The 288,358-nt window shown below is 37.4% G+C and overlaps 3 protein-coding genes and 1 pseudogene across 3 annotated transcripts in view; 2 read left to right on the plus strand and 2 right to left on the minus strand.

Annotated features, from left to right (window-relative positions):
- The window catches only part of PTPRO (protein tyrosine phosphatase, receptor type O), a 200,363-nt gene extending 153,754 nt beyond the window's left edge, over positions 1-46,609 (minus strand). The window contains exon 1 of the mRNA XM_027838702.1: positions 46,535-46,609. Within this exon, the coding sequence (XP_027694503.1) occupies positions 46,535-46,609 (75 nt within the window). The remainder of the gene's footprint in view (positions 1-46,534) is intronic.
- Positions 46,610-116,989: 70,380 nt separating this feature from the next.
- RERG (RAS like estrogen regulated growth inhibitor) lies at positions 116,990-223,988 on the plus strand. Its single transcript, XM_027838684.1, has 5 exons — positions 116,990-117,171; positions 123,311-123,485; positions 210,832-210,888; positions 221,022-221,095; positions 222,025-223,988. Exons 2-5 carry the CDS (start codon positions 123,425-123,427, stop codon positions 222,430-222,432), a joined length of 600 nt encoding a protein of 199 aa, XP_027694485.1. The 5' UTR covers positions 116,990-117,171; positions 123,311-123,424; the 3' UTR covers positions 222,433-223,988.
- Positions 204,589-204,963, plus strand: LOC114025299 (annotated as a pseudogene).
- Positions 223,989-284,683: 60,695 nt separating the features above from the next.
- Positions 284,684-286,027, minus strand: LOC114025159 (rab GDP dissociation inhibitor alpha-like). The gene has a single exon (XM_027838501.1). It carries the CDS (start codon positions 286,025-286,027, stop codon positions 284,684-284,686), a length of 1,344 nt encoding a protein of 447 aa, XP_027694302.1.
- Between the last annotated feature and the right edge of the window lie 2,331 nt (positions 286,028-288,358).

Raw genomic sequence — 288,358 nt, forward strand, 5'->3', positions numbered from 1 at the left:
AGGGAGGGGTTATAATGATTCTTTTTACACTCAGTGGGTTTGATGTAAAGAAACATTTCCTACCAATTACTTATTTAAAAGTAGAGTGGGACGCAGTGGGTCCACTCTCACAAGAACAAAGGTGTGATGACCACTGCTAGGGTATGCTGTAGATGTGGGATTCTTTTTCAAGAATGGGTAGGACTAGAAGAGATTCTGTGATTCTGTGAAATTCTTGATATATAAAAACCCAATAGAAAATGTACAAAGTATGGGTAATGAGTAAGATAAGCTCAAGATTCTAATTTGAGGGAGCAAATGATACCTTACAGGTGCCACTGAGGCTTGATGGGGTAAGAGCCATGACTGGACTATGCACAAAACACAAAGTTGTGGACCAAAGCCCTTCGAAGACTTTGAATGTTACACTTTGCACCTTGTAAAGTCACTACTTTTGCGTAGTTCGTTTGCATATGAAAAAGTCAAGAAACTGGCAAAGACAATAAGTTTGTCCCTGTCTTTTCCCTGCCCACTAACTGATCTGGGTGAAAGGGGAAGAGTGAGGGTTTAAAAATAGAACTAAGCCTGCTGAGACAGCCTAAGTCCACTGAGCAGTCTGAGAGAAGATGAGAGTCCGGTGCCTGGGACTGAGACACTGGTCCAGAAAGGGCAGACCTCAGAGAAAGATTCCTAAATAGTTCTAGGATGGGGAAATTTCATAGCAGAACTCTAGACCAAGAAGTCAACTGAGCAAAAGAAGAAGGGATACAGCACCCAGTCAGGAGCAAGTTCAATATACCCATCAGATCTACTCCTCCAGAAGAAGTGATGCCCTAATGGGAAGCAGTAGGGGATATCACAAGAAAAGAAATCCCTTTTTAGCACCAGAGGTAAAAGCACCCTTGGCTACAGATGTTCCCCATCTAGGTGTCTTTCCACTACACTCCCACTGGTACATTCTCACTGGTACTGCGTGTATTTTCAGCAGACTGTGGCCTAGGTTTAGGGGGGTGGAAGGTTGTAACTGTGAGATGTTTTGTTCCTACTCTACATACTATGGCATCTTAGTAAATATCTTTGTTTTGGCAAATTAGAAAACTATTGCAACAGCCCAGGAGACCTGTGATAAGGCCCAGATTAGTATAACTGTGTTGTGAGTAGAGAGAAGTAGACAGATTCATGAGATGTGGTAGTAAATGTACTTCACAACTAACTTAATGTGAGGGTTACAGGGGAAGTGAAGAATTGAAGGGGACCTGGGCCAATCATCTCCAATTCTCCAATCATATCTTCCTTTATTTCTGTAAAGAGCATTTTGTAGTTGCATTAACTTTCATTAAAAAATTATTCTACTATCAGAGAAACTCTTCTGTTTCTTCCCCAAAGGTGTTATTCTTACAAAGATCCTACTACCTAAATAAAACCGGTGAAGTCTGAGTCATTTAGCAAACCCCAAGGTACCTAGGTATGCTTATTCTCACTTGAACAATTTGGATAATTGTCTCAATTCTCCACTAGCACTTGACTAAGAAAACAGTAATAGGAAAAAAGAAGTCATTTGTACGTCTTTTAAATAGAGCTAGTGTTTTGCCTCCTGGTGAGAGGGACTCATGCTTAGACTTTGATAAATCTGATTGGAATGGAGGGAAAACAACATCTAGCTGCTTTGGGAATTTGCCAAGTTGCTGAAGCTATTTTATTGGTTATATGTCTCATTTCATTTAACATATTTCCAAGCCTTCTTCACTTTGTAATGTAAATGTCTCCTGAGAAAACACAATTGATAAATTTCCTCAGCCTACATTGAACTAATATATCAGAAAGGAAGACTAGCCAGAGAATCATGTGGATCTACCATCTTTTGTTGTATCTCACAGGGTCACAGGGTCATTATTGTAAAATCAGCTCTCCTGGTTTAAGGCAATATATGCAATATAGAAGATGGTCTTAATGTGGACTGATCCAAGGAAAGAAACCTGGATTTGTTCTTCTGATGAAATCCCTATGACCTCACGGAAGAAGACACACCCTCATTAGGGAATCCAAGCAGATCTATCACAGCTCCCCAACCTCAGGCCTCCAAGAAGGTCTTTGCTTCTGAGGGACTGAGATTAAATTTTGGTGCTGCTCCCTTTGTAAAGAGCCTCCTGGGTGTGCCTCATCCTTGCGATAGGTCTGTAGAACTGTCAAAGATAAATGTAAGGTAAGTAGTTACCTCTGATTACTCATTATTTACTGACCCAGGCAGCCTCAAGTCCTCAGTGCCTACAATGACAAGCCATGAAAGCTAATGCTTCTGTTCCTGCACTGAAACACTTCTCAGTCATCACAGAATTCAAAAGATTGGTACCATTATCAACTCATACTCACCCTCATCTTATGGTTGGTAAAACTCACCTCTTGTTCCTTTTAATCCTTTAATTCAGAATCTCTGTCTTCAGAAAAGATCACTCTTACTCCCTAGTACCAATCCTCATGATTTCATACATAATATCATAGGATCATAAATTTAGAGCTGAAAGAGAATGTAGGGGTCATATAGTCCAACCACTAATTTCAGAGATGAGCAAGCTGAGGACCAAAAGGATGAAGTTACTTGTCTAAGGTCACTCAGCTAAGGTGGCAGGGCTGGGATTGAAACTAAGGTCCTCTATTGGAAAAGAAAATCTTAATTTTATATAATTCAAGTAAACTATTTTATCTTTTATGATCTATTCTTTGTTTGATTAAGGATGCTTCTGCTAGCCATAATTATGAAAGGTACCTTCTATTCTCTGCTAGTTTCTTTTTGATGCAATTAATTTAGGTTGTATATCCACTGTGTGCATATTGTGGGACATGATGGAAAGATACTGGTCTAAACCTACTTTTTTTGCCAAATTGTTTTCCAGTTTTTCCAGCAATTCTTGTGAAATAGGGATTTCTTCAAGTCTACACCCTTGGTTGGCTTTTTCGAACACCAGGCTACTGCATTCATTTACTTTTAGGTCCAGTTTGTCTATTTCATTCCAGAGATTTGATTTTCCAGTTTAAACATTTACCAAGTTTTTTGGATGAAAGTTGCTTTGTGGTATAATTTGCATTCTAGTAATGGCAGGAAACCTTTGTAACTATATTTTTTCCATACTTCTTTTGAAATTCTTGACATTTTATTCCTCCAAATGAATTTGATTATTATTTTGACTAGATCTATAATGTAGTCCTTTGGAATTTTGATTAATATAGCACAAAATTAATTTGGGTAGCTTTGTAATTTTAATTTAGTATTATTACTACCATTATTTATCATTTTTATTATATTGGCATGGTTTATACATGATGTGATAGGATCAATATCTACTAGGATCTATTCCCACCCCACAGCCCTGTGTAAGTTAGGCAAGTTCTTTCCCTAAAAGGCAAAAAAGCTATCTCCAGGACTTTATTAATCCAGGAGGCTAAGGCAAGATGGATCTCTAATAAAGCCCCTTTCTATTGGGTGCTGGCCATAATGATCTGGCTTCCTGGTCACCTGAGGGCTTCACAAGACCACCAACTTGGCCTTGATAGGCGCTACACCTTTTGCTGCTTACCATACTTAGAGGAAGGGAAGAAGAGCATAATCATTTCTATAGGACCTACTATGTGCCAGGTGCTAAGTGCTTTACAAATATTATCTCATCTGATCTTCCCAACTGTGAGGTGCTATTATCCCCATTTTACAGTTGGGGAAACTGACTTAGATAGAGGTTAAGGGACTTGCCCTGGGTCATACAGCTAGTGTGTGAGGCTGGATCACAATTCAGGTCTTCCTGACTCTCAGGCTCCACAGTACTGTATCCATTGCATGACCTAGTTGCCTCAATGTGCAAAGGAGAGGCGGGGCACATCTAATTAAGGTAAGTACCTCAGTATCCTTGTTGAATATCCTTTGGTTAAGTAAACTTTCTTGTGTTAACTATTGAATGAGTTACAAATATCTCAGTTTGTTCCAATATTAAAACTATATTAACAATATACTGGCTCAAGTCAGGTCTAGCCACTGCACACAAACAATGTCTTCAGTTATTTGTCTTCCTTTATTTCTGTACAGAGATATTTTATGAATTTTGTAGTTCTTTGAATGGAATTTCTTGTTCTATCTCTGCCATTTGGGTTTTGCTAGCAATAAACAGAATTGTTTAGCCTTTTTGTGGATTTATTTTCTATGCTACTACTTTGCTAATTTTTAAAAATTGAACCACTGAAGTTCGATAAGTAATATTATTGTGTGCAAATAGAGATAATTTTGTCTTCTCTTTGCCTATGTTTATTCTTTCAATTTTTTTCTCTTTTATCATTATAGCTAGAATTTCTAGAACTATACGAAATAACAGTATAGACAACAGACAAATAGGTTTTATCCTTAATCTTACTGAGGAGGGTTCTTGTGTTTCTCCATTGCAAATAATGCAGTTGCTATGATTCAGTGATACTGGCCTATTTGCTTTTTCCTTTGAATTGGTATTCCATCTCTCATCTCTGTGTTTTGCACTGGTTAACCTCCATGCCTAGAAAGTTGTACTTCTTCATCTCTGCCTCATAGCTTCACTGGCTTCCTTCAAGACTCAGCTTAGTTCCCAACTTCTGAAAGTGGGCTCCTTTCCTGACCCCCACCCCCGCTGTTGGCTTTTCCCCTGACATTACCTTTCATGTAATATATATTCTATATTATATCATATATAATACATGTAATACAACATACATACACACATATTTATATTGTATATGTACTTAGTTATTTGCATGTTGCCTGACTAGATCAGGAAATACAGAATCTAAACATCCCAAAGCTAGTTAGTTTTTCTTTTTTTCTTTCTTTGTATCCTGAGTGCTCAACACAATACCTGGCACATCATAAGTACATAATAAATATTTGTTGACTGAAAATGACTGAAAGACTTTTTATTCCTATGCATTTCTGTGTTTCTTAAGCTTAGGTAGGTGATATATTTTAAGGCTTTTTCTGCAAATATTACTATAATAATGGGATTATTATTATTTTTAACACTAATATCATTTAATATATTTATATCTACTAAATTAAGTCATTCTTGAATTCCTGGCATAAGTTCAATCTAAATAATTTTTAAAATATGTCTCTTAGCTAACATTTAATTTTTTTGTTATCTACATGCACTAGGGATGTTAGTCTATAATTTCCTTTTTCTCTTTTACTTTTCATGATTTGAGTTTAGAGACCATATGTGCCTCACAGAAGGAATTTTATAAAGACATTTCTTCCTTTATTTTTGCAAACAGTTAGTGTAGCATACAGGTTAATTACTCCTTAAATGTGAGAGAATATGCTTTTCCATCCATCTCTACCCAGGGATTCTCCCCACCCCCCTTAGTGATTCTTTTTATGGCATGCTTAAATTCCCTTTATAACACTGAGAGATGTTTAGATTCTGTATTTCCTGATCTACTAATCTCCTTATTTCATATTCTGTAAACATTCATCCATTTCATTTGAGTTTTCAGTTTTGTTTGCATATTACTGGATACAGCAGTTTCAAATAATTTTCCTTATTTCCATTCCATTTATTATTTCTGCCTTCTCATTTTTTGTGTGGTAATTTGATTTTTCTCCATCTTAATTGGCTAGTGGTTTAGCTAACAGCTCTTTTTGTGCATAACTTAAGCTTTGCATCACCACATTTGATAAGGAAGGGACATAGAACAAAAGACAGGCAGAGTATTTCCTTCCCCCACCTAGAAAAGCCTTCCTTCTACAAGGAGTCTTATTCTTATCCCGAGCTTGTATCTGACATAGGATGAGAAAGTAACTGTAACTCTTGCTTAATCCCTTATGAAAATCCTACAAAACGTTTTAGTGGGCTTTGCCAAATAAACCTTACTGGAATTGCACTGGTCTAAGGCACTAGTTTTCTCTCAACTCCCAAGATGCTCTGGGCTTCACATTCAAATGAATGAGTAGATTAAAAACAAGAATAAAAAAAAAACTGGATAAATCTGCTGAGTGACTGTCTCCATGCACCTCAGATACCAGTGCAATACTAGGGGAAAACACAACAGTTTCTAGTTCACCAATGAAATGAAGCCATGATGCAATAATTATGAATGACATTTCACCAATTAGTGTGACAAGCATGAAACAAAATTTGCTGAACTTGAGGGAAAAACTGGATTCTGCCAAGAAGAAAAAAAAAACCTATCAAATGTTTTTTTGAAATGAAATCAGGAAACTTGAAAGAAATGATCAAACTATATCTCTCTCTCACACACACACATCTCTCAAAAGAACTTAGCTGGGAAATGGACCTGAAAATAAATTTTGTGAATTAGATTTTGTGAAATAGAGTGAATGCTATCATGTTTTTAAAGGAACTCTAGCTATAGTTGTATACCTCAAGCTTCTTAATAAAGGTTCTAAGTATTTGTACTCCTTAAACAAATTATGTAATTATAGGATGCACTATATGCATTTTACTAATCCACTTAGGGCATTTCTATGATTTCAAGCACAACTTTTCGGTTTTTTATATTGTACCATGTTTAAAGTTTGGTAATTTGTGACAAAATGCCACTATGAAGTGTACCTTTTGCACAAATTTCATATTTTTTCAGTGTGGAAATTTTTTTTTAAATGACATGTCCATTTAACTGCTTCCAATTTTCTCCTGGTTCAAACTCAAGCCTACTTTGTACATTCCATAGACAGGTCACCCAGGGAAAGGAGGCCTGCAATCTTTACTCCAACTCAAAACACAAAAAAGTGCTGAGCCACACTGGCTGCTGGTAAATAAATAATAGATGAGAAAAGGCCTTCAAAATGAGGAAGTGCACTGCATATGTAAATTGCATGACTCCTAGGATAGCTAGGGAAAATGTCAATTCCCAATGAACAATATTGATTCTATATTCTTTCTCGCCTTTTAGATTTTTTAGGGAACATCTGCATTCTCTTTAATGGGTTAAAATTAGCAAATCCAGAATGATTGGAGATTCTTTAGACACATTCTTTAATGTGTCTCATTTAGGGGATAAGGACTGTTCCTCTGACATCATTGGGATAGGAAACTTCTACCAATTCAGGCAGGTGCATTCTCTGTAATTTATAGTCTTAGAGAATTGCCTAAGGCATAGAGAAGTCAAATGATTGGCCCAGGACCATCCACTCACACACCCAGATCTTCCTGGTTCCAAGTCTAGCTCACTATTCATTATGCCGTCAACATAATAGCATTTCACAAAATCCACTTCATTTTCAATTCATTTGTGGTGAATTAAGTCTTTTTGAAGTTTTAAAAAATTTCTTTAGTCTGATCATTTGCAAATTTATATGTTTCAGTTTTTAAACAATTGATAGATTTCCATTTTCTTAAACTTAATTTTTAGGAGGCTGAATCAACATCTTTGTTGGAGTATAGTTTAAAGAAACATTCAAAGATTAAATAAATCTCGATGCCTTATTTTTTCTCATAGTTTTAGATGCCACAGGGACCCCAGACACCATCTAATCCAACCTCCCCATTTTATAGATGAGAAAATAAAGGACCAGAAAGGTTTTGCAATTTGGCCAAAAGCATACATGTAGTAAATGGTAGAGCTGGAATTTGAAGCCAGGTCTTCTGACTGTTTTATAGCAGAACTATCAACTGTGATAGAATTAATATTATTTTACAAATGACGTAACTACGGCAGGAAGAGGTTCTTATTCAGCCATAGTTATGTTGATAGTTCTTAAAATCAGAGAAAGCTTTGATGTAAATATAAATTACTGTTGTCAAGACAGTAAAAGATCTTATCTGCCATTAACCAGCTACATGACCTTGCCATGTTACCTTACTACTCTGGATCTCAGATTTCTCAGCTACAAAATAAGGGTGTTAAAAGAATTTTCAAAGGTCTTTTCCAGCTCTCATATTCTTTGATTCTATGACTCTATTAAAGAGAAGCCAGAACATCATCTCATCCACTTCTCTTCCCACAAGGAGAACTCCCATTCATTTTAATTAAAGTGAAGAATCTAGATTGCTGAACACAGAATTCAGCACTCTCCTCCCACAGTATCTCTGCATCACAGCACTGCCCTGGCCTGTCCGTTATATCAATATATAATGGAATTTTTAATTACATGAAAGAGACTGACATGACAATTTGAACTAAAGCTTTACCAAACCACAAAGGCCAATTATAGTAAACATTTTCAGAAAATCCACCTACACATTTCTCTGAGGATTTCAATAACAATAATATATTTGTGGAGAGATAAATAGAGAAAAGACTCTTTTTAATCTATTTTAATCTTGATTCTCTAATCTGAATATTAACTAGCTTTTTAGTCAGCAGGTACAACTTGACCTCTTGTTAAGAAGTAATTTTAACATTTTATTTTATTATCCTATAAATACATTGTGGTGTATTTATATTGAAGACTTAAGGTAAAAGACTCTTATGAGTTATATTCCCAAAGCCATTGCTGATTTTTGCAAGAATATTATTCCTATACAGATTTTTCAAGAACTACATTTCTTTTTTCATACTGTCAATGATCAGCAATTATGAGAACTATATAATCCACATTTAATGAGTGGGGCTCCACCCACATTATACGAACTTAAAGTTTTGCATTTTAGTGTATAGTTTGCCATCAATTTTTTTTATTTTGTTGGTATTATGATTCATAGAATCTTTATGTAACAATGCTATCCAAAAGCTCAACCTTAGAAGTTATGTCCCAATAGTAGTTCTTAGAATTTCAATAGCAGGAGTAGTATGTGACTAGGGTATGTAATTTAACATTCAACTCTCTGATAATATATTCCAGGAGTCAGCAGATTATAGTACAGCCCTCAAGCTAGGAATGGTTTTTACATTTTAAAATATGACTGAGATAGAGCCACAAAAATAAAGATAAAAGTACTTGGTACAAAGTGTTATTCTACCCCACATCTACAGGTCAAATTGTACACATTTTTCTTGCTGAGAGACTAAAATCAATCAATCAATCATTTATTAAGTATTTTCTATGTTCTATGTTTAATCAATCAATCATTTACTAAGTATTTTCTATGTTCCAGGAACTGTATTAAGTGTTGGGGACACAAAGAAAAGTCAAAATTAATTCCTGGCCTCAAGAAGCTTACATATTAGTAGAGAAGCCAATATTCATATATATATACACATACACATATATATGTATATGTATATTTAATATACACATGCATTTATACATATATATTAATGGATAGAGAGAGAGAGATAGATAGATAGATAGATAGATAGATAGATAGATAGATAGATAGACAGACAGATAGATAGATAGATATACAAGATACATACAAAATCAATACAAGATAACTTTAGAGGGGAAGGCATTCGCATCCGGGGAGACCAGCAAAGGTCTCTTGTTGCATCTTGAAGGAAGTCAGGGATTCTAAAAAGCAGACGTTAGGAGGAAGATCATTCCAGGCATAGGGGTAGCCAGTTTAAAATCAGAGACATTGGATGAAGTCTCATGTGTGAGGAGCAGCAAGGAGGACAGTGTGATTGGTATATAAAGTGCATGGAGAGGGGTAATATATGAGAAAACTGGTAAGATAGGAAGGGGCCAAGTTGTAAAGCGTGGTAAATGCCAAACACAGGCATTTATATTTGATCCTAGAGATAACCAGGAGTCGTTGAAGTTTATTGAGCAGAGGAAACGGTGTGGCATATGAGTCCTTCACTTTAGGAAAATCACTTTGGCAGTTATTTGGAGTAGGGAGTGCTAGGATTGAAAGAGCTGACCCAAGGAGACCAAGTAGGAAGCTATTGCAATTATCCAGGTATGGGATGGTGAGGACTTGAATGAGGGTGGGGGCTGTGGAGTGGAGAGGAGGGGATATATTGAAGAGGTGTCATGCACATGGAAATGACAAAATTTGGCAAATAATTGGCTATGTGGGATGAGTCAGTGAGAAGATACAGATGACACTGAAGTTGAAACCCTGAAAAATAGTATGGATGGTGATTCCCATGACAGTAATAGGGAAGTATAGGAGATGGATGACTTCAGGAAATAAGATCATGAGTTACATTTTGCATATATTGAGTTTTGGACGCTCATAGGACACCTAGTTTGAAAAGCCTAATAGGTAGTTTATGATGTGGGACTGGAGCTCAGGAGAGTAACTAGGGAGAGAGCCATCTTCATAGAGACAGTAAATAAAGTAATGGGAACTGATGACATAATACAATGTGTCCATGACGTAAGTGGTAATATGATCTTCTATTATAAGCATCATACAAAAGAGTACAAAGAGGTTTGGAGACTCCCAGAGTGAGTGGGCATGATGGATGAAGCTCCAGCAAAAGACACCGAAAAGGAAAAGTCTCTTCCCCTATTAGAGAAAAACCAAGGGAGAGCAAAGTCACAAAAAACATAAAGAGGATATCTAGAAGGAGGAGATCAGTAGTGTCAGATGTGGCTGAAAGTTCAAGAAAGATGATTGAGACAAGGCGCTACATTTGGCAATTGAGACATTTTAGAGAGGGCAGTTTGAATTGAATGCTGAGGTTGGAAGCCAGATTGCAGAGAGTTGAGGAATGAGTGAAAGAAGAGAAAGTGAAGTGGAAACACCAAGCGCAGGTGGGCTTTTCCAGGAAAGGGAGGAGCAATATAGGCCTAACTAGTGGGGATAGTAGAATCTAGTGAAGGTCCTTTAAAGATGGGGGACAGTTGGGAATTTTTGTAAGCAGTTGCAAAGGAACCAGTAGACAGGGAGAGACTGAAGATTAGAAAGCTAGAGAGCATGGTAGTAAAGACCATCTGCTAAAAAAAAAAATAGGAGGGAATGAAATCAAGAGAACACGTAGAAGGGTTGACCTTAATTTATCAGATCAATTCTTCCCTGGAGGCTCAATAATGTGACCTTTTGTGCTCCCAAACTCTATGTCCTCTCTGCAACCCAATTTATATTTGTTGGGCTTAGAGAATTGTTCAGTTGCCACCCATAACCATTTTCCTCTGATAGACTTCAGGTACCGTACAATTGCCCATTTAACTCTTTATACCTTTAGATTTAAAAAAAAATTCCTTAAGTCATTTTCTTTCTATTCCTTTTTCTGTGTTTCTCAATAATGCCATTATAAAAGTATGTTCCATTTTATTCAAAAATTAGAATTCTTGTTATGTTAATTAGCAGGATGTAAATGGTCATAAACATATTGGGGGACAGAAAATCCATCCAATCTGGGTCCCATAAAATATAAGAACTTCATGCAGTAAAAAAGTGATTATAATCTAGTTTGTCCATTATGTAGGTGCTAGCACTACCTTTTAGTAGAGGTATGATAGTAAGTTCCTCTGAAAAGGAACACCTCACAAAATATTGCCTTTATCCATTTTAATGTCATTAACAAATATATCAAAACCAAATCCCCTTGTAATAATGGGAAAGCCCAGTGTTTCTCTGGCCAGCTTTCACTTTCTTGTTCAAGATCAGAATTGAATGACTGAAACCTATCTAAACTAGTGCTTGAGTATAAGTAGCATTAACTCTCCTGAAGATTAAGTGACTCAATTTATAATAGTGTCTCTATGGAACTAATAATCCACTATAATAATGGTTTTTTTAATTTTTTTAAAGGCAGTTGGGGTTAAGTGACTTGCTCAGGGTCACACAGCTAGTAAGTGTCAAATGTTTACTCTGAAGCTGGATTTGAACTCAGGTCCTCCTGACTTCAGGGACACTGCACCACCTAGCTGCCCCCGAATAATGCTTTCTTAATGTTGTATTTTCATAAAACTAGTTAATGATCCTAAAATCAGAGATTTAAAGATGAAAAGGAACTTGAAGGTAATCTTGTCCAACACCCTCCTTTTACAAACGAAAAAATTAAGGCACAGGAAGTGAAGTGGCTTCCTTAAGGTCTCAACTAGTAATCCCATCTCAGGGGTTGGATTTTAATCCAGATTTTCTTGACTCCAAATCCAGTGACCTATCTACTATGCTAATGTTGATAATAATAGCACTTACATAGCAATTTAGGATCTGCAAAGTGCCTTATATATATATTATATCATTTAATCTTCACAACAACCCTGGGAGATGGGTAATATAATTATCTCCATTTAACAGATGAGGAAACTGAGGCTAACAGAGATTATGTGACTTGTCTAGGGTCACATGCCTGATAAGTATCTGAGGCAAGATTCAAACTCAGATCTTTTTTATTACCAAGTCCAGTGTTCAATCCACTGCATCAACTGTATGTGTTATTAGAAAATATAAAAATGACTTCATATTATACTATCCAGTCCTGCCAGTTAAATTCTGTTCTTACTCTCAAATTGTTCAAATCCACTCAAGACAATGGTGGATTTTTGAGACGAAACTAGGAGACAGATTTAATTTGTTTGTTTTTGTTTCTGTTTTTTTGGGTTAGGCAATGGGGTTAAGTGACTTGCCCAGGGTCACACAGCTAGTAAGTGTTATGTGTCGGAGGCCAGATTTGAACGCAGGTCCTTCTGAATCCAGGGCCAGTGCTCTATCCTCTGCACCACCTAGCTGCCCCTAGACATGTTTAATTTGAAAAGCAGCCAGTTGAAATACAGCTGTTCCATGAAAAATAGAAGGTAATTAAACAGCACATAGAGGAAAGGTAATTACTTGTTTTCTTTTGTTACTGGAGGAGATGGCTTCAAAGTCTTGGAAAAATAAGATATTGAGGGAGTTAAATGAGTTAATCTTTCAAATATTTATTTTACTGAACCTTCACTCCAAGGACATACGAGCCCTATTCTATGTTGATAAATGAATTCCAGTTTTCCTCCTAGGGCATAATGAAGATCTGCCCAGAAACTGGATTTTTATCACCACATATTTATAATTCTTTCCTTACAACACACTTCATAGATACGTTTTGAATATTGTTTCAAAAAACCATTTGTCAGTCATGTTCAACAATTTCAAACAGAAAAAATATAGAAATGTTATTTCTAAATGCTTGTGTAGTAATACCGTCTATTAGTTGCACTAACTTTTCAAATCTGTAACTAGAAAATGCTATGGATAAAAGGCTTGTAATAAAGACTAGGTTCTCAGATATGCATTTGTAGAAAGGCCTCATAAAATTCTGTCATAAACTATGAATTCTATGCATACACCCCAATTGGATTTTCTTCAATCAGTAGTCAGATTTTGACTTAACATCACTTCAGGGATAAGGAAAATATTCTCTTCTGCTGCAAAAAGTGTGGTGTATTTGCTTTTGTTATCCTATTCATATTTTGTTCAGTAGTAAATACAAAAAGATCTTGTGCTACAGAATTGATTTGCCACCACGAAAGAAAAATAATCATTTGACCAGGACTTTGATAGGGGAATTTTTAGAAGCCTGATTAGGAATATTACAACTTGTAACTAGAACTAAATTGTATATATAAATATCAAGGCATACGACACTCTGGCCGGGGTTCTTTCTCTAGGCTCTGACACATAAAAGCAACATTTTCTCTTCACTCCTTTCCAGACATGTTTTCTAACAAGGATTATACTAGAATTGAGCTGAGAATCAGTCACAGATCATATAATTTAAGAACTGTAAGAAATCTTAGAGATCATCTAAGCCAAGTATCTTTGTTATAGGTGAAGAAACTATAGACCGATTGGAACTAATGAACTCCATGATTCCTCACTAGTCCTAAATGACTTTTATCACTACTAAAGAGGTTGCTGGAATAAGGTGTTCTCCTTACCTCCCCTAAGAATTTTCTCTTCATAGGTTTATATGAGTTTATCCTTTGACCTATAGGTTAGAAAATTGTGCTCAACAGATATATAGAGAGAACTGACCATGGAAGTAAAATGAGCTGAGTTCAAGTCCTGTCTCTGAAATACATTGACACTGTCACCCTGGCGAGTCAATTTTCCCCAAGAACTTCTCCAAGACTACACATTGTAGAACGGTTGGCAGTACGCTTCAATGAAATCACAGGTCTGAATAGAAAAAAGCAATGTCTGTCGGAGGACCTGGTTCAGGAAATTGCAATCATAAAATCCAAGCTTCAAGGTTCTTTCACATCTCAAATAAAGGAATATTAGCATTTTAAGCTTTTTGAAGAATCATAGCTCTAGAGCTGGAAGGAATCTCTGAAGTCATCTGTCCTTGATTATACACCCAAGGACATTTAGTCATGAGGAAGGTGTGCAATTTGCCCAAGGTTCATGGCAAGAAACATCAGAGGCAAGATTGGAACCCAAGGGGCAGCTGAGTGGAGCAGTGGATAGAGCTCTGGTCTTGGAATCAGGAGGACGTGAGTTCAAATCCGCCCTCAGACACATGACACTTACTAGCTATGTGACCCTGGGTAAGTCACTTAGCCCTGATGGCCTCACCAAAAAAAAAAAAAATTGAAACCCAAGTCCTTCAGCTCCAGAGCAGTGTTCATTCTACTGTACCATGCCACGAACTAACTTTGGACTATTTATTTTTGTATCTGATTGAATCAGCATGGTGCTTCATATACAATAAGCACTTAATATTTTCTGTTGATATTAGTTCAAATTGAACCTTGGTATTATGTGATTAATATTTTAGAACTGGGTTCAAGTTATAATATAATATTAATAATAATAATGATAGTTAGCATTTATATGGCACCTACTAGATGCTGTGCCATTGTGTGTGCCACTGTGCTTATTACTTTACGAATATTATTTGATTTGATCCCCACAACAACACTAAGAAGTAGATGCCACTATTATCCCCATTTTACAGCTGAGGAAAGTGGGGCAAAGAGAGGTTGAGGGACTTGCTCAGGGTCACATAGCTAGTAAGAATCTGAGCTTGAAGTTGAATTCAGGTCTTCCTGACTCCACGCCCAGCCCTCTATCTACTGAGCCACTTAGCTGAAAGACAGTCTGATACATACTGATTAAGTGACCTTGGGTAAATAAATTGCAGAGAAGGTATTGATCTGTAATGTGTACAAGTAGAGGGAGTTTTCTCACCAAAAGCTCCCTCTACCAATGAAATCACAGATTTGGTCCTCAAAATAAAACAATACAAAATTAAATACGCATAGCATCAAACATGTCATCTTCATGGTGCCAAACATTCATCTCTTTGGAAACAATCAGATGACTAAATGGATTTTTCAGTCCAAAGATAGGACAACATGAGTCTCAGAATTGTTTCTCATACCTTTTATACCTTCCAGAGTACCTAGAACAGTATGTAGCAAGGCACATAGTGAGTACACATCAAACACTGATTGACTGAGAGGCAGCGGACATTATGAAAAGAAACATTGCTTCCCTGGATAGCATTTTTCAGCACTAGCTATACTTTCTCTTACATTTCTGGACCCACCGGTCATCATAATGGATTCTGATTGCTTTTGGATCTCCTTTGCCAATTCCAGGCTTTTCCCTCTACCACCATCACTCAGCAGCCTCTTCTTTGAGTTTCACACTATCCGCATTTATTACCCAATTCATATTATGGTGACTATTACCTACCAATCCCTTAGATAATTCTCCCTACTTCCTCAGTGGGTTCATTCCTTGTTTCACCGTTTGTTTATTCATCCCGACTCCTCCACTCATACTAGGGAATTTCAGTATAGTGACGTTCCCTCAAATATTCTAACTTGCCAGTTCCTCAATCTACTCATTTCCCACGACTGACTCCTCCGTTCCACCTCAGCTACACACAAAGATGATCATACTCTTGATCTTTCCATAATCCACAAATTTTCATCTTCTGTGCTTGTGAACTCTGAAATTCCTTTATCTGATTATAATCTTTTATCATTCCATCTTTCACTAAAACTTTTTACACCTTACTCTGTTCCTGGTCTTCATTGAGACCTCCAAATCCATTCAGTCCACAATATGTTCCTAGGGCATCATTTTTTCACTGTCTATACTCTCTCCTCCACTCCAAATCTTGACCCCTCTAAAAACCACACCACTCTATAGTATCCCCTACTCTCAAATCCCTTGCCTCATTGTCCTAGCATTAATCATGCCTTACCAAACCCCAATCCTGTATTACCTCCTTCCTTCCTTCATTTCTATTAATATACTATTGAACAGAGATAGATGAAATCACAAAATCCTACTGATTAAGTCCATTACAAATGTATGTTGCCTAATCTCAACTAGGCTCTCTTGGCAGCACAGCAATCCTTTTACTTCTTTCTAATAGATGCTTGATTCCACTCACCCCAGCAGCTGTTCCAAACCTTCTCATCTCTCCTCAAGCCCCTCGTGGCAGCCTCCCCCTATCTCACCCCACCCCACCCCACCCCCACTCATATTTCACTGAAAAAACTGAGGACATCTACTGAGTGCTCCTTCTTCTGTCCTTTTCCTTCTCTCACATCACTCTGACATCATCTCTTACTATTTCCTCCCTCACTCTAGCTTCTGATGAAAAAATGGTCCTTTTCCTTGAGAAGGTCAATCCTTCTACATGCACCCTAGATCTCACCCCCTCCTGTCTTCTCCAGTAATTTGGCTCTACCAATACCCCACTCACTCCTTTTAATCTTTAATATCTCCCTATCTACCAATTCCTACTCTGCTACCCACAAACAGCTCCTCCAACTTCAAAAAACCCTAACTTTTTTCTTGATGGTAGAAGAGCTTTCCCAGTACCCCTCCTCAACCTGTTACTGCCAGTGGCTTCCCTCTGAAATTATCCTTTATCTATGCTCTGTGGAATACGTGTTTGAAGATATATATCCTATACATGCATAGGTATTTACATGTTGTCTCTCATATTAGAATGTGAGTTCCTTAAGGACAGGGAGAGTGTTTTTGTTTTTCTTTGTATTCAGAGTGACTTTAGCACAATGTTTGGCACATAGGAGGTTCTTATTAATTAAGTCTTGTTGATTGACTGATTGTCAGTCTCTATAATAGAATGAAAGAAAATGACTGAAGGGTTAGCCCATCAGTCACTAATTACAACACCCTCTGAGAGCCTAAAAGCCCATGTAAAAGATGGATAATCCTGAGTAATTGAATCTTTCAAGGTTCTGAATCTATGCCCAAAGTCCAATGGTGTAGGGCTTGTCATTCTGTATTTATTCCTTGGCCAAAGCCATGCGCAAAGCAAAATTAAGAACATTTCCTGTTAGAGCTGAAGTCTGAGATGAGTCCCTGGAGTTGTCACAAGGGCTAAAATAATGCTAAGCTTAGCAATACTGTGAGCCAACTTCTGTTCTCAGCTACACACATGCTATTCCCATTGATATCAATGGGAGATGTGTGTGCAGAACTGAGGACAGAAGTTGGCTGGGTATAAATAGCTCTGTGAGTGAGATTCTCTTTTTGTGCATCTAGTCCAACAGAGGTAGCCATTTACAGCTCATGGATGCTTTTCCCAATGCCACAGAGGAAGGTAATCTCACAGTGTCAAGGAAACTGAAATTGTTATAGTTTATCGGAGTCTAAAAGATTACTGTTGGGGGGGGGAGAAAACAGCTGTGATTGCTAAAATCTCTAATTTGTCTCATCAATAAATCTCAAATCAGCATTTTGCTGTAATACCCAAATTGTCTCCTTTTGTTTGATAATGTTGCGAATTGAGTGATGGGCAGTCAATTATTAATATGAGGAATTAATATGCAAAAGAGAGCTGATAAGTGATTTAAAGCTTACTTTTACTATCTCCCAAAGCATTCTCCTGAAGCTTATTGTGGCTTTTTTAAGAACACAATACACTGAACAATCAAGCTATCTAGTATTCTGCTAACAACCAATGATTACCCTAATGAAATATTTCCTTTCCTGTGGCAAGAAATTTGCTGTTCAGAGTTTATTAAGGGTAATCTTTCTGCTAATGTCAGAGAAAGACTCTTTTTCTTTTCTTTTTTTTAAATTTTTTTTGCTTTTTTGGTGAGGCAATTGAGGTTAATTGACTTGCCCAGGGTCACACAGCTAGTAAGTGTCAAGTGTGTGAGACTGGATTTGTACTCAGGTCCTCCTTACTACAAGGCAGGAACTCTATCCACTGCACCACTTAGCTGCCCCCAGAGAAAGATTCTTGACACGAATGACTCCATCTTGATTTTGTAATGAGTATGTGGATTCCAACTAGAGCCAACTATGTCTGGTTATGTTGACCTGTACTGGTCAGGTTGACCAGATCTGTCTTATAATGAGTTATTTGCTAAATATTTGTTAGTCACTTTAAAGTGTGATGCAAACATATTAATGTATCAGTACAAACAACTCCAGTCATCAACTCTGTCATCTACAAATTGATTAGTCAAGTTCTCCCTTGAAAGTAGGCCATACTGAGCCTACATTGCCTCTTCTGGTTATGACAGGCTGGCCCAGTACTACAGCTGAGATCATATCTAATTTCAAGCAAAGATGAACCAGGAAAGGTGGCAGTAGGAATTTGAAAAAAAATTTGGAAGATTTGAAAAAATTTGAAAAAAATTTGAAAAAGATTTGAAAAAAAATCTCTTCTGTGAGCCTTCTGCTTCCCGGATCCCAGATGAGATGGGCAGCAGCCTCACCAGAGATCAGACCAGGCAGGATCAGAACCACCAGTCATGAATACCCAATTTCTAGACCTGGCTGTGTAGACTCAGCTCCTTCATCCTTTACACTCAAACCACCATTCCACTATAATAATTTTTATCATCCTGGGGAAATAGGGGTGCAGTTAAGTTGTTTTGATTAAATGTGATACAGGGCTAAGCATTCTCTATAGAACATCTCAGGGAAGTTGGGTGATTTCCACTATGTGATGTGAACATATGCACAAAGTTCAATAATTCCCAGTTGAGTAATGAAGTAAATTAAGTGAAATAGCTAAAACTGCATAGAAATTTTGATTGACTAATCACTAAGTGGCTTGCCTTGCCTTGGAAGGTGAATTCTTGGAGTTAGACACTCTTTTTCAAATAATTCCTTGTGTATTTGTACTCAAGAGGTCTAGGAAATCTCAGTTGAGACATTGAGAGTTTTCTTTAGAAACTTTTCAAAAGTTTCACTTATTCCCTAAGGATTAACATGTGAACATCTCCTGTCTCAAAAGGATAAATTAATTTAGGTCCATGCCTATATAAGGCTATGGCAGAATGATGTGGAATAGCTTCAGTTTAAGCCCAAAAAGTAGTAGGAACAATACTTTGTTTCTCCCTTTGTAAGGTAAAGTCATAAAGTGGAGGAATTTTTAAATTCTGTTTGAAATAACTAGCCCACCTACCATTCTGGGAAGTGGAGTAGGGAAGAGGCAGGTCAGGTCTTATAAACATTATTTTGTAATCATCAATAATGCTGAGCCTGATCTAATTGAAGACACTATTCCAGATAATGAAGGTCAGTACCTTAGTGAAGATCGAGGTAGTCTTAGCCTCCATTCTATTGCTTAAAAGAAGCCAATTTCCTCTAATTTGCTGTCTCTGTCAAAGTATTTGTCATCTCTTAACTATGTGCAACAGGAGAGATTGAGTTTTCCTCTGAGCTATAGAGATATCTATACAGAACATTTGTTTGGATGTTTGAAGGGTCTATGGTTTCATTCAGGTGGGTATTCCATCTACTAATGAAGATCATTTGCTGAACAAGGTCTCATTCATCTTCAGTATGACAGACCTTCAGATACTTAAAAATAGTTATCAAGTCCCCTCTAAGTCTTCTCTTTTCTGGACTAAACATTTCCAATTCCTCCAACTGATTGATTCTCTTATGGAATGATCTTCTGTCCACCTCACTATCCTGTTTGATTTCTGTATGTATTTGTTGATGTCCTTTCTAAAATCTTATACCAAGAACTGAATTAATAACTTCCTCATTCTGGACAGTATAGCTTATTTTAATTAAATCTAACATTGAATTTTTTGCCATATGACAATGTTGACTCATTAAGTTTGAAGTTCATTCATATCCTCACGTGTTTTCTTCATGAGCTGTTATCTAACCATACCTTCCAAGAATGGTTGATTCCTTGAAACCAACTATAGGATTTCATGTTTATCTTCATCAAGTTGTATCATGTTAGATTCAGGTCATCACTCTAACCTGGTAAGAAGTTTTTTGGGTTTTTACTTTCTGGTACTGATTTTGTCATCCAAAATGTCAGCAATACTTCCCAGCTTCTTGTAATCTGTAATATGATAAGAATATCATATAGGTCTTCATAGACATAAGTGATTTATGTCTATGAAAATAAGCTTATAAGTATAGGGTCAGTGACTGATTCCTGGTACATCCCACTAAGAATCTCCCTTCAAAATGACCTAGATACGTAGTAATTACTGCTTGTTTGTTCATTCATAAAATCACAGAACTGCAGAATTGGAAGGCATTCCAATGGCCATATACTCCAACTCATTTGTTGTTCAGTCATTCAGTCAAGTCACACTCTTGGTGACCCCATGAACTTGTCCAAGGTGTTTTGTTGGCAAAGATACCAGAATGATTTGCCATTTCCTTCTCCAGTATATCCCCATTTTACAGATGAGGAACCGAGGCAAATAGGGGTTAACTGACTTATCCGGGGTCACACAGTGTCTGAAGTCAGATTTGAACTCAGATCTTCCTGACTCCAAGCCCAATGTTCTATCCACTATACCACCTAGCTGCCCTCTCTAAGCCATACATCCCCCTCAAGAAAATCTCCACTACATCATACTTGACAAGTGGTCATATAGTCCCTACTTGAAGAACTTCAATGAGGGAAAACCCATTATCTCTTGAGGCAGCCCATTACACTTTTATATATCTCTAATTGAGCCAGTTTTAAATCCACTTAACTATAACATCTAGTCTAAATATCTCAATTTTCCCCCAAAAGAATAGCATGAGAAGTTTTATTGAATGGCTTGTTGAAACCCACTAACTCTCTGGCAATTTTCTGATCTAGTAACTTTTGTCAAGAAGAGAAATGACCTGTTTTAATCTGACATCATCTACTCTTGATGAACGAATTTCTTCTCCAAATGCTTACAAACCATACTTTTAACATACATTCCAAAGTTTTGCCAGGAATCATAGGTATGATCATTATGCCAATAACATAAAGGATCCATGAGCTCATCAATACGACAACTCCCTCAATTATCAGAGATCAAAACCTGCTAATAACTCAATAAATAAATCTTGTTTGAGGCTTAGAGAGATAAAATAATTTGCCCTTGGTCACTCAGCTAGTAAGTGTCAGATGTGGAGTTGGAACCCAGGTACTCTGAACTCCAAATCCAATGTACTTTCCTCATCACAGCATGGCTTTTTGAAGTTGAGCTTTGAGCTCTGCAGGAAAAAGACTACATCCTCTTCCCTTCCTTTGAAAATCAGGATATTTCCCCTCCTCTAGTTTTATAGGTCCTCTGCTGTTTTCAATTATTTTTTGAAAGATCACTGACAGTGGCTTAGCAATCATATCTACCATTTCTTTCATATACCTAGGATGTAATTTATATGAGCCTGGTGATTTGAACTGACTAAGAACTGCTAGGTACTCTCTTAAATTTAAGTCATGTTAAATTCTTTCAGTCTCATCTAGAACTGGATGCATGTAGACATTTTAAGCTCAACATGTCCAAAACTAAACTTATAATCTCCCTGCAAAAGAACCTTCCTCTCTTCCTAATTTTCCTATTATAGTAGAGATCACCACTATCCTCCCAGGCTTATAATTTAGAGGTCATCCTCAATTTCTCACTCTTTCTCTCACTCTCCATATCCAGTTACATATTTCTCCACACAATTGTTACAGAGTTGACACCAAAAAAGTGGGGTGCAACCATTATGTGATCTTTTAAAAAAAAAAACTGCCAGTATTACTTGTCTTTTAGTTTCCACCAGCCTCGCACCAAGATTTCACTCACTGAAAACTGTCTTTACGCAGCTGTGTTTCCATACTGTTCAGCAAACACAATCACGTTTAGCTTGAAGCCTGCAGAATAGCTTTTATATTTACTCATAAACAGAAAGAAATGCTTTGCTCATTAATGTAGCATTGGCAGCCGAACTGTACAGTTTAGCTAGTAGCGCAGGAAGATGCAAGTTTTACCACATCACGTGACTTACTCATGGCAGCTTCGCCTGCTCCACCGCTCCCCCTGCACCTACTTTGCATTGGGTCGAGTGACAATACTGTTAGCATTGTCGAAACAAACCATGCAAGTTGGCTTTCAGAAATATACTGACAATGCATGTGCGCTGAGAATTCTAGGCTCGGGGCTCACAATTTGTGAGAGATAAATGAGCATCCAAAGTCCAAATGAATACATTGCTGCTCTGTTTACCTTTTAAGTGGTATGATGAACATAATTATACCATGTAACAATTATGTGAGGAAAGGTTATAAACCAATTTTTGGACTGAACAAAACAGGATTCAACCATTATGCAATGGAGACTATTATGTGGTCAAATACGGTAGTTTACAAAGTCCTGTCAATTCTACTTTCATAACATCTTTCACATGTGACTCCCTCAGGTCCTCATCACTTTACACGTGGACTATTTCAATACTTTGCTGGTTAGTCTTCCTGCCTCAGACTTCCCCTAACTCCAGTCCATCCTTTATTCAGCTGTCAAATTGATCTTCCTAAAGGGAAGTCTGACCAAGCCACTCCCTTATTCAGTAAACTCCAGTGGCTCCATCTTACCTTCATAGAAGATCAAATATAAAATCCTGTGTTTGGCATTTAAAGTCACTCATAACCAAGTCCTCTCTATATTTCCAGTCTTCTCACACTTTATTTCCCTCCTTGCAGTCTATGATTTAATGACACTGGCCTTCTTGCTGTTCCTTTCAAAAGACACTCCATCTCTCAATACTAGACATTTGCATTGGCTATTCCTAATGCCTAGATTTTCTCTCTGCTCAGTTTCATCTCCTGGCTTTCTCTGGTTTCCTTCAGGTCCCAACTAAATCCCACCTTTGCAAGAAGTGTGTCTTATCCCTCTTAATGCTAATTCCTTTCCCCTAACACTATCTCCAGTTTATTATGTACACACACACACACACTCACACATACATAGTTTGTATACAGCTGTTCATGAGTTTTCTCCCTCATTTACTGAGATTCTTGAGAGCAGGGACTGTTTTTGCCTTTCTTTTGTATCTCCAGAAGTTATACAGTAACTAGCACTGTAGTAGGCACTAAAAAAATGGTTTCTGATTTGCCTTTGATCTGTCCTTCTCAGTACAAAGAACATCTTCCTTGAGAGAAGAAACAGGAAAAAAATAATTGAAAAGTTCTCCCTTATCTCTGTCATTCATTTCCTGATCCCCCCTAACTGATAATGCCTAGCCCACCCCCAAATTGTCTTAGATTTATTCTGTATACATTTATATGTACTTATGTATTTCTCTATTATCCTTTCCCCTTTCCTCCTCTCCCCATAGTCAGAATGTAAGCTACTTGAAGGTAGGGCTGTTATATTCTTGTCTTTGATCTACAACACAGTGTCTAGCATATAGTAAGTGCTTAATAAATGCTTGTTCATTGATTTGTTAGTTAACTCATGATCATCACCCTCCTCACCGACAGCAGCAATCATTCTCTTTTTGACCTTCTACTTACCCCAATGCAGTTTTAAAAAGTTAATTTTTGTTGTCCTTTGTTGCCTTCAAATCATTTTGTGCTTTAGAACTACTGACACTATTCTTATTGAACTCTGCCATTCTTTTGTATCTCACTTACCCATTCTTTACTTCTATCTTCTATATATGTATTTTTAAAATATGTATATTTAAAAAGCCTGTGAGTTCACTGTGTACTGACTTAGCTTTCTTTAGAAAGCTAACCCTTTACCTTTGAACTGAAATAATTTGTCTGTGTGTGTGTATGTGTGTGTGGTGTTAGAATTCCATTCCTGAGAATATCCTCACATTCTTGGGCTAACTTTTCCTATAGAAAGTTAAGCCATAGTATCCTACCTATCTTTTCCTTAGGGGTAGACATCACTCTGTGCCTTGTCTCCCTCTTCTCTATCATGATTTCTAAGCTGAAGTGATCTCTTATTCTCAAGATTCACATAATTTCTACTTCAGCAAAAAGTTCCCATTGATTGGTCATAATGAAGATCAGAAGAACAATGCCCTCTTATTGTTTGAAAAATGTAATTATCTTTAAGGGAAGTTAAATATTTATCAGCTACTCTGATTTTGGCGGACAGGGAGCTCTAGCAAATATCCAAATAATTGCCATTTCCCCTGCTACCACCATCTCCTACCCTGCCTTCAGCCAAACTACTATATTTTAGCTCTGTACCAAGTTGGTGATGTTTCCAAAACTATTCATCTATTCTACTATTCATCTATTCATCCTTCTACTCAGGTACTTCATAGTTTAATTCCATGACAACATTAATAATGTTTCCTCCTAACACTACTTCATTGGTCCTTTTTTCAATTCCATTCCTTTTGAATGAATTACATCTTTACATATCCATATTCTAGTCATTTGTCTCATCCTTCCAAGTTTCAGCAATACTTATAAGGTTAAATTTTCCTTAGTGCATTAGGGTCTCTTGTTTGCTTTATTACCCATATATCTGTGCATCTGTATTTATGCCTGTGGGAGCCTTGATACTTTATTGCTTCCTCTCTTGTTGCATGTTATCTCCTATAAATTATTCATAGTCTATTGGTGTTCTTATTCCTCTATTGTACCTGTTGCTCTGTGTTATCTGGCTTGGTAGATATATATGGATCGATTTCTCTCTGCCCTCCATTTTCAATTAAAGCTCTCAGTCAGATCCACAGGGGTCCAGGAAAATATTTTTTACTGTTTCTTATTGGGGGTCCTCAATATGTAGTCAAGACTCCACCATTCCAATATTTAATGTTGTGGTCCAGATAGCTAAATCCCATCCTTAGACAACTGCTTTGTTCTTAAATCTGCCTTTCTTAGCTAAAACCCCTCCACTCAATGAGGTAGAAGCTCTTTTGTAGTTCATCTCAACCAGTGTAGCACTTGGGTTCTCCATCTGTTGACTCTCATTCTGTCTGCAATGACTGGTCTGTCTCCTTTTCTAATTATTTATGTTCTTGATGATGTCTTTTACTCAGATACAAAGCATTGTTTATAATAGGCTACAATTTATTTACACCTACCATGGTATTTCCTTCATTAAGATTGTATGCTCCTTGAGGGCAGGGACTGTTTTTGTCTTTCTTTGAATCCCCAGTGGGTAGCACAATAGATTCATAACATAATGCATTCATTCAATCACATAACAGGTACTTAGTGAATGCTAGTTACCTGGATTTGCTCATTGTAATTTGAATTTTCCTGAGAGTACAGGTTCCAAATCTGGGGCACATGGACTTTTTTTAATATTCTGAAAAGCATATTTCAATATAATCAGTTTCCTTTGTAATTCTATGGTTTTTTTTAATTTTATGCATTTAAAATAATTTTCTGAGAAGAGGTTCATGGGTTTTGCCAGACTCCCAAGGGGGATCATGACACAAAAAGTTTAAGAACCCCCTCCCTAGAACATGCTGTACAATAATTTACAGCCAAGACACGAATAGACCCATGCTCAAAAATAGAAAATAAAAAAAATATATTTATGCAGGTTAATAATTTATTCAGATTAGTTTTACAAATGAGAAAACTGTGACTTACAGAAATTAAATTTCTTTTTCAGTCATAGAGACAATAAGCATTAGAACCAGGACCTATATACAAATATAACTTCAAGGAGGTTAGCAGCCATGTCATGTTCATGGTCTAGATAGTATTTAACATATTCATATGCTGTACAAATGTCTATGGGTGAAAGTTATGACAACAAGCTCAAACAGAGGTCTGTCATGTTGGGAAAAACTTTAAGTGGAGTCATGGTACAGTCTGCATCTATTGTCCAATGGCCAGCCTAACTAGTTATGGAGTGTCCCATCACCATCCAAGCTGGCCACTGGATAAAGTCCTTGGATATGACAGTGCAAATAAGCCTAGGTCTCAGGCCTGTGTATCCCCTATCTGAGTTATTGGTGACAGCGGCAGCATGATTAAAAAAAAAAAGAAAAAGAAGAAAAATTAACAAAGGTTGGCAAGACTCAAAATAATTTAATCCTACAAACATTACTTTAATTGTAGATATTCTAAGTGTGAGATCTTTGTCTAATGACCAGTAAGGCTCCATAATCATATATTCAATATTGACATTCTTGCTGACATACGAAACAGGAAGATATTAGGAAGTTACAGCTAAATGGAAGGATGGCTCCCAGGTTTTCTTTGGACAGGCAAATAACAGCATTGGTGAAGTTGGTTTTATTGTCTGTGGAAAGGCAGAAAGAAATATAATTTCATGGGCATTTGCTCATCTTGACTTACAGTGTGCATAAGATAAAAGACTGCCATAAACATGACTAAAGCTTATGTGCCAAAATCTATATTAAGAGGATGAGGAAGTAAAGAGGTTCCGTGAACAACTAAATAGGACCCTCCAAATAAAATCAATATGTGCTTTAATATATGAGCAATGAGGAGGATCATGAAAAATATATTGGGAAATGTGGCTCAGGATCAAGAAATAGAAGAGGACAATGGCTTGTAGACTAAAAAGAATCCTCAAGAATATATCTCATAAATATTTTCTTCTGGAAGAAATTCAGAAGGCACTGGACATGAGCACAAATATCACCAAAAATGATATTGTCTATAGAGCAGGAAATGACTGCTTACTGAATATATAGTAAGTGCTTAAAAAATTATTGCCAGACTGATTGGATTTTTGAGATCACTAATGTGGGTATACCCACCAATAATGCAGATTACAATTCATTTCTGCTTGATCTGTGTAATTCTTGTCTAAGTCTTCTTCTGCACAAGTTCAGCACAGGGGGTCCATCCATCATGGTAGAGGCCACCCTTGCTTTCACTTTACATTGCAGAGATATCAAAGAAATATGTGGACAACACTGGTTGTACCTCATTCTCACTACATGACCAACTAGCTAGTTTATGGCCCCAGGCAAGTTACTCAACTTTTCAATGCCCCGGGAAATTCTGGACTATAAAGTGTAGGACAATGATTGATCTGTTTTGGTAGAGGGAGCTTTTCCACTGAGAGTTCCCCAAATCAATGAAATCACAGGTCGAAACTACACTAAAATGGTTAAAGATACTGTTACAAATCTATATTTCAGAAGATTAATTTGAAGTTTTCTGAGCAATTTTTATACCAAATGAGAGGTGTAAAACGCTTTGAAAACTTGAACACTGTACACCAATCTGTTGTTTGGTTTGTTGTTGTTGAATAGAGTTCCTTCTCAGTAGTTTAAGTTTATGGGTTTGTGGAAAATTAAACTGTGAGGGATATTTGTTTCTAGGACTTGATTGTTTGGACTTATTTCACTGATCTATTTTCTATTTTTTAAGGAGTACCAGTGAATGAGTTTTTTCATTACTACTTAGTGGTATGTTTTGAGAACTAGTAACATTAAACACTCTATTTTCCTACTATTATTTCACTAGAGCCTTTGATAATCTTGAATTTTTAATCATCCAAATGAATTTTTTTTTTTGTTTAACCCTATAATATTTCCAGGGACAGTTAGGTGGCACAATGGATAGAGTGCTGGGCCTGGTATCAGGACAACTCAACTTCCTGAGTTCAAATCTGGCCTCAGACACTAGCTGTGTGACCCTGGGCAAGTCACTTAGCCCAGCATGCCTCAGTTTCCTCATCTGTAAAATGAATTGGAAAAAGAAATGATAAACCTTTCCAGTATCTTTGCCAAGAAAACTCCAAATGGGGTCATGAAGAGTTGGACATAACTGAAACAATTGAACAACATAATATTTCCCATTATTGGCATTTCATTCTATATGGTAAGTAACTTTGAAAGCAAAATCATTTTATTTTACTGGTACGGTTCAGCCATGAACTTTCCAATTGTTTTTCAATTAAAATTATTATTTTTATTTTTTTGAATTATTTGTTTTTAATAGTTTAGGCTCTTTTATTTTTGGGGAAAAAAATTTTGAAGTTCTATTTATACCAATCCTGTATATGTTGATATGTTAATTACAGAATATCTAAGGCATTTGGTTGCTATTGTAAATGAAATTTTCCATTTCTAGATATCCTACTGTATTTTGTTATACAAAATCTGATGATGTTTAGAGATTTATTTTGTATCTGATACATTACCAAAGCTCCTAAGTATCTGGATTAATTTTTTTTGCTGTTACTCTAGTGTCCTCTAAGAAAATGATCACATATCATCTCTAAATGGATAGTTTTGCTCACTTTCAGCCTGTACTTATTTATCTGATTTCTTTTTCTAAGGAAGAATCTTTAATTCTTATGCTCCTTAGTATTCTAAGTGATACATTTTTGTCTGGAGCTTTTCTTTGTTTATTGATATAATCATATTATTTTTGTTATTAACAGGATTAAATATGTTTATAGTTTTTCTGATTTTGAATCTAGTATATTCATGGTAAAATTCCAATTTGACAATAGTAGGTAATTTACTGATACATTGCTGAGTCTACTTTGCTTATATTTTATTCAATATGTTTTCATCAAAAATAATTATATAATTTAATTTATTTGATTTCTCACTCTGGGTTGGTATTAGAATCACATTTGTATCATGGAAGAATTATGGTGATATGCCATCTTTATTTTTGAAAGCAGTTTAGCTAATTTTTCAGTAAGTCAATCAACAGACATTTATTAAACACCTGCTGTATAATAGGATCTCGGGATACACAGACAAAAATAAAATAGTTTATTTACATTTTATTGGTGTTTAGTAGAATCTACTTACAATCCATCTATAACAGGCTTGGTTTTTGTTGTTGTTCCTTTGGAAGTTCACATATGATTTGATCACTTTGCTTTCCAAGGTCATATTGAACTCTATTTTCTGTTTTCTTAATATAGACATATATTCACTTTTTAAAACAAAAAGTTTTTAGGTTTTTAGCCTGTAACTGGTAGAATAGTTAATGATCATTTTCTTCACTTCTTCTCTATTAATTGTGAATTTTCCTCTGTCATTTGTAATTTTGATCATCTGGTTTTCCTTTCTCTCTTGGTGCAAATTAGCTGATGTTTTGTCTATTTTATGTGACTATCCAAAGTATCAACTATTTTATTTAGCATCTCAGTAGTTTTTGTTTTCAATTTTGTAATCCATTGAGGTATAATAAATTATACTCCAACTTTTCATTTTATTTAACTCTTGATGAATCTTTATTAACAATTATTTTTGTAATTGTATTTGTATTTTACTTTCTAATCCATTATACCAACTTAACACAATTTTCTGGGTGAGTTCACCCCATTCACATTCATATTTAGCATTCTTAAATTTGTTGTGCTTGCTTGACTTGATTCAAAGAACGACATATTTTTTTCTCTCTCCATCCCTAAACTTTCTATAGAAGAAAAAAGGCAGAAATGAGGACTAGGTAACTGTAGAATGCATACCTATGTCCTTCAAAACATTTCATTACGATGTATAACATTGTATACTTGTTGTTTAGTCATATCCGACTCTTATGTGACAACATTCGGGGTTTTCTTGGCAAAGATGCTTGCTTGCTTGCTAGTTCCTTCTCCAGCTCATTTTATAGATGACGAACAGAGGCAAACATGGCTAAGTGACTTGGCCAGGGTCACACAGCTAGTAAGTGTCTGAGGCTGGATTTAAATTCAGGTTTTCTTGACTCCAGGCACGATACTTTATCTACTGTGCTGTTTAGCTGCCCCATAACTTTGTGTGTCATCTGTCTTTTTACTTTTCTGGCATGATGGCTGACTTGCCATATAAACATCTATTTAGACAGCTTTTGCTACTATGCAATGAGAACCACACAGGAAAGACCAATCATCTCTGCAACCTCAGAAAATTAGTTCCTCAAACCCAGAACAGCATTTTCACCACTCCAGGAGTTCTTCTAGCCATCTCATTTTCTTTCCTGAGGATTTATTCATAGTCATTAAAGACATTCTCTTCTTGTAAAGTTTTACCCTGAGAGTCTCCTTTCTAATAACATTTCTTCCTTGTATTAATAGCTTTCTTTGCTTCCTCATTTTCTTAGTCTCTTGACTGGGGCTTTTCTCCCAATGTGGTAGTATATTACAGAGGAGCAAAAACTTGGTTGATTTACTGCCCAAGGAAAGCATGATTGCTGTCTGCTTTTAGTTCTAAACTTCCAAGTTCCTTCCAATTCTAGCACTGTAAGATTCCACAAATAAATGATTCAGTAATTTATTTAAAGTCAATTTGCTCAATGATCATTTTCTCTAATGATACTTTCATTTAAAAATAATATTTCTAATAAGAAGGAAATTGGCCTTTTATGAAGCTAACAATAGTTATATAATTACCCATTTTATACATGTAGCAAACTATGTATGTAAGAGGATATTTTTAGCTCCTTTTAAACATTTTATGATTTTTTTTAAAAAAATTTAACGTTTTTGTAAAATTTTAGGATCTATTATTTTAACAAATCTGATGTTAATAGTTTAATGTCCATTACTTTTCAGAATAAATTTTCAGGAAAATGAGCCTACTTTTGAGCATTATTAATACTGTTCTACTTCATAGCATGACTATTTTTTGTACACTTGGTAAACTTTTTTTTCCTGTTTAAAATGTGTCTTAATTATGAAAAAGTACCAGTCTGGTTCTTGAGCTCAAAGAATAGATATGTGGCTACACATTACTTAAATCTAACTTATAGGATTTATGGTGGAAGGGCAAGTATGTACTGTGAATTTGAGGAAAATATCTTCTCCCCAGAAAAAGAATCTTTGGAGGCTAGAGAAACAAGGCTACAGGCCTTGTACACAGAGTCGTATAAGGAAAAGCCCTCAGGCTGGCAAGGACAGGATGAGCTTGCACTAGTCCTGTCTTGAAGGATAGTTTCCACTAGCTTAGAAATATGCTGCCCTAAAATAATATTCTAATAAGACTAACTACAAAGAAAATTTTGTCTCAACTTCCAAGGAAAGTGGCCTAATAACTTCTCCTGATAGGCTAACTGAACTTTCCTTTTTGCCACAAATATTTCCCTGATATTGTATAAAACCCTGTGTATGTGTGTGTGTGTGTGTGTGTGTGTGTGTTTCTACCTTTGTTTAAGGCCTTTGCTATCCACCAGGCAACTGCCCATCTAATTAAACTTTGTATCTTTTAGTCTCGCCTCCTGATTTATTGACTTCCAGTCAAATGGACCAAGGTGGTAGGAATTAGTCTCCTGGAAGATCTTAGGACCTCAGGGTTGAGGAACTCCCCAACAATAAAAACCACTTAAAATACATGCATGAAAGATGCGAGGATACACAAGCCAAATAATTTTATCTATTCTAGTCTCTAAGAGGCAAAACACCACACAGGATAATAACCAGAAAACCTGGAAGTGTCTAGAAATACAGGCTTGCCCTGATAATGGTAAAGGATAGCACTATGTAGACTCTAGCAGGTAAAGGCAGCCGTAACCTTTTTCAAAGAGATCAATTCACCTTTTGAACACACCAGTCTTCATGACTAAGTTAGATAAACATACATACATAGAGGGGTGAGAGGTTAACTGATTCAACTTTACATTATCTTATACCCTTGAGTCCTAGTTTTCCTTGCCTCATGGCTATTTATCTCCCTTTCCAAACCACAAACTTGGATTACTCCTGACATTTATCTTCCTCATATCTGCTCTTATGCTGATAAAGGTCTTCTGAACTAGGCTAGCTAGAGAAAATATATAACTGTGTTAATGCACTCCACCACACATTGTTATCTCACCTAATTAGCAGAAAAGGAGTTTAAAAAAAAGAATCATGTATAGATTGTGCATTCACGACTTAAGAGAGTATTCTATCTGTACCTGCCCTATGATTTGGATCTCTGCCATCCACCCTACTACTGAACCCTTAGGACCACTTGACCTTCCCATTGGCCCTGCAGCTGAACCCTCCTATATGTCTTGTCTTCTTCAATTAGAATATGAGCTCCTTAGGACTGTCATAAATTTTGACTTGTATCTGCAACACTTAGCAGAGTGCTTGGTACATAGTGGATGTTTAATTTTTTTTCACTTATTTATTAGCCATCTTCTCTATTACTATTTTCTCCTTGATTGACCTGGAGCCATATTCTATGGGTACAGTTGGCCATTTTCCTCTTTTATTCTCTTCACATAAATGTAAATTCCTTGAGAATAGGGGCTATTCTTTTTTGTAATACATCACATAGTTCTTTGAATATTTTTTGTTGGTGGAAATCAGAGGAAAAGGACCTATTCATCTGTGTATCTACTGATAGAATGTAAGCTCCAATAAAATGTAGTCTTTTTGAGGACAGAGACTACTTCATTTTTTTTGGCCGCCTCAGTACTTAGCACAGTAGCTGGCACATAGTGTATTTGTGTGTATATGTACCTACTTTATCTGCTTATGCCATTGATTTTTCATAAATTGTAAATAGATTGTACATTCCATGAGGGCTGGGATTATCTGTTAAATTGATTAGTACAATATGTTGAAAGCCATGTACTAATCATTGAGAACTTGGGATTTCAATGGTGTGGGGGACTCCTCATGTTGGAAGTCTATATCAACAGAGCTCACAACTTCCCTAACTTAGAGAAAATTTGTGACTTGCTCATGATCACATAGGTAGTGAGTTTACCAGGTGAGATTTGAATTCAGGTCTTCCTGATTGGTCTCCGGTGATCCTAATAGATCATGTTCCTACTATGTGACATTACTTCTTAATACAAATCTTCAAAGAATACTTTAGCTAGGAGGGACATACCCCCCTTACTTTTATAAATGAGGTAACAGAGTCAGAGAAGTTAAAGTGGCTAGCCCAAGTTTTCATAGTTAGGGAGTTAAGACTTAAACAAATGTTTCATGAATCCAAGTGCAATGCACTTTCTAGTTATAACACAAGGCATAGTGCTCAGAACAAGTAGACAGATGTTTGTAAAGTGCTTAACACATTGCTGGCATGTAGTAGGCACTTAATGAATCCTTCCATTCTTTCATCTTTCTTTCCTTCCTTCCTTTCTTCCCTTCCTCTTTCCTCCCTTTTTCCTTCTTTCTTTCCTTTCCCTTTCCTTCCTTTACTCTTTTCTTCCTTTTGCCTCTTTTCTTCCTTCCTTTACCCTTCCTTTCTTTCCTTTCCCTTCCTTCCTTCTTTCTTTCCTTCTTTTCCTTCTTCCTTCCTTCCTCCTTCCTCCCTTCTTCCTCAGAAGACTACTATTAAAACCCGTACCTAAAGAATCTCTTCCACACATTGAACAAATGGTCATTTAACCTCTGTTTGAAGAACTCTAGTGAAAGGTAACCCACCATCTCCCAATGTAGTTCATTCCATTTGGAAATAGTTTTTATTGTTGGTGAATTTTTCCTTATATTAAGCCTAAATTTGCTTCTTCATGTCTGCCATCCATTGTTCTTTGTTTTGCCTTCAGGAACAAAGCATAAAAAAGTCAACATATGACAGCTTTTCAAATACATTAAAATGGCTCTTATATCCCCCAAGCAACTGATTCTCATATAGCATAATAGTCCTCTTTCTTCCTGGTTGTTCTCATCGGGATACTCTTTAATTTAATCCTTCCTAAAAGAGGACACCTAGAACTGAACTCAGTACTCCAGGTGTGATCTAACTATGTCCTAATCCAGGACATCATGGCCCTCATAATGAAATCTAAAAGCCTTCTAGTCTATTTGTTTTCTTTGTAACACTGTTGACTAATATTTAGTTTATAGTCTTGATCTTTTGTCAGAAAAAAATAGCTAGAATTCTGTCATATATACTCTTTGTGAGTGAGGATTGCTTCATTCATTGTATTTGTACCCCAACCAGTACCAATCACAGGGTCAGGCATACAGAAAGCTGTTAATAAATACTTGATGAACTCAAATCTCCTTATGACATTTGGTCATCATTCGAGCTTAATGAGATCTTTTGAGAACCTGATTTTTCATCTCTTGTGCTGTCTATCCCTCCCATCTTCTTCATTTGAATACATCTTGTATTCTGGCCCCCTTCAAGTAGAACGTAAGCCCCTTAAGGTCAGAGATTGTTTCCTTTCCAATTTGTACCCTCAAATTGGACCCAAGCCCAACAAGAATTCTCAGAAGAGTAAAAGAAATAGATAAGAGTGGCAGAGAAAAAATTAGGTAAAGAAATGAGAATGATACAAGAAAATTATGAAAAGAGAATTAACCAGTTGTAAAAGAAACACAAAACATACTGAAGAAAATAACACTTAAAAAACAGAAATGGCCTAATGGTAAAGGAGGCAAAAAAAAAATTCACTGAAGAAAAGAACTCCTTAAAAGCAGAATAAGTCATGGAAAAAAAGAGATGCAGAAACTCACTGAAGAAAATGATTTTTTTAAAAATTAGAATTGCACAACTGGAAGCTAATGATTCCATAAGACATCAAGAAACAATAAAGCAAAGTCAAAAGAATGAAAAAAAAAAGAAAATGTGAAATATTTCACTAGAAAACAACTGATCTGGAAAATAGACCAAAAAGAGATAATTTAAGAATTATTGGACTACCTGAAAGCCATGATCAAAGAAAGAGCCTAGACATCATCATATTTCAAGAAATTACAAAGGAAAACTGCCCCTATTTTTAGATCCAGAGGGTAAAATAGAAATAGAATCCACTACTCATCTCCTGAAAAAGATCCCAACATGAAAACTCCTAGGAATATTATAGCTAAATTCCAAAGCTCCCAGGTCAAGGAGAAAATGTTGCAAGCAACCAGAAAGAAACCATTTAAATACCATGGAGCCACAGTCAGAATCACGCAAGATTTAGTAGCTTTCATATTGAAGTAGAGAGCTTGGAATATGATATTCCAGAAAGCAAAGGAGCTAACAACAAGAATACCTACCCAGCAAAACTGAGTATAATCTTTCAGGGGAAGAAATGGATATTTAATGAAAAAGAGGACTTTCAAGCATTCTTGATGAAAAAAAACAAAGTTGAACTGAAAATTTGACATTCAAACACAAGACTCAAGAGAAACATAAAAAGGTAAACATCAAAGAGTAAACATAAGAAATTCAACAAGGTTAAACTATTTACATTCTTATAAGGGAAGATGATACATGTAACTCTTGAGAACTGTATCATTATTAGGGCAATTAGGAGTCCAATAGAGGGCATGAGTATGAATCAATTATGTTGGGATAATCTCAAAATATTAAGGAGAAAGAGGGATGCAGGAGGGGAAAGGAGAAGGGAGAAGTAGAATGGGGACATTTTTCTCACATAAAATAAGCCAATAAGGAAGAGTTTTTATAGTGGAAGGGGAATGGAGGGCGGTGGCAGACAACGCTTGAACTTCATTCTCATTGAAATTGGCTCAAAGAAGGAAGAATGTGTATGTGTATACACACGCGCACACACACACTCCCACACACATACAGAAACACACACAAAGTTGGGTACAGAAGTGTAACTTACCCAACAGGCAAATAGGAGGTGAAGAAGATAAGACACAGGACCCATATGTACAAAATATTTATAGCAGCTCTCCTTGTGGTGGCAAAGAATTGGAAATTAAGGGGATGCCCATCAATGGGGAATGGCTGAACAAGTTGTATTACATGATTGTGATGGAATATTATTGTGCTATAGAAATGATGAGAGTGATGGTTTCAGAAAAAACATGGCAAAACCTATATGAACTGATATAAACAGAAGTGAAGAGAACTAGGAAGTTATTGGGCACAGCAACAGCAATGTTGTAATGACAGCCAACTGAGAAAGATTTGGCTACTCTGATCAATACAAAGATCCGACATAATTCCAAAGGACTCATAATGAAATAATGCTATTCACCTCCACAGAGAGAACTAACGAATTCTGAGTGCAAATCAAAATATAATTTTCTTTCTTTCTTTCATTCTTTCTCTGTCTTTTCTTCTTTCTGTCTGTCTTTATTTCTGCTATTTGGCTAATATGGAAATACGTTTTGCATGATTTCACTTGTATAATTGATAAAATTTTGCTTGCCTTCTCAGTGGATGGGGGAGGGGTCTGAGAGAGGGAGAGGATTTGGAACTCAAAATTTAAAAAGAAAAGAATATTTAAAATAAATAAATAATTTTTAAAAATCATACCCATGTAACAGATAAAGAACTGAGGCTTAGGGGATTAAGTTACTTGTTCAGGGTCACACTGGTTTAAAGTGTGATTTGAACCCAGATCATCCTGGTTTCTATGTCCAACCCTCTACTCAATATGCTACAATGCATCTTCCTACCTTCTCTCAACTCCAGACTGGACATTTAAGATATATTTACATGTTCTTAAATAAGGCTAATATGGACAATTTATAACCATCAGGTTTTATTTTCATGTAGGACTAGAGGAACAAGCAAGCTGGACTAAACCAGTCTTCTGTTTGTATACAATTCTGTCACAGTCAAGCAAATAGAACCTCCGATTAGGGTAAGAAAAAAATAACTTAAAATATTTATGTACAATAATGAGGCCCTTATATAAACTTGTTTAAATTTTTCAATTAAGAGCTCCCCTCCAGAGAAATTCAAGTTGGATGTAAAGCTAAATGTAAGCTAAAGTTAGATATAAAATTCATAGTGTAATATTGGGAATCTAAATTGATGATCTTTAATTAGAATCTAAGCTAATTTTCTGATGGACTGAAATAAAGTAGATTTTATATCACTCAGTGAAAACCAGGCAGCACAAAAGACAATGGAATTCTATATTAAAAGATATACCCTTCTATTTCAGAGACGCAAATGTGATTAACATGTCTCCAAGCAGGCAATCGGAATCACTAGTAAGCTGTGTTTTGCATTTACAGTCTGTTGATTCCTAAGGCACACATGGGGAAAAAAAATCTGTCAGGGCAAATTTAAGAAAATGAGGTCCAGGCTGCTTAATTCTCACTCTTTATAATCATTTCAGCACAGCTTTGGAAGAACAGTATTTCTATACTGTTAATCCTAAGTACCTAACCATTCTTACAGAGGTCTGTAGTAATTCCTGATTAAGAGGAACTAATTAAGAAATGTAATTCAGGTAGTAAAAAATGCAAAGGAAATTTCCCATAAAATGTGATATGAATGTGGTCATATCTTATCACCATATTTATATGTAAATTCCAATACACTTTATATCAACTTCTATTGTAATCCCTTCATGAGAGGTCCTCTAGAATCAAAATGTTATTAATATATTCCAGAAAATACATAATCTCCTTGGTCTTTTATTACCCACATATTTAATCATTTCTACAGAAGACAGCTTTTGGAGACAATTACTACACCTAACAAAAATCTAAAAACCTTAACAATACCTATAGTAATATCAGATTTCTTAGGGTGCTGGTGATATTACTCACTATTACACATGACATGTTTAAATTATGCTGTGTTTTACAAAAGCACATCTATTGCCATGATTATTAGTTTAATTATAATTATAGACCTTGATGTACATTGTCATAATCAGAATGATAGTACCGGGAAATTTATTTTATGGATTGTCAATTTGTCTTGGGACAGAAAGAGACCAATTTACCCAAAGGAAAATGTAGCTTATGATTAACAAAAGAGATGGGTACACTTCGATGAATAAAAAAGGTCAGGATTATTGTAAATACATTATCTGATTATATATTCCAATTTCTTTGATGTGTGATGTCATCACTGTAGATGATCCCTCTGTTTGCATGTACCACACAACCCATTTATACTTTTAAATTCCTTGAAACATTATTCATGCCTGTCTATAAACTCACCATAAGAAAAATACACTCAACATGCTAGGGGCCCTTCTCTATTTCTTTTAAGCTTTGTGGGTACTAAAGTAACACTCAGGTTGTCCATTTTATGCCATACTCTTGTTTCATTACATGACAGGACTACCTCCTTTTCTAGTTGTACATATGCAGAGAAGGGTGACTGAGTCTCAAACAGATGGCACAAGGAGGAAGGTGAGGTTGGACCTCCAGCTTAGCAATCACACTCAGATTTGATCTCATGCATGATGGAGTGGAATGGCTCAGGTGACTATGAACACAAATAAAACTCAGTATTAGTAAGCTGGGCTGAAATGTTATGCAGTATAGATGTGAAATAGAAAAAAAACTTGTCATCATAACAGCAGTTTATTCTCATTGTCAATGACAATGGAACCACTAAATTGTACTCTAATACCTTACAATCCAGTGTACCATATGAGAAAGTGGAAAGGGTATCTAAGATGAAATTTGGAAGAGTGGCCAATTGAATCCAAAAGAAATATGTGCCGGAGGAGTTAAAATTCTAAAGGCAATGAGAAAATGATTTTTAGTAGATCCAAACAAGGGAAGACTTTTTAAATATGGTAAAAATGACATATTGTATTAACATCCAAAGAAAGTAATTACCCATATGTCTACTTCCTCCTCTCTATCAAATGTTTTTGAGAATGGTCTCTGCATATATCAAGGGTATCAATGATGAAAATATGAAAAAGGAATAGAAAGACTTTTATAGATGTTCTTCACAGTTGTAAAAGTTACCAAGTGATATAAAGAATATGAGAACCCATTGTATCTACTGTTTGTTGACTACCAAAAAAAAAAAATCCAACATTTTACTTGGTAAAGCTTTTAACTAGTTGTGTGGCCTTGGCAAGTAATTTGACATCTTTATGTCTTCTGTTTTCTCATCTCATCTCTAACATGAGGACAGCGAATCAGATGATCTCTAAAGTCCTTTAATGAATCCATGACCATAAGCACTATGGAAGTTTAAGAAAAGGAAGGATCATTGAGATCTGGAGTAAGTAGGAAAGGCTTTATGGAGGAGATGGGGCTTGAGCTAGATCTTAAAGGATAATTGATTGGGATAAACAGAGAAGAGGACTACAGGGAGGAGATTAGAGAAATAAATGAGTTAGGGGAAAAAAACAGACTAGACCAGAGGTTGTAAAAGGGGTGGGGGGGGAAGGGGAAGATATCATATAGTGGGAAATACAGTTGTAGGATGGGGTTAGATTTTGACCACAGAGAGGGATTCTGATGGTACTTGACAATAGAGAGGGTGAAGGTGCAGGTTGGGAAGAATAACACAATAACTCAAATTTAAATAGCACCTTAGAGTTTACAAGGGCAGCTAGCTAATATGGTAGATAGAGTGCTAGGCCTGGAGTCAGGAAGACTCATCTTCCTGAGTTCAAATCTGGCTTTAGACACTTACCAGCTGTGTGACCCTTGGCAAGTCCGTTAATCCTGTCTGCCTCAGTTTCCTCCTCTGTAAAACGAGCTAGAGAAGGAAATGGTAAACCAGTATCTTTGTCAAGAAAAACCCAAATGAGGCCACAAAGAGTTGGACACAACTGAAAAACAACTGAACAACAACAACATAAAAAGCTTAGAAAGCACTTTTCTAATAACTCTGTTAGATATGTGGTGCATATCTACAATTATTATTTACAATAATATTATTATTAATCCCACTGTCTATATGATGAAACCAAGGTTCAGAGAAGGTAAATGCTGTGTCTAAGGTCACACATGCAATAAATACTGGAGCCAGGATCTAAACCTAGGTCTTTCTTCACTCTAAGTCCAGCACTATCCCCACCAACACCTAATAAAATCAATATTTAAGAATAACTGGTAGTGGTGTTCATGAAGGAATGGGGTCTGTTGGCATAAAAACAAAAAGACTTTAACTGAAACATTTTTATCTGGCAAACACTCTTAATATGTTTGGGAAAAGACAAATAACATGATTTAGTTCATTCAATTCTGTTTAGTTCATTCTGTTTCATGTATTATACCTTAAAACAGGGCTTTTTCACTTCTTTTGTGTCTTAGATTCCCTTTGGCAGTTCCTTATCAGAATAATTTTTAAATGCATAAAATAAAATACATGGGATTACAAAAGAAACAAATTACATTGAAATACAGCTAACAAAATATTTTTTAAAAAAACAAGTTCATGGGCCACAGGGTAAGAACACCAGATCTAGAATCTTTTTATTAGCATGGAAGAGCTAAATTTTATTCTCTGCATTTGCAGGTGCGTACTCCACTAACTTCTCAGTCCTATGCTATGCCTTATTATAGTGCAAAGATGGTCCTGGGATCTTGAAGGCTATGCTAATAAAAAACAAATTCCAGCAGATACTTCCAAGAAGAAAAAGCTTTAAGTTGTAAGCCTAGTGATAGGTTATTTGTCTGTAATCTCAGTATCAAACTAGTTAATTTCAGAGAGGCTCACCTATAGAAATCTAGACACCAGGTCATTACATTGCTCTACCTATCCATGAAATTGCCTACCAAAGCCCAGAGGAATTTCCATTGATATTCAGGCAGGGAGCACCACACCAACAAAATCACATATCTTATAAAGCATTTAAATATATAAGTGCATGAACTACAATCTATGCTAAACATCCTTTGGAATATTCTGAGGACTAGAGTTGGAAGGCATATCTAAGGTTTGCTAAGAATCTATATAATAAATCTTTTCTTTATGTTATCATAAACTTATAGTGCTTCAGAAGGCAGAAGGAATGGTAAATTTTCAAATTAAAGGCCAAAGTGGCATGCTCTTTCATTTTATTTTCTTATGGAAATATTTGAGTTGAAGTACAGCTAAGACCACTCTAGGTTGACATTTTTTCATGTTCCTATCTGTCTTCACTTGTCGTGATGTGAGCACAGATATGTTCCATATGTTCTCACATTGCCAAAGAAAAACATGGGCAGATGTGCACAGCAGAAATCATTTTTAACCACAGTCACATATTAAAGTCAATCATCATCAGCTACTCAACAGTGATGTTATACATGAAAGAGGCTGGTTAGCTGGTTGAACATTCATCAAAGAAGTCAGATGGCACAGAAGTCAATGGCAATGTAGTTTACTGCAATGTCAGTGTCCCAGCCTGTTTGGGATGAAATGCAAAGACTATAAATTCCATTGTGTGATATGTATAATATGGATGCCACTTCAAAAAGGAAAGCTCCTACACAGAAGTTTGTGGGGAGAATGTGCATAGGAAAGCAGAAGGTTTCTCCTGGTACATGTTTATACTCTCAAGGGTAAATGAAGGGAGGGGGGGTTTGGCTTGAATAGTCTCAAAACTTATGCTTTGTGGGCATAAATATAAAATATATTCCAGAATTATAAGGGAGTGGAAATAAGTAATGATTTTCTTTTCAACATAGTAACAGACAGGTAAGAAAAATAGAAGAGGGGCTAAAAACAAAAGATGTGTACCAAGTCAGTGAATACAAAGAAAATAAATTCCAGCTCACTACTATCTGATAAAACTTTCAGAGAAGGAAGTTAATCTGTCAACAAGTATTTATTAAGTGTCTGCTGCCAGGGATAGAAAGAAAGGCAAAAACATAGTGCTTACCCTTAAGGAGTTCACATTCTAATGCATGAGACATCATGAAAACAACTATGTGTATACAAAGTTATAGAAGGTGTGTAAATGGAATGTACCTTTAGAGGGAAGGTACTAGCAGGAGGGGACCAGGAAACAGCTCCAGCAGAGGGTAGGATTTAAGTTGAATCTTGAAGGAAGACAGGGAAACCAGGAGGCAGAGGTGAGGAAGGAAAGTATTCCACCTTGGGGAAGCAGCTAATGAAAAGACATGGAGTGGGGAGATGGAGTGTCATGTGTGAGGAACAGCAAGGAGGCCAGAGTCTCTGGATCATGGAGTATGTGGAAGAAAGTAAAGTGTAAGACAACTGAAAAAGTAAGAAAAGGACAAAGTTGTAAATCAATTTAAATAACAGAGTATTTTATATTTTATCTTTGAGGTAACAGAAAGTTATTAGAGTTTATTGATTGGGGGGGATGACAGTCAGAACTTCAATACAGACATACCTCATTTTATTGCACTTCACTTTATTATGCATTGCAGATATTGCATTTTTGTTTTTGTTTTTGTTTTTTTTTTGTTTCTACAAATATAACATTTGTGGCAACCTTGCATCAAACAAGTCTATAGGAGCCATTTTCTCCCAACAGCATATGGTCATATCATATCTCTGTGTCACATTTTCACAATTCTCACAATATTTCGAACTTTCTCATTATTATGTCTGTTATGGTGATTTGTGATCAATGATCTTTGATGTTACTATTGTAATTGTTTTGGGGTGCCACAAACCACGCCTTCATAAGACAGAGAACTTAATAAATACTGTGTGTGCTCCACTAAACAGCTGTTCCCCCATAGCTCTCCCTCTCCATGGGCCTCCCTATTCCCTGAGACAACAATATTGAAGAATATTACATAAATTTAGTTGATAAAGCAGCAGCAGAATTTGAGAGGAATGACTCCAATTTTGAAAGAAATTCTACTGTGGGTAAAATGCTATCAAACAGCGTCACACACTACAAAGAAATCTTTTGTGAAAGGAAGAATCAATAAATGCAGCAAACTTCATTGGTGTCTTATTTTAAGAAATTGCCACAGCCATCCAGCCTTCAGCAACCTCCACTCTGATCAGTCAGCAACCATCAACATCAAGGCAAAACTCTCCACCAGCAAAAAAGATTATAACTCACTGAAGGCTCAGGTGATGGTTAGCATTTTTTAGCAATAAAGTATTTTAAATTAAGGTATGTACCTTGTTTTTTTAGACATGATACTATTACACACTTAATAGACTACAGATAGTGTAGACATAACTTTTATATGCACTGTGAAACCAAAAAATTTGTGACTCACTTGTGATATTCACTTTATTGTAGTGGTCTGGAACCACAACAGTTCCATCCTGCAGTCTCTCTGAGGTACGCCTACGTAGGAAAATCACTTTGACAGTTGAGTGAAGGACAGATTGGAATAGGTAAAAACTTGAAGCATGAGGTCAATTAGAAGGACTATTGCAAAAGTCCAGGCATGACATAACAAGGGCCTCCATCAAGGTAAGTGGCTCAGTGAGAAGAGAGAAGGTTACATATACAAGAGAAGCTGTGAAAGTACAGTAAACAAAACTTGGCAATAGATCGGATGTGCGGGGTGAGGATGACAACTCCTGGGTTGTAAACTTCAGTCACTGGGAGGATGTATTAGTAATAGTATTAGGGAAATTTGGAAGATGGGAAAGTTTTGGGGGAAAGATAATGAGTTCTATTTTGGACATGGTGAGTTTGAGATGGCCACAGGGCATCCAGTTTAAGACGTCTAAGAGCAGTTTAGTGATGTAATACTGGAGCACAAGAGAGTGGTTAGGGATGGCTTTGTAGATCTGAGAATTATCTGCGTAGAGATGATAACTGAATTCATTGGAGCTGATGAAATCATGAAGTGAGAAAGTATAGAGGAGAAAAGAAGAGGGTCCAAGAGGACTTGAGGAACATCCATAGTTAGTGGGCATGAACCAGAAGATACCGTGAAGGCATATGTTGGCATCTTCCATATTCTATCTAAATTGATGAAAGAATAAATGGTGGTGACCCGGAGGTAAGGTTTTGGAATTAGACAATGATCCTGACATTCTTGGGTCCAAATTCTTATATTGTCGTTAAGATAATTATGGAAAGTTTCAGAAGAATGAGACAGCAGAGACAAGTTTGGGTTGCATTCATAAGATCATAGGTTTCGACATGGAAAGGACTCGAGAGTAATCCAGCCCAATTCCCATTGGGCTGATAAGGAAGCAGAGGACCAGGGAGATTAAATGACTGACCTGAAGTGACACGAGTGGCCTGGAATGGCGCCCAGAACTCCCCTTACTCCCAATCTTGATCCCTTTCCCTGACACTTTACCGCCTTTTACTTCATTAGCTCCTTAACTAAGGATCACAAAATTATAAGCTTATAGGCATCTATTCCTGCAGTTATTTTTACAAATACCAAAATGTTACGGGAAAAAAAAAACAAAAATTACTTAATAATCTTCATAGTATTCACAATAGTCTTCATAACTATTCATATATTAATTAATCTCACGGCATCTGATGAAAGATAGGAAACAAAACAATGGATTTATCGTAAAAATAAGGTGCTTGAACTTGTGTTTCACTAATATATAGCTAAAAGAGCCATATAGGCTATTCTATTGCTTATTTTGTAAGGTTTAAGTTTAGGGAACATCAGTTAGTCAACACTGGCAGGAGAAATAAAGTTATAAATATAGTCTAGTGTTAAAGTACCCTTGACTTCAGAGGCTTTAACTTATGTATCATGGGTAATACATGGACTCAGAAGATATGTTGGCCATCATAAAACTATGGAAGAGTATATTTTGGGTGGTTATTTCTTTTTTGGTGAATGGTTTATGACTCATCACACATGAGTAACCACTCTATATTCAAATATAATGTTTTTGATGACTCAGTCATACCCAAAGTCACTCATTACACTGATAGTAACAGAACTACAATTTGTATCTAGTTTCTCTGATTCCAAATTCAGTGCTCTTTCCACTGTTACATCATTCAGTAAAGACTTTTAATTTTATGCCAAAAGGTCTTATCTGTTTGGATGAAAAGTTTCTTCAAAAAAGGAATCATCCAGGTGTTTTCAGGTATTTAGATGCCATGTGTCATAGTCAAACACATAAGTGACATCTATTTACCTTTTGTTCAGATTCTGTGTTATGAAAGTTGAAAAGGTAGTAAAATTTGTAATTGCATTGATATATCCTTCAACACAGATCACAGCACCATAGTACATGGTCTTACTGAGCTTCCCTGCCCCCACTTCAAATCACCTGGTGGTCAACCTTTTAATGATAAGAGTCTTTAAATAGCAGAGAAAAATTCAGAGACACTTCACAAGAAACCGCAAGCATTAGTAAGGACAAAATCCAAAATGGAAAGTGTTATGCCTAATCAAATTTTCCCTACAGAAAAAGCTTTTAGAAATAGTTGCTAACTTAATAGACTTTATGTTAAATCATTTAATTTAAATCTCTTTCTTTGCTGCTTCTTCCTGTAGGTCTAAAAGGTATTGCAAAAGTTGCTCATAAATATTTTTTTATGTCTCCTTGTGTGCCTTATTTTCTTGCCATCAAGGTAAACCAGAATATACTTAATATTTAAGGATTCATAATTTCATAAGTATGAGCATTTATTTCACTCACACAGATGGCACTTCCTCTATACATTAGTAGATCATCTTTGAGATCAATTTTTTATGCAGCCAACTCAGTGATGAGCCTTTCTGAACTTGGCTTGTACCCAGACAAGAGACATCACTTGGCCTGTACTCAAAGCCTTTGCAGCTTGGTAGAACCTGTCAGAGCTTGTGGTCTACCTTAGCCTTTGATCCAGGGTCACTGCTGTAGTAAGATGAGCAGGACTTTAGTGGGGAATATGAGAGATTTAAAATAAAATATCACCCCTATTGGTGTAGCACCAGTCTCACAGACAAATATTCATTAATTCATGGAGTATACAAACAAGAATTGAACATCTCTGATATGAGAACCATTTCCATCCATTAATGTCTCCTTGATGCCCAAGATTACATATTACCCTAGTGCTAAAAGGACAGCTCCCATTCTCTTGTCTATATTCTTCAATTTGCTGAGGAATGCAGTGACTGATGAAAAAATTAAAACAGAACTCTTGAAGACAGAGTGGGAGATAATTAATTTACAACTTCACACCACTTCTCAGGAAAATCTTCAGCAAGTTTATACTGTAGAGTACAGACACTTAGCAACTTGCAGAAAAAAGTTTTAAAAATAATCAGTGCTGTGTGATCTTGGACAAGTCACATCACCTCTTTGGGCCTCAGTTACCTCATCTGTAAAATGAGGGGCTTCAAATAAATAGCCTCTGAGGTCCCTTTCAGCTCTATGATCTTATGATTATTATTTTTGCTTACTGCAAATATTCAATGATCACCCTCTCCCCTCAAGAAAAATACTTGAAATGCAATTGTTCAAAGTAGATATTGAAAAGTTAAATGTAACAGGATTCCAAACATTTACTATTCATGATGGCACCTTCCCAAATGCATCAATATGCCAAGGACCTGTGATTCCTCTCCTGTTTGAAAAAAAGAAAGGAAAAATCCTAGAAAGTTATTATTTACCCATGCCTAATAGCAAAGATAATGATTTCCAAAGAGATTCATCCACAATACTCAATGTGGCTTAGTCTCTCAGTTCAAGAAAAAATGCATAATTATAGCTAGCATCTGTAGTCTACAGCCAGGAAAGAAATTAAAGACAGAGCAATATACTCTTCCAGGTTGGGGGAGCAAAGCAACGGCCTAGGTGCGTGGAAAGTGACCTCATTCTTCCTTAGACAGCTTTAGCCAACAAGCCCACCTTCGATTCTGACTCCCATTTCTGAATGTTGGGGGTGGGGAAGCACAATGGGAGGGCGACAGGGGATGAGGCAAACTTCTCTTACTGCTCCCCCCCTTTCCCTATAAGGCCCCAAACCCAATACAAAGAAATATGAAGAGAATAAACATCCATGCTCAAGTCCAAGAGCAAAACTGGCTCTCCCAGTTGCAGCCAACGCACATCTGTCCTATCCCAGAAAGCTGGCTCGCATTGTAGAGGGCAGAGCCTGGCAGGGCTAAGCCAGCTTGCGCTGCGGCCAAAAAGGCAGCTCAGGAGGGTGTCGGCGTTTCTCTTACCTTGAGGAGCACAAAGAGCCAGAGCAGGGGCAGGATCATGAGGCTGCCGTTCGCCCTCGTGGGCCGGCTTCCCATAGCAGCTCTGACGGGTCCGAGGGAGGGAGCGAGCCGCGGTCTGGGCAGAGGCGGCCGGCGGCCCCCGCTGGGCTTCTCCGGCTGCTTCCCTCAGCTCACAATGGCGTATTGGTGCCGAGGGATCAGATGGCCGGCACCGTCACCACTCCCGGGGGGCGCATCCTCCCTTTTCTCTCTTTCCGACAACTCCTCTTCTTCCTTTCCTTCGCCTGGGTTTCTCCAAGGATGTGTCAAGCGGTCCTGCTCTTTGATGGCTAGCCAAGGATGAAGGGATGGGGCTTGGGGATGGGCGAGGCTTTGCTGCCAACCCAGCTGTTCTTGGAGCCTCAGGGTCCGCGTGGTGATAAGCTGGGAGTCCCAGCACACCCTACCGCTCTCTAAGCATCCTCAGCTAACAAGGAGCCTCTCACTCTGAATGCTTAACATGATAAGAAGCCTACCATCTCTCTCTCTCTCCCTCCCAGCGCCCGCCCACAATCTCTTTCAGATTCCATACTTGGCTCCGCCCCTCATCCCAGCCTCACCTCCCCATCTCCCTTCCTTCCCTCAATCAGAAGGACTGTTATAAGTGGATTTTCATGCATCCTCCTCTCAGTTTTCTGTTCAACAGGCCTCTTCCTTACGGTCAGCCAGGCCTTCCAAGAAAAAGGAAGGAAGGAAGGAAGGAAGGAAGGAAGGAAGGAAGGAAGGAAGGAAGGAAGGAAGGAAGGAAGGAAGGAAGGAAGGAAGGAGAGAGAAAGAAAGAGAAAGGAAGGAAGAAATGCAGAAAAAGAGAAAGAAGGAAGGAAAGAAAGAAAAAAATTGAGAATCTACTATTCTCCTCTTATACACATACACATACCCCACCTCATACCATTCAAGAATTTTCCCCAAACCTCTCTATCAAACACATGCACATGCCCAGAACAAAAGTATGTTGTGCTTTTACAACTGTAAAGCGCTACAAATATACAAAATAGTATATAATTGTTACTATTATTAGGAGGCGAGGAGGAGAAAGAGGAGGAGGAGAGACCCAAGATACAAGTGGGTTCAAGTGCTATTTCTGACCCATAGTGATTATGTGTCTCCAGGGTAAACCCTCTTAAGTCATAGATATATGTGAACTCTCTTAAGTTATAGAAAAGTGACCAAACTGCATTGGTATAGAAAGTTTCTCCATGTGAGAGTTGCCTATATCAATGAAATCAAAGGTTTAGTCCCTATCTTTCCTTCTATCTATCTGTATCATCATTATCACTGTAGAACCATACTTATCATCTTGTTCAATGGAGTTCAGGTAAGAAGAGCTTGAGGAAAAGTCAGTTTCATTTAACCAATAAACATCAATTAGCTTTTACAAAAGGATGTTTATCATGGAAATATAGCAAGAAAAGAAGTAACAAAGCATTTGCTCCCTAATATCCTGGAGCACTCTAAATTACCTTAGTGTTTGGGGAGAGTGGACTCATACTTTTACTGAAGTTTCTACACAGAGTTTACCCAAACAAGTTTATTTCTGAATTAAGGAAGGAGAAAGAAAGAAAGAAAGAAAGAGAGAAAGAAAGAAAGAAAGAAAGAAAGAAAGAAAGAAAGAAAGAAAGAAAGAAAGAAAGAGAGAAAGAAAGAAAGAGAAAGGAAGAAAGAAAGAGAGGAAGAAAGAAAGAGAGGAAGGAATGGTGAAAAGGAGAGAAAAAAAAGAAGGAAGGAAAGAAAAAAAAAAGAGTGAGAATTTACTATTCTCCCCTTACACACACACATACTCCACCCCATACCATTCAAGAATTTTCCCCAAACCTCTTTATCAAACACATGCATGAGCCCAGAACAGCCAGTGGATGAATCACTGTAGCTCTCTCTTGGCTGCCTGTAATCTCTACTGCGTCAAAAAGGGTGTAAGGGATTTCATTCTGCACCCTCTGGCTTCTGGCAAATCCCAGCATGAACTCTGGCTCTCAGACTTCTGGGGGTCTGCTCTTTGGGCCTCTCAAAATTAGCAAGGTCTCAGCCATTTCCAATACTCCTTAATGTAATAACAGGAAAGAATAGATATGACAGAAATAGAAGTAATAGCAGGGCCATGAATTCATAGACCACTTAATAATAGTCTTAGGTCGGGAAATAAAGTCCTGAGACCTTTGTTCCCAACAAGGGCTTGAAGTAATTTTTGCCCCCTCACTTCAACACAACCAGACAGGAAAGAGAAAAAGTCATACATTCTGTCTCAGTGGCTCTCTGTTACCTCCAGGATCAAATACAAAATGCTGTTTGGCCTTCAGAGCCCTTCATAACATAGCCCCTTCCTACCTTCCCAGTCTTCTTACATCTTACCTCCCACCATGTACAAGTACTCTGATCCAGTGACACTGGCCCCTTGACTGTTCCACAAACAAGACATTCAATCTCTTGGCTCTAGGCATTTTCTCTGACTGTCCTTCATGCCTGAAATGCTCTCCCTCCTTAACTCTACCTACTGACTGCCCTGGCTTGCTTTAAGTCCCAACTAAAATTTCCTTGTTTACAGGAAACCTTTCCCAACCCCTCTTGATTCTAGTGCCTTCCTTCTATTAATTATTTCCTATTTGCCCTGTATATTGCTCACTCTGTATATATGTTTCCAGGTTGTCTTTTCCATTAAATTGTAAGCTCCTTGAGGGCAGGGACTGCCTTTTGCTTCTTTGTATTCCCAGTGTTCAGCACAGTGACTGGTCCATATATTAGGCACCTAGTAAATATTAATTGATTGATTGATTGATTGATTGATAGACTTTGGTTGGTTGGTTAGTGCCTTTCGAATGCATCCCAGTTCTGGCTTAAGAGCCAGTTACCAGACAGTGAACAGTCCATCTCTTCACATCCTGATTAGCAGAGCAGCATCACACATAATGTTTGCACATGCTCCAAATTGAGAAGCAGGGCCCTTCCCCTTATGTGTCATTATGCTTTTCTGGAAGCCTCTTACATATGGGCCTGCAGTCAACAGAGCATGCTGCACATGCTCTGGGGATGGAGCTCCATGGTTCCCATTAGGTTCACAAAAATGGCATTTATTACCCTCAGTGAGCTAATATTCTATTGGATGAAATAGACTTTTTTCTTTTTAAAAAGTTACTTATGTTTGTTTTATTTTCTTTTTTAAGTTGAAAAATCTGACATTATTTTGAGTCTCCACTATCACAGCTCCAACCCTGTGATTATCTTGAGACTAGAAGGACTTGATGGGGTTGAAAACAATCTTCCCACCATGACTTACCCCAAAGCCTTTGTAACTTGCAAAGTAAAGCCATGGGAAATTACATACTAGGAAATAGATATGCTAGGAATTAAAAGGAATTTAAATATAATAACTCAGATAAGAGTCAAATGGGAAGAGATGGGAATGTAGTGAGTCAATTAGTCAGCCAACAAGAGGTTCAAAAGACAAAATTTAAATGCCAAAGGGCTTTTCCCTAGCTTGCTGACTATGTGATGGAAAGCAAAGTGAGCAGAATTAAGAAAATAATATACACAATAACATCAATATTGTAAAGATACTCAACTTTGAAAAGTTAATTCTGATCAACCTGATGACTCACCACAATGCCAAAGATTCATGATAAAATTCACCTCTAGATAGATAACTGATGGTTTCAGAGAGAAGATTGAAGCATATTCTTTTCTTTCTTTTTCTTGCTTTTATTCTTGTGGGGAAGGTGATATGGCTAATGACGAAATTTATTTTGCATGACTATATATATTTGTGTTTTGGCAGCTTGGTGGCACAGGGCATAGAGCCTGGAGTCAGGAAGACTCACCTTTCTGAGTTCAAATTTTGCCTCAGACACTTACTACCTGTGTGACCCTGAGCAAGTCACTTAACCTTGTTTGTCTCATTTCCCTCAGCTATAAAATGAGATGGAGAAGGAAATAGTAAAACACTCTAACATCTTTGCCAAGAAAACCCCAAATGGGATCACTAAGAGTTGGACATGACTGAAAAATGACTGAACAACAATACATTTGTAGACAGTTTTGTTTTTCTTGCTTTCTCAGTGAGGAGGTGAGAAGGGAGGGGAAGGGACAAAATTTGGAACTGAAAAAAAAAGAATAAAAAGACTCTGTGATTTAAAAATTAATTAAAATGATTTTTTAAAAGGAAGTCTTCTTGTGGAAAGTGAGATTTTAGTTGTGACTTGAAGAGACTCAGGGTAGTGGGAGGTGGAGATGAGGAGGAAGAGCATTGAGCATTCCAGGCATGACAGGCAGCCGGTGAAATGCACAGAATCAAGAGGTGGATTTGTTTTGTGCAAGGAATAGAAAGAAGGTCAATTATCAGTGGATCACAGAGCGTGTGGGAAGAAGCTATAAGAACACTAGAAAACTAGGAAAGGGCCATGTTATTAAAGGCTTTGAATGACAGAGGATTTTATATTTTATCCTGAAGGTGATAAGGAGCCACTAGAGTTCTTTAATAGGAAGGTGGACATGGTCAGATCTGTCCTTTAGTAAGAAGATCAATTCTGACAACTAAATGGAGGATGGATTGGAAGACCATCAGAAGGCCACTGTAATAGTCTATGAATAAGGGCCTGCACCTAGAGTAGTAGCAGTGTTAGAGAGTATGGAGAAATGTTATAAAGGTAAAATCAATGGGACTTTGTAATAGATTCTTATTATGTAAGTATGCTTGAAGGGTATGGTCATGAATTTCAGTCCAATATTTTTAAAATTCTCTGTCCTTGATCTGCTGTTCAGGTCAGTTGTTTTTTGAAATAACATATATTTTCTTCTATTTTTTTCAATCTTTTGACTTTGTTTTAATGACTATTGTTAAGTAATCAAGTAATTAACTTCTATTTGGTCCATTTTAATTTTTAAGGAGTCTATCTGTTACTAGTGTAACATTTTGTACCTCTTTGCTAAGTTGTTTATTGTTTCCAAATCTTTTCCTCCAAAATTTTCATTTAAAATATTTGAATAATATTTAATTGTTTCCAATTACATGTAAAAAGAATTTTTTACATTCATTTTAAAAATTTTTTTGAGTTCCAAATTCTCTCCTTCTCTCCTTCTCTTCCCCTCTCCCTGAAATGTCAAGCAATTTTATGTAGGTCATATATGTACAATCATGCAAAACATATTAGTCATATTGTATAACCATATTAGTCATATTGTGAAAGAAAACAGAGACCAGAAAAAAACATGAAAAAAAGAAAAATGAAAAATAGTATGTTTCATTCTGCACTCAGACTCCATCACTTCTTTCTCTGGAGGTGTACAGCATTTTTTATCATGAATCCTTTGGTGTTATCTTGGATCATTATATTGCTGAGAATAGCTAAGTCATTTACAGTTGACCACACTCCCCTAATTTGCTTGATATCACTCTTAATGTCTAAATCATGTACCCATTTTTACTTTATTTTGGTAATATAGGGTGAGGTATTTGTCTATACCTACTTTCTGCCAAACTGCTTTCTAGTTTTCCCAACAGCTTTTGCCAAATAGTGAGTTCTTGTCCCAAAAGTCTGGATGTTTGTATTTATCAAACACTATTACTATGGTGATTTCCTCCTTTGTATTAGAGTGTAGGGCCTGGAGTCAGGAAGACTCATCTTTGTAAATTCAAATTTGGCCACACACACTTATTAGCTATGTGACCCTGGGCAAGTCACTTAACCTGTTTACTTCAGTTTCCTCATCTGTAAAATGAACTGGAGAAGGGAATGGCAAACCACTCCAGTATATTTGCCAAGAAAACCCCAAATGGGGTCACAAAGAGTCAGACACAACTAAAATGCCTAAACAACAAAAGTATGTACCTAATTTATTCTACTGATGCACCACTCTATTTCTTAACCAGTAACAGACTATTTTGATGATTGTCACTTTGTAATACAGTTTGAAATTTTATATGGCTAGGCTACCTTCCTTCACATTTTTCCTCCATTTATTCCTTTGATATTCTTGACCTCTTGTTCTTATAGATGAATTTTGTTATTACTTTTTCTAGTTCTACAAAATGATTTCTTTTTGTTTTTTGATTGGTATGGCACTGAATAAGTATGTTAATTTGGGTAGAATTATCATTTTATTATATTGGTGTGGTATACCCATGAGCAATTAATATTTTTCCAATTGTTTAGATCTGACTATTTATATGAAAAGTGTTCTATAATTTTGTTCATATACTTCCTGGGTTTGTTTTGGCAGATAAACTCCCAAATATTTTATATTGTGCACAGTTATTTTAAATGAAATTTCTCTTTCCATCTCTCACTGCTGGACTTTGTAATATACAGAGAAATGCTGATGATTTATGTGAATTTATTTTATATCTTGTCTCATTTATTTTCCAATTCTTTTCTCTACATTTTATTTATAATTATTATATTAAACTCTTTTAAAAACCCTCTTGATTTATTTCTTTTTCTAAGAATTCTAATTGATCTTGTGGCTATTTTTTTTTGAGACTTTATTTGTAGGTATTTTGGAATTAATCTCCTCTCTTCAGTTTGTGCCTCAGGCATCAGACACATCAGAAGAGCTCTTTATTTTTTTGTTCATTTGTTTACTCAATTCTTCCAACCTTACTTCCTAGATTAGGAATTTGTTGTTATAACCAGAGTCAAAGGCACTTCTGATGGAACTATCATGGCCCTGTATTTTCTTGGCCTATCTTATCTTGTATCCTGCTGCTATATTCTCTGAATATTGAGTACCATGGTTATCAAGGATTATGAGAGTGGTTCAAGTCCAGAGATACAAACTTCATCAGACCTTATGTGATCTCACCAAAGCCATTGTTTGATCACTTCCCTAACTGTGTTTTTTAGGCTCCAGACCCTAATTTGGATCTAGGTAACACAGTTGTAGACTTACCCCTGGGTGGAGCTCCAATACAGTTGCTGGCCACAGCCTTTGTCAGCTAGATGAAAGACTCAGAAGGTGTAGAACAACAGAGCCTGGGGGTCAAGTCTGTGATCTCTTTTGGGGTCAGAGCAAGAATACTGCTGTCCTAACCCTGTTCTGGGCTCAGTAGTTGAGTCTGATCCCATCCCAACCTTGTTCCACAGTACCTGACCTGGTCACTTGTCTGTGGGTCAAATTGGTGATTTGTGGCTGAAAAGATGACCAACAATGGTTTTTTCCTTAGATTTCTCAACCAGTGCTCAATCTAGTACTCTTCTTAGATCTTTGTGAAAGTAGTTGTGGGGGGAACTGTGTGCCTTCTAATATGTTATTTCAGTTTGTCCCCCCACCCTTAGCATTAAGCAGATTCCTTGGTGGCCCCAGTCCTAAAAAGACAAGGTATGAGGATGCTTTGTTTGTATAGGAGTTATGAATCTGGTTATTAAAACATGGGTTAACAAGGAAGGTCATAACTAGACCTTTAGCACCCTAAGAAATATCTAGAAAATTTGGTGAAGTCTTCAGACTAGAAGCCTCCCCTGCCTTCTTTATTTCCTTTACATTCTGATTTTATGAAATGTGCCATGAAATAAAGACTGTCAGGGTTGAGAGTTGAGGTCAAAATCCCCAAACCCATTTGATTTTTGTCATGAAGTTCAATTTGGAAAGTCAGGAAATTATTACCTTGGCAACCCCATGTGAATTAGATATAAAAATCTGTGGAACTGGAAAGTTTAGAGGGAGCTAAAACATGGGGAGAAAGACCAGGCTCTAGATCAAGGGAGTAAAACAACTAGAAGTATATATTCCTATCATTATCATAAATCAGTCTGATACAAAATAAGGATGAATTTTCTGGATTTGTTGGGGATGGCCCTAGTGCTAGCTATTGTTAGGCCAACCTCACCCATTAGAATGGGGAAAACTCACTGGAAGTTCCTTAGTTTGCCCAAAACAGCCCACATTGTTAACATCAAACCGTGATGTATTCTTAGGGACACTGCTGAGATTTCCATGCTTACAGGAGACATAAATTCAGTAGTGTAACTATACTGATGCAGCTAATTTCTTGAATGTATGGATGGGTAATGTCATCACTCAGCAATTCCTTTTGTTTTTGCATAGTTGTTCAGTCGTGTCCAACTCTTCATGATCCCCTTCGTGGTTTTCTTTGTAAAGGTATGTGAGTGGTTTGGCATTTCCTTCTCCAGTTCATTTTACAGATGAGAAAACTGGGGAATCAGGGGTAAGCAATTTGTTCAGGGTCACACAGCTAGTAAGTATCTGAGACCATATGTGAACTTAGGTCTTTCTGACTCCAAGATCAGTGCTCTATCCACTGAGCTACCTAGCTGCCCCAGCAACTCTTCGATACTCCCTTAGCTGAATGGTATAATTCTCTGAACAAACTCTTTCTTTATGGTCATTCCACTGTCAATGTCCCTCAGTATCATATAGGATTGAGCTAAATCCTATATTACCTAGCACTTTAACCTGGACTATCACACTCAGGCAGTGAACCTCATTGAGTGAATGTATTTCTAAGTGTTTTTATAACTTATCACTCATTCATCAATCATCAGCTTCATTTTTTTTTTTTTGGTTCCTCCTTTTGCAAAGTGAGCTGATTTCCTTTCAGAGACAATATCTGTCCTTAGTCATAGCTTGCTTACTAAGGGGAGTACTTTTCCATTTTAGCTCTATCTTAATGTCAGATATAGGACAGAAAGAATAAGCAGTAATAGTAAAAGTATGTTATTGTTTACTGCAATCCCTGTACAAGTCCAGGAAAATGTTTTTGTCCCCAGTTCAGCCTTGCTAGGAGCTGTGATACTGATATTTAAAACACCAGTTATAGATACTTAATCCCAAAGATAAAGGAAATTTCAAGTTTACCTTTTCCCCAGATGGTTTTACCTCAATTTCAAGTTTGCCTTTTCCTTAGACAATTTTGGGAAATTGTCTCCCTGAAAGCCAAGAATGGTTTGGCAATGAATGGAGGGATAGTGGACTTTGGAGAGATTGGGTAGGATTGTAGAAGGTATTGTCTAATTGGCTCTTCTACCTAGCCCCTTGGTAAATTTTATGGGGTAAGCATTGGGACCCCCAGAGGAACTTGGGTATCATAATAATCTGGGCAAAAAAAATGTGCTTTAATTTACTCAGGCGTTTAATTCACTCTGTGAGGGAGATGTAGTAGCAAAGAGACTGGGGAATATAGAATGGATGAGGCAAAGGATGGAAGGTATCATCTAAAGCTAAAGGACAAGTTACAATCAAGCAAATTATAAACCCATTTTACAAATGTTTAGAGATTTTTTTGTTTTCTTTATTTTTTATTAATTTATTTTGATTTATCAAAAATCACTTCCATAAGCTTTTGAGTTTTAAATTTTTCTCCCCTTCCCTCTCTTCTCCCCTCCCCAAGATGGCTCGCAATCTGATATAGGCTATATATATACATTCCTATTAAACATATTTTCACCTTAGTCATGTTATAAGGAAGAATTAGAACCAATAGGAGGAACCACCAGAAAGAGGAAACACAACAAAACAAGAAAAAAATAGCAAATAGTATGCTTCGATCTGCATTCAAACTCCATAGTTCTTTCTTTGGATGTGGATAGCATTTTTCCATCATGAGACTTTGATCCTTGCATTGCTGAGAAGGGCTAAGTCTGTCAATGTTAGTCATTGCACAATGTGGCTGTTATTGTGTACAACATTTTCCTGGTTCTGCTCACTTCACTCAGCATCAGTCCATGCAAGCCTTTCCAGGTTTTTTTGAAGTCTGCCTGCTCATCCTTTCTTACAGCACAGTAGTATTCCATCACATTCATATACCACAACTTGTTCAGTCATTCCCCAATTGTTGGGCATCCCCTCAATTTCCAATTGTTTACCACCACAGAAAGAGCTGCTATAAATATTTTTGTACATGTGGGTCCTTTTCCCATTTTTATGATCTCTCTCTGGGATATAGCCCTAGAAGTGTTATTGCTGGGTCAAAGGGTATGCACATTTTTATAGCCCTTTGGGCAAAGTTCCAAATTTCTCTCCAAAATGATTAGATCATTTCACAACTCTACCACCAATGCATCTGTGTTCTAATTTTCCCACATCTTCTCCAACATTTATCATTTTCCTGTTTTGTCATGTTGGCCAATCTGATAGGTGTGATGTGGTACCTCCTTATTCTAGTAACCACCTTCCTTTTACTAGTTGTGGTCATTCCAGAGCTATGCCAGTACCAAGACCAAGGGGTGGAATTCTTAGGCATCCCTTATTCTACTGAGACTTTGGGCCCTAAGGGACGAACTGTATCTTGTGACAGTAGTTTGGCATGCAGGCATATCCCTTAGCCATGGAGAAATGGAACAGGTCTGGACTAAATATACTAAAGCTTACTTTTTGGTGAGTCATATATAAACCAACATCAAAAAAAGATAGCTCTTTGGACTTGATGGACTCTTTATTCCAATGTGGGCTTTTATTGTTAATTCATCTATGTGTGTCCCTCTGGTAGGGATATGAATAACTGTGCCTGCCACATATAACATATCCTTCCAGAGTGATGGTTAGTATTTAATAAAATAATAAAAGTATCTCCCCTTATCTATTTCACTGATTCAATTTCTCTAGATAGTGAACTTGAATTTGGGGCCACTGTGCACTTGGCCCAAGATAGTGTAATCTTTCACGATGCTCCCTGGCCATTTGTATCACCTAAAGTGAATTCCCTACACATGTGATGTGTAATACACATTACCCTAGTTGAGCAGATATCTCTTTTCCACTGACATGTGGTAATTTGTGGCATAGTATACTCTTGTATAATTAGATAGTGTATTTCTTGTCATTTATGTTCCTGTGTTGTTTAATTAAAACATTTTTCCTTTGAAATAATACTATTGTACCCTCTGGTTACTTGTTGATTTGACTGGTTGGTTGACTGATAAAATGAGTAGGGGCTCATTTTAAGAAGATGCTGATCCATACCCGTCTTATGCCTTATACCTGAGGTTCTATTCATGTGCAATGGGGTCCCAAGTGTTACACATTTATACACCTCAGTCTGGTTATCCATCACCCAGGGGACACCCATTTTGTTTCTAGGTTGTTTTTCAGTTTTATTTTATTTACTTTTCTGCTACCACAAAACCATAAATGTGTTTTTTTTAACCTATAGAAACTTTATATCTTTGACCTCCTTGAGGGCGTATTTCCAATGGTGGCATTGCTAAGTCAAAGAGTATAAAGTTTCTTATATGTACTTTGTATTTATTTTCTTGTGCAAATATTTTATCCCTCCACTCTCCCCCAGTAAGTTGTGTGCTTCTTGAGGGGTGGTTAGCTTTTTGTCTTTATATACTCAGCGCCTAGCAAAATTTCTTGAACATAATGAATGCTTAATAAATGTTGGTTGCTTTGAGTTGAATAACTCCAATTTGTTTTCCAAAATAATTGGACAAATTTACAATTCTACCTTAGTGTACGTCTTTTCTCACATCTCCTTCAGTGTTGACTATTTCTACTTTTATCATCATCAATTTCATGGGAGTGAAATTAATAACTCAGAGTGGTTTTAATCTGCATTTCTTATGTTATTAGTGATTTGGGAGCATTTTGTGGTTATAGTTTGCATTTCCTTTTTTGAGAACTTGATATTCTTAAATTATTTATGTATTGGGGGATGGCTCTAGGTCTTAAAAAATGTATATCAGTTCATGTCCTAATCTTGAAAATCAGACTTTTATCAGAGCCACTTGATGCAAATTTTTTTCCTACTCAAGTTTCTGTTTTTATTCTGGCTAGATGTTTTTGCTCATATAAAAAGTTATAATTTTATATAATCAAAATTGTCTATTTTGTCTCTTGAGATCTCTGTACCTCATCTGGTTAGAATCCTCACTGAAGGCACATACTATTCACCTCTATTTTTATGGCATTATTTTTGTACTTATGTCACTTACCTATTTGTAACTTTTGTAATATTGTATGTTATTGGTATAATCTATTTTCTTCCAAATTGCCCTCCAGTTTTCTCAGTCTGTGTTCCTGAATTTCTAAAATATTGGGCTATTATGTACTGGGTCTTACTTATCTAATAGTTCATTAATCTATTTGTCCGTTTTTGTTTCAAAGACAAATAGTTTTGATGACTATCAAACATAGTTTGCTAGATATGCTTCAGTTCTACTTCTTTCTACTTCCACTATTTCCCTTGAGATTCTAAGCTTAGTATTCCTTCGAATGACTTTTGTTATCAGTTATATGAAGAAATCACTTGGTAATTTTAGTCAACAGCCAATAAACATTTGTTAAGCACTTACTATGCACCAGGCACTAATCTAAACACTGGGAATGCAATTGTGAAAAAAAGAAAGCCATTCCTTGTCCTCAGGAAGCTTATAATCTAATTGGGAAAGACAACACACAAAAGGAACCCAAAAAGCAGGGATAGGGGAGGTATCTGACTCAGGAGCATGGTGAAAAAGACAGAAAAGTTCCAAAGTAGTGGAGTCAGGTGAGAAATAATGAAATGTTTGAGCTGACTCTCACCTAAAAAGGAGATTTGGAGTTGACAGTCCCTCCTTTCAATCAGAGTCACAGGGTAGTGATGAGGTAGAGTACAAAGGCTGCTAAGATCTTACAGGATGATAAGGTTATCTTTATCCTAATGAGCTGTCTGGAGCATAGTGGAGAGGACAGTCAGAGAAGTCCCAAAGCAGTTCAGTACATGAGAATTGAGTTTTATTTGTATTACATTAAATCTGCACATTGTACTAGGTAATGTTATCATTTTCATTACATTGGTGAGGTTCCATAGTGTCTCTTCAGTTATTTAAGTCTTCCTTCATTTTTTGTAAAGAACGGTTTGCAGAATGAGAGGAATCTAGGTGGCATAGTGGATAGACAATTGGGTTTACAGTCAGAATGAACTAAATTTGAATCTTGCCTCTCACAATTATTAGCTGTGTGACCCTAGACAAGTCAAGTAACTGCTCAATTCCTCAGTTTCCTCATCTGTAATATGGGGATAATAATAGCACCACTGTGGAGATAAAGTGAGATGTTTTTAAGTGCTTTGAAAGTCTTAAAATGCCACATACCCTGTTAGCTTATTAGCTATTAAGGATATGTCATAACTTTATTGTTTCCCAAAACGCTTCTTGAGTCATAGCTCTATCAGCAAGACATTAGTCTACCTATCTTCCCACAAATCCTCCAGCAGTGCTAATTCCCATTTTGTGTCATCTTTGCCAATTTTCTGGGTATGGGGAGAAACCTCAGAGCTGTTTTAATATGCATTTCCCATATTGTTTATTGACTCAGAACATTCTTTCATGTATTTAACAGTTTACAATTCTTCTTTTAAAAACTGTTTATTCTTGTCCTTTGAACACTTACTTATTGGTGATTAGTAAGTATATGCAAGTGTGTATGCCTAAGATATTTTAGATACTAATTTATCTGAGAATTATGATACAAAATTATTTTCCCTTTAGACCATTTCCCTTCTTAATCTAGATTATTAATTTTGTTTGTGCAGAAACTTCTAAAATTTAATGTAATCAAAATAATCTATTTTTATCTTTTATAATCGCCTCTCTCTTGCTTGGTCTACCCATAGAGGTGAAAAGTGTATCATCTGCTTTTCTTCTAATTTTTTCATGTACTTTGAGTTTTCTAAGTACCACATCTACTGAAAATAAAGATAATTTTGTCTGATATTTGCTTTGATTTTCTCTTTTCTGTTATTATAACTATAATTCCTAAAATTGTTTCAGTATTTGCAGGGAAAGGATTAATACTTGGTTTATCCTTATAATTATTGAGAAAACATCGAGTATTTCCCTATAGCAAATAATGTTACTTTTTTGGCTTTGAATATATTTTTGATTTTGTTCTATTAAATAAAGGCCCTTTCATGACTAGATTTTTAATTTTCTTAATGTAAATAAAGTTTTTTCCTGTATTTTTTTAATATAACTGTGTGTATTTCACTGATTTTATTGCTTAAATGATGGATTATATCTATTGCTTGCCTAATGTATGTGTGTATATATACATATACACATACACATATCTGCATGCACAAATATACATATATGTTTATATACATGTGTTTTGTGTATATGTATATGTCTGTATATGCATATATATATATACATAAATAAAATGTCTTGGCTCTAGTGAATAATTTTAACATATGTTGAAATCTCTTTACTAAGTCTTGTCAATTCTATTTGCATAGTATTTCTCTATACACACCCTTATCTTCATGCCTAGGTTACTGCAATACTCAGCTGATTGGCTGCCTATATATGCTCACTCCAGTTCATACTCTACTCAGTTTTCTAACTGATCTTCCTAAAGGACTAGTCATCATCCTTCCATATTCAGTAAACTCTAGCAGCTCCCCAATACCTCCACCATCAAATAAACAATCCTCTAGCATTCAAAGCCCTTCATAACTTGCCCTGGTGACTACCTCCACTGCCATCTTTCAAGTCTTCCTCCATCTTACATTCACATGTTCTGCAATCCCAGTGACACTGGCTTCCTTGCTCTTCCTTCTGTAAGACTCCATTTCCTCACTATGGCTATTTTCCGTATCTCACTCACCTGCAATTCTCTCCCTTCTTTTTTTTAAAATTAATTAATATATTTCCGTTTTCAACATTCACTTCCATAAGCTTTTGAGTTTTAAATTTTCTCCCCCTCCCTCCCTAAGACAGCGCACAATCTGATATAGGCTCTACATACATAATCCTATTAAATATATTTTCACATTAGTCATGTTGTAAAGAAGAATTATAACCAATAGGAGGAAACACAAGAAAGAAAAAACAAAACAAAACAGAAGAAAAGAAAAAGAGCAAATAGTATGCTTCCATCTGCATTCAGACTCCATAGTTCTTCCTCTGGATGTGTATAGCATTTTCCATCATGAGACTTTTGGAGATGTCTTAGATCCTTGCATTGTTGAGTAGAGCTAAGTCTATCAAAGTTAGTCATCGCACAATGTGGCTGTTACTGTGTACAACATTCTCCTGGCTGCTCACTTCACTCAGCATCAGACCATACAAGTTTTTCCAGGTTTTTCTGACGTCCTCCTGCTCATCATTTCTTATAGCACAATAGTATTCCATTACATTCATATACCACAACTTTTTCAGTCATTCCCCAATTGTTGGGCATCCCCTCAATTTTCAATTCTTTGCCACCACAGAAAGAGCTGCTATAAATATTTTTGTATGTGTGGGTCCTTTTCCCTTTCTTATGATCTCTTTGGGATACAGCCCTAGAAGTGCTATTACTGGGTCAAAGGGGATGCCCATTTTTATAACCCTTTGGTCATAGTTCCAAATTTCTCTCCAAAATGGTTGGATCAGTTCACAACTCCACCAACAATGCATTAGTGTTCCAATTTTCCCACATCTTCTCCAATATTTATCATTTTCCTGTTTTGTCATGTTGGTCAATCTGATAGGTATGATGTGGTATCTCAGAATCATTTTGATTTGCATTTCTCTAATAAATAGTGATTTAGACACTCTCTCTTCTTATCTCCATCTCCTGACGTCTTTCAAGTCTTAGCTAAAATCCCACTTTCTATAAGAAACTGTTCCTAATCCCCTTTTAATGCTAGTACTTTCACTATACTAATAATATTCAATTTATCTTGGATATATTATTTGTATGTAAATCTTTGTGAGTTTTCTCTTCCATTAGACTCTGAGCTCTTAATACAATGCCTAGCACCTAGTAAGAACTTATCAGACACCTAAGATTTTGTTTAAAATGTTTGAATCAATATTAATTAATGAAATTAGGCAATAGTTTTCACTATTCCATTCTTTCCTGGTTTGCATGCTCTACCTTAAATGATGTATAAAAGCAGTTTTAGAATTTCTTCACTTTTCAATTAACAATAAAAATTTTATATCACAGATAATGAATTATCATAAAATGTTTGATAGAATTCAATGGTAAAGCCATTTAGATTAAATTTTTGCTCCTCTTTGGTAATTCATTTTGGCTTATTTAATTTCTCTTTCTGGGATTAAATATTTAAGATCTCAATTTCTTGTATTGTTAATTTGTATAGTCTATATTTTTGTGGACAGTCATCTATTTCCTTTAAGTTCTCATTTTTGCTCTCATATAATTCTGTACTATACTTCTGATAATTTAAATAAAATCCCTCTATTTTAAGTCACTTTGCTCATTAAAAGTTTTTTGACAATTTTATTTTGCTGATTTTTATTGTTAGCTAATTATTTTGTTAGTCTTTTTTAAAAGCAATTTAGCTTTTTGTAAAAAATTCATTTTGTAGTCTTTTTCTCCCTAATATTTCTTTTCTTATTTTCAAGGTTTCTTCTTTTTGTTGAGGTTGTTAATGAATTTATAGCTTTTTCTTTAAAATATACATTCAATTCATTAATCTTTCCCTTTTTCCATTTTTTAAACTAATATGTTAGGAGATATAAATTTCCACTGGAGAACTACAACCCATAAATTTTGCCATGTCATCTCACTGTCATTCTCTTTAACGCTGTTATTTATTTTTTATGATTTGTTCTCTAACCCACTCATTATTCATGATGTCAATACTTACTCTCCATTTAGTACTACCATCTTTTTTTTATGTCTTTACATTAATTTTTTTCTTATCTAATCAGTTTTTCTTCTGTTATGCTCTATGAGGATATGATTAATATTCCAACTTTTAAAAATATTTTATCATAGCCTATTTATGCCCTAAAACATAGTCAACTTTTGTAAAATTATCACTGAGACCTAGGAGAAGAAATCAAAATCATGTGGATACAGGGTAAAGTACGTATTGTCGTCATCCTGTGTGCTGTCAGAACCATACTGAGGATGCTTTAAGTGGTCTCACAGAAGGTGAGCTTATATTCCAATACTTTTACACAACTACAAAAACTAGGTACTTTTTCACCTATGCAGTAGTTGATAGAACACTGAATATAAAGAATAATAGTGTATTCAAACATAGGACTGTCCCTATTTTAATTCCATCAAAAAAAGAAAGAATTTTAAAATAATAATAGAAATAACAACTTGCATTTACATTTCCCTTTAAGTTTTCCAAAAACATTTCATATATTTGGTCTTTATGACAACTCTGGTGGATTCAGTGATATTATTCTTCTTCTCATTTTATAGTTCAGCAAACTGGAGCTCAGAGAAATGACTTAGGGTCACATAGCTATTGAGTGTCTGATACTGCATTTGAATCCAGGACCTCTGAATTTAGGTTCAGTGTTGAATCAACTATGCTACACTACCTCTTATATCAAACACTTCACTCGTGCTTTCTCTTATTTATGTTCACTATATTTTTTCTTATAAGGACAGGCCTCAAACCCTTAGGTGAGTTAGGAGGATGTCTATCCCAGCATGTGAAGACTTCCCTCAGTGGAATGGGCAGATGAGAGCAATTTGTTCCAACAGCCATGAAGGCACTCTGAAGCAGGTGCTGTGGAGCACTTAGAGCTTGGTCAGATACCAAAGTTGCCAAGGTCATCCACTGCATCCTGGGCCATCACCAATCATCTTGACTTTTGTCTTGCCACTGGACTTCCATCACTGTAGAAGAGAGAGTGAGGCTGATGACTTCATGCAACTCTGCTTCATTTAAATCCAATTTATGCATGAATCAAGACATCACCCCATAAGGTCATTGGTCCTCTTAGAAAATGAAGGATAAGCAATACCTTTCTTAATGCATACCATTGACTGAAATTAAGGTTTCAGTCCATTAAAACTCTTGTTTCTTTTTTTTTTTTCAGAGGAACTGTTGTCTAGTTTCACATTCCCTCTTTTACTTGTGAAATAGAACTGTAGAACTATTTTGTTCATTCCAATTAAATTTCCTTTTATTTGGTTTGGTCCAATGTTTTAGCCTGTAAAAAAATTTTTGAATTCTGATTCTCCTTCCCACCTGTAAATTTGTGTCATCTACAAATTTGGTTAGCATGTTATTGTATCCAAGTCAATAAAAATATTAAACAGCACAGCGCCCAACATTGATCTCTTGGACACTCCAATGGTGACCTCCTTCCAAACTGATATGGAACCATTAATGACTATTCTTTGAATCTGGTCAATCAATTAGTTCTAAATTTACCTGTGTTATTGTCCAATATCTCTCCATCTCTACCACCAAAATCATCTTAGAAACTATAGAAAATATTTGGCTAATTAATTTAATCTACAGCAATTCTATGATCTGCCAGTCTAGTAACTACATCCAAAAAGGAAAAAGAGTGACATGATCTGTTCTTTGAGAAATGATTAATGCTTTTCATGACCAATACTTCTTTTTACTAGATGTTCACTAACGACCCTTTTAATAATAAGAAGTCTGCCAAGAATCAATGTCAAACCCACTGTTTCTACAGTAGATATTTAAATATATTCATAAGGACTAATAATTTAATTTATATAGACAATAGAACAAAATAAGAACATTGATCTCAAGATAGTTTTTGACCACAAAAATATATTATTATGTTTTCAAATTTTCATTTAGACTTCATTCATTACAATGATTTTCATAGGTTAAATGGTGGAATAATAGCTCATACTTATGTAACACTTTGGGACTTAAATAGCACTTTCCTCACAACCACCCGATGAGGCAGGTGATGTTAACCCCATTTTACAGATCAAGAAAATGAAGTCCAGAAAGAATAAATTACTTGCTCAAAGTCCCATAGGTGTTTTCTCACAAATCATAAATGATATGATTGACCCATAAGGGTTCTTTCTAGTATCTCACCTTGCTTTCATTATTTAATACAACACTAAAATAGTGAATGAGCTGCATTTTTATTTTCATGTATTAATACAGTGTGAAGTGTTTGGAGGTATTGCTTGATAAATAGTTGTTTCATAAAAAACATGTTGACAGTACATAAATTCTATGTCTTTTAAAATGAGAGTGATTGATAGTTCTTAGGTGAATAGCATTGTTCACAATGCAGAGGTGTATTACTCTTGTCACATTTAACAAACATACATAAATTGCAGAAGATCATTTCTTCTTTTAAATAGATTTTTTTGGTCTTTTACATTGTTTCTTTTATATTCTTACATATTTGTTTTTCTTTGTGTATTGTTTTACTGAAAATCAAAACAGTGAAATTATGATGTGAAATAAAATACAAATAAGTACATATGGAGGGAAAAAAAGAGGATATGTACCAACTATACACATTTTTTCTAGGTAATAGGATAGAAATTCCTTAATTGTTAAATTAGGTATTTGGTGCAATAGCAAAAGTATTGACTTGAAAGTTAGAGGACATAAGTTTCCATCTTGACTCTGCTACTTTGTATTTATGTGACCCGGAGCAATCACTTTACCTTTCAGAGCTTCAGTTTCCCAATCTGTAAAATGAGGCAATCCTGTTAGATTACCACAAAGGTCCCTTTCAATTCTAAATCTATGATCCTGTGACTAGTCAATGTGGTGTTTATTTTATATACATCCAGTTTGTTACATCACCCTCATCCTCTCAGATCTGAAGTAAAACAAAAGAATCAGAAAGTAGTTTGGATATTTTATTTTGTACTACATTTCATTTACATGCAATTCCTGAATTTCCCCCTGTCCTAATTCCTACTAAATATCACAGACCTTATATTATATACTGTCATTCATTTCTGCCCATAGTTTATAACCATTTTTACCCTATTATCATGTGCTTCTGAATAGTTCTCATTTAGACTTTGGATTCAGTGTACAGTATTTATTTACCCTTCTCCATCAAAATTACATAGATAAAACTGTCCCTGGTCCTGACTTTCTTATTTCTTTCTGTTTAAGCTGCCATTACTAGTTACCTGTACTTGAAATCCTTGTTTCCTTGAAATCATGCACCAGATCTAATCAGGTGCTAAATCCTGTCAATTTTACCTCTGATGCCTCTCATATCAGTCTCCTCCCTACCATTCCCACAGTCACTACTCTAAATTCTTATCAACTACTCCTTATCTGAATCATTTCAATAGACTCTTAATCATATTGGCCAATAATCCAGTAGAGGCTGTCTGAATCAGGAGGAAGCTAGGTAAACCTGCCAATGATCAAGCAGAGATATCAAAACAAGATGTAGGCAACCACAGTAAAGGTATAGAACCTGTGGAGATTTAGGTTGAATAAGAAAATCATCAACCCTGCCATATTTCTTTATATTTTGACTTCCTACTTTGATATGAGAGTAGTATATAGATTGTAAATTCCTTAAGGGCAGAGACCCGATATAATTTATGGTGTATCTTAGCATGCATACAGAGCCTAGCATAATGGTTCTTTATACATAATAGTTATTCAATTAACTTGTGTTAGATAAATGAATTAATACGAACAGGGATTTGGGGTTGCAAAAGTACTAACACTCCATTTATGATTTTATGAGAAAATGCTAATGGGAAAGAAAAAAAAATTAATCCTATTTATAAGTCTTTCAGGTAGCAAGTTTGAAGGGGGTCTAGGCCACACTCTCTTCTAGCCTACATGGATTAACTGGACTCATTAATATACTCATTCTCCTCATCCTAAATTATAGGATAGTCCAGAGTATATTTGAATATTTTCTAATTTATTACTAAATTATACTAGCTCTTATCTAAATTGATCAATTTATCTTTGCATACCATCCTCATTTATTAAATGTCATTTATGTAATAAACTGGAACAATTATTTTGTCATAAGTATTTACCTATATTTCTCTCTATTAAAACTTCTAATCTCTTAGTCTTAAGTAAATACTAAAATTCTTGGAGATACAACTGATTACCATGGCACCCAATAATAATACAAATATATAAATTATTATTGTAACATTGAATATGTGAGAAAGATCATAGTCAGAATCACTTTTGATAATCATTACAACCTCTGACTTCTCATTTTTGTAATGTCTTCCTCTTATTCAGTTACCTCAAGAATAAATGACTCATAGCATTTCTGGGTCTGTATCTCAAAGAGATCATAAGAAAGGGGAAAGGACTCAAATGCACAAAAATATTTATAGCAGCTCTTTCTGTGGTGGCAAAGAATTGGAAATTGAGGGGATGCTGAACAATTGGGGAATGACTGAACAAGTAAGTTGTGGTATATGAATGTAATGGAATACTATTGTGTTATAAGAAATGATGAGCAAGCAGACTTCAGAAAAACCTGGAAAGACTTCTATGGACTGATGCTGAGTGAAGTGAGCTGAACTAGGAGAATGTTGTACATAGTAACAGCCACACTGTGTAATGACTAACTATGATAGACTTAGCTCTATTCAGCAAAGCAAGGGATCTAAGACATCTCCAAAAGTCTCATGATGGAAAATGCTATTCACATCCAGAGAAAGAACTATGGAGTTCAAATGCAGATCAAAGCTACTATTTGCTCTTTTTTTTTCTCTCTTATATTTTGTTTTGTTTCTTCTTTCTTGTGGTTTCCCCATTGGTTCTAATTCTTCTTTACAACATGACTAATGTGAAAATATGTTTAATAGGAATGTATACGTAGAGCCTATATCAGATTGCACACTGTCTTGGGGAGGGAAGCAGGAAGAGAGGGGGAGAAAATTTAAAACTCAAAAGCTTATGGAAGTGAATGTTGAAAACTAAAAATAAATTAATTAAAAAACAAAGAATACCTGACTCAATGAATGAAAAAACATTTAAGAACTTGCTACGCACCAAGCTCAATGTTCTTCAAAAGGACTCCTCTCAGAATGACAGTTAAGCATTCTCTGTCCTCTCCTAAAGATACAGCAACAATAACTATGGGAAAGACAATTCAAATAGGTATTACAAATAAATTATGTCTAATTTTTTTTAATTTTTTTTTTTAGGCAATTGGGGTTAAGTGACTTGCCCAGGGTCACACAACTAGTGTGAAGTGTTTGGTCTGAGGCCAGATTTGAACTCAGGTCCTCCTGACTTCAGGGCCGCTGCTCTACCCACTGCGCCACCTAGCTGCCCTAAATTATGTGTAATTTATGGCTAAAGGAAAACATCTATTTGGTAACACTAACAGCTTTGTTTATACCACTTTAAGAATGAGTAATGATCACTAAAAATAATGACAAGACCATAATAAGAGAAGTAACTTAAACTTCAAATACAGTGTATAACTAAGACTAAAAGTTGTAGAATATGTGGTGATAAATGTTTGTCAGCTTGAATTGCCTTCACTTGATCTGCACTGGTAGAGGGCCTCACTACAATCTCCCTACAAGTCAAGTTAAATCAATAAGCATTTTTAAAATGCCTACTATATATGTGCCAGGCTCTGTGCTAAGTGCTGGGGATACAAAGAAAGGTAAAAAACAGTCCCTGCTCTCAAAAAGTTCATAGTCTAATGGGAGAGACAACATGAAACAACTATGTACAACTACATATATATATATATATATATATGATAATCAATTAACAATGTAATATAAAAATTATATATAATTAATATAATATATAATAAATTGAAAAATACTCAACAGAAGGAAGGCATTAACATAAGGGGGATTAGGAAAGGCTTCCTTTAGAAGGTTGGATTTAAGCTGAGACTTGAAGGAAGTCATAGAAGGAAGGAGGTAGAGATGAGGAGGGAGAGAGTTCCAGGAATGGGAGAAAGCAGGTAAAAACACAGAGTCAAGAAATGGAGTGTCTTGTATGAAGAATAGAAAGGAAGACACTGCTAAATATTACACAGGATAGGGGTGGGCAGAGGAGGAGTAAGCTATAAGAAGATTGGAAATATAGGAATGGACCAGGTTATAAAAGATATTAAAAGCCAAACTCAGAATTTTGTATTTGTTCGTGGAGCTAATAGTGAGTCAATGGAGTTTACTGAATGGTAGTTGCAAGTAGGTGGCACAAGGTATGTGTGACAGGGTCAGATTTGTGTTTTTGTGACATCAGTTTTACAACTGAATGGAAGATGGACTGGAATTGGGGAGAGACTTGAGGCAGGGGGATAAAGCAGCAGGCGATTGCAATAGTCCAACTGTGAGATGATGAGAACCTCCACCATGGGAGCGGCAGTATCAGGAAAAGAGAGAAGGGTGAATGCAGAGATGTTGCAAAGGTAGAATTGGCAGGACTTGGCAACAGACTGGAGGAGGAATGTAAGAGAAAGTGATGATGAAACCTAGATTTTGAGTCTGGGTACCTGGAAGAATAGTGGTCCCCTTGATAGCATAGGGAAGTTAGGAAGAGGTGGAAGTTTTTTTTTTTTTGGAAAAGATAATGAGTTCACCTTTATACTTGTTGGGTTTAAGATGTCTATGAGATATCTGGATTGAGACATCCAATAAGCAGATGCTTATTGTAGATTTGAGCCTGGAGATCAGGAGGAAAAGTAGGGTTGATAAATAGATCTAAGAATCATCCACATAGAAATGATAATTGAATCCATGGGAGCTGAAGGGAAAGAATATCAAATGAAATAATATAGAGGGAAAAGAGAAGAGCATCAGGACAGAGGCTGAGGGACATCCATGGTTAGTAGGTATGATCTGGATGAAGATCTAGTAAAGAAGATTGAGAAGGAACAGTCAGATTAGAGAACTGGGAGAGAATACTGTCACAGAAACCTAGAGAGAAGGGAGTATCTAGCAGAAGAGGGTGATTTAACAATGTCAAAAACTGCAGAATGGTCAAGAAGGATGAGGACTGAGAAAAGTACACTAGATTTGGCAATTAAGAGATCATTGATAACTTTGGACAGATCGTGAGGTTGGAAGACAGACTTCCAAGAGCTAAGAGGAGCTAACAAGAAAGTGAAAGAGCTATTGAAATCACTTTAAAAAAAAAAAACCAACTGGGTGAAACTTCATTAACGGGACAAAAGTATGATAAACTTTGCAGGATATTAGTTTGGGGTACAAGCTAATTTTATTTCCTTATATTTCAAATCTTTTCTCTCACTTTTATTGTTGATTGATTCTCATCTGGCATTGTTTAATATGTAAAATAATCTCCTCCTTGCTGCTTGCAAAATTCTTTCATTAAAATTGAATCTTTGGAACTTGGCAACCCCATTTCTGGGAGAATTACCAGTAAGAATTAACAAAGGACTAAGGATGTTACTTATAGCAATTCTGAAAAGCAGAGAGAATTTTTCAGCAAACTTCATCAAGTGTGTGATATTTGTATTTCTGCCACAGATATGTGATTCTTTCCTATGTTCAAAAAGCAGGCTGATTGCCTTTCTAGGAGAGAACGAAAAGGGACTTGAAACTTCAGGAAGGATAAAATAATACCTTTTTTTAAAAATGTAAAACTAGGAGGAAAAGGAATTGAAGAAGTAGAGAAGATTTTTGTCCTACTTCAGAAAGTTGGAAGAGTAGAACAATGTGAAATACATAAGACATACAATTCTTTCTTCCCTTCTTCCTTTTTCTTTTTGTCACTCAGTTTTAAAGGAGAGGAGTAGGAGGGAAAAAAATAAATGTTGATTAAAAGAATAATTTTAAAAATTAATTATTAATTGTCCGAGTTCCAAGTGCACTGGATACAAAGACAAAAACAAAACAGCCTCAGTGCTCAAGAAGTTTACATTCTGAGTGAATCTTATTCTCATCGGATTTGGCTTAAGGAGAGAATAACATATTCACTCAATTGAGTAGGGAAATCTATCTTACCCTACAGGAAAATAAGGGGGGAAGGGGACAAGAGAGCAGGAGGATGACAGAGGGGAGGACAGATTGGGGGAGGGGGTAATCAGAAGCAAACACTTCTAAGGAGGGACAGGGTCAAAAGAGAGAATAGAATAAATGGGGGGCAGGATAAGATTAAGGGAAATATATTTAGTTTTTCACAACATGACTACTATGGAAGTGTTTTGCATGACTACACATGTATAACCTGTATCAAGTTGCTTGCCTTCTCAATAAGGGTGGGTGGGGAGGGAGGAATGGAGAAAATTTGGAGCCCAAAGTTTCAAAAACAAAAGTTAAAAAAAATTGTTTTCACATGCAACTGGGAAATAAGATATACAGGAAATGGGGTATAGAAATCTATCCTGCCCTACAGGAAAATTGAAGGGGAAGGGTATAAGAGAAGGGGAGGAGAGATAGAAGGGAGGGCAGATTAGGAGAAGGGGTATTCAGAATGCATGCCATCTTGGGGTGGGGGGAGGGGCAAGATGGGATGAAAATTTGGAACTTAAAATCTTGTGGAAGTGAATGTTGAAAACTAAAAATAAATAAATTTTTAAAAATTAAATTAAATTTAAAAAAGAAGTTTACACATTCTATTGCAGGGGAAGTGGTGGGGATAAAACATGTACAGAGATAAGAAAACAAGATAATTTGAAGAGGGAGAGAATGCTAACAACTTATGGGAATAACAAAGATTTTGCTTAAAAGGTGACACCAGAGCTAACCCCTGAAGGAAGTTCAGGATTCTAAGAGGTTGGTATTAGAAAGGAGTTCATTCCCACCAAGGGGCAGAGCATGTGCAAAGACATGCAAATGGGAAATGAAGTGCTGAGCTCAGGAAACTGTGAGGAGGCTATTCTGGCTGGAATGTAGAATACATGAAGGGGAATAACGTGAATGTCTGGAAAGCCAGGTAGGAGTCAGATTACAGAAGGTTTTATGTCAAGCTAAGGAGTTTGTAATTTTATCCTATAATCAACAGCGAACCATTAAAGATTCACAGTCACAGTAGGGAATAACTTAGACCTGTGTTTTAGGAATAATACTTTGGCATCTGTGTGGAAGATGGGCTAGACATGGGAGACATTGGAATCAGAGAGGCCAATTAGAATATTATTTCAACAGCACAAGTGAGAGGTGATAAGGGCATAAATTTGGGCATTGTATTTGTATGAGTAGGTAGGCCAGATATATGAGAGATGTTGTGTAGAGTCAACAAAGCTTGGCAAGGATATAAGAGGTGAGAAAGAGGGAAAAGCAATTTATGACCCTGAAGTTAGAAATCTGGGAGGGTAGTGTCCTCAACAGAAATTGGGAGAAAGGGCAGATTTGGGGAAGTTTAGTTCTGTTTGGAACATAATGAATTTGAAATGCCTACTGGATGCCTAGACCAGCTGGTAATTGGCAGTTTCAAATGATTAGGAATACATACAGCCTTAGAAGTCACCTATCTAGGGATGACAATTGAATCAGCAGGAAATCATGAGATTACCTTCAGTGTGTAGAAAGAGAAGAGAACCCAGGACAGAGCCTTGAAGGAGAAGAGTGCCCAGGACTTATATTCAGTAAATGAGAGATACATGATAATCCAACAAAGGAGACCGAGGAATAGTCAAATGGGTAAGAAGAAAACCACGAGAGAGGAAAATCACAGAAACCAGCGATGGAACAAGTATTTGAGAGGTAGACAACAGGGTCAAAAACTGAGGAAAGTTCAAGCAGGATCAGGAAAGTCTCATCATTTCAAGTAAAGGCTCCTGAACAGTTAGTTATTCCTAGACAATTTCCAGGCTCCCAAGATACTAGAAATTAATGGGTCATGTTGATGATGATCCAATGAAAAGAGCTGTTTTTACGTTGACAACTTCTGCCCCTGCTAAGCTTTCCCCATGGCCTTTGAATCTTATAATGGCAAATGAATTAAGCTGATGCAAATTTAGTCTGATAACAGGAGCAGCAGCAGCTGAACATTCTTCATGGCTACTCCTTTAAAAAAAAAAACCTAATCAAAATCATTCAAAATGATTCACAAAGCATGAAATTGCCTCCTGTTTTTTACTCATGGAATGGAATTGGAGCATAAGCTCAAGGAAAAAGTCCATATCACTTTGAAGAAGAACATTTGTCTGCCTGCAGATGTGCACAGAACTACTCAAGCATATGATAGCAAACCCTAAAAGCCGCTAAGACATATTTAGAGGTTTCATGCTTCTGTGCAAAAGAGTTTCAAAACTGTTCATTTAGGAAATTAGCGCAACAGAAAATGTATATCAACATAGAAGAGAAAACTGAAAGGTCATTACTTGCACTGAATGAGAAACAAATATATTTAAAAAGGCTAGATAGATATTTCATGCTGCAATAAATTAAATGTCAAGCTTTCAGTGAATTGCATGTGAAAGCTGTTGACCTGTGGACAATATTTAGTTGCCTGGAATTTTACTAGTCTGAATTAGGGTATGTCCCAAAGCTAGAGTAAACAAATTACTGTAGAAAAGTTACATTATGATATCAGCACAGGTTCTTGATTTTAATTTTCTCTGAGATTTAGATATTCATGTCCAACGGGACTTTTTATTGATTCCATATCTGTTCCCCATCTGATCTGATCAGATCTGAATTCCTTTGTTGAAATTTCTGGCAGGCTCAAAGTCCTGAAAGTTTTGCTAGTGGTGTGTGAAAGCCTTGGAATACTGTTAAACAAAGAAAAGACAATGACCTTGAACTTAGTTTTGTTCCTCTTCCCTTTCCCATTCATTTTCATGGGAGACCAAAAAAGCTTTGGAATAAAAAAATATATATGGGTATCAAAATTCCAGAGCCTTTGGCAATTTGGTAGAAGTGTAATCTCCAAATATAATGCTAACTAAGTTTAGTACAGATGTTGGAAATGAAGTAGCAAGTTATCTAGATTTTTTGACCTGACATGAAAGACTTCTAAGAAAGATATAACCCTTGGTAACCAGAGGATAAAAGTGCAGAATGAAGATTTAAGACTGAGGGCATGTGAGGTTGAGTAAACTCTATGTTTCAAAGATTCTGATGCTTGAGGTGAGAACTTTATTTTTTGGAGGGGAAACACCCATTCTAGCCAAGGCTGGGAAAGATAAACATCCCTTTCCTTATGGGAAAAAAAAGGGAAATGAATGGAGGATGAGGGAGTGGAAACTAAGAGTATTACGGCTTTGTCAATGAAATTTGCTATAGAGAAAAGTTAGAGAAAAAAATCTGGGCCAGTAGTAGGGTCAAGTGAAGGTGTTTTAAGTATGAGATAGACATGGGCATACTTATAGACATCTAGGAAAGAGCCAGTAGATAAATAAAGGTTGAAAATTAGGGGAAAAGAGGAAACAATCAAAGAGACAGGCTCCTGGAGGAGATAGGAAGGTATGGGATCAAGGACACAAGCAAAAGTACTGTCACTGGCAAGGCAAAAGGTTGTCTTATCATCCAAGGCTGGAGCAAAGGATAAGGCACTGGGGAAATACGTTCAAGTGATTTGAAGTGTGGAATTGCAGAAAATAAGAAGCTTATAATGAATGGCCTCAATTTATTCAGGGAAGCATAAGATTGGGTCCTCTGATGGGAAGGGAAAGTGTGGTGTAAAGGACTTGAGGAAAAAAGGTTTAGAACTACTGCTGTGGAATGTGCAATAAAGAGCCAGTTGGGGAGGGTAACAGGATTGGCAGGCAGTAACAGGGGCCCAGTTGAAATTATATAACCTAAATTTGTAGTTAGCCCAATTAGCACCATTTTATGACTTCCTCCAACTGCATTCAGCAGCAGGACCACTAGAGCAGAGAAAATGGGTGATGGGAGTATCCAGGGTTGGGATTTGGTAAAATATGACCAGAGATAGGACAATAGGGAAAGGGACACAAAGGTAAAGCGCAGTATAAAGTTGAAATAGTTCATTCTGGGCTCACAATTTTGAAGGGTAGAAAGTCAGACCAGAGCTGGAGATGAAGAACTGCTATAGCAAAGAGAAGGTAAAGTGATTGGAATTTTGGATGAATTTAGGAGGGATGAAGCATGAGAAAAGATCAAAGGACAGGTGGTTATGGTGATACGAACAACAATCTGTGATGGTATTGACAGAAATTTAGTATGTATATTACAAAATGCATTAGAAAAACATTTGTGTATCAAGTTCTAGGTATCTCATATGTGCCCAGATGAGAAGAAAGCAAGTATAATCCACATTTTCATTTCTTTTCCATCTTAAATATGTATTATATCCCTAGTTTATCATATCTGCTTCCTAAAAGAAATCTAGTCATTGAAGGTAGGTATGCTTACTCTAGCTTTACATACAAAACCTTAGAGAGAGGTGACAAAAATACCAACTCCAGTTTTACTTATTCACTAGCAATGAAAGTAATTTATAAATGGCAACCAGGCAAATTATCAAAACAAGAACTTTGGGGGATTGAGAGGTAGAAGTAAAATATACAAATTGTGAAGAAAGCTGGAACTATTATATTAGTAAGCAAATGACAAGCATTTATTTAGCACCCACTGCATGCCAGGCACTGCACTAAATGATGGGGATACAAAAGAAGGTAAAAGACAGTCCCTACCCTCACAGTCAATATTCGAGAGACAATATGCAAACAACTACATACAAACAAGCTATGTAGTAAGGCTAAATTGGAGGTAATCTGCAGAGGAAAGATACTAAAATTGAGAGTTGTGGTGGTGGGAAAGGCTTCTTATAGAAGGAGGGAGAGAATTCCAGGCAAGGGCTAAAGCCAGTGAAAATGCCTGGAGGCAGGAGATCTACGTTTGTACTTTTTCTAATTTTAGGCATTTACACCTGGTGCCTTTTTTTCAGAAATGAATTAACACTGGATCAAATCCATGAGTAGACCTTCCCCACTCTAACCTAGGCTCAACTGTACTATAGTACTAGTAAGGCTGTGTATTCAAATACGTTAGCCCAATTACTAGTACGTGTCTGGCATTTCGGAGTCTGGGAATCAAGGCATTCCCTCCCTGCAGCTTGCTCGGTGGATTCCTTTCCTATTTACTCATTTGTGTGAACTCTGCTGCAGACTAACTAGGGTAGAGCCACAACTCTGATGCCCCAGGAAAGTTCACAAAGATTAAGCACAAACCTATTTTTTCAAGAGTCTGTGTCATATATGTACCCAGAAACCCATCCTAAGGAAAGGAGAGGTGGCAGGAGCAAGATGGTTCCAAGTCACTATTCAATAAGAGATACCCAGCCACTGTGAGACAAGAACCAGAATAAGGAGCCATTAGGCATCTAGGTTAGGTGATAAGAGGGATTTAGAAAGTAAGGAAAATAAAGCTAGAGTTTGGAGAGCAAACATAAAACAATCATTCACATAAGGTTTCAGGATTCAGGCTCTAGTAATGCCTGTTAACGTAAAGTTATTTTAAATACCCTGTGTTGGCCACCTGTGGCCAATTGTTTTGCAAAAGTGATACATGCTTCAGCATCGAATAGGTCTGATGCCCAGATAAATTTAGTGTTGGTGAAGCAATGTCAGTTTGTGGAAGAGTGTTGGACTTTAAGTCAGGAAAATCTGGACTAAAATCCTGCTTCTAACATTTACTAACTGTACGATAATTTTCTCATTTCTAATAATGCCAGTAGTATTATCTCATAGGGCTATTGTGAGGCTCATATGAGATGATGAAAACTTTAAAGTGCTACACAGATATCAGTTAGGCAGTTAGGTGTCGCAGTGAATAGAACCCTGGAGATTGGAAGACCTGAGTTCAAATCCAGCCTCAGATACTTACTAGCTGTGTGACCCTAGACAAGTCACTTAACCCTGTTAGCCTTGGTTTCTTCATCTGTAAAATGAGCTAGAGAAAGAAATGGCAAACCATTTTAGTATCTTTGCCAAGACAACCCCAAATGAGGTCACAAAGAGTCAGACACAATTGAAATAACTGAACAACAAAAATTGCCACTTGGCTAATTCTGATGCAGTGTAGATGTGTGACAGTGTCTTGGATGTGAAGTCAGGAGAATTGTATTCAAATCTCTGCCCTATAACTGTTAGATCTAGGGCACATGACTTATCTTTGGGGCCTCAGTTTCCTCACTTATAAAATGAAGGGGATGGGTGAGATGATCTCAAAAATTTCTTACAGCTCTGTAATTCTGTGGTATGTGTGTGTGAGTATGCATGTGTGTGTGTTTATATGTACTCAGGAAGAACAGGTATTTTCATAGAAGTCCAGCCATTTTCTGCCAATCTGTGAGGAAACTAGGAATTAGCCATGGATTTCTTTTATTGTTACCGAGGTGTAACAATGCAACTTGGCTACAGATTGCAAAATTTAAGTTACTGCCTATTATCTGTGCTATGGTGCCTCCAGACCTAGAGGAGAAAGAAGCTCCCTCTTAGAAACTCCTCTGAATAGACATTTGGAAAATAGTAAATTGATGTCCAAGGCCTGGAGTAGTATATACACAGCTGTCCTCAGAATTAGAAAGAGCTCCATTCAAGGCCTGCCTGTGAAACATACTGGCCCTGTGAATCTGAGCAAGTCATTTAACTTCTTAATTTCCCAGGTAACTCTTTAAAATTAAGATTCACAGTAGGCCTGACATAAGGGCTAGTTAGGCATCATTTGACTGAAGCCAAAAGGGGTAGGGATCTATACCCTTCACTGTCCTCTACCTGCCCTCATAATTTTTCTAGATTCAGCTTGGGGAACCTGACCTCTGCACAGGGAAAGTAGACTCACCATGTCTCAGTTATTGGCTCATGGATACCTTGATGCTCTAAGTTTTAGAGCATTAAAAAATCAGCCCTACATGGAGTTAGGTCCCCTCAGAGTTGGTGGATTTATGAAGACCATTTGAGTCACCAGGAACATTTCTATATAAAGACAAAGGGAATTGTATCCATAGAAGCTAAGAGCCACTAAATCCTTACTGTTTTCAGGCAAAGTAAATTTTTTTTAACTGTTTGATGACTTGTGGGTGCCTCATTTCATGCCAATATTGAACCTTTGCCAACAGGGTGCTGGCATTCAGCCTGCACTTAACACAGCCCTATCAGACTTAACTGAGAGCTCATGGTTTTAAGTTGGGGAGGGTGGGGTATGGAGAAAAGTATACCATCCTCCCACCTAACCGTGGAGTTACTTAATTCTGGCTCAGTGACCAATGAAAATACATTATCATCACACAGTATGAACCCCTGAATATCACGGCCAACTGGGAGAAGTCAGAGGATATCTGCAATTGCTCTAAAGTGGAGGGGTGGGGGTGGGGGTGAGGAGGGGAGGGTTTCTCTTTCACACATGCCCACAAGCAGGCCCACCCCAAGCAGCCTACTCACTTGTCTGGAATTCTGCCTGAACATATCCTCAGGGGACACTACATAGGTATGGATATGTATTGGTAGAGAGAGTTTCTTGTTGAGAATTCACTGTGCCAATGGAATCACAGGTTCAGGCCCAAAACAAATACGTATGCATGTCCACAGATAAAACCAGAGGTGGCTTAGTGGATTGAGTGCTGGGTCTGACGTCAAGTAGACCTGAGATCAAATCTGGCCTCAAACACTTACTAGTTGTGTGACTCCAGGTGACTCACTGAAGCCCTGTTTGCCTCAGTGTCCCCATCTGTAAAATGGGGATAATAATAGCACCTACCACCCAGGGCTGTTGTAAGAATCAAATTGGATAATAATTGGACTCAACACAGTGCCTGGTACATAATAAGCGCTATATAAACATTAACTATTATTACAAGTATAGTTAGCATTGTCAACTACCTAATATAAGGAGACTGAAAAAAAGCTAAAATGGAAGTGTAGAGAGTAGCAGCTTAAGCAGTGGAGTTGATGTGTGTTCTTGGGCTCACTCTGCATCTTTGCCCAACTGCGCAAGGCAGTTTGCCTAGTTTATAGGGATGGGTGTATAACCTTGCCTCGTGTCTATGAGGCAGATTTGTAAAACATGACTCATGTTCCTAGTAATCCTATACTTTGAAGGGACGTTATGAGATGGCTCATGTTTAGATCTCCACTCAGAGAGCAAAACACTCCAACAACAGACTGGAACTTCCAGCCCTGAGCTAGGAAAGGTCCCTCTCACCCATGGCTCCCATTCCACCCTCACATTTCAAAGGAATACTTGGCAACCTAAGGATAGATTCAGGCACAGGTATTTATGAGAAATAATATTAATAATAATATTAATTACTTATTAATTTTATTTTTTAATTATTATTTAATAATAATATTAAATCTGATAAATGTATTCTTTAACAAAATAAATTTTTAAGAAATGCAATTAAGTGTAAATAAGTTCAGGGAAGAGTGGAATATACCTATTTGTTCCTAGGCTAGTTTTTGTCTTTTTTTTTTCCTCTTAGCACTCCTGCTACCTGGAGTATCTCTGAGAAAAACACACAATCACAGACTTCCCAGCTTTTTCATTTAGAAGTCATCTCATCATCTAAAGAACAGAATGCAGATGTGGCATCAGCAGCGGCTATGGTCAAGGGGCTACCATGGGATGACTGCCTCCTCTCCCTTCTGTTATTCTCCTAAAGAGTCTCCCAGCTCCCAAGGTTAACTTGCATGAAAAACCTTCTCTTGTCCTTTCTTCCCCACCACCAGCCTAGCCCTGGGCTAATCTCCTATTAGTCTTCTCTCTTCCCAAGTTGTGAAGAACTACAGATCCCAGGATTTTTTATGGCCAACCAATTCCTTGACTTAAACAAATTTTTACAGCAAAACACTAAAACACAATGGTAAACATGAAGAGTAATTAGTGCCATATGACACAAATGATTTTCCACTTTGAAATTCTTCTCATTCCTCACTTGTATGCAAGTTTACAGTGCCTTCTTCAGAATCTGTCTCCCTAGAATTGGTCCAGGGAGACTTGTCTTGTCTGTGTATTCCTAGGCAAGGTCCTCATCTTGGTTTAACTGTGTAGTTAGTGGAAAGGAACTGGGAAATAATCAGAGCTAGTCAGATTGCTTGAGGGCAGGCAGGGGCTTTACCACTGTAGAGAGCTGTGGCCAGACTAGGTGAGCTTGGCTATTGTCTGAAGTGCGGTTATATAGCATTCTCCTTCTCTACTTCTCCACTATCAAGAAATGACATGCAAGGAGAAGTCTATAATCTCATACTGCTGGACTTGCATCCTTTATCACATCTTTGTCCCATTTTGCCACTAACACATTTTTTCCCTGCAAAAATACCTTAGCTAGCTCCTAAATAGAGAACAGTACTCCTCTCTTAGCCAAATTCACTTGTGCACATTGAACCAAATACAAGTAAGTCAATGTCTATGAATTTCAGACAACTCTTCATTTACTTTTCTAAGGACATGGTTTTGGCAGGGGTGAGGAGGGGATTCAAAATCAACTTTAATTAAGCAAATTAAATTAGATTAGCCATGGATTGTGGAGTATATGTTATTCTGTATAATATCTATAAAATCTAGTACACTTAATTCTTTGTCAGTCTTTTGGAATAAATTAATGCCCATACAGTAGAATTAATTATGTCAGTATCAAAGATATTTGTGTCCCTGTTGTGAGTCAGGAAAATCTTTCAATAAATTTACTTGCCCTGAGAGACATGAATGTCACTAGAATCTAATAGCAATTAAAGTATGTCTGAGAATTTTTTTCATTTATAATGAAAAAATGGAGCTTGTGAGATAGTTTCATTAGTCCACCTAGGTTGGGAGTAGGCAGAAGTAATAATAATAATAATAACATTAATAAAAAACAATAATAGTTAGCATTTATATTGCACCTTAAGGTTTACAAAGCACTTTACAAATATTATCTCATAACCCTGGAAAGCAGATGTAAAACTGAGGCAAAGGTTAAGTGACTTAACCAGGGTCACACAGATAGTGTCTGAAACCAAATTTTAACTCAGGTCTTCCTGACCCCAGGTCTGACATTCTATCTGCTTTTCCATCTGTGATAGTGAAAAATGAAAAAAATAAGTATCTTTTAAAGAACAATTTTTTAATTTGTTCTTTTTCTAGTTTTCTTTTTTTAGTTGTATGCTCAATTCATTGATCTCCTCTTTTTCTATTTTATTCATGGAAACATTTACAGATATAAAACTTCCCCTAAGAACTGCTTTCACTGCATCCCGTAGGTTTTGGTATATTGTCTCATTATTGTCATTCTCTTGAATGAAGTTATGGATTGTTTCTATGATTTTTTGTTTAACCCATTAATTTTTTAGGATTAGATTATTTAGTTTCCAATTATTTTTAGTCTATCTTTCCATGGCCCTTTATTACATATAATTTTTATTGCATCATGATCTGAAAAGGATGCATTTAATATTTCTGCCTTTCTGCATTGGATTGTGAGGTTTTTATGCCCTAGTACATGGTCAATTTTTGTGTATGTGCCATGTACTCAGAGAAAAAAGTACATTCCTTTCTATCCCCATTCAGTTTTCTCCAGAGGTCTACCATACCTAACTTTTCTAATATTCTATTCACCTCCTTAACTTCTTTCTTGTTTATTTTGTGGTTACATTTATCTAGTTCAGAGAGCGGAAGGTTGAGGTCCCCCACTAGTATAGTTTTGCTGTCTATTTCTTCCTGTAACTCCTTGAACTTCTCCTCTAAGAATCTAGATGCTATACCATTGGGTGCATATCTGTTTAGTAATGATATTACTTCGTTGTCTATGGTGCCTTTTAGCAGGATGTAGTTTCTTTCCTTATCTCTTTTGATAAGATCTATTTTTGCTTTTGCTGTGTCTGAGATCAGGATTGCTATCCCTACTTTTTTACTTCAGCTGAAGCATAATACATTCTATTCCAGCCTTTTACCTTTACCCTGTGTGTGTCACTCTGTTTCAAATGTGCTTCCTGTAAACAACATATTGTAGGATTATGGTTTTTAATCCATTTTGCTATCTGCTTCCGTTTTATGGGAGAGTTCATCCCATTCACATTCACAGTTATGATTACTATCTGTGTCTTTAAAAAACAATTTTTAAATCGCCATTTGCAATGAAGTTGAAATTCTAGACAGTATTGAGCTCAAAGATACATTTTCAAATAAGTTTATTTCCATCCCATTTTTTTTTAGTCTGTGCCTAGATTTTCATTGGTGTGGGAAATTCCTAGTTTGGAGCAAGCCTTAGAGAGTTGCTTGGAAGCACTAAGAGTCTAAAAGACTTGCACATGTAGAACCAATACGTGTCGAAGGCAGAACTTGAAACCAGGTTTTCCTGATTCTAAGACTTATGTACTGTATCACTCTATTTCTCTAGGATATTTTAGAATCTAAAAAAAATTATAAAAACCATAAGAATAGCTCAAACACAAGAAGAACCCACTAGTGTTACTGCACAGCACATTAAGATAAGTAGAAATTATAAAGCAGAATCTGTAAAAATTCTTATGTGAACAAAAATGAATGAAAAATAAGATGGCAACCTTTTATTTATGCTGGGTCAGTCTCCTCAATAATTTTAGCTTCAAGAAAAGTTCATTAAGAGCCTGAAATATGGATTTCTGTTAAAGATGACTAGGTGAAAGATAATAGTTGAGCCCAATTCTACCAAGAAAATGTCCAATAAAGATATAAAAGTGTGTCAGATAAAGCAATAATCAATGAGACCAGGAGGAAACACCAATGAACTGTTAAACCTAGTCAAAGATTGTACAAGAAGATAGCCAGAAGCCCATGAGAGCTCTGAGCAGGGATGCCTAGGGAGTCCTGAAACCAGCAGTTTCTGGTAAATAGACCTGAAATGACCAGAATCTAGATCTTGCCTTATCAGAACCACAGCAAGAGATAAAGACAGCTAGCTTAGGGTAAGTCAATGCACATGCAAACAGGTTGGATAATGTGTGCATACCATAATGAATGCTTGCTACAAGTGGCCATCAGAGCCATTGCAGGAGACAAAGCCAATCCCTGACAGGTGACTGCTTGGGGAAAGAAATGGTCCAGAGTTTGTGCAGCCTGTGACAAGTGGACCTTTGGGAGGCCTGAAATTAGTATGATCTCTTTTGGGTGCCTTTATCATGAGATCAAGGATTTGGAATTCTCTTGAGGACTTTAAAGGCACCCAAAATCACTGAGATGCAGGGGCAGCAGCATCTAGACTGAAGATGAGACAAGACCAGTCAGAGCCTGCTCACCTTATCTAAGAGTACAGTATGGGAAAGACCTTGGTCCTGGTACAAAGCCCCAATCCAGGAACTAAGGCTGTGGAAATGATTAAATAAATAAAAGAAACCCCTGATTATAATGAAGAAATAATCTGGGAAAAGAGAAAGTCAAAAGCTAAACCCAAAAGAAGAGTATAACTCCACAGTAAAGTCAAGTGGAGCTTTGGGAAAAAAAAAAAAAAAAGAATGGCTTGACCATAAGAATGCTAAGGATGAATGGAAAAAATGAAGTAAAAGATAAAAATTAAATTAGAGATATTGAGGGAAAAAATTAGTAGAATAAATAGCTAAGAATAGGAGATAGAAAACATGAATCAAATATTACTGATTGACTTGCTAAAAAAAAAAGCAGAATAAAGCAAACAAAACTCAATGAATCAGTGATACAACAATAAATATTGGAACAAAGCCAAAAGATTAAAAAACTATAATATATGGGATATATTCTATCAAAAATGACTGACCTGGAAAACAGGTTGAAAACAGACAGAGACAGAGAGAGAAGTAGTGGCAAATGCCACTTTGCTCAAATCTCACCTTCTGGAGACCTTTCCTAAGTCTCTGCAGCTGCTAAAGCTGATTGCCTCCATATACATACATACATACATACATACATACACACACACACACACACACATATATATATATACATATATATATATGTATCTTGTACGTGTCTAAATATTTACATGTTGTTCTCCCCTCCATTTAGAATGTATGTTCTATGACAGCAGGGACTTCTACCACTCCCCCCATCTTTTTTTTTTTTACATTTCTTTATATACCAAGTACTTAGTACGCTGCCTGCTATAAGTAAGTAAATAAATATTTTTTCTCAGTAAAAGAAGGTGTAATGTATAATTTTATTACTGAACCTTAAGAAGGTCTTACATAAATAAAATCAATGCAATAAAAATCAGAAAAGTTCAGTGGGGAAAATTTGCAGCAAGTGTCTTTGGTAAAGGTCTCATATTCAATATATAAAAGAAAATGATTTAAATGTATAAGAATAAAAATCATTCCCAAATAGATAAAGAATGCAAACAGACTCTTTTCAAGGGAAAAAAATTAAAGGTCTTAAAACCATATAAAAATGTTTCAGATTACCACAAATCAGAGAAATAAAAATTAAAGCAAGTTTCTACTTCATACCCATCAGATTGCTATAGATAATAAAAAAGGAAAATGAGAGATGTTGGAAAGGCTGCAGAAAAATAGGAATTTTAATTTACTCCTAGTAGAGTTGTGAATTGGCCCAGCCATTATGGAAAGCAATTTGGAACTATGCCTCCAAATTAACTAAACTGTGCCTTTGACTCATTGATAGAATTGCTAGGTCTGTCCTCCAAAGAAATAAAAGGAAAAGGAAAAGGACCCATGAGCACAAAAACAATTTATAGCTACTCTATTTGTAGTGGTAAAGATCTGGAAAGTAAAGGGATATTCATATATTGAGAAATGACTGAACAAATTATGGTATACCAATGTAATGAAACATTATTGTGTTATAAAAAAATGACAAAAGATATAACTTCAGACAAATCTGGGAAGACTTGGATGTACTTAAGCAAAATGAGTGAGCAGAACCAGAAAAACAATTTATATAGTAACAACATTTTAATAAAAAACAACTTTAAAACTCCTAAGAACTCTGATCAGTGCGATAACCGCCATGATTCCAGAGGACTAGTGACAAGGCATGTTACCCACTTCATAACAGAGAAGTGATAGGCTGAAAATGCAATGTAAGACATACATTTTTGGACATGACCAATGTAGGAATGTATTTTGCTTGATTAAGTACATTTGTTACAATTTTTTTTTTGTTAATTCTATTCTCATGGGAGAGGAAAGCTAGGAGGAAGTGGGGAACTAATAGGGATTCAAAAAAAAGGAAGGAAGGAAGGAAGGAAGAAGAGAAAGGGGAAAAGGAAAGGAAAGGAAAAATAAAAGAAAGAAAAATGGTTATTGAAGTATTTTTAATGCACAAAAGGGAACAGAAGGGAATCTAGTATGATCACTGAAAAACTGGATAGCTTTGAAAATTACATGTTATTTAAAGCTCACTTAAAGAGAAAATCAAACCATAATTTGGAGTTGCAGTTTCACGCATAATACTGCTTTTATGTTCTACTATGAATAGCAAATGTTCACTTTGTTATTTGTTAAGTTCAAAATTTTAAAATTCACTATGTATATATAGTATATTTATATGTACATACATATGTAATATACATAAATATAATAGGTAGCTACATAAACATTTCAAAATTTTCCTTTTTCTTAGGAGATGGGGGAGGTCTGTTGCCCTATAACCAGTTTCATGTTTAAATGCACTAAAAATGTCCTGGTTTTATTGCCTCCCATGCCAGGCTCATTTAAAATTCATTTTCTCACATTGCTTCTCATTGTTTGATGAAGTATTAGTACTCATAATTTTTCACTGCCCTCATCTATAAAACATGGTCTCAGCAGTGTTTTTTCTGAATCAAACAGTAAGAACAATTTTAATTGTTGGATAATTCCAAACTGTCTATTTCATAGCTCCACAAACAATAAATTAGTGTCTTCTGAGAATTCCTCCAACAAAGAGTTTCCCCATCTTTCATCATCTTTGTTAGTTTGATGAATATGAGGTGATAACTAAGAATTGCTTTAATTGTCATTTTTCTATCAGTGATTTTTTTTACTTGGTTTTTAATAATTTTAAAAATCATTCTCTTAAAAACTGTTCATGCATGAGATAATGAGGACTTTATGTAAGATGGTAGCTATGTGAGTTAAAAGAAGGGATAGGATGTGTAAAGCATTGTGAAGATATAAATATTGGATATGTGGAGTGAGAGAGAGGAAGGAAGGTGGGGAGAGGATTAAGACTAAGAGGGTCTCAAATCCACCACAAACACTCCATCAGGACTTGGAGATGGACTACTCTGGTTAGAGAAGAAATCACATTTAGGCTCTACCACCCAACCTAGGAATCCACAGAGTAGCTGCAAGAGTTCTGCAGAAGGTAGGTCAAGAATAGAGCATGGGTGACCCTAAGTCCAGCCTGAGCCTTCCCCCAAGCTCATGGCTCTAGAAGCCCAGTCAAGTAAAGCAGCTTTAGAGCATTCAAGATGGGTCCAGTAAGAGAGTTGAACCAAGCTGGGGAAAATGCCCAGGCAAAATTCAATCTGAGCAGTAGCTAAATTCTGTGTCAGTAATACCACTAGGGAGTGGTGTTCTGAGCCCAGCTGCATAAGGATCCCAGTGGTACAGCAGAGGAAAATCCTGGAGCCCTGTGATAAGAAAGAACCCCCAGGCACTGGAGCAGCTGCGGGAAGTAGTCTCTTGAAGGAGTGGCATAGTCTGGACCACTATACTCAGCACCAGGCAGGCCCTGCCAATACCACTGAGTTGTGGAGTCTGACCCAAGCACAGGCCCCCAACCTAGATATTGAGATGAATGACATGAATAAACCAAGGAAATTTTCAAATATCATGTAAAAATACTTTGGTTTGAGAGATACCCAGGGAGTAAACTCTTAAGAGGATAGCAACTTCACATCAAGATAAAACTTAAGGGAAAAAAATATCTTGTCCACAGTAATTGCAGAAGTTCTTGGAAGAAATGAAATGAGATACAGAAATGAAAAGTTTTGGAGAAAAGAATAGCCAAGAGAATTAACACTGTGGAACAGATGTTAGTAAAACCTCACTTAAAAATTGAGTGCCCTGAAAATTAGAATGGGAAAGACAGAAAACATTAGCTTACTAAGACAACAAGAAATATTAAAACTAAATTAAAAGATTTTTTAAAGAAAGAAGAAAATCTAAGAAATATTATATCAAAATCAAGCAATCTAGGAAATAAGTAAATGAAAGGTAATCTAAGAACTATCAATCTATCTGAAAAATATTATCAAATAAAAATTATGAATACAACATTTCAAGAAATTATAAAAGAAGACTGTCCAGAAACCTAGACTATGAGGGGAAAGTGAAATTAGAAAGAATCCACTGGTCACCCTCAGAAAGAAATCCCAAAATGAAAACTCCCAAGAATATCATAAACAAATTCCAGAGCTTCCAAATCAAAGAAAATAAAAATATTGAAAGCAACCAAAAAGAAGGAATTAAAGTACCAAGGATCCAAAATAATGTTTACACAAGACATAGCAACTGCATCCATGTGTAAGAAAAGAGCTTGAAATACAATGTTCCAAAAGGCAAGAGATAAAGGTTTATAATCAAGGATAACCTACCGAGCAAAATTAGGTATAATTCTACAAGAGGAAAAGGAACTTGTAAAGGAATAGAAAATTTCCAAGCACTCCTGAGGAAAAGACTCAAACTGAATAGACATCTGGAAATGAAACATAAGAGAAACATGAAAAGGCACACAGTTGTTTGATTAAAAGGGAATATATGGGGATGAATTGTTTATAAGTTAATGGGGAATAAACAACAAATGTCTTTAAGGATCATAACAAAATGTTAAAATGACAGAGGGTTTATGGGTTGTTTTGTTCTGTTGCCATTTTTTTTAGGAGGAAACAAAATGGGAATGACAAAGGATTAATTATTCCTGGGGATAAAAAAGGAAGAAGGAGAGGGAAATAACTATTGTATAATAGAGACGCTTGAGATGAAGATTACATAGCCATAGTGGAGGGGATACGGGTATGGGCATTCCATGAAATCTTCCTCTACATTCATCTGAATCACATAAAGGAAAATTTAATTTAGTTACACTCTCCATCACCTCCACCCCAACACATCTTTTGACAGCAATATTCTTCTAATGTTAAACTGATGATCTGACTAATAGTCTTGGAATACCACAGTATCCGAAGTATCATAATGTTTGGTCACTCAGAGGGTGATGGAGAGATGCATAGTAGGCATAAATAGCCTATCACTTATTTCCAACAATAAGAAGTGGCATAATGGACAATTACTGAAAAACCTCAATGTTGCACTGATGTCCTCAGAAAAGAGAGACCTAGAGAAAATCCCTAACATACCAGATGAAGTCTCTGTGGAGAATTTATAGGAAGACATGGACACGAGTTAAACTGTTGATGGGAGTATCACTTTTTTTTTGATTGAACAGAAACATTTATAAAATGCTCTTGAATATTAAAAGACTGAGAGGTAAATACTTAATGAGTGAGTTCATCTTTATCCCAAAAGATGTAATGCTTGTTGATTAAATGGTTTGATACAACATAATTCCCCCGAATGCTTTTGCCACTAAATGAAGCAAATTTGAGAGTTAGTATTCCTTATTCTTTAAAAAACTTAAAATTCAAGAAATCATCAGTTTCTCAACACAACCCTTCCTGGAATAGGCCCAGAATATCCCTACTTTAGAACCCATTTAAAATTTGAATGCAACAAAACAAAACAAAATGTCAAATTTTGGTACCTCTTCACTCTAAATGTAATATAAAAATATGTGCAAACTTAAAAGTAACAGTAAAGATCAAATTCCTAAGAATAACTAGTGTTTTTGATTTGACTTGCTGTTCTTCAGTGCAAAAATAAAATGATTATTTCTTCATCCAGGTTTAGAAGTGAGAAACATACCCATATGGAATTACTTCTTTTTATGGCTGGTTGCTAGAAAACTGTTTCTGGAGCTCTGGGACATAAGCCACTATTTGTTGCTGTTGCTATGTATGCTGCAAGGCATGCTTGGAGATCAAAACTTGCCTTGCTTGGAGCCCAAGTGTCTGATGCTGTTGTTGCTGCCACCATTTCTATTGTTTCTGATGCTGCCTCATTTCTCGCTACAGCCACTACAACTAAAGAAGTGCATGCCATCTTATCTGTTGCTGCCTATACTTGGAAGTAGTGGTACAGAGTTCAGTTTTAGATGGGCTGTAACAGTCAACACTTCATCTTGTCCTCCTCCAACCAAAGGACTTTATTGACAAGGCTGAAGGGTGAGTCCCTGAGGACCAAGTAAAAGGTGAAAATCCATCAGCTGCCCAATGATGAATGTATCCATGTGGGTGAAGCTTCACCTGTCTAAATCTATCCAGTAGAGCTGGAAAGGAATATGCTGCTGGGGTCATAGCTAGGAGAGAGAACCACACCACCAGCCTGCTACTGCTACTGCTCCGAAGGCATCATTGATACATGGAGTGTAGTCATGGAGACTGACTGTTGTTGTCTGTTGCAATTCAGAATGTTGCGGAAGTTGGAAAGAGTTATACTTGTGGAACAAAACTATCTGCTTAGTTAATTGGCTGGCTCTGTTTTAAAGGTTTTGTTTGGCCATTGAGCAATTCTCTATAACAACAATACTATTGCTAATAATAATATATATTATTATATATTATGTATCATAATATATAATATAATAACAATTACATATTACATAATAATTATAGCTAACTTTTATACAGCATTTTAAGGGTTGCAAAGTACTATCCTCACAACAACCATGTGAGGTGGGCTTTAACAGTATCTTCATTTTATAGATGAGGAAACTGAGGCTCCAAGAGAGTGTGACTTTCCCTATGTCACATAGTGAGTTAATGCCTGAGTTGGGACTTGAACTCAGGTCTTCCTGTTTCCTTGTCCAGCACTCTACCCACTCTATTACCTAGTTGCCCACCACTATGTTGTAATTGCACAGATGTAAGGAGGTCGTATCATGGTTCTAAAATGCCTCTGTCTCACATTGCAAAGGGATTCCTTTATATTGGAGGGAATAAATAAACCTTCATGTGAAGCCTAAATCTGCCTATTTGTCATTTCCACTCATTGCTCTTAGTTCTGCCCTATGGACCAAGCAGAAAATGTTTGATCCCTCTTCCATGAGATAGATAAGTCTTTTGAATCCTTGGATGCTTCTAGCTATTCTTCCCAAGACTTCATTGCTCCAGGATAACTATCCCCAATTTGTTAAACCAAAAATTATATAGGATGATCTTGAGACTTAGTTTACTTTCCAACTTAGTAACATCCCTCCTGGCATATCAAAGAATTGAGTGTAATAATCCAAATTTTTTTTTCAGACAAGAGTACAAGAATACTTTTACTTCCTTTGTTTTTGTTACCCTACCTTTCTTAATGTAGCCTAGGGTTGCATTCACATTTTGGGATGCCATATCACACCATGAGCTCATTTCTTTTTTTTTTTATTTTTTAATTAATTTATTTTGATTTATCAACAATCACTTCCATATGCTTTTGAGTTTAAAATTTTTCTCCCCCTTCCTCCCCACCACCCTCCCCAAGAGGGCGCACAATCTGATATAGGCTATACATATACATTCCTATTAAACATATTTTCACATTAGTGATATTGTAAGTAAATATTAGAACCAATAGCAGGAACCACCAGAAAGAGGAAACAAAACTCAACAGAAGAAAAAAATAGCAAATAATATGCTTCGATCTGCATTCAAACTCCACAGTCCTTTCTTTGGATGTGGATAGCATTTTCCATCACAAGGCCTCTGGAGATGTCTTACTGGTATTGCTGGGAAGGGTTAAAGTTTATCAATATTTGTCATCGCACAACATAGCTGTTATTGTGTACAACGTTCTCTTGGTTCTGCTTACTTCACTCAGCATCAGACCATACAAGTTTTTCCAGGTTTTTCTGAAGTCTGCCTGCTCATCATTTCTAATAGCACGATAGTATTCCATTACATTCATATACCACAACTTGCTCAGCCATTCCCCAATTGATGGTCATCCTCTCAATTTCCAATTCTTTGCCACCACAAAAAGAGCTGCTATGAATATTTTTGTACATGTGGGTCCTTTTCCCATTTGTATGATCTCTTTGGGATATAGCCCTAGAAGTGCTATTGCTGGGTCAAAGGGTATGCACATTTTTATAGCTGTTTGGGCATAGTTCCAAATTCCTCTCCAAAATAGTTGGATCATTTCACAACTCTACCAACAATGAATGCATTAATGTTCCAATTTTCCCACATCTTCTCAAACATTCATCATTTTCTTGTTTTGTCATCTTGGCCAATCTGATAGGTGTGATGCAGTACCTGAGAGTTGTTTTGATTTACATTTCTCTAATCAATAGTGATTTAGAGCATTTTTTCATATGACTATAGATGGCTTTAATTTCTTCATCTGAGAACTGCTTGTTCATATCCTTTGACCATTTATCAATTGGGGAACATGAGCTCATTTCTGGCTTACATTCCACTAAAAATTCCAAATCTCTTTCAAACTAAATTCTATCTAGCTATTTTTTCTCAGTCTTGCGCTTGTGTTATTGTTCTTTTTAACCCAAATATAATATTTCATATTTGTCCCTGCTGAAATTCATTTTCTTTGATATGGACTATACTGTAGCCTGCCAAGATCTTTTTGAATCCAGATCCTAGCAACCTTTGCATTACCTATCTGTCCTGGCTTTGAAATTAGATAAGTACACCATCTGTGTGTTTACCTAAGGCATTGATAAAAATGTTAAGCATTACTACTTGAGCCACTCCACTAGAGACCTTTTTTCAAGTTAACATATATCATATATATTATTTGTTCTGTCTAGGTTTTTGGCCCTAAGTGACTGATGAGGTTGCATGATGTTAGTGATTTAGAGTGTATGCATAGCCATTAGTTATGGAGACCTAGAATGACCAAATGTCTTAAGGCTTACTTTTTGATAACTCATTTAAACCAATGTCAAGAAGGAAGTGCATACCTTCAGACATGATGGACTGTGTTTTGCTATGTGACTTGTTATTATTTTTGACCTAGATGTTGATCCCCATGGGTACAGATCTGGAGAGTTATACCTGTCATTTTATCCTTGCTAAATGCTGGTTGCATAGACCTGGGTTTCAGGGATTGTAACTCAGATAAGAATAAGTAATTATATAGGACCTACTATGTGCCAGGCACTGTGCTAAGCGCTTTTTATAAATATTATCTGATTTGATCTCATTTGATAAAGATGAGAAACTCAAGAAGATCCCAAAATTCACTAGTTAGTGATATCTTTTGAATTTGATTTTCTAAGACTGTTTTTGGAAAAATTCTGTGAGAGAGATGCTGGAAAAGTATGCATTCTCCATGTGGTAACACCCAGGGAGGCAGATCTAGTGGTATGTTCAATCTCCGGATGTTTGCTTCCTTCCCCTTTCTTGAAGGACTTCGAAGCCAGCTTTTGTGCAACGAAAAAATCAGATCTGGGAGGAGCCAGAGAAATTGCCAAGAGCTGACAGTAAGATAAGATAATCACTCTGCCAGGACTTCTCCCTATCCATGGGTTTTCATTCCAGGAGAGATAGCAGCTCCTAATTAATGGCCAAACTCATCTAAGTTCATTTCTCCTCCCTTCCAGTGAGGAGGAGGAGTAAAAGGGAGGAAAGACATATTCTGCCTCCATAACCAGAAGCACGAAGTACCATTTTATTCCAATACACCAAAACACCCATTTCCCCCCTTCTCACAGTCCTTTCATTGCTGTTATTTTATTGCCCTTTAAATAAGAAAAATCTAAAGGCCATTAAATCCTTGTCTGGTGTGTTTAAATGCCAGCTCAAGTAGAGAGTAGGGGAGAGATCTGGACATCTGGAAAAGGACAGGAAACACATCCCTAATCAATAGAGATGAGTGACATGGGGAGCAAACACAGACACTGATTCCATTTGGAAATTTAAAACATAATAGAGATTTATTGAAATCATGCCCATAGAGAAGTGCAAGTTTCCATGAACAGAAGAGTCCGTAATCAAAAGGATAATAACTTAATACACACACATCCCTAGACCTAGTAGAAATAAGTTCTTGCAATAAAAGCAAAGCAAACTTATGAAAGGGGTGATAACCTAGCTATAGATATACCTAGCACTTGCTACACTGGAGAACCCAAGTCAATATGCATGGAAACGCAGAACTCCTCACTCATCCAACACACCCAATCTATTATTTCTATTAATCTATTAATTAGTTAATAGATTAATAATTGTATTAATCTTGTTATTTCTACTTTAACAACATCTCTCCTATAAGACCCCTTCCAGAGTGTGCTGGACCTGGCTTGTATTGGCTTGCAAGAATCAATTGTTAAATTTTAAGTGTGAACCATTTATACCTCAGAAATAAGCAAACATTACAAATTAGGGCTTAATTTATTATTTTGTGGATTATCTCTAGGCTTAAAAAAGTGATGAGGAAAAAGTGTGTCCAATGTACTTTTTTTTTTCTGAAAAGCTAGTTATTAAACATTGACTAGTACGCTACTGCCCCCTTTTCTTTACTCCTACAGTCACTACTTAGTATAGACCCTCATCACCTCTTACCCGGACTATTGCAATAACCTTTTAAATGATCACCCGCTCCACTACGTCGTACAGGTGTGGCCATATTACCCTCTCCTCTTCTTAATCAATAACTCCAATAGCTCCATATCATCTCAAGGATCAAATAGAAAATCCTGTGTTTAGCATTTATAGCTTTTCACAGCATGGCACTTTTCTACCTCAAGCTTTACTTCCATCCATGCACTCTATGATTCATTGACACTGTTCTTGTGATTCCTCACACATGGCACAGAGATGACTTTCTTGCCCATGCCCTCTATTGCTAGTTTATTCTGAGATAAACTTCCATTTACAGTACACTATTTATACATTGTATATACATTATTATTTTCATGGTGCCTACTCCATTAAAATATGAGCTCCTTGAGGGCAGGGATTGTGTTTTCGGATTTTCTTTGCATCTCTGGATCTTAGCAGTTAACAGTTAAGTGTCTGAAATACAGAGAATGTTTCTATGAGTGTGCTTGTGTGTGTGTGTGTGTGTGTGTGTGTGTGTATAAAGCACTTAATAAATGCCTGTTGACCAATTCTCAGACAAAATCAAAATGATTCTTATTTTCTCTAATACTTCCTCTATTTTCCAACCACAATGCCTCAATGTCATGTCTCCTTCTTATACCAGACCTACTTGACATTTTTGCCTAGGACTGGATCTATTATTTTGCACTAACTCTGTCTGGTTCCCAATTCCAAAAAGCCAGTCCTTTTAGGAGGCAAGGGCATGTGACCAAAATGTCCTCATCTTAATAGTAAAAGCTAGCCAGCCAGAGGCATGAGCCACAGTATGGCAACCTTAGCTCTCTAAGCTTACTTAAGCTTCATGCATGCCTAATATGCTTTCCTAGTATCAGATTTTCAGCATACTGTTCCTCCTTTGGCTCTTGTCTGTATCCTGAGCCACTCTAATTTTCTCTTTCACCTCGCTTATTCTCAGCATCCCTTCCTTGTGGCTCTTTCAGCTTTTACATTCCTTAGTATCTGCTTACAACTACATTCTTTGTTTTCAGTGTCCTAACTCCCTCCTCACATATTTGGATCACCTGACCACTCAGTGCCCAGAGTTCCAGAGGCCCAGAGGCTTCAATTAGCAGTTCATCTTTGACTTTCTGCTCCATAGCAATGAGATGTGACAAACTCTGTGGCAATAGCTCCACATATGCTATTCCTGAGCAAAAGGTAGGATCATATTGATGCATTTTTTTCTGCCAAAGCAGTCACTTCCATGACTACCACTCTTATTTCTCCCATGTTCATGCCATCTTTTTTTAAAAAAAATTTTATGTTGATGTTACCAATATCCTCTCAGCTTTCTCCTTTCTGAAATGTACCTACAACAACACTCTTCATTACCACATTTTCTGAGCAGCCCTACTCTTCAGCCAAATCTAAGTGGAAATTGACTGTCAACAGAAAAAAATATATAACAAGGAAAATTCCACAGGAGCTTAGACTCAAAGGGGTAGTCTAGGCCTATTTTTAAAGCCTTTTCTATATGTGCATCACAACTTAGTAACAATATAGTTTAAGGTAACTGTTTTTCTTTTTAACTTAAAAAAAAAACACTATCAAACATGAGTCTTCAAGCACATTTGTATTTACCTAATATATGGTGAGGTCTCTAAGACACTATCATATGTTAACTTAATAATAGGGAGATAATGAATAGTGAACTAGGAGTAATGTTTTGAAATCTTGCCATCTTGTGATGAAGTAAGAGGATAACATTTTGTTAATTTTTTAAATCTATAAAAAAAAAATAAGACTGTCCATTAGCCTCATTCATTTAAATTATTTAGAATTAGAGGTACTAGTCCCACTATATCCGATTAGAACACATCTGGAGTACTTTCTTCACTTTTAGGTGTCACATTTTAGGAAAGACATTGATAAGACACAGAAGGGCAAACAGGATGAAAGGCTTTGAAAATCATTTGAAAGAACTGAGGATATTTAGCATGAAGAAGAACCAGGGGATGGGGTAGAAAGAGAGACATATGATAGCTGTCTTCAAATACTGAAGGGTTATCATTGCAGAAGAGTAATTAGAGTTGTTTTGGTTAGCCCTATTGGGTAGATTGGTCTAGTGCAAGATGCCATTGACTATGGATGAAGCCCAAGAGGCAAAGGATATTTCCTTCTGACCAGATGGGTTCTTCTTCTATAACATGCTTCCTTCTTGAATGTAGTTGTAAGCAGACACTAAGGAATGTAAAATCTCTTAAACAATGGATCTCCTCTTGTCTCAATTCCCAGGAAGGATTCACTAGACTCACAGAAAGACTTTATTCCATTGGACCCTACACCACTGGGTAGAAGAGAAGAAAGATAGCCTCTCCTCCCCCTTGCAAAACTCAGCTAGAAGTAGACATAAAAACTAGCTGTCTCAACTGACTCCATGGAGATTGTTTTGTGTCTGCAAATATAATTGGCTTTTTAAAGGCCAGGAGAGGTGTAGCAACCCTTCAGGCAGTCAATGACTAGAGACTATTTAATTTGATCAAACTGATGGAGAGATTTCTTCATATTTCATACAGAAACAATGAATATAAAAACTTCTTTACATTTTCTTTACAAGCTATGAGGAGGCTATCTCTAGTCATCCTGATCTATATCTTGCCACTGGACCCAAATGGCTCTGGAAGAGAAAGTGAGGCTGGTTACTTTACACAGCCTTCCCTCACTTAAATCCAATTCACTTGCAAGTCATAGCATCACCTTCCTGACATCATGGTCCTCTTCGAGAATGAAGGACAAAAAACAACCTGTGAGTAGTCCAAGCTGCCCCACTGGGTACCCAACTGGCTAGTTCCAGTTGGGCAACACAGCTCCTTCCTTCCTTCTCTCTTTCCTTACTTCCTCCCTCCCTCCCACTTTCTTTCCCTTCTATTCCCTTCCTTTCCCTTCCCTTTTTTTCCTTTTCCTTCCCTTCCCTCTCCTTCTTTTCCCTCTCCTTCCCTCCTTCCTCTCCCTCTGTCCATATAGGGTATCATATCCTTACCTGTGAATGCTCTACCCAAAGGAATATAAAATTTGATGGCTGAAACCTAGCCAGATATATTGGGGTTTACAGGCTAGATTACTTTCTTAAAGACCATACCTAATTCACTCTGGCTCTCATTGATTGGCCAACAATAGGTCCCAGCCCAAGCCCCACTTAATGGTCATTGTCTGGACCCTGAGGGCTCGGAGTGAATGTAAATAGTAATTGTTTCTATTCTGGCCAGATACCCTGAGGGTCTTCCCCTTCCAGATTTTTTTTTTTATTAGGTTTATTGGCTCATTTCTTTGCCGGCCTTAATCACTAAATAGACATGGCCTTAATCAAAATGAGAACTCGGAAAGACCTTAGCTTAAAAAGGCCAACGTCGCCCACTGCATCCAAGGCCATCTCCAGTCATCCAGATCTATATCTTTCCACTGGACCCGGATGGCTCCTTAAGGCTGGTGACTTTGCACAGTCCTCCCTCACTTAAATCCAATTCATTCGCAAGTCACGGCATCACTTTCCTGATATCAGGGTCCTCTTCCAGAACAAAGAACAAACCAACAACAACGACAACAACAAGCTAGGACTAGGCCAGTGTCAATTTTGAATCCTTCATAATTTTTTAGTATATCAGTCATGCCACCAAAGGTCTCCCTTTACAAGGTAAGAGCTCATTATCTCTGTTATCTGCCCATTATATTTTGCAATCTCATCGAGTGAACCGAGGGGACTCAATTACTCATAGGATTCCCCACACCCCCCACAAAAGATAGTTTTGGGAAGCAAGGCACTCACAATTTGGGATTGGAGGAGGGATCAGTCAAGGTGGTCGTTTAGCTGAATTTTAAAAGAAAGTAAAGGATTCTAAGAGGTAGAAATTAGGAGGGATTGTATTCTTGATTGTGAGATGACCAGTGAAAATGCAGAGAGAAGAGAGATGGAGTGTCACATGCGAGGCATAGTAAGACGCTCAGTTTGGCTGTGTAGAGTTCAGGGACACACGTCCCTATCACTGAGAGGTATGTCCCAACAAAGAAGTTGCCTTGAAAAAGGCTGGGTGGAGGGGGAGAGAGGGAGGAGTGGCAACAAAGTGAAAAAGAAAGAAAGAAAAGAACTTCAACAAAACACCTTTTAAATAAACAGAAGAGAGCAGGAGGAGTCACAGACAACTAGGACAATGTCTGTACTACCATGCTAAATTATAGAAAGATATAGAACTAGACAGATTGACGGATACAGTGGAGCTTTTTCAAAGAAATATTAACTTTAGAACGGTGAACTCAGAAAAATGAATGCTTTGAATCACATAAGAGCATAATCACAAATATCTAAACACATTCCCTCTCTAACACATGGTGGGTATAACCCCCTTTCCCCTCTTCACCATTTCAGTCTCTGAGGAGGAGAAGGGAATTAGGTTCCTAGCTTAGCCAAGCTTCCCCAGAGCAGTCCCAGGTCCAAGTTCAAACTCCCCTGGGACTCAAGTCCCAAGCACTCTAGCTTCTCAAGGCGGCCAGGCCGGCCTGACTGACCACTGTAGCCTGCTTGCGATCCCGGCTCCAAGGTCACCATGGCTCGAACTGTGGTCGAGTGGGGATCATCTCCTGCACCTAAAAACACAGACAAACAACACAGAACAGAAACCAACACCCCCAGGACCATTTCTCAGAACCGAGATAAAAAAAGGAGCGTAAGGGAAGGAGAATCCCTTCCCTCTCTTGCCAGCTCAGCTCATGGAGGCCACAATGGGAGCACAGTTCCCACATCTAGGAGTACAGCTGAAAAGATGACAAAAAGAGAGGCCAGCTGGTCTCACCAGTTTTAAAGACATTTAAAAGGCATTCAAAGATATGAGCCATCTCTACTGGGGACAGTCATTCAAAGAAGGCTACCCTACCTCCATGGGCTCCGTGACAAACTAGGCATGCTCAAAAGCTGTGTTACAGATTACATACACACATACACACACATGTGTATATGTATATGTGTATGTATATATGCACATATATACATACACATTTGAAGATACATTTACCTATATATAATGTTTAAAGTTGGATATATTCACAATTTCATACTCAATCTCCATTTTCTGGCCTTCTTTGTAAATGGAGATGTTTATGTCTGCTAACGATATCCTAGCTCATAATAAAAAAATTTTAAGGGAAAAAAAAAAGCCAGATGATGTCTCTCATTGTCTTTTAAAGCACAGATTGGGCAGTTCTTCCTGATTCAGTCAAATATTAGTTCAAGAGTCCCCCTGCTACGAGAGGGGCTCAAGCTATGGGCTCAAGTAAACTCAAATTCATTCTTGGGAAGGGAGGTTATTCCAGAGAGAGGAGAAGACTTTCTTTCTTCTTTTCTTTCCTTCTCTCTCTCTTTCTTCCTTTCTTTCTTTCTCTTTCTTTCCTCCTGTCTCTGTCTCTCTGTCTTTCCCTTTCTTTCCTTTTTCTCTCTTTCCTTCCTTCCTTCCTTCCTCCTTTCTTTCTTTCTTCCTCTCACAATGGAATTCTGGGAAAAATCTCTTAAATAAAGCTTAGAGATGGGTCATATCTAATAGACAGTCTTACTACCAACCCCAACTAGAAGAGCAACCTGGTATTGGCTGTAACCCCCCCAAAAAAGGTGATCTTGGAAGATGGTAGAAACTATCTCTTCTTCTCATACCCCAGCGTGGGTTGCTTTTTTTGACTCTGACAACAATTCTTTTTGACACAACCCCCAATCCTGGGAAAACCAGGTATCAATCTAGGAGCTATTTGACATGGATGTCTTTAGCTAAGGGCCAGAATGTGTGGCAAAGACAGTACTGATGTTGAATATTGTGGGAGAAACTGTTCCCAGTGTGTGGAAAGAAGTTTGGCATGTAGAGTTCGTCCTGGGATTCAATGCAAAATCAGTGTGAGTTTGAATAAAACACACTGTGTTTGTGAGAAAAAGCGTGTGTGAGGCTCAAGTTAGAAGCGCATGTGTTGAAGGCTTGGATTCCTGATGGTTTGTGCAAAGGAACCAATATGTTAAAGCTGAAACTTGCATCCTTGGTGCACATCCTAGGATTCAATATGAATGCAAAGGTATGTATTGGGCTTGCTCTGTATTTTGTGTCTGAGCATTGTTTCCCCACCCACCCATGGAATTTCCAATCCACAAAATAATATCTATATTGGGGAGCTATAATTAGGAACCTGGTCAGATTCTGGATTGCACTGCATTTCTGAATGGCAAGTTTCTGAGGGTCCTGTAGTTTCTGTTAGGTGACAGTAAGTGCCCAGAGCAGTGGCTGTGGTGGTAGTGGGTGTGGTGGTGGTATTTGTGTGTGTGTGTGTGTGTATGTGCATGTGTGCACACTCATTTGGGGGGTAAGAAGTGGGGGGAGGGTTATAATGTTGTACAAGGAAACACTCTTCAAAGAATTAAAGTTGAAGGTGACCCAAAGACCAAATAAAAATGCGCAGTGTAGACATGAATAAGCTGTGACACATTAACCAACCAGGAACTATGCAACAGATGTGCTATAAAGGATATTGTCAGAGAGATGCATTACTACTGCCTACAAACTCACCCCAATCTGGCCCAACCTCATTAGACCCTCTGGCTATCATCCTAAAACATTTCTTTCATGGTCAAATTCCTAGAAAATGCTGTCTACACCCATTGCCTCCACTTCTTTCCTTTTACTCCTCAACCCTCTTACATCTGACTTCTGACCTCACTGCCCAATTGAAACTACTTTTTCTAAAGTTACTGAAGATCACTTAATTGCCAAATCTGTTGGTCTTGTCTTCATTTTCAGCCTTCTCAGCTTCTCGGCAACATTCAGAACTCTTGACTATCTGGGTGCTCTCTCCCCTCTCTTATTTCATGACACAGTCTCTCTCAGTTCTTCTCCTACCTGGCTAATCACAGACTCTTTTGCTTGTTTATTTTCCATATCAGAGCCCCTAACTCTATGATTCTGTCCTGTATTCTCTTCTCTCTATGTACTCCCACAGTCAGTAAGTTCCTAAGCTTTCATGGGCTTAAGTATAATCTCTATGCTGATGATTCCCAAATTGTATATGTATGTTTGTGTGTATACACACACATACGTGTATATATATATACACATATATGTACATGCTTATATGTATGTGTGTATATATGTGTGTTATCTCTCTCAATCAATCCATTGGGGCATCTAGGTGGCTCAATAGATACAACACTGGGCCTAGAGTTAGGAAGATCTTAATTTAAGTCTGGCCTTAGGTACTTACAATCTGTGTGGCCCTGGACAAGTCACTTAAGCTCTGTTTGCCTTAATCCACTGGAGAAGGAAATGGCAAACTACTCCAGTATCTTTGCCAAGAAAACTCCATAGATAGTATCAGTGTGCTATGGTCCATGTGTCACGAAGAGCAGGATGCAAGTGAACAACTATATATGTGTATTTATATGTATATATGTATGTATGTATGTATATACATATATATACATATATTTATGCACCTCCCTTCTAAACTCCTTGTCTCTCATTACTTTTTAAAATTTTGAATTTAACAAACACCAAATAAAAATGAACATTTCCATATACAAGGCAGAACAGAAAGATGATTGCACATGAAACCATAAATCTGTACCACATGCGGCTTGCTTCTCCCTCCAAGTCTATAACACACTCATTATGCTATTTTCAAGGCTGTTCTTCGTTGGTGTTTCCTGCTGGCCTTGTTCTCTTCTGTGCATTTTAAAAATGCTTCAATGACCTCTGTATTTACTTTTTCTTTCTTTTTTAATTGTGATAACACTATCAGTAGTCCCTTTCTATCTCCCCAACTCTACCCCTCAAAATGAGAGAAAAATTAAATCCTTGTGTCAGATACATATATAGTCAGGCAAGACAAATCTCCACATTTGCCATGTCCAAAAATATGTCTCATTCTGCACCTTGAGCTCATCACCTCACTTTGTGAGGCAGGCAGCAGGTCTCATCACTTGTCTTCTGGAGTTTTGATTGGCTGTTGCATTGATCAGCGTTCCCGTGTCCTCTAAAGTTGTTTTTCTTCATAGTGTTGATGTTATTACATAAATTGTTTTCTGAGTTCTGCTCACTTTACTTTGCATCAGATCACACAAGTCTTTCCAGGTTTGTCATTCCATATGGGACAAATTCCATTACAGCCACACACCACAAATTGTTTAGCTATTCCTCAACTGATAGGCACCACCTTAGTTTTACTTCCATATGGCTTTCAAGGGCAACCACATTTTTCTAGTTACCCCAATTAGCAAACTTGACATCATCCTTATCTCTTCACTCTAAATTATCCCACATAGCCAAATGATTACTAAGTCTTGTCATTCCTAACGCCATAATATCTCTTGCTTGCATACCCTTTTTTCTACTCACTTGTCCACTCTCCTAATTCAGGCCCTCATCACTTTTGTGCTACTAAAATGGTCTACTAATTGGTCTTCCTACTTCAGGTCTCACCCCACTCTAATTTATCCTCTACACAGCTGCCAAATGATTTTCGGGAAGTTCAAGCGTGACAAGCCACTCTCCTACTCAATAAACCCCCAATGGCTCCCTATTGCTTCTAGAATCAAATACAAACCACAGGTTTAATTGCAGCTAGATGGTGGGGTGGATAGAGTGCCAGGCATGAAGTCAAGAAGACCTAAATTCAAATTTGTCCTCAGACGCTTACTAGCTGTGTGACCCTTGTTTGCCTCAGTTTCCTCATCTGTAAAATGAGCTGAAGAAGGAAATTACAAACCGCTCCAGTAACTTTGCAAAGAAAACCCCAGATGGGGTCACAAAGTGTCAATGACACAACAACAACAATAACAACAACAACAACAACAACAACACTTCCTCTTTGGCAGACACCGCACTGACTTGGGGTGGACATTCCTTATGGCTTCCCATATTAATCTCTTACAGTACATTCAATCAGCATCCATTCTGAAGGCTGCCCACTCAGCAAACAGGCTCATCCTACCTAAGCTTTCCCTATCCCGCATTTATTATGTATATGTGGCCAGCAAAGGTTTTTTGAGGCTCTGAGTTCTCTTACAATTATTGGATTTCATCATAAAAATTTCAATAACCACAACCACTGAATCTCGGATTCAAAAGGCACCCTAGAGACCACCTACTCTATCCAGTCAGTCAATTAGCATTTATTAAGTGCCTACTAACTCCCAGGCAACAGCAATTCCCTCTACAACATCCCCATCCGGTGATTGGTGGCCTATTGCTTCAGTGAGAACACGCCCACTACCCTTCACAAAGCTCTTAAGCTTTTCAAGCCAAGATCTACCTCTCTGTAAGGGCCACCCACTCCTAGTTCTAATATCACAGCTCTGCAAGTACTTGAATACCGTGAAGTGTATTTTTCTCAATGCAGTTCCACTGTTTAGTGTCAAGTTTTTATTTCTTTAGGTTTTCTAAAGAATTATAACTCATACTTTATGAATTGAAATATTCATTATTTTCAATTATGGAATTTCTTTCTTTAAAGAAAAAAATCTGTATTGTCCTATCAATTTTATTATAAAATACATAGTTTTGTTTATATAGGACTTGGGAAAGAAGGTGAGTAAGAAAAGGATTTTTTTCCTAGCATGTATTTACATTTCACCTTAAGGTGAGAGCACCGTGCTAGATTGGGCTAGGCTGCCACAAGCACAAAATATTTAACTGCATTTATCTTCCATTCAGGGAACTTTTTTTTTTTTTTTACCACTTTCTGCATTGTCCTAAAATTGGAAATCAATTTTTTAAAAAATGAAAAACTGACTTTATTTTTTTCTACACATGCAGAAAACCATAACCCTTAAAAACTAGTATGATTTGAAGCTGATCACTGAGGTGGGGAAAGTATTATCTTACAGACCGGGATACTGAGGCTCAAAGAGGTTAGGGGACTTCCCAAAAATCATAAAACCAATGAAAGGAAAATCTAGGACTCCAACCCAGGTTTTCTGATGCATGGTTCTTTTTCAGCTACACAGCCATGACTATTATCTTTATGATTGCCATGTGGAAGAGGTAGTTAATGTTTCCTTTTGCTCCACAAAGGGAAGAGAGAACTAGAACCTCCAATGTAAAGAAGAATGGTTCAAAATGGAATGGGAGCTGGTGAATTCCATCACTGAAAGTGCCAGGCAGAAGTTAGTTCAAGGAAGATTAAAGGATATCCTGGTTTTGAATGAGATAGTTTGGTCTAGATGGCTTCAATAATTTCTTTTCACTATAGGATTCAAAGTTTCTCCAATTCTATGATTTTTAACAACTTGAAAATAAAACCATGTTACGTGCTTTAAAAAATGATGCAATACTGCAAGAGTACACCAGGGGGAAGGAGAGTTCTTAACCGAAAATCTTTTCTGATGCTAGAGACACAGAAACAATAATGAATAATGTGCACATTTCATAGGATCATAGGTATAAAACTATAAGGGACTTCAGAGACTATCTGGTCTCTTCTCCCTGTCCCCACCCCCAATTTGCAGATGAAGAGACTGAGGGCCAAGACAAGTGACTTGACTAAGGTCACACAGGTAGTAAATGTCAGACTCTGACTCCAGAATACATGCTCTTTCCAATGTGTCACACTGTACATTCGTAGTGTTTGTGTGGTGGCTAAGTATAAAAATATAACTGACTCACATGAAGCAGAGATACCTGGTCTAAAATCTGTCCCACTCCTCTCCAAGGGAAACTGATTTCTGCCTTAGCCACCAGTAGGAAAACAGCTGTGGCTAGGCACTTGCTCCTTCCCTTGTTTATCTCCAAGAAGGGAATTGGGCTAGAATTACCCACCACACCTTAAATATTGGTAGATTAGGGGTAAAATACTTTGGGGGTCCAGAATAAAAACCATTCTCCCCGACCACTTTCAAGGTGAGGGTATTACTTAACTTGCTATTATCAGTTTAATTCCCACCAAATGCTGGTTTCAAAAAAGACCATTATGAATAGCTAGTACACCTCTTTATCAAAGTAGACACAAATTGGGAAAGTTTTATATACATATGTGTGTGTTATGCCTATATATGTACACACACATGGAAAGTTATATTAGAAGTAGGAAAATTTTATATATGTGTATATATGTACATATATATTTGTGTATATATATGTATATATATGTATATATATAGTCATAATTATAGTCATAGTCATATTAGAATAGACCAGAGAATGCACGAGAGTAAAGAAACTCTTTGGCTAGAAGTGAAGTATGATCTCAGTTCAACCAAAGAGATAAAATGATCTCCCCAAGAGTAGTCTGCTTTTATTAAATTCTAAGATTTCAATCACTGCAAGTCAAGGGATGTGTTGAGGGATTGGATTCCTGCATGTCTGAGGTTCAGGAGAGGTCTTCCATTCACCACTGAAAAGTCTGAGCTAGCTTTAGACCATCACTCTTAGAGTTTTCCAACATCTGAAGAAATTCCTTCTTACAACACAGTATGCAGTGCCTTCGCCCAGCATTCTCTCAGCCAATCAAGAGTCACTTCCCTCCAAGTACACAGGTCAGAGGGTTGCCCTCAGGAAAATTGTCCTGTTTGAATGGGAAGAGATATTATACATTTATAAAATTTGAAATATTTGAAAAAATAAAATTGGAAAAAAATTCAATTTGAAAATTAAAAATGCTTTGTGTCAGAAATCAAGAATACAAACAGACAATGTCATGGATGCAGATTTTCTTGAGAGGAACAAAAAAATATATATATTCTATTGCTTCACTGTGGTATAATAGAGCAAAAAACGTGGACCTGGTTGCAGTCAGGAAATCGACATTTTAAAATGGATGACTTATTTAGACATTTACTAGTTGAGTGACCCTGAGCAAGTCACTTAATTTTTCAGGGCTTTATTATTCTCTCTGTAAAACAAGCACCTGACTTTTTGTTCTTGGATTTTTTTTTCTAAGCTTGTACTCCACATTTGGCCTACACAGAGACCTTCATATCAAGACAGATGATTTTTTTTTCTGTACAAATATTTAACTGGGACATACCCTGATTCAAACCTTATTAGACATTACTCAATGCCTCGATCATCAAGGGCCAAACTGTTACCTTTTTGAATGACCTCAGTGTTTACCAGAATTCCTAAATTGAGCCTGGTGACCTCCTGGCCAAATAATGATCTGATATCACCTGTGCCATTGCATGTACCAGAATTCAGGAATCTTGTTCAAATACATGCTGGAATAAGTGATTTCTGAGAAGGGTATAGAAGTTTTTCTTACCCTATAGGGAAGTAGGAGGAGAAAGGGGAAAAAAAGGGGGAACTGATAAAAGGGAAGGCAGATTAAGGGAGGTGGTGGTCAGAAGCAAAACACTGTGAGGAGGGACACGGTGAAAGGAAGGAGAAAAGTGTAAACAGAGGGGAAAATAAAATAAAGGGAAATACACAGGAATCATAACTGTGAATGTGAATTGGATGAACTCTCCCATAAAATAGAAGCAGAGAGCAGAGTGGATTAAAAACCAAAATCCTATAATATGTTGTTTACAAGAAACACATTTGAAGCAGAAAGATACACACAGAGCAAAGGTAAAAGGCTGGAGCAGAATATATTATGCTTCAACTGAAGTAAAAAAAAAAAAAAGCAGCGGTAGCACTCCTAATTTCAGACAAAGCAAAAGCAAAAATAGATCTAATTAAAAGACATAAGGAAAGAAACTACATCTTGCTAAAAGGTACCATAGAAAATGCAGTAATATCAATAGTAAACACATATGCACCAAGTGGTATAGCACCAAAATTCTTGGAGGAGAAGTTAAGTGAATTACAGGAAGAAATAGCAAAACTATACTAGTGGAGGACCTCAACCTCCCCCTCTCAGAAAATAAATCTAACCACAAAATAAACAAGAAAGAAGTTAAGGAGGTAAATGGAATTTTAAAAAAGTTAGATTTGATAGACCTCTGGAGAAAATTCAATGGGAATAGAAAGGAATGTATCTTTTTCTCAGTGGTACATGGCACCTACACAAAAATTGACCATGTACTAGGGCATAAAAACTTCACAATCCAACACAAAGGCAGAAATAATTAAATACATTCTTTTCAGATCATGATGCAATAAAAATTGTGTGGAATAAAGGGCCATGGGAAGATAGGCTAAACATTAATTGGAAACTAAATAATCTAATCCTAAAGAATGAGTGAATCAAACAAAAAAATCATAGAAATAATCAATATTTCATCAAAGAGAATGACAATAATGAGACAACACACTAAAACTTATGGGATGCAGCAAAAGTGGTTCTTAGGGGAAATTTTATATCTCTAAATGTTTACTTGAAGAAAATAGAGAAAGAGGAAATCAGTGAATTGGGTATGCAACTTAAAAAGTTAGAAAAGGAACAAATTAAAAATCCCCAATTAAATACCAAATTAGAAATTCTGAAAACAAAGGAGAAAGTAATAAAATTGAAAAAAGAAAACTATTGAATTAATAAATAAAACTAAGAGCTTGTTTTACAGGGGAAAAAAATAAAATAGATAAACCTTTGGTTAATTTGATTAAAAATAAGAAAGAAGAAAACCAAATTACCATCATAAAAAATGAAAAGGGTGAATTCATCACCAATGAAGAAATTAAAGCAATAATTAAGAGCTATTTTGCCCCATTGCATGCCAGTAAATCTGACAATCTAAGTGAAATGGATGAATATTTACAAAAATATAAATTGCCCAGATTGACCGAAGAGGAAACAAAATACTTAAATAACCCCATTTCAGAAAAAGAAATTGAACAAACCATCAATGTACTGCCTAAGAAAAAGTCTCCAGAGCTGGATTGATTTACAAGTGAATTATACCAAACATTTAAAGAACAATTAATTCCAATACTATATAAACTATTTGGAAAAATAGGCGGAGTCCTACCAAATTCCTGTCATCACACAAATATGGTGCTGATACCTAAACCAGGAAGAGCCAAAACAGAGAAAGAAAATTATAGACCAATTTCCTTCATGAATATTGATGCAAAAATTTTAAATAAAATATTAGCAAAGAGGTTACAGCAATTTATCACAAGGATAATACCCTTTGATGGGGGCGGTATTTATACCAGGAATGCAGGGCTGGTTCAATATTAGTAAATCTATCAGCATAAATGACCATATCAATAACAAAAGTAATAGAAACAAAAGATTATTTCAATAGATGCAGAAAAAAAAGCTTTCGACAAAACACAGCACCCATTCCTATTAAAAACACTAGAGAGCAGAGGAATAAATGGAATTTTCCTTAAAAGCAGCAATCATCAAAACTATTTGGTACTGGCTAAGAAATAGAGTGGTAGATCAGTGGAATAGATTAGGTACACAAGACACAGTAGTAAAAGACTATAGTAATCTACTTTTGATAAACCCAAAGATTCCAGATTCTGGGATAAGAACCCACTCTTTGACAAAAGTTGTTGGGAAAACTGGAAAACAGTATGGCAGAAACTAGGCATCTCACACCCTATACAAAAATAAGGTCGAAATGAGTACATGTGGTGGACATAAAGGGTGATACCATAAGCAAATTGGGAGAGCAAGGAATAGTTTACCTGTCAGATCTACAGAGAAGAGAAAAAATTTATGACCAAACAAGAGATGAAGAACATTATGAAATGCAAAATAGATAATTTTGAGCACATTAAATTAAAAAGGTTTTGCACAAACAAAGCCAATGTAACCTAGATTAGAAGGAAAGGACTGGGAAATAATTTTTATTGCCAGTGTTTCTGATAAAGGCCTCACTTGTAAAAAGAGAAAACTGAATCAAATTTATAAGATCACAAGTCATTCCCAAATTGATAAATAGTCAAAGGATACGGACAATTTTCAGGTGAAAAAATTAAAGCTATTTATAGTCATATGAAAAAATGCTCTAAATCACTATTGATTAGAGAAATGCAAATTAAAACAACTCTGAGGGGCCACCTTACAGCTATCAGATTGGCTAATATGACAGAAAAAGAAAACAATAAATGTTGGAGAAGATGTGGGAAAATTGGAATACATTGTTGGTGGAGTTGTGAACTGATCCAACCATTCTGGAGAGCAATTTGGAACTACGCCCAAAGGGCAACCAAACTGTGCATATACAAAAAGAATATTATAAAAATAATCATCTTGGAAAGACTTAGGAACTCTGGGTGACTTAATGACCAACCACAATTTCAAAGGACCCATGATGAAACATGCAATCCTCTTCCAGACAGAGAGCTGATGAACTCAAAGTACTGATTGAAGCTATTCTTTTTCTTTCTTTGTTTACTTTTCCCTTCTTTTCTTTTCTTTCCTGTTTTTTCCTTTTTATTCTCTGTCTCTCTCTTGGACATAGCTAATGTGGGGATTTGTTTCGCATAAGTATATATATATTGGTAATGGATTTTGTTTTTATTGTCTTCTCAATAGTGGGAGAAGAGGAGAGAGGGAGGAAGAGAATTCAGAACTGAAAATAAAATAAATTTTAATTAAAAAATAAAAAAGAATAAGTGATTTCTGAAGTCCTTTTCAATTCTGAATATGTAAATCCATGTATTATGCTATATTATCTTTGAGATTTCAACTAAATTCACCAATTGTTTATTGAATACCTACAGTGTGTTCAGGCACCATGGACTAAACCAGAGATGGAGAAACTGTGACCTCAAGTTTACATGTGGTCCTCTAGGTCCTCAAATGTGGCTCTTTGATGGAGCTCAAACTTCATAGAACAAATCCCCTTAAAAAAAGGATTTGTTCTGTAAAACTTGGACTCAGTAAAAAGGCCACACCCAAGGATTTAGAAGGCCACATATGGCCTCAAATCTGCAGGCTCCCCAACCCTGAACTAAACCATAGAAATAATTGACATAATCCTCGTTCTCAGAGTGTTTACTAACTCATTGTGTATGTGTGTGTGTGTGTGTGGGGAGGGTAATGAAACGAAATAAATAAAAAAAAATTAAACATAGTGGTAGATTTAATATATTCAAATATCAAAAAAGACAGTTTAGGTCATTAGTTCTATGACTAATCAGAAAAGGGAGGAATGAATGTTTCCTGGAGGAAGACTTCAAAGAAGAGATGGAATATGGATCTGGACAGGTGTGAGATGATATTATAAGTGTCTTCAGGTGTCAGGCTGAAGAATTTGGGCTTTATACTGAATGTAAGAGTGATTATGTTAGGGGAGAATAGAGGATGTTCGAACAATATTAGGGACAAGCCTAATGCTAATAGCATATTAGTTCAAGTTCCATTTTGGGATGAAATTAGCCACTCATAAGTCATTGAATAGTTAACAAAAGAAGGTCTAGTTTGCCTTAATACAGAAAGAATCTTCCACAAGGATACAGTGGCACTTAGCTTTAGGTATGGTAGATATGACCTCCCCTGACTTTCTATGAAAACTCATCTGGTCAGCAAGGCAGGACACAGTGACTCCTGTAGTCTTAGGCACTTACCAAATCTGAAATGCCCAGACTCCACGTGGGGAGGATTATCTATGTGCTTAGGGGACAAGAAAGTCACATTTAGGGAAGCAGGGGCCAAACAGACCTCAAGGACAGCTTTGTTTCCTTTTAGGAAAACATGACAGGGAGGCAGATGTGAGCCTTAAATATTATGGGGAAATGCTTACAGATATTAGTTCTATCACTTACACCACCCCATAGTGGTCAGATTCTAAGGATCTTCTAAAGGACCTTCCACCATTTAAATGCTTTTAAGGCTTTTACTGAACAGTCATTCTGATGTGGGGAGTATAAAAGAGGAAAAATGGGAGAAAAAAAAAGAAAACCACAGCAGTAGATCTACTACCCTCTCCCCAAAGGCTTCACCATAATGAGAGAAAAAAAAAGAAAAAAAGAGAAAAAAATTTGGAGGAAAACTGAGGCCAGAGATTTAGGCTTTCCAAAAACCTCCCTTTGGAAGGACCAAGTCTCAGATCTTAACACTCTTATCCATATAGTGAGTGATGCTAGCCCACAGTAGGTCTCCTAATACATGGTGGTAATGATGAACAGGAACATCAGAGCCACAGCACAGATAGATGACACATCCAGTGGTCACAGATTGCTTCTTATGTGAGATGGTAACAATGAGCAGGAGCGGCTCCAGGAACATCAGGGCCTCTGCAATGACTCCTCTAGCACAGTCAACAATTCTTCACCAAGTGTAAGGGCCCATTTTCATTAAAGTAGTTAAAATTCCATAAGCCTCTTGCCTTCAACCTGTCCCAGGATCTAAGTTAATACTAAGGCTCCTCCTTACCACGGCCCACTCAGTATTCCTCGGTCTACCTGCCAAAACCTTCCACTTCCTGGGGGCCCCTGATCAAGGGGATGATATTAATTTTTTCCTTCTTTAGAAAATCTTCTGCCAAAGCTTTGGCCCTCCCTTCCATAGACACAAGATAAGGCCTATTCCACACCTTCATCAAGGATAGCTCCTTGAGGGGAAGAACTTTCTTTTACCTTTCTTTGTATCCCCAGCACTTAGCCCAGTGCCTGATACATAGTAGGTGCTTAATAAATATTTAGCATAAGACCAGGGGATGCTGGGGAATGACTTTGCCCCACCTCCCTGCCCCAATTCAGCAATTTTACCTTGAAAGATTTCCAGGGACCAGACGACTACATCTGGAAGTTAAAATGAGATGATTAAATGGACATTGGGAGTGGGTAACTAGGATACAAGGAGACTTCATGTTAGTTAATATTGATTGTTATTGTGTTGCTTTGCCCTTTTGTTTCATGATGTTTATATTTATGTTTTTCTTGGTTACCTAGGTGGCGTGTAAATCTCTTTTTAAATCAGTCCACTGTGAGGCCTCTAAGTAGTTCGATCTGTAACATGTTTTATATAATTCTGATTATGAATTTATGAAAAACCTTACAGATTTGGCTTATAGATAAGTGATCCATGGAAATCAAAAGGGGGAACTGAGGAAATTGAGGGAATTGAGGAGATTAGGACAACAAGTGTTTGATTGTGGGAATTGAGTGAAACATACTGACTCCATCTTGTGACTCATTTCTGGAGCTGGTTTAGTTTCTGTCTTATAAGAAAACTTCATTCAATTGTGGGAATTGAGAGAAAACTTATGTATTGTTTGAACCTATCCCTGCATGACTGGGAAGCTGGACCACCCCTACCTGGGGCTTAGAGACCTTTAATTAAGGACCTAGTTTATGCTGACCAGAAATTCAATTAGATCCAAAGATTAATGCAGTTTTCTTACAATTGTACATCTCAAGCAACACATATGTCTTATCTGAAAACTGGCCCCACACTGATAAATCAGTTAATGTTTCCACATTCCTTTGATTATTTACAGACATTTGAGGGGAATGGGACACCTCTTTTTCTGAATTCAGGCAATTGCACATGTTTATTCTCTCCCTCCCAACTTGGAAAGTCCCTAATCTTTCCTTCAATTAGAAATCAGATTACCTAATGTATTATTTCCTTTTAATTAATTGGTCTTATTTGATTAATTGTTTTTAATGTCTAAAAGTTTGTCTCCCCCTGTATTTGGGGTCCAGCCCTTAGTTGAGGAAGCGGCCTGATCCCAATTTGTTGGGCAATTGGCATGCAGCGCTTAATGGATCTAAATGCTCAGACCTAAGTCATTTCATCTTTCACCTGCCACAGTTTTTGTAGCTCTAAGCATCTAGAATATTTTGCACACATTTGGAGGAATCAAGTATTACCACTAAGAACCTAAAAATCTACGTAGAAAATACACGTATAACCACATTGGATCAAGTACACTTTGATACCTCTGATATATGTGGACTTATTTTATAAAAGCTATTATGCTCTAACTGCCAATGAAGAAATTAAATTATTACGTCTTTCCCCTTCCCCAACTTCCCCACGAAGACACACTAGGAGCTACTAATGGAAGCTTTGGAGAGGTAGAGGCATTGTAAAGTTGCAACTACATAAGACTTCCAAAGGTCATTTAACTATACAGGAGCTGCACCACTAAACTCTGAACTCTCTGGGACCATTCTCCTCATTCAGGACATTTTCTACCACCGTCTACCTCTTGTTCTCAGAACTGTGATCAAATCAACACTCACATTGCCTCTGCAAAGGGCATGTCTATTAATTGTGGTAGTTTTCTACGGACCATCTTTGTGAGTTACGAAACCAAAACACCTTTGCTTGGTCACCATGATCTTTCCCTATTAGAATTTAAGCTCCTTGAGGGCAAGAACTATCTTGCTTGTATTTGTATCTCCCATACTTATCACAGTGCTTGGCAAATAGTAAGCACTGAATAAATTCTTTTTCATTTATCCATTAATTAAATGACCATTAGGAACTTAATTCTTACTCAGTCCATATATTAAACAGTGGGCAGACCTTACTGATTTTACCTGTTTACTCAAATCTCTTCTCTCCATTTGCATCTCGATCACTCTAGTTCAGACCCTCACTAATTTTTGCCTGTATTATTGCAATAGCCTCCCAATACATCTTCCTGCCTCAAATCTTAATCCTCCCTAATCCATCCTCCATTCAGCTGCCAAAGTGATATTCTTAAAGCACAGGTCTAAACATGACTCAGCCCCACCCTCCCCCCATTCAATATACTCTAATGGCTCCCTAGTAGTTGGCTGGACCATATACAAACTACCTTATTTGGCATTAAGTCATTCAGAGCCTAGCTCTAACGTAACATCTCCACCCTAATTTGATATTATCTTTCAGGAATTCTATGGTCCTGTCAAACTGGCTTTCCTTTTGTCCTTCATACACAACTTTCCTTCCTTCATCTAAGCACAGGCTGTCCTTTATGTCTGAAATGCATTCCCTCCTCATTTCTACATTTTAGAATCCCTAGTTTCCTTCAAAGCTCAGATAAAATGCTACCTTCTGCATGATTCCTTTCTTTATGTCCCACCTGCCAATCCCCATCCCCAGTTCCATTGTGGTTATTTTGTATATGTTCTGGATATGATATCTTCTCTTTTAGAATGCAACCTCCTAGGGGGAAGGGGCTATTTTATTTTCTTCTTAGTATTCTCAGTGCCTAACCTGTGAATGTTCCTAGGCATCTCAAACTTAATAATAAATGCCTTTTTTTCTTGTTTGATTATAAATAAAACCTCTCTTCCTTTTTTTTTTTTTTCATGTGTCTGGGCAGAATCAATGTATCCTCTCTCTTATGGAGTAGGAGTAAATCTGATTGAGTCACTACCACTGAAATACTAACTGAATAACTGGATGGATGCTGAAACAGAAATCTGTGAGGTTGGTTGTAGTGATAGTACCCAGCATGAATCATGGGATGGGAGTGGGAAGCATTAATGAGAAGTTTTAATATTTAAATTCTTTGATGTTATTTCATGAGGCATTTTCCTTGTGTGATGCTTTTATCTTGTCTCATGGATTCAGCTTCAGTTGCTTTATATTTGTTACATATTTCATGTGTGTGTGTGTGTGTTTGTGTGTGTGTGTGTGTGTGTGTGTGTTCAGTTTTGAAAGGTTTGTGGAAAGCTACTGGTCTACCATCTTGCTGATCATGTGACCTGAACTTCTTATTGATCATTGTGTATTAGTTCAAATTTCTTTAAGCTTTTCTCAGTTTTTTAAACAATATCTTTCTTTTTATATTCATGATCTACTAAAATTAAAAGACCTCTTCATGTCTAATTCCATTACTCCATATTCCTTTTCTAGAGTTTTGATCTCCATTTTCTTCAAATTTTACTTAAATTTGAATTCTTCAAAACAATAATGCTAAAGTAAACCACCAAAAATGCTGGGTCAGGTAACAAATAAAAAGTCAAAAAGACAAAACAATATTCTGAACAACATATAGTATGACTCCAAAACAATATACCCAGAACCACGTAAATGTGGATTACAATAACTGTACATATACAATTATAAAGGCAAGTGATATTTGGAAAATCAATGTCACATGCAAAATGAGTAGCAGTGTTGTAAACAGCTCATAATTTAAAATATTAATAACCAAGATCATTCACAAGTTCAATTCACAAGTTCTAGAAAGATTATGGGTCAATGATGAGAGAAGAAAGTACTATTGACAAAATAAAATTTAAATTTAAAAAATGTCAAAATTCTGCCCCTGTAGCACTGTTTGATTACTCCAAGCAAGGCTGTACTAGCTTTGAGGGTGTATTCATGACAGAACCATCACCATAATCTATTCTCGCCCCTTTTAAACATTCAAAGAGTTGACCCCAAACACCTTATATGGGGGCAGGGGATTGTGACTAATGGAAGAGCCCTTCCGGGGCAGCTAGGTGGCGCAGTGGATAGAGCACCAGCCCTGGAGTCAGGAGGATCTGAGTTCAAATGTGACCTCAGACACTTGACACTTACTAGCTGTGTGACCCTGGGCAAGTCACTTAACCCCCATTGCCTAGCCAAAAAAAAAAAAAAAAAAAAGGAAGAGCCCCCCACTTTCAGCATCCAGGTGGTCAGATTTCCATTTTTAGACATTCTCGTTACAGTTCAGGTGGTTATGTTTCCTGTTCTTATTTTCCATCACCAAAATGCAACAGCATATGCAACCTTTTGGAACAATCTCTTTGGCACTGTCAGCTGCCATAAACTATGCAAACATGAACAGATACAAACAGTTTTGATACAGAAATATTATTTTTTAAACCAAGAAAAGTAGTCACTACTCTTCCTCAATCTTTACAACTCGATCTTTATAACCATTTTACCTCTCCTGTGATATTCTGATCCTGAAGTTTCACCATCTCCTCATACCACAATTTATCCATGTGTTGACTGAAGGAGATCTTTTGACAGAGAAAACAGAGGCTTCCCAAGGTTACATGTTGCCCCTTGCTGAGGTCATTGTGGAATAATGATCTTCTGAGGTACAGAGGAAGAAAGGCCAGTAAAAAAAAAAACAAAAAAAAACTATTATTGACCCACTCTGCAGTAGAGTCTCTGGGAAAAATATTTTAAATAAATCTTAGGTTTGGCACAAAGATCTCCCCAAATGGGATTAGCAACTTCCTGAAAAGTTTCTCAGTGTACAAAGTAGTAAATATCAGGTAGAGAGAGGGCAGCTATTTATTTCCTCCACTATGAAAGAATGCCTAAAACACAAAAGACTCATATACTTTTAGCACATATTGGAAACATAATCTACAACCCAACATTTGTATTATACTATTTCTGGAGATAAACACTACCAGTAGATTTGTGGGAACAGATATTTCACATTCACCTTGAATCTGTACTGTGTGAGCAGCAATTCCAGGTTTGTATCTTCTGGTCAGCCAGGAATGTATGGTTATTAATCTCCCTGGAAATGGTTGTCCCCTCTTCTGAGAACATGCTTTCAGAGAGCACTTGATTTAATGATTCCTGACCCCCTCAGACTCACAAGGTAGTTGATGAGGCTGGACAAGTATATTTCTCAGGATCAATATTCCTTTCAGAAAAGGCAGTTAGTGCCTTGAATTTCTGTATTAGGCTCACTCATTGCCCCTTGTGTAGTTACTATTGCTGCTACTGGGAAAGTGCATGGGAGAGAAATCCCCTTCCCACCCTCTTGCTGAAAATCCAAGGGAAAGCTGGCAATGGCATTGTCCCCACAAAGATACTGCCCCCCACTTTAGACCGTGAGCTCCTTATTTTTGTTTTTCTTTGATGGTGGAGGGACCTAGAGTCAGAAGGACCTGAGCTCAAATTTAGCCATGCCATCCTGGACAAGTCACCTAACTTAAGTTTGCCCCGGGTTCCTCATTTATAAAACCGGGATAATAATAGCACATATGTTCCAGGGTTGTTGTGATGATCAAATAAAATAATAATTGTAAATGCTCAGCATAGTGCCTGGCACATAGTAAGCTGCTACACAAAATTTAGCATGATGATGATGATGATGATGATGATGATGATGATGATAATGATGGTGAAGATGATGTCATAATCATCATCATCACCATATCACCACCACCATCATCACTAGTATAATTACCTGCAGACCTTGGCACAGTGCCTGGCACATAGTGAACACTTAATAAATATTTGGGGACTTGACTTGGGGAAATCATTGTACACCTCCAGTGCTCTGCTTCCTCTTCTGGAGGGGATGGCAGTAAATCAAGCACAAGGTCCTTTTCCAGTTTTCTGTCCTAGGAAATTGCCCCAGGGCTGTCTGTCCTCCTGCCCCTAGGGAGCGAGGACGGGCTGCGCACAGGGCGTAGCGCCGCGGGCCCGCGCCAGGGGGCGCCACGGGGCCGCTCCGCAGCGCCACGAAGCTTCGCGGGGCGGCGGAAAGCGGCCCGAGTCGGCGCAGCCCCCGGGCGTCCTGCGGCAGTCGCTGTGGCGCTCGGCTGAGGGAGCGCACGGAAGGTTCCTCCCCCTCGCCATGGCCGCAGCTCCTGCACCCTTTGCCCCGGCCACTGCGGCTCAGCCCCGAGCCTGATCCGCGCGGGCACCCACGAGCACCCGGAGAATCCCGCGGAGCTGGAAAGCGGCTGCGAGAGGACCGGAAGAGACCCTCCCCCGGACCTGAACTTGGCCGGGGGCAGAGGTGAGTGTCCCGCGCGTGCCCCGGCGGCCGGGCTCCCCGCGCGCCCCGCTTCTCCGCGGGGGCCGGCTTCCCGGGCTAGCGCGGTCCCGTCCGAGCCTGGTCCGGGCAGCGCTGACCTTCGCAGGCAGTGCTTGCGGCATTTGCGCCCCCGGCCAGGGAGTGAGTGGAAGGAGGAGACGTCCACGAGGGCCTTTATTTTTGAGCCCCGCGCATTACCTGTTGCACACCTAGTTTTAACCCGCCTGCAGCAGCGGGGACCATCACGCCTACGGCAGTGGGGAGATGCAAGGCGACCCGTGTGGGAGGATGAACAGCGATAGAAAGATTAGTAATAATCCTGAGGCCAGAAGATTTGATTTCAGGCTCCAAAGCAGTCCAGAACAGCATCCACAGCGCATGAAAATTCTTGGTGCGAATTTACCCTTAGCAGAAATATTAGTGACAAGTATTCAGAAGCTCGTTATGGGCAAGAGCAGTATCTTACTTCATCTTTGCATCCCTAGTGTCTAGCACGGTACCTTGCATACAGTAGGTGCTTATTAAATATTTATTGTATTGGGTTCCCTTCTTGCACTAAATCCTGTGGTCCTCCAAATAACAAATGTCTATTTTTTTAAAAAGTGATTTGCATCTCCCTTGAATCAGTCAGTGACCTCCTGAAATTGAAGCTAAGAATAAACTAGTTTTCTGAGATAAGCATTTCTTCCAGTGTGATTTGTTTTAAACATCAGAAACTTGGAAACAAATGACATAAAGTAGAGATTATTAAAACAGAACTCACATCCATGTTTGTGATTTGACTGCCAAATGTGAGATGCCTAATTTTATTGTGAGAAATAAAATTTTGAAGAGCCACTGTCAGTCAATTTTATGTCTCCCCCATCAGTTATTTCCTGGAACATGGCATGAGCTTGACAATACCCAGCTGTAACTTCATGAGGTAATAAATGGAGAGAAATCTTGTTCTTCTGTGAAATTCCTGTCACTGGGGCTGGATGGAAGTTATTGAAATATTTGGCTTTCTAAATACTGTTTCACAGAAAGATTAGATGGTAAAGTTCACGAAATATAAACCAGACAAATATGGTCTTAAAAAAGGACAACTTTGCATGAAATGTTGACTATTAGTATATACAAACCATGTAAAAACGTTTGCATATTCAATATTTCAGATTTATTTTTCAAGCAAATAATGTCATTTGATAATTATGTGACTGAAATACATTTTACAGAATTTTCTCTAGGGAAACATAGTTCCCTGGTGCAGTGGACAGAATCCTGGACTTGGAGACATAGGACCTAGGTTTGAATCCAGGATTTTCTAATTTACTCCTTGGATGACCTTGGGTTTCCATTTCTCATTTGGAAAAAGAGAGACCTGGATTAGATGACCTCTAAGATGTTGCAGGCCTAAATCTGTGATCCATAATGGTTGAGGCCCTTTTTGTAACCTTCCCTATGAATAATCATGGCCATAGAAGGATAAAATAAGAGAACCTTTCATTTTTAGGTAAAGGTATGAAATTGGACAAAGAATAGATGCTAAAAGCTTTTCTTGACATTTTGTTTTGTTTTGTTTTTAATTGTTAAAGGCAGTTTTCCCTAATTAGAGGATATTATTAACATGTTAGCAAGTGGTAATATGGATCTTTTGGTCTTACATTTAGAAAGCAGCAAATGCATGACTAAAAGCCTGAAAGTAGAGATTTTGCTGAAGTATATATGTTAGCACAATACATATTCGTGTGTTTGTGTGAAATAGCACAAATGAATAATAAACTCTAGTACATCATTGCAGTTACAGAACTTTTTTTTCAGAAATTTTCACCTTTGTTAAAGCTATTACTTTTGCTAATGCCATTCTCCTTTGAGTAATTACTTTGCTATTGAAAGTAAAGTTTTCTGAAAAATTGCAGATAATATAGCTAAGAAGACTAGCTAGTAGGTTGGAGAATAGAATTAAGGTTTTTTTAAATATATTGATAGGTTAGGAAAGCAGGAAGATAATGTCAAGTCCTGCATTTGAGTTTAAAAAAATAAAGATTGGGGGACATTGGCCTTGACTAAAATAGTTCATGGGAAAAGATAGTTGTCTAAAAATTCAACTGAGAGGCAGTGTGTGGTAGTGGGTAGAGCACTGGCTTAGAGCCAGAAGGACCTGGAACCAAGTCCTGCCTTTGACCTATACTGGCCAGACAAGTCACTTAACCTTTCAGATAGATGCCTTAGGCAGATCTCAGCTGAGAAGATGCTAACTTGTATTTAGTAGAATTTTACTAAGGGAGTTTATTCATCTGGGAGTTCCCTTAAAAGAGATCGCAGATCTAGCCCCTATCCCTCTTGTACAAATTCAGTATAAACCAATTTGGTAATTAGACTGCTGGAAACTAATGAATGAATAACAGGAATATCTAGATCAAAGAAAGCTATAGACTCACTGTTTTCTGCCCTCAGTGTTCAGTCCTGGGCACAACACTTTAAGAGGCATGTTAATAGACTAGAGGACATCTAGAGAAAGTTCAAGATGGTGGAGGAATGTTGTAATCATATCAGAGGAAGACTAGTTGAAGGATTTGGTGATACTTAGCCTATAAAAAAAGAAAAGACTTAGTAGGGATATATAGGTGCAGGACTGAACTTGTCATTTCATTGTTACAGAGAACTCTCAGGTGAGGAGACTCTACCAACACAGCACATTTTTCTGCAACTTATAGTCAAATAAAGTTGACTAGAACACTGAGAAGTTAATTAAGTCGTTTGGTTAGAGTGACACAACCAGTATTGTTAGAGGTGGATCTTGAACCCAGGTCTTCCTGGACTCCAGCTGATGCTATGTCCCTTAGACTAGAATGCCTCTCTTTAATGAGGGTATAGAAGATACAATAGTGTTCTTAGATGTATGGAGAATTTTCATGTGAAAGTTGGGATTCAGTTTCTAGAGAATAGAACTAGAACCAGTGAGTGGCTATCCAAGGAAGGAAGATTTTGGCTCATTGTAAGGAAATTGTTTGTTTAGTTATTTTTCAGTCATACCTGATTTTTCATGACCCCATTTGGGGTTTTCTTGGCAGAAATATTGGAGTAATGCTAATTTCCTTCTTCAGCTCATTTTACGGATTAGGAAACTGAGGCAAACAATTCAGTGACTTGCCTAGGGTCACACAGCTAGTAAGTGTCTGAGGCCAGATTTGAACTCACAAAGACGAGTCTTCCTGGCTCTAGGCCCAGCATTCTATCCACTGTACCACCTAGCTGCCCACCATATAAGAAATACTTTTTAACAATTAGAATTGTCCACTAATGGAATGAACTACCTCCAGTAGTGAACTCTTCAGTATAGGAAGGGAACACTTGCTCTCAAAGAGCTTATATTCTAACGGGGGAGACATTATGTAAAAAAAAAAAAATGAATTGTGAGATCTGAGGAAAGTCACTAGCAGGAGTGGAGTGTGAGATAGAGAGAAGGGAATTGGAAAGCCCTACTGCATAAGATGGGATTTGAACTGAGTCTTGAAGGAAGCCAGGAGGCAGAGGTGAAGAGGGAGAGCATTCCAGGCATGGGAGACAACCAGTAGAAAAGCATGGTGGCAGGAAATGGAGTGGTATATGGGAGGAACAGCAAGGAAACCTGTATTTCTGGATTGTAGAGTATGTGGAACAGAGTGAAGTATAAGAAAACTAGAAAGGTAAGAAGAGACCAGGTTGTAAAGGGCTTTAAAAGTCAGGACAGGATTTTATGTTTGATCCTAGGGTTTACAGAGCCACTGGAGTTTATTGAATGGAGATAACACGGTCAAACCTGTACTTTAGGAAAATCATTTTGACTTCTGAGTGGAAGATAGGTAGGAGTGGGGAGAAACTTAAAGGAGAGAGACTGACCAGAAGTTTATTGCACTAGTCCAGGTGTGAGATGATGGTAGTAGATATGAATTAAGAGGAGACATATATGAGAAATGTAACAAGACTAGGGAATATGTTGGATACATAAGGTGCCTACATATGAGGAACTGAGATGATAGCAAAGTTGTGGACTGGATGAGGGACTAGGATGATGCTGTCCGTGGTACCCTCAACAGTAATAAGGAAGCTCAGAGGAGAAAGATATTTCTGTTTTGGACGTGTTGAGTTGCAAGATGTCTATGAGATATCCAGTATGGGATGTATAAAAGGCAAGTTGGCAGTGTGAGACAAGCTCAGGAGATAGGGCCAGATTATAGATTTTGAAGCCGTGAGAGCTGATGAGATCACCAAATGAAGTTGTATAGAGGGAAAAGAAAAAAAGAGACAGAATAGACCCTTGGGGACTTCCTGGGCTAATGGGCATGACTAGATGAAGATCCAGCAAAGGAGATTGAAAAGGAGGAGAGTGTTAGGAAGAGGACTAGAGAGAAGAGAGTATCCAGGAGAAAAGGATGATCAATGTGTGTGTCAAAGGCTGTAGAAAGATCAGGATTCAGAAATAGCCATTAGATTTGTCAATTAAGAGAGCATTGTTAACTTTGGAAAGAGAAGTTTCAATTGATGAGGTCAAAAGCCAGATTACAAAGAATTACAGAGAATTGAGTGAGAGGAGAAGAAGTGAAGGCACTGACTGTAGATTGCCTTTTCAAGTGTAGCCATTAAAGAGAGGAAAGATGGAGGAGGAAACGTTGTGGGGATGGTTAGATCAAATGAGAGATTTTTTTTTTTAATGTGGTAGAGATATGGGCATGTTTCCAGGCAGCAGAGAAACAGCCAGTGGACAGTGAGAAACTGAAGATAAGTGAGAGTGGGGATGATAGAGGGGATAATCTTCTAAAGAATGGAATGGGATCAAAGGTGTATGTAGAGGAAAGTTTGCCTTGGTATGTGAGACAGGGGTCAAGGATGAGATAGTTGGCAGAAGTCATCTGAATACTTGGAAATGAGAAGAGGGAAAGAGGAAGCTCTTGGAAGTGATCTGTTTTCTTCAGTGAAGGATGAGGCCAGGGCCTGAGATGAGAGGGACATGGGAGAGGCTGCTGTGGGAGGTTTGAGAAGAGATGAAAAGGTGTGGAATGGTCTCTGTCAGGAGTGGAAGAGCAAAAGTCCATTAGAGAAGTGTGAAAGGATTAGTTGAGATTACTTATCTGCATTGGTTTTTGTACTAGAGAAGATAAAGAGATAGACTAACTTTTGTTTCTTTCTTTTTCCTGTATGGTAGGTCTTTAGGTAGCCAACTGTGGAACAAACTTACTTGTTTGAGATATCTGAAAGGATTAGAATTAGAATTTCGGCCGTCACAATTCTATTTGTCTTAAGACATTTCCCGTATTTGATGAGGTAATTTTCCCCAAATAAAATATTAAAAAAAAAAACCCTTGCTATTTTGTGTATCATATAATTGTGGCAGGGTCACTTTACCTCTCTGAATGTCAGTGTGAATCCTGTCTACCTTATAGTGCAGGGATTCTTAGCCTTTTTTGACTCCTTTTGCAGTCTGGTGAAACCTTTGGACTTTTTTAAAAATTTAATTTATTTTATTCTGAACTTCAAAAATAAAACAAGCATTTCCATAACGTAGTAGAATGGGAAAAAAGATGGTTGTAAATGAAACTGCAAATCTACTGTATGCAATTTGCTATTCCTTTTAAATGTATGATAAAGTTATCATGTAACTTTCCTTTTTTCCCTTTTTTCTTCCCTCCCCCACCCTACAGATGGCTACTATTAAACACAATATAAATATATACATATATATGTAAAAAACATTCTATACATATGTCTGTTTATCAGTTCTTTCTCTGGATGCAGATAGTGTCTTCCTTCGTATGTCCTTTGTAGTTAATTCAGGTAGACTTTTTCTCAAAATAATTTTTTCAAATGCATAAAATAAAACAAAATTAGAAAGGAAACCAATCATATCAAAATACAGCTATTAGTTTTCTTTAAAAGTTCATCAGAGGCAAGTTAAGAACCTCTGTCTCCATTGCCAAGAAGGTACATTTCATAGCCCAAAATAATGCCTTGAAAGTGTTCTCAACTAATACTCGAAGTGTGAAAGTATATTATGCACTCATTAGGTACACGTATAATCTAATACGGAGGTCAGTTATTGCTGAAAAGCACAACTTTCTTAAAAATGGCTTTGCCTTCCCCTTTAATGATATCTTTTATTTAGGAATCACAGGACGTGCAGAGGTTTGCCGTGCTATGGTGAAGCTAAAGACAAGAGCCAAATCAATTTTTGCAGTTACTTTCTTTTGAGAGAAGTACATTACCTGCCTTATTCGGTATGGCTAAGAGTGCCGAAGTTAAGTTGGCAGTGTTTGGCCGAGCAGGTGTGGGGAAATCAGGTAAGATTGTTACCATCATTTCCACCTTGTGAATGAGATGTGAAAAATGATTCTTTTTCCCTTTTCCTGTATGACGCACCATTATGCAAAAAAAAAAAAAAATCTTTTCTTTAGCTGGAATTTTTACTTCAAATTGCCTGTTTTTGTCTCTTTAAAGTGAAGTTTTGTTTTTGGTTAAAAAAAGTTATGATGATAATACTCTGAAACCCATATGGATTATCTTGGGCCCACAGGTCAGGCAAGAAATTAAATTAAACCAGGCCTAAAATAAATTAGACTCTTTCTTTTTCTACATATTTATAAATGAATGTGTGTATCCCCATGTATATGTTTATATGCATTTGTGAGCTTTTCACTAATTTATTTTTATCAGATGCATTATTAGTCTTGTGTGAGAAAAGCTAATAGAAATGTTGTAAATTGGCAGTTTTAAAAATTTGCTGGCAAGTTTTACAAGCAGATTCTTTAAAATGTGTTTATATGTTCTTCTCCTGGCTCACACAGATTATTCAGGGCCTTTTTATTCCCAGCATTAGTAAAGGACATTTACGTTGAAGACAGAGAGTAAAATAATGGACTGTGATGTAGCTAACATCCAGTTTTTGAAGTCTTTGATCATTTATGATCAAGGATTGCTAAAGTAGAGGATGCTAAAATGTCAGGTCAGCTTGAGCTTTTGGATGCTGGCTCTTTGTTCTTGGGGGAAACAACAGTAGTTGACTCTACATGCCCTACTATCCTTTTATTCCTAGTAAAGAGATTCACTGGTCATCTGAAAGACAGATGGTAGAGCCATGCCCCACTCATTATTAAAATGAACAAATCAGATAATGGATAGTCCACAAAAATTGAGTCCAACATGCCCAGTGACTGAGGTGCTATAGTCTAATCTTATCTCCTTCTATCTGTGGTCATACTACTGGCTTTCTGGGTTTACTTCATTCATAATCTCACTTTGATCAGAAATCTTTTTTTATCTTTCTACAAGTGTGCTTCCTTCTGCCCTAGCCTCACTTCTTTTTCTTGTCCAAGATGCAAGCAGAAACCAAACAGAAATTAGGTATGAGCTAAGAAGCTGCCGTACTTGTACTTTTACTAATGTTCATGATCTGGTTAATTCCCATGTTAGCTGATTAGTACTGATGCTAGCTATACTTATCTGATTAAAGTTCAGTCCTATAGGAGTAACCTAAATTTTGTAATTGTTTTTGATATAATTTTTAAAAATACTTTCTTTCAATTAATAAGATAAGCATTTATATTCTCTTCCTCTTGTATCCCCAACACCTGCTGAGAAAGAAAATACATTAAGCAAAACAGAACCTTTGCTATAAATGTGATTAATTGGGTAAAACAAATTCCCATGTTGGCCATGACCAAAAATGTATGTCTTGTTTTCGCACACTGATTACATCGTATTGATCAAGAGTTCTTAATTCTTTCAAAGCTGTTCATGTTTACATTGTTGTTGTTGTTGTATAAATTGTTCTACTGGTTCTGTTCACTTAAGTCTTCATCAATTCATAAATGTATTCCTAGGTTTCTCTGATTTCTTATTTCTTATGATAGTATTCCATTGCATTCATATACTGAGTAGTGATAGCATTGTTAGAGAATGACAAAAATTAGCTCTTCAGTTGTGACATCTTCTCAGTCCTGAAAGACTGAGTACATCTCAGAGCTCCATTTTTTTCCCTTTCTTCTCACTGATCATCCCTTTACCAGTCTTCACTGTCTCTTCTTACACCCTAGTGTCAGATGAAGATGTGGCCCTTCTCTTTGCTGAGGCCAACCCCATTTACAGGCGTGCTTGATCATCTCCAAAAGATTGTCCCCTGCCATAGTCCTCCTCTAATCTTCAATCTCTCCCTGTTTGCTGTTTTTTTCCCCTAAGTGCAGACATACTGATAGCTCCCCATCCTTAAAAAAAACTCTCAATTGATCCTACCATTCCCCTCCACCCCCAGCTATTTACTATATCTCTCCTCTTCTCTGCTCAACTTCTTGAAAAAGTCATCTGTATCTCGTGCTCCCACTTCCTGTCTTCTTACTTTCTTCTAAACTCTCTATAGTCTGTCATCTCACCTCATCACTCAACTGAAACTGTTCTCACCAAAGTTACCATTGATCTCTTAATTGCCAAATATTATTTGTCAAATATAAATCTCTATCTTCCTGCTTGTTGCCTGCTCCTTCATATACAGGTCCTTTAATGGAGACCAGAAATGAGTTTCCTAGGTTATGGCTTCACTCTTACTGTTGAACATATGACATAAATATAATTATTTAGGTACTTTAGTCAGGGTGTAGGTCCTGAAAGAAATCAAATTCTAGGTAGGAAAATGTAAAATGAAAATAAACTTAATATTTGTATTAGACCTCTCAGGTTAAATTGATGCTCCCTTTCTTCATTTTTTTTTTTAGGTAGTAAGTGTGGAAAGGGAAGCTGGTTAAATATTTTATTGTGGTCTGTTTCTTTTTAAGCATATATTTTCATGATTGACATCCCCTCAATAGAAATGAAATAGCTTGTGCAATTTCCCTGATAAATAAATATTAATATGTTTCTTGAATAGACTATCATCATAATAAGATACTATAATTCAAAGGCCAATTGGTCCATTCAGTCATGAACTCTCATTTTTAATAGAATGTTGTAACATGTTAGTTAAGGAACAAACCCAAACTGATCTGTGTATTTTCCTTTCCTGGGAAAGGGTTGTGCCTTAATCTATCACCTGTCTATTTATCTATCTGTCTGTCTGTCTGTCTATTATCTATCTATCTATCTAGACATATATACTCATATCTATGTATCTTCTTTAGTTATACCATAACTCTCTCTCTCTCAATAAGATTTATTAATTGCCTGCATTGTGCCAGATATTGGTAATACAAAGACCTAGGTGAAATAGTCTTTCCTCTAAAGAATCTTATATTCTTTTGGGAAGACAATATGTACATATATAAATATCTATGTAATAATACCAAAATAAATACATGGTAAGTAAGAGAGGGAGAGTACTAGCAGTTCATACAGAAAGTAGGGCATTAGCACATATACATGTATATGTTATGCATATATATATGCATACATATGTATAGGTATCAGGCAACATAGAGTAATAGCTAGAGAGTTGGTCTTGCAGCCAAGAATAACCAAGTTCAAATCCCATCTCTGACATATTTGGCTGTGTGAATCTGAGCAAGTCACTTAATTTCTCAGTCTAAGCAACTAGTAATCCTCTAGGACTACAAGTTACAGTGAAGGTTCTAATATAAATTGAGGTTAGAGGGAGTTTGCTTGTTCAAGAATTTCCTACGTCACTGAAATAATGGGTGTAATCCTCATATATATATATATATATATATATACACCTATATATGTGTACATACATAGAGAATATAGTGCTTTAGTAAAAATAATCATTATTGTCTAAGCTTCAAAACTCATTTTAAAATGTGTAATAAGAGCAAAGAGCTGCTCTGTCTTGCTCTCTCTGTCCTGAAAATATTACTATTACTTGATAAGTTTGCATAGTAACCATAAAGATATAATGTCTCAATTAGTCTGCGGCATCTTCAGTGAGATAAGCTGTATTTCATCAAGTATTGTTCTTGAATTCTCCTCTCCCTCCCCCTCTCCCCACTTTCATAGTATGATGAAATGAGCACAGTATTGGGAGTCCAGAGAACTGAGTCCTGGCCCTAGCCCCAGCTTTGCCTCTTCATGAACTATGTACCCTTGGGGGGAAAAAAGAATGTCTTTGAGCCTCATTTTATCTTTAAAATTGACATGGTTGGACCAATGCTTTGAGATAGCATTTAGCTGCAAAATTCTATGATTCTATAATTTGAATTATCCTTTCTGTGGCAAAACCAGATCTTGTGTAGTACTTAATACATGTTTATAAATGTGAATTAAATTGGATAAGAAGAGGTCTGAAGTGGGCTCCCAATAACATCTGTGATTATGTTTATAAAACATAAACACAAAACAAACTCGTTGCTGCTGTATACAAACTCTCCTGTGATTGGTGTCTGTGCCTTTATTCAAAGAACTCATCCTCACTCCTCCACCATCCCCAACACACATACTGCTCCTGTGGTGCCCTCCCTCCCACTTCATTTGGCTTCTGAAACTTATCGGACCTGGCTCAAGTACGTTTTCCTGTATGAAGCCTCCCTTGATCTTCTTGCTTACTGCTGATCTTTTCCTCCTCAGACCTCACATGCCATTTTGTACTTCTTAGGACCTATTTGGAAAAATCACCATTACCTGTACTTTGCTAGATTCCCCTACTAGAGCGTACGTTCAGTGGTGACAGGAACCATGTGTTCATTATATTCGTATCTTTTCCTCCACTAGCACAGTGCTTTGCATGTAGTAGGTATTTAATAAGTGTTCAATAGAGTTAAACAGTTTCTTGGTAGAGTAAGGCCTTGGATTGTGGTGGAGGAGGGAGTAATTGAAGAGAGAGATCAGCATGATAGGTTTAAAATATTGGAAGGTTAGAGAAGTAGCTTCTTTTGTCTTCAGGAAATCTAATAACCTGAAACATCCTCTCTAATTACATAAGAAAGGCAAAGAATGAGACACCATGCAGACTATTGTATTTCCTTTCTGTTCCTTCCATGAGGTGAGTAGGAGACTGACTTTTCCAAGTTGCATGTGTTTATATATAAGAAACATACAAAAAGTTTAGACAAACAGAGGGCCATATAACTCTTTCTTGTGTATTATGGAAAGATTGCAAGGATGAGTTGAGCTGAATAGGACATGGAGACAAGGATGATTTGTTTGCTGATTATTTCTTAATTATCTATGATTAGTTGTACCCAGGGCATGCAAAACAATTTTATATCTAGCTTACCAAAAAAAAAAAAACCAAAAACCCCAAACATGATTAGGTAATAAAACCTGGTGAAAGTGTTTAAGAATCTTGTTTTCTAAAGTCAAATAGAAATTAATTTGGACTATTCACTGTCTGGGATTATTTTAATGCTGCTTCCCTCCATTAGAATAGATAATAGAGAGTTGATTATTCTTTTATTTAACTGTGCCTTAATGACCAACTTGGAAAACCTCAGCCAGCTATCAACCATATTTTATTATTGATTTGTTTACTCAGCATCAGAACTATTGCCAGATAAGGACTAACTTTGTAGGAAGGGGATGAGGACGTTCTAAGTCACTCTGTTAAATCTGTCCCTTTTTCAATCTTGTGTTTTGTGAAAGAGCCAAATTTCTAAGGTGTTACTGCTGTCATAACCAAAATTTCAGCGCAAAAGCGTTTCTGTTGTTCTAGCTGTTTTCTAGTATTAATGTTGTTGCGGAAAAGAAACCTTGTAGATGTTCTTACATCTTTGAAATGTAATGCTCATTTGGGGCCTAAAAGTTAAAAATATACTGTGCAGATTTTATACTGTACAATTCAAAGTACTACACAGAGACTTTTATTGAATTAGCCAAAATATAAAGATACATCAAGTATCAGGGGTTTCTTGCATCCCTTATATAAATCTAACTTTGCTATAATGTATGCTTTTTGAATATGTTACTGTAGTCTTTTGTTAAAAAAATCTTTTTAATGGTTCAGCCATATTCATTAATGATGAGATGGTGCATGGCATAGTGGATAGAGGGCTGGTCTCAGAGTGAGGGCACCCTGGTTCAGATCCTGGCTAATCCACAGCTAGTGGCTCAGTGGTTGGAGCTCCAGGCCTGGAGTCAGGAAGACCTGAGTCCAAATACCTTATGTATTTACTCGCTACAGGTCCCTGGGCAAGTCACTTAAAGTGGGGATAATAACAGCACCTACCTCCTAGAGTTGTTGTGAGGATCAAGTGAAATAATATTTGTGAAAAAAAAAATGCTTACACAGTGCCTGGCACATAAAAGGTACTATTCAAATGCTTATTTTCCTCCTCTCCCCTTTGTGACCCTGGAGAATTTAATTTCACTTCCCAGACTCTAGGATTCAGTTCAGAACAGACGCTTATTAGCATTGATAGAGGGACTTTCTTTCCTCACTGGGGAGTTCACTACATAGTTAAATCATAATTCCAGATCCCCGTTTCTCCATATCATTAGTAATGTTGAACTGTGTTTCTCTTTCTCTACTATCTCATTCCCATGTTTGGGTATCAGGTAAGTGCATTTCAGAAGTTTAGTTGAATTCACTTGTGAAAGCATCTGGATTTGAAATTCTAGAGTGAATTCTGACTAGGAATATAACAAACATACATATTTTTCATCATTATTTACCACAACTAATCATTTTCCAGGGCATAAAGAAATCATAAATTAATATAGAAAAGCAGAAATAAATACATCATTTATGTAATAACAATAAAAATAACCATTAATAAAGGAAACTTGAACAAAAGATCCAAACATAAGTAGAAACTAAGCATTAACATTTTAAAGAAAAACTGATTCAAAGAAAAAAAATCATAGAAGCAAGAAATAATTACTCTACAGAGAATAACGTAGCATATAACGTAAGCAATCTCAAAGAGAAAATTAGCTTCAGAGAGGCTTAATTAATCAATCATGCAGTTAATAGATATCAACAACCCTAGAGATCAGTCAATAAGTATTTGTTAAATGCCAGGAAAGTTAGCAAGGTAGAAACCCCAAATGGAGCACAAAAAAATGAAAATGTGAGAATCAGAGGAGAAATAAAACATGTTGAAAAAAAAAAGACTATATAGAATTGGCAAAGACCAGTTTTTTTTTATGAATAGTAAAACTGATAAACCATTAGATAATTTGAAAAGAGAGAAAAATCAGATTACTAAAATAGAAAATAAAGAAGGTGAATTCATAATTATTATCAATGACTTAAAAAGATTTATCAGGAACTATTGTAGCCAATTATATATAAATAAAATGGAGATTTTAAAAAAAAGTGGACATCCACAAAATATAAAATACCAAAATTGACAAAATAAGAAATAAAGCTTTTAACATTTCAAAGAGAAATCAAGTAAGTCATAAATTTATTGTCCAAAACATAACAAAACCTTTGTTCTGTTCTTTAAGTTTCTCATTTGTTACATTTTACTTCTATTAAAACCTGTTCTTATCCTCTCTCTGTTTCTCTCTGCCTCTCTCTGTTTCTCTCTCTCTCATCATTAGAATTGCAGAACCACAGAATTTTAGAGGTGAAAGAGAACTCAGGGGCCAGCTAATCCAACCCAGAAAAAAAAACAAAACAGTTTTCATGACAGTATACCTCATAAATGCTCCTCCAGCCTCTTTGTGATGACTACCACTAAGGGGGAACTCATACCACTCTAGGCAACCCATTCACTTTTAGATAGCTCTAATCATTAGGAAATTCCTCCATTCTTCAAACCTGAAAGTGCCTCTTTGCAGCTTTCCCCTTCCATTGCTATTCATTCTGCCTTCTGGGGTCAAGCAGAATAAATCAAAACTCTCTTTCATGTGACAACCTTTCACAACCTTGAAGACAGTTATCCTATCCATAAGTGTCCTTAGCTCAGAGCTAAACATACCCAGTTCCTTCACCTTATGCTCATATGACATGGACTCTAGTCTTTTCCTCATTCTGTTTGCCTTTCTCTGAACTTTCTCCGTATTTATCAATATCCTTGCCAAACTGTGGTGCCCATGACTAGGGTAGAATACAATGGGATTATGACCTTGTTATTTTGGGAAGCAGTACCTCTCTTAATGTAGTCCAAAACCACATTAGCATTTTTAGCTGCTCTATCACATTGTTGACTTATTTTGAGCTTACCTTCTATTAAAACTTGCACACCTTTTCAGATTAACAGCTGTCTTCTCTATTTTGTAATTGCAATTTTAATTTTTGAATGTGTGACTTTACATTTGTCCCTTTTAAGTTGAACGTTATTAGATTCAGTTCCATGTTCTGGTCCATCGGTATCTTGTTGGATCCTGATTCTGCCATCTAGCATGCTATGTGTAAATTTGATGTGTGCCATTAATGACTTTAACCAAATGATTGATAAAATAATAAATAACATGGAGTTAAGTAAAGGTCCCCATGGTTCTCTACTGGAGACCCCCTTTTAAGTTAACTTCTCCAAAACCACATAGCTCAGTTAGGGGTGGGGAACCTGGGGCATCGAGGCTGCATGTGTCCTCGAGGCTGCAGGTTCTCCAACCCTGGTAGTGAAGCAGGATTCAAACCCAGGCCTTCGTGACTTTAGGTCTGGCTCTCTATTTTCTGGAGGCAGCTAGGTGGCGAAGTCAGTAGAGTGCTGGATCTGGAGTCTGAAAGACTTCTCATCCTGAGTTCAGATCTGGCCTCAGACACTGATTGGTTATGTTAACCTGGGCAAGTCACTTAACCCTGTTTGCCTCAGTTCTTCATCTGTAAAATGAGCTGGAGAAGGAAATGGCAAACTTCTCCAGTACCTTTGCCAAGAAAATCCCAAATGGGGTTACTAAGAGTCAGACATGACTGAAAAATAACTGAACAACAACTGAACTCTAGTCGCTAAGCTGCACTGAAAATGATGGCTAGAAAGAGAAAGATAGTATGATAATGCTCATGTAAGGGCAGGAAAAAGCCACTCAGAAGCCCGCACTATTCCCTGGAGTCACAATTTTTGGAGCATGGGATAGCCAGTCTGAAAAAGTATAATTTAAGCCATGGCTAAACAAGCACAGGGGACCACAGTGGAGTAAGCTAGGAGATCTGTTCTTTTATATCTTTATCCTGTTTCTTTGGAGGTATGCTGTGTCTCTATAGGAGGCTAGTGGCACAGTAGATAAGAGTGCTGAGCCTGGAGTCGGTATGACCTGAGTTCAAATCCAGCCTTAGACACTTACTAGGTAGGTGAGTCTAGACAAGTCACTTAACCTCTGCCTGCCTCAGTTCCCTCAACTGTAAAATGGGGATAATAGTAGTACCTACTTTGTAGGGTTGTTGTGAGGATCAAATGAGATCATATTTGTAGAGTATAGAGCACAGAACTTGGCATAAGGAACTTAATAAATGCTTCTCCTTTATCTTAAATAAGCTTTTCTCTCTTATGATTTTGAATCTGCCTTCTGAAAAAAAACTCTTCTTTGACACTGCATGAGGGGGGAATTTTGGGAGGAGACTAGAAATTGTAGCAAAAGATGCAAGGTCTTAAGATTAAATATGTGAAAAATGTGAAGAGTGTTAAGTAGTGAAAGAAGGGAGGATACGTTAATAACTTGACCTGGAAGGACCCAAGAAACAAGACTCAGGAGCTGTTCACAAAGGTAAAAAGTCATGCATATACCAACTGAAGAAAAATAGAAAGCTACAAATTTTAAATTGATGGTGTTTTTCCTCCAAATAGGTACATGTACGAATGTGTGTGTGTATGCAGACCTGTAGTTACTGATCTATGATTTCATTGGCATAGGAAACTGCCTCTGAAGAAATGCCCAGTCCTGGTAACTTCTCTGCAGTCTTGGAGTTACCTTAGGCTTTGACAGATTAAGTGACTTGTCCAGTGCCATGGCTAATATATGTGAAGGACTGGACTTGAGTTTGAGTAGTCTTCCTGGCTCTCAATAGGGTCTCTCTCCCACACTCTCCCCTTTCTTTCCCTCCCTCTTTCCCTCCTTCTCTGTCTCTCTTTTCTCTCTCACATACGTGCATACACACACATACACCACATATATATGTATGTATTTTAAGTAGATCTGGGAGTTTATCTTCATAATTCATCACATTTGGAGGATGTTTTTCTTCTTTGAAATACAAGATGTTCATGTGAAAAAAAAATAGCTGGGAGAATGCCAAAAGGTTTCAAACATACTGTGGGAGCAGACATATTAGAAAGAAATCCCATCAGATAACTAGAAATCTTTTATATTTTCTGAGTGATTTATGACTATTGTTGGAAACGTCTGTGTCAATGAATATATTAGGTCCAAATAGAACGATTCTAATATCTCTCCCACTTGACAATCTTTTAAATACTTGAGAACTACCCTACTCCTCCAAAGGTTTCTCTAGGATAAATATCCCCATTTCCTTCATCTACTTCTTATATGGCATGGAATTGAGGCATTTTATCATCCAGGTTTCCCACTTTTGGACATGTTCTAACTTACCAATGTCTTTCTTAAAAGGGAACACAGTATTCCAGATGTGGTCTGACCAATGTAGACAGAGATTAAGTGACTTGTCCTGGGTCACATGGCTAGCATATGTCAGGGGTTAAACTTGAGGATAAATAGTCTTCCGGGCTCTAAAGGTTCTCACTCTCTGTCTCTCTTTCTCTTTCTGTCTCTTTCTCAGAAACTGCTAATTGGGAAAAAAAATCTTTGCATCAGATATATTTGATAAAGTACCTCAAAGACGGTCTTTTGATCATACCTGCCCATCCTGTACCACTCTGCTTTTTCTTGATATCACAAGGAGAATTTTGTCTGTCTCACCAGAGACCAGTCCATCTTTTTCATATACGCATTTTCCTTAATGACATCCTTAACACCAGTTCTTTGAAGTTCTGTATTTGCTATATGTTGTAACCTGCACACACCCACCATGTTACTTTACATTACCCTTTGTGTGATTCTTACTTTTAATTCCTTGGAGACTGTAGTGTTTTTCAATGATCTCAGCCATGCAATATCATTGGTAGAATATTGGTATTAAAAACATGGGCCTTTGTTCAGGGATGTTATTGAGGTCATTAACATCACAAAAGTGGAACTGGCTTTAATTTAACAGATAGGAAACTATTGGCTGCCTATGTAGGTGTAATTTTTGAATCAGTTGTATCAACAATGAAACCATAGACTAGTTAAAACAAAGATCAAAATCAATATAAGAAGAAAGAACAAAAATGAGAAGTAGTTATGGCATGCAGCTGAAGCACTGACCATTTTAAAAAGCTGTTGCTGATGAAAAATGGGATATGCATAAAAGAACAGACATAAATACAGACTTTCACCATTTCCTAAGGAAGTTTAACTGATGTAAATCAGTTGACACAATTTTGGAGACCAAAAGAGCCTCGGAACTGCCTTGAGTAGGAAACACTTCATCTCTATGACTAATGGAGAGACGGGACTGCCAAGGACAATATGGGATTAAAATATAAACTCATCTGTAAAATCTAATGAAGTAGGAAGTTGCAAGATATCCTCACTGACACCTTCACTTTCTTTAAAAAAATGTGCTTGGTTATGCATGCTAGTTACAAGAAAATTGTTTTTCTTTTCTTTCCTAATGGGGTGGGAGGCAAGAGAGAAAAAGTAGATTTCTGTTAACTTTTTAAATAGAGGTGGGATGTGGGGAGGGTGCTACAGATGTTGTCTGTGCTTTCAGATGAGATCACTGGATTATTAATTTTTATTTAACATTGTTACAAGAAACCTCTCAGGTAGTGAAAGTGAATCTTACTTTATGGCTTTATTTTTATTTATCTTTTATTTTACCTCATCTTAATTTATGAATACATCCCTCCTCTCATACCCAGAGAGCCATTCTTTATAACAAAGAATAGAAAAGAGAGAAAAATATTTCAGTAAAACACATGAACTGTATCTGACAGTATATTGAATATTCTACACTTAAAGTTCCCCAGCTCTTCAAAGAAGGGAAGGAAGCATGGTTTCTTAACTCTTTTCTAGGTCCAAGCTTGGTAACTATAATTATATAGCATTCAATTTCAACTTTTCCCATTTTGTTTATATTGTTGTAGTCAATCTAGATATTACTTTCTTAATTCTGCTTATGGAATACTTTATTAATTCATATACATGTTCTCATACTTCTCTGAATTCTTCATATTTGTTGTTTATGGCTCAATAATGGTCTATATTCACGTAGCACACTTTATTCAGATGTTTTTCAATCAATGACATCTACTGTGTTTCTAAATCTTTGCAACTGCAAAAACTGCTATTTTGAATATCTTGGTATATATAGGACTTTTCTTGCTGTATTTGATTTTCTTGAGGTTTTTTCCTAGCAGTGGGATTTCTGGGCCAAAGTGTATGGCCATTTTAGTCACATTTTTTAAAAAAAAAAAGTATAATACCAAATTGCATTCTGGAATAGTTGGACCAATTCTCAGCTGTACCAACAAGGTATAGTATACTTGTCTTTCCGTAACCTTTCATTGACTATTTTCAACTTTATTTATCCTTGCCAATTTGCTAGGTAGAATGTTGTTTTGACTTGTGTATCTCTTATTAGTAATTTGAAGCAATCTTGCAGTCCTTGAATGGCTGTGTGTGTGTGTGTGTGTGTGTGTGTGTGTGTGTGTGTGTGTATTTCTGTTAGTTGTCCAGTTATTTTGGGTATCAAATCCTTATCAAAGATATTTGATACAATGATTTTTCCCAATGGACTGTTTTCCTAGTTGCATTGATTTTGTTCATACAAAAGCTTTTCATTTTTATGAAATAGAAATGGTCAGTTTTAGCATTTTTTATTACCTCTATTCCTTTTGATTTAAGAATTCTATCCCCCAGCCAGAGATGTGAAGAGGTATCTGATCTGGTTCTTTTATAATTTGTTTGATAGTATCATTTTTAATATTTAAATCATGTATCCATTTTGAACTTATTAGGGTATATGGTATAAGAAATTTGGTGTGAACTTCATTTTTTACCAAATTCTAGTTTTCCTAGCAGTTCTTGTCAAATAGAGTTTTCAAGATATGTCAAGCATTGTGTTATCAAATTTGATTATTTCTTACTCTTCCATTGACCTACTTTTCTCTCTTTTTTTATAATCTTTACTTCATCCACAAACGTTGTGCTATTGACTGAATCACTTATCCAAGAGTTTAAATGAAATTTTTTTTCTCATGTATTCCTTTTCATAAATTTTATTTCTCTCTCCACTATTAGCTTACAAAAGCAAGATACACATATGTAATATAAGACTTCTCTCCCATCATAAAAATAAATATTTGTGGTAGGAATAGTAACCCAACCCCTTCCCCCATGCAGGTCAGGCTAGTTTCATTTCTTAAAAGGTTTTGAAACCATTCATGAGACTTGTTTGGTTCAAAGACCAAGGCTTAGGCTGTTGTTGTCTCTTTCTGGTTGCTTTAGTCAAAGCTGTTCAGAATTGAGGCTGGTTCTCTCTAACTCTTGACTGGTGTAAAATAATGGGTACCTCTCAGGTAAGGGAGCTTACTCAGATAAATTATCTCAGGTGCCCTCACTACGTATCCTCCTTCTTGAAAAACTGTTTGTTATGGCCAAAGTAAACTCTTTTTGTTAATAGTGAAATGACCTACAAGTGTCTTATTTTATTCCAGTATTAAATGAAAACTACCAGGTGACTAGCCTGAGTCAGGTCCAGCCCAGAATATATTTCGTTAATCGTCATTAATAGTCTCTCCCCATCTTTTACTCAGCTTCCCTAAGCCTAAATTTTCTATTCTCCACCCAGCTTTCCTAAAGCACAGGTCAGAATTGCCATTCCTCTTCTCAAAAAAGCTTCAGTGGCTCACTGTTGTCTCTAGGATAAAATAAAACTACTTTGTTGGAATTTAAATTTCTTTACATTCCTGCCAGCCATTCCAGGCTATATGTTCCAGCCGCCCTGGCCTTTTTGCAGTTCTATATAAGAGGCATTCTATCCTCCTTCTCCATGACTTTGTACAGGCTTTATGCCTTGAATGCTCTCTTTCCTGTCTTTTAGCTCTTCTATGTCCTAGCTTTCTTCAGAGCTCAACTCCAATAAGTAATGACTATTCTTTTTTTTTTTTTTGCAAATATTAGCTGTTTTGAATTGAATTGAGTTGAAATCTGAACTTGAATCATCTTGAATTGTCCTGACCAATCTGAATCTTTTCTTTATTTAAAAAATCTCTCCCTTTCTTCCACCCTCTCCCCTGTAAGAAATGTGATACCCATTATATATGCAAAGCATAAAATTATTCTTAATATCTTATCCACCTAGCTGCTACCTCTAAAATGTCCTTATAGTTACTTTTTTTTTTCATATTGTACATGTTGTTTTCCCTAATACAATGTAGGCCCCTTGAGGGCAAAAATTGTTTCTTTTTGTCTTTGTATCTCAAGTGCTTAGGGCAGTGCCTGGTACATAGTAGGTGCTAATAAATGTTTCTTTGATTGATTTATTAATGGCTTGCCTTGTCAAACAGTGAAGAGAAAGACAAGTTACCAGAAAGTTTGACAGAAGACCCAGTTAGAGTTAGAATATCCCAAGAGCAGCTAAGGAAAAAACTCAAAGGAAGACAGCAAAAAAAAAAAAACTGGAAAAGTTTCATATAAATTTTTATATCAATACTATCAATAACAGTGGAGCTGTCATATTTAGACTCTAACATCACAGTCTGAGATTGTCCCAGGAGGAAGTACAAGAGACACTCAAGAAAATAATGGTAGGAAGAGAAATTGGACTAAACCAAGTAACTTGCACAGAGGTAGTCCATGCTGGAGACCCCACAAATTTAAAGATGTCAAGGATCAATTTTTGAAATATCTGAAAGGCAAAGCAGGTGCCAAATTTGGGGAGAAATCATGGACTAAAACAACAAAAAAAGGTGATTGAGAAAATTTTAGTGACTATTGACTTGTATATCTACTAACCCATCTCTGCAACATTATTAGGAGAATAATATATACACATATGGCTGGCAGCTTAGATAAAGACATGATTCTGCAGCTTGTCAAATCTTGAGAGTTGCACAATTGACAGAAACTTACAGAGAATACAAGATCCCACTGGGCTTATTTTTTGTTGCTCATGAAATGTCATTTGATTTGTAAGAGCAGAGTGCTACCTTAAAAGCTCTGTTCCAAAAAGATATCTTCCATGCATGTGTCAAAATCAGTAGAAGATTCCTTGAACAATAAAATGTCAGAGATAATATTGTCCGATGCCCCTCTGGTTATTTTTATCCAACATGGCGTCTTACAGGTGGATGTATGCTTGATAAAGGTATTTCTTTGCCACTCTCAGGAAAGATATATAGTACAGAGTCCAAATTGAAGATAATGAGCTCCTCTGGATGCTTCTGTTGTGGATTGACACATGCTGTGGATGGCATTGTATTAAGTCCTTTACCATTATAGAACCCCCTCAATGAGATATATAATTACAAAAAAAGGAGTTTGCATGTAAGAAAAACCAAACAGATGAAGAATGCCTCTCCATTCAGATTGTACCATGCAGTTTGAATGGAGAAGCCATAGAGTTTTGCTCTCACTCTGTATTTTGGAAAGACACGGTGTACGCACAGTGAAGTAACCCCAGAAGTGAACAGCAGGAGAATACTGGGCTGTCTTTTCTTTGGGCAATTACACAGTGCTTCTAGTGGACCCATATTTCTCCTTGAAAGGAAGGTTCATCTTTTCAACATCAGTGTTGTCCTGGTAAGGGCCCAGCACACTGAGTGGACTCTCTCTAGAGAGTCATATGGGAGCATATGAACAGGAGTCCCGTAAGATGAGAAAGTGTGGGTGGGTTTTTATCCACTCTACTGAAGGGGACATCTACGTTGATAGAATAAAATCCATCAAACTATCAATATCCTGAATACTTACTGCAAATTGATCAGTGAAAAGATTTCCATTTAGAAATCTATTTACTCAGATCCACTATGCATAGTCTAAGTCATGTTCCATCCTTTACTATCAAATATGATAGACTTTCGAAGTTCTCATCTTTCTACAACATCAGATTTTTTTTTACCATTTCCTTCTCTTAGACATTCTCTCTTCCCTCAATTTTTAGGACTCTGCTCTGTCCTGGTTCTCTTAGCCATCTGACTGTTCCTCAAAGTTTTCTTGTCTGAATCATCATCCCTGCATTTGTGTTCCCTAGTGCTCTGCCCTGGATCCTCTCTGTACTGCTCTGCTTTTTCTACATATTCTCTCTTATTGATCTCATCAGCATCCATGGGTTCAACTATTCTTTCTATACTGATAACTCTCAGATCTACATATTCAGCCCGAGGTTCTTTCTTAAATTCTGGTTTTATATCACTAACTGCCTATTAGACATTTCCAAACAGATCGTCCATTGCTGGCTCAAACTCAGTATGTCTTAAATAGAACTCATTTTTTCCCCCCAAACTTTTCCTTTTTCCTCCATTTCTGTTAAGGAAACTACTAACCTTTCACTCACCCAGGTTTGTAGTCTCAGAATTATCCTTGACATTCCCTTCCCGCTCACTCCCAATATCAAATTAGCTGTCAAGACTAGTCATTTCTAGCATCTGTCCCTTTTTCTCTAAGCACTTGGCTGCCATCTTAGTTCAGGACCTTCTCATCTCTCTCCTGGACTGTTGCATCCTGGACTGTAAATTTCCTGATTTATCTTGCATCCAAACCTTCTCACCTATCATCCACGTAGCCAGACAATCAATATTCCTAAAGCACCGCTTTGACCACAAAAGGTAGCATCGCATAATGAAGAGAAAAGTGGCTTCAGAGCCAAAAAGACCTGGGATCCAGTGTTGCCTCTGACAAATAACTGTTTGTATGACAATCAAACAACCAGGCACAAGTCATTTATTACCAAATATCTAATAATCCAAGTGACAATAAGTCACTTAATATCTTAGGGCTGCAGGTGACCCTCTAACACTGTAATTTGCACAAGAGTTGCCAATCTGCATTTTATGGGAGTTCTTGTACTGATAAAATCACAGTTCTGAACAACAACAAAAACAACAAGCTACGGTAGTTCCCTCTTGTGTCTAACAGAAAGCAAAAACTCCTCTGTTTTACTTCTGAAGTTCTTCATACTCTGCCTCCAGCCTACCTTACAAAGCTGTAATGTGCAGTACATGATGCTAAGCCAATTTTCTGTTACTTAGGTATGCTGACTGATTTGACAGAAACACTAAATGAGACTTATACTATATATATACATATATATGCATAATACTACATATATACTATATATAATATGTATATATCAATATATATGCAGTTACTCTTTATTATCTACTCTGTGATACAAACACTAGCCTCTAAAGTAACAAACCCACCAACCTGATTCTAAAGGCCCCAGTAGATGAATGTCATGGAGGCCATGTCTCCTTCTGAGGTAACATTCTGCAAGTCTCCATCAGGCAGCATGACTGGCAAACAAACATGGGATTTCCTACAGTTCTAACTCCAGGTGCTTTCTCGACATGCCCAAGTTCTGATTCATGCTTTTCACCTAATTTATTTACCACATAATTTGATTGGTAGTTTACCAATCATAAGCCATGATAAAAGGAAATTGAATTATGTACCATAATTTTTCATTGGCAGTCTTTCCTATCCAAAGGCCTACATATGTTTATCACTAGTTTAGGATTCACACATGATTTATCAAATTTACCACAAAAGTGATTATTCTATTATTAAAAAATAACTAAGAGAAAAACAACCTAGTAAGGAAGATAACTCAGTGACAAAAGTGAAGGCTTAAAAAAATGGAGTTGATTACTCTAAGTCAACATACCTATTCCCACTACCCAGTTTGTCTAGTGGGAACAACTATATGTTACTCTTCTGCTTTACTTTCCTTTACAAAATCTACATTCCAGTCAAAATGACCTGCCTGCTGTTCCCCACGAGAGGCATCCCATCTCCCATCTCCATGCCTCTATATAGGTTGTCCCCCATAATTAGAATTCATTCCCTCCTTACTTCTGAAATCCTAAATTAGAATCCCTTTGATTTAAAATCTCTTTTGCTGTTGAATTGAATTGTTTCAATCATGTCCAACTCTCCGTGACCCCATTTGGGATTTTCTTGGCAAAGATACTGGAGTAATTTGCTGTTTCCTCCTCCAGCTCATTTAACAGATGAGGAGACTGAGGCACAAAGGGTTAAATGACATGCCCAGGGTTACACAATTAGTTAATGTCTGAGATGAGATTTGAACTCAGATCTTCCTGACTGCAGACCCAGCACTCTATCCACTGTGCCACCTAACTACTTAAAATCTCTAATTTCCTTCAAAAGTCAGTTTAGGTGCTGCTTCCAACAGTTATCTTATTCTGATACTCTCAGTTGCCAATACCTGATGCTACTCCAAAATTATTTTGAACCTACTCTATGTATTTTGCATTTACTTGTCTGCCATATGTTGTTTCACCTAGTAGAACATTCTTTGAGGACAGGGATGATTTCATTTTTGTATCTGTACCAGGCAGGGTGAAGGCATTTAATAAAAGCTTGTTAGATGAATATATGTATGATTTGCATGATGTCCACAGCAGTGAGATAATGAGCAGTTTCTGTGATATATTTTTATGTTCAAACTTTTTGGTATCTGAGATACCAAAGGAACCTTTGATTCTTTGGAGCAAAAGAGTGATTGTAAGTCAAGGTGTAGTTTCCAGCATGTTTGTGCCAATCATATGACAAACTGATAATGCTAATTATGCCAATTCAGGCTGCCAGGGTCATCTCTTCAAACAGAAAAGGTAATTACCTGGGCAGAACAAAATATTCTCTTGGCTTTGGTATAAATAGATAAAAGCTCTGTAGTTCTTCTCTCTTCCGGGAATGGGTCACACAAAGCTGCACAATAGAGTTTCCTTTTCAGTTGACTTAGATTAAACCCTATTTTCCAATTTATAAGGTAATGACTGTGTTCCCATAAATCTGTGAAGTGCTACCTCATCTAAGTAGAAAGGTAAATAGGGTAAGAATGCCTCACTCTCCCTAACACATGTGAAGTTCAGCAGACATTCTCTGAGTAGAGTTCCCTTTGCCAAATTATTGCTTGTAGTTTTTTAAAAGATATATAAACAAAATAGGGATTGCAGAGTTGCAACTGGGTGATTCTCCAATCAAACTGGACATGAGATTGGTTTGAGTGGAGAGTATACTGTGAGCTCTCAAAGAAGAGAATTAAGCAAAATCTTTGTTATCAAGGATGCATACCTGTACTTGCCTGGCTTAAGTGCCAGGTGGCAACAACTACCCCTTCCTCCCCATGTTCCTGAAAGTTTTTATATTAACTCTGTTGGAGACCCTGAAGGGCGGATAATTAAAACAAGGAAAGAAAAACAAAAACACAGGCAGCATTGTTTTACATTAAGGTAGCTTGTGAAACTTTGTCTTCTGTCCCAGAAGGCAAAACTGTTCACCTAGCAAAGTAAAAGCCCACCCTCTTAGTAATAATGGAATGAGTGGGAAGGAATGATTGAGTGATTTCCAGTGATCTGTCATGGTTGTCCTAGCCTTTCATTTCATAATTAACCACCCCCTCATGCTCTGCAGTTTTATCTGCCTAGAGGAGGCCGATGCCATGAAGTTGGCTCCTACTTCCATTTCTGCCTCCCTCGCCCCTGATCTTTAGCCCTGCTTGACCTTGCTTATGGCACCTCCTCCATGATATGTGGAAATCTTTTTTTGCTTCTAGGTTCCTTATTAGAATTCTCCAGATGTCAGCAATTATTGAATGATTAGCTACGGCCATATTGATGTTTACCAGGGATTTTCTTAATCCATTTTGCAAACATTAATTAAGCAAATCTCCTAATGTCCAGGGATATAGATTAAACATTTATTCCTATAAAGGGCATACAGAAAGGATAGTATGTGTGGGTGTCAGATCATTCTGTTCACTTGGTGCCTGATGGATGCCTGGAAGTTGATCTGAAATTAATCCGGGCCCTAAGGATTGAGTGGATTGTAGTCTAAGGGGTGGGCATTGATCAGGGGAGTCCCTGATCCATTTAATATGTCACCTAATCAAAGTAATGAGGTTATAGGGTATGAGCCTTTGTTTTGAAGTATTTGCAGGGCACCTACTCATAGAGTGTAAGTGTCTTGCTTATAGAACATAGGGAACACCTGATTATTCATCTCCTTCAACTCAGGGAAACCAATCTTAGAGGAGCCACTGGTCTCCCTGGGACATAAAATTAGTGAGACCAGCTCACTCCCTCTTGTGGAATTTGAGAAGAAAGATCAACTCACAAAAATTAGTAGACCCTTGTTGAGAATGGAAGTAGTGGGGGAAGGGAAACCTGTGTGCATGTGCACTTTCCTCCTTGGAGGAACAATGAACAGTAACTTGGTGGCAGATGACCATGCTAAACTGAGTTGCTCTGTGCTGCAGGACAGCTGTGGACCCCCACTCCCTTGTGGATGAGGGGCCTATTTAACTGCTAGGCAGCCTGATCCCTAAATCTGGGCTTCTAGCCAGAGAAAGGACATATCTTGGGGCAGCACTAACTTTGGGGATTGCCTCCTGAGTAGCACTAAGTTTGGAAATTCCCGAGTTTGAGAGGTAGGAGATTGGGCATTTTAGAGAAAGAAGGGAATTTTCTGATTCAGCTTGTCCTAAGAGAAAGAAGTCCATCTACATAGTACTCATGTAGCCTTTTTGGAGAACAGAACAGTGTGTTAATCAGGTGGTGCAGATGTGATGGAAGATGAGACTGCTTGTTCAGCAATCCCCAAAATAGGTTTACCTTTCTGGAGAAAGCTAAACCACAGGGTGGTACTATGAGTGTTGGGGAGACTGTGTAGGCCTCTGTGGGAAAGACAGTGATGCTCATTGGTATGTCAAAACAATAACAACCTTAGGTTTAGTTCCCTTCTTGGGGCCAGCAGATGAGTTTTCTGTATCTGTTTGTGGACTCCCATGTCTTGTGCATTTTTTGTTAGGTGAAATAAAGTCTGTCCCATATCTTATTTTCATATGTAACCTTGACTGTGTGGAAGCTGAAAACCCATTTACTCATATATAGGGAAGCCTAAATGAGAATTATATCTTGAGTATCTTGAGATTCTTCTGAAGTAACTCCAGATGAGGCCATTGAGACAAAGGGTTAACCCCTAAGATTGGAACTGAAACATATGGATCCTGAGTTTTTTGGAGGGTCTTATTTTACAATAGAAATTTTATCACTACCAGAAATTAGTTCTACTCTTATATTTTCTTTCTAATTAAATCAAAACATCTGCTGTGGTCATGTGTAGTCAGCCCCTCATGCCCCTCATTGAGTACTCAAGAAAATTGATAGATATATTGTGAGAATTCTTGTCAATTTAGGGAGAACAAATTTAAGGTGAATTAGAACTATTTTTTTCTTAAATACCTTTTATTGATGTCTTATGACTTCCACTTTCCTCTCCCCTTTAATCCTCATTGTGACAAAGAAAAATAATTAAACAAAAACATATATGATATAATGACCTCATCTGACAATGTATACAGTATTTGGTCCTGGTAGTCTCTCATCTCTTTGTCTTGAAAGGAAATGTAATTTTCATTATCTGTTCTTCAGAACCAAGTAACTTCAGTTACTCAAAAAGACTTCTTTTTAATGATTTTTTAAATGTCATTGTATATATTGCTCTTTTGAGTCTATTTACTTCACTCTTTTTCAGTTTATACAAATATTTCCTCTGAATTTCTTCTATTAGTTATCCCTCACTGCACAGTAAATATTCCATTAAATAGAACTAATATGTTCCGTTTATTTAACATCACCTGCACCAAACTCCTAGCATTCTCAGGGGAGATAGGGCGCCTCTGAACAACATGTGTGCTGTGTATACATAAATGAAATTTGCATATTGGAAACCTTTGTTATTTACTGACCTTTTCCCAAACACCCATTTCTACAAAGATAGGAGTTCTCTCTCTCTCTCTCTCTCTCTCTCTCTCTCTCTCTCTCCCTCTCCCCCTCCCTCTCCCCCTCCCTCCCCCCCTCCCTCTCCCTTTCTCCTCTTTCTTTTTTTTCCATTCAGGATAGCCTATGACACAAGCCATCCCCCCACAAGTTATGCAGATTATATGTGTATGTGTGTGTATTTTTGGTGGTAGGGAATAGGTTTGTGAGGAAGGGTTGTACTCTCTCAGGGTAAGTAGGGTAGGAGAATGGATGAGAGATTTTCTGGTAGCTGCTGAAAGACTCCTTTTTTTAAGTATTATTTTTTTCCTAAATGACAAGTTCTGGAATATTATGCTTGAGGGAAGCCAGTGTTTGTTAGTTGGAGACTTAATTTTCATGGAGTCAATATGTACTCTGAAAATACAGAGGTACTGCAGCTGCTTTCTCCCGTCATTTATCCCTTAGATGTGTAATTTCACATATTTCCCTGAAGGTTCTTAAAATAGTAAAATAATCTGAAATCTTTCCACAGTCCATGAATCATTCTTTAGATTGTTCTTGCAAAGGTGTTTACCATTTTCTTGGTTCTAAAGTGAAATTTCATATTCAGATGTTTCTTTCAGGGTTCACATGGGAAAAGAGGAGCCTGGCAGCTCTGCTCCTCCCACTGGACCTTTGCCTTGGCAGCAGAAATGCTGGCAAAGGGCCACCAGCCCTGCCCTTACCCTCCAGATTTTTGGTACATTGGGCTTAGCCCAGTTTTAGGATCTATGGGCTTTATGGGAGTTGAAAATCTCTATGGAATGGGCTGTTGTAGGCAACCTGATAGAGTGAGTGAGAAGGGCTGAGTATGAGGTGTGTGAGTCCTGTGCTCTGGGATAGGAAAGGAGTGAGTAAATTTCAGTCTTGCTAACTCAGTGAAGAGTAAGGACTGGAAACCTACAGAAATTGTCAGGCTTTCTGTGTATTTACAAATTAAAAAAAAAAAAGCAAGAGGAAAGACATTCCATTCAAAATATCTACAAAATGCATAAAATTTCTGGGAGTTAATCTACCGAGATATTTTTAGAACTTATTTCAATAAAATGATGAAACATTCTATACGGAAGTAAAGGAAGACTTAATTGGAGAGATACTAATTGCTTATCACCGAGTCAACCAGTTAATCAGCAAGCTTTGCTAGTAGGCAGGTGTTATTTTAAACTCTGGGAATATAAAGAAAAATTAAAAAAAAAATTAGTCCCTGTCCTCAAGGACCTTGCATTCTAATGAAGATGGGGTGGTGTGAAACAAAAATAGGCACATTTATATCTACATATATATCAAATACACATACAGTAGATAGAAGATGGGATATAAGAACAAAAAATAAAGAGGTCTTGGCCCTCAGTGAACCATAGAGGGAGACATATGTACAATATGAACATGTAAGTATATAAAAAACAAGTATAAAGTAATTTGACAGAAGGCCCTGGCAGTTTAGGGAAGGGCTCATTAGGGTGATGATGTTTGAGATGAACTTTTAAACTCGGTATTCTTAGAGCTAGATTTGAGGACGATGAGTATTCCAGGCATGGGACAGCCTGCAGAGATGGAAGATAGAGTGTGCCCTGTGAGCAACAGCAAGACAGTCAATTTGGGTTGGACTGAAGAGTGCTTGAAGGAAAGTAGTGTATACGATGGCTAAAATATAAGTTTGAACTGGATTGTGAAACTATTTAAATTTTAGTCAAAGGAGTTTACAGTTGTAGAAGTAACTGGGAACCTCTCCTGGGGAGGGGAGAAGGGAGGGAGGTTAACTCCTCAGAACTACCTTATCAGCTTTCCTAAACTTTGTTTACCATCTTACTTCATACTTATCAGTAAAATTGAGGCTATTAACGTAGAGCTCTTTCTTCTCCCCCCCCCTTCTAAACTGCTTGAAAAAGTCACATACGCCTAGTGTATAATCTAGCTTCCGAACTTATCTAATTGAAACTTTTCTCTCAGAATTAATGATCTTAGTTGCCCAATTTAATGGCCTTTTCTCAATATTAACTTCTCTCTATAGTCTTTGACACTACTGACCATCTTCTCTTCTTTGTTATTCTTTTCTTTCTGGGACTTCTTGACTCCTCTCTTGGTGTTCTTCCTGCTTATCTGACTGCCTCCTTCTGTCTAGATCTTTACATACCTTGTCCACTGATTGTTGGATTCCCCTAGTACCCTAACTAGAACAGGACTCTGTTTTAGTTCCTTTTGTCTTATCCCTATGCTATTGTTTATCTCCAGCATTAATGGGTTCAGTTTTCCTCTCTGAAGATAATTCCCAAATCTATATACCCATCTTATTGCTGTCTTTTGCCTATGCACCATTCATATCATGAGTTTCCTATAGGACAGCTCAAACTGAATATCCTGTAGGGATCTCAAACTCAATACGTCTAAAAGATAATTCATTCTTCCCAAACCCAGGAGGAGAAACCAGTTAGCCAGGTTCCCAACCTTGGTGTCATCCTCAACTTTTCACTCTTACCAACCCCACATATCTAACCAGTTGCCAAATCTTGTACTTTCTTTTTCTAAAGCATCTTTCCTCCCATAAATCCTCTTTTCTCTACTCACACAGCCACCACGCTAGTTGAGTCCCTTATCCTCTCTCACCTGGACTGTCACAGTAACCTTCTAAGTGGAATCCATACCTCATGTCTCTCTCCATTCCATCTCATCCTCCACTCAGCTATCACAGTAATTTTCCTCTGACCATATCACCCCACTACTCAGTAAACTTTAACAGCTCTCTCTTAACTATAGGATTGAATACAAACTACTCTTATTGCCAATTAAAACTCTTTGTAATTTTACCCTTTTCTGTCTTTCCAGTCTTCTAACAATTCATTTCCAAACATGCTATAGTCCTGCCATTCTAACTTACTTGATGTGCCTTGTGCACATGACAGACCATCTCAGATCTCTTTGTTGCACTGAGTTTCCCATACTTGGAATGTTCTCCCTGCTAATGTCAACCTCTTAGACTCCTAGGTTTTGTTAATACTCAGCTCAAGTACAACCTCATATAGGATTTTTCCAGTCTCTGCTAGTACCTTCCACTCTAAAGCTACCTTCTAGCTACTTTCTAAGTATAATTTATGTACCAATTAATGTAAATATTGTCTCCCCCATTAGGATGTAAGTTGTTGGAAGTCAAGGACCATTTTTAGTTTTTCCTTGTGCCCTCAGCATTTAGCACAATACCTGGCACATAATAAGCATTTAATACATGATTGATTGATTAATGCCTGGCTGAAACTTGATGGAAGATAAAGATATTAAAGGTTTCAAATAAGAAGATAGTGCATTGCAGGCATGGGGATCATCTTGTGTGAAGTCACACAAGCGAGAGACAGAATGTCAAGTTCAGGGAACAAGTTGAGTTCAATTTGGCTGGAACATAAAGTGTCGTGAGGGGGAATAAAGTGAAGTAAGGTTGGAAACATGTTGAAGTCAAATTGTGGAATATCTTTAATAGGTAATATTTTAGACTAGAAGCAATATGCAGTTGCTGAACAGGGGATAAAGCTAAGGATTTCATTCTTCAGCATTGCTCCTGATCCAAACCTGATCCAAACCATTACAAATGCCAGAAGGCCACAGGAAAGTCAGCTGATTTCAGTTGTACCTGAAACAAAATACTATGGGAATCAAGAGTTAGAACAAGGTAATGGCAAAAGATTAGAAAGTCCATCACAATGTTACAAGGCTGAACTTCACGGATGGGTCAAGTAATGTAGAAATGGGCAAGAATAGATATTATTTTCTAGTAGACTTTAGCATAGTTTTCAGGACCTTTAGCACTAAGAAGAATCCCCAAGTCAGGTTGTTATACTTATCGCTTAAATGGGCAGTATCTGAGGGGACAGAACTCACCTGTTATTAAATACAAAATTAAGAATGACTGTGGAATAGCCAACGTCCTGCTCCTGTCTATATATTCCCCCCCCCCTCGGATCTGTTTTTATTTTTACTTCAGGGGAGATTAATAAAGCCCAGCTGTTTGTTATATAGTCATGGCTCCTCACACAACTCCAAATCTTGCCATCTAAATGCTATTTCAAATCTTGAGGAAAAAAATAAGAGAGAAAACAAGTTAGAGAACAGTTAGTAGGGTGGAAGTATGGAGGAAGTTCAGGATACAGCAGGATTTCAGGGAGCTTGTATGTGACCTCTGTTGTTTTTTTAACCAGGCATGATTAACAGCTAATTTCCTAAACATTTCAACAATGGAAAATAAATTGGTCTAAGGCATCTGTTTTTAGATTGGGGGTAGGGGATTGCTGCTTGCACTTAAAACGTATCCTTGCTGTTAAACATACTCAGTCCCACATCTCAAATTCCTAAGTTGTTCCTGAGATGGTTCACATTTCAACCAGGTATGCCAAGTGCCCATAATTAAATATTTTGGTTTAGACACGGGAAAATCATGTGACAACTTGTGATTTTTTTTTTCAGTCAATAGGATCATAGATTCAAAGCTACAACAGACTTTAGAGGTCATCTAGTGACTTTTTTTAAACTTCCTTCTGCCTCAGTTTCCTATAAAATGAGGGAAATAATAGCACCTACATCCCAGTGTTGTAAGGATCAAATTAGATAATATTTAGAAAATACTTTGAAAATCTTAAAGCATTTCATAAGTGCTAATCATTATTATTATTATTGTTGTTGTTACTCTAGTATTCTAGCTTACTCTTCTCTATTCTCCTCTTTCTTGATAAAAAGAAATTCAGGTAAAGGGAAAAACAGACTGTTTACATTTTCCATTTTTGTTTTTTCCCATCTAATGCAGAGGAGAGGATTGTGGTACTCCTTATGAGTAGGTATTGTTTCATTCTTTATATTCATATCCCCAGTGCCTGACCCTGGAAGAGAGTATGGTAAGTGGAAAATGTGCTAGATGTGTAACACCAAGAACCCAAGTTCAAATCCTAGCCAATCACATGCCACTTGGGTGACTTTGGTCAAGCCACATAACATTTCTGGGCCTCTGTTTCCATACCTGTAAAATAAGGAATTTTGATGAGATAGCCTCTGAGGTAGTCCCTTCCAGCTCCAATGTTTATTGTCAATACCTACTGATTGATTATATAGATCTCTATAATCTCATCTCTTATTATTGCCCTTTGTGATGCCTAAAGGAAGACACAGAATGAGAAAAGGAAATCAATATTCTGTATATGATTTTGGCTTAATGGACAGCTGATATATAAATAAAGCATCTTTAAAAACAAACCTAAGTATAATACTAATTTTCACTTTTATTTAATGTTGTCAGAGACTAGAGCCAGCAACAGCAGCTTTAGACCCTGGAATCAACTTGGTTTGCAAGACCTTAAAGAATGAAACAATCCCTACTCTTAAAGAGTAGCTCAGTCTCCTCCCCTGCGTTAGATGGGAGTAAGCAAAAATTGAATTCATGCTAGAATTCATGACCTGAAATACTAGCTGCTGTTGAGAATATACTTACAGCCTGTGACAATTTAGTACCTAAGCCTTATGTCTCAACAAGGTCTGTTCAGATCCTTTTACTCCCTGGTATTTTGCGTTGTGCCTTGAATAGCATTGGAGACAAACATTTGTACTTCCAGGAGCAGTTCAGGTGGTCCCTCCAGTGACACAGATTACAGCTACTCTACATCTTAGTCGATGGTATTTAAGAGTTGCTGTGGCTGAGAGATCAATCAGCCTTTAGCCAACATGGTGACGAATCTTCCTATAGTTAGCCAAACTGGTGTAGGAAACAATCCAAGTTAAAACAAGGCCCTGACTCAAAGCCTTTTCAAAGCTCGATAGAACTTAACAGAGCTTGGGCTCAACTAGCATAACTTCTGAGAGCCCTGGGTCACCTCCATGCTTGTTGACTTGAAAATAGGCATGACTAACCCCAGAAATTCATGAAAGGACTATATTGACTATGTTGCTGTGACTTCCTCCCAAAGTTATCTTGAACCCATTGGACTGAAGAGATACTGGAAAGGGAGGGAGGTGGCATGATAGTTGAAATGTTGGACTTAAAGTCAGGAATATTTGAGTTCATTTCCCACCTCAGACACTTAATAGCTATGTGACTGACCTTGGGCAAGTCACTTAACCTTTTCTCAGCCTCAGCTTCCTCATCTGAAACGGTGATAATAATATCAGTAAACTCACAGGATTGTTGTGAGAATCAAATGAGACAACACGTCAAGTGCTTTGCAAACCTTAAAGCCATATGTAAGTGCTAACTGTTATTATTAAGTTTTATGCTATATTAGGTTTTGGCATGAGAGGGAATGTGATATAGATAGAGAGCTGGCCTCAGGGTCAGAAAAATGTGGGTTCAAGTCCTACCTCTGACACATACTGGCTGTGTGACCCTGGACAGGTCATTTAACCTCAGTGCACTAGGCATTTCTCTGATACTTAAAGTTGCAGAAAATTTGAAAGTCTGTGTAGGGTTGGGGGGAGTTTAGTTCCCTCATCAGGAGGTCTATGAACAAATCCTCTAAAAAGGAAAAAAAAAAAAGTGAATGACGGGGAAAAATGGACCATGCAGCCTAATTATCTCCTTAGGGATCTTAATGAAGCCCAACCATCCATTGATGGGGAGCAGGGAAGGGAAAAGAAAAGACCAAACCAATTATCTAGGGCTTCTCTTCTATTTTCTGCTTAATAGAGGAAATCATATGAAGCAATTCCTGGGAATTATTCTTTGACTGAAATTCTTTGGCTGCCCCTGGGGCTATCAACTCTTGCCAGCTGCTTCATAAATCTCTGGTAAATTCCCTATGCTTTAATTGTCACCATATAATTGAATGTTTGTTTATTTTCACGAGGTTCTATACTTTGGCAGCTTATTTTAATTTACCCAGCAGTGCCTGTTCTTTGTCATTTGTCCCATATGGTTCTGGAAGGAGCCTCCTGAATGAGTCCGAAGTCTGGAATTTGTGAAACTTCCTTCCAGAATTTTCTTTCCATCTTTTTTCCTCCATCTCTTGCTCTGTGATCTCGTCTATGTTGAGCCAAATTTTTTAAGAAATATATCAAATTGATATCCAGGAATTCCATCTTTCTCCTGCCTCCCTCCCTAACCCACCTGGAAACTTCCTGCTTCTTTAAGGAGCATTTGAAGGGTCAGTATTCAGTGTAAGTTTCCGTGTTGAACTTTTTTGGCCTGAAACAGAGGCACAGTGACCACCCAGGCCTTTGAGATGAAGATATGAACTGATAGAGAAAAATAAAACGGTTTCATTTCCTGATAGCTATGCAGTTAGCCTAGTGTCAGACATTGCATTACCATGGTAACAAACACCATTACCCAACAATACAGCAGACAGTTAAAAACCTTTCTCCCTTCCCCCTGGCAATTAGGCTTAGGATTTTCTTTTCTCATATGTAGCTCAACTCAGAGTTGGCATAGATGAATCCCATGTTTCTGTGCAGGATGGACAGAGTTTCTGATACCCACATATATAGGATTTTTTTTTCCCATCTGGTAAAGTTTATGAGAATTTTAGGAGGCCCTAGTGAGCAGGCAAGTTTTAAATATACATGATAAGTAAGGAAAGCTCTGAGCGATGCTGAAGTGCACCCCCTTTTCCCCCATCTGCTACAGCCTTGTGACCTCATTAATCTTCCTTCAGGGCTTGATTCACCAGTTCCACTTACTTGTTTTTTGACTACCACCATGCTTCTTTCCATCCTGATTTTCTTTGTGCCTAGCTCTCTTGTGGGAAAAAATGGAATGTCCAATTCTCTTTTGCCCTGTTGTCTCTGAAATAAGAATAATATTAGTTTCTTCACAACATTATTATCTCCATTTTAAAGATGCCTAAACTGTGGCTCAGAGAGTCTAAGTGATTTGTCCATGACCACAGCCAATAAGTACCACAGTAGGAATTTGAACCCAGGACTCATGCTCCCAGCTACAATGATCTTTTAATACATTTCATGTATTTTTCATGGAAGATGAGAGATATGTTACCGTTGAAAAAAATACTGGGGTTTAAAATATGAACAAAAGAACAAAGTTATAATATTATAACTCAAGGAATATGGGGAATAAGAGAACAGGAAGTCAGTGTTTTGGAGAAGGATAGGATTCTATTTGAACTGTCCTCCCTGTGCTGCCCTCTGCAGTGATAAATAGCAGGTTACATTGGGTCGGATCTTTCTGTTCAAAGCCCGAGCTTTTATTGACTGCTTTTCCACTGCCTACAAATATGCCCATATCTCCCCATCCTCAAAAAAGAAAAACCTTTATTTGATCTGTTCATCTCATATATTTATCATCCTATATTTCTCCTCGATTTTATGACTAAACTCCTTGAGAAGGTCATCTATAGTATGTGCCTCCACTTTCTTCTCATTCTCTTCTTAACTCTGCAGGCTGGCTTCTAACTTCATCTTTCAACCAAACCTGCTCTCTCCAAAGTTACTAATGCCAAATCTAATTGCCCCTTCTGTACTCTCATCATTCTTGACCTCTCTGAAGTTTTTGATCACCTTCTTCTCTTTGATATTCTTTTCTTTCTAGGCTTTTGTGACAGTGGACTTTCCTGGCTCCCCTATCTGTCTGATGGCTTCTTCTCTATTTCCTTTGCTTGAAAAGGAAACACCATGGGGCAGCTAGGGGGAATCCCAAGAGTCAGGTCTTAGAGTCAGGAGGACCTGATTTCAAATCGGGTCTCAGACATTTGACACTTACTAGCTTTGTGACTCTGGGCAAATCACTTAACCCCAATTATCTCATGAAAAAGGGGGGAAAAAAGGAAGCATCATGCCTGCTAAAGGTAGGAATCTCCCAAGGCTGTGTCCTGAGCCCTTTTCTCCTCCCTCCCTATACCAGACATTTGATGATCTCATCAACTTCCATGGTTTCAATTATCATAACTATGCTGATGACTCCCAGATCTACTTGTCCAGTCCTAACCTCTCTCCTGATTTACAGTCTTGCATCTTTAATTGCCTTTTAGATATTTGTAACTTGATGTTCTATAGAATCATTAAACTCGTTATGTCCCAGATTGAATTTATCACCTATATTCCCCAAACCTTCTCCTCTTCCTGATTTCTGTTTTATTGTTGAGGGTACCACCATACCCAAGCTTGCCATTTGGGTGTCATTCTCAACTCCTCACTCTCACCAGCCATATCTGATGACTGGTCAAGTCCTATCATTTCTACCTTTATAACATCTGTTGCAGATACCCCCTCCTCTCCTCTAAATTGTCACCACTGTGGTGCAGGCCCTCACCACCTTACACCTGGACTATTGCGAAAGTCTTCTGGTTGGTTGGCCTACCTCAAGCGGCTGAATGGAGGATAGGATTAGAGTATTGGAGTGGGGAGAGGTAGGCCTATTCCAATCTATCCTCCATTCAGCTGACAAACTGATCTTCCTAAAGCATGGTTCTGACCATTTCCACTCCCCCCACCCTCATTCAATAAATAAATTCCAGGGACTCCATACTATCTTCAATATCTACTGTAAAATTCTCTATTTGGCTTGTAAAACTCTTCATAAACTGTCCCCATCCTACCTACCTTTCTAGCCTTTTTATGCCTTATGCCTCTCTATGTACTCTGCAGTCCAGTGACAGTGGTCTCCTTGCTGTTGCTCCACACACAAGGCACTCGATCTCCCTAGTTCAAAAGTTTTCGCTGGATGTATCTCTTGTTTGTAACTCTCTTCTCCTTCAGCTTCACCTCTTGGCTTCCAGAAAATCTCAGCTGAACTCCCACAATCTGTGAAGGCTTTCCCAGTTCTTAGTGCCTTCCCTCTGGGAACACCCTTAATTTATTCTGTATATATCCTGTTTGTACATAGTTGTTTATTTGTTGTCTTCTCTACTAGATTATGAGCTCCTTGGGAGCAGAGACCTTTATTTATATCCCCAGTGCTTAGCACAGTGCCTGGCAAATAGTAGGCACATCAAATGCTAGTTGACTGACAAAAATAACAAATAAACGCATAGCTTAGTCCTCCTTAGTCACAGGTTCAAGGAATGCTTTGAGCTAGCACATACATACTCACAATCACAGTTCACCGTTCCTACCAATGTTTCTTTTACCATCAAACCAGAAGACATATTAAGCAGTTTGACAGAAATAACAATGGAAATTTCTCCTGTATTCAAAAGGCTACAGTCTCCCACTGGTTACCAGATTGCTGATCTCCCACTGGTTACCAGATGGCTGATGGGAGAGGACATTCCCTTGGCAAGGGAAGCATGAATGGGAAAGGGTATACACTTGGGAAATATGTTGAAACATTAATGATGCTTCCTTCCCTGAAGATTCAAATACAAATATAATCTGCTTTTCTGATTAATCATTTGACTTTAAACTGAGGAAATCCAGTAACAGAGGGAATCCAGCATCATTGGACTTTAAACTGCTGTCTCTACTGCTGCACACTGCTGGGACCCTCTACTAATATACATTTCTTTGCTGCCCTACTATCTGCTCAGAATTGGAAGAAATTGGTCTTTGAGGGTTCTCAAATGCTGCTATCTCTAATACTCCATTTAATCATAGCTGGTTATATGGCCTTTTCACTGTGGAACTGGGAGTCTATCTGTTCTTTTAGCTCCCAGCCCCAAGGGCTATCCCAGCTCGTTTGTGATTCAGACCTAGAACCAAAGAAATTGTTTGAGTTACAATGACAAAAGTCCAGATGCTTCTTGTGTGTCTGGCTACACCATGCACATAACCCTTTAGAAACTGGAGGGACAGGTCAGAATTAGCAACTTTTATCCCACCTTTCTGTCAGCACTAAACTCTTTCCTCTCCACTGATGTAGGTTGTTGCTATTATTTGATCAGCTCCACGATTTCCTGTGTCATAATTGAGTATAACAGCAGACATCAGTATTTTTCAAGGCATTGAATTAATCAGAACAACACTGCCTTCAGAACAAAAGAACGTCTAATTTGTAGATCCAGGGAAAGAATCTGTATCATCATTATTTTCCTCCTTGCTATTTTCTAGGTTTTGCTGTCAAGAAAATACATAATGTTCTTAAATGGTAAGATATTTCTAAGAATATTTGGCTCAATATAGCATTGTTGCAGCAGAAAATTTCTGGGGCTGGGGGGAAGTAGAAAAGTGATATAATGTAGGTTTTTGTCAGTGGACTATTCAGATGCTTTCTCATTGTCATAGTGAAGAACAGATGTGGCAACCTTTTATTTTATTTTTTTTAATTTATACTTATCTTTTGTTTTATTTAAGCCTACTGCTCTCTAGAACTATCATCTAGGAGCAGGAGCCAAGAACAAAAAGGAGACAAAGGCACAATTTTTATAGAAGGGGGGAAAAAGGAAAATTCCCTAATGATTGAGGAATGGCTGAAAAATTATAGTATATGAATATAATGGAATATTATTGTGTGGTAATAAATGAACAATATGAAGAATTGGGAATATGTGGAAAGACTTTATGTGAGTTGATGCAGAATGACTTTGATACAAGGACAATACTTTGATATAGGACAATAATATATACAGTGATTACAAAAATATTGTTTTGAAAAATCAACGTGAGGAAGCAAGCATGTAAGTTATTTGTAATGATCAATTTTGTCCTGGGGAAGAGATGATGAAACACACTTCCTTTCTTTCTGTAGGGTGGGACATTTTGCGTGAAGAGAATGGTCAGATGCTTTTCATATTGCTGTTGTTTTTCTTTGCTGTTTTGTTTTTTTTTTTTAATAGAGGTTCAGTTTAGGGATGGCAAGATGAAAGAGAAAGGGAAAGAGGAGTGGAGGGAGGGAGGGAAGGAGAGAAAGGGAGGGAATAGAGAGAAAGAGAAGAAAGGGAGAGAAGGAGGGAGACAGAGACAGAGACAGAGAGAGATTTCTTGAATGTCTCCAAGATATAGCCCAGTCCACTGAACTCAGAGTTTTTGGGTCAGCTGTTTATAATTACTGTTGTAACACTACATCTCAGTGAAGAACTTCCACATTGGTTATCTCAGGGTTATCCCTGTTAGTCTTCTCTTCCCTCCTTAAATTATCTTGTATTTGCTTATCTGCTTAAGTGGTATATCTCCTACTAAGCACCTTGAGAGAAGGTCTGCTTTTTGTTTTGTATCTACAGCATATACCATAGTGTTTCACATGATGGGACCTAATAAATATTTGTTGAGTTGGACTGAACTCCTAAGCCATGAATTTAGCATTTCGTATCAGAGTATAGAACATTTAAAAAGAACTGCTTTATTTTTGAGGATTCTCTAAGCTTGGGTACTGTTGGTGGCTTGCCTATTCCTATGGCTTCCATAAGGGGTGGCACACCATATCCAGAGATTTTGAAATTTCAAAATTCGGCAGCGCTACCAGTTAATTCCCAATAGTTACTTGTTCAAGAATTGTTAGTAATAGCCCATCCATGTCCACGATATCTGTGGTATATGCAGTCGTCCCAGCTCACTGCTGGCATGCCTTAATGACATTTCCTCTGCTGCTATGATTTGCTGTTTGTTGTCATTAAATCTTAGTTTGTCTACCCAGTGTTCCTGGATTTCCAAGTTGTAGTGCTGATGTGGGTTCTTGCCAGAGTGCTGGTGTTGATCAGTGAGGCTGTAGAGCAGAAGTTCCCAAGCTTATTTGGCCTATTGCCCCCTTTTAAAAAAAAAAAAATTACTTAGTGCCTCCCTGAAAATCTACTTTCTTTATAACCCTTTAATAGTTTTTTCTTTTATTTGTATCATTTCAAAAATATATAAAATATTTTTAATGATACATCTTAAATTTAATAATTTATTATAAATTTGTGGGGGGTTTTCCTGCACTGAAATTTTGATGACAATATTGCATCATGTAATTGTATAGTATTGTATTGTAAACGAGTCATTACATGCACATAATCTTGCCAGTGCATGCTGGACTTCCCAACAATGCTTGCCTGCCAACGCTTGCTTGTTAAGATTTGTTGGTGGACTTGACCACGGATCAATTATAACTTACATTTTGTGTGTTTATTTGGAAAATAATGTAATCACTGCAATTTTAACTCTATTACACCTCAGATGAAACAGTATGCACCAAAATTTTCCTATATTTTTTCCTTATGCTTCCACTGCTCCCTTATTTTTATTCAACAACCCTTAATTGCACCCATGACTACTACCACCCCCTGGATCGTTCCAGGGCCCCCCAAGGGGCAGTATCACCCACTTTGGGAACCTATGAGAGGTTCCTATTGTCCTATATGGAGAAGGTTTATTGAATTTTAAAATTTCACAGCTTTCAATTTGTTGTGCATTCCTTAGAGAAAACATTCCATTTTCATGGACTAAATCCTATCTATAGATGCAAGATGCAAGCCAGGCAGTTGAAAGAAGCATACAGTTTCTAATCAGACATAAGTCAGCCTTCATTATCAAACCAAGTTCCATGATGTATGCTAAATGTCTCTGCCTCTGAATCAAATAAAGTATACTTTAGTTCTACATTCCTCATTGTGGACTGTGATGGAACCATTTTCAATACTGGTCATAGGGTCATATATTCAGAAATAGAAGGCCGCTTAGACATCTAGTCTAAACTTGACTTTCAGATGAGGAAACTGAGGCTCAGAAAATTTAATTAATTAATTGGGAGAAACAGCATTTATTAAGCATTTACAATGTGCAGAGGAACGTGCTAAGCACTGGGGATACAAATAACAAAATAAAACAGTCTCTGCTCTCAAGGAGCTCACATTCTACTAGGGACACAACATATAGGGAAGGTTTCAGCTGCCAGTTAGAAAGGTCCCATGGTCTTTATGTTGTAGCAGCAAAGCAGATGGTAATGCCTTTTCTTTTATGTCATTTCCTCTGTTAAAAATTTATCAGTTTTTTATGTTGAACCATTTGACAGTGCTAAGGACTTTCTGTTTTGTTAAAAAAAAATGTGACTCTAGCATTGTGCAATACCATTATCAGGCTGCATCTTCACAGGAGTTGCTTCTCAAGATGTTGGCTGTGGACACTGGGCCTTTTCTGTCAGGGTCTAAGGTGGGGGATAAATACACTACCTCCCATCTCTCCTCTAGGCCTTTGCTGCTTCAGCTAAGTTGCCTTTCCTGTCTTATGAATAGCAGTTGGTTAACAGTTGTAGGGGATGGCTGGCCCCTTTCTCTACAGGAGCCACTGTGAGGCTGGTCTGGGATCAGTGGTCTAGCGGTGCTTCCATTCCTAGGGCTCCTATACTTATCTGCTTGTTGGGGCAATTACCCACCAATTGTTAGTAATAGTTAAGACGTCAGTGAGTCAATGAACATTTATTAAGTGTCTACTGTGCAAGTTTTCTTCTCCACAATGAAATGTCCCCCTTCAAGGGTGGACTAGAAGCAAATCTGTTGATTTAGAGCAGTGTTTCTTAAACTGTGGGTCATGACTCCATATAAGGTCGCAAAAAATTTGGCAACAGAAAAGGTTTCTGAACACACAGCAACCAAAAATTAATTCAAAATCAAATGTGCAATAAATCTGACGTGTTTCTGGCAGTGCTTGCCTGTGTTGCATTGCACAACTTCACTGCAGCATTGATTCTGAACACAAAGCATGCGCACTTTGCACCGTGCATGCCGTTACACAATGTAACACCCATGAATGCCGCTGAAACATGAAAAGGGGTCGTGAATGGAAAAAGTTTAAGAAGCCCTGGTGTAGAACACACTGCTATTCCCAAGACTCTTGGTTTCAGAGACCTCAGCTGTCTACATCAGAATCAAAGGGAAAATGGTGGTCAAAGTGGTGATTTGACTTCCGTGACACTTGCTGCCTCCTGTCTTAAGTGATCTGCCCAAGCCCAAGATTGTAACTGAACCAGATTTTGAAACCAGGTTCCTCAAATCCATTGTGCTTTCCAGTAAATCACACAATTCCTGATATTTTAAATATGTGTAGCTACCATAGACTGTTATATAAGCATTATCATGGTAGTTGTATATATATATACATAAACGTATTTTTGAAATTATAGTGCTGAAAATTACTACCCCATGGTTTTTCATATGTACTTTCATTATTATCTCATTTGCAAAGGTACTGATTTGGTTGTTTTCAGTATCAGTGCTCAGAAAACTTTGGATCACTTTGTATGGGAAATACTTCTCACTTTCAAATTCAAGAATACAGATTTCAAATATTCACTGCCTTTTCCTACCCACACTGCCTTAGTCACCCCCACTCTCCCAGTTAATAGTAGATTAATGGGTATAAAAAGCTGTTAGCACGTAATTGCAGCTTGTTCCTCAATTTGATTTAAAAAAAAAAGAAAAGAACTTGGAAAAGGTTAGAGCTATCTGAAACATCTATCTGAAATATTTAAGCAACTGTCTGTTTGTAAGGATTTCTGGAACTGTCACCCAAGAATAAGGAGAATATCTCACGTGTATGTGAAAACTAACCGGTGTTCAACCATAATTTGTTGCTAGCCCTGAGAGGATCAAAGTAGACTTCATAGTAGTTTTAACCACACCTTGTACAAACAAATATATGCCACTAAAAATTATGCTTTAGGAGTATGATCCCTTTTTTTTTAGTTTTTATTTATTTTCAATAATCAAATATTTTTCTTTTCTATTCCTCCCAAAGAAAGGAAGGAAAATAGGAAGACAGGAATGAAGGAAGGAAGGGAGGAAGGAAGGAAGGAGCAAAGGAAGAAAAGAAGGAAGGAAGGAAAACACTAGCAGCAAATAAGAAAAATTAAGTAAATAAGTCACACTAGCCATTTCCTAAAAACGTGGGTCTCATATTGTATATTAGTCTCCCGTATCTCTGTTAGGAGATGGGTAGCATTTTTCATAATTGTTTTTAGGGAATCCTGACTGTTGCATTGGTCAGAATTCTTGCATTTTTCAAAATAATTTGTTTTTACAATGTTAACATTATAGTTTAAATTGTTCTGGTTCTTTTCACTTCTCTCTTCATTAGTCCATACAGGTCTTCTCAAGTTTCTCTGACACCATCTTGTTCTTTGTTTCTTACAGCACAATAGCATTCCATTATATGCATATATCACAGTTTGTTCAGTCTTTTCCCAGGTAGTGGGTACCCATTTATTCTCCAGTTCTTTGTCGGTAGCATAGTCTTTAAAAAGAAACAGACTAATTTTTTAAACGTGTATTTGATATTCTTACTTTTACTGAAACCACTCCTTCTAGAACTTTCCCATTACTTCTCTATCCCATGCCAACTATCTCTTGCTAATCTCTGCATGGACTTAGCAAGTTTTTAGCAAATCTACTTTTTTTCTGATTCTCTCCAATGCAAAACTCAAATTTTGACTTATGAAAAGTTCGCTTGATTTCTTTAGAAAGTGTTATAAATAAAATTCAGATATTTGGTATTTTGTGGAATCTCAAACATCCGTCAGAGCCAGATGAGTCACAGGCAGCATTAGATGTCATCCCAACTCCCAAATGAAATGCTTTTGGCTCATGGGCAGTGACAAATGAACCCTCTAAGATACATGGAATTTATTTAGGATCTACTCTGTTTTCAAATTCATACTTTTGATATTCATCAAACTTTCTTTTAAGCACCTACTATATGCGAGATGGAGGCAACTAGGTGGCTTAGTGGATAGAGTGTTGGGTAGGGAGTCAGAAAGACCTGAGTTCAAATTTGGCCTCAGAAACTCACTAACTGTATGACCCTCAGCAAGCCACTTAACCTCTCTTTACCTTATTCCACTGGAGAAGAAAATAGTAAACCACTCCAGTATCCTTGCCAAGAAAACCCCATGGACAGTATTGGCGTGCTATGGTCCACAGATTCACAAAGGGTGGGTTATAACTGAATGACTGAACAACTACAAATATGCACGGCATTATGCTTAGCAGTTTTGAAACAAAGACAGCAGTCCCTGCCTCAAGGAATTTATATTCTGTTGGGGATGAGAGATTAGATAGATAGATAGATAAACAGATAGATTGGTAGATAAATGGATGGATAGATAGGTGGATAGACAAAGACAGACAGATAGATAGATGGATGGATAGACAGATGGACATATGGATGGATGGATGGATGGATAAAATTATAAAGAGTAGTTTATAGAGGGAGAGGGCACTAAACTAGGTGAATCAAGAAAAATCTGAAGACAGTGGCACTTGAACTGTGCTTTCAAGGAAGCTAGAGATTTGAGGCAATCTGTTGAAGGCAGAAGGAGATGGTATATTGTATATGGGAAACAGATGGCAGGCCATTTTGACTGAAATAGTGAGTATTGGAAGGGAAGTAACAACAAAACAAAAAGGTAGAAAGAAACCATATAATGGAGGGCTTTAGATGCCATACTGGAGAGTTTTTAATTTATTCTATAGGCAATATAGAACCACTGGAAAATGTTTAATAGAGGATTGAAATATTAAGATTTGAGTTTTAAGAGTTTCCAATTTGGCAGCTGTGTGGAATATGGATTGGATAAGGAAGAGACTGGAAGCAGGGAAAGCAATTAAGAGGCTATTGTAAAAATTTAGTTGTTCAGTCATGTCCAACTCTTCATGACCCAATTTAGGCTTTTCTTGGCAAAAATGCTGGAGTGCTTTATCATTTCCTTCTCCAGCTCATTGTACCAATGAGGAAACTGAGGCAAACAAGGTTAATTGACGACTTGCCCAGGGTCACATAGCTAGTAAGTGTCTGAGGCCAGATTTGAACTCAAGAAACTTAGTCTTTCCTGACTCTAGGCCCAGCACTCTATCCACTGTGCCACCAAACTGAGTAAAAATTTAGTTGTACCACTAAACATTACATTCAGTTTTGTTTTGTTTTGTTTTGTTTTTTCAAAGTAAAAATGGAGACCATTCATTTAAGGAAAAGAAAACAATTCTGACGCCTTTCCAATCTTCTGACATCTCAGAATAACAACATAAAAATAAACGTAAGAAAACATAGACTTCATGAGAATGAACTTCCATACATACACTAAAATTTTGGAAACCATCCAACGAGCCATCAGGGTACCAAGACCTCGCCAGTGTGGGCATTTGCCCTCTAGTCTGCTATAACTCCTCTTCTTTTCACCAGCATCAGTGACTCTCTCCTTCCCATATCCAGAGGCCATAATTTCCCACCCAAGGTGGGTTAATTCACTCAGTTTGGAGACTCCCTTTAAGGCTAAATTATACTGATTGGTGGATAAATAAGTATATAAACACACCTAATGCACTATGTCCAGCCAGCCATAGACTATATTTTACATTCTATTTAGCCGTCCACCAGGACCATAAGACCTGCTCAGTCCCCGTATCTTGCCACTTTCCCTGCTACCGTGTGCATACTGTGTCCACGTTCTCCCCTCATGGGGCTCCCTCCCTCCAAAGTCTACTTCTTGTTCTGATTCTGGGAATGTTTATCAAATCAATACTACCATTACTCCTGGGAAGAGTTTGATAATCTTCTGACCAGTGACTTCACTCACAATCCATATGACCAGCTAGATCAAGACTGTCTTTCCTTTATACTACTCCCCTTTATGTGTTATATTTTCTATTAGAATGTAAGCTCCTTGAGGGCAAGGCATTTTTGTATTTATATACACATAGCATAGTCCCTGGGACACAGCAGGCATGTAAAAATTATTATTGCTTGATTGAGTGCAAAAATTTTTCTTTCATTTAAAATTAAGATGGATGACTGCATTTCTGGCTTCCAAAGGAAAACTTGTTTAAATATATACTCTAAAATAGGTGCATTGTTTTGAGGTGAAAAAATTATTGATTAATTGGTTTTTAGGCAGTTGGAGTTAAATGACTTGCCGAGGGTCACACAGCTAGTAAGTGTCGAGTTTTTGGTCTGAGGCCGAATTTGAACTCAGGTCCTCCTGACTTCAGGGCTGGTGCTCTATCCGTTATGCCACCTAGCTGCCCCTGAAAAAATAATTTAAAGTGTTTTAAAGACAGGCTGGGATCCCTTTATGAATGGCAAAATCTTCATCCAAAGGCGGTTTCTACTCCCATTCACTAACTCCTTAGGGTTTTGTATTTTCGGACACCATTGGAATGACACTTGTGGTCATAGCTATAAGTATGAAACTTTTTCTTCTCTCTCTCTCCCCCTCCCTCCTTCCCAATCTCCCTTCTTCTATGTCTTTCTCTCTCTCTCCCATCTTGTCTCCTTCACTCCTCCCCCCTCTCTCCTACCTAAAGGCATACTGGACATATGTGCCTTTACAGTCATCTGTTTCCCCTCTCCTTTTCTCCCTTTCCTCCACCTTTTTGTGAGAATGGAAAATTTACTATCTTTGAGTCTTCTCTGATAAGACCTATCAATGAAAGTTTTCATAGCTAAACTGGAAATCATTCAAAATCTATATAGAATAGGTAATTGTGGATTGTCATTTGGGGGTGGGGGTAAAAACAAACCACAGCTATTAAAGCAGGTTAGTTCCCATAAAATAGTTAATTTATTTTTTAAATTTAAATATTATATCTGAAACTCAACATTGAATATAAATACAAGTAAAGTTGCTTAGTAAGTATATACATTTAATTGCAATGAATAAATTATCATAATGCCTTTTTCAGTCATTCTCTTCTAAGTCTACACCCAGTTTCTTTGTCCATTCATTTCATTTACTTTTCCGCATGTCATAATTAGTGTGTATTCCATTCTTCTAGTTGTGCCCTTTTTTTTTGCTTTACGTTATTTCATGAAGATATTTCCTTGCATTTGTCATACTTTTCAGTCTTCATAATATTAGCTGATTTATATTGCTTTACATATATTTTATAATTCGATCCTTATAACAACTCTGTGAGGTAGATGCTGTTATTGTCCACTAGGCCACACTGCCTTGCTATATATTATAATTACATTATAGTATGCCACCATATTAATGTACCACAACTCAGTTAATCATTCTCCTTCTGTTGGATATTTAAGTTGCATCCAGTTTTGGGCAGTTGTGTACATTGCTCCTAAGAAAAAATTTTAATACACACTTCTTCCTTTTAAGTAAAATTTTCAGAGTATATTCCCAACATGGAATTATTAGGTCAAAGCGTATTATTGTTTTTTAACTTATTGTATGCTACCAGATTGCTTTCCAAAATGATTCTACAAGTTCACAATTCCAGTAATGGATGAGAGTCCCTTTTTCTTTAAGACCCTGCCAACACTGAGGTATCGATAGATTAAAATAACTCAGTTTTTTACATGCTGTCTATATTATATATAATATATATTATATTACATATTATATTAATATAATATAAATATTATATTATTGTATTATATTTTTGCAATAGAGATTAACTTTTTTAACCATCCTGATGTTGATTCACAATAGACTAAGTCATTACCAGACACCCCTAAGTGCTTGCAGAGTGTGAGATAAACATTTATATGCCTTTGGGATGCTGTGTACTCAGGCTTTGGTTGGTCAGGGTTAAATAATCACTATTGATCTTCCCCATACTTATACATTCCATGTAGATACAATCTTCCGTGGCTTAGATCAACCTCTGGACCTAAGCCAAGTGAAGTTCACTTCTGGAACCTAGATGTTTGTGTTTTAACAGTACCCATTGTTAGATGAGTAGTGAGTTTGTTCCTAGAAATTTGTTTTCCATAATGTTTGAGCTGACCACAACTTCATGATTTTACCATATAAGGACTACAGATGGTGGAGAATACTTTACAAGGTGAAAGGCTAAAAAAAATGGTGGCATAAATGGAAAGGAGAAAAAATAAATTGGAATGGTTGGCCTGAAGGGACATATTAAGTGAAATGCCTAACCCTGGAATCTTGTTTAGACCTTAATGTTGCATCATGAAGCGTAAGCATTTTTCAGCCTGCCCTGAGACTCCTGGGGGGAATTTGGAGAAAAATATGGTGTCCAGCCCTAAATATTGCCATTGTGACCATGACCATTTCCTACTAGCATGCTGGGAAATCACAGGAATTAGATAGCAATTAGATTATATTTTTTCTAGAGTTATATAAATTGCATACATTTGATTTCCTTCCTTGTTTATGTTGTTTCATAATGTAATTAAATGCTTTAGTTATTGGATTTATGTGTTCCCTTTTTTCTTTTTTCTTTTTTTCTTTTTTTGGTGAGGCAGTTGGGGTTAAGTGACTTGCCCAGGGTCACACAGCCAGTACGTGTCAAGTGTCTGAGACCAGATTTGAACTCCGGTCCTCCTGACTCCAAAGCTGGAGCTATATCCACTAAGCCACCTAGCTGCCCCAGTGTGTTCTTTTTATTATTTAGACAGCATTGCATAATTAGTTACAAACAAGTTTTTATAAATTTTTTATTGATTTTTGTTTTTCCATCCCTTAAAACCCTGTGTCCCCTTTTTAAAGAAAGAAATAAAAAGGAAGAGGTTAAAAAAAAACAATTTTTTTTAAAAAAAAAAAGCTCTTATGTAGCTTCCACTTCTGCAGAGGAGTAGGGGGATGTGTATTTTCATATCTGTCTTTTGGGCCATGCTTTTTCTTTGTATATTACAGCATTCGTTTTAGATTGTTCTGCGGTTGTTATTTTTTCCATTTGTGTTGTTGTAGTCATTGTTATTTTGTTTTTTTGGTTCTGTTTTCTTTACCCTTCATCATTTCATGTAAGCCTCTGCATACTTCTCTGTTCATCGTATTCATTGTTTCTTACAACACAGTAATATTCCAGTATATTTCTGTACCGCATTTTATTTAGTTACTCTTCAATTCATGGCTGGCCCAGAATTTCTGAATTGCCAGCTTGCCATGCCTTTGGCCCAGCTTTTGTAGAACTGGTCTTACTGTTGGTATGTTTCTAGACTATGGAAAACTATTCTCTATGGCTCATATAGGATTCAATGTCAAAACATTCATTAGAAATTCATTGGGTCTCCCAGACTGACTTTACCACTGGAACTCTGATAAGATTTAAAGGGAACTGCAATTGCTCATTCCATGTCATGGTGTGTTTTGTTTTTTCTGTCAAGTTTTTAAGGCAGTGAATCACTCTGTTTAGGCTACAAGAAATGGAAATGGAAATAGCAATCAGAAAACTTGAAGGCATGTTCTCATATTCTCACACTTTTAATGTTTTAATGTTTTAGACTTTTCATGGCAGCATACAAATGTTTAACAATTTCTTGAAGAGATGTTTTATATTTATACTTGTATATATATATATAAACATATACATATAGAAATACACACATGTGTGTTTGTGTATATGTATGGTAATGCATTTGGAGGAATTAGAGCCTTTTATATGTTTCTATACATTCAGTGTAAAAATGGAAATAATCCAGAGGTCAGTGTTTAAGCACAGCATTGTGTGCAAAATGAAATGTTCTTAGAGCAAGCGTTAGGTTCGGAGTCATATCAGGAAAACATTTTTCCTGTTATAGAAACCAACCAGCTAGGAAACTTCAGGTGATCTATGTGGAGTGTCAGAAGACTCTATGCACTTAAATCTAGGCAGACAAAGTGAGTACAGAGAGTTCAGTGATTCCAACCTTTTCTCAGCTACTCCATCTACTGAAACCCTAAGATTCAAAGGTATAACATTTAGGACTACAGAATCTCAGATAGATAACAAAGTGCTGGACTTGAAGTGAGGAAGAACTGAGTTTAAATTCTGCCTCAGCCACAGCTACTTATTAGCTATGTGACCCTGGGCATGTCACTTCACTTCTGTTTGCCTCAGTTTCCTCATCTGTAAAATGGAAATAATAACAGCACCTACTTCCCAGGGTTGTTGTTAGGATCAGATGAGATAAGATTTTTTAAAAAAAGTGCTCAGGATAGTGCCTGGCACATCATACATAGCAGGTGCTATATAAAATGTTTATAACCTCCCATAAGCATACTGCCTAACACGTAGTAAGCACTATATAAATGCTAGCTATCATCATCATTATCCTAAAAAGTCTCAGTGCAGTTTTAATCTTTAATATCTTAAAATTATTATAAAACTTTTGGTAGACTGTTCCCTACTAGAAGGATTTCACATATATAGATAAATATAAGGTGAGTTAATGACAGGGTGAGATCAGGGAAAGCTTCACAGAGAAGAAGACACCTGAACTAACTCTTTGGGGGGAGGGCCAGGAACAGAGAGGCAATAATAGTTAGATGACTTGCCCAGGGTCACACAGCGTATAAGGGTCTAAGGCCAGATTTGAACTCAGTTCCTCCTGATTCTAGGGCCAGTGCTCTATCCACTGCACCACCTAGCTACCCCCTGAACTAACTTTTAATGAAAGCTAATGATTCTGAGAGGGAGTGAATTCCTGACATCATGGATGTCCTTTGGAAATGCATGGAGTTGGGGTGAAGTGAAATGTTTAGGGAACAGTTTGGTAATCCAGTTTGGCCAGAAACCTTTTTAAATGGGGGAAACAAAAGAAACAATGCTAGAAAAAAAGGAGAGAATCTGAAAAGACCAGTTGTGGTGGGATATAATAACAGTGTGAGGTGTTATAGTGAATAGAGTGCTGGACTTGGAGTCAGGAAAACCCAGATTCAAATCTTGCTTCAGGTATGAAGCAAGTAGTAGTGGTATGACCCATACATATAAGTCCATAATTTCTCTGATCTTCGACTTTTGTCATCTGTAACATGGATAGCAAAATAGCAAATTACTTTATAGGGTTGATATGAGGATCAAATGAGATAACATATATATATATATATATATATATGTATAGCATATGTAAAGTACCTTGCAAACCTTCAGGCACTATATAAATTATCTGCTGCTGCTGCTGATGATGATGCCAAGTGGAGAAGGGCATATTTATTCCTAGAGTCATTGGGGATTGCCTGGAGGTTTTTGATCAGTGGGGTGACATGGCCAGGCTTGTGCCCTGGGTAGATTATATTGGCACTACAAATTGAAGAGGGGAGACCAATTAAAAGACATATTTTAGTCATCCAGGTAAGAAATGGTAGGGGCATGAAGAGAACTGCCTATGAGAGTGGAAAGAAACGAATGGATGTCAAAGATGTGGTTTCAGGACTTTTAAGACTCCATAGTTGATCTGATTAAATACTATTGCAGTTCAGTAGTGAGATTAGTACTGAGTATGTAAATCCAAGAATCATCATTATGGAAACGGTACTAGAAATCTGTGGATAATGCTGTAAAAGATGAGATGCCTCTCTCCCCCCCACTCCAGAGAGAGTGTGTTAAGAAAGAAAAAAGCAGATATATTGTGTGGATTGTACAGACCTTGTGCAGATAACCTTTGCCTTCTTCCTGTAGACAATGTGGGAGCTCTGTGGGGCCAGCTTCTGGCCAAGTGTGACTCATCACTGAAAATCCAGTAATTGGCTGCCCAACCAGAAGACCTGAATGCTCAGAGGACCTTTTAAATGAGGAAGAAGCTTCTGGCTGGGGTCTTGTAGTCTCTCAGATGCTTTTCTTGCTGCTAGCCTGTTCCTGCCACTGATTAGAGCACAATTGCTCTAGTTGGTACTGCCACTGTCACTAGCAGGCCTTCAGACCTTTCCAGACTTACAAGGGAGAGAAAACACAAAGAAGAGATAAAGTTAGCCAGGGCTAGATAGAGGTACCACTACTGGGAGGACAGGGATTAGGGAACTAGCCTTACCTGTTTTTTACCTAGACATGTGGTCCTGTATTTGGTTCATTCATAGAGAAACTTACCTTCTACTTAGTGGAAATGACTCTCCATTCTCACATTCTTTGGTTCACCAATAAACCCTCATCTCTGGGTTCCCAAAGACAATATTACTTATAGTTCTTGCCTACAGTTTTTTCCATAAAGGGAGGTATAAATGAAAGTATTCAGTGTACAATATTTATTCCTACACAGAAAATTATGATAAGCATAAAAAAATCATATCACAAATTAACAGAATTATTAGAATATAATTCAGCAGTTTAGGTTATAACTACTAGTAGAATCAGATGGGAAGTTAGTACTTGAGCCTCATCATAACACAAAACACTTTTAAAATTTATTTTTAAATGTATTTAGTGTTTTATTTTTCTTCAGTTACATGTAAAAACAATTTTTAACTTTCATTTTTAAAACTTTGAGTTCCAAATTCTCTCTTCCTCCCTCCCCACATCCTCTCATTGAGAAAGTAAGCAATTCCATATAGGTTATACATGTGTAGTCATGCAAAACATTTCCATATTAGTCATGTTATGAAAGAAAACACAGATTAAAAAAAAACCTCAAGAAAAATTAAGTAAAAAACATATGCTTCAATCTGTATTCAGATAACATCAGTTCTTGCTCTGGGAATAGATGGCATTTTTTCATCATAAGTCCTTCAGCGTTGTCTTGGATCATTGTATTGCTGAGAACAGCTAAGTCATTCACAGCTGATCCTCTTATAATATTGCTGTTACTTTGTATACAGTACGTTTCACTTTGCATCAGCTCATGTAAGTCTTTCCAGGTTTTTCTGAGAGCGTCATACTCATCATTTCGTATAGCACATTAGTATTCCAATAATCACGTACCACGACTTGTTCAGCCCTTCCCCAACTGATGGGCATCCCCTCAATTTCCAATTCTTTGCCACCAGAAAAGAAAGTTATAAATGTTTGTGTACATATAGGTCTTTTTCCTTTTTGTTTTTTATGTCTTTTGGGCCACAGATCACTTAGTAGTGATGTTGCTAGATCGAAGGATATGTATGGTTTTATAGCCCTTTGGGCATAGTTCCAAATTGCTGGAAAGAATGGTTGGATCAGTTCACAACTCTACCAGCAGTGCATTAATGTCTCATTTTTCCCACATCCCCTTCAGTATTTGTCATTTTCCTTTTCTGTCCTATTAGTCAGTCTAATAGGTATGTGGTAGTACCTCAGAATTATTTTAATTTGCATTTCTCCAATAAATAGTGAATTAGAGCATTTTTTCATATGGCTTTAGATAGTTTTGATTATTTCATCTGAAAACTGTTCATATCTTTTGTTTATCAACTGGGGAATGTTTCTTATTTCTGTAAATTTGACTCAGTTCTCTATCTGTTTGAGAAATATTCAGAAATTGTCAGAGAAATTTGCTTCAAATTTTTTTCACAGTTACTATTGCTAACTGTATTTCCCTCCATCCTATTCCTGTCCCCGCTTCCCATTTATTCTGTTCTCTTTCTCCTTTCACGCTGTCCATCCTCAAAAGTGTTTTGCTTCTGACTACCCCCTCCCACAATCTGCCCTCCCTTCTATAACACCCCCCTTACCCTTCTCTTATCTTCCTCCCCTCCTACTTTCTTGTAGGGTAAGACAGACTTCTGTACTCAATTGAGTATGTATGTTACTCCCTCTTTGAGTTATTTATGATGAGAATAAGGTTTACATACTCCTCCTCATCTCCCCCATCTTGCCCTCCACTGTAAAAGCTTATGCTTCTTTTATGTGAGATAATTTGCTCCATTCTACCTCTCCCTTTCCCTCTCTCCCAGTACATTCCTCTCTCACCTCTTAATTTTATATTTTTGGATATCATCCTTTCATATTCAACTCATACCTGTGCCTTCTGTCTATATATGCTCCTTCTAACTTCTAACTCCTAATAATGAAAAAGTACTTATGAGTTACAAGTATCATCTTCCCTTATAGGAATGTAAACAGTTTAACCTTATTAAGTCCCTTATGATTTCCCTTTGCTATTTACCTTTTTATGCTTCTCTTGAGTCTTGTATTTGAAAGTCAAATTTTCTATTCATCTCTGGTCTTTTCATCAAGAATGCTTGAAAGTCCTCTATTTCATTGAATGTCCATTTTCCCCCTGAAGGATTATATTCAGTTTTGCTGGGTAGGTGATTCTTGATTGTAATCCTAGCTCCTTTGCCCTCCAGAATATCATATTCCAAGCCTTCTGATCCTTTAATGTAGAAGCTGCTAAATCTTGTGTTATCCTGATTGTGGCTTCACAGTACTTGAATTATTTCTTTCTGACTGCTTGCAATATCTTCTCCTTGACCTGGGAACTCTGAAATTTGGCTATAATATTCCTGGGAGTTTTCATTTTGGGATCTCTTTCAGGAGGAAATTGGATTCTTTCAGTTTCTATTTTACCCACTGGTTCTAGAATATCAGGGCAGTTTTCCATGATAATTTCTTGAAAGATAATGTCTAGGCTCTTTTTTTGATCATAGCTTTTAGGTAGCCTAAAGATAATAAAATTATCTCTCCTGAAGCTATTTTTCAGGTCAGTTGTTTTTCTAATAAGATATTTCACATTGTCTTCTATTTTTTTCATTCTTTTGATTTTGTTTTATTGTTTCTTGATTTCTCATAAAGTCATTAGCTTCCATTTGCTCAATTCTAATTTTTAAGCAATTATTTTCTTCAGTGAGCTTTTGTACCTCCTTTTCCATTTGGCCAGTGCTACTTTTTAAGGAGTTTTTTCCTTCAATGAATTTTTGTGCCTCTCTTTTCCATTTGGCCAATTCTACTTTTTAAGGCATTCTTCTCTTTGTTGGATTTTTGTGCCTCTTATGCCATTTGGGCTAGTCTTTTTTTAAGGTATTATTTTCTTCAGTATTTTTTGTGTCTCTTTTACTTTGTGTTTATGTTGACTCATTTTTCATTATTTTCTTGCATCACTCATTTTTCTTCCCAATTTTTTCTCTACCTCTCTTACTTGATTTTCAAAATCCTTTTTGAGCTCTTCCATGACCTGAGACAAATTCGTATTTTTCTTAGAGGCTTTGGATGTAGGAGCTTTGACTTGGTTATCTTCTTCTGAGTGTGTGTTTTGATCTTCTTTCTCACCGTAGTAACATTCTATAGTGAGATGTGTTTGCTCATTTTCCCAGACCACCTCTTAACTTTTCACGCTGTTACAGTGGGGCTCTGCGTCCAGGGTGTAGGGTGCACTGTCCCAAGCTTCAGGGATTTTGTGCAGCTGTTTCCAGAGATATTTCTAGGGACCTGTAAGTCTCCAGTTCTTCCAAGGTGATATGATCTAAAAGGAGGTGGTTTACTACTCTCCTGGCCTGTGAGCAATCACAAGCATTCTTTTCTGCTCTGGCACTGTGAGGAGGGTCCCCCCTCTGCTGTGGCCACAGGCATTGCTATGCTAGTGTTACTCCTTGCCCTGACTGCCACCCAGGACTGCCAGCCGGTCGGAGTATGAGTAAAGCAACAGAGTCCTACCTTAGTGCTAGCAAAGAGACCCCTGTAATCTCATTCTGACCACTTGTTCAACCCCCTTACCATCGGTGGGCTGAGAGCTTGTATCGCAGCTGCTGGAGCTACTGCTGCTGCTGATTCAGTGGCTCCCAAGGCCTACTACTGGTGTACTGTGGCTTGGCCAGGGGCTGTGCTGGACTGTGCTCCACTGTCACCCAGGTGTGACAGACCTTTCTTGCTCACCTTCTAAGTTATCTTTGGCTGGAAAATTATTTTCCCCCATCCTTTTGTGGGTTCTGCTGCTCCAGGAATTGTTTTATGGCATTATTTAAAGGTGTTCAGGGGTTTTGGGAAGAGCTCAGGCAAGTCGCTGCCTTTTCTCTGCCATCTTGGCTCCATCTCACACATAAAATATTTTTTTTGCATGGCTTCTAATTATCAATTTTACAATTTATCTCCTTTGGGTATTGTCTGATTAACTCCTAGTCCAAGCCTACCAGAGAAATGGGCCATGTTTGGGCCTTCTCCTGGACGTGACTGCTGTCTAAGCATCTAATTATGCTTTTCTTGGTGCTAGCCTGCTATTTTCAGTGCTGCAGTACTATAACTACTCAGATAGACTTGAGTGACCTCCAGACTTTTTGATATTTATGATGTTTACCTACTAAATAAAAAGTAAAAAGCCTTTGCCAGGGGACCTAACTCAATCTCCCTCTACCACTAATTTGCTACATGGATGGGATTGCCATAATTACATTAGAATAGATAGAGATCCTATTCTTCCCCTAATCCCTCTTGAACTTATATCTCGTCACCTGGAGAGCTGCAGCTTCAAGGCCCCAGCAGGAGTGGGGAACCTGCAGCCTTGAGGCCACGTGTGGCCCTCCAGGTCCTCCAGTGCGGCCTTTTGGCTGAATCCAAACTTCACAGAACAAATCCCTTTAATAAAAGGATTTGTTCTGTAAAACTTAGACTCAGTCAAAAGGCTGTGTCCAAGGACCTAGAAAGCCACATGTGACCTTGAGGCTGCAGGTTCCCCATCCCTGCCTCAGATGAAAGTGGTTTCTTCTTTTAAGGGGTCTTCTGAATAATCAGCTCTTCCAGCTAGGGAACCAATTAGAGGACCCTCAGTGATGAATCATACATGACCAGAGCTGACCCCCAGAGTTCCCATATGGTCTGTAGGAAGTAGATAATGATTATTTCTATATGCTACATGTGATGTTTGAATTGATACCGTATATTGGAAGGTATAATGAAAAGACCATTGCTTATAGTCAGTAGACCTGGGTAGATATTCAAACTCCAGGGCTTGTTATTTGTGTAAACCTTGAAAATCACTCAACCTCCCTAGACCTTTTTTTTTCAAATGAGGTAGTGACTAGAGAGCATAAGGCCTGTTCCAGCTCTTCATCTATGATCCTTCAATCTCTGCCATATGAGAAATGGGTTGGAGACTCTGGAATATTCATCCTAGAAAAGACTTAAGAAGAACATTATAGCTACTTTCCAGGTATCTGAAGGGCCCTCAATATGGACAGGAAATCTGAATTGTTGCTCTTGACCTTAAAAGGCAAAAATATGAATATTGGGTAAAAGTTGCAAAGGGCAATTTGGAGTTCAATGTAAGGAAAAACTTCAGAACATTTAGAACTGCCCCAAAGTAGAACAGACTTTCCTGCTTCTTCTGTATCAATTTTTCCTTTTTTGCCTCATTTGTATAATTGCTGTTTTTATCCCTCCCTATAGTTTTATTTTTTTTAGAATCACCTCATCATACCCAGCTCAGCCCTAGTCTTTCTTTCAAACTACCCAAATAAAAAATGAGAGTCAGAGAAGAACTGATAATGTTTTCATATATAAGAAGTAAACAATTTGACCTTATTGAGTCCCTTTTAATTGGTCCTTAATGTTTACTTTATATTTCTCCTGGATATTATATGTTGAATTTTCCCTTAAGTTCTGGTTAAAAGTATCTGAAAGTCTTTCAGTTAGCTAAATGTGCTTTTTTTTTTTTCTTTCAGGAATATACTTAACTTTGCTTTGTAAGTTACCCTTAGTTGTAATCCTAGCTCTTTTGCTCTATAAAATATTGTATTCCAAAGCCTACGGCCCTTCAACCTAGTAATTGCTAGGTTTTGTGTAATCCTTATTGAAGGTCCACCATATTTAAATTGTTGTTTTTTTTTTCTTGTTGCTTCCAATATTTTCTCCTTAACCTGGGAGTTTTGGAACTTGCCTATGATATTCCTATTGAGTTTTCCTCCTGGGATCTCTTTTAGGTGGTGATCAGTAGATTTTTTCTATTTCTGCTTTACCTTCTTGTTCTAGAACTTCAGAGCAATTTTCCTTGATAATTTCTTGGAATACTGTATCAAGATTCTTTTTTTTAATCATAATTTTCAGGCAGTCCAACTATCCTTATATTTATTATTTTTCCTCAATCTGTTCTGTAGGTCAGTTGTTTTTCTGATGAGATGTTTCCTATTCTCCTATTTTTTCATTCTTTTGATTTTGTTTTATTATTTCTTTGTGTCTTAGAATGTCATTAACTTCCCTTTGCCCAATTCTAGTTTTCAAGAAATTATTTTCTTCCTTAAGTTTTTGGTTTTCTATTTCAAGTTGGTTGATTTTCTTTTCATAATTTTCTTATTTGTTTTTCTATTTTTCCTCAATGTCTCTTACTTGATTTTTAAAGTCCTTTTTAAGTTTTTCTAAGAAATCTTTTTGTGCTTGGGACCATTTGATGTTTCTCATTGAAAAAGGAGCGGCTTTTTTAGCTCTATTATCTTTCTCTGAATATGAATCTTCTCTATCCCCATTGTAGCTATCTATGGTTGGGTTCTTTCTCCTTTGCGTGCTCATTTTTATTTATTTTTTTGTTTTATTTTATTTTTTTAAGTTATTAGTGTGATTGAGTTCTAGTCCCGAGGTATGGGGAATAATGCCCCAAGCCTCAAGTCCTTTTTACTGCTGTTTTCTGAGGCCTGTCCTGGGGTTCAACCTTGGGCTGTCTTCCCCACTCCTAAGCCATGGCTAGAGCGTTGGTCACATTGTCCCTCAAATGATCATATTCCTTGCAGTCCCTCAGGTGGCTACGGACTACAGCTGTCCTCTCTTTCCTGAAACTGAAACCTGAGACTCTACTCTCCTGCAAGTGCCTAGAGCCAGCAAGGTCCCCGCCCCTCTTCTACTGCACTCACCAGGTGTGTACTAGCTCATTTTCTCCACAGCCACAGTCTGGGACACGTCTAATCAGCACAGCTGTGCTTGGCATCCCTTGTCAGTGGAAGCTCCTTCAGTCTTCTGCTTCTCAGCTGTCAGAACCCCCACTCTGTCCATGAGTTGAAAGTTTCTAAGACTGAATTTGCCCCCCAACCCCAGCTGCCCCCAGGGCTTGTTGTTTGTAGATTCCCCAGAGTTGGCCTGGAAATGTTTGCTCTTCACTTAGCCTGAACCTCTGCCCCTGGAGGTCAGGTCTTTTCTAGGGTCTTCTTAGGTAGTCTTAGGAGAACAACTGCTTTACCCTGACTTTTGTTTATTTCCGCTACTCTGCATTCCCTCTGAGGTAATGTTCTGTCTTTTTCTGTGGAGGAAATTTGGAAAGCCAAAAGTTTTCTGACCTATTCTACCATCTTCCCAGAATCCTTTCCTCTAAGTCTTTTATTTTTATTTCTTTATTTTTTTTATATTTTAGACAAATGCTGAGACTTAAATACATAAGAAGAAAAGAAAAAGAAACATTATAAACTTAAATATAAAATAAGAAAAAAAAACAAAAAATGTCATGTGCACAGCAGAACATAGGAGAGGATTCAAATTATATAGCGATAACTTCACTTCAAAAAAGCCTGTATATTAAATACCGTTCATTATGTTGAAAGCTGTCCATCTTTTCTTTGCTTCCTTGTAGGTTTTCTTTTGTTTTCTGCTCTACACTTTTTACTTTGTTCTTTTTTTCCCCTCCCTCCCCCCTACCCACCACCCCACAGCTACAGTTGAGCACTGGATATATTTATATATAGGTATTGATATATACATATACTTTTATATATGTGTGTATACACACACACACACACATACATACATACATACATACATACATACATATACTTTCCCTAAGAGATTCTACTCCTAATCTTTGTTTTTATGTTTGTGCATATCTCTTTATTTTTCCTGTCTCTCCTCACTCCTCTACTTTACTTCTACCAGGTAACCTTACCCTCCTATACTTAACCTACCCCCATTCCAGCAATCCCTTCCTTATCCTCCCATTCCCCTAAATCTAAACCCCCTTCTATATTCCCTTTTAACCCATTTCTGTACCCTCCCCTCTAAAGGTCCCTCCTTTATCCTCTCCCCCCTCCCTATCCCCTTAGAGTTTTATTTCTTTCTAAATTTAGAAGATTTTATATTCCTGATGAGAGTAGGTTTCCAGAACTAACAGTCCCCCTCCCCCATCTAATTCCTCTGTATTGGTTCTTCCTCTTGTGCCTCATTTGCAAAAGATAATTACTTTTAGCTGTACTTGATTCGTTTTACTTTTTGAAGTCATATCATACTCAGGTCTACCCCAGTCTCCCTTATAAGTTACGTAATTACTAGTAACAATCTTAGACATAAGTTTTACATTTTTTCATACATAAAAGGTAAACATTCTGTACTTATTTAGTCCCTTGTAATTGGTCGTTGGTATGTACCTTACATTTCTCTTGGCTCTTGTATGTTAAATCTTCTATTGAGTTCAGGGTTTTTTTGCCTTTTTTTTTTTTAAACAAAAACCTAGAAGTCTGACAGTTGAGCAAGTGTCCATTTTTTTTTTCATTCAGAATTATGCTTAGCTTTGCTGAATATGATATTTTCGGCTCTTTGGTACACAGTGTGCCAAGACCTGTGATCTTTTAGTGTTACCACTGCTGGGTCTTGTGTGATTCTAATTGTGGTACCACCATATGTAAATTGTTTTTTTCTTGTTGCTCGTAATATTTTGTCCTTAATCTAGGGGTTTTGAAATTTAACTATAATATTCCTGTGAGTTTTCCTCAGAGAATCTCTTTCCAGGTGGTGATCGGTGGATTTTTACTGTTTCTACTTTCCCCTCTTGTTCTAATGCTTCAGGACAATTTTCTTTAATTATTTCTTGTATTATTGTATCAAGATTCTTTTTTTGATTGGAACTTTCAGGTAGTCCAGTTATTCTTATGTTCTCCCTTTTTAAACTGTTCTTCACATCTGTTGTTTTTCTTATGAGATGTTTCACATTCTCTTTTATTTCTTCATTCTTTATATATTTTTTTATTTCTTCATCTCTTATAACTTCTCAGACTTCCCCTTGCCCAATTCTGATTTTCAAGGAGTCATTTTCTTCCTTAAGATTCTGAATCTCCTTTTCTAATTGGTTGACTTTTTCATAATCTTGTTTTTCTTGTATTATTCTTATTTTTCTTTTTAGTTTTTCCTCAGTCTCTCTCAATTGATTTTTAAAGTCTTTTTTAAGTTCTTTAATGAGTTCTTTTTGGGTAGGTGACCATTTGACATTACTCTTTGGGGTAGAAGAGGGTTTCTTTGTTTCAGTATCCTCCTCTGAAGATGAATCTCAATCTTCTCTATTCCCATAATAATTCTATGGTTGGATTCTTTCTCCTTTGCCTGTGCTTTTTTTTTTTTGGTAATAATTTAGTTTTAATAATCACCTATAGTCCTGTGGTATGGAGGATGGCGCCTCTAATCCGCTTCAGTTCACTCTTCTGACCGTGAACTCAAACCAAGACCTCCAGTCTCCTGTAAGTGCCCACAGCAGAGGCATCCCCACCCCATTGCTTCTGCACTCACCAGTTGTGTGCAGGTTCATTCGCGCCCCCACCATGTCTGGGTCTGGCGTTCCTTGTCAGAAGAGTTTCCCTCAATCTTCTCCAGGTCAGATGCCCAGCTCCCCTCACTATCCCCAGGGTAAAAGTTCCTGTGGCTTGGGCCAAGGCAGCCTCCCAACCCAGTTAACCCCTGGGCTTGCCGCTTGTTTTTGGAGGACTCTAGCCTGGAGGTATTTACTCTTCACCAGGAGGAAATCTTGTCCAGGATTTTTCTTCAGATCTTCTCCAGTTGTCCCAGGAGGAGCCCTCTTCTGCCCCTACTCTTATTTGTTTTCATGGCTCTATGTTCTTTTTTTATCTCTTTTGTAGAGGAAAATCTTGAGAGCTTGAAATTTTCTGACCTACTCCACCATCTTCCCAGAATCCTCTCTCCTCTAAGTCTTAAGTAAAAGTTGAATGACTACTTATTGAGTATGTTGTGTAAGGTTGAGTATGAAACCTGTTTTGTAGCTAAGATAAGAAGAGAAAGTGTTGTTTGGGGGGGGCGGAACTTTGCATCAAATATATCTGGTAGAGGTCTAATATCAAAGATAAATGGGGAGTTGTTATATGGTCTCTTTTATACATATAGTTATATAGAACCATTCCCCAATAGTGGAAATATTAGAAGTTTTCAAAAGAAAAGTTGCAAACTATTGGCAACTATTTGAGAAATTGCTCCAAGTCATAAATAATAAGAAGATAAAACAACTCAGATTTTACCCTTTACCCTACAGATTGGCAAAGATAATAATGATGGTAGTAATTATACTATGCAGAAAGCATTTTAAACGTTTTATGACAAAAGATGGAAAGACTCAATATTAGAAGGGCTGTGGAAAGGCAGGCACTTTAATGCATTGTTGGTCCACCATTCTGGCAAGCAATTTTGAATTACATGAAAAAAGGGACTAAAATGTTGCTGTCCTTTGATCGAGAGATTTCACTGCTAGGCATATGCCCCAAGAAAGTCACATGTAACAAAATATTCATAGGAGCACTTTTTGTAGTTGTGAAAAAATAGAAACAAAATAGGTGCTCAATAACTGAAGAATGACTGAAGAAACTGTGGTATGTGAATTAATGGAATATTATCACACTGTATGTAACAACTAATATGAGGAATTCAGTGAATTGTGTGAAGAATTGTATGAACTGATGCAGAACTGGGACAATAATTCTATATTGTGATTGCAGTAATGTCAATGAAAATAATACTGGCAGGAAGTAATTATAATGACTGAGCTTGATCCCAGAGAAGAAATATATGTTATACACACGTTATATGTGTATATAAAATGAATGAATTCTCGTTTATTCTGAATTCATAAAAAAGAGATCTTTACCCAAATGTTTTTCATGTCTTTGCACAGCGATAATCCAAGTTCTTAAAAATGAAATTGAGATACCTGGAAATCCTGTGGTAGCTTCTGAATAATCAAAGGCAGATTAAAATATACTCAGGCTAGTTTTTACTATTAAATGTATTTGATGGCATTTGTTGTCTGAAAACTGGTAACTCTCTGTGTTTGATTTCTATGCTACTTCTGTTTGCCAGAGGATTTGGTTAACCAGAACCATTCCCCAAACATTCTAGATAAACCTGAGTTTATTCTATGTGGTATTTCTGTCACTTAAAGACCCTTGTTCAGATTATAGATCTCCTATTTGGAAAAGTTGATATATTGAGTTACAGCATTGTATAAGGGGGAAAAATACTGGATTTAAGGTTAGAAAATCTGTGGTGAAGTACTGGTTCTGGGGCTTTGGATAAGTCACTTTTACTTCTTGGGACTTGGGGTTCCCTTATCTAAAAAATGCTTTTTTTCATTTCTCTTGAAATAGTAAATAAAAATCTCTCCAGAATACCAGAAAACTCACATCTTATTATTCACTACTTACCAATAATTTGCCAGTCTTCTATGTGTCCTTAAAATAGCAAGAAATGTCACAGAAATGTATTGTATTAGGAGTGCTGGGGAAAAGAGTACTGAATTTGGAGTTGGAGAATCTGAGGTCAGCACCAAGCTCTGCCAATTGCTACTTGTGTCACCTGGGGCAAAAAAAACTTAACCTCTTTGGGCCTCAGTTTCCTCATCTGTAAAATGAATGGCTTGGACCAAATAGTCTCTGTGGTCCTACTTAGCTCTTAATCTGTTATACGATGGAAATAATCTATATGTTGCTATATTGTTTCAGGTAAATTCTAAGAATACAAAAATAATGTATCAATAACTGAAAATTGTACCAGTCATATATATTCCATATTAATAATCTTTTCTTGAGGGGACCTGGGTGTTGCAGTGAATATAGCACCAGTCCTGGAGCCAGGAAGACAGGAGTTCAAATCCAGCCTCAGACACTTAATAGCCGTGTGACCCTGGGCAAGTCACTTAACCCTGTTGCCTCAGTTTCCTCATCTGTAAAATGAGCTGGAGAAGGGAATGGCAAACTACTCCAGAATCTTTTCCAAGAAAACCCCAAATGGGTTCATGAAGAGTTGGACACAACTAAAATGACTCAACAACAACAAATTTTTTCTAATTACTTCTATCTAGGATCCCTGTTTCTCTATCCCTTTTACCAGACTATATTATATTCAGAATTCAGGCTTGCTAGAGACAAGGTGAGGACTGTAGACATGCCAAAGTTTGATTTCTCCAAGTCACTGAATAAAGTCGCTCATGATATCTTTAAAGGCAAAAAGAAACCATAGCTGGGAATTTGGGTAGATTCATAACTAGTTGAATGAACGTAATTAAAGATTGGTACAGTAGAAGGAAGGCAGGGCTTGGATCAAAGACCTGAAATCAAATCATGTGTTCAGTGTCTATGGCCATCCAAGTTTTCTTTGTCTATAAAATGAGAAAAATGTGCCTGTACTTTCACATCAGTGATTTTGACAAAGACACGCTTATCAAATTGTTAGGAGACACAGTGTAATGGGTCTGGTCCATGACAAGTTCATATTTACCCGTCTCACCTGAGTCTTCAGTGTTCCAACCAATCCTTTTACCCTTACCTAATTCACTGTTAACGTTCTCCAGTGTTTTTTCCAAAATTTCCTTTCTCTTTTCAAGGCCCCCCCATATTACATACTCTGCCCTCCCACTCCACAGAGACTCTCACCTCCTAATTAATGAAAATGCAGGCTCTTTCTCCCCAATTCCATGTCAGATTCCTTCAACTTCATCCCACATTCTATTTTGCTTAGTTCTAGCCTTTGATGAAGAGGTAGACCTTTTACCAAGGCCAATTCAGTTTAATTCAACAGACACTAAGGGTACTGTAGTAGGACCTGGAGATTCAAAGGCAAAAATCAAATGCTACCTCCCTGCAAAGAGTTCATCCAGTGGTGATAGCCTTGCAGTCAGACCTGGGAGTGACAGCCTGACCCCATTACTCGCGTCCACATTCCCATCCCATTTCATCTGTCTCTGCAACACCCCTTTATAGGTGTATTATCCTCACACAGCTACAGCCCTCATTTGGGGCGATAGACCGTTTTTGCCTACCTTGTTGCAATAAATTGCTAATTAGTTCCCTGCTTCCAATTCCTTCCTTCTGGAATCCATCTTCCACAGGTATTACCAAACTGGTACTCCTAAAGCATTGGTTTGACCATGCCACTCCCCTGGTTATGAAGGTTCAGTGGCTTCTTATTGCCTCTAGAATACCTTACAAACCACAATCTGTCTACATCCTGACTTTTTCTAGATTAAGTTTACTTTATTCTTCCTCATGGATTCTAGGTTCCAGCCACACTGGCCTTTCTGTTCTCTGCAAACTATCGTATCTTCTGTCTCTGTACTTTTGTACAAGAAGCCACCCAGTGCCAAAAATTTCTCGCCTTGCTCAGATCAAGCACCCACCAGACTCGAGCTTTCCTGATCCCTAACTAAATGTTAGTTCTCTCCCCTCTTTGCCTCAACCCCACCTGTAATTCCTAATTTGTGTATAGTTTATATATATATACTTCTCTCTATACTTGTTGAAGAGCCTTTCCTTTTTACATTTGTGTCTGGCACATAGTAGGTGGCTTAATAAACATTTATCTAGTTGAATTGTATACAAATGGATTATTGTTACACCTATTCACAGTTTCTACTTTCTATTGATTTTCCCATACACTTCAGATTTTGATGTTCATAGCCACTAAGAAAGGTATAGGCTACGAAAGCAGTAAATGATGTGACTAACAGCAACAATTAATGGGTTGGAAATAATTTTGTATAAGACAAGAGCATTAACTATATTGCTAGTTTCTGTGTGCAGAGCACTCTGCTAGGAACAGGAGACATTAATAGATATAAACTGTAGTCCCTGTTTTCAAAAGTTGGGCTCTTTTTGAATTTTAATTCTTTCCAATTTAGTAAACATTTACCAATGTTTACTAATATACTCATGTGTACAAGGCACTGTGCTATATACTGGGAATGCAGAGACAGAAACAAAACAGACCTTGACCACAGGAAGCTTTGATAAGGGAGAAGGGGAAAGATACAACATGTGCATAGATAAATAAAATGAATATGCAAACTAATAAAAAGTACTAGAGAGAGGGGGTGGGGAGTTAAGAGTGGTATTAAGTAGTTTGTGGCATTGAGCTGAACCTTAAAGGGAGCTAGGACTCCATCAGGAGGAGGCAAGGAAGATGATGAGATAGAGAGAGCATCTCTCTTAGATGAGAAGACAATCTGCTCAAAGAGATGGAAGATCGAATGTCACGTACAGGAAACAGAAAATAAACACGTTTGGCTGTAAGGAGTGTGTGAAGAGAAATCATTCAGTATAGCTTGGTTAGAGACATCTTTATGAAGCACTTTACATGCCAAAGAGAGGGGCTTGTATTTTATCCTTGAGACAATACGAAGTTACCAAAGCTTCTTGAGCCATGGTCAGACCTGTGCTTTAGAAATATCAATTTGGCAGTCATAGGGAATGTGGGAATCAGGGAAACCAATTAGGAAGCCAGACTAGGGTGGTGATGGCCATGCAAGTAGACAGAAAAGAACCAATTCAAGTAATATTGTACAGGAAACCTAGGCAACTGATCAAATATTGGGGAGGAGAGACAGTGAAAAGTCGAGAATGACGGGTTATAAATCTAGATAATTTAAAGGATGATAGTGCCCTTGACACAAATAGGGAAATTAGGAAGAAATGGGTATTGTGGGAAAGATGTTTTGTTTTGGACATGTTGAGTTTGAAATGACTACATGACATACAGATGCCTATGTCCAGCTGGCAGTTAGTGATGTGGGCCTGGAGCTAAGGAGAAAGATGAGAGCTAGATATGTAGATCTGAGAGTCATCTGGATATTGATGATAACTGAACCTTTGGGAACAGTTGAGATCATCAAGACAGAATACAAAGATAGAAGAGAAGGGGACCCAAGACACACTTAACAGGTATGCTAGCTTCTAATCACCGAAACATTTTACCCTTAAAGAAAATGAGGGCTATAATTTTTATATTTTCCTTACCAAATTGGTGACATCTTACATCAGTCACGTTCTCAACACCAAGACCAAAAAGATATTCAGATTTTAATCTACTAATACACAGATTGGATTGACTGTAGCCAGAAGTTCTCCATATTCTTCCCTATTTGTAAAATGAGGACAATAATAGGATTTAAAACTGAAAAGGAACCTTAGAAATAATCTAGTCCAACCCTTGTTTTTCGGATGAGAAAATGGGCCCAGAGTGCTTATGTGATTTATCCAGGATCTTACAGGTAGTAAGGAGCAGAACCTCTTTTAAAATACAAGTTATCTAACTCTCAATGCAATGCTTTTCCCCCTATGCCATGCTACATTGCCTCAGTCTTTTAACGGACATAGTATGAAAATAATTTAACATTCTCAGTAGATCTTTATGGTCACAAAATAATAGTTGTTTGTGCAAAATAGAAAGTGGCATTTGATTTTGCTCTAAGTGTTAACTGCTACCATGTTTCAAGGAGTAATTTCGTAGAAAACAAAATGTGCTTGAGCCACCCTCCCTTTTGAGGACCAGAAAGATACAGTGAGTACAGTGAGTCTGGGAATGCTAGTGCTCTCATGACTTCTGCTACACGAGCTGGAACATTTATCTCATTTCAGAGTTCCACAGCATTGCAAACTCTGTAGGCCTCTTTCTAGTTTAGCTTTCCATTATGTATTTTGTAAGGGAAAAATGCGCCTTAAACAAGATGACTGTGTCCAAAAGGCAAAGCAAAGAGGAGGAAAGATTCCAAGTACATAGGGAGCATCCATCACTTCATCCCAGCATATTATACTGACATTAGTACAAATGTTATGGTTTGGTAGAGTTAGTGGAGACACATAAATAATTTTCCCCAGCACTTTCTTTTAAAATGTTTAACAAAGCACTGTAACTTCAGGGTGGCTTTCATGTGTTTTTATAACTTATAAATGTTTATTTTTCAAATATGTGAAAGGATGGATTTTACTAACATAAATATGCTTCTTTTTTTTTTGGTTTGTTTTAAAAATTTATCATTCATTTTTACTTTTTAAGTCATGAGTTCCACATTCTCCCCCTTTACTCCTTTCCCTCACCCACTGAGGAGGCAAGCAATATGAGATCAATTAATTATACGTATGAAGTCTTGTAAAACATGTTTCTATATTAGCTGTATCACCAAAACAAAATAAAATGAGAAAAGTATACTTCAGTTTTCTGAGTTTATTAGTTCTGTGTCTGGAGGTGGATAGCAGTTTTTCCATCATGAGTTATTTGGAATTGTCTCAGATCATTACATTGATTAGAATAGCCAAGTCTTTCACAGTTGATCATCATTTTAGCATTTCTGTTACTGTGTACAATGATTTACGAGTTCTTCTCATTTCACTTTGGATCAGTTCATACAGGTCTTGCCATGTTTTTTTCTGAAACCACCTCCTTCATCATTTCTTGTACACAATAGTACTCCATCACAATCATATGCCACAACTTGTTCAGCCATTCCCCAATTAATGAGCATCTCTGAATTTTCCAATTCTTTGCCAACACAAAAAGAGCTGCTGTAAATGTTTTGGGACATATAGGTCCTTTTTCTTTTTCTTTGATTTCTTTAGGGTACAGACCTAGAAGTGGTATTGTTGGGTCAAAGAGTGTGCACAGTTTTCTAGCACTTTGGACATAGTTCAAATTGTTCTCTAGAATGATTGGTCCAGTTCACACCACCACCAGCAGTTTATTAGCGTACCTATTTTCTCTCATCTCCTCCAGTATATGTCATTTCTGATAGATGTGAGATGGTATCCCAGATTTGTTTTAATTTGCATCTCTCTAATCAATAATGATTTAGAGCATTTTTTCATATGACTGTAGATAGCTTTGATTTCTTCTTTAGAAGCCTGCCTCTTCATATTCTTCAACCATTTACTAATTGTGGAATGGCTCTTATTTTTGTAAATTTGACTCAGTTCCCCATGTATTTGAAAAATGAAGCCTTTATCAGGGGAACTTACTGTAAAACTTTTTATATTACTTTATTATCTATTATACCTTTTAGCAAAATATAGCTTCCTTGATTATGTCTTTTAATTAGATCTATTTTTGTTTTTACTTTGTCCAAGATCATGATTGCTGCCCCTCCCTTTTCTACATCTGCTGAAGCATATTAGATTTGACTCCAGCTCTTTATTTTAATTCTGTGTGTCATTCTGTTTCAAGTGTGTCTCTTGTAAATAACATATGGTTAGATTCTAGTTTCTAATGCATCATGAGATTTGCTTCTGTTTTATGGATGAGCTCATACCATTTACAGTCACATTTATGATTACTAACAGTGTATTTCCCTCCATCCTGTTTTCTTCAGTTTATCATTCTTTCTCTCTTTTTATCCTGTACTTCCTCGAAAGTCTGTTTTACTTCTGACCACTGCCTCCCCTAATCAGCCCTCCTTTTTATCATCCCCTCCCCTCTATATCTCTTATTCCCTTCCCCTCTTATTTCCGTATTGGGTAAGATAGATTTCTATACACAACTGAGTATACCCTCTTTGAACCAGTTCTGATGAGAGAGAGTGCAAGCACTGCCAGCTATCCACCACCATTTTCCCCTTCAATATAAAAGTTCTTCCTTGTGTACCTCTTTTATGTGAGAATCCCACCCCCCATTCTACCTTTCCCTTCTCCCAATGCATCCCTCTTTCTTACCCTTTTATTTTTTTAGGTCATTCCAACATAATTAACCCACACTTATACCCTCTGTTTATGTAGACTCCTTCTAACTGTCCTAATAATGATAAAATTCTTAGGAGTTACATATATCATTTTCCCAAATAAGAATGTAAAGAGTTTAACTTTATAGTCTTTTATGATTATTCTTTCATATTTACCTTTTTATACTTCTCTTGAATTTTGTGTTTGAATGTCAGATTTTCTATTCAGCTCTGGTCTTTTCATCAGGAATATTTGAATATGCTTGACTTTGCAAATGTCCATTTTTTTCCCCTAAGCATTATGCTCAATTTTGCCAGATCAGTTATTCTTCATTGTAATCCCAGATCCTTTGCCTTGTGGAATATCATGTTCCAAGCTCTTTGGTTCTTTAGTGTGAAAGCTGCTAAATCTTATGTGATCCTGACCGTGGCTTCACAATACTTGAATTGTTTCTGTCTGGCTGCTTGCAATATTTTCTCCTTGAACTGGGAGCTCTGAAATTTGGCTATAATATTCCTAAGAGTTTTCACTTTGGGATCTCTTTCAAGAGGAGACTGAAGGATTTTTTCAATTTCTATTTTACTCTCTGGATCTAACATATTGGGGCAGTTTTCCTTAATAATTTCTTGAAAGATGATGTCCAGGGGGCAGGTAGGTGGCGCAGTGGATAGAGCATCGGCCCTGGATTCAGGATGACCTGAGTTCAAATCCAGTCTCAGACACATAACACTTAACTAGCTGTGTGACCCTGGGCAAGTCACTTAACCCCACTGCCTAGCCAAAACAAGTAAACAAACAAACAAACAACAAAAAAAAAACCAAACAAACAAACAAAAAAAAGAAGGATGATGTTCAGGCTCTGTTTTTGATCGTGGCTTTCAGGTAGTCCAATAATTCTTATGTTATCTCTCCTCAATCTGTTTTCTAGGTTAGTTTTTTTCCAATGTTTTTCTATTTTTTTCATTCTTTTGACTTTGTTTTATTGTTTCTTGATGTCTTCTGGAGTCATTATCTTCCACCTGCCCAATTCTAATTTTTAAGGAATTATCTTCTCCAATGAGCCTTTGAATCTCTTTTTCCATTTGGCCAATTCAGTATTTATTTGTGCCTCAATAGCCCCAAACTATTAATTATCTTTTTATATTTTCTTGCATCACTCATTTTTCCCAGTTTTTCCTCTATCACTCTTATCTCTTTCTTTACCACTTCAAGAATTCTTGATGGGCTTGGGTCCAATTAGCATTTTTTTGAGGCTTTGTAGCTATTTTCACATTGTTGTCATCTTCTGTGTTTATTTCTTGATCTTCCCTGCCTTGTGGTAGTTTTTTTTTTAATTGTCAGGTTCTTTTTGTTGTTGTTTGCTCATTTCTCCAGCCTGTTTCCTGACTGAACTTTATGTTAAAGTTGGACTGTGCTCACCTAGGGGTGAGGAGGCACTGCCTAAGCTTTGGACTTTTTTCATGCTGCTGCTGCTTCCAGAGCTAGTTCTGGGGAATCTGTAAGTTTTTGGTGTTTCCAGAGTGATGTGATCCAGGGAGAGGTGTGCTCTCTGCTCTCCTGTTCTGCACTCAGGCCTGTCCTGCACGGCAGGAAAGGCCCCTGCTCCCCTTATCTGCAATTGCTAGCACTACTCTCTGCCTTCGAATTGTGACCAGGGCCCCTGCTCCCTTGTGACCAACCACTGGTGCTTTTCTCTACCTTGGAACTGTGACCCACAACTGCTTATGGGCAGTAGAGTCACCAGTCAGCTCCAGCTACATCCAGTGACAACAAAAGGCCATCCCCTGTAATCTTTTTCTGACCAGTTCAACCTCCTTACCAACCAGGCTGAGAGCTCTTGAAGCTGCTACTGCTGCCACTTTTGCAGGCTATCACTGGTGCTCTTGTCATGCTCCCAGCTGGCACCCACCTCGGTGTCACAGAGCTCTCCTGCTGAACTCCTAAGTTGTCTTAGGCTAAAAAAAAATGTTTTACTCTGACCTTTTGTTGGCTCTGCTACTCAAAATTTTGATTTAAGGAGTTATTTTAAAGTTGTATGGAGGGGAATGTTGGGAGAGTTCAGTTGGGTGACTGCCTGTCATCTGCCATCTTGGCTCCAGCCCCAGATGTGCTTCTTAAGTAACAGAATTGGTAATATAAGTCATATACCAGAAAAAAATTAAATAAATTTAATAAATTTGTGAGCATAGTTTATTTACTCTTCTTCTTCATTTTAAATTGAAGGGTTCTCAAAACTATAAAAAGATTTAAAAAGTTCCCAGTTAGGTACTAAGTGATTAAATTCCCCAGTATACTAGGTATGTGTATGGGAAGTTTTTCATTTTATCCCTTGATAGATTTAAATTCCATTCATTACTGTTTGTTGTTCTATTTCTAGTCCCTGTCTCCTGGACCTGATAAGGAATGTCTATTAAACATTAATGAAAGAGGTTTAGTAGTAGTCTAGAAGTATTGTCAAGTAAGTACATAGCAGGAGGAGCAAAAAAAAAAAATCTGACAACTTGATCTGAGGGGGCCCCTTGTGGTAAGAGGTAACCACTGATTTGTAGAAATGTAGATTTGAAAGGGGTCTCAGAGTCTGTCTAATCCAGCTATTAACAGAGCAAAATTCCCTATTAACCATCCCTGACAAATGGTACGCTCTCCTCCCTTGGCTTCCATGCTACTGCTTTCTCTTGTTTACCTGACCACTCCTTTTCTGACTCCTTTGATGTATCGCAGAATCACAGAATGTCATGGTGCAAAGAGGCCTGTGACCCCTCTAATCCAATCCAATCCTGGAAAAGAATCATCTTTACAACCTACCCAACAAATAGTCCTCCAAAATTTGCTTGAAGATAAGGTTGTGCTGGTAAATGTTTAATAGCCAGCTCTCCTGAGGAAAACTAATGTATGCTTGAGACACGTTTAAGTTTCATCTTGCATTATTAACATTTTGTCCATCATTTGCTTAAGTCTAGATAATCAAAAAAAACCAGTAAATCAATCCCTGATTTACAGCATTTGCCAATTTCCAAGGTATAAATGCTCTCACTGAAAATTTAATAATTTTCTCAAATCTGTCTGGCTAGCTTCAGCATGTCTCTACTAGAAGACCTCCAGTAGAGAAAGGAATTGAAAGGAAGCCCACTCCCACTGAGCTTCCCCATTCTACTTTTAGATAGATAAAATTATTAGGAAGTTGTATTTTTTAATCAAGACTAAATCAGCAGCTTTTATACATTCCTCCTAATTCTATTCTCAGGAACTGAGTAGAGTGAATCCAATAGCTATAGTGAAAAGACCACTGGATTTGAAGTCAGGAAAGACCTGGGTTCAACTAATGCCTCTAACACTTATTAGCTATGTATCCATGGGCATGATTTTTAAAAAATTAATAGAAACCTATTTCTCTCCCTTTCCTTCACCCCTTTGGGAAAAAAAGAAAAACAAATTCCTTTTTAACAACTATACATAGCCAAGTAAAACAAAAGTTTTTCATTGATTACATTAAAAAAAATCTCAGTCTGTACATTAAGTTCATCACCTCTCTGTGATGACCTGTCAAGAGATGAAGAGTATATTTCATCCTCAGTCCTCTGGAGTCATATACGGTCATTGTATTGATCATAGTTCTTACAGTTTTCAGAGCTGTTTGTCTTTAGAGTGTTGTTGTTTTGTATATATTATTCTTCTGATTCTGTTAATTTCATTCTTCATTAGTTTATAAAAGTCCTCAAAATCATCACTTTTATAATATTGATGTAATAGTAAATTGTTCTTCTGGTTCTGCTTATCTCATTCTGCATGCAAATCTTTCCATGTCTCTAAATCATCTGCTCTTCATTTCTTACAGCAGATTACATCCCATCACATCTATATGCCACAATTTGCTCAGCCATCCTCCAATTGATGGGCATTCTTAGTTCCCAGTTTTTTGCATCACAGAAAGAGCAAATATAATATTTTGTGTATGTAAAAAGCAAGTGATTTAATGTCTTAGCTTCTGATTTGAATTTTTCTATTCCTAGATACAGTGATTCTATTAATGTAGGGTTGAAGGGTATTTCTGTCTGCCACATAATATTGCCGACTCATTTAAAATTTGCAGCCCATTATATTTGTTTTCTTAAATGAAAGACATTGCATTTGTCCTTACTAAATTTCATCTTGTTAGATCCATCCCATTATTCTAGCAAGAAGAGATCTTTTTGAATCTTGGTTCTGTATTGGCTACCCCTCCAAGTTTTGTGTGACCTGTTGACTGGGAAAACTTAACATCATGCATGTCATTAATAAAAATGTTAAACATTAAGGGAACCAGGGACAGGATTAAGTAGCACTTCACTAGAGACTTCCTTAAAAGGTGAAAGCCTTTCCATTAATTAATGATTTGGAGTTCTAGTCAATCATAGAATTTCAGAAGTTCCAAGTTGAAAAGAACAGTGGGGCTATCTAGTCCAGTCTGTGCCTAAACAAGATTCTTTTCTACAACGTTACTGACAAATGGTCATTCAGCGTCTGCTGCTTGACCCAATTTCAAACTTGCCTAAATGTACTTTCATCCTCTTCATAGTTCTCTACTTTGTCTACTTTGGATGTCACAAAAGAAAAATGCCTTTTAGGGGGAGGGGAGTGGACTCATGTAGTAGTCAGGTCTAATCTAAACTTTGAACACAAGTCATCACTGTCCATCTCTCTTAATGTTGAGATCTGGAGTAGCGGAACATAGTTACAGACCCACCCAGACAATTCAAGTGTCACACCACTTCTCAGTCTTTTGAATGCGTATCCCAGAGGCTTACCAAACAGCTGAAAATGTATATATAGAGTTGAAAAAAGGCAGCAGTGAGCCTCAGATAATGTGTCTCAGTTTCTTTGATGGCACAAATTCCCTAGGGTAGAAGAGAAAATGACATCCTTACAATGTTCTTCTCCTACAGTAGAGTTACACTGCCTTCCCTGTTGTGCTAACAATGTCTAATTTATCTCTTCCTCTGTAGTACATAGCAATCCTGGCCTCTCCGTGTGCCCCCACGTCAGCCTAGACAGGGATGGGTGAAGATGTTTCACTATTTCCCAGAGATGGACCATTTATCATAAAACCTGAGTCATACTGGACTTTAGTTTTCTTTTTTTTTTTTTTGGCTAGGCAATGGGGTTAAGTGACTTGCCCAGGGTCACACAGATAGTAAGTGTTATGTGTTTGAGGCTAGATTTGAACTCGGGTCCTCCTGAATCCAGGGCCAGTGCTCTATCCACTGCACCACCTAGCTGCCCCTGGACTTTAGTTTTCTTGACATAATTCTCATGGGATCTTGCTGCTGCCTTATATTCAGCCTCAATTATCTGCCCTTTGTTTCGCATTGTGTACTTAGCTTCTTAAAACCTAAGTTAAGTTCTCTGTACAGTGACATCTTAGAAGCCTTTCCCTTTCTTATTAGAAGATACCTTAGATCTTTTTAGAAACCTTTTCCTTTTCTTTATCATCAGAATAAATTGTGACTTCCACCAGAATTTCGTTCTTGAGAACCTCCCATTCCTCAAAAGATACTGATGTGATAGTGATGGCAACTCTATGTGGTCTCCACATCATTCATATTAGAAAGTCTGCTATATATGCCCTCTTGTAGTCTTGACTTAGTGAGGCATTTGGGAGTAGGAACTGAAGCTGCCGTCAATGTTTGGCGGGTAGAAAGGCACCAAATACTAGTACAAAGTAATTTGTGGGAACATGGCCTCCATAACTTTCCATTCAATCATAAAAATGATTTCTTCATTTATACTATAACATCAACTTTTCCTTCCTCTCCATTTCCTCCTCTTGCTACCATTTGGCCAGAATGTTCCTAACTAGCAATAAAATCAGTTCCTCTAGCAGAAAACGCAGAACAACGCCATTGCTTTGGGGTGGCCCTGTGTAAACAAACTGCCACAGTGGATGTAAGCCAAGATTTCTTGTGGAGACACAGTTCAGGAATAGGGTACTAAAGGCTTGGTCAGCCCAATGTTTATTTTATTTAAATTTCACTAGCCCATTTTGTGTCTTTTTCTCTCATTTCATCTTTAAAAAAAAAAAAAAGCCTTTGTTTTCCAAAAGCTTAATCAGGGCACTTCTAACCATGGAACCAGTTACGTGGTTTTTGTCAGATAGTAAAAATGTATCAAATCCTTACAGAAAAATGAAACATAGGTACATACACATTTTAATGATGTTAGATTGCCGTGTGCATTTATTAGTTAGCCTTCTTTTCCCTTTATTTTTCAAATTATTTGTTTTGTAGTCTTCATGCTTTTTTTTTTATCATCTGCATTTTTCCCAGTTTAGAGAGTTTCTCCTATTGATGATTTGTAGGTTGGTTGACCCATTTCTGTCGTCTGTCTTTTTTATGTAGTAAGGATCATAGCAGTATTGGCTCACTATTTAAATTTTACTCAAGCCCTCTTCACTGATATATCCAAGAAATATGAAAACATGGTACCATATTTATTTTATATTAAATTCCCTAAAAATGCTAAGAAATGCCAGGTCAGTTCTATTCTAAGTCTTTGCAATGTCTTTATCTTTTTTTTATTGTTTGTCTTAGGCAGATTTTAGAACTAATTTGTATCCCTTGAGTGTACCTAACTGCATGAGGGTGCTGCCCAGAATCCTGCTAGGTGCCTGATGTATAAGAACAATCTGCTTAGGACATCTGTCACACCAGTGATTGCCAGGATTGATTTGTCTTGTGGGTAGCAGAGAAAAACCAGTCTAGATGGAAATAATATGTCTTGGATAATCCACAAGATGGATAATTTGTAGAGATTTATGATGTGTGATCAAGACATTTGACAGTTCATCTATTCAAATAGTTAATGCTATGTATCCGACCCATATCATAGGAAGCTCAGTCAGTATATGCTTGCTTTGAGATCCCAAGAAGGAAAAAATCTATAAATCATGTTACATTAATTTCTTCAGACTATTTTTATACTCACTCAAATCTATGGATCTCCACTATTCCTTCAAAAACTCTGCTGGCATTTTAAGTGACAGGTTTCCTTTTTCATTCTTGGCTTTTTATTCCCTCTTTCTAAACAGCCATTGTCTGGATGTTATTAAAGAGTCTGAAAAGGTCCTGAGAAGCCCCTGTCAATTAGTTAGTTACCTCTAAATAGCTTTGTCACCATGAAAAAGTCCGTTTACATTCTGAGGCTTTATCCATAGAACAGGAAGATTGGACTAAATTATCTCTAGGTTTTCTCCTAGCTCAAAAAGTCTGCCCCTTCTTTCTCAGACATTTAAGTGCCCACCATAAATTCAGTGAGTTCAAGTCACTAGGCATTGAAGAACTAAATATTAGGACACATAAGGAGCTAGCTGATATCGTTGCTGAGCTATTATTGGTAATCTCTGGAAACTCATGGAGGACAAGAGAGGTACTGCAGGATTGGAGAAAGGTAAATATGGTCATCTTTTAGGGAAAAAAAGGGAAAACAGGTGGTATTTCTCAGTTATAAGCAACCAAGCTTGACTTCATTGACTAGCAGAATTCTCAAACTTATTGTTAAAGGAATGTGAGCATTTGGAAAAGGAAGCAGTGATACTTTAGTGGCAGAATGGTGTCATCAAGAATAAGTCATGCCCCTGAGTTCAGATCCAGTCTCTGATACATATTGGTGTATGTCCTGGACAAATCGCTTGACCTATCAGAAACCTAGGTATAGATATGCATTAGTACAGAAAGTTTCCTTAGGCCCAAAACATGAAAATTAAAAGATGAGGGAGCAAGTCATGCCAAAAAATATTATGAGAAACTAAAAGCAAAAACTTTAAATGGATAAATATTTAGAAAATATAAAATAACTATATTCACAGAACAAGAAATACTGAATCTAAACAACTTGATCTTAGAAACAGAAACTGAACAAACCAAAAATGAGATCCCAAAGCAAGGGATGGGGGGAGTAGGGAACCCTGCCTGGTACCAGATGTATTTATAAGCAATTTCCATTAGATATTTAAAGAACAGTTAACCTCTGTGTTATATAAATTACTTGCAAAAATAGAAATAAAATGTATCTTACCATATTCCTTCTATGAGACAAATATGGATCTGATTCCCAAACTAGGGAGAGAAAACAGAAAAAGAAACCTTTGGATTAATATCACTAACAAATATTGATGCCAAAATATTGAACAAAGTATTAGAAAAGAGGCTGCAGTAATATATTTCAAACTTCACTATTACTAGATTGGATTTCTACCAGAAAAAGTTTGACATTAGCAAAACTGTAAAAATAATAGATCATATTAGAGGCCTGCCTCAGACCTCTAGTAGTAATATGGCCCTGGGCAAGTCAGTTAACCTCTCTCAGCCTTAGTATCCTCATCTGTTAAATAGGAATCATAATAATACCTACTTCACAGAGTTGTAGAGCTGAAAGGAGATGGTAAAGTGCTTTGTAAGCTTTAAAGCAGAATATAAATGTTAGCTTTTATGTTAATGTTAATAACAAAAAGAGTTAAAATAACATCATTATATAACTAGGTGAATAAGAAGCCTTTGATCAAATACCACACTCATTTATGTTTACAACGCAAAAAAGCAAAAGAGTAAATGGAGAGGTAGCATTGTGTTTTGGAAAGAGTGCTGAATTTGAATCACAAGACCAGAATTCAAATTCTGCCTCTGCCATTGACAATTTGTGTGATTTAGGGCAAGTCATTTAATCTCTCTGGGATCTGTGTTTTGTCATTTGTGAAATGAAGGGGTTGAAGTAAATGGTGTCTCAAGTCTCTTCTGTCTCTGAATTTATGAGCCTCTGAACCTATAAGCTTAAAGGGACTTTTCCTTAATTTGACCAATAATATCTATCTAAAACTAAAAGCTATGGTAAAATACAAGAAGCTTCACCAATAAATATAGGTATAATGTAAAGATGCAATTGTTTCCATGATTATTTGAGAGACTTCTAGAAATACTAATGAAAGTAAAAAGACAAGAAAAACAAAGGAGGAGCATAACCATTGGCCAAGAGGTAATGGAAGCATCCCTAGTCGCAGAAGACATGATCCTTTGCTTAGACAACCCCAGAGAATCAGCAGTGAAACTAATTGAGACAATTTACACTTTCAATAAAGTAGCAGAATTCAAAACAAATCCACAAAACAGTCAGTATTTCTGTATAGCAGTAACAGAATTCAGGAAAAAAAATAATAGAAAGGGAAATTCCATTCAAAATAACTTTAAAATGTTGACTATATCTGGGAGATTATCTACCAAGAGCCATGAAGGATATGTAAATACAATTACAAAACAATCTTTAAAGAGAGAAAGAATGAGGGATGTCCATTTGCTGTGGTTGGACCATGACAATAGAATGAATTGACAATACTATACACACCTGGTGCTATATCAATACAATTACCAGGGGGTGCTTTGTAGATATAGATAAAATATTAACAAAATTCATTTAGAGGGTCAAAATATCTAGAATCTCAAAAGAAATCATAAAAAATGTAGGAATTCAAGAATAGTACTTCTAGATCTCACTTCAAATTATGATGTAATAATGATAAAAAAAATTAGTACTGGTTTTTAAAAAAAAAATAAATGAGACTAGATAAGCAAAAATCAGAAGCAAACTCAATAAATGATAAACCTGATAACCTAAACTACTTGGAAAACTCCATACTTGACAAGAGCTCTGGGAAAACTGGAAAGTGATTTGACAGAAATTGTATTTATCCAGGGGTTCTTAAGCTAGGGTCTATGAACCTTGGTACGTTTTTGGTTTTTTTTTTTTTTTTGGTGAGGCAGTCGGGGTTAAGTGACTTGCCCAAGGTCACACAGCTAGTATGTGGCAAGTGTTTGGTCTGAGGCCGGATTTGAACTTGGGTCCTCCTGACTTCAGGGCTGGTGCTCTATCCGCTGCTCCACCTAGCTGCCCCAACGTTGGTACTTTTTAAAAACATAAATTGATAACTGTGTTGTTGTTCAGTCATTTTCAGTTATGTCCAACCCTTCATGACCCCATTTGGGGTTTTCTTGGCAAAGATACTGGAGTGATGTGCCATTTTCTTCTCCAGCTTATTTTACAGTTGAGGAAACTGAGGCAAACAGGGTTAAATGACTTGCCCAGAATCACAAAGCTAGTAAGTGTCTGAGGGCAGTTAGGTGGCAGAGTGGCTAGAGCATTGGGCCTGGAGTCAGGAAGACCTGAGTTCAAATGTGCCCACAGACACTTACTAGCTGTGTGACTTAGCAGCTGGGCATATTACTTAACCACCCTTACTAGCTGTGTGACTTAGCAGCTGGGCATATTACTTAACCACTTACAACCTTTCTGATAGTTTTACAAGTTTTTTTCCTTGTAAGTGTTCCATGAACCTTCAAGCATACTGGCCTCCTTGCTGTTCCTCATATCCTAAACACTATCTAAGAACTCTGTGTCTACACTGGTTGTCTTCCATTCCCTGAATGCTTTCTCTTCTAACCTTCTCTTAAGAGTTTCTTTTAAGTACCTCTTCCCTTGCTTCCGTTAAGACTCAGCTCAAGTACCACCTTCTTGCAGGAGGCCTTTCCCAGTCGCCTCCTCACCACCCCAACATCCTATTAAAGCCTTGCCCTTTGTTACCATGAATGTATTTTGTATGTATGTTGTATTGACATGTATACACATATGGTCTTCTCCCTTCAAATGTAAGGTCCCTGAGGGCAGGGACTGTTTGTCTACTTTTTTTTTTCCTGGTGCTTAGCACAGTATTTAGCATATGGCAAACAATAAATGCTTGTCAACTGAATTATTGAGTTAACTTATCAGAGGTAATTTTACATTTTCACTGCTAATAGCTGTCTTTCAAAGTTCTAACTTTGTTAGTTTTGAGAGAATCTAAATCGTTCCCATTTGGACGAGGTTTCCAGGACCAGTGGACTGATTTCCACCGGTGACATGTGCTTACATATTTATAAATTGAAGACAATTTTCGTAGCATTAGTGATAACTAATATCTTATCTGTATTTGGAAAGCTGAAAGTTACCTGTTGGTTTGGAAATATATAAAAATATATTTTTGTCCAAAAAGAATGTCATTTTCTTCAATTGCAGGTTGTTTCAACTTGAGTTATCAAGATCATTACCCCATTTTGCTCAGAGACACATGATCTTACTTAGGTACAAAGAAAATATGATGTTACTTTTGTGCTGAAAACAAACTTTTATGGTACAAAGTATGTTCATTTTTAAACCCATATTTTAAAGTTGTGAAACTGTACAGCAAACCCACATCACAAATCGTCTTAGCCTTTGTGGTCACCAGCATAATTATGTACTGCAAGTTAAGGTTCAAGGAGTAGAGGAGCACATTTGCTTAAAATAAGAATTGGCCTGAACTTCTATCCCCCAAGCTTAACTGAAATAAATATAAATCTTTTCTGAGGTTTCAGGAAATTTGGCTTATGAGCTGGCAGGGAATTTTTTTTAAAGTACCATGCCAAGAGGTAAAAAAGTGTTGTGTATCTGGTTGTTTTATTCTTTGTTTTTCAGAACATTTCAGAGCAGAGATATAAAACAAATTTGGAAAATAATGTAAAATCCAGGAAATGAGGCCATTATTATAATATTTCTGAGTTGATTTGCTGCTGAGCTAATCCAACTATATTTGGATAGCATGCTTATCCAAATAATAGTATAGTTATTAAAGGCCAAATCCCCAGAGGCAAACAACTTGGGAGGCCTCCTGTCTAGAAACCCCAGGCCTTGCCCTAGCCCAGCCGCTAACATGAATGCAATATTAAAGCAATCACATATACTCCATATGCATGAGAGGTAGGACAGTTTATCTCATCAGATTATACTAAGGAATAGCAAGTCAAAATACTGTGTTTCTAGAATACTTAAAATATATATTATCTGTAAAGATTTTTCCTCACTTATTAATAAGCAAAATGATTTTTCTTTCAATTTGCTCAACATTTTATATTTATCATAGGCATCTTTGATGTAGTGAAATGATCTCTGAATATGTAATCAAGACAGCTGCATTTAATTCCTGGCTTTGTTACTTAATACCTATGAATTTGAGTGAGCCATTTAATTTTACTGGGCCTCAGTTTTCTCATCCTAAAATACAAAGGTTAGATAAAATGATCTCCAAGGTTTCTTTCAGCTCTAAATTCTACAAATATATAAAAATGTGAAACTATTTAATAACTTCCTAAGAGTTATATGCTAAAGATATTCTTTTTTTAATTAATAAATTTATTTTTAGTTTTCAACATTCACTTCCATAAGCTTTTGAGTTTTAAATTTTCTCCCCCTCCCTTCCTACCTCCCTCCCCAAGATGGTGTGCAATCTGATATAGGCTCTACAAATATATTCCTATTAAACATTTTCACATTAATCATGTTGTAAAGAATTAGAACCAATAAGAGAAACCCCAAGAAAGAAGAAACAAAACAAAACAGAAGAAAAAAAAAAAGAGGAAATAGTATACTTTGATCTGCATTCTGACTCTATAGTTCTTTCTCTGGATGTGGATAGCATTTTCCATCATGAGTCTTTTGAAGATGTTTTAGATCCTTGCATTGCTGAAAAGAGCTAAGTCTGTCAAAGTTAGTCAGTACAATATTCTCCTGGTTCTGCTCACTTCACTCAGCATCAGTCCATATAAGTCTTTACAGGTTTTTTTGAAGTCTGCCTGCTCATCATTTCTTATAGCACAATAGTATTCCATTACATTCATGGTATCAAGATATTCATAAAAGTTCCATTTGTCACACTCAGTATGCTACCTTCAAACAAAACAGTGCCATTTGGATTTGCAGGTGCCTATGTAGCAGTCAGTGCTATTATTACATTACTAAGGGGAGACCTCTTTTCTTTTGTCTTTTTGAGAAATATACAAGCAGGAAAATTGTGAGATATTTTTTTTTTTTTAGAAAAATTCAGTTTGAACACAGTTTCACTTTGTTGCTTATCACATTCTTTGTGTTTGATGTCATCTTTTTTCTCATGTGCTGGAGTTTTGCACAAAGAAAAGAAAGAAGCTTTCTGTCCTAAGAGTTTGTTTTCTCATTTTCTGAAATTCAGATTCTCATGGTGGCTGGCCATAAATGTTCTCACGGCTTCAGAGGAACAAGGCCAACCATATTAGGGATTGAATGATGATAGCAAACATTTGGGGTTCAAAAATTCTACTTCTCAGAGTTCTTCTTAGAGATCTTTTCTCCTTGAGATTTAAGCATAAATATAAATTCAGAAGGGAAATTCCATCCACATTGTACTGATTAGTTTCCAACTAAACCATTAAAATACATTTTGTAGTATTTGGTTTTCCAAAAATCTTAGGACCCTTTGCCTTTAAAATAAAACTATTATTATGTTCTACAGGAATAAATTTGCATTAAAAAATCAGGATGTACCTCAGACCAACAGAATAAGTTCCTTCTGTGTTAAACCTTTCCATTAGTCAAAATCAGGTATCCCTAGGGTAGTGGTGGTAGTGGTTTTGTAATAAGAGGCTCCTTTTTACTTTGACATCAGTTGAGTATTTGATGGTGAAATCCACAGAGGCTATACATGAGTGTAAGGAATGACTGGAGAACATCATGACAGTAGCAACTAACCATAGAGGAAAGCATTGTGATAACTATCAAATATGCTACTTTGATGCTGTAATGGCTTAGTGGCTCTGTTATCCCACCAATAAGGATACTGTGTCCAATGATACATATCGCAGTCCATCCTGGCCTGCCTATTTTTATCCATGTCCTCTCATAAATCCTCCACAGAGGATCCACCCAGAATGCCAGGGACCATTCTCTAGTTCTCTTGACATTGTATAGATAGCAATTGAGCATATTGGCAAGCTATCAAGTCATCCTTTGTTTTTGATAAATAACTGGCCCATCTGGTTTTCTAATCATATACTTTTTAGTATTTTTATTGCTTTTTGTGAGAAATTCTCATTTGTCCTCATGCACCTTTGGGTGATCCTTGAATTTAATTCTTCAGAAACTGTTTTATTTTAGGGCTCATAGACAGTATCACCAGAAGATTATTGTTATTAAAAAGATAAATCTTTATTTCAGAGAGAAGCTTAGGTTATTAAAAGCATTATACAAATTGCCAAAGGCAATCTAGCCTGCTCTCTTTTGTCAGTTTAGTTTTGAGCCCAGCTCATTGTCTACTCCTCATTGTCTGTCTGTATGTGTAGGAATGAACCAGTTCTATGGGCTTTCCATACATATTGTAGTTCAGACAGTTATAGTATAAGACTGCAAGTTATGGTCTAGACACCAGCCATTTTTCATCTTCTTAGTTTTTACTATGTCGATAATTGGACCAAATTCTTTTGAGTGCTTATGGACCTCATTTAATAGACTATCATGTTTCAGAACTTATTGCAACCAGTACAATATCACCTATAATTATGATCATCTGAAACACCTTTCCATCTATAGGGAATCTCTGTTCTATTTGAACTCTGTACTAGACATTCAACATGATGGTGCCAGGTCCTTTGGGAGCATATTTTTTGCCAGGTATTAATAATAAGATGACTGTCTAACAAAGTTATATCATTTGTTACTTTCTCAAGGAGTCGTTTAATTTTGAAATATGCATAGGAGTTACCTTTTTGGAATATAATAGAATATAAGATCCTTGAGGGCAGGAACCATCTCTGGTTTTTTGTCTTTGTATTTCCAACACCTGGTACAGTGCCTTGCACACAGTAGGTCCTTAAATGCTTATGAGGAGGGAGTCTTTTGGAGAACTTTTTTTAAAAAAGGATTTCTCTCAGTGGAATCAAATATTTATTTAAATAAAATGGGATCTTGTAGTCACTACACCAGGAATGGGGAACCTGTAGCCTCATGGCCACATGTGGCCTTCTAGGTCCTTGGGTGAAGCCTTTTGACTGAGTCCAAGTTTTACATAACTCTTTTATTAAGAGGATTTTAGTCACCTTTTAGTCAATTGTTTGATGATAAAGGTATGGTCTTCTGCAGAATATTGTTTATAGTCGCCTTCCTTTTCCCTTTTCATGTTTTGATTAAAGTTGCCTTCAGTGAATGTATAGATTTTGTAGAGATGGGAAAGTAGATATATGATCTTTTGGATAACAAAAAAACCTGAGATTTTTTCCACATTTTGGTAAAAAAAAAATAGCTAAAATGCATATAGTGATTTAAAATTTGTAAAGGATTTTTACATATAAAATTTAATTCAAGGGTTTTTAATCTTAGATCCATTAAAAATTGGAATATGTGGAAAACTGTGTTTTAGTATAATTGGTTTCCTTTATAATCCTATGTATTTTATTTGATACATTTAAAAACATTATTCTGAGAAGGCATCACTAGACTGTCAAAGGGGTTCATGGCATAAAAAAAAAAGGATTTCATTTAATTAGAGGCAAACTAGGTGTTGAGGTGACTGAAGCACTACACCTGGCATAAGGAAGACCTGATTCGAACCCAGTTCCAGACACTTGCTAGCTGTGTGACCTCTGGGCAGGTCACTGAACTTGTCAACTTCAGTTTCCTCATCTATAAATTGGGAATAATGGGTTTGTTGTGATTACCAGTTGTAATAACATGTAAAACACTATATAAATGTTGGTTATTTGTATCTTTACTTTATATATCTTTATTTTTTTCCCAAGGGGACACCCCTTTATTTTCCAATTTGAAAAGGTAGGAATACAAAGGATTATACCTTGTGAAGTTAGAGACCTCAAGGATCATTTCTCATTTTAGAGAAAAGAAAACTGACAAGAGATGGAGAGGATTATGAAATACTAAATGGATAATTTCAATTACATTAAATTGAAAATTTTTTGCACAAACAAAGCCAATGCAACCAAGATTAGGAGGAAGCAGAAAACTGGGAAAGAATTTTTACAACCAGTCTCTTTGATGAGGGCCTCATTTCTAAAATATATAGAGAACTAAGTCAAATTTATAAGAATACAAGTCATTCCCCAGTTGATAAATGGTCAAAGGATATGAACAGGCAGTTTTCAGATGAAGAAATTAAAGCTATCTCTAGTCATATGAAAAAATGCTCTAAATCACTATTGACTAGAGAAATGCAAATCAAAACAACTCTGAGGTACCATATCACATCTATCAGATTGGCTAACATGACAAAACAGGAAAATGATAAATATTGGAAAAGATGTGGGAAAATTGGAACACTAATGCATTGTTGGTGAAGTTGTGAACTGATCCAACCATTTTGGAGAGCAATTTGGAACTATGTCCAAAGGGCTATAAAAATGTGCATACCCTTTGACCCAGCAATAGCACTTCTAGGACTATCCCAAAGAGATCATAAAAATGGAAAAAGGACCCACATGTACAAAAAAATTTATAGCAGCATTTTCTGTGGTGGCAAAGAATTGGAAATTGAGGGGATGTCCATTAATTGGGGAATGGCTGAATAAGTTGTGGTATATGAATGTAATAGGATACTATTGTGCTATAAGAAATGATGAGCAAGTAGACTTCAGAAAAACCTGGAAAGACTTGTATGGACTGATGGTGAGTGAAGTGAGCAGAAACAAGAGAATGTTGTACACAGTAACAGCCACATCGTGCAATGACTAAGTTTGATAGACTGAGCTCTTCTCAGCAATGCAAGGATCTAAGACATCTCCAAAAGTCTCATGATAGAAAATGCTGTCCATAGGCAGAGAAAGGACTATGGAGTCTGAATGCAGATCGAAGCATACTATTTGCGCTTTTTTTTTATTCTGTTTTGTTTTATTTCTTCTTTCTTGTGGTTCCTTTAATTGGTTCTAATTCTTCTTTACAACCTGATTAATGTGAAAATATGTTTAATAGAAATGTATATGTAGAACCTATATCAGATTGCATGTCATCTTGGGGAGAGAGGCGGGGAGGAAGGGGGAGAAAATTTAAAACTCAAAAGAAAAAAAAAAGAAGAAAACTGAGGCTAAGGAAAGGGAAGTAACTAAGTCAGGGTCACAAGGTCAGTTAGGAAAGGTAGCCAGCATTGGACCAGACTTCTCAGGGACCAGGGGAGGGGCTGGTCAAGACTTACAGGTGAGTCTTCTCTTGGCTTTGGGATATGGTCTGGCTTAATGTCTAGGAGGGTAGGAGGTAGGCCTACATAGCTTCTAGTCAGATGATCCTACAGTCCCCTGTCTGGGCCCCAAGTCAGGCAGAAGCTGACCACTGGAGCAGCCAGAACTCTCTTCATTTTCTCTACAGAATCCTGCCTTCAAGGGCTATAAGCATTCCTGGGCTGATCCAGGGGACCTCTGGGGGGCCTGGTTCCAGAAGGATACTCTCATCTACAACTGAGAGTCCAACTTCTTGTTTTAATAGTTGTGTATTATCTGTCCATAATCTATATCCTTCTGAACTGGGAAATGCCAGGTGGAGCTCCTTGAGGAAATGTGGGCCTTTTCCTGCTTGAGAAGATCAAGGGTTTTCTTTTCCCTCTTCTGGTGGCAGACCTGACAGAAATTAAAAATGGTTCAGCGTCTGACATATCACCGTAGGCTGTCCTACAATACAGCTTCCAACAAAACTAGGCTGTCACGAACCCCAGGTAACAGAATTGTTTGCCTTTATACCAAGAAAGTAGAGAAAGCACCAAAATCAGCCTGTGGTGTGTGTCCAGGAAGACTTCAAGGTGTTCGTGCAGTGAGACCTAAAGTTCTTATGACATTGTGAAAGACACAAAAGCATGTCAGGGCTTATAGTGGTTCTATGTGTGCAAAATGTGACTGTGACAGGATCAAGTGTGCCTTCCTGATTGAGGAGCAGAAAATTGTTGTGAAGGTGTTGAAGGCACAAGTATAGAGTCAAAAAAGTAAATAAAAAGGCTGTGTTTTTGAATAATAAAGAAAATTAAAATGTGAAAGAAAAAAAAAAGATCAAGGGGCATTTCACTTGGGAGATCCAGGGAGGATAGAAGGCTATACCATTTCACCAGTTGGGTGTAGATAAGGTCAAGCTCTGTCTGCATCTTATTTTCACGGGTTATTATCAGATCCTTTACTTCCATTTTGGCTGCCAGAAGGGTGGCAGCAACTCTGTTGGTTGGTGGTAGTGGAGGTGGTGGTATTGGCAGAAGACATCAGGCCCCTTCTCCACAAGGATTGCTCCCCTCAATGATGGTAGCAAAGGTCACTTGTTCATGAAAGATCAAGGTGTGCTTATGAAAGTGACAGTGACCTAGGATTCCATTCTTACTACTACATCCCTCAGAGATGGCAGGAGTTGTTTCTTTGGTTGTTTTTCAGTCTTCACTCTTTCATTTGTAGTGCCCAGCCCAAGCAAGATGCTTCAAGCAGTAGTGTCATAATCAATGTTTGCTAAAGGAGTGAACATGTGGAATGGGCTGTCAGTGCTCCCGAAACTGGGACTCTCCAAGCTAATGCTTGAGGGTTGTCTGTGAAGGATATGGGCATGCTTGTTTGGCCACTGGACGACTTGGATGGCTTCTGCTGTCCTTTCCAGCTCTGAAGGCTTAGCACCCTGAGAGTGAATGAATGAAGGGAGGTGCTGGCAGTGATTGAAGCACTGGAGAACTTCACAGCGTTCCTCAACAAGTGGGGGGAGGGAGAGAGGGGGAGAAAGAGTGAGCCCTTCACTTATCTTTAGAGTCATTCCCCTTAATTCTCTCAAAACTGTATCACCTATAGAATGGACCTCTTCTATGTAAACTTGATCTAGTCTGAGCTGCTGTTGGTTTTCTTTAGTAACATTTCTACTTCCTAATACAGAACATCTGGAACTGTAATGTTTTGTTCCAAATGTGCTAACTCCATTGGCATTAACAGCAAAAAAAGTTTGTTTAAAAAAAATCTTTATAGATCATCTATCTCCATTTCAAATGTGTTATTATCCATCAAATGAGATCATCTGGCACATAGTAGGTGCTTAATAAATGCTTACTCCCTTCCCTCTCCCCATCCAGTTTCATTGCTAAATGCCCTCTGAATGACTTTGTTCAGTTGGATCTCTTGCCAGGTTTTCTATAAATTTGTTTTCCCCTCCACTGCTTCTCAGTGATTGATGAAGCAATATTTCTACACTCATTCACCATTCTCCTTTGGAAGATATTACAGCTGAGTTTATATTCTAAATTGGTGTTGCCCTTGGCTGCTATCTCTCTCCAGTTGGCAAGTAAATCTAGTATTGACTGACTGCATAGGTTTCCAGGCTCCCTTGGTCGTCTTGTTATAGTGATTGATTTACATCAAATATATTCCTTTAGGAAACATGATGGTCTCTTCTGGTGGCTTGCTTTTTCTCCATTTCTCTCTCTCTCTCTCTCTCTCTCTCATTACAGAGTGATTCAAAAGGAACAGACTAAACTAAGAAACAAGTGGTTTTTAGACCATCTGTAGAATTTAACATAGCTGTTGGCATTCTGAGTGTGAGTTCCTAGTCCAGTGATCAGTTAATGGTCAGACTACTTAGAATTGAGTCATATTAATACTGATAACATTATAATTTAAAACACAAGAAGGGAGCTGTAATAGAATGGAAGGATATCTCATAGGTTCCTGGGGTGGGGCATGGGGTAGGGAGAGTTCGAAGAGTTTGTGGAATTGATTTTCTCATGTTACCTACAGGTAAAAAGAATCATTTCATGTGACATTTTGTCAACAAAAATCGCAGCACTCAGGATAAGTTTGTGCAAGAAGACCACCATGAAAACAATTACAGATTACTTACCATCCTTGCAGAGGTAGAGAAAGTCTGCAAAATAAATAAATAAATAAGAACTTTATAAAGCCATCCAAAGCAAATTTATTCATATTTGTTAGAAAGGCTCTATTTGTCTTCTTTTTTTTTTTTTTTAAATTGGGCATAGGGTAGGGAGGTGAGAAAAAATGCTTATTAATTAAAAATAAAATGGGAAAAAAATCCTCCACAGCAAATCAACATATACTTTGCAACTTGGTGACTCATGTCCAAAAAGAGGGGATAGGTGAGGATGGTAAGGAGTAATTGGAAAATATGTTCTAAGGATGAGAGGCCCAAAACTCATGAATTACACAGAAGATTCACATCTGTATATTATTTATTTATTAGATAAAATAATAAGTTGGTGTCTTTCATGGCAAGCACCACATAGCATCAACACACACACACATATATACACAAGTAAAATTAATTCTATTTCAGCAGATAAGAAGTGTCTCATTACTGACGTGGGAGTCATTCCTGAATTAGCTGTCTATATAATACTACTTGTTAGAGCAAAGATCAAAATTAGTACAAACATGCCCAGCTCTCCCCCATCCTTGAAAAATCTTCCCTTGACCTTACCATGGCCTCAAGCTGTTGTCCTATATCTATCATTTCTTTCACAGCCAAACTCTTAGAAACATCTGTCTGTACTCATTGACTTCATTTTCTCACCTTCAGCTCAGTTCTTAACCTCTTTCCATCTGGCTCCTGTCTCCAGTATTTAAATTGTGACTGTTTGTTCCAGGGTTGCCAGTGATGTTAAACCCAGTGGCCTTTTATGTTGTCATCCTGTTTTAACTCTCCATAGCATTTGACTCTGTTGACTCTTCCCTCCTTTTGGATACTCTAGCTTCCTGACCCTGCTTTGTCTTGGTTCTCTTCTTACCTGTCTAGGCAATCTAAGCACCTTAGCAAGATTATTAGCCATGTCCTAACACATGTTCCATGTGTGAGCGTCCCTGGGATCCTCTCCTGTGTTCTCTCCTTTGCTCTAATCTTTGGGTTTTCATGACGTAACTGTTTTCAAGTTTTCCTTCTATCAGACCACTCCTCAATCTTTTTTACTGGTTCATCATCCATATTATGTCCCCTAACTCTGGATATTCCTCAGGGTTTTGTGCTAGGCTTTCATCTCTTCTACACTCTTTCTCTCAGTAACCTCATCCCCTCCCATGGGTTCATTGGTGCGAGTAGCTTTTCACCTGGTACAGATTGCATATCCTTCATGCCTTAGTGGTTGGCCTTCATGAGTTACTGTCATTACTAGGCCCAACACTCCATCCACAGTGTCACTTAGCTGCCCCTTAAATTTGGAATATTCTGTATGAAATAATAGGAAAGAAATTTAATGTAATAAAAAATTAGAAGAGAAAATGTAACTGAGGGGGAGGGAGTGAAATCTTTTCAACAAGTTTCTCTAATAAAGGTTTCATGTAAAAGATATATTAGATACTGATTCAAATTTTATAAGACTAAGAGCCATTCCCCAGTAGATAAATAGTCAGAAGATGAATGGTTTTCAAAGAAACAAATCCAAGTTATCAATAATCATGAAAAATACTCTAAATCCCTAATAATTAGAGAAATGCCAATTAAAGCAACTATCAAGTTCTGCCTCACACCTATTAGACTGGCAAAGATGACAGAAGATGACAAATGTTGAAGGGGCTGTGGAAAAACAGGTATACTTGGTAAAACTGTGAATTAGTCAAGACATTCAAGAAAATTAATTTAGAGCTATGCCTGGAAAGTTACCAAATTTTGCATACCCTTTGACCCAGCTATAGCACCACTAGACCTAAACCTCAAAGAAAGAGGAAGAGGATCTATAGGTACAAAAATATTTGCAACATCTTTTTCATGGTAGCCCAGAATTGAAAACTAAGAAGTTGGCTTCCTTTTGGGGAATGGATAAATAATTTGTGGTAGATTAATGTGATGGATTTTTATTGTGCCATAAGAAATGATGAAATAGACAATTTCAGAGGAATCTGGGAAGGCCTTTATGTACTGATGCAGAGAAGAGTGAAAAATAGGAGAACAATTTATACGATAATAACATTATAGAGAAAAACAACTTTAAAGACTTTAGAACACTGATCAATTAAAGACTTTAGAACACTGATCAATTCAATATAAACTATGAGTTCAAAAGAATCAAGATGAACTTAAAATGCAGAAAGAGATACTCATTTTCAGACATGACTATTGTAAGAATTTGTTTTGCTAGACTATTCAGCTGTGCATCGAGGGCTTTATTTTTCAGAATCTTTTTAATTTGCTCAATGGAAAGTGGATGTAATGGAATAGATAAATTAAAATATGTATGAATCAAAAGTACAAACAAAATAATAGAGAAACCTGTACAAAAAAAAATGGCTAAAAAGGCTTTAATTACCGGGGTAGACAATGCTAGATAAATGAGATACTACTTTACTGAATTTTTCCAATTAGTGATCTTTATACCAAAATTTATTCTATGGGAGAGATATTCATCTCTGATGCTACTTTACTTATATTCACATTGCTTTTAAAATGGATATGTGTGTGTCTATGTATGTATATGTACATATACATACATATGTAAATATATATAAAACATTCTTCTCAGATTATTCAAAGAAACACTTCTCAAGAGAGCCAGCACTAACTGACCATTTCTCTCCCAAGTATACTTACTGTGGGAAGGACCAAAGAGTCTGTGAACTCACTGTCTCCAGCATTGCTAATGTTTGGCTTCAAATGGAGTCATACTTGCTAAAGGACACAATCCTACTTTCAGATCCAATCAACTGGTTCTGAACCTTTTAAAATCAAAGTATTTTAGGTTCTAGTTCAGAAGGTTCATGTTTTAGCTGTCTTCTGCCTTGCTCATTATATAGCACTCACATTAGTATACCCCTGTTTGTAAAGACTGTTGAGGAACTCAGAAACTAACACTGACTTTATTGTTCTCCTCAGTTATACAGAGAATATCTAAGATATACATGGCATTTCTATAAATATTCTTTAATAACTAGAAGACCCATCAATTCATCAATGTGAATAGCTTTTCAACTGGCGCAGCTTGTCTTTTATTCCTTGGCCTTCAGGAGTTACTGTCACCACTAAAATAATTCAACACCCAGTCACCAACCTTCTGCTTATGAGTCAGTATACTGATTGGTGATGAAAATCATATTAGGGTATTAAGGAATCAAGTGTTTAGTATCAACTTTTTTGCCTTTGAGAATGTGATTCTGAGGAGAGATAGATAATGTTCTTGGCCTTTATCCTGCCACATTCCAAGTGAAATGATCCCTAGTTAATAAATATTCATGTCATCTCGATGATTACATGTACCTCAGGTGGTTTTTTAAAATTCATGTTGTGATTGTCTTCATATTAACTTAATGTTAATTGAATGACAAAGATTATTCCATCATTTTGAAATCCTGGGTTTTTTAGCCCATTTCACAATTAGTGGCCATGTGTCATCACTAAAGCCAACTAGTGGTCTTGAAATAGTATAAATTGTCATCTTTCTGCCTGCATCAGCCTTGTTGAGATGAGGAACTGAGGCAAACAGAGTTAGGTGACTTGCCCAGGGTCACACAACTAGTAAATGTCTGAGACCATACTTGAACTCGTGATTCCTGATTCCAAGCCCAGCGTTCTATCCACTGTGCCACCTAGCTTTCCTTCATTAAGACTGTTGGTGTGCAGAATCACCTAGCAATATTTACCAGATCTCTGAACAGAGGATTACCTCCTAAGAGCCTGTTCACATACTTTTCATGTCTTAAATAAGGCAGCATTAATTATTGTTGAACAAATTTTGATCTAAAATGGAACAAATATAAGAAGGTGTTTGGATGAGGCAAATCAATGAGACTTTGCCCTCATGGACAGGTGCAGTACCATCTAGGAATTTTAAGCTAGTGAGCAGTTGTAGATTGTAAAGGTTTAAAATTGTAACTGAAATGTTTCTTCTTTCTTCCACAGCTCTGGTAGTAAGATTTCTGACCAAACGGTTCATCTGGGAATATGACCCAACCCTCGGTAGGTCAAGTTTCATGTTAACTTTTTTTCTGTTAAAGAAAAAATGGTTTACTGTCTTCTACAGTGTTTTTTGAACCTCCCCTGGAATACTATATATAAGTGCCTCTTTATGGTATGATAGTAAGCCTATGTTCTCAGTAATTATGCCATTGGAATATAAGCTGTATCAGTTCTTATCCATGAAAAGGCTTGAAGTATGCTCGGTTAGCATTTATTAAGTACTTACTATGTTCTAGCACTGTGCTAAGCACTGGGGATACAAAGAAAGACAGTACCATGCTGTCGAGGAGCTCACAGACTAATGGGGGAGACAACATGCAAACAAATCTGGACAAACAAGGTATCCACAGATAAAGTGGAGATAATCAACAGAGAAAAGGCACTGGTCTTAAGGGGTAAGAGGAAGGAGTCTCTTGTAGAAGGGGGAAATTTAACTAGGACTTGAAGTAAGCCAGAGAAGCCAGGAAATGGCAGCGAGAAGGAGAGTGTTCTAGGCATGGGGGTGGCAAGTGAAAATATCTGCAGCGTCTCCCGGTGACATATTATGTATGTTGACTGAGGACCCTGGTGTAGCTAAGTAGGAGAGGCTCATTACCAGATAGGCCTCAGGACAACACCATTTTCGGACACAGCAGTCTTAAAGGCCATTGAGGAAGTCAGAGATGGCGATCATATTGGTGGCAGAAAAACTCAGACAAACCTATGTGATAGATCCCTTCAAGTACTCAGATATCCTTGTGGAAATGCTTTATTAAACAATGTAACAGAGACCTCTAAAAGGCCTTTGCTGGATCCCTGTTTCATGCTGTTTATGCCCAAAATACTCTAGACATTTGGGAGGCACAGATGAATAAATCATATCAGTAAACAATTCCACAATTTTAATTATTCTATATTATGGAAATACTTTTTTATTATATAAATTAAAATTTAAATAAATAAAAAATTTTTTTAAATTCCACAGCTAAAGTTGGTATCCAGGGGAAAGAAATGAGTGAACACAGTGTGGTCTACCCATCTAAGATTCTAGCTATAGTTATTGCAGAATTATTCTATTTTTCTGGAGATTCTTCTTGACATTCTCTTACTCCTTTGCAATTCTTCATTGTATTAAGACCTTTTCTTTGCTCAAATCCTGCCTCAGATACTTACTAGCTGTTTGACCCCAGGCAAGTTATTTAACCTTCCTGTGCCTCAGTTTGCTCAGCTGATAAAATGGGCATAATAATAATAAGCACCCACCTCCTAGGGTTGTTGTGAGGATCAAAAGATATAATATATATAAAGCAATCTGCAACCTTCCAAGTGCTACATAAATGTTACTATTTTTAATTATCAATATCTTATGGGAGTATTTTCCCCTTTCTGTGTAAATTTCTTTCCTTTCTCCTCCTTTATTTGTTCTTTTAGTTTATTTGGAGCATTTTTATCTATTTTGAGTTGATGAGTGGAAATTAGGTTTATGCAGTCAATAAGTCAATCAACGATCATTTATTAAGCCCACTTAGAAATACAAAGAAAGGCAAAAACAATTCCTACTCTCATATTCTGATGGATAACCTCACACTTGATCATTTTGGCAGAAGTTGTCCTTGACAGTGCTTTTTAGAGGAAATGTTTTTATATGATAGCTAGATTGATTGATTCTAGTAAATATAATATTGTAATATTCAAGGTAAAATTAAATGAGTGATTTTCATACCCAACAAATTCTTTCTGCTTGTTCTTTAACATTTACATACATATATATGTCATTACTCCAGTAAATATAATATAATATTGAAGGTAAAATTTCAGTTAAAATACATTCATATTGCTTTTTATATATATATATACATACATATATATATACACATACATACATACATACATACATACAGTAGTCTGCCTTTTCTGTCCTCCATTAGTATGTGAGTTCTATGTGAGGGCAGTAATTATCTTTTTTCCTTTCTTATATTCTCTGCATTTAACATAATTCTTGGCATGATGTAAATAACTAATAAATTCTTGTTGGTTGCCTGACTGATTGGACCTCAGTTTCCTTATGTGTAAAATGAGGTGATTGAATTAAATGGTCTCTGAGATCTCTTGCAGTTCTAGGTTCCATGAACTTTATTTTCATGAGCATATCTTTGCAGGGATTATGCTTTCCAAAAACAAATGATTTATTGGAAATAAGTAGAAAAATATAAATTATACTTGTGAAAGGAGTACTTTCCAGTGAAAGAAAAAGCAAATAAAAATTATGAGCTCATAACATATTTGTGTTTTTCTGAGTGTCCCTCTTTAGTCATCAGTTAACAGCTATTGCTATGTTTTAAGTAATTGTGAATTCCTTTTTTTGTTTTTCTCCAAGAAATTTGCTAACCATTGGGAATGTATAAACCAATTTTTTGACGTATTTTTCTTACCCCCAAATATAAATATAAAAGAAATTGCATTGTAAAGTGCCTTTTAAATGCAGCTGCTAAGCAACCAAAGCTTTGATCAGAAGCTTTACAAGCTCAAGAGTGTCAAATCTGTGACTCACTCCTAGGCCAGGATTTCATTAACTCTTTTGCACTGGGAATTGTATTTTCTTGGCTGGTAGTTATACAGTCAGTCTCCAAGCTAGGAAATTCCCAATCCATCCACCCAGTCCACAGTTGAAGTACAGCCAGAGTTTCAGCTGTACTTGTATTTTAAAGATAGCATAAAGGGAGCTATTTACCTCTACCAAATCCTTGGTTTCCTAGGTTATTGGTCTCAATACCAGCATTCAAGGACTATCCATTTTGTGCTGGGAACATAGACTCTATAGAATATTAGTTCAGGGCAGCAACATAGAGGTCAGCTAGCCCAACCCCTTCAGTTTACAAAGAATAAATGTCTAGAAAAAGTGAAGTGATATGAGCTTGATGAAGCAGCTGATTGATCAGAATGCCCTGAGTTCTGCATCTTTTTCATAACCACAGTGGAATTTTCTCATTTGCCAATTTGTCTATCTCTGAGAGGCTGAAGAAAATGAATGTTTTGTTGTAAATTGAGAAAAGACCTATGCCTAATTTTGATACTTCTATCATATCCTTAACACTTCAACCCTGGTGAATCTGTGGTCTCCTTGGTGGTTTACTCTTCCGGTAAAAGTGACTTTGTGAGCTTCTCAACCTTAGCCTTTCCTGAGTCATCCATAGGGGATCTACCCAGTATGTTTCAGGCTTTACCAGAGTCTGTCCCTTTTCCATGGATACCAAATCAACTTTTAGGCAGTCCATCTATCTCTAATTCTTCACTCTTGCCCCTCATGATTAGGATTCTGACTTTGTAACATATTCTTGATGACTTGAAGCAGCTAAACGGTCCTAGAGTGCTGAATGTGGAGCTGGAATCAAGAAGACCTGAGTTCAAATCCTCAGTCAGCTACTTCCTTGGCTGTAGGACTCTGAGTAAGCCATGTAAACCTCTCCAGCCTCAGTGTTCTTGTCTGTAATGGGAATAATAATAAAATACCTACTTCACTGGGCTGTTGTGAGGATTGGATGAGATAATCCACTTGTAAAAGTTCTTTATGCACCTTAAAGTGTCATATAAATGCTAGTTATTGTTATTATTTTTATCATTATCATTTCAGTTACCTTTTATTCCATTTCTTCCATGAATATCATTGTTGGTCACTTTAGTCACTTTGGGTCACCTGCAGTTTAACTCTTCTGAAAACATGGTTTGGTGGGCCTTAGCATCATGTAGGAACTTAAGATCATTGAAAGTATTGTGTCGTTTTCAAAAGCAATACATCCTGTCCCCTCCTAGTTAGTTCTAGGCCCAGCTCATTATCCATCTGAGGTGCCTTTATATACTATATATGTACTTATAGATGAACTCAATGGTGAGTTTATATGCTAAATGTATACTTATAGATGATGGAGATCATCTGAATAATAATAATAATAACTAAGATTTATACAGCACCTTAAGGTTTGTAAATTGCTTTTACAAATATTAACTCATTTGATCTTCACAATAATCCTAGGAGGTAGGTGGTATTATTATCACCATTTTACAGGTGAAGAAACTGAGGTAGATACAAGTTAAGTAACTTTCCCAGAGTCACACAGCTGGTAAGTTGTGAGGCTAGATTTCTTATCTTATTGGTTTTCTTTGTAGTATAATAACTTTTTGAGTTGCCATAGGTCTTATTGACAGAATCTTATTCTGAGGACTTAGTGCAATTACTACAATATCCTCTGCAAATAGATGCATTTGAAGCAATTGATTCTCTTGATTCCAGAAAATGTTTATGCTTAACAAGGTCCTTAGATAACTCTGCACATCTGAAATTTTCCTTGTCTTTCACTAGCTGCAGTCATAAAGCATGCCCTGACAGAGGTACATAGATGACAAGTATGATAAGTTTCAGTGCAGGGGAGGAATGCAAAAAACATTTTCTACTTGCTCCCCACCTTTGAGAAAGCTAGCAACAGTTTTATAATTTTTACCACCAGTCATTGCAAGAGCTATCATTTTCAGCAGGAAATAGTTTAGGAATAATATTATTTCTAACGTCAAGAACAAGGAGAGTTTGGATTTTCTATTCTGAACCAAATAATAATTACTTTTCTTCCAGTCATCCATTCTGGCATAATCTACATGAGTAGACATCCTTTGCTTTAATCAGAAGGAAACAAAGTGGAGAGTTCACTTTAATCCCTTCTATAATATCAAGTTTTTCAGTAGTTTATTTTACTAGTAAAGGTAGGAGTCTTTTTGTTGCTTTGTTTTTGTTTTGTTTGTTTTGACCTGGCATGCACAAGTACAGCTCTCTTCATTGGTAAGTGATTAGGCATTAGGATGTTTGGGTGACACCAGATGTGAGCAAAGCAATTAGAAGCAGATATTAAAAATGCCAATGAAGAAAGCCTGGGAATATAAGGACAAACATCTTGCAGAAGAAGAGGGGATGGGTGGGTTGCAATTTGCTTTGTTGAAAGGAACAGTCTCATTACCTGACAGTTCTGTAGAAGAATCAAGATTTCTGAGAAATATAGGAAGACTGGCACGAATTGATGCAAAATGAAGAAAGGAGTGCTAAAGAATAATAAACACAATGAAATCAATGATGTAAATAAAAGAAATGTAAAAAGAGGCAACAAAACTTCAAATAACTCATCCTTTCCATTAACAATCAAGTACAGAGAACACCTCACCCTAACCTTCTGGGCCTTAAATCTGAGCCTGTTTGCCTGCAAAAAGACTGCCTCACCTTCTGGCAGTGCCCTGACCCCTCCTGCTTGCACAAAGACCATCCCACTTGAGAACAAAGCCCCAATCCCCAACCTGTAGCCTAGACTCCAGGGTAGGGCCCAAGACACTGTGAGTGTTCAAAGCATTTGCCATCTTCTACTCTACTTCTACTACTACACTTACACTTACTACTACTAGTACTCTACTACTACTACAAACTTCTACTAGTAATACTCCTAAAACTTACCAAACTCATACTACCTGTTACTCTCCCAATCTAACACACTTCTCTTTATTTTGAACCCCTTCCTCTGCTACTCACAGAGACCTAGCTCCTCCCCAGTGACATGGCACCACAAGTCATTTTCTGAGTGTAGCCTCACTCAGAATTATTAGGGGGTTTTGCTAAACCATATTCAGGAAATATACATTATGTGTAAGGAGGAGTCTTTCTTTGTTGGGTAGTAGCTGTTGTGTCAGAGAAAAATATAGCAATAAAAAGACATTTCTTAAAGCAAAGAAAACCCCTAATATATATGCATGAAGCCCTTGTAGGCACAACTTCTAATGAGTTTGCCTGAGAAAACGCACAGTCCTTAACTAGAAAGGAAGTAAGTTCAAATAAAATATCCACACTTGTGTAAAGCTGGTATTCAGAGCAGATAAAATTACTTCTACCACCCACTGTCACTGTTGCAGCAGACATTTCCTCATTTCCTACATTTAGTCTTTTTTTCTCTGTTAGCAAACAGCTAAATGATCACATAACTTCATATCATTTTTATTATGTTTCATTTCTCCTTCCTGAGGAATTCTGTGCTTGAAATTCATATCTAATTTGTTGTGGAAGGCATAGTGAAAATCACCCTTATTTTTTAGGTGACCAAGAAGCAGATGAAATATAGCCCCAAACTCTGGCTTCTGTCAAGGCTTCAATAATAATGCTAATCATTTAAAAGAGGAAGTCAGCAAAGATGCAAGGATAAGAGACACTACAAGAAACATCAAAGGAAGAAGGGAAGGGGATGAATATGTGCCTATAGCATGTGTGACATTTCCTGTGGCTCTCCAGGGTCAAACTGGAGCACTGATGATAAAAATGATGAAGGCAGAATATTTCTTCGAGCACTCTGGCTGTAAATGGCACATTAGAAAGCTAAACGACAAAAAAAGAACATCTGTGTCCTTTTTTATGGAGTGGTGAGGAAAGCAATCCAACAACAGACATGTATTAGGTGTCCACCATGTGCCAGGCACAGAGACAACATGAAATAGCCCTTGTCCCAGAGAGAGTTCTGAGGGGTAAATGGTTTGGAAGTCACAGATTAGGTTTAGGAGGAGTAAGGTGCAGGCTAATATCAAATGATAGGAAATAATGATCATCTGAGGCATTTCCAGGGTTTTGATCGAGGTGGAGCCTTTGTAGGTGATGTTAAGATCAGTGGCATGAGCATCCCTGTGTGTGGCTGATAGCAACTGGAGAAATAGGGGTTGTGGAATTTGAGAAAATTGATGAACTAAGAGAGTAGGCTGTTTGAGGGAACACTGATATTTCTGTATTAATGTTGTGTATATGTTGATACATTAATAATTAATGACAACATAGTAATAACAATGTTATATATGTTAATATATGTTTAAGTCCTCTGGCATAAGGGTAGGAGTTGGGAAAGAGAGGAAGCCTATAAGCCTGGTACTAAACTCCTTGAGAAAAGATGGCGAATGACAGCAACCACCATGATTCTGATTGGGTAAGACTTCAGAGGAAGAGAGGTTTCTAAGTGATTACAGTAGCAAAAAGCATCCCATAGTAGAAGGAGAGAACAAAGAGTATTATAAACGCCCCTCTAGGCCCAAGATGATGCAGGTTAAACAGGTACAGCTGGTGCTGGAGAAAATGACTTGTGGTGCCATGTCACTGGGGAGGAGCTAGGTCTCTGTGAGTAGCAGAGGAAGGGGTTCAAAATAAAGAGAAGTGTGTTAGATTGGGAGAGTAACAGGTAGTATGAGTTTGGTAAGTTTTAGGAGTATTACTAGTAGAAGTTTGTAGTAGTAGTAGAGTACTAGTAGTAGTAAGTGTAAGTGTAGTAGTAGAAGTAGAGTAGAAGATGGCAAATGCTTTGAACACTCACAGTGTCTTGGGCCCTACCCTGGAGTCTAGGCTACAGGTTGGGGATTGGCGCTTTGTTCTCAAGTGGGATGGTCTTTGTGCAAGCAGGAGGGGTCAGGGCACTGCCAGAAGGTGAGGCAGTCTTTTTGCAGGCAAACAGGCTCAGATTTAAGGCCCAGAAGGTTAGGGTGAGGTGTTCTCTGTGCAAAAACAAAAGCAAAACAATCCCTGACCTTAAGGAGCTTACATTTTACATACTAAAAGGGGAGAGAATATGTGTGTGTGTGTACATATATGTGTGTGTATGTGTTTGTATATGTATATGCTTACATATATGTGATTTATATATACATGCATATACACACACACATAGACAACATACAAGAGCTGCAAAAGGTGGTGCTTGAGTTTTGTCTTGAAGGAAAGCAGAGAGGAAGGAGTGTTTTCCAGACAACGGCAGTCAACTAGTACAAAGGCATGAAGAATAGAAATGGAGCAGCTAGATGACTCAGTGGAGAAAGGACAGCCTAAAGTCAGGAAGACCTGGTTCAAATCCAGATACTTACTAACTGTGTGACATTGGGCAAGTCACTTAACCTCAGCTTGCCTCAGTTTTCTCAACTGTAAAATGGGGCAGTAATACCATCTAGGGTTCTTTTAGGGTTCCTTCGAGGATCAAATGAGATAATATGTCAGGGACAGTGCCTGACACATAATAGGTGCTATAGAAATGTTAGCTGTTAACTATATTTGTATTATTATATAGGTATATATGTATTATTATTATTTTATAAGAGCAACAGTGAGTAGGCCTATAAGTCTTGAGTAGGCCTGTAAGTCCAAGGTTGCAAAGGTAAGTTGAGGCCTAGTTGTAAAGAGCTTTAAATACCAAGTGAGAGAATTTCTATTTGATACTCTTGAGGTAGTCAGAACCACTGAGTTTATTGAGTAGGATAATGGCCTGGTTAGACCCGAACTTTAGGCAGATCCCTTGGGCAGCAGTGTGGAGGGAGACTTGAGCCAGGGAGTCTCACTCTCTACCCGGGAGTGGAGAAGACCTGTTCATGTGTGCAAGCCTTAGACCAAGGCTTCTCATCTGCTGCTCATGGAATAAGCTCTCACTCTTGGCTTTGCACATCAGTGTTCAAATGGGAAAGAGAAGGAAGGCTGGCAGCAGCCTCCCATACAACCTGGTGGTTTCTTCCTAGCGTGACTCATTATCCTCTGGGAAGCTTAGAACTGACTGTCCCTCAAATCAGTGGAGTCCAGTCCACATTGAGCCATCTGTGGAGCAGCGCCCTTAAGGGGACATTCCTCACTCTTGACTTTAAGCTCCCACTCATCCCAGGGTCCAGAAGTCCACCAGACTTCCAAATGCCCACTCTGGACCACTTCTTTCATCGCTGCTGCCTTGATCCTGCAGGTCCGCTCATCTGTTTTTAGCACTTGGGCTGACCATAAGGTCAGGGCCATCCTGAAGCTTGGAGTTTATGCTTGTCATCTAGGGCATAGATATTTAAACCCAGTTACACATGTGCCTGCTTGAGGGTAGGATGGTCTACATTTGGGATGGACAGGTATTATCACAGAAGGGGAGAGCAGCTTCCTCAGTGGAGAGAGGATTTATACTTAGATGGAGGGACATGGAGGAAAGAGGGAGTAGTTGTCTCAGTGTTATAATTTGGTGATCCTGGTTTCCCAAATTCTAGCCCATCACTCCTGAAGTTAACAATCAATCGTCTACTTTACTCTGAGAACATATGTATAACACTTGGAGTTGATACATATACAGGGCAGCATATACAGTGCCAGACCTAGAGAAGGGAAGACCTGAGTTCAAATGTGGCCTCAGAGACTTAGCTGTGTGATCTTGGGCAAGTCGCTTAACTCTGTTCACCTCAGTTTATCTGTAAAATGGGGGTAATAATAGCACCTAATTCTCAGGGCTGTTGTGAGGATCAGATGAGATAATCATTATAAAGCACTTAGTGCAGTGTCTAGCACATAGTAAATGCTATATAAATTTTTTTTCAGATGTGGTGCAGTTGGATAGTGCACCAGGCCTGGAATTAGGAAGACCTCAATTCAAATCCAGCCTCAGGCACTTATTATTTGGGCAAATCACTTAGCCCTCTGTTTGCCTCATTTTTCCTCATCTATAAAATGTGGGTAATAATAGCACTTGCCCCCAGAGGTTCTTGTAAGGATCAAATGACATAATAATTGTAGAGTACTTAGCATAGTCCTTGGCATATAACAAGCACTATATAAATGTTATTATTATTATTATTATTGTTATTATAGCCTCTAGTCTTCTTTGCCTAGTCCCCTAGTCCTCTCTCTCTCTCTCTCTTTTTTCTCTCTCACACACACACACACACACACTCACACACTCACTCACTCCCTCACACATGTTCTGTCCTCTACATATATAAATACATAGTGAGACAGAAGTCACTATACACTTCTAGGTAATTCAGGATGTGAGCTGGAATTCTCATCTTTCTTACATTGTTTTAATCATTGCTGTGAATATCTAATCATACTATAGTGACCGTAGTGACTTTGGCTTCAATTATTTCATTTCAACAAATATGTTGACTGCATGCTATGTGCAGAGCCCCATGAAGCTGAAGAGAAATAAAAAGATAAGACATGATTCCTGTCTTATAGAATTACAAACTTAAATGCCACACATACTTATACATAAACACAAAAAAATGCATTTCCATTAGTGCTGATCCAAGTCTTAGGAACCACATTTATCTCATTAATATCATATTTTTTTTTCTCCTTTCCCCAGAATCAACTTATCGGCATCAAGCAACGATTGATGATGAAGTTCTTTCCGTGGACATACTAGACACAGCTGGTCAGGTAGGTAAGGAGTTCAATTAGAATGTATTCTGGATTAGGCACTGAAAGAAGCAAAACTAGGATCCTGGATGAAATCATGAAATGAGGATGGGTCTGTATAGCCTGGGAAATATAAATTTAAAGTACTCTAGTATAACTATTAAAACTGAGCACTTATCTGGGAGCCTGGATTGATGACCAAAGAAATGCTTTGCCCAAAAATTATCTAGGCATTTAATATACTACCACTTCTGTGATAGTCTTTATAACCAGTCCAATTCAGTTCAATACTTGTTAAGTGCGTAGCTTATGCAAGTTACTGGTCAAGGTGCTGATGATACCAAGATGAAAAATGACAGTCCCTGCTAGGAATTTTAGGAGCTTATGGTCTAATAGAGGAGGCTACAGCATGCACATTGTTCACTGTTCTTAGGCAGCTTTCCAAATGCTCTATTTCTTAGCTACCTTCTGGTGTTCCTGTTGCACCCTGGTGTCTGTCTGTCAGTGTCTCTCTCTCTTTCACACAGACACACACACACACACAGACACACACACACACACACACACACACACACACACACACACACACACACACACCCCAACTGTTGGAAGCTTGGGATGTAAACTCTTAATAGACAAATAAAATTCTGACTCCTGCCTCAGTCAGTTAGGAAGGAGGTTTCTTATAAAATGAATGAATGAAAAAGATTTACCAAGCACTTACCATGTAGAGATACTATGCATCCTCATGGTTACTGATATTAAACTACCTTGGTTCTATTATCCAAACTGTCTGAGAAAGTCCATCCATAAATGCACTACTGAATAACTTTTTAGGCTTGCAGAGCTGTGTAGCATTCAACAGTTGATACTAAATAAGGAAAGACTTTGTTTGTTACTCTTAATGCTACTATCTTCAAGCTTCCCAATTGTCATTTTTCTTTCAACAGGAGGATGCTATTCAGAGGGAAGGACATGTGAGATGGGGAGAAGGTTTTGTGCTGGTCTATGACATTACTGACCGGGGAAGCTTTGAGGATGTGCTCCCACTTAAGAACTTGCTGGATGAGATCAAAAAGCCTAAGAATGTGACTCTGATCTTAGTGGGAAACAAAGCTGACCTAGACCATTCTAGACAAGTTAGTACCGAAGAAGGAGAGAAGCTGGCTACTGATCTGGCCTGTGCATTTTATGAGTGTTCTGCTTGCACCGGAGAAGGGAATATCACAGAGGTTTTCTATGAGCTGTGCCGGGAGGTCCGGCGTCGGAAGATGGTCCAGGGCAAGACAAGGAGGCGAAGCTCTACCACACATGTCAAGCAGGCAATTAACAAGATGCTCACCAAAATCAGCAGTTAAAGGGCTATGTTTCCTGGGGAATCCATGCTACAACAGGGTTGGCTATTTGAAAATGCAAACCAAATGGCCAAATGGTTGTTTCTCTCTCTTTCTCTCTTATTTCCATCACCCCCCCCCCCCTTGCCTATTCTTCCCCCTCTGAAAAAAAGAAAAAAAAAAAGATAAAAGAAAATGCACTATCACCTCTTTTGGCAAAGGGGGAATTCTGTCCCCTAGGTTCATATACTTCAGTTATTACAGTATGTTTATGCTTATAAGGTTTTCAGCTTTTCTCTTTGCATATAGTACATTCAGAGAGACATCACCTTGTTTTAGGATATGGCCAGTATGAATAGGATTGTGTGTCTTTCAGAAATTCATATCAAATTAGGACAATTCTAGGACTGGAGTCCATTCAAAAGTATCTCTTCCATTTCCACAGTAGAATTTGATTTCCATTTGTAGAATGGGTTCTATTGTCACCTGATTGGCTCAAGATCTTTTTCCATGGATATATTGTATGAACAGCTGTGTAATGATCAAAATGAATAAAATAATGCCAGGTCAGGGGACATTTCTCAGCTCTTTTTTCCTGCACCCAAAATAGGGATAAAATGTACTGTAACTGAAAACCTATCAGACCCTTCTTTATTGATGCACTACCCCCAAAATGTTTTTTCCTATTCTCTTGTTCCCACCTCATTAAATTAAAAGTTTAGAATAACTGATGTTAGAAAGTACTGTTCTTCACATCCTAAATTTGTCCTCATTCTACTTACTTGGAAATATGCAGCTAATTGACATTCACAGTAAACATCCATTGCCTCATAGGAAAAACAAAAATTACCCTGAATATGACACTGGAGTACTCTTTCTTTTGAAGATTACTATGCAAATAAATTATTTTTTAAAATATGGCAAGGGATATCTGTAGTGGCTGTGGGGTTACACGGCATGGCAAATTTGGGACAATATAGATAGACAGAAAGTATAGATAATAAAATTAAAAGTACTTGAGGGCCCAGATTAGCTAAATTGACTATCTAAAATTCCGAATGATTCCCAATTAAACCGAATCTGATATATCTTTCACTTTAAATATCTTTGAGACTTTGCAAGTCAGAAATTTTGTGATCGTTTATTTCCAAACTATGATATTTGCAAGAATTATAAAGTATACAAAACCTTGGAAATGGTAGTAGTTCCTTATACATTTTTACAAGTAGTATGCCAGTAAAGCCATCCTCTGACATGTACATCATCGTCTAAGCTGTGGGTTCTCAAAGTTATTGCCTACAGAGTGTAAGCTGTCAGGTTCTCCCAAGCTAGAGAGAAGTCTTATACTGGGCAGATGGTAGATTTTCTCCCAAGGTGTGGTCTAATTAAATTCAGAGAAGCCCATCCTCAAAAGTTGATGACTAATTTTTTGGCTATGGCAAATCATGAAAGCATATTTTGAGATGTAGAGGGGCTGAGGGGTATTGAAGTATGCCTGAGCATATATAAAAAGGAATTTTCACATAGGTAAGTTAGTGATTATCAATGTCTGTATGAGGATTAATGGTTTAGAAAGCAATTCCAGGATAACTGGGGGGGTGGGGGGGTGGGAAGAGAGAGAGAGAGCTAGAGAACTCCTTATTCGCATAACTCTTTCATTGATTACAGTAGATAAAAGAAGTTTTGAAATGTCATCTAAATGATCACTCATTGCCTTGTGACACTAAAAATATTTTAAACTTAAACCATGAAGTTATGTTATTTAATGTACAGTTGTATTTGAAAATTTTCAAATAGTTGTCTATACTTTGATCATCTTTTACAAAGATTTTAGAGAAACATCTGATAATTTGGATTTTCATTTGAGTTTGAGGGGTGCCTTTAAAAAGAAAAGAAACATTCCTTCTCTTACTGTAGCTAATAAAAATGCCCTCTTCTTTTGATTAAACTTGGTTTAGAGTTTATCTTCAGAGATTCTTAGAGAAGATGTCTACACTATAGTAGTATGAGAAAGTAATAAAATCCCCAGGGAAAGCAATATGACTCCTTTGAGCAGACTTTTACTAGCCATGAATGCTGATATTAATGCCAAATACTTAATATAGTGCTTTAAAGTTTGAAAAATGCTTCACATATACTTTTTTTATTTGAGCTTTAAAACAGTCCTTCGAGATAAGTACTAAAAGTATTGTTATCTCCAGTTTCCAGAGGGCAAAACTGAGGCTCAGACAAGGGTAGTGATTTGCAAATGGTCACAAAGCTAGTTGAGGTTGGATTGGAGCCCAGGTGTTCCTGTTTCTAAGTCCGGCACTCAACCCACTGTGGGAAGCTTGTTCATTACAGCCATTAGCAAAGGTTGATGAAGAACATATCTGGAGAACAAGCATGTGATAGAAATCTAGGCATTTATAAATTAGTGATTTTTCTCAGTATTTCATCTATGTTTAAAGGTAGATTGTTGATGCTATGCTTGGGCTGATGATAGAACAGAAAACTAGGTTACAGCTTTTGGAAGTGTTTACAATAGGCTTTTATTTTAACATTTCTTATTTCATTGACTCAAGAGGAAGTCAGAAAATACCAAAGAGTCAAAAGAGCAAAATTGAATATGATACTAAACATCTTCCCTCTCCACAGGGCACACGAATACTTTTTTTTGAAAATCAAACCTGCGATTTCTTTGGTATCAGGAGCTTTCTCTCTCAATGAAATGGGCACCTTCTCAGCAACTTCTAGTCTGAGAAAAGTTGCCTGGGTCACTGAGAGGTTAAATGAGATGGTCTGGATGGGGCAGAGACAGACTTGACCCCAGATCTCCTGACTCGGAGCCCTGCTCGCTACCCATCAGTCCACATTGCCTCTCCACAACACCCAAATAAATAATCAGATTTTGTTGTTTTCCATTCTGGAGAAACGTGGTTTCTGTTGCTGACACTTTCCCCTTTTGATTGACGCCTGCTCATTTGTTTCACAATTTGCTTATGGCAAATTGGATTTAATTTAGCACACATCATTTTGGATTTTTTTAATCTCACCAGTTTATAAGTTGCTGCAAGACACTTTGCCCGTAAGGGATACAAGGTAATGCAGATATTTTATGGAAACATGGATAAAATGGTACAGAGGAAAAGTGTGATGTTATTTACCTCAAAATATTTGCATTTAATGTTCAGACCTCTTTGTTTCCCTGCTGCTGTCTACATGTAGAATATTTTTCATGCTCATTAGAATCTCCGTTATAGATGGGAGAAGTAGTGAGAACAAAATGGATGACATTTTAGCATTTTTTTTTTTGATAGCCCTCGTAAGTGACTGGGGTGAAGAAGAGGAAGAAGCTCTTGGCTAAAATAAGGTTTGGGAGTGATAATGGGCCATCCTGTAATAAGGAAAGTTACTAGATAAGTGTTATAAAAATATTCAGGATTTCACAATAGGGTTTGTTTATTAATTCTTGGTTAACCAAATAAAAACCAGGTACTTTAAGCATTAAAAAAATTTCTATTTCATTACAATTGGAAATTCATGTGAAATGAATTGATATGCCATATCAATTCATATATCATATATCATATTCTATTACTGAAACTGCAAACCTCTAACAGTGGTATGCACTAATTTGCCAGCAAATATGGAAGAATGGCTATTTCTTCCAGAGTAGAGGAAATCCTAAAGCTGTCAAGTTGGCAATGTCAGCATTAATTTATATTAAACCTCAATTTAAAATAGTGATAAGATATATTTTCATAGAGCTCTGGCTGGGATTCAGAATTTCCTATAGTCAACTCATTCATCTATGCTAGTGAGGTCCATTTGGATAAATGCCATCCAGAGATAAATTTGAAACTGCATGTGATCCAGTAATCATATACATACACCCTTACAAACTCACCAGAATTTGGTGGGGGGACCCAGAGGGAGGAGGCAAAAAACAAAATTGTCTAATTTTTCACCTTTGGTGAAAGTGGTGAAAAAAAAGGTAAAGTCCCAAAAGAGCAATGAGGGAAGGAGAAAGAAAATGGGTGGCAGCAGGGAAGGGGAGAAGCCAAACAACAACTTTAGTCAATGAGCATTTATTAAGCATTTGCTATGTGCCAGGTACTGTGCTATTTGCTAGGGATTCAAATACAAGAAAAGGAACAATCCCCACTCTCAAAGAATTTAATAATCAATACATGAATAACTGGGAGTTAGCTATGTCACTCAGTCCAGTGCTGTACATCCATTAACCTACACTCTCAAAGTAAGAGATTTGAGGGATGTGTGTTTAAAAATTCATTAGGTTCTTTTTTAAACCTTTAATTACTCTTTATTGAAATAAGTGAGTCACTTCTCCCTGTCATACCTCCTAAATCTAAAAATTCTGGCACTTTATTTTAAAGGAAAATATCCATATATCTTTTACGTATACGTGTTTATGTATATATTTACATATGTGTGTATATATACACATATACATAAATGCATAGTTATATGTATAAACCATTTGTAAGGCTGAAGCTTTGATTCACCAATGCATTTTGAAAATTTGGTGTAATTAACTTATTTTATTTGAAATACTGAGATTATAATAAAATATCATTTTCACACATACTGTTTGTCTTTGGTATTCTTTCTTCTGATCATATTGGTAAAGAATAACAATTTCAGAGTAGGAAGGAGCCTCAGAAATTATCTGATCCAACCCATCTGAAAATGAATCCCCTTAAATGCCTTCAGGGCATTTAAAGCCCTGGCTTCAATTTACTTTTCCACCTTTATTATGCCTCACTTCCCATTAAGCACTCTGCAAAATTAAGTCTCTTACTATTCTGCAGATACAACATTCCACCCTATCTTTGCACAAGAATTCTCCTCGAAGCCTGGAAGAGACTCCTTCCTAAAATTCCTAGTTTCCTTCTAAGCTCAGCTCAAATTCCTCCTTCTATGATGAGACCTTACCTGATATCCCCAGCTGCAATTTCCTCTCCTACCAAAACAAATTACCTGTTAGGTATTTTAACATGCTTATATATGTATCTGTCGCCTCTCCTCGCCCATTATATTGTCTTAGAAACTGAGAGTCCACTGACTGGGGTGGAGGTTGGTGTGATTCCTTGGGAGTGCACCTGAGAAGTGCTGTTCATACCTTGTATCACACACAAACACACACCATCTTGCTACACATTTGAAGATTGGGGAAAGGAGCTCAAGAGAGAGGGGAGGGGAGACTAAGAGATTTCCTTAGGAAAAAGTGTTTGAGCTGAGCTTTGAAGAAAGCAAGGGATGCAATGAGGTGAATTAGGGAGAGAGTATATTCCAGGCATGAAGGACAACTTACACAAAGACACACAGACAAGAAATGGTAAGTCATATACAGGTTGGAACATACAATGAATGAGGAAAATAGCATGCAGTGAGCCTAGGTAGGAGTCAAGCTGTGAAGGGCTTTGAAAGTTAAAAAAGAGAAGCTTTATCCTAGAGCTTGTATTTATCCTGAAGTTTGATTTTAGCCTAGAGCTCCCTACATGCTTCCCCATTTCCAGTGTCTTTCCCTATGTCCAATTTTTTTTTTAAATAACTGAACGTCTTTATTTTAAAATACGAACAATTGTGTTCTTTCTTCTTCCTTTGGCTTTTAACTATTAAAAAAAACACTGTAAAGAATTATGATTTTGACTTTTAAAAATGATGCAGGGCAAAGACAAGCCATTTCTGCAGTAGAGGTTTAAGCAAAATAGCTTATTTTTAAAAATAACTTACATTTGTGTAATGCTTTATTGTTTACAAAGTAATTTCACAGGGGCAGCTAGGTGGTGCAATGGCTAGAGCACTGGCCCTGAAGTCAGGAGGACCTGAGTTCAAATCCAAACTCAGATACATAACACTTACTAGTTGTGTGACCCTAGGCAAGTCATTTAACCCCATTGCCTAGCCAAAAAAAAAAAAAGTTTCCTGTGGCACTGAGAAGTAAAGTGGCTTACCCAGGGGTACCACAGTCAATGTGTCCTACAGCAACCTTGAAACAAGGTCTTCATTAGTTCAAAGCCAGCTTCTCTCTACTTTAGCCATAACTGCCTATCATTTCTTATAGTGCAGTAATACTCTATTGCATTCATATACCACAACTTGTTTACCCCCCAACATTATTATTTACTTGGGTGCTTTTGTGGTTTCCTTATATACATACTTACTATTTTAATAAAACATCCTTCTTTATTATGAACTTAACACAAATATCTCAGTATACAAAGACGGACAAAAAAGATTGATAGAAATGACAAAAGAGTTCAAGCTACTTCTAGGAAGCAAGTATCTATCCAAAGCAAGGAAATAGGAAAAGTCAATCAGAAGGAAAAGTCATTTGAATAATTATAAGTATGTTCAGAAGAGGACTCAGTTACACAAGTAGATTTTCCTGAAGGATGTCTTTTCTAATCTCTTGCTTTCTTGGTTGCACACTACTTTCCCTGAGATTCAGTGTAATTCTCCAACATATGATAAGGATCAAAATGATTTGCAGCTTGCTCTCGCAGGCATGAAGTGGGATGACTCCCATAAAATACATGGGATGCCAGGACACAGAATTTTCTGGGGTTGGCAAACCACAGAAGCTCCCTCATGTAACCTCAGAAAAACTGAGAAAGTTGTTGCTCCATCACCCACTAGACCAATTACCAGGTGTGGTATTGAATAGTTATATTTTCTCAACAGTATAGGGAAGCTTTTGATTACAAGCTACATTTTGTCACAAAATTCAAGAATACCTCTGAGTTGATAACCTGCTTTTAATTCTGAGATATATTCAAGTATATTTTGACACTTGACATTAGAATAAAAACCAACCCAATTTTATGCAAGTGTGGCTGAGCATAGATGGGAAAACTTTTGCATTTCTTCTTCCCTGATTTTACCTGGAACTATACCCTCTCTCAAACCAGAGAGCCTGAAAAGATGTGCTTGGAGCTTAAAAAAAAAAATCTGTTGTCTAATATTGTAAAATGTAATAAATGAGGCACTTAAGAAGTTGTATTGGACTATCATTGAATGCTGCCAGAGATCAGGTCATGGTATGGACAGGCCTGACTGCCAAGGGCCACCTCTTGAGATGGGGGTCACCTTGTATAGGAACCAACTCTATCCCTCCCTCAGGTATTTCAAGGTCAGAGTGGTGCCCCCCCAGAATGATGAGACAGGTGAACATGACTTGACTAAGCACTGGCAAAGAAAAAGAGCTGGTAAACCTATAGTGGGAGCTTGCAGGAATCATCAGATGTTTCCATAAGAATCAGAATGGGGCCATCGCTTGTACCCTTGCACTTCAGGGTGAAACTTTTTCTCCCTGTATGATTATGATATTCAGGGGAAGAATGAGATGAATGAAATGAATTCTCTTTTCCCAAAACCTTCTAGAGAAGAGTTCAAACCTTGGTGTTCCAACCATTCCCTTAACATGATGATTGCTACCAGACTTTCAGATGGCTGTTACTGGAGCAGCTAGTTATTTTTCAACTTCTTACAATAAGCTATGATATAAATGATGTTGAGGGGGTTGAAGCTGGGATGGAAATAAGAATCTAATGGGAAAATGAAATTGGGAGACTGGCTAGTAATAGGTGTCTCAGTGGACAGGATGTTAGGCCTAGAGAAGACCTAAGTTCAAATACAGCCTCTGACACTTATTAGCTATGTGACCGTGGGCAAATCACTTAACCTCTGCTTGCCTCAGTTTCCTCAACTGTAAAATGGGGATAATACCTACCACCCAGGGTTGTTGTTGTGAGGATCAAATAAGATATTTGTAAAGCACTTAGCCCAGTGTCTATCTAACACATAATAGGAGCTATATCAATGTTAGCTATTTTTATATTTTCTTTAGCTCACTTCCTTAGGAACGTGCAGCATGCTCTACCTGAGTTACTCCCCCATGTGGAGGTTGCGTGAAGCTGCATCTGCATTCACCATGTAATGAAAAGACCTAGCTCTCCAATTCAGAGTGTGCATGGCCCATTCTCTGGCTATTTCTTTTCCGAATACTTCATGAAGAGGAGGAGCTTTCCTGTTGGTTGCTTAGCCAGAACTGACATACATACAAAAGGCCCCAGTAGAGAAACTCCCTCCCATTGTTTCTTGCTTGTCATAAAGTACAAGGACAAGTGTCTGAGTTCTGGAGGGACAGTGTGTGTGGTAATGGTGGTTCAGGGTGCTGGACAGTGTAAGTTCCTCTGATCAAAACTGTATCAGGGATAGGATGGCTTCCGGTGTGTTTTCTTTACTTTGGTACAGGATCTTACCGTGTGACTTGAAAAGGTTGGAGCAGCAAGAGGTCCACTCACAGAAATCCATACTAGAATTTACCAGCAGCCAAGACTGGGAGGAAAGCAGCTCTGAAAAGCAACCAACCCAGGAAGAGATCAACCAGGCAGATAAACAGCGTCTTAGAGTACTGTGTGCAGTGGCCAAACACTCTTCGTACATTTATGTACTTCTCATTTCTGACTCAGCAGCCAATCAAATGACCTTTTCTTCACCACCCAGCAAACAGAAAAGAAACAACCTTAGAATACCTGCACATGCTCTGAAATGGAGTGCTGTCCTGCCATTTCACACCAACGTGAATGGAAACCCTCCACATTGGGAGGCAAGGGTATATGAGGCAAAGCAGTCTACCATTACAGAGATGCAAACCAGATTTGGAAATGGCCCCAGAGCAGGGGTGGGCAGGACTGTTATGAGCTAAGCTGATTTTCCCATAGATTAATAAACTATGACATGCAAATGATTCTTTTACATTTTAAAACCCCACCCTGAGGCTACATGAACATGGAAGATAAGAGGAGAAGGAATTTGCTGCAGCTTTAGAATAAGTTCCTGACTCTTCCACTAGACAGATGCCCCATCACTCTATCCACTGTGCCACCTAGATGCCCTCAACAACAAAATAGATGGGATAATTGTCAGCAGCTCTATACATATAACATACATTGGATAGGAAAAAAATGCCATTTTAGGTGCATTCTACTCAGAAATGAAGACCAAGTCCTATAGACAACTATTATAGTAGTTGCACCAGTCGTCACTGACCCTCAGAGCCTGGTCTTCAAGAAATTATATTGTACCTCAAAGTTCTCAGCTTATATGCTGTTAATTTTAATAAAAATGGATGCTATAGACTGGAGGAGTATTCAGCCTCCTCATCTTCCTTGCCATTACACTGATGAACCTAAGAAAGACTGGTGAATTTTTTTTTTGTGGGAAAGCTTTTTAAAAGTGCCTTGAACATCTATAAATTATGCCATGGCTATTTGATGTTTATATTTAAATTAAATAAACTGTTTTGAGAAATGATGCCCTTGGGAGTTTACCAAGAATGATGTCTTAGTAGTTAAACAGAAGGGTATTAGCTATTCTCATCTTGTATGAACTGGAAAACAAATTATTCATAAATCAATGTGATGTAGTTCAAAGACAGTCATATTTTGAGTCTGAGGAGCTGAATTCAAATCCAGAACTGTTACTGTGTGACCTTGCACAAGTTGTTTAACCTCTCTGGGCCTCCATTCCCTTAAGTGAAAAATGAGAGATTTGTACTAGATGATCTCTAGTTCTACTTTCCAGTTCCTAAGTCTGTGGTCCTAGGATCATAATGTACATTGCACAGAGAGGTTTCCAGACTTCCAGAGGGGACAAAAGAGAACAGATTAGCTATTTAGATGGGGAAAAAAGGCTGAAAATGAAATAAAAGTTCATTTAATAAAATAACAAGGCTTTTTTTCTTTTTTGGGGGGGGGGGGGCAGGTGGGGTTAAGTGACTTGCCCAGGGTCACACAGCTAGTAAATGTCAAGTGTTTGGTCCAAAACCGGGTTTGAACTCAGGTCCTCCTGACTTCAGGGCCTGTGCTCTATCCACTGTGCCACTTCGCTGTCCCAAGGCTTTTTTTTTCTTGTGAGAAATTAAAATTCCTTCAACTTTGGGCAGGCATTTATTGAACAATCAAACTAATGAACCTAGCTGGCTCATGTTGCAGTTATGTATTTCCATGTAAGACAAAGAAAACGAACACCAGACAAATGAAAATATTTGCTCAAAATCAATTACTACTATTACCGTCTCCTAAAATGTTGGTTGTTAATTGTCATTTCACTATTTTGTTATGTGTCTTTGTGGGGAAGAGTACTCACTAAAGTTAACTTGAAAAGGCTACAAGCCAAGACCAAAGCAGAGGGAGTGTTGGTGCATGATTTTCTGTTTGCAAGTATGGAAGGAAAGTGTGGGAGAGAAGAGGTATTAGAATGACTACCAGACTGAAGATCTACAGAGCCACTGGGCTGACCTCATTGCTGTATGCCTGTGAAACCTGGACAGTATACCAGCTCCATGCCAGGAAACTGAATCGCTTCCATCTGAATTGTCTTAGGAAGATTCTGAAGATCACCTGGCAAGATAAGATACCGTACACTGAGGTCTCTTCTTGAACTAAACTGCCAAGCATTCAAACTCTACTTCAGAGACCACAACTCTGATGGGCTGGCCACATCATTCAAATGCAAAACATACCCTTGCCAAAAAGACTATTTTACTCACACAGGGCAAACATTCACATGGTGGTCAGAGGAAGTGATACAAGGACACTCTCAAGGTCTCTCTCTTAAGAACTTTGGAAATGATTATGTGACATGGGAGACACTGGCACAGGACCGCTCAGCATAGTACGCCCACATCAGAGAAGGTACTGTGCTCTATGAGCAAAGCAGAATTGCAGTAACTCAAAAGAAATGCAAGATGTGCAAATTTAGAGAATGCATCCCAAATGTTCACATGGACTATTTGCGCCCAACCTGTGGTAGTACATTCCAAGTTCATATTGGTCTGATCAGCCACAGTCAGACACACTGTAACTTGACTCTAGCATGGTGATGCCATTTTGTTTCTCTCTGAGAATGAAGGATAAATAACCAAACAACATAAATGTTCAGTGTTCCAATCAATCTAGCTATTACTAGGCTATGAACAGGCCTCTACTGGGATACTTTTCCTTTGTTGAATGCCAGCCTGGAGCTACCAAGATTTAAGAAAGAAGATGCACAGCTATAGCTGCCAATTGTCATCTCCATCAATAATGCTTAAATATAAATGTAGCCCATGTACGACTTTCTAAGCTAAATGGAAAATAGTTTAGACAAGCTCAGTTCAACCTTCTCTAAGATTGTAGCCTCATTAAATTAACTCCAAACCACTGTAAACTGACATTTGGGTCGTTGTCAGCAGCCTCATCCAAAAGCACTTTGATATTTGATAAAATGTAAATAAAATATCCCTTTCATGCCTGGAGTTCTCCCCAAATCCAAGGGATTTTAAAAAGCTAGTACAGATTGTCATTTTGATAAAGAACCTTAATTTGTATAAATGTCACATTTTTGCATTTTTAATGACCCAAGGTTTCTTCTTGAAATGAAGACCAATCTTTGTTAACATTAGTATTCTTCCAGTGATGGAGTATGGCTGTGCGTCATGGAATATCCTATCAATCAATGACAGTGGATATATTTTATTTTTAACACAATGACATTTCCCAACCAACCCCCAAATTGACACCCCACCCTTTACTTTCACCAAGTTGTTGTTGCTGTTCAGTCGGTCTGACTCTTTGTGACCCCATTTGGGGTTTTCTTGGCAAAGTTACTGGAATGACTTGCCATTTCTTTTTCTAGCTCATTTTATAGATGAAGAAACTGAGGCAAACAGGGTTAAGTGACGTACCCAGGGTCACACAGCTAGGAAGTGTCTGAGACTAGACTTGAACTCAGAAAGATGAGTCTTCCTGCCTCCCAGCCTGGCACTCCATCTGCTGTCTCATAGTTAAACAAAACTTCTTACTAATGTGTTTGCAATTGATAGAACAGGTCACCAACCACTTTTGGCGTTTATCAACAGTAGTTATCAACAGCAAGGAAGGACATATCCTTTAATAACATTGTAGGCTGTACTTAGCTTGAGTTTTGTTGCCTTTTAGAGTATTTTTACATTTTTATATTGTACATATTGTTCTTTTGTTCTATTGTTTCTTTATTCAGCATTGTTTCATACAGGTCTTCCTCTAAGTTTTTCTGAAATCTTCATATTCATTTTTTATATAGCATATTGAAAAAGAAAAGAAATATATGCATATACATATTTATATATATACATATATACTATAAGCATATATCACAATATTATCATACTTTATTATAATTGTTTTAAATCTATTACAGACATATTTTCCCTCTATCATTGAACTTGTTCATGTAAATTTTGTTGCATTGACTTGAATACTTAGAAACTGCAGTGAATCTGTTCTCCTGTGGATATAGGCACTCCCTCCAATTATGCAGCTGACAACTCACCCATGGTAACTCTTGTCTCTATCTTTCTATAAATCCGCTATAGAGTGGGGAGGGGGATTATCCATCTAATAAGTTATTCCTTCCTCTAGGTGTCTAGGAGATTTCTTGACATTGTGTGGAGAACAGTGGGGCACATGACCCGTCCACTGGTGACCCATCACTTATGTGACCACTCAACTTTTAGGTTGCATCTCTTGCACAACAAATACTTCATTGGAGAGACCTTCCTCATTTACTACCTGGACAAGTCCCTTGGTTACAGTTTCCCCAACTATGAAATGGGAATAATAATACTTGTGCCGCCGCCTGCAAAGGGTTGTTGGGAGAGGTAAGGGTAGGAGGGAAGGCTTTGTAAACCTATGTTGATATCTGAGTTGTTTCTGTACCTCCAGAGAAAACTTTAAAAATAAAGCCCTTAGAGGGAATTGCAAGTAATGTTTTTGCCCTGTTTTTTCTTTTTGCAAGTAATGTTTGAAATAAATGTTTGTAATTATATGTCGAGTTAGAATGGATAATCCAGCTCCCTCAGTGTACCTGTCTGGGCATTGAGTGATCAGTCAATGATTAGAGTAGAAGTATGTAGAGGCTTCCATTCTCAACTTAATGGTATAAATTGATTTAAGTGAGAGATGCTATTATTAGCACATTCAAAATTTTCCAGAGTCTTGGAATGTTAACAAATTGTGCTTGGGTTTGAAAGAAAGAAAGAAAGAAAGAAAGAAAGAAAGAAAGAAAGAAAGAAAGAAAGAAAGAAAGAAAGAGAAAGAAAGAAAAGAAAAAAAGAAAGAAAGAAGGAAAGAAAAGAAAAGAAAAAAGAAGGGAAGGAAGGAAGGAAATGTAGGGGGCAGCTAGGTGGTGTGGTGGATCAAGCACCAGTCCTAAAGTCAGGAGGACCTGAGTTCAAATCCAGCCTCAGACACTTACTAGCTGTGTGATCCTGGGCAAGTCACTTAACACTGACTGCCTCCAAAAATAGAAAATGCAGATCTTTACTTATCATTGACTCACTTGAGGTCTAATCCCAATACTCAGGGTATGAATTATTTAACAACTTTTCTTGCACAAATTTTCTTGTGTAATTCCAAATTATTTTCCAATTCTCAGTGTTGCTGGAATAAGATTAGCACGTCTTTTGAAAAGTTTTTGCTCGTATCTTTTGACTAGTTGCTTATTGGTAGATGGCTCTTAGTGAAATATGTGTCAATTCTGTCTAGGTTTTAGAAATCAAATTTTATCAAAGCTCACAAGATGATACTGAGATAGAAAGGACCTTAGAGGTCATCTAGACCACTAGTGTCAAATTAATGGGCCACTAAACAATCTGTAAAGATCCTTGTGGACTATATATTAACTTATAAAAACCACATAGTAACAGTATCTATTTTCTATTATCTTTTATTTTGTTAAATATTTCCCAATTACATTTTAATCTGATTCTACCGTTCTTGGGAGGGTTGGAAGCCACAATCAGCCTGTAGGCCTTATGCTTGACACCTCTGACCTACACCAACCTCCTCATTTTACAAATCAAAAAACTGAGACTAAGATATTAAATTCAAAAACCTTTTCTCACACTCAGTATTTTCTTTTAGTTACTTCATTTTATCTTGCAAAATCTTTTTAACTTTACATAATCAAGACCATTTTTTCTTTTATAATCTCCTATGTCCTCATTCAGTTAAAAATTTTCCCCTAATTAATTGCTATGAAAGATACAACTTTCTGTCCTCTGATTTTTATGGTGTGCCTTTTTATACTAAGACTGTCCATTCATTTGGAATTATTATGGTATGTAGTCTATGATACCAGTCTAAATCTATTTTCTATCAAAAAAAATTCCAGTTTCTACAACAGTTTTTATCAAATGATGTAGAACTAAATAGGAGGAGAAAGAAGAGGAAGAGGAGGAGGAGCAGGAGGAAGGAGAGGATGAAGAGGAGAAGGAAGGAGGAGGAGGAGGCAAGAGGAAGATGAAGAGAAGAAGGAAGGGAGAGGAGGAGGAGGAAAAGAGAGGAAGAAGAGGAATGGGGAGGAGAAAGAGGAAGGACGTGGGAGGAGGAGAAGATGAAAAGAAGGTACCTTTCACAGTTATCAATAGATCAATTAATATTAATTAAGCACCTATTATGTGCCAGGCATTATGCTTAGTGCTGGGGATACAAAAATAGGAGACAGGCCCTGTCCTCAAAACACTTACAATTTAATGAGAAAAACAACAAACAAATATACAAACCAAGGTATATATACAGGATAAACAGGAAAAAATTAACAAACGGAAGGCACTAGAATTAAGAGAGGTTGGGAAACTTCTTGTAAAGGATAGGATTTTAGTTAGGACTTAAAGAAGTCAGGAGTTCAGGAGTCAGAGTAGAGGAGGGAAAATGTCCCAAACATGGGGAACAGCCAAAGAAAATACTTGAAGCAGAGAAATGGAGTGTCTTATCCATGGAACAGCCAGGAACCCAGTATCACTGGATCAAAGAGTACCTGACAGGGAGTAAGGTGTAAGAAGATTGGAAGGTAGGAGGTGGCTAGGTTATAAAGGGCTTTGAATTATAGCGTATTTGTATTTGATCCTTATGGTGATAGGGAGCCACTGGAGTTTATTGAGCAGGGGAGTGACATAGTTAGACTTGAGATTTAAGAATATCACTTTGGTGGATGAATGGAGGATGGCTTGGCAAGGGGAGAGACTTAAGACCTACCGAGAGGCTATTGCAATAGTATAGGCATGAGGTGTTGAGGATCTACACTACAGCATCAGAGGAGATATTTAAGGTATATTTAAAAGATGTTGCAAAGGTGAAATCAACAGGCCTTGGAAACAGCTTTGCTACTGGAGGTGGGGATGAGGAATCCAGGATGACTTTTAGGTTTTGAGCATGAGGGACTGGGGGATGGTGTTACCCTCTACAGTAATAGGGAAGGTAGGAGGGGGCAAGGTTTAGGAAGAAACAATGAGTTCTATTTTGGACATATTGATTTTAGGACGTCTACCGGCCAAGATTACAGGTCAACAGAGACATTAGAGCGGGAAAAGTAGATTTGAGAATTATCAACGTAGAGATGGTAATTAAATCAATGGGAACTGATGAGATCACTAAGTGAAGTGGTATAGAGGGAGAAAAGGGCCCAGGACAAAACCCTGAGGGACACTTACAGTTAGGGAGAATGATCTGGAGGAGGATCCAACAAAGGAGACCTGGAGGGAGCAATAAAATTAACAGAAGAACTTGGGGAGAGTGGGTAGGGGTTGCATTCTTAGCCAAAAAAAAAAAAAAGAAGAAGAAGAAGAAATAGAGGCAACTACAAAGGATAAATAGATGTCAGGTATATGAAATTGAGAAGTATTTTCAAAAACAAAATTAACTAGCATGAGAAGGGAAGCATACTTTCAATTTTGCTGTTATTTAAGTAACATATCTTGCTGCCTCATTCCATTTTTGTGTTCTGTCTCTTCCATTCTCTTTTTCAGAATGTTCGCTTAGTAAAATTTTCCACCTTCTGTTCTATTGATTCCCATTGTTTGTCTTTTTAAATTATTTACATCTCTAATTTTGTTCCTTATATCTTCTTTCAATTTAGTTTTTAATCTCAACCACTCAGCAGGCTCTTAGAATTATCTCAGTCCCACTTCTGGTTGTTTGTAATTATTGTAGCATTTTTCCTTCTAGTTTGTCTTTTTGTCATTAATCCTACCTGCTCTACACTTTCTAGATTTCTGGTTGTTACCACTTAGCCTGTCACTGTGCCCTCCAGACTAGAAACCATGTCCTGGGAATTTAACCCTCTTGTGTCTGAAATTTCTCCTTCGAACCCTTCAGGGGTCCTAACTGATGAGTGCTATCTAATCAGCCCAAGCCATGCTTCTCACTCTTCCCTGGCTATCTTCTCACCATCTGCAGTGGGGCATTGCATCTCTACTTCTCCCCTTCAAGCTCTGGAACTGTAATCAATCAATATTTCTATGATACTGAAAATCATATATCAGTCAACTCTCCATTGGCCCTCTAACCATTCCTGTAGCTTCCCAAACCAAGTAAATTCATTCCTTTGACATCACTCCTCTATGTGTCTTCTGTCACCCTATTAGAATGTAAGTTCCTTAAAGACGGAGAATTTTCAATTTGTATCCTGAGTCCTTAACACAATGTTTGGCACATAGTAAGTGATTAATAAATGCTTTTTCATTCATTCATTTTTCCAGAGATTTCTCTCCACACTGTTTTCATCCTACCATTCTTCTTCATAATATTAAGAGGTCCATTTATTTCTTCAGTCTCTCTGTTGGTTTTTCTGTAGGATTTTCCTTGTGGTGATTTTTTTTCATTTTCCCTTTTTGCTGTTTTTTAAAAATATTTGATGCATTTCATCTTATATAAAGGTAATGAAAGAAAACAGAACTTCAACACACTTACTCATTCATTAGTCTTGCCAGAAATCCCCCATCTATACCTATTCTGTTCTTAATGGACAAAAGTTTCATCTTTTTTTTTTTTAAATTGAATCTTTTCTGGTTTCATGTTACTCCAGGAAAACAAATTCAATACAAGTTGCTGCTTTACAAGCCTCCTGACTGGGAGTGCTGTCAATGACAAATGGCAAATGAACATCCTTTTCATTTCCTTGCAAACCAACACCATTTTCCTTTGTGGGTTTGGGGTGTGGCATTCACTCATTCCATACCTATTTTGAGTGAATGAAATGATCTGGTTTATTCTCAGAAAGTACAAACAAGACTGAATTCTACTCTTTGGGATAGTTTGGGAGTGGTCCTGCTGAGGCTGAATTTTTTTTTTAAATCCCTTTATACCCTGTGATTTGAGAGTTCTAAAACCACTGATCATAGGGAGTTTAGCTCTATTTCTCTCTCCTCTCTTCTCATTGACCTTTAAAATGAAGGAGTTTTTGAGGAAGGAGAGATAGAGGGCTAAGAAAAATATAGAACTGTTGACTTTTTTTTCAATCTTGCTTCAACAACTTGTGCCTTCCCCTTGTCCAGAGTTGATAATAAAGTATTTTCCAACAATATAGATAGAGTACCACATGTCTGGGCCTAGTTGCTGCACCTTATGGTCCTCTCCCCCTTTTCACTGCCCAGCTCCTTGAAAGAGTCATCTATACTCAATGCCTCTACTTCCTCAATACCAAAATTTATGCCTCAACCTCTAAGTTTGTTGTTGTTGTTTGGTCATTTCAGTCATGTTGGACTCTTCATGACCCCATTTGGGGTTTTCTTGGCAAAGATATTGGGGTGGTTTGCCATTTCCTTCTCCAGCCCTTTACAGATGAGTAACTAAGGCAAACAGGGTTAAGTGACTCACCCAAGGTCACATAGCTGGTAAATGTCTGAAGCTGGATTTAAAATTCAGGAAGATAAATCTTCCTGATTCCAAGCCCAGCAATCTATCCACAGTGCCAACTAACTACACCAACTACATAAGTCCCCCTCCCCCTCCATTAGAAGGTGAGCTGTTTGAAAGCAGGTACTGTCTTTCTGTTCTATTTGTAAGTGTATAGCACTTAGCACTGTGCTTTGCACATTATAATAGCTTAATAACTATTTTAAAAATTCATTCAGTCCCTAGCAATGTGTTATTCAGTCCCACCACTGTATTATAATCGCTCTCAAAGGTCAAGTCATCCTATGGTCTTTAATCAGTCTTCATCTGCGCCCTCTCTATAGCATTTGACATTATTAGTTCCTGAATTTCCTCTAACTTGGCTTCCGTGTTACTGCTCTCTTCTGGTCCTCCTCCAACCAGACTGACTTAGTGTCTTCTACAAGCCTATAGTCCTCCTCCTTTCCTCTAAATGTGGTAGTTACCCAAGGCAATATCCTAGAACCACTTATCTTCTTTCTATGCACTGTCTCCCATAACTGATCTACTCTATATCTCCAGGCTTAATCCCCACCTTTAAATTCAGTACCAGATCTACAACTGCCTGTTGCATATCTCTACCTCAGCATCCCACTAGGAATTCACAAAGTCCAAAATTCAACTCCTCGTCTTTCTCTCTACACCTGCCACTGCTCTGAAGTTACTTTTTTTTGGTTCCTCAGTTTTGGAACCTTGGAGCCAAAGGATGATGAAGTCCTAATTCAAGGAGTATATAATTTTAAAAAAATTCCAAAATTGTATTGTAAGGGGTCTCAGCTACCAATGAGTCCAATTCATACACGAAATATCTCCCCTATAATATACCTAAAGGTGGCCTCTGATAACCTTTAAGGAAAGGGAGGTCTTCCATTCTACTTTTAGAGAACACTAATGGTTAGGGAATTTTTCTTGAGCAATTTTCAGATGAAAAAAATAAATCCAGGAGAAATAAAGTGACATGTATGAGGTTCAGGATTTGAACTCTAATATTCTGATTCTAAATCATTCTGTGCTTTCCTCTTATCTTTGACAATCCTCTTCCTTAGTTTCCACATCTAACTAGCTTCCAGATACTGTCAGTCTTGTACAACATCTTTCACACTAGAAGCCTTCTTTTTACTCACACCACAATTACCCTGGTTTAAGCCCTCACTGCATCACACTTGTTCATCCTGCATGTCTTCACTTGAGCATGAACTGGATTTAAGTGAGGCAGAGTTGCACAAAGTCATCAGCCTCACTCTTTCTTCCAGAGTCATCAAAGACAAGTGGCAGGACAAAAGTCAAGAGGACCAGTAGTGGCCCAGGATGCAGTGGATAACCTTGGTGTCTTCCATGTCTCACCTTAATCTCTGTTTGCCTTGGTTTCCTTATTTGTAAAATAGAGGTAATAATACCTACCCTTCCAGGGTTGTTGTGAGAATCAAATGAGACAATAACTGTAAAGCTCTTAGCATAGTGCCTGGTACACGGTAAATACTATATAAATATTAGTTATTATTGTTCTAGTAAATCTGAACAATTTTGATTTATGATTTCTTGAAATATGGTGATCAAAAAATTGGGAGGGGCATGCTTCTCAAGGAGTCTTATGATTCTTAAACTATGTCTCTCTGACCTCTTTTCTAGATCAATTGCTTTTAATACTCAAGCTTCTTACATTTTCTATTTTCTCAATTTAAAAAATTTTTGTTTTAATATTTCTTTTTGTTTGTTCATCAACTGGGGAATGGCTGAACAAGTAAGTTGTGCTACATGATTGTAATGGAATACTATTGTGCTATAAGAAATGACAAGGGAGATGGTTTCAGAAAAGAACATGGGAAGACCTATGTGAAATGATGCAAAGTGAAGTGAGCAGAATCAGATCACTGTACACACTAACAGCAACATTGTGGTGATGATCAACTGTGAAAGATTTAGCTACTGTGATCAATACAATCAGCAAAGACAGTTTGGAAGGACTCAATGAAAAACAAACCACCTCCACAGAGAGAGCTGATGAACTCTGAGTGCAAATTGGAGTGTAATTTCTCATTTTCTTTTTTTTTTTTTGCTTCTTTTGCAACATGGCTAATATGGAAATATGTTTTGCATGATTTCACATGTATAAATGATATACTGCTAGCCATCTTAGTGGATAGGGTAGGGGCTGGAGGGACAGAATTTGAAAATCAAAATTTCAAAAAAGAATGTTAAAAATAAATAACAAATTAAAACATACTAAATATTAAATATTATTTTAAAATATTTTAACTTGGAATGTATCTCAAGCACTAGGATATCAGCAAGTAGTAAAACAACAACAACAACAACAAAAAACAGCCATAATGGGCTGTACATAGAAATTTTTCTGTATGTGTTAAGGACATAAAGAGTAACAGTGACAATTATGTTTGGAGTTTCATTTCCTATAGGTGCATTCTGAAGAATGGGATATTTTAAATCTGAGAATAAAATTATACTTTCCATTAAATTTCACTGACTTGTCAGGTGAAGTTTATGTGTTTATGTGTATATGTGTGTGTGTTTCTCTTGAAATCTAATCTATCTGAAGTTACAGATATGTTGTATTTAGCTATTTCATAGGGAAAAATAATGGGGATAAAAGTCCTAAAATCATAGACCTTCAGAATTGGAGAGAATTGTAAAGACCGTCTAACTTTATTCACATCAGAAGAGGAATCCCATTCACAACAGCGTTAAGTGCTTATCCAATGTCTGACTCTGCTAGTGAAGGTAAAGTCCCTCCAAAGGGACTTTAATACTTTTCAGGTATTAAAACGTAACAGCAGCATCTGTAACCATGGCAACATCTTACATATTTTAACCTTTATTATGAATCTTCCCCTTTGCAAAAAAAAAAGAAAAAAAGACTTTTCTGTACTTTTAATCATTTTGTGTTCTTTCCAAAAAGTGGACCTTATTCCCTGGATCACCCTCTGCTGGAAGCTAATTCATTTGTCAATATCCTTCCTAAACTATAGTACCCAGAACTTAACACAAAACTCTAGAATCGATGTAGTTGAAGAAAGGCAGAATGGGTAGAACAGGACTAAACTATTTATAAACAAGGGATTCTAATCAAGTCATTCCTTAAAAGACTGTGGGTTATTTTTTGCTGTAATTGCACAATGGGTGATAAAAGAACTTTCCCCAAAACCAGTTTTAAATTTCTGACTAGTAAATGAAGCATCCTCTTTCTATCTCATGATTTGGTATATAATAAAATTCTTCAGATTTTGTATTAATTCTTCTAAGTGGATTGTTGGTGTATAATGCTCCTGTATGTGTAGGTTACTAAAGTAAATTAAAGGCAACTTCATCTCAGAACTCTTTCAAAGCTTTTTGCATCTCTCTTTGCATGCTATAGAGAGAAGAAACTGTCCTCAAGGTCACTTGGACTCAGAAATAGAATTCTGCTTGTCCTCCTATTGGTCTAAGGTCTCATAACTAGACCACATTTCCTGTGCAATGGCCAGTTAAAGTGATGAGACAAGCCATAGAAGATGGAGAATATTTAGATGACTTTCAGGCTGATTTTTTTCCCCCTACCTATTCCCCTACCACATGACAGTACTAGAAATGCCTCCATGAGGTTATTAACCATGAGAGGTAGTTCATTGTTTTCTGGGTACTCAATCAGCTAATGCAAGTGGGAACTGGGGGAAATTAGCTACAGAAGGGGTGCTACATAAATATGATGAAAGTCTGTTATATTTATTTATCTAAATGTTTGCATAGTTAATTGCAGGAAATAATGTATCAGAATACATGTCAAATATACCATGTGCTTTTCATTGCTGCTCTTAAGAAAAAGGATGATTATAATCTAAAAAGCTTTTCCTTTATCTGCAGCTGTTTGCAAAACCTCTTCCAGGGGAAAATTACTAACAGAGATCTTTAGGGAGCCTATATACAGTTATATTTTTTATAGTTTTTAATCAATATTCTGGGATCTACAAATCAATAAAATATGGTCCTGGGATTGAGTGGGTCTGCAATGGGAAAGGAGGGAGTTACTTTGAGAGGAGGAACCCTTGGATCCAGGAAAATAAAAATGGAAAAAAAAACAAAAACAGATAAGCAGAGAGCTTTGTCGCTTTTGTTGTCTTATAACACCAATAAATTGGGTCATGTACCTTTAATATATTCCCTTAAGGCCTCAATTGCTCCTTCAAGGTTTTTACATTTTAAATTATATAGAATAATTTGCACAAGTATTTAGTACTAAAGCACTGATTGCCACTATTGGCAGACAAAAACAAGAAGGATCTGGTAAAGTAGTCACAACAACAGCAACAAAATCTCATTTCTTATTATAATGTCTTGAGTCACAGCAACAAGGCCAAATCTTGTCCCTACTTAAATATGACTAGGAAATTAATTAATGGCTTCAGGCCACTGTGTACTTCTGCCATTTTCCATGTGAAGCTGTTTACCACCTCTTGACAACATTAATAATACATTAATACTTAAATGAATCCAGAATCTCATTGATATTCATTCATGCCTTCTCATTCTGTAAAAATCTTGTCTATGTTCTTCCATAAATCCTCCAGAGAGTATTTACCCAGTGTGCTTGGAGCCATCTTCTAGTATTTGGTTGGCTAGATGGTTTTTTACATTTCATTTTTACAGTGAAGTACTTGTCCATCTGCTAGACTTCACTCTTGCTGTATCAATCAATCAAAAAGAATTTACTAAAAACTTACCATGATCCAGACATTTGCTTGATTCTAGGAATATAAAGATAAAAAAAATGAAACAACTACATTCTACTGGCTCACTTACACATTTCCTGAATGAAACTGTTTATGTCATTCCTTGGACACAGGCCATCACTGGAAAAATGCCATAGTTGTTTATGCCCACCCATTGTCCCTTGGGTTATTTGATATATATATATACATACACACATGCACACACACACACACACACACACACACACACACACACACATACTATATATATAATTTAATGAAAGAAACCCCAAAGAATAGGGAGTGATGAAATAAACAATATATTCACTACAAAAAACACATATGTGTTTCTCATACTCACTCCACCCCCCCCAAAAAAAAACTTAGGTAAGGGTTTATTAAAAATTGGGATACTTTATTCATTTGTCTCTGATTCTTGCTTAGTTAGTCTTTCCTACAGATACACTTTTCTACTTTTTAACTAGCACCAAATGATTTTGATTATTACTACTTGAGAATATAAATTGGTTTCAAAGAGCTATTCCTGCTTTATTGCCAATTTTCTTCATTTTTTTTCTCTTGAGATTCTAGACCATTTGTTGCTTCCTAGCTGCACTGGGAAAGACTCCTTATCTGACAAGGATTGCTAGAAATACTAGAACTCAGTTTGGCAAAAAATACGTTCAGACCAACATCTTACATTGTATACCACCGTAAGTTCCAAATGAGTATTTGACTTAAATAGAAGAGGTCACATCATGAGACAAAAAAAATATAGCTAGGGGAATATTTTTAACCAATAAGGAAAAAGGGAGTTTTATTTTGATTATAATTAATCAGCAAGCATTTATGTCCTACATTCTATGATACTAAGACAAAAATGAAAGAGCCTTTGGTCTTCAAGAGCTTGCAGTCTAACTGGGAGAGACATTATATCTTTAAATTTAAGAAACAAAATAGATCCAGCATAATTATGGGGGAATTTTGGAAGGATGAGGGGAAGGAAGAAATCAGAAAAGGAGATTAAAATTTAAAATAAAAATTTTTAAATAAAAATTTAGAATGTAAGCCTTGAGCTGAGCCTTGAAAGAAACAAGCAATAAACTTGACAAGTTTGACAAGCAATAAGAAGCAGAGATAGAGAGGGTACCTTACATGAATGTGGGATAGCCTGTGCAAAGACATAGAAATAGGAAATGGAGTATTATGTATGAAAAACATTAAGAAGATCAGTTTGGATGAGTTATAGTGCACATGGTGGAGAGTGAGGTAGAAAAGTAAGGTAGGATTACGTTATGGAAGGCTCTAAATGTCAGAGAAGTTCATATTTGATCCTAGAGATGATAGTGAGATACTGGAGTTTATTGTATATGGGAGAGACATACATACATGCATTTTAGGAAATATACTTTGGCAGCTATGTAGAAGATGAATTAGAATTGGCAAAACTTGAGGTGGGGAGACTAATTAGGAAGCAGCTACAATAGAGCAGATGAGAGGGAATGAGGGCCTGAATTGTTAGTAGGTTTTTGAATGAAAAGGTGACAGATGCAAGAGAGGTTATGGAAGTAGGAACAGTAAGATTTGGCCAACGATTGGACTTGTGTGGTAAGTGAGGAGTGAGGAGGAGTTTGAATTCAAAGTACCAAACCTGTATGACTGGAATGATGGAGGTACTACCCTCAACAGAAAAGAGGAAATTAGGAAGATGGGTATTTTGAGAGGAAGATAATGAGTTCTGTTTTGAGTTGAGTTTATTTGCCTATGGAAACTCTAGTTCAAAATATATAATTAAGATAAGATTAAGATATAGATCTGTGAGTCATCAGCATATAGATGATAATTAAAGGCATAAGAGTTAATGAGGTGACCAAAGAGAAAATGTATATAGAGAAGAGAATGTCTAGAGTAGAGCTTTGGAAAATACCCATGATTTGAGAATATGAGCAAAGGAGTGATCAGATAGGTAGGAGGAGAACCAAGAGAGAGTAGTGTCACAAAAACCCAGAAAGGTGAGAGTACCCAGAAGGAAAGATTGATCAGCAGTGTCAAGATGCAGCATACAGGTCAAGAAGCATAAGAATAGAATAAAAAATGATCAAGTATAGAACTTAAGAGAACATCGATAATTTTGGAAAAAGCAATTTCAGTTGAGTGATGAAGTGGGAAGCAAAACTGTGAAGAGATGAGTAAGAAAGTGAGAGGCAAAGAAGAGTAAGCAATGAGTGTTATTAGCTATTTCTAAGAGTTTGGCTGAAAAAGAGAGGAGAAATATAAAACAACATCTTAAGGGAACGGTAAGGTCTAGAGAGGATTTTTTTTTCTTTTTAAGAATAGGGGAAATTTGAGTACATTTGGAGGCAAAAGGGAAGGAACCAGTGGAAAGAGAGGGGTTAAAGACAAAAAAATAATAATAATAGCATTTATGTGGCACTTTAAGTTTTACAAAGTGCTTTGCATGTGTAAAGCAATCAAATTTATATTAGTTAATAAGAAAGAGAGGGGAGATAATTAAAGTTGCTGTCTTATAAGGAGGATGAGAGGGGATTGGGATGAAGGGCACATGTAGAATTGTTACTGGTAAGGAGAAAAACGACCTAATTTTCAGAGACCAGGTCAAGGAGGAGAGAGTTCGTGAATGATAACTGTGTTTTGTGAAGAAGAGAAGAGGGTGCTCATACATAACAGTCTCAATTTTCTCTCTAAAGTAACAATTCTAAGCTCTTTGAGAAAGGGAGAGGGAGAAGGAAAAGGTGTGGGAGGCCCAAGGAGAGAAGAGAAAGTTTGAAATAACTTCTATAGGAAGTGAAATGGAGAATAAATTGGGGAGGAATAAAAGGATTGCCTTGCTATGGTGAAAACCTAGTTGAGGGGACAAGGTAGCAAGTGATTCCACAGTAGAGGAAAGTATAGATTTGGCCTGGCTAACTACAGAGTTGAAACTGAAATACAAATAAAATGGAATAAGAGCAGGGATAATGCAATGAGAAAGTATTAAAGGGCAGGGGTCCTGGAGGTCTAATGAAGGTTTATAACAATGACAGTTTAGAACAATGGGGAGATGATATGATAGGAAGTTATGGCTAAATAATTTCAGAGTTTTTGTTCAAGGAAGTGTAACTTTTATGGATAGTGGTGAGATCAAGGTTATGATCATGCCTGTATTTAACTGAGTAGAATAATGGATAGGTCATAGGTGATAAATATATTTGAGGGATTAAATCGGATAGAGTACCTGAAGAACTACGAACAGAGGTTCACAATACTGTACAGGAGGCAGCAACAAAAAAAATATTCCAAAGAAAAACAAGAATAAGAAAGCAAAATGGCTGTCTCATGAGGCTTTACAAATAATTGAGGAAAGAAGGAAAATGAAAGGGAAAGGAGAAAGGGAAATATATACCCAACTGAATGCAGAATTCCAGAGAATAGCAAGGAGAGACAAAAAATTTTTCTTAAATGAGCAATGCAAAGAAATAAACTAGAAATGGCAATGGAGGGAAGGAGTATCCTGACTCCTACTCTAGGTCAAATGTGTCTAGGAGTGTGAGTTAAGGTACTACCAGTTCCAGGGTTTCATGAAGTGGGCCACAAATCTCACTGAGAGCTAGCAGATCAAAGGATTGTGAGAGAAAGAGATGCAGAATAAAAGGAACTTTGCTCATTATGGAATAGGATATGGATGACAGAGGGTTGAAGTGGAAGGGAATGAGAGAATAGAATTAGAAGTTGGGGATAGTTTGCTTTTATGTGCTGGTGATTGACTAAGATAGGTATGGAGACAGAAACTGGTGGTAGTGGGAGATTGTTAACTATAGGGGTAGTGATGAGTTTCCACTGGGACATGGGAGATGTGAGAAACTTCAAGTCTCCAAGGGGTGTTGTTGCCAGGGTTATTATGAGCCTTAGTTATCCTCATTTATTCCTTTGGGTTGGGAGGTGAGGTCGAGGTTGGGGAGTAGGCATTAGGGAAGCCAGGTCACCCAAAGGCAGCGAGTACTTGACCAGACCAAGGTCTAGATTACTCCTGGACTGCGGATGCTGCTACTGTTTCTCAATAAGTTTGGGGAAGGGATGAGGCAGTAGATGTTCTCTCTTGGTTATTCCACCTTCTGACTACTTATTCCCTATGTTTATTGGATCAGTATCTATATCTTGACCCCTAATTTGGGATGTGCCCTATTGCTCTATAGTGCCTCTCCTCTTTTCTTTCTACACTCTCTCCCTTGGTGACTTCATCAGTTTGCATGGGTTCAATAGAGGCAGCTAGGTAGTTCAGTGGATAGAGTGCTAGGCCTGGAGTCAGGAAAAGCTGAGGTCAAACTTGGCTTCAGACACTTACTAGCTGGAGGACCCTGGCAGGTCAACTGGGGAAAAAAAAAACTTTACTTCAAATATCTCTAGAATCTGAAAAGTGTATGTATACATACACACATAGATATAGAAATAGACAGACACAGACATATCTATATCTATATGTATCTATCTATATATATATATAGACAGAGAGAAGGAGAGAGAGAGAGAGACAGAGACAGAGAGAGATGATATTCAGGAACTAATTCAAATACATAAGATCAAGAATTTTGTCCAGTTAATGTTACATGATATGAACAAATAGTTTTCAAAAGAAGAGTTTGAAACTATTAACAACCATATAAAATACTGTTTTAAATCATTAACTAAAAGAAAAATTAAAATTAATACAACTCTGAAGTTTTGTTTCACATCCAGCAACTTGATGAAGATGATGTTGATAGGACCATAGTTAGAAAGGTACAATAATATAGTTTGAGCTGTGAATTTGGTCCAACTGGTCTAGGAAACAATTTGGAATTATGCAAAGACAAAAAAAAAACCACTTAAATGACCTTTGATTCAGAGTCCCATTTCTAGGTATATACTCAAAGCAAATCAAGTACAGAAAGAAAGGTCCCATAAATACCAAAAGAGTAATTGCAGCACTTTTTGTGGTAGCAAAGAACTGGCTAACCAAATTATGGTCTATAAATATAATGGGAAAGTATGAAATGGAAAGAAATAAGAAAACTTAATAATTCAGAGACATAATTATGACTTATGTTAACTGATTTCAAGTGAAGTAAAAAGAACCAGGACAATTTTATAGTTAGATAGAAAGATACATAGATAGATAAGATAGATAGATACATAGACATAGACACACATACACAGTAACTACAATAATGCTAATGGAAAGAAAAATAAAAAGAAATAGTTTTCTGTATAATTTTAATGACCAAGGTTGGCCCTTGAGTAAAACTGAGGAAATAAACTTTTTTAGGAGAAACTTCAAATCTACGTGATTGGGATCAGAGTGTGATTTGAGCATAATTATTTAATTTTATTTCATGGACATTTTCCTTCTTCCCTGAATCTAAGAATGAGGCAATTCAAAAGGATAAAAGATACAAGGAGAGAGAAAAAACTCTCCCAAAATTTGATGCACTGAATAAGATACTAAATTCATAATTCAGAATAAGAATTCTCCTATATAATGAGAATCAAAAATCAGTCATGATTATATTGAATATGAACTCAGTGTAAATTATAATGGTAAAAATTGGGATTTTATATTAGTAATAGGCATATATTGTATGCCATGGTGAAGTTTCTTCTGATGTGCTTTATCATGAGTTGTTGAGATTTTAAAGAATTTGGGCATTTACACATAAAATATGTTATATGCCCTCTCCCTCCCCCTCCCTCCCTCCCTCTCTGTCTCCTTTCCTCGTATTAAAATTTCCTCCTATATTATCAAGGTCTATTTAATTTTAATTCTGTAAGTTAACATTCCAATTTTTAGAGATGGATCTGAGTGAATGAAAGTTTTTGAGTACAGTCTACCAAAATACACCGAAGTTAAAAGATCCTGAGTTCATGAGATTTTTGGAATATGTGTAAAATACACGTTTCCTGAACAGTGCAAGCAATGGCTGGGCTACATGTGCTCCTATTGTATTTGTGCGTAAGAGAGACCTGGATGTAAATATTGTCTATCATGTAGGAAGTAAATAGAATTAGTAACTTGTAGTGCTTAACTTAATAGGACTAAATGACATAATATATGGGAAATTTCTTGTTCACTCTGAGGAAATATATTAATGTTGTTTGTTATTGTTTCATTTGTGTTTTGTTTCTCTTTCTTAAAGGACTATTTTCACACTCAGGATATAGTACATGTTCTCTCTCCCCACCTCCTTTTCCTACCCCATTCTTTCTCTGTCCCTATTTTTCTCTGTCTCATCAGACTTGAGGTAAAGGGCATAGTGCCTGGCACACTGTAAAAGCTTAATAAATGCTTACTGACTTACTGCAGAAAATGTGGCTGGGACCAAGTCCATCCTAGAGGTTACTCAGGACAGGTACCCAGGACAGTGACCACCATATTTCCTGAATGTTAGAATACTAAGTGCTATAGGACCAAGGTTCCCCATCTCTCTGAAAAAAAGGACTAGTCTTCCCAGAAAAGCAATAAAACTGATGTGGATACAAAATTATCTATGGCACCTGATTGGCCCCTGCCTTCCTTCTAGCTACCCTGACTTGCTTCTTAGTTATTTAAGGCACAGAAAGTCCCACCCCTATGGAATCAACTTGGAATATGTCAGAAGACCATGGGATTCATTATTTCTCCCCCAACTCTGGTAGGAGTTGGGGAAGGAGAGTCTAGAGAAGGTGTCACTGAATCTATGTTGCATATCCTTGCTATGTCAGGGCTAAGTAAATCTCTTTTTGTTAATTTTCCAATAATTCCAATAATATTTCCAATAATTATGCCTCATTTCCTCCCAAATCAAACCTGAATTTACAGAGAGCTGGAGTTAGGTCCAACCCTAACCCAGAGGTACAGTGGCAACCTTGCCTTGGGGGCAGGGTGGGGTTGGGGGGAGGGAGGCAGAAGGTAGGGTGCAGTGTGACGAGGAAGAAGGCCAGAGAATGAGTAAAGGGCAAATAAGAAAATTAAAACAAGTCTCTACATAAAAGCCCAATGCAAAAGGAGATAAAATACAAGATAAAATTCTAAAAACAGAAGATGAAATAAGTAAACTCTAAAGAGAAACCAAAGTGTTATTAGCAAATATTGTAACATGAAGGACAGTGGACTGTCTGATGAAATAGCATCTGATGAAAACAGAATCCTATGGCCTCTACAGAGTTCGTGGGAATAGCAACACACTTCAGAATATCTCAAAAGAAAAAATAAAACTAATTAAAGAAGTTAGGAATGAATTTAAGTCAGAAACCAAAGCTCTCAGTGAAGAAAACAGAGTATTCAAGGCAAAAGTTAAAAACACAATTACTAAGTCTGAGTTAATTCTTTCTTATAGTCAGATAAAATCTACCTTCTTCTAAATCTCACCCATCGCTGTCAAAGAACAATTACAACGATAATGCTTCTTTTGTTGCAAATAACTCATTGTTGATATAGTACTTCCAGTTTAAAAAGTACTTTCTCACATAAATAAAAATAATTATAATTCTTCTTCTACATGAGAACCCTTCAAACTATCAGAAGGTACCCAACATGTTCCTACTAAGTCTTCTTTTCCAGCCTAACTTTTTTTTTTCTAGGAAAACCATTAGGGTTATAGTAGATCACTGTTTTAGAGAAACAGACTTGTGTGGAAAAACGTTTTAAAATATATCTTTAGCCTTGGCATCCCCATTAAGTTGTTATTTTGGATATTTCAAGTAAACAAAACCATTTTACTAAATGCAAACATTATTTAACTAAGCTTTGCCAATGGCTATACTAAACTGGCCTACACTTTAGACAAACCTGAGTTTGTTTTTATGTAGATAAATAAAAAAAGTTAAACACGTGTTCATACTAGACCCTTCCCAAAGGCAATTTAAAACACAAGTTTATACTAACTCTACCTCTCACATTCTTTCAAAGTGGTATTCGTACAAACAGAACTTTGTTTAAGGTTTCACAAAATCCTTAGCAAACACTTTACAAGGTTCCTGAATAAATAAGTTTGACTCAAAAGTGCAAAATGCTCAGATGGAGATTTCATCTCATCATTGTGGTTATTTACTTCAATAATTCAACCCCTTCAGGTCTGCCCAATCTGCCCAAAAGACTTATGACCTTCACTTTCTCTTGACATTATGAGGATACTACTCATAGAGCAAATGCACTTTCATTTGGTTATTCCTTATTTTCCACAAGATGGGTCCATCTTTTCCCTGATAGATTTTTGATGACTTTCTTTATACCACTGTTTTTCATAATTCTTTGTGTAGCTCCAAGGGGTAGACTTTCTCCTCCTCCCAACTCCCACAAGGTATTCCCCAGACAAGGCTAAAGGTACTCTGAATTCACATCCATTCAAAACAATGGCTCACAAGCCTGTATTTGCTTTTTTTACTCAGAGGAATACAATGACTTCATAGCAAAGGCCTAGTTAGCATAAGGAGAAAAAACAAAAAAACTGATCAAAGAAGACTAAGCAATGAAGCCCCCACCTGCGGATTTATCTGTGTGCTTTCACAAAGCACCCTCAATTCCAAAACAATTCTTCCCCTCCCCTTTCCCTTCCTCTTTACTTATCACCTCCAGACTACCTGATATCTCAGGCATTTTGGAGCCATGCTCCCCTTCTCCCTATTCCATAAAATTGTATTTAAACCATACCTTTGACCTAGTTAATCACCTTTGCCTCCTACAGGAAACAGGAACCACTCTTCTCCCCAGTAAATGCCTTTAACTTGGAAACTGTCTGAGTGAATTCTTTCAGGACACTAGGACCCATATGTTTATTCCTCATCATTTCAGGTAGCACCCCAACATTCTTGGGGTCCACCCTAAACTCATCACCAATGGCTACAGAGGTCTAAGTGAATTCCTTCACACCTGAACCAGCTCTCCCAACTCTAACCTCAACATTTGAACCACAAATTTACTTTGAATTTATCTAATTATTAGTGATTTAAAGCATTTTTGTCCATAAGATTGCTTATAATTTAGATTTCTTCCTCTGAAAACTTCCTGGTCACACATATCCTTGGATTTTTATCTATTGGACTCATTTCTTTTTTTAATGTTGTAGTTAGCATTTCTATCACTTTGTTAAATAGTAATGGTGTTCATGGGCATCCTTACTTTACCCTTAATCTTAATGGCAAGGCCTCTAACTTTTCTCTATTATGTAGGAATTTCCATTATATATAATATTTACTTTTGTCTCCAATATATTTTGTATGTATCTTGTTTTACGTAGTTGTTTGCATGTGATCCCTCCCATTAGACTGTGAGCTCCTTGTGGGAAAGGGTTCTTTTGCCTTTCTCTATATTCCCAGAATGAAGCACAGTACTAGAAACATAGTAAATACTTAATAAATGCTTGCTGATCCTTGGATTTAGATAAATACAACTTAGTATATTAAGATGTCCATTTATTCCTATGATTCCCAGGGTTTTTAATAAAAAGGAGTATTGCACTTTGTCAAAACGCCTTTTCAACATGTATTGATATAATCATATGGTTTTTATTATTTATATTAGTTACATAGCTTATTATATTTATAGTCTTTATTTTATTGAATCAGCCATGCATTCCTGGCATAAACCTAACCTAATCAGAGTATATAATCTTTCTAATATGTTATTTTAGCCTTCTTACAAATATTTAGTCATAATAATATTTACATAAAATTTATTTAAATTTTATGGATGTATGTTCATTAAGCATGTTGTTATCTAGTTTTCTTTCTCTCCTTTGTCTCTTTCCATTTTAAGCATCAACACTATAGTTGAAAAAGAGATTAGAAGATTTTCTTTTCTCATTATTGTAAATAATTTCTGTAGTATTGGAATTAATTTTTCTTTGAACGTTTTATAGTGTTCACTTGTGAATCCATCTGATCCTAGGTTCTCTCCTCTCTTTGCAAATTTATTTCTGGTTTGTTTATTTTCATATAACTATATACATATATAATGTTTATTTAAATAATCTTTTTATTCTTTTGTTAATTTGGGTATTTTATATTATTACAAGTATTCATCTATTTCCTTCAGGTTATCAGTTTTGATAGCTTATGGGAAAACTAGTTTCTGATAATTACTTTTTTTCCAACTATTTACTACTTTTTATTTTTGAATTAAAAACATTTGGTTTTCTTCTCTCTTTTAAAAGTAAGATTAAGGGGACAGCTAAGTGGCACAGTGGATAGAGCACCAGCCCTGAAGTCAGGAGGACCTGAGTTCAAATCCGACCTCAGCCCAAACACTTGACACTTACTAGCTGTGTGACCCTGGGCAAGTCATTTAACCCCAATTGCCATAAATAAATAAATAAATAAAATAAAAATAACATTAGCTAACTTTAACTATTTTATTATTTTTATCCCCACAAAAAATCTCATTCTTTTATGGATTCGATGGTCTTGTTGCTTTCAATTCTATTAATCTCTTCTTTAATTTTCACAATTTCTATTTCTTTCATCAAAGATTTTTTTATTTATTGCTATTTAAGTTTTTAAATTGTATGCCCAATTCATTAACTTGGTGCTTTTTTGTTTATGAAAGGGCTTAAAGACAAAATTTTTCTCCTCAGAACCATTTTAGCTACATCCCATAAGTTTTGGAGGTTTTTTGTATTTTTTTGTTATTTTTAGGCAATTGGGGTTAAGTGACTTGCCCAGGGTCACACAGCTAGTAAGTGTCAAGTGTTTGGGCTGAGGTCGGATTTGAACTCAGGTCCTCCTGACTTCAGGGCTGGCGCTCTATACACTGTGCCACCTAACTGCCCCCATCCCATAAGTTTTGGTGTATTGTTTCATAACTGTCATTTTTAAAACTGAAACATTTTATTATTTCTATAGTTTGTGTTTTGATTCATTCTTTAGAATTATGTTATTTAGTATCTAATTGCTTTTTAATTCTTTAAGGACCTTTATTCAATATAATTTTATTGAATTATCATCAGTAAATTATTTAGTATTTTTGCCTTTCTACATTTTAATGGAGTTTTAATGACCCAATATGGTTAAATGTTGTAGAAATAACATGCATGCAAATTCTTTTCTCTTCTCATGTAATAGTCACCGTAGATCTATCACCTCTATTTTTTTCTAGAGTTCTATTGTGGCACTTAACTTCCTCCTTACTTATCTTTTGATTATATTTGTCTAAGTCTGAAAAGGGTATACTAAGGTTCTCCACTATTACAGTTTTACTATCTATTGCTCCCTCTAATTCAATTAATTTTTCAATTTATTATTTAGATGCTATGTCATTAGATTGAGACATATTAAGTATTAAGAGTGATCCATGGTCACTATGGTGCCTTTAAGCATAATGTAATTTTATTGCTTATCTTTTTTTATCTTATTTATATTTATTATAGCCTTATCTGACATCATGACTGCTACTCCTGCTTTTTAAAATTTACGTGAAACATAATAGATTTTCTTCAGCCCCTCATTTTGACTATTTGAATATTTGTGTTTCAAGTATGTTTCCTGTAAACTACATATTCTGCTTTCATATTCTGCTTTCTAATCCACTCTACTATCTCCTTCCATTTTATGGGTGGATTTAACCCATTCAAAGCCACAGTTATAATTTTTAATTATGTATGTCCCTTAATCCTATCTTATTATACTTTGCTCTTTGTTCCAACCTCCTTCTTTACAAATTAGAAACAGAATAGAAAAGAATGAGTTTGCTTGACATATAATCTTATGCATCTCTACTATGTGATAGTGATTTTCATCCTCTTCTACCTTTCTTCCCCAATACAGTCCCTATCCCTCCCATTTTTGTCTTCTTCTAAGACTATTAAAATAGAACAAACCTCTCCCCTATAAATTGTCATTTTAACATTTCTTGATGACCTTTAGAGATATGAGGGTTCTGAGAAGACATTTTTTCTTAACCCTTGATTAACATGTAAAGAATTCATTGCTACAAATCCTCTGTCAATTATGTAAATTGTGTACCTTTCTATGTTTCTATTTCCAAATATCTACTCAGTTCTGACCTCTTCATGAGGAATTTTTGGAAATTTTGGATATCCTCTATTCCATTAAAGTTCCATTTTCCCCCAAAGTATTATATTTAGTTTTGCCAGAAAGGTAATCCTTGGTTGTTTATCTCTTATTTTTTTACAGTATCAATATTCAAATTGTCCACTCCTTTGAGTGGCAGCTGTTGGGTCTTATATAATTCACATTATGACCGATTTTTTGTTTTGTTCCTTTTTGGCTGCCTGTTGTATTTATATTTGACCTCAAAGCTCTGGATTTTAACTCTCATAATCCTTGAAGTTTTCAGTTTGGGTTTTCTTTTTGGAGGTGACCAATGGATTCTATTTTACTTTGTCCTCTGGTTTCTCATAGTTCTAAGATTTCTGGACAATTTTCATTTATACTTTCCTGAAATATGGTTTCTAGACTTTTTCCCCAATCATAGTTTTCAGATAATTCAATAATTCTTAAATTGTCTCTCCCTGAACTGTTTTTCAGGTCAATTGTTTTAGATACTACATTTGTGTTTTTTCTTTCTTTTGACTGTTTAAATTTAAAATTTTAAGACCATTTGTATTTTTCTTTGTTTCCTGAATTGCATAATTCAAAAGAAATCAAATCAAATATTCTTTCTTTTAATATTTCTTGTTATCTTATTGAATTGTTAACTGTCTGACTCACTATAATTTTCAGAATATTCAGTTCCTGAATGAGATTTTCCACCATTTATTGTAAGATATCAATTTTCCTTGCCATTCTTTCCTCCCTAGCTTTTCCATTCTGAATTTCTTATTTCATTTCCTCCATGTATTCCTACAGTCCCTGGCACCAGGACACTTTACCTTTATATAGAGTTACTATCTTTTTCAGCATTTACTCCTAGATGTCTCTCAAACCAAGGTATGCTTTCATAGTGTTAGGAGTTTTTCTTGGTTTGCTCATTGAGAGGTTTGTGTTTTGATCAAACTCCAAAACTAAAAGGAGTGGACCATTTCTCTGGTCCTAAGTACAGGCTCCTCCTTCAAGGGATTCCAGGACTGCTCTGGTGCTGGGATCTGTCTAGCAGCTCCCTCTTTCAGAGGGCTCTGGGACTTTCCTGGGGGCGTTCCCCCCTTTGCTGGACTTAGAGGCTACTCCCATACTGGGTTCTAGCCACAGACTTCAGGGAGCCTTTGGGTGATTTTGCCCAGGAATCTTTTCCCACAGCCTACCACTGTCTGAACACTTCCTATAGCTCCTGAGGGCTACTCTATCTGCTGTGCTAGGGTTGGGTTCTGGCTCGATTTGGACTCGGGAGGTCTCAGGCTCTGTTTCCAGAACTGCTGCCCTGGACCCACCCAGAATTCCCTGAGGCTGCTTTAAAAAAAAATGCATATATCCTTAAATAGGATGACTGTGCTAAGCTGTACCTCTTGCCAAGCTTCCTTTAAACCTGTTTTTTTCCTTTCCCTGCTTCTTATGAGAAAAATTTTCTTATGAGAAGATACTGCTCATAATCCTCCATGACCCTTTTCTCTAAGATTTTATAAATGAGTTTATGTTCTAAAGCAGTGCTTCTGTTGGCTGCTATATCTCTTCCTTTGGAAAGTAAATAAAATGTTTGCTAAGGCAGTTTTTAGACTGTTTTCTGTTTCTTCCTTCTGGTAACTGATTTACATTAATTAAACTTTGGCATAAAATTGTTATACTTAGAATCAATATCTTTCCTCTATTCATTTTCCATTTTTTTTTCAACTTTTTAAAAACCTATTCCCACCTTTTCATTGAGGTTTCTGAGTGTCAAAGTGTGGTTAGTCCTAGTTGAGCCTGCCAGTACTAAATGACTTGATTTTCTTCAAAGGTATTAGCAATTATTATTTTCTTGCAAGATGCAAAGCCACAAATTAACAACTTGGATAAAGCAATTAATTCAGAAATTAACCCTCTAGTGTTCTAAACCCTTCAAGTTCCAAACTCTCCTTATCCAGGCCTAATTCCTCCCAAGTCCAAATCCCTCTATGACTTAATCCCCTTAGCATACAAGTTCTTCCCATTTGACAATCACTTTGAACTTGTGTTCAAAGTATTTGTGACTATAACCGTTCTGCTGGAGTCCCAGCAATACTGCCCTCTATTAAAAGAACTCTAGCCATCAAAGGTTAAGTGAGTCATACACACAACTGAGCCAAGTGATGCCACAGGTTACCAGCTAACAGGTCCTTGCAGGAGGTGGGGGGGGAGGGGGGCTCTGAGGACAACTGTGTCCTGGATAAGCAGCTTCATTGAACCTTTCTACACTGACTGTCCACTCTCCCCTCTTTTGAATCATCAGCACATCAACCTGCCTCAGAATGTAGAAAAATTTTAAATAAATATTCTGAAATTTATTGTCTGCAAATAGCTCATTGATTTGCTTTGACAACCTAAAAAAGGGAATTATTCCACCTTAGGTGAATGCCTTACCTACCACTCCAGAATGAAGTTTCCCTCTTCTGGGACACAAAGTACTATATATATTGGTTTCATTTGGAACATTTTAAAAAGTTCCTTGTTGAATTTCTCTAATTCTCTATTTTCTGCAATAAACACTAGTTCACTATTTTCACCTATTTTTACGTTGTGATATTTCAAATACTTAATATAAGCATTACAATATGACATTACCATATCCATAAAATGATGCTTCTTGATGCCTTTGGGTATATGGTAAAACCAACTCCTCTCCCTCCTTTATAATTGCTTTGCCAGATAGAACCTACAGGCTTTCTTTCCATTTAGTCCGCAACTTACTTCTTTCTTTTGTCAAGGTTGATAAAATTCAGTTTTTTGGGGGGGTATGTCCACTGGCTGGTCATTGGGCAAAGATCTCACATTTAAGTTAATGTGTGTAGATGATCTAAAAATGTGTCATTCTTAGTACCTTCTGCTCCTTTTTTCTGTCAGATTGCCACTGTACCTACAAAGCAGAAGAGGGCAGCACAGGACTAAAGACCATTTGTATTTGTCTTTGTTTCTTGAATTGCATAATTCAATGAAGTTACATTTATTAAATGCCTTTTCAGGCCAGGCCCAGTGCTAGCTAGGTGCTGGAGATACAAACAAAAAAAATTAAGCAACTCCTGCTCTCAAAGAGTTTACATTTTGCAGGGGGAAACAATATGCATAAACACAAATTTATGTAGATTAAATATAGGGTAAAATTAATCCAAGGTACTTAAATACAAAATGGGGAGGAATAATTGGTCCTCTTCAACAATTAAGAGTATCAAGAAAAATTTTATGTAGAGGGTGGTGCTTATGCTATATCTTTAAAGAAGAGAGGAATTCTATGAGATGGAAATGAGAAGAGAGTCCATGCCAGTGGCCAGTCCATGAAGAATGGCCAGTGCCAAGACACAGGGACAGAGGATAAAGTGCCATTTGAGAGGAACAAAGAGAACGGTAGTTTGCCAAGAATTCATCACCAACTGACTAACCCAGTGGCAACGGAGCTCTCCAGTTAGGTGGTGCTGTGAAAAAGCCTGGTCTTTGAGTCAGTAAGACTGTTCAAATCTGTTCAAATATGGCCTCAGTTCCTTTCTAGCTTTGTAACCCTGAGCAAGTCACTTAACCTCTGTCTGGCTCAGTCTCCTCATCTGTCAAGTGGGGATAATAATAGCACCTACCTTTCAGGATTGTTATGAGAATACAATGAATTCATATTTATAAAGTATGGAATAAATGCTGGTGGTAGTGCAGCAGTAGTAGTAGTGGTAGTAGTAGTAATAGTAGTAACAGTAGTAATAGTAGTAACATTTTACGTCAATTTGCACTCAAAAAGTTGATTCACTCTGTTTTCAGGTCAAAACATGAAGCCCTACTTACATGACAGATTATGCCAGAACTTTTACTCTGGTGGCATAGTCTTCAACAACCCAAGGTCAAGCACTCCCTGGCACAGGAAGACATTGGAATAGTACTTTGCAGAACTCTTAGTGAACAATTTACAAGGCTCTTGAATTAAAAAGATAGACTAAAAGTTTGTAATAGCCTCAGCCTAAGTAATTAGGCTACTTAGATGGAGTATTGGATTCTTTCCCAGTTCCATTTGTAATAAAAAGGGACATTGTATTATAACAAAAAAAAAAAAAATCCTCAAGGATACCAGTCAAGAGATCTGGGTAGCTTCTTAATCCCCCATTATTTAATTATGTAGCCTTAGTTAAGTCACTTTGTCTCCCTATAGCCTAGTTTCCTTCTCTATTAAAATTGTCCATCTGGCCATCTGTACATCATGATACCTGCACTATGACCATTATCCCTCTCTCTCCCCAACTAAAAACTTGCACTCTACCCCAGGATCCCCTGGCTCTGATAAGTGAGATTTTCACCTTATCTTTCTCCCCACCATATCCCCATCGTCCCAATCTCCCCCATCCTTCCCCATAACTGCAATTTTGGACTCTGTCCCTCATCACCCTCTCCCTGCTTTCCAACTCCCCTCTGTACTCTCTTCCTCCATTGCAATATAAGCTTCTGGAGGGCAGGCACTGACTGGACTGTTTTTGTATCTCCACTGCGTAGCATGGAGTAAGTGTTTAATATATGCTTTATCAGTCTGCCATAACTGACTGGGTTGTAGTGAGGATAGCATCATATCTATGAAACAAAATCTAAAATAGTCCATGCTGATGTTACTGTTATGTCATTATATATTATAATGTTATTACAAAACTCTACTGAGGCTAATACACTGAAATTATAAAGTGATTGAACTGTGCGTTAAAACTAATTGATTCCACTGGTAGGTATGAAAAGGATCAATTTTATATTGGAAGAAATCATATACATTGCTTATGCTCAAGGAAGAATTAATATATTTCTCCCCTTCCTCCTCAAAAAAAGAGTAGAAAGCAATAAGTAGGACTGGGTATACTGTTCTATGTTTGCTTATTCAGGCAACAATATTCCATATTCCTAGTCATACTCTTTAGTCATCCAAAGAAGATTAAATTATGTTAAGGTGCCATATTTGAGAAGAAAAGAAGAATATAAGACATCCCAGAAAAATATAGATTTCAATTGACTAAAAAAATTTTTTTCAGTACTTAAGTAAAAGGATAAATGTCAGTTATGTGGAAAATAAAATACTTAAAGCCCCTTCCTCCCTGACAAAACAGGATAAATTTGCATTTTCTCATTTATATATGCCACATCTTCCTAACTGTGGTAAAATGGCAAAGGCACTGGATTTTTGATCTGGAGGATGTGAGTTCAAATTATAGCTCTGCTACTTAGCTGTGAGATTTGAATAAGTTACTTAACAAATGGAGGCCTTAATTTCCTTATCTGTAAAATGATGGGGTTGGACTAAATGACTTCTAAGGTCCCCTCCAATTCTCAGTCCATGATCAAATGACTTTTATGTGCTTCTCAGTGCCTTGTAGATGTTTAATAAATATTTATGGATTGACTGATAAATGAAGTGCTGCTACAAATGTAACATGCTGCTATTTGATGATATAATGATTTATGTTATTTTGATCTTGGAAATTTCAAGAACAAGGAATATGTACCCACCAGATGGCTAGAGGGGAGCTAGTTCAAAATGAAATAATACAGTTAGCTGGGAAAAATTAGAGAAAGTGACTTTTGGGAAAACATCTGTGACCAAAGAACTCCTATGGGAGCCCCCTGATGAGTTTGGGAAAAGGATTGAAAAAAATCTACCATGGAAAGTTTAAGAAATTATCTCTCCTCCTCTTTTCTCTGGTCCTATTCTCTATGACCCCTAACTCCTCACCAGCTCCTGAAAGACAGTGAATTTAATTTTTAAAAATTTTAATAGAGCCCGTGGTACATCATCCAAAAACAACCCAAATACAAAGTCCAAGATTTAATCAATTCTGTTTTCCCCTTCTTCCATCTCTTAGTTTCACTCCTCAAAGCTGACAATTTCCCAAGCTGTTAGAGACTGTTGTGTTCTCTCCCAAGGAAAGTGGAGTGAATTTTTCATTATTTTGGCTTTCTTCCATTTATTTCTGGTAACAGTATGCTTTTAGGCCATGATTATATTTAATTTTTAAAAGTTCTCTCTCTAAAAGAATAGCTAATAAGTTGCTTCTGATGTGATCTGTAGTTCTATGATCTCTAAAATTATATGTGCAAACTAGAATCTTGAAGTAAACAATTTACAAATTGATTCATGTGAAATGACATTCAATTATATTGGATTCTAATTACTTAATGGATGAGATCTGATGCTGACTGTAACGAATGGACAGTAAAATTAAAAGCAGAGTCTAATGAAAGCCTCAGGTGACCCTTGACAATTGAAAAATAAAATCTAATATGTAATTGTCAGCATCAATGTGACAAAGTCAGTTTCCTAAGCTGCAGAAGGTCCGTGGCATTTAACCTTTCGACACAGTTTTAAGTTAAGTCAGCAAGTATTTATTAAGCACCTACCAGGCACTGTGCAAAGCACTAGAGATATAAAAAAGACACAAAATAGTCCCTGCTCTCATGGGGCTCACAGTCTAATGGGTGAGAAAACTGGCAAACAACTATATACAAACAAGCTATAGACAAAATGAATGGGAGATAAATCTCAGAGGGAATGCAATAGCATTAAAGGAGCCTGGAAAAAGGTTCTTTCAGATGTGAGATTTTGGTTAAATGTGAGAAAGCCAAGAATCAGAGATGAGGAGAGAAAGGATTTTAGGAATGTGGGATAACAAGTGAAAAATGTCCCGAAATGGGAGATAGTGTGTCATGTTCAAGGAACAGCAAGGTAGCCAATGTCAATGTCACTAAATCAGAGTACATGAAGCAGAATAAGGTCTAAGAAGATCGGAAAGGTAGGAAGGTAACAGATTATGAAGGGCATTAGAAACCCAACAGAGGATTTTCTCTTTGATGTCTAAGTAAGAGGAAGCCACTAGAGTTTATTGAGTGTGGGGGCAGGGGCATGGGTGACATGGTCACCTGTGCTTTGGAAAGATCAGTTGGACAGCTGAGTGCAGGATAGACTGGAATGGCTTGAGTTTTGAGGCACAGAGATTAATCAGTTGGCTATTGTAATAGTCTAGGTATAAAGAGATGAAGGCCTACACCAGGATAGTGGCAGTTTCAATATAGTTGTTTTCTCTATGAAAATGGTTCTAATGAGGAGCAGCAATTAATTTAAAGTACTAAATAGTTTTTTTAAAAATTGGAAGAAACTTATGAAGAAAGGTCTTTTGATAGAGGTTGGGATTAGATCTCTGATTTCATTACATTTGTATGTAACATATATGTAAATGTTGTTGCAGTTCAGTCGTTTAGTCATGTCTAACCTTTCATGACCCTTTGGACCATGGCACGCCAGGCCCTTCTGGTCCATAGAGTTTTCTTGGTGAAGTTACTAGAGTGGTTTTCCATTTCCTTTTGTCAGAACTCTCCACTATAACCTGTATGTCTTGGGATAAGCTTGCATAGTTCATAGTTTTATTGAGCTACACAAGCGCCTCTACCACAACAAGGCAGTGATCCAGGAAGGGATATATGAAAATACAATCCTAGAAAATATAAATAATAGCATCACTATTTAAATTATGAACATAAAAACTTCAGTTCTGGGAGCAATTAATGAAATGCTCCCAGAGTATCTTAAATAATATTAACTACAATTATTGCTTCACTCTAACACATCAAAAGCTTAAACAATTACAGTTAATTTGCAAAGTTTATAGTCAAAAGACAATAAAGTTCTCTTGAGTAACATAATCTCTTCTCCACTGCCTCCATACCTGTCATGAACCTTCATTAGAGGACCTTCACAAGACTCCATCTTTAACCATACAAGCACCCTACAACCCCTCAATTGAAGGGGGCACAGTCTGGACACTGAAACCTGCTCCTGAATCATCAAGCAGTCCTCCTTCACTCACAGTTCAATTGACTACAGCCCATACCCTTCCTCCCTTTATCCCAGTCTTGGGGAGGATTGGGATGTCTAAGTCTGGGAAAACAACTATACTGCCTCCCCAAGTAGCACAAGGCCATTCTGTGATATGGCTTTGCTCTGAGCAAGAGTCACTCCTCTGCCTGAAGAGGTTATCACTTTTGCAGGTGGCCATTCCTCTTCCAAGATGGCTATGGAGATAGACCACTCCCTTTACTTCCCATTCTAAAGCCTATGCCCTGGTGACTCCAAGCGGTGGTGAGGAGGAAGACTTTTTATAATTAACTTAATGTTACTTTGGAATTCTGTGGGTCATTGGGTCCAGCTGTCCAACTCTGGCCCAGAATCAGCTAGGGGTAAGGATTATAAAACAGTTGTATAAGATATTACATTTGAGTACCAAGTCATATTTCCAATCAATCTAATTTCCAATCTATATAAATCCAAGTCACATAACACCATTTTTCAAGTGCATGCACCAATTTCTTTTTTGGTTCTAGACCTATGATTTCATTGGTGCAAAGAATTTTCACTGAAGGAAATGAAAGAACTGTTCTGCAATTTGCTATCTTAGAAAGTTAAGTAATTAATCAAGAATTACAGAGTTAGTACAATCAGAGACAAGACCTAGCTCTTCTTGACTCCAAGACAAACTCAAACATCTATTATATATACATGTATATGAATATGAATATGCACGTGCATGGCATGTGTGTGCATATGTATAAAATACAGCTTGTAAAGAGCATGTTCAGATATTCTTTGCTTCTGGTCAACCACGTGGGAACTTTGGAATTCTGCTTCCAGTGAAGTGTGACTCATCATTGGGGGTTTGCACTGTCAGAAACTGTAGGAGAGAGTGAAGAAAAGGACCTCTTTCTCATTAGTGGCCAGACTCCCTGGGACTGAGCCTGACCAAACTATGTGACTAGAAACAGGATCTGGATGGACAAGTGCCCAGTTTCTGTGAGTTCTGTGGAGAGATATTCAATGCTGTACATATACATATATGTGTATGTATATGTGTGTGTGTGTATATACACACATATATATATACACATATATACCCATATATATAACTACAATGCTAACTATATCTCTACAAGTGTACACGTATACATGACATATATGTGTATACGTAACTTCAAGTTGAGGTATATCAGGTGTTCAAGAGGACTAGCATCTCTGGTGTGAGGGCTTGCCAAGCCCTTTTCAGGGCTGCTGATCCATTTTTTGTGTCCACCTGATTCACCGAACTCTCACCTGTGGCTCTAAGAAACCGTAGCATGTGCAGTGGCCACACCCGGTAAACCCTCTCAGCAGATGGGCTAGACCAGATTGAGGGTAACCAACAGGCCTCAAACCCACCGGTGAGTTAGGGAGATGTTTACCCCAAGCACACGAAGACTTTCCCCAGCAGAATGGGTGAATGAGAATAATTTGTTCCAGCAGCAATGAAGGCAGCTGAAGTAGGCACTGTGGAGCACTTGGAGCTTGGTCAGACATTGAAGACACCAAGGTCATCCACTGTATCCTGGGCCGTAGCCAGTCATCTTGACTTTTGTCTTGCCACTGGACCTTGATGACTTAAGAAGAGAGAGTGAGGCTGATGACTTTGTGCAACTGTACCTCACTTAAATCCAATTCACTCACAAGTCAAAACATCACCAATAATGTCATTGGTCCTCTTCAAAAACAAAGGACAAACAACAACTACAAGATGCAGAGAAGGGGCTGATCTGCACAGGTAAGAGGAGTTTAGTCATCCAAGGAATCTTCTATAACAGTGAAATCATAAGTCCATTTCTAAGTCCCATCCCCTGTGTCCCAGGGTTATGTCACAGGACATTGAAGTTATGACATTCCACACAGTGAAAGTCCCAATTGGCTGTGACCTGCCTTCCTTAAGCCTCCAGAAAGACAGCCTGTTACAATATTAATTATATCAAGGAGGAAACATAATACCTGCATTCCCCAGGTATAAACATATATGCACAACCTTCCTAAGGATGCAATATCCCCACTGACCACCAGAAGGCATTCAACTTGAAAATACATAGGGTGCTATCTAGTGCTAAATTCAGACTCCATGCTATCCAGGTTCAGAGCTACCTCAGGAATGAAGTGGAATTATTACTCTAAATAAAAATATATGAAATGTATGACTTTAGAAGTTCCATCACCTGACTAAGCCTTCCTTTCTCTTGTCAAAACCTCACACATGCACAAGACCCAGACACTCAACATCCTATGACCACACGAGTTCTGAAGATAGTAAATAGAAGATAGTAAAAATGGAAGGACAAAAAGTAAAGCATTCCTATAGGTAGCCATTTGCCTTCAACTATCTCTCAAAACTCTTTTTCCTTTGCCCTCCAAATTCTTCAGATGTGTCCAATGGAATTTCTAAATCTAAATGAGACCACAGATTATGGAAAGGGAATCCCCTCCGGCCCCCTCACAGATATCCTGGATCTATTTCCAGGTCAGTTGTTTCATATTGTCTTCTATTTTTTCAGTCTTTTGGTTTTATTTTATAATTTCTTGATTTCTCAAAGAGTCATTAGCTTGCATTTGCTCTATTCTAATTTTTAAGGAATTATTTTCTTCAGTGAGCTTTTGGAACTCCTTTTCCACTTGGCCAATTCTGCTTTTTAAGGAATTCTTCTCCTCATTGACTTTTTGGACCTCTTTGGCCATTTGGTTAGTCTATTTTGCTTACCAAAGTGGTTCTACTCATATCCTTACACCATCCTCATCTGAAGGTACTACAAATGAGTTTATAGTCTAAACCAGTATAGCCCCTTGACTGCCACATTTCTTCACTTGGCAAATAAATTGTTTGCTGACTAATGAGGCTTTCTCTTAGTCTTCTTATTACAGCAACTTTAATGGATTTATGGCAATAAACTATTTTATGGTTTTTATGGCAATTTAAATCAGTTAAACTTCTATATGAAATTGTAGTAGTCTTACCTATGTACTTCCATCTATGCCCCTCTCTAAAATATTAATAATTTGTTTAAATAGGTCAGGTAGAAGTTGTTTTAGTTACAAGCCTTATCTTCTCATTTTTTATATTTCTTTTATCTCTGAATTAATTTTGATTTTTGTTCTAAAAAGTAAGTTGTCTGACTACAGGTGATTTAGAAAAGACTACCATATCTGTAATAAGGTATTTCTTGTCTGTTAAAATATTAACAATTTTATTTCTTGGTGATGTTATTTGATGCTTATTTTGTCTAGGGTCATCTGGTTATTTTCTCAAAGCATTCATGCTGTATAGGCATGAAACATCTGCATACACTATAAATCTTTGAGCTCTCTCATTCCTTATTCCTGAGCCACATGTTTCAATACATTTTTCTCTATCCTCACTTTTAATCAATTGTTCATTGGTTGATTATTGATTCACTGAATCATCAATCACTAAAATTATCTGAACCTCTGGGTCCCTCTTCCTTTGGCAAAGGTGGCAACCTAACCAGCCTACATTCTTATATGTGATGAAATCCCCAGGTGTGGGGAGGGGCAGGGGAACCTGAACACTTTCATACTTGGGTCTCCACTTCCCTTTAAGCTGCCTCTTATTCTCTAGTTCTGGAACTCATAAACTGCTGCCCCTTCCAGGGTCAGCCAGCAGGGGCACATTCATGCCCCTCTCTAAAACTCAAACATACACCTTTTTCTTAGTAACAGACAAAAAAAAAAAGAATGAAAAGAAAATATAATTAACCCAAAGCTCAAAAAATAATTCTGGGCTCTATAGCAAAGCATGGCCATGGTATAACAGAAAGAACATTGGACTGAGTCACAACATTGGACTGAATTCAGTCCTGATTTGGCTACCTAACACCTATGGAATCTTGAGTAAGTTATTTCTCTTTGGGCCTCTATTTCCTTAACTTTTTTTGTGAAGGCAAACTAGGCTATCTTTTGCCTCGATTCTTACCTAGCCTTTAATCACTGAATGGGTGTTGCTTCAAACAAACTGAGATATGGGAAAGACCTTAGCTTAAAAAGGCCAAGGTGTCCCACTGCATCTGGGGCCATCTCCAGTCATCTTGACCTATGTCTTGCCATTGGACTCTGGAGGAGACAGTGATACTGATGACTCTTCACAGCTCTACCTCACTGAAATCTAATTTACTTGCAAGTCAAGACCTCATCCTTCTGGTATCATTGGTCCTCTTCGAGAAAGAAGGACAAATAACAATAATTTCTTTAAGTGAAAAATGAAGGTATTAGAGTAAATAGTGACTTTCCTTCTAAATTTAAATTCTATTAATCTTTTTATTTTAAATATAATGGGGGCTTTCTTGAATATTCCCAAATCACCTAACATGGAGGCACCAGACTTCTGGAAAATACATCCTGCCTTCTCATCCTGCCATGTGGGGTGCAAAGTCACAGCCTGAGACATTTCCATTTACACAGTCAATAGAAATAAGCTGTTGACTCCCATGGGGAACAGAGGATGTCTCTCTCAAAACCAGGGTGCCTCCACTTAAAGTGATCTGGACATGCTACAGCAAAACCCCCATTGCACTGCTCAGCCTGATGTAGCCACAGGTGGTTTGGCTGACATGGCCTGGAGGAGGGAGAGAAAGGAGGGTAACTGGCTGGACCCACAGTCTGTCCTAGAGTTAGTTCCATTAACTAATCCAAGGATTTTCAAAATTTTTCCACTTGTGTAACTTTCACTCTAAAGAAAAGTTTTGGTGGAATCCTTGCAGTAAAATAATTTAAAAGTATTTTTTAAAATTCCTACTTCTAATAGTACCAAACAATGTAAAAAAAAAATACACCACTATCAAACATTAGAGCTCCTTTGATCTGCTTGGGGGGGAGGGAGCAAACACCAGAAGAGTGATCTACAAACCTGCCATTTTCATTCCAAACTCATGGCTATTTTCTTCCACAACCCTGCTTTCTCATGCATGGGACCAACAGGAGTGAGGGATGAAGATGCGTAGCTAGATGTAGCAATTCACCCTGAGCCAGTGTGGAATTGAGGAAGAGAAAGGCTAAATCATGTCTCCCCTACTGTCCAGTGTAGGAGGACCCTGACACCAACTGACAATATAGATCTAAGAATCTTAAAAGGATTCCTTTTCTCTGGATTTCCTCTCTAGCTAGCCTAAGAGAACCTATGGGTACAGTGCCCATATTTTACATACACATACTCACATACATTGGAGTAGTCTAACAAAGTATTTTTTCCATTACTTTGCAAATAGAACAGACTATTTCTAGAATCTGAAACATGGTTGTCATATTCATGGGACTGCTAAGACAAAATCAGTGAAGGAGGATGGGGCCAGAGAAAAGAACGAAAAATGATAGGGCTCCTGCAAAGAGATAGGGCCCTGGAAAGCTGCCAAAGAGAAAAGGAGCATTTGGTAGGTAGAAAGTGATATGAGCAGGAAAGTGACAGAGAGCTGGTCAGGCAGCCCTGCTGCTTGGGCATGTGTGAGTGGTTTTCTTCTTCATAGAACCTCTTGTGCTGCTAGTGAGACCACAGGGATTCCTGGAACCCTGTGAGGAATGAAGCCCTCATCTAAAATGTCCTAAGCAAACTTCTTCCCCTCCAAAAAAGTTTCTAAGTCTTTCAAGGAGTTTGTCTTCCCCCCATTCTTCAGAAAGAGAGCTATGAATTTGATACGTTAGCTACACACCTGCAGAGGATATTGAGCTCTTAAATTGCTATCTTATTGCCTCCCTCAGTGAAAGAAAACATTACCCCTAGGCACTAGTATCCCAATAAAAATTGCAAAGATTAAGGTACCAACAGAACAGCTTCTTTCCTCCTCCTGATAAAGGACAGAGGGGTCATTTCTACACAACAGACCACAGCTACTTATTCACTTCATAACATAGTTCATGGCATAGTCAAAAGAACAGTGGAGGGAAAGTCAAAGTCCTGAGTTCCAGTCTTAGGTACATAACTTCAGGCAAGTTACTGAACCTGTTAGCCTCAGTTTCCTCATCTCTAAAATGGGGGTAACAATTCTTGCATTCTCTAACTCACAGCACTAGCATAATAAAAGCACTTTGTAAGCAATGGAAAGAGGAGTAATCAAAAACGGTGCGTGCCATTAGATAGAGAGCTGTCAAGCAGGGAACATAAAAACATCACATAAAATGAAACTGATAATATTTTAGTGGACATAAATGACTAGTTACTAACATGGGATGCCTCCCATTCTTGAATCTGTATAGTCAGACCACTAACACATTAGAGGAACAATTAAAGTCGATACCAATCTGGAGAAGACATTATATGAAATTGAGACAACTCCAATTTACTTATTTAAGCAAAATACGAATGCAAAAAAAAAAAAAAAGGAAATGGATAAAATTACAGATGTCAACATAGACTACCACAATTTCCTAACGAAATTTAGCTGATATTTTGCCATAACAATGAGACACAAAAAGCCTAGAAACCATCTCATTTATCAAACACCTGAACTCCTCATCCAGCAAAAATAAGGAAAAAAACATTTTAGAATCAAAGCTTCTTTGTGAATCCTTATGGAGGAGAATGGTAGGAGATTATTTGCATTATCCCCTCACTAAAAACCTGAGAGCTGTTTCAGGAAAAAACAAGTTAACAGAAAGTCTGGCAAAAGATCCAACTTAACAAATCCATCCTGACAGCATCTCAGGAAAAAACTGAAAAGATGATAACAAACAGATAAGAAAGAGAGCTCTGTAAATATTTTTATAACAAATTTGATGCCTTTTATTTTCACATTTATTTTCAAACTTCTCTTTCCCTGTGCAACAAACCTTTCCTTGTAACAAAAACTTTAAGAGAAAAAAGGCAAAACCAGCTAGCATATGGCCTGCAGCTAATAATAATATCAACATCTAATAGCATATCCCACAGCTGTAATTTCCCACTTCTGCAATGAAAGGGGGAAGGTAGGATGGCACATTTTCTCAAGTCTTTTCCCAGGCCATATTTGATCATTACAATTTCACATTGTTCAGTTTTTAAATTTCACTTTGTTCAGTTATTTTCATTTATATAATAGCAAATACTTTTTTGCTTTCAATGAGACTGTAATGTCATATTCTCTGATGATGTACATAAGTAGTCTACTCCAACACAATGCATCTTGAGAGCAGGAACTGTTTCATTTTTCATCTTTGTACCCTCAGAACCTAAAACAATGTCGAGCACATAATAGACAAGTAATAAATACTTGCTGATTGATTGAAAGAGAAATGGACTACACAAAATAAAGACAGGAAAAACAACTATACTAGACTAAGTATATTTCAGGGAAGTCGAACGGAAGTAATGCAAATTTTGAAACGGTAAGAAATAAATTCTCAAAGTAAATGAGAGGGGATAATACCAAAGCCTTGGAAAAAATTTTGAACCTTATTATTACCAAAAATGGTGCCTAAGAGAAAATTTAAAACTACCAACCCCGTGTATTTTTCTCATCACTAGATTATTTTTGTAAGAATAATCTACACACGTGCATCAAGTGCACCTTTTATGAAGGTTTGTGAAGAGGACGGAAGAGCTTTGGCAAATACCATTCTACAGAAGATTACACCTTTACAGTCAGTGTAAGTACACAGAAGATCTCACTGTGCTTATTGTTTGTTGACAACAAAGAAGTATTTGATTGAATAGAATAAAATGCTACCCTAAAAGCTCTTCTCCAACAAAATATCTCCAATGCATATTTCAAAATCATATTAGATTTTTTGAAAGATATAACAATAGAGATAGCTTTATTTCACAATCCTTTGATTATTAATATCAAGCAAGGCCTGAAGCAGAGAGACGTATGCTCACCAAGGGGCTCTACTACTGTCAATGGAGAAGCTCTAGCTCAGAGTCCAAATAGATGCAGGATCCCCTGTAGATGTCTTCTCCATCCTGAAAACACGACAATTCCTCGATCTCAAACTATTGTCCTGTGTCTCCCTTCCATTTCTATAAGCTGAACTTACAGAAAACATTGCATACATTCTTGTTGCCTCTATTCCATCTCCTCAATTCACTTCTCAACTCATTGCAGTTTTGCTTCCTACCTTATCACTCAACTGAAATGATTCTCTCCACTGTTACCAGTGATCTCTTAACTGCTAACTGCTGGCCTTTTCTTGGTTCTCATTCTTGACCTCTCTACAGCATTAGACACTGCTGATCAATTTCTCTTCCTGAAAACTTTCTCATCCTTGTGTTTTTGAGGCACTGCTCTTTCCGGAGTCTCTTATATGTCTGCATATAAGCAGTCTACATGACTGCTTCTTCTCTATCTCCTTTGCCTGTCCCACTCTCTATCTGTGGTGTCCCCTAACGATCTGTCCTATGCCTTCTAAACTCTCTCTTAATGGTCTCATCAGCCCATAAATACAATTATCATCTCTATATAAATGACTCTCTCTATACAATTATCATCTCTATATAAATGACTCTTATAATTAAGGCACTTTCAATAAAGTACCCCAAAATGTTGGAGTACAAGGTTGTCTCAAAAGAATTCACTCAGGCTGTCTCCAAATCAAGTATAGGCATTTACTGGGGTAACACAACACACTAATCTCCTGCCTCTTAAGGGAGGTGCAGCTTAAGGGTGACTCCAGCTTAAAGGGAAGGGTGACAGCCCCCTAAGGGAAAGGAGGCAGCCCTCCAAGGGAGAGGGCCGCTTCAGGGAGATGGGTCCTTAAGGGAGGTGCCCATCAAGGGAGACCACAGTTTAAGGGGGATGTCCTCTACTTAAGGAGGCCACTCCCTAGCCAGGAGAGGCTAGGGATTCTTACAGAGGAAAACCTACTGTGGGTGGGGAGATGAGGTGACCAGGAATGGTAGTTCAGAAATTCACAACATTATTCCATTCCATTATTCCTCAGCCCAGACAGAGGGGTGTAGGGGTGCCCAACCAGCCTTCTTGAATCTCATTGTCTCCTAAATTGGCTTTAAGTGGTACTTGAGATAATGGACTTCTCATTCACTATTCTATTTGAATCTCATCATCTCCCCCCTCAAGAAGTAGGCACCCAAATTCATTTGGGAAAATGGGCAAGGGTCATGCCTTCCTTATCAATTCTTCCTCAAATAGTGGGGATCCAAATTCATTTGGGGACAAGGACAGAGGTCTCATCTTCTGTAACTACTTTAGGCTGACAAGTGGCACAGAGCTGTCCCTGCCTCACTGGGTCCTGGGGGCTGGGGGGGTGAGGGTTGACTGGAACCAAGCATAGTTGCGCCAAGTCCAGGGGATGATGGGTGAGTATGGACTAGAATCCTTCTGACAGGGCCATTTGGAGATCACAAACTTGATTAGAAGGTTCAAAAAGCAAGGTCTGAACATCAAAAGCAACAAGACAATGAGAAAAGTGGGGACAGGGATCAGGTGCAGCCACAGGAAAATTAAAAAGTTAAAAAACCAGGAACCCCAGCTCAGTGTTCCAGAGGGGAACAGCTGGATGTGGACTTCCTTCATCCACTGGGCCTTTCCCAGAATGTTCACAATGAGTGTCTTGTCCTGCTTTGAATTATTGATATAAACACAGCATGATATATTAAACAAGAGCACAGATTCCCCCTTTATAACTGAACAAGAGAGGCTTGAAACACATGGCATCCTCCATTTTGATTCCTCCTAGCTTTCTATACCTTGGTCTACTAACTTTCAAATCAAGCTACATAATTTTCATTGTCAACCTTTCTTCTTAAACTTCCTCGCATCCTCTCAACATGCTTAAATCATCTGAAGCTGGTACCAGGGTACCCAGAACAACTATCCAGGAGGTGCTTGGATATCTCCCATTTGTCCCCAAATCTCCTTATCTGCCTTCCATATTTCCCATCAAGCCTTTGTTTCTCTTTCTAAATCTTTCAAAGCCATTACTCAGACTGCCCAACTTTCCATTTCAATCATGTCCCAGACTGCACCTGCTATTGTTAAACCAATGTTTTATGAAAGCCCTACTTTCTCAAGCTATGGCCTTAATTCCAATGCAGGGGATTCTCTTCATTAATCTGCATAAACCTGCACTGTCCATTCCTGGTCCCAAGATAGGAGGAAGTCTGTGAAAAAAATACCAGACCACTCCCAACCTTGGGTGATCCAGGCAAAAGAATCTGTCTCCACCCAAGCTTGAGTAGAACATAATGGGCCTCCCTACTTCAGATTAAATTACTCACAAGCTTTCGGGGTTGACCAGGATAAGGAGCTAGGTCAAATAATAGATTTAGTATTGGGCTTACAGAATTTCTTGACTATAGAAACTTGCTGTAAAAGGGACATAACCATACAGTAAGGGGATAATGGTTCCCTAAAATTTCATGTCAATTCCAGGCAAAAGTTATGTATATGGCCAACTGCATTGGGCCAGTCTTAAAGTCAACCAGGTATGATATTCATATTGGGGAAATTGAGTCAGGAGAATCCTACCTCAGCTCATACAAACAGTCGTTCTCCCAGCCCTTCCCATGAGAATACCCACTGCAGTTCATAGATGTAAAACCCCACAGGGTTGCTGACACCATGGATCATTGGTTCAATACCATTCCTTTCCTGAAGTCAGCTTCAAGAATAAAATCAGTTAACAGTCCCATAAGGTCTTGAATAGCAAGTTTCAATAATCAGAGCTTAAAATGGGTTCAGCTCTCAAGGATCACATATCCTAGATAGTAATTATTGACTATAATTTCACATTGGTAACAGTAACAGATTCATCACAACTTATGACTAGCACTGCTAAGGAGATTTTTCTCTTCGTGAGTTCAACATTACACAAATAATTTTGCATTAAGATAACAAACAATAAAACACTTGGGATGTGTAAACATGATAATCCCAAATTATATAGAGAACAGATTTCATGAAACATTGTCTATAGTAGAACTTGTTCTGTTTTTAACTACGTTCAAATGGACACAGACACAGACCACTGCTCTCAGAATCCCTTTAAACCATGGGAACGTCTTTAAGGTGAGTCTTGAGTAGTTTGCATACATTCTCACCCATGTTCTAATTCCCAATTAAATAACAAACACAAGTAAAATCAGATTTCCCATTAAGATAATACAAGATAGCTCATAAATTACTACTCTTCATTAGCATAACTATACTGAAATTTTATTCCTTAAAACAAAAACAGAAGAGGTTCCTGACTTTAACCTCACAACTTAAAAGAAGGATCTGGCAAGTTTACAAAATATGAGGAATCAGGATCACAGGATTGATCTGCCTGTCTACCCCATGATATTTTCCTCTAGACTAATGTAAATCACATACTTTCTGGAACCAATACAAAAGTTTACCAAGTTGAAGCAATATTATGTATTTGAAACTTGAAACGAACCCATTACCAATTATGTGACTTTAATCTTGTTGAAACATGAATCAGCATTTCCAGATTACTTCATACAGAAAACCATTTGCTCATCATTAACTTATTGAAACTACAACTTAAAACCACCTTATATTTGAACAGTTTTCAAATCATCTAATTTTTTTACATCCTTTTAAAAGCTCAATTCATATGCAACAAAATTCAGATTAAAAATTGCTTTGTCCAACACCTTTTCTGGCTCTCGATGGTCTCTCAAATTTTACAATATAAGAGAATTTTACAATACTATTTAGAACACAAATGACAAACTTCAGATAACATCAGTTGCATTTCCAAATCATCACATATAAAACTTGATGGAAGGGTAGGCTCACCAAAAGCTGAGGATGGCTTTACCTCGTACTGCCAGCTGGCCATTGACTAGGGGCCAGAGTGACTGATGCTAGGGCCAGGAGTAAAGTGGCCCGTGGAGCCCTGACCCATAGAGGGTGGGCAGGACACACAGAATCCAGACAACACTCCAAGGCCCCACCTAGAGGGTCTGGCTGCATGGTTCCCAAGGGCAGAGAGAGGTCAATAGGCAAACACCCCAAAGTCTCAGGAGTTTCCTCCTGCGATCTTAAAATGGTCAATTTCCAAACTCCTTAATGATTAATCTCAAAAACTGCTAAGATTTGTTTTGTTTTGTTTTGGTGCTGTTCTAACTCTTCACTGCAGCCTCAACCTGGCCAGAGCCAGACCACAGGGAGAAGAGTCTTAAGAATTTTTTTGAACTTTTACTCAAATAAACTTTGCTTCTACAGGTACCCCTTAAAAAAAACTTGAGAGTGGGGCATCCTAGTGGGGAGTCTTGTAGTGTGGAAGAAAACTGCCCCGTTGTGCAATAAGTCCAAAACAAGTAACTTTCCCTTTAAGCCACTCCATCTCCCCCGGGGAGAAGGACAACACAGAGTTCTCAAGCAGGGCACCCCCCACTTCAAGAGAACCTGGAAATGGGTTGCAGACATCCCAAACTACTCCCAGTCAGACTGGGGCACTGGCAGTAAAGGGAATGGGTTTATAGGCTTACCTTGATTTGGACAGGGCCTGGGGCTGAGACAGTCACCCCAAGTTGGGTTACCAGAAATGATGAGGTTCAGGATGTACCCTAAAATGTTGGGGTGCACTATCATCCTAAAAGAATTCACTCAGGCCATCTCCAAATCAAGTAAAGGCATTTATTCAGGCAACACACCACACAAAGCAAGCTCCTCTGCCCCTTAAGGGAGATATAGCTTAAGAGAGAATCCAACTTAAGGGGGGGTTGCAACCCCCTAAGGGAGAGGGCCCCCCCCCAAGAGAGACAACTGCTTCCAGGAGATGGCTCCTTAAGGAGGATGCCCCCTAGCCAAGAGAGGCTAGGGATTCTTAAAGAGGAAAACCTGCTGTGGACCAGGGGATGAGGTGACCCGGGACAGTAGTTCAGAGTTTCACAAACATCTAGGCACAACATTATTCCATTGTTCAACCCAGGGCAGAGGAGTGAAGAGGTCTCAGTTTCTATTTCACTGATCATCCTATCTGAATCTCATTGTCTCCTAAGTGGCTTTAAGTGGTACTTGAGATAATGGGCTTCTCATTGACTACTCTATTTGAATTTCATCAATATTCTCAATAGATCAATCATCTCGGTTCAAAGCTCCAGTGTCACATCACTAATGTATGTTGCATATCACCTGGATGCTACTTTAATACCTCAAACTCAATATGCCCAAAATGGAACTAATTATTTTTAACTGAAACTGTTAATTCTAAACTTCCCTTTATCTGTTGAGGGTAGTCATTTTTCTAATTACTGAGATTCACAATCTTGGAGTCAACCTCCACTCTACTCTGCAATTTCTCCACTGCCTCTGCTCACATATCCAATTAGTTGTCAAGTCTTGTTGATTTTAACTCCAACTATCGCTCACATGCATTTTCATCTCTTTCCTCATGCTACCTTAATCACCTCTCAGAACAACCTGCTCACTGAAATCCTAGCTTCTATTTTTTTTCTCCTTCATGAAGCTGTCAAAATAATCTTCCTAGAAAACAGGCTCACCACATCACTCTTTTGCACAGGAATATTCAGTGACTCTATTGCTGCTATGGTTAAAAAAAAAAATAAACTCCTTAGTTTGGCATTTAAAGTTTTCCATACTCTGAATCCTGCCTCCCTTCCCAAACTACAATCATTTTATTCCCTTTGACATGCTCTGTGTTCTAGCCAAAGTGGTCTACTTGCTGTCCCCAAATCACAGCATTCTGCTTACTGCCTTATGCACAGAATTCACTCCCTCCAAACCTGTTCTTAGGCTCCCTAGTTTCCTTCAAGGATCAAATTATGTTTTATGTCCTATAGGAAATCCTTCAATTTCTTCGTTTTCTTGCCATATGCCCTGCTATGGCACCTAGTAGATTTCTATAGAAAATGGCCCAGAGTACTTAATTAACTCAGACCTAGAACTCATAGTGTGGCCCTTACCATCCTAATTGGTGAGGGCACATATGTTCATGTAATCCATTCTCTCTAGCCAGCCCTTACCATCTGCTCCTGCTTTCTATCTCTATCTTCTCCTTTTCTGCTTTCTACCTTTTTCTCCGGGAGCCATAATTGAATCAATATTGCCATTGCTACCAGAAAGGGCATGTAAATCAACTCTTCTATGGCTTCATCCACCATCCTTGTGACTTCCCAGACAAAAATCACCTCTCCCTGGCCATTACTCCCCTATATGTGTTGACCTCCCTCCCTTTACTGAGGTTAGGAAATTCACTTTTGTCTCATTTTTGAGACAAAAGTATCTTCTGCACTTAGTTTAGCATAGTACCTGGAACTTAGCATTTGCTTAATAAATGAATGTTGGATTAGATTAGATCTTTGCAGACCCAAAAAGGGAAAGTTCTTTATACCAAAGCCCTTGGTATTGCAGTCTAGGGAGGTCTTGGGAACCCCAAAATGCAAGGGTAAATGGTGCAGATTTGTATTGAAAGAATTCGACCATTCAAGCCTTTTTCAATCCAAGTAGTGAGTTTATTAAAACACCAGTTGGAGTGAGATTCCTAGTGAGTCTTTGCTATTTGTGAGTCAATAAAAGTGAGCCAGATTTTAAGAATCTGAGCAATTGATAGGGTAAGATAGATATTTTATACAGAAAGACAGTAGGAAGATCTGGGTGGGATTAAGGAGTGGCAAATAGCCTGGGGTGGGGCCAGGTGCAGACAATGGAAGGAGTTTAGTGGCAGGAGAGCCCCAGTGAAAGGGTAATTAAAAAGATTATTGACTGGGATGGACTGGGATGGACTGGGTGCCTCCGGGTGACTACAAGAGATCTGGGGTCAGGGGCTTTGGGATCCAGGTGCCAAAGACATGGTCTTTTCCTTTTCCCTAGGGGTCCAGCATGAATCCCATCATTGGCACTGTCAAAATGGTCAAAGAAAAGACATTACCATTACTTTGCCCCTGCACCCCAAGGACCGTGGGATTTTTCATCTGACTTGCAGACGAAACCTTCTGTAAGAGTTTTCTCCTGTCATGAGATCACCAGTTCCTTTAGAGGAGTGTATTTTTCTTTTTGTATTCCAAGCTCTTAGCACAGTGCTTTGCACATGGTACAACTTTCAGTAAATGCTTCATTCATTCATTCATTCATTGGATTGGAATAACAAAGCATCATTTTAGGAAAAAAACAGATTCCATCTACTATCTCTATGAAAAAGGTATAATAATCCTCCAAAACAAAGGAATAGAGAGGGAAAAGAAAGGTAAATTACAAAATAAAGTCAGTAGAAAATGAATTTTGAGGAGTAGTAGTTAGCATTTATATAATACTTTAAAACTTCAAAGTACTTAACTGATGAATATTTTCAGAATTGGAGGCCTGAAATGGTGTTCCAACTATATGTGCTTTAAAAAAAAAAAAAGACATGCTTTTAACAAATAATTGTTCAAAAGGATAAGAAATGACATATGCTTCAGAGAAATACACTTTAGGAGCTAGAGTCAGCACTGGACCAAAAAAACAAAATAAAACAAAACAAAACCCGTCTTCTAGATTGCTTTTTTATTCAGTGATAAAACAACTATTTAAATCCATCACATTTTTCTAACCTGTAGTTCTGCTCCCCAGCCACTGTAAAGTTGGAGAGGGCAGCCCTCTGCAGGCTGATGTTATTTAGGCAGACTATGCTGCATGTGTGGGAGGAGAACTTAAGGCAGACAAAGAACAGTTCTCCATGTAAATACATGCTCTAGATTCCTGAAGGTAATGTGGTGACTGCCTCTATCAGGTAAGGAATGGGTTTGCCTGAGGAATGGATGATCTTTCCTAACGGTCAATGACATCATTTGCCTGTGTCTATCTAAGACTCTATGAGATTCATAGAAAAAAAATGCCACTTTCAATTGACTCATAATTCTGGCTTCAAGATCAACAGTTCAACCAGAGTCCATTCAGGGTCAGCTATAGATAAAATTGTGAAGTAGGTAAAATTGGTCTTCTGTGTCCTCTCATTTCCCATTTCAGCACATCTCTCATCCCTTTCAGAATTTCCCCATAATCTACACTTTCAGGGCTGCCTATTGCAATGCCCTAGCCACGTCTGTACTCTAAACAATGTCATTACTCTGGAAGATTTTTCTCTCTATCCTTTGCTCTCAGATTTTCTTTTGACAAGGAAAATAATACAAATTCACACTTATTTAGTCCTTTAAGATTTACACACACACACACACACACACACACACACACACACACACTTTAGGAAACTGTTAAGTTCTTTGACGGATTCTAATTTTCCCTGAAACAAAGACCCATCTTTTTTATATCAATATTCATTAGTCACTGTTTTACAACCATGAGTCATAGAATATTAGAGTCTCTGAATTGAAATTGAGTCACCCAAACGGCAATGGAGAGACATATGATTAGCTGAATAGGTTGTAAGGAATTATGAAGGAAAAAAGGACATAAAGGATATCAAGGAAATATATGAGCCAAAAAATAGGAGCTGGTTAAATGGTAAGAACAAATGATACCTGATAGAAGGCTTGTACTTCCAAAGCTATTCTCATGATGTCAAGCAAAATCAAGGAAAGCCCTTAATATGTTGGGTAGACTCCCAAAGCAAATTCATGGAAAGGAATGGACTACTGGTGTCATACAGGATGGACATGCAATACCTTCATAGGTATTGCAAACTGCATTGTTGGAGCATATATCTGTATTGATGAGATAATAATAATAATAACTAGCATTTTTGTAGCTCTTTAATGAGATCGATGAGCCAATAAGGTTAACAAAGTACATCCCTCACAATAACTTTGGAACCCAGAAAGACTTGAGTTCAAATCCTGCCTCAGTCACTTACTAGCTATATTGGAAACAAACAAAAAGAGCCTTTTTTAGTTAAGTTGGGGATAAAAGAAAGATTATTCAAGGTAGATAAGATGCTAATAATGAATGCTAGAGAGAACTACTCAGTTCTTCCATTTACTTCAGCTTTTTTCTGATAATGACAATGCATAGCACTTTTTGTTTGCAAAACATCTAAACTCTTTTGTGTAGGGAAAATATTATTTTGGATTGGCTCTGATTTAACAAGTTGTAGATGTGTGTAGTTGTGTAAATGTAATACAGAAACACTTGACTAGAGCCATGGAAAACATCATCCAAGGCAAAGAAAGTCACAGAGAAAGTGATGTTAGTGCTTAGAATTCAGTGTTCCTGACTCAGGGTTTCCTATAATCTGATTTGAAATTTGACCCTATAGTTAGCGTCACTATTATCCAATATTTGTCTTAAACTTTTTATATTGGCAAGATCCCTCAAGACCACGTATGTTAGAAATTAATTTTATTTTAGTTGGGTTACCTTTGAAGTAATGTTGGTATTATTGTTGTCCAGTTGTTTTTCAGTCATGTCTGACTCTTCCTGACCCCCTTCGGGGTTTTCTTGGCAAAGATAATGGAAGGATTTGCCATTTCCTTCTCCAGCTTATTTTACAGATAAGGAAACTGAGGCAAACAGGGTTAAATGACTTGCTCAGGGTCATACAACTAATAAGTGTCTGAGGCCAGATTTGAACTCAGGAAAATGAGTCTTCTTGACTTCAGCCCAGCACACCCTATCCACTTTGCCACCTAGCTGCCCTTTGTTAGTATTAAACCCCACCTTTTATTAGAAGATGAAACTGATTCAACCTAAGTAATAGGACAAAAGTCATGTCAACCATAACAAACAAACATGTTTGTTATAGTCAAAGGAAACAAACACATCCAAGCCTAAATCTTATAGCAAATTAGGAAAGCAAATATGGCATCCTGACCCAACAAGTCCTCTTTTGTGCCCTAAGCCACCACTTCTGTTAATCTATCTTCTCCCTTTAGATTTCACTGCAGTCCAGATGACTTGTGTCTATATTTTGACCAATAGGTTAGAACAACACTCTAATACTGTCTATTCCTTTAGATCTCGACTTTGTTCTTTTAAGTAAGAAATGCATTCTGACATCATACACCTTCAGGAGGAAGGAATTGCTGAGGATCCCTACAGAAAACACATAGTCCTATTTAAGAATGTAATTAAAACTTAAATTTTCAGCCTCAGAGTGATAGGTGAAATGGCACCTCATTTTGTAGGAAAGCAAACTGAAGCCAAAAGAAAATGTGACATACCTAAGGACACACAGCTAAAAAGTGGAAGGAATAAGAAAAAGGAATATAAAAAGGAATAAGAGAGGGGCAGCTAGGTGGCGCAGGAGATGGAGCTCTGGCCTTAGAGTCAGGAGAATCTGAGTTCAAAAATGGCCTTAGACACTTACTAGCTGTGTGACCATGGACAAGTCACTTAACCGTGATTGCTTCCAAACAAAGGAAGACCACAAATCTTATGACTACAAGTCCAGCACTTCTCCCACTACAAGTTGTACAGTATAAAGTTGGTGACATTTTTGTCCATAGTTTTGACAGAAAGTATTTTGAAAATATCCTAAAATTTACCATAGTCATTGATTCATTCTCATGTCTAGTTGCTTAATAAATGCATATTAAATCAATATGCATTTATGACTTGGTTTAATAGAAAGACCACTGCTCTTAGGGTGAGAAGAACTCAGTTCAAATCCTTTCTCTGCTACTTAATTGCTGTTTGACTTTACATAAATTACTTCAACTCTCAGAACCTCAGTTTACTATTATAAAATAAGGAAGTTCAAAAAGGTAATCTTTCAGGTCCTTTCCATCTCTAATATTCTGGGATTCCATTGTAATGGCGGGACTAACCAATAAGGACCTCATTTTTAGACAGTGGTTCTCAAACTTTTTGGTCTCAGTATTTTTTACACTCTTAAAAGTTATTCAGGAATCCACAGAGCTTTTGTTTATGTTACTTAAAGCTATCAATATTTACCATATTAAAATTAAAACTGATCATTTTAAAATATTGATCTTTATTTTAAAATAAATCAATTACATGCTAATATAAATAACATTTTAATGAAAAAATAACCATATTTTAAAGCATAATTAGCCAGAAAGTGGCATTGTTTTACATATTTTAACAAATCTCTTTCAAATCCAACCTCAGACACTTACTGGCTGTGTGACCACGGATAAGTCACTTAATCTCTGCCTTAGTTTCCTCAACTGTAACCTCTTAAGAATAAAAGTTAAAAACCTTTCAAGTGAAACTCCTGTCTGTCTGGCCATTGCACTAGGGAAAAGGCCTAGAGAAGGGTCTCCCTCTCCAACAAATAAAGGGAAGATTAATACAGCATTGACAGTACCAGAGGGGGGCACTGAATTAGCTTTCTTTTTCCTTCTCCTGCACACAGGGTAAGGGGAAGGAATATATAAATTAGTTAAAATAAATTAAGGGAGGAAGTGATGGAAATACAATTCAATGAGGCAGGTTTTTGAGTTCCCCAGCACCCCCCACACATTCTAGATCAGAACATAGTCAAGACAAAGGATAACTGATTAATTAGGCTGTTATAGGCAGCAAGTATATGCATGTTCAAGAGAGAACAGAAGCACAGGGACAGACTAGACAGTCACCACCTGAGACATGAGAGAGAAGTCTGCTTTCATCTTTCCTTCAATGGCCTCCCCTCCTCTTCCCCCCAAAAAAACATCATAGAGGTAAGGAGTTTGGAAAAGGGGGAAAAAAGAATGGAGGGATAAGCAGAGCACAGAGACAATAATGTTGTGTGTATTGTGTGGAGGGGGTGGGAGAGAGAAGCAACAAGTAGGGAGGTTAAAATGGGAGGGAGAACTCCCATCCTCCATAGGGTGGGGGGCAGGGATAAGAAATGTGCTCCAACATCCAACCTTCCATTGCTAGGCTAGGGTTTGGTCAACAAATGGAATTAGAAAGGGTCTGAAAAAGACGGTGCTGAGAAGGGAATAAGAGGTTAAACAGGGGCACATTGCTGATTGATGCATCCCACCCAAACCTCCCCCTTGAGCCCCAAAGTAGAAAAGAATAGAAAGAAGGGAGAGAAGAAAATTTGGTGCTGAAGGAAGTGGGAGAAGATGGTAAGGGCCTCAAGGGGAAGGAGATTAATTCCTGCTATCACTGTTCATCCACTCCAAAGACATCATTCTTTCTTTGCTTCAAGTCTTCAAAGTTAAAGTCTGTCCCAGTCATGCGCCTGTAAATATCTTTGATATCACTACAGGTTGTCTCAAAGTCAGTGCTGGCATCATAAGAACGAGAACAGAATATCTGACTTTCCAATCCATCGTCTGTTGGCTCATACAAGTCACTGACGGCCACAAACTTTTGATCTATAGGTTCCAACAGCCTCAGAGCTGGCTCGATCTCCTTCTCAGGCTCTACTGTCTCCACTGTGGTGCTGACAATAGCAATGTACTTCCTCTGGGCAGCCACATTAAAGGCATAGGAGATCATGAACACATAGATGTCTGATTTCCTGTTGACCTGATTCTGGGGAATGATGATTTGGCAGGACTTAACATTATCAGTGTTTCTAATGGGGTGGCTGAGGATACAGATGACTCGGATGACCTGGCCAGTCTTTCGAACCCTATCAGGGATATAGCTGGGGTCACAGATCAGCTGCTTGCAATGAGCCACCTTCCCCTCTGACTTCACACCCACCACTTTTCCATTCTCCATGATGATGTCATCCACAGGTTTGTTCAGTATGTATACCCCACCATAGATGGCGCTCAATCTTGCAAATCCCTGAGATAGCTCTCCCAGGCCATAGAGAGGGTACAGGTATGGGCTCTGCCCATACTGGCTAAGGGACCTGCTGTAGAGTTTGATGCGATTGATGGTCTCAAGGCAGAGCTGGTCCAAGTAGTCGTCAGTTTGGTGGAGTGCCAGGACATGGCCAACGAACTCAATAACATCTTGGCCCAAATCAAACTTCTCGTACACATCTCTCATGGTTGTGGTCTGAGGGTCAACACCCTCAAAGCTCTCAGGTTCATCCTCATTAAAGGCTGACACAAACATCAGGAACTTTCTAAACTGGCTTTTTTCAAACATGCTCAAAAGGCTGAAGGACAAGGCCTCAGTCTCGGTGGATGGCACCCTGTAGATCTCATCCCCCTTGTAGACAAAGGTGCCCTCCACCACTTTAAATTCTAGGTAATTGGTCACTTCTGTGTACATCAACATAGTCATCAACTGGCCACTGGCCAGGAGGAATTTGGGGATCAAGTCCACGTTCCAGTCTCGGCCCCTGCCCAGGCTCTCGGGAGGCCCCTCGCTGAGCTCGAAGCGTTTGTACAAGTCTTCCAGGGGCGTAATGGAGGCGCTTTCGCCCCCGTAGTAAGGGTTCCGATCAATGTGCAGCACCTTCTTCCCATTCACAGACATGATGCCGGCGAGAATACACTCCTTGAGGCCTGTGCCCAGCGCGATCACGTCGTACTCCCTCTCCATGGCTGAGCTCGGCTCCGCTCCGCGTTCGGGCTTCGCAGCCGTTGGCGCAGCCGCCCTCGAGACTGAGACGAGTCACAGCCGCTGCCTCCGCCCTCGCTCCGCCTGCTGCCCGGCAGCCACGGGCGCCGCCTCCGCCTTCGAGGCCGCTGTGCCCCTGCAGCCCCGTGCGCTTCCGCTTCCTCTGCTGCTGAAGTCACTCTTGCCATTTCCTGTTTGCTTATTATCATGATGAAAGGCCTTTTAATTGGCTGTGGAGCCAGGACTGAATGTGCATAGGAAAGGCTCAAACAAAACCTCTAACTCCTCCTTGGTGGTGGTTGTTGCTTGTTTGGTCGTGTCCAACTCTTTGTGACCCCATTTTGGGGTTTTCTTGGCAAAGATACTGGAGTGGTTTACCATTTCCTGCTCCAGCTCAATTTATAGATGAGGAAACTGAGGCAGACATAGTTGAGTGACTTGCCCAGGGTCACACAACTAGTAAGTGTCCGAGGCCAGATTTGCGTTCAGGAAGATGTCTTTCTGATTCCAATCCCAGTCTATTCAGGGCACAACCTATATGCCCCTGTAGAGATGTGGGGTGGGGATGGAGGGGAGTTATTTGCCACTAGCACTTCTCCTTGAAGAGTCCCAAAAGGGGATGGACTGAGAACAGAAGTTCTCTGTCTCTGACAGCTCTGCCCTAATACTCATGCCAGGCTGGGCCTTCGTCTATACCAAGGAGAGCTTCCCATACCAATGGGCCTTGGAACCAAAGTTACACTTTTAAGTCCCACTGTTGGGCTTCCCACTAATAATGAGGCAGCCTTGATTGTGTTCAACAGACTTATCCTGTCACAGCTACCATCAGACTGTACTGTGCACTCTAGTTATTGGACCTCTGGCAGCTCTTAGCTTTAGAAGTTCTAAGGGTCATAACTTTGTGTCTAGGAAAGAATAGACACAACAGGGACAGAAGAAACATGGAAGCGATGTGCTTATAGTCACTTGGTGAAGAGGAGTCTAGAGATGTTTATCCTGTGTCCTTCACCCTCTACACAACAACAAGTCTTCATCACTACTGACAGGCCTTGCCACATGTGGGCCTTACTACACTTGTGGGGCTCACTCCTCCACCATGTATGTGGGGGTGGGCTCCTCTACACAAGTGGGACCCCTCAATTTGCTACATAAGTAACATTACTAGAAACCCAGGTCCTTAAGTTTAGATACCTGAGAGTCACTGCTCTCTAGGGACCCAGATAATATGAGTAGGAAGTTCAAGGAGTCATCCCAGAAAAGATGCTGTGCTGTGATACCACTCCAGGTCTCCATGATCTTTTATTTCATTCATCTGTTTATCTATCTATCTATCTATCTATCTATCTATCTATCTATCTATCTATCCATTTGTCTATCTATCATATGTCATCTGTCTTACTTGTTTGTTTTTAAGGCTGGGTCTTCCTATTCTACACAGGCTGGAAACACAATAGCCATCTGTTCCATTTATCCATACTGGAATGGTTTGCCCCATCCTTATGTAGGGCAGTGGCCTTCTTAGTGAGGACACTGAATCGATGTCGGCCCAAAGGAAGCTCAGAACTTCCAAACTCAAGTGATTCACCAGCCTCAGCCTCCTCGACAGAAAGGACTACAGGCATACATCACCACACAATAAGTTTCCATGATCTTTTAAGAATCACCGATAGAGGATCAGCAATCATATCTGCCAGTTCTTTCCATGCCCTGGGATGTATTTCCTTTGAACTGTAACTTGAATTCATCAAGGACAGCTGGATATTCTCTTTATCTGGCTATCAACCCCACTTTTAGCCATATTTGTTTAGTCCTATCTATTCCAAAGATCATTCTTCTTGTGAGAAAAAACAGAAAAAAAAACTTCAAAATCAAATAATTCTATCTTCTCTTTCATCAGTAATCATGGTGTCATTACCCTCCCTGAGTATCAGTGCTAGCTCTTCTGATCCTTTCCCCCCAAATTGCTTAAACCTATTTTTGTCTTTATCTTTCCTTGCCAACTTCAGCTCATTCTGAGCATTCATGAAACTATTCTTAGAGAATTGTACCTTGTTATATTCATCATCTGTTACCTGTTCTTGCTTCCATCTTCTGCCTTTTAAAAAGGTAAGTCAATTAGTAAGTTCCCTAAGTGACATTATTGGTCCCATTTTCCCTCTTCATCAAAATTGTATGTCTCTTTAGAATTTCATCCTTGAGGGTTTCCTGTCACTCTTGATCTGGCATTCCCTGTGGAATTTCGGTCTATGGAATTCTATTTATCTTTCATTTGAGTCCTTTGAAATTTGTTCTCATCAAAGCTAAGGTGCATGT

This window comes from Vombatus ursinus, unplaced genomic scaffold, assembly GCF_900497805.2.
Source record: "Vombatus ursinus unplaced genomic scaffold, bare-nosed wombat genome assembly UNPS02014830.1, whole genome shotgun sequence".
Lineage (NCBI taxonomy): Eukaryota > Metazoa > Chordata > Mammalia > Diprotodontia > Vombatidae > Vombatus > Vombatus ursinus.

Bases quoted from the DNA above. Each gene is read 5' to 3' on its own strand.
- RERG (XM_027838684.1), top strand. From the start codon at position 123,425: ATGGCTAAGAGTGCCGAAGTTAAGTTGGCAGTGTTTGGCCGAGCAGGT. The intron at 123,486-210,831 runs GTAAGATTGTTA...TTTCTTCCACAG, and splicing joins AGCAGGTGTGGGGAAATCAG to CTCTGGTAGTAAGATTTCTG. The intron at 221,096-222,024 runs GTAGGTAAGGAG...TTCTTTCAACAG, and splicing joins TACTAGACACAGCTGGTCAG to GAGGATGCTATTCAGAGGGA.
- LOC114025159 (XM_027838501.1), bottom strand. From the start codon at position 286,027: ATGGAGAGGGAGTACGACGTGATCGCGCTGGGCACAGGCCTCAAGGAG.